The sequence below is a fragment of the Homo sapiens genome, chromosome X, assembly GCF_000001405.40.
Source record: "Homo sapiens chromosome X, GRCh38.p14 Primary Assembly".
NCBI classification, from domain to species: Eukaryota; Metazoa; Chordata; class Mammalia; order Primates; family Hominidae; genus Homo; species Homo sapiens.
The window spans coordinates 40050255-40315111 of record NC_000023.11 but is presented as its reverse complement, the minus strand read 5'-3'; the positions used below and the strand labels follow the sequence as shown (position 1 = coordinate 40315111).

The 264857-nt window shown below is 50.5% G+C and overlaps 1 protein-coding gene, 2 long non-coding RNA genes and 1 other non-coding gene across 50 annotated transcripts, besides 49 other annotated features; 2 read left to right on the top strand and 2 right to left on the bottom strand.

Annotated features, from left to right (window-relative positions):
- Positions 11131–11310: an enhancer, noted in NCBI's record as "active region_29540". NCBI's record gives its function as "activates an Ori minimal core promoter by ATAC-STARR-seq in GM12878 lymphoblastoid cells {active_cell/tissue: GM12878}" and the evidence as "EXISTENCE:reporter gene assay evidence [ECO:0000049][PMID:35858748]".
- On the bottom strand, positions 27391–52195 carry LINC03099 (long intergenic non-protein coding RNA 3099). The gene is made up of 3 exons (NR_110386.1): positions 51560–52195; positions 31500–31671; positions 27391–29583 (listed from the first exon to the last, which is right to left on the bottom strand). It is a non-coding gene; the product is annotated as a long intergenic non-protein coding RNA 3099 (long non-coding RNA).
- LOC124905275 (small nucleolar RNA U13) lies at positions 29913–30016 on the bottom strand. Its single transcript, XR_007068438.1, has one exon. It is a non-coding gene; the product is annotated as a small nucleolar RNA U13 (small nucleolar RNA).
- Positions 35282–35576: a silencer, noted in NCBI's record as "tiled region #4836; HepG2 Repressive non-DNase unmatched - State 24:Quies, and K562 Repressive DNase matched - State 7:EnhWF". NCBI's record gives its function as "represses a minimal TATA promoter and a strong SV40 promoter by Sharpr-MPRA in HepG2 and K562 cells {active_cell/tissue: HepG2 | K562}" and the evidence as "EXISTENCE:reporter gene assay evidence [ECO:0000049][PMID:27701403]".
- Positions 47102–47151: an enhancer, noted in NCBI's record as "active region_29539". NCBI's record gives its function as "activates an Ori minimal core promoter by ATAC-STARR-seq in GM12878 lymphoblastoid cells {active_cell/tissue: GM12878}" and the evidence as "EXISTENCE:reporter gene assay evidence [ECO:0000049][PMID:35858748]".
- Positions 47182–47281: an enhancer, noted in NCBI's record as "active region_29538". NCBI's record gives its function as "activates an Ori minimal core promoter by ATAC-STARR-seq in GM12878 lymphoblastoid cells {active_cell/tissue: GM12878}" and the evidence as "EXISTENCE:reporter gene assay evidence [ECO:0000049][PMID:35858748]".
- Positions 76715–77241: an enhancer, noted in NCBI's record as "OCT4-NANOG-H3K4me1 hESC enhancer chrX:40097124-40097650 (GRCh37/hg19 assembly coordinates)". NCBI's record gives its function as "activates a minimal SCP1, AML or CMV promoter by ChIP-STARR-seq in naive H9 embryonic stem cells {active_cell/tissue: H9 hESC(naive)}" and the evidence as "EXISTENCE:reporter gene assay evidence [ECO:0000049][PMID:30033119]".
- Positions 103513–104064: an enhancer, noted in NCBI's record as "H3K27ac hESC enhancer chrX:40070301-40070852 (GRCh37/hg19 assembly coordinates)". NCBI's record gives its function as "activates a minimal SCP1, AML or CMV promoter by ChIP-STARR-seq in primed H9 embryonic stem cells {active_cell/tissue: H9 hESC(primed)}" and the evidence as "EXISTENCE:reporter gene assay evidence [ECO:0000049][PMID:30033119]".
- Positions 112387–112436: a silencer, noted in NCBI's record as "silent region_20762". NCBI's record gives its function as "represses an Ori minimal core promoter by ATAC-STARR-seq in GM12878 lymphoblastoid cells {active_cell/tissue: GM12878}" and the evidence as "EXISTENCE:reporter gene assay evidence [ECO:0000049][PMID:35858748]".
- Positions 132800–132979: a silencer, noted in NCBI's record as "fragment chrX:40041386-40041565 (GRCh37/hg19 assembly coordinates)". NCBI's record gives its function as "represses an EF-1alpha promoter that drives an FKBP-Casp9 reporter gene in an ReSE screen in phorbol 12-myristate 13-acetate-treated (for megakaryocytic differentiation) K562 erythroleukemia cells {active_cell/tissue: K562(+PMA)}" and the evidence as "EXISTENCE:reporter gene assay evidence [ECO:0000049][PMID:32094911]".
- BCOR (BCL6 corepressor) lies at positions 137835–263866 on the top strand. 47 transcript variants are annotated; one of them, XM_047442213.1, is made up of 15 exons: positions 137835–138140; positions 237143–237268; positions 238580–238658; positions 239932–242763; positions 243422–243475; positions 243953–244139; positions 250513–250776; positions 251262–251504; positions 252041–252366; positions 252719–252973; positions 257791–257957; positions 259599–259744; positions 260779–260856; positions 261070–261226; positions 262712–263866. In XM_047442213.1, exons 2-15 carry the CDS (start codon positions 237183–237185, stop codon positions 263001–263003), a joined length of 5166 nt encoding a protein of 1721 aa, XP_047298169.1. In that variant the 5' UTR covers positions 137835–138140; positions 237143–237182; the 3' UTR covers positions 263004–263866. The 47 variants fall into 47 exon arrangements, with proteins under 47 accessions (XP_047298169.1, XP_011542233.1, NP_001116855.1 ...); XM_011543931.3 differs by having other exon boundaries at positions 251160–251504; NM_001123383.2 differs by having other exon boundaries at positions 137835–138105; positions 262712–263861.
- Positions 138187–138386: a silencer, noted in NCBI's record as "silent region_20761". NCBI's record gives its function as "represses an Ori minimal core promoter by ATAC-STARR-seq in GM12878 lymphoblastoid cells {active_cell/tissue: GM12878}" and the evidence as "EXISTENCE:reporter gene assay evidence [ECO:0000049][PMID:35858748]".
- Positions 138647–138736: a silencer, noted in NCBI's record as "silent region_20760". NCBI's record gives its function as "represses an Ori minimal core promoter by ATAC-STARR-seq in GM12878 lymphoblastoid cells {active_cell/tissue: GM12878}" and the evidence as "EXISTENCE:reporter gene assay evidence [ECO:0000049][PMID:35858748]".
- Positions 138757–138806: a silencer, noted in NCBI's record as "silent region_20759". NCBI's record gives its function as "represses an Ori minimal core promoter by ATAC-STARR-seq in GM12878 lymphoblastoid cells {active_cell/tissue: GM12878}" and the evidence as "EXISTENCE:reporter gene assay evidence [ECO:0000049][PMID:35858748]".
- Positions 140167–140216: an enhancer, noted in NCBI's record as "active region_29537". NCBI's record gives its function as "activates an Ori minimal core promoter by ATAC-STARR-seq in GM12878 lymphoblastoid cells {active_cell/tissue: GM12878}" and the evidence as "EXISTENCE:reporter gene assay evidence [ECO:0000049][PMID:35858748]".
- Positions 142943–143022: a silencer, noted in NCBI's record as "silent region_20758". NCBI's record gives its function as "represses an Ori minimal core promoter by ATAC-STARR-seq in GM12878 lymphoblastoid cells {active_cell/tissue: GM12878}" and the evidence as "EXISTENCE:reporter gene assay evidence [ECO:0000049][PMID:35858748]".
- Positions 143043–143102: a silencer, noted in NCBI's record as "silent region_20757". NCBI's record gives its function as "represses an Ori minimal core promoter by ATAC-STARR-seq in GM12878 lymphoblastoid cells {active_cell/tissue: GM12878}" and the evidence as "EXISTENCE:reporter gene assay evidence [ECO:0000049][PMID:35858748]".
- Positions 144610–145300: an enhancer, noted in NCBI's record as "H3K4me1 hESC enhancer chrX:40029065-40029755 (GRCh37/hg19 assembly coordinates)". NCBI's record gives its function as "activates a minimal SCP1, AML or CMV promoter by ChIP-STARR-seq in primed H9 embryonic stem cells {active_cell/tissue: H9 hESC(primed)}" and the evidence as "EXISTENCE:reporter gene assay evidence [ECO:0000049][PMID:30033119]".
- Positions 144828–145027: an enhancer, noted in NCBI's record as "active region_29536". NCBI's record gives its function as "activates an Ori minimal core promoter by ATAC-STARR-seq in GM12878 lymphoblastoid cells {active_cell/tissue: GM12878}" and the evidence as "EXISTENCE:reporter gene assay evidence [ECO:0000049][PMID:35858748]".
- Positions 145301–145991: an enhancer, noted in NCBI's record as "OCT4-NANOG-H3K4me1 hESC enhancer chrX:40028374-40029064 (GRCh37/hg19 assembly coordinates)". NCBI's record gives its function as "activates a minimal SCP1, AML or CMV promoter by ChIP-STARR-seq in naive and primed H9 embryonic stem cells {active_cell/tissue: H9 hESC(naive and primed)}" and the evidence as "EXISTENCE:reporter gene assay evidence [ECO:0000049][PMID:30033119]".
- Positions 156571–156840: a silencer, noted in NCBI's record as "silent region_20756". NCBI's record gives its function as "represses an Ori minimal core promoter by ATAC-STARR-seq in GM12878 lymphoblastoid cells {active_cell/tissue: GM12878}" and the evidence as "EXISTENCE:reporter gene assay evidence [ECO:0000049][PMID:35858748]".
- Positions 156851–156900: a silencer, noted in NCBI's record as "silent region_20755". NCBI's record gives its function as "represses an Ori minimal core promoter by ATAC-STARR-seq in GM12878 lymphoblastoid cells {active_cell/tissue: GM12878}" and the evidence as "EXISTENCE:reporter gene assay evidence [ECO:0000049][PMID:35858748]".
- Positions 157019–157758: an enhancer, noted in NCBI's record as "OCT4-NANOG-H3K27ac hESC enhancer chrX:40016607-40017346 (GRCh37/hg19 assembly coordinates)". NCBI's record gives its function as "activates a minimal SCP1, AML or CMV promoter by ChIP-STARR-seq in naive and primed H9 embryonic stem cells {active_cell/tissue: H9 hESC(naive and primed)}" and the evidence as "EXISTENCE:reporter gene assay evidence [ECO:0000049][PMID:30033119]".
- Positions 157759–158498: an enhancer, noted in NCBI's record as "OCT4-NANOG-H3K27ac-H3K4me1 hESC enhancer chrX:40015867-40016606 (GRCh37/hg19 assembly coordinates)". NCBI's record gives its function as "activates a minimal SCP1, AML or CMV promoter by ChIP-STARR-seq in naive H9 embryonic stem cells {active_cell/tissue: H9 hESC(naive)}" and the evidence as "EXISTENCE:reporter gene assay evidence [ECO:0000049][PMID:30033119]".
- Positions 161277–161326: a silencer, noted in NCBI's record as "silent region_20754". NCBI's record gives its function as "represses an Ori minimal core promoter by ATAC-STARR-seq in GM12878 lymphoblastoid cells {active_cell/tissue: GM12878}" and the evidence as "EXISTENCE:reporter gene assay evidence [ECO:0000049][PMID:35858748]".
- Positions 166047–166590: an enhancer, noted in NCBI's record as "H3K4me1 hESC enhancer chrX:40007775-40008318 (GRCh37/hg19 assembly coordinates)". NCBI's record gives its function as "activates a minimal SCP1, AML or CMV promoter by ChIP-STARR-seq in naive H9 embryonic stem cells {active_cell/tissue: H9 hESC(naive)}" and the evidence as "EXISTENCE:reporter gene assay evidence [ECO:0000049][PMID:30033119]".
- Positions 173950–174474: an enhancer, noted in NCBI's record as "H3K4me1 hESC enhancer chrX:39999891-40000415 (GRCh37/hg19 assembly coordinates)". NCBI's record gives its function as "activates a minimal SCP1, AML or CMV promoter by ChIP-STARR-seq in naive H9 embryonic stem cells {active_cell/tissue: H9 hESC(naive)}" and the evidence as "EXISTENCE:reporter gene assay evidence [ECO:0000049][PMID:30033119]".
- Positions 203056–203335: a silencer, noted in NCBI's record as "fragment chrX:39971030-39971309 (GRCh37/hg19 assembly coordinates)". NCBI's record gives its function as "represses an EF-1alpha promoter that drives an FKBP-Casp9 reporter gene in an ReSE screen in HepG2 liver carcinoma cells {active_cell/tissue: HepG2}" and the evidence as "EXISTENCE:reporter gene assay evidence [ECO:0000049][PMID:32094911]".
- Positions 205874–205923: a silencer, noted in NCBI's record as "silent region_20753". NCBI's record gives its function as "represses an Ori minimal core promoter by ATAC-STARR-seq in GM12878 lymphoblastoid cells {active_cell/tissue: GM12878}" and the evidence as "EXISTENCE:reporter gene assay evidence [ECO:0000049][PMID:35858748]".
- Positions 207230–207986: an enhancer, noted in NCBI's record as "H3K4me1 hESC enhancer chrX:39966379-39967135 (GRCh37/hg19 assembly coordinates)". NCBI's record gives its function as "activates a minimal SCP1, AML or CMV promoter by ChIP-STARR-seq in naive H9 embryonic stem cells {active_cell/tissue: H9 hESC(naive)}" and the evidence as "EXISTENCE:reporter gene assay evidence [ECO:0000049][PMID:30033119]".
- Positions 207612–207756: an enhancer, noted in NCBI's record as "145 bp enhancer 114 fragment used in the MPRA reporter construct; PK_construct_4984". NCBI's record gives its function as "activates an SV40 promoter by MPRA in K562 cells {active_cell/tissue: K562}" and the evidence as "EXISTENCE:reporter gene assay evidence [ECO:0000049][PMID:23512712]".
- Positions 207676–207691: a transcriptional cis regulatory region, noted in NCBI's record as "ZFP161 motif; enhancer activity is reduced when this motif is scrambled". NCBI's record gives its function as "necessary for full MPRA enhancer 114 activity {active_cell/tissue: K562}" and the evidence as "EXISTENCE:site-directed mutagenesis evidence [ECO:0005528][PMID:23512712]".
- Positions 208482–208541: a silencer, noted in NCBI's record as "silent region_20752". NCBI's record gives its function as "represses an Ori minimal core promoter by ATAC-STARR-seq in GM12878 lymphoblastoid cells {active_cell/tissue: GM12878}" and the evidence as "EXISTENCE:reporter gene assay evidence [ECO:0000049][PMID:35858748]".
- Positions 208552–208721: a silencer, noted in NCBI's record as "silent region_20751". NCBI's record gives its function as "represses an Ori minimal core promoter by ATAC-STARR-seq in GM12878 lymphoblastoid cells {active_cell/tissue: GM12878}" and the evidence as "EXISTENCE:reporter gene assay evidence [ECO:0000049][PMID:35858748]".
- On the top strand, positions 208626–213376 carry LOC107985687 (translation initiation factor IF-2-like). Its single transcript, NR_171574.1, has one exon. It is a non-coding gene; the product is annotated as a translation initiation factor IF-2-like (long non-coding RNA).
- Positions 208962–209071: a silencer, noted in NCBI's record as "silent region_20750". NCBI's record gives its function as "represses an Ori minimal core promoter by ATAC-STARR-seq in GM12878 lymphoblastoid cells {active_cell/tissue: GM12878}" and the evidence as "EXISTENCE:reporter gene assay evidence [ECO:0000049][PMID:35858748]".
- Positions 209172–209221: an enhancer, noted in NCBI's record as "active region_29535". NCBI's record gives its function as "activates an Ori minimal core promoter by ATAC-STARR-seq in GM12878 lymphoblastoid cells {active_cell/tissue: GM12878}" and the evidence as "EXISTENCE:reporter gene assay evidence [ECO:0000049][PMID:35858748]".
- Positions 209652–209901: a silencer, noted in NCBI's record as "silent region_20749". NCBI's record gives its function as "represses an Ori minimal core promoter by ATAC-STARR-seq in GM12878 lymphoblastoid cells {active_cell/tissue: GM12878}" and the evidence as "EXISTENCE:reporter gene assay evidence [ECO:0000049][PMID:35858748]".
- Positions 209992–210171: a silencer, noted in NCBI's record as "silent region_20748". NCBI's record gives its function as "represses an Ori minimal core promoter by ATAC-STARR-seq in GM12878 lymphoblastoid cells {active_cell/tissue: GM12878}" and the evidence as "EXISTENCE:reporter gene assay evidence [ECO:0000049][PMID:35858748]".
- Positions 211983–212573: an enhancer, noted in NCBI's record as "H3K4me1 hESC enhancer chrX:39961792-39962382 (GRCh37/hg19 assembly coordinates)". NCBI's record gives its function as "activates a minimal SCP1, AML or CMV promoter by ChIP-STARR-seq in primed H9 embryonic stem cells {active_cell/tissue: H9 hESC(primed)}" and the evidence as "EXISTENCE:reporter gene assay evidence [ECO:0000049][PMID:30033119]".
- Positions 214244–214764: an enhancer, noted in NCBI's record as "H3K4me1 hESC enhancer chrX:39959601-39960121 (GRCh37/hg19 assembly coordinates)". NCBI's record gives its function as "activates a minimal SCP1, AML or CMV promoter by ChIP-STARR-seq in primed H9 embryonic stem cells {active_cell/tissue: H9 hESC(primed)}" and the evidence as "EXISTENCE:reporter gene assay evidence [ECO:0000049][PMID:30033119]".
- Positions 215851–215960: a silencer, noted in NCBI's record as "silent region_20747". NCBI's record gives its function as "represses an Ori minimal core promoter by ATAC-STARR-seq in GM12878 lymphoblastoid cells {active_cell/tissue: GM12878}" and the evidence as "EXISTENCE:reporter gene assay evidence [ECO:0000049][PMID:35858748]".
- Positions 216661–216830: a silencer, noted in NCBI's record as "silent region_20746". NCBI's record gives its function as "represses an Ori minimal core promoter by ATAC-STARR-seq in GM12878 lymphoblastoid cells {active_cell/tissue: GM12878}" and the evidence as "EXISTENCE:reporter gene assay evidence [ECO:0000049][PMID:35858748]".
- Positions 216961–217080: a silencer, noted in NCBI's record as "silent region_20745". NCBI's record gives its function as "represses an Ori minimal core promoter by ATAC-STARR-seq in GM12878 lymphoblastoid cells {active_cell/tissue: GM12878}" and the evidence as "EXISTENCE:reporter gene assay evidence [ECO:0000049][PMID:35858748]".
- Positions 217101–217330: a silencer, noted in NCBI's record as "silent region_20744". NCBI's record gives its function as "represses an Ori minimal core promoter by ATAC-STARR-seq in GM12878 lymphoblastoid cells {active_cell/tissue: GM12878}" and the evidence as "EXISTENCE:reporter gene assay evidence [ECO:0000049][PMID:35858748]".
- Positions 217391–217440: a silencer, noted in NCBI's record as "silent region_20743". NCBI's record gives its function as "represses an Ori minimal core promoter by ATAC-STARR-seq in GM12878 lymphoblastoid cells {active_cell/tissue: GM12878}" and the evidence as "EXISTENCE:reporter gene assay evidence [ECO:0000049][PMID:35858748]".
- Positions 217531–217590: a silencer, noted in NCBI's record as "silent region_20742". NCBI's record gives its function as "represses an Ori minimal core promoter by ATAC-STARR-seq in GM12878 lymphoblastoid cells {active_cell/tissue: GM12878}" and the evidence as "EXISTENCE:reporter gene assay evidence [ECO:0000049][PMID:35858748]".
- Positions 219571–219620: an enhancer, noted in NCBI's record as "active region_29534". NCBI's record gives its function as "activates an Ori minimal core promoter by ATAC-STARR-seq in GM12878 lymphoblastoid cells {active_cell/tissue: GM12878}" and the evidence as "EXISTENCE:reporter gene assay evidence [ECO:0000049][PMID:35858748]".
- Positions 221694–222320: an enhancer, noted in NCBI's record as "OCT4-NANOG-H3K27ac hESC enhancer chrX:39952045-39952671 (GRCh37/hg19 assembly coordinates)". NCBI's record gives its function as "activates a minimal SCP1, AML or CMV promoter by ChIP-STARR-seq in naive H9 embryonic stem cells {active_cell/tissue: H9 hESC(naive)}" and the evidence as "EXISTENCE:reporter gene assay evidence [ECO:0000049][PMID:30033119]".
- Positions 223577–224204: an enhancer, noted in NCBI's record as "NANOG-H3K27ac hESC enhancer chrX:39950161-39950788 (GRCh37/hg19 assembly coordinates)". NCBI's record gives its function as "activates a minimal SCP1, AML or CMV promoter by ChIP-STARR-seq in primed H9 embryonic stem cells {active_cell/tissue: H9 hESC(primed)}" and the evidence as "EXISTENCE:reporter gene assay evidence [ECO:0000049][PMID:30033119]".
- Positions 231251–231320: a silencer, noted in NCBI's record as "silent region_20741". NCBI's record gives its function as "represses an Ori minimal core promoter by ATAC-STARR-seq in GM12878 lymphoblastoid cells {active_cell/tissue: GM12878}" and the evidence as "EXISTENCE:reporter gene assay evidence [ECO:0000049][PMID:35858748]".
- Positions 240172–241371: an enhancer, noted in NCBI's record as "MED14-independent group 3 enhancer chrX:39932994-39934193 (GRCh37/hg19 assembly coordinates)". NCBI's record gives its function as "activates an origin of replication core promoter dependent on BRD2, BRD4, P300/CBP and CDK7 cofactors, and independent of MED14, by STARR-seq in HCT116 cells {active_cell/tissue: HCT116}" and the evidence as "EXISTENCE:reporter gene assay evidence [ECO:0000049][PMID:35650434]".
- Positions 255763–256262: an enhancer, noted in NCBI's record as "H3K4me1 hESC enhancer chrX:39918103-39918602 (GRCh37/hg19 assembly coordinates)". NCBI's record gives its function as "activates a minimal SCP1, AML or CMV promoter by ChIP-STARR-seq in primed H9 embryonic stem cells {active_cell/tissue: H9 hESC(primed)}" and the evidence as "EXISTENCE:reporter gene assay evidence [ECO:0000049][PMID:30033119]".

Below are 264857 nucleotides of genomic sequence, written 5' to 3'. Positions count from 1 at the left end.
GTCCCTCTATGTTGCCCAGGCTGGTCTCGAACTGCCTGGGCTCAAGCAATCCTCTTGCCTCAGCCTCCCAAAGTGCTGGGATTACAGGTGTGAGCCACTGCCCAGCTCACTGTGATGGTTTTAAACATGTCCACGAATTCTGTGGCAGTCCTCTCATCAAAGGGTGGAGGAGTCTAATCCCCTGCCCCTCCCCAAAAGCTGGCCTTCCTGACTCACATGGAATGAATAGAATACAGTGGAAGTGATGCTGCTTCCACTCTATCACTTGGAAGTGATTTCCAAGACTAGGTCATAAAAGGTGATACAGCTTTTGTCTGGTTTTGTTTTTTTTTTGTTTGTTTGTTTGTTTTTGAGATGAAGTTTCGCTCTTGTTGCCCAGGCTGGAGCACAATGGTGCGATCTCGGCTCACTGCAACCTCCACCTCCCGGGTTCAAGCGATTCTCCTGCCTTAGCCTCCTGAGTAGCTGGGATTACAGGTGCCTGCCACCATGCCTGGCTAATTTTTGTATATTTAGTAGAGACGGGGTTTCACCATGTTGACCAGGTTGGTCTTGAACTTCTGACCTCAGGTGATCCACCCTCCTCAGCTTCCCAAAGTGCTGGAATTACAGACATGAGCCACTGCGCCCGGCTGTCTGGTTCTCTTTCTTGGAAGCCGTGAGCTGATATGTAAGAAGCTCAATTGTCCTGAGCTGCCATCTTGGAAAGGCCGTGTGGCAAGACCACACAGAGAGAAGGAGGCCCAAAGAGTCCCCATCTGGTTCCACTCTGGCAGTTTGAGTCTTCCCAGCTCAGGAGGCAGACAAGTGAGTGAGATGACTCCAGCTCTAGCCACCAGGCCATTGCAACCCTAGCGACCCCTAGTGAGAACTGCCTGGCTGAGCCCAGTCAATGCCCAGATTAGTAAGCAACGTAAGTGACTGCTATGGTTTTAAGCCACTATTTTGGAGTGGTTTGTTGTGCAGTAGTAGATAAGACCACCCAGCATCCCTCAGTCTTCCTGCTTCTGCCCCTTGGTGGCAAATGAGGCCCACAGGGATCCCCGGTCAAGGGAACCCACCCCACACCCAGCCAAACCTCAGATCTACCCATTGTCTCCACTAGCCTGACCTGAAACTGAGCAAATGAGCCAGGAGTCACAGGAACAAATCCTCGCCCTACTCCTCCCTCCCTTCTGGAATTTTCCCCCACCCACGTGACAAAGACAAGTGTCTATCCCATTTGGGAGGCATGCCCTGGTTTGGGTAATAGAGGGGAAACACATGTTCTGATCCCCCTTAGAGAAGCTCATGGCCAAGCTCCTCTCCCTAAACCCCCCATTCCCAGCAGCTAAGATCTCCATCCCCACTAACACTGAACATCATAAAGAAGCAGGGACAATGTCACCATGGTGGCAACCTCCAGGGTCCAGAGTAGTGACAGTGTCCTACAGATACTATGCTAAAAAGTCCCCTCCCCCCATGTACTCCTCCACCCGAGTGTTCTTGGCTGTGAGTCCTGTTACCTTCCCTCAGGTCTGTGAACACAGTCTTCCAGAAATCCCTTTCCTATCGAAGTCAGCTATTGTTGGTTTCGGCTGCTTGAAACCAAGAAACCTAACTGAAAGCACCCTCATCTTAGCTGTGCCCAGTACACAAGTCTAAAATTAGCAAGAGGCAGTGAACTGCTCTAGGCCTCACTAGCGAAACCAGCAAAGTTACTGGGGTCCAAGACCACAGTGAACCCTAGTACATGTTCCCTTGAATTCACCAGCTTTGGCATGGAAACTAACCAGAGGTAACCTTTGCAAATAACATTTATTATAGGGTTATACAACATTACACAGGATCATCCAATAGAAACGTCTGTATTCTATCTAGACAAAATCTCCCTAGTAATAGACACACCGCACACATGCATATTCCTTCGGGTTAGAGGTAAAAGTCTACAGCACCTTACCCTCTGGGCGGGTACCTAAGACAGTCCATCACTGTTTCATAGGTCTGTGTAGCAGATGCCATCATCATTGCCTCTTACAAATCCCCTTGCTCTTAACTTCTGAGTGCATTCAGGCTCAGCTTCCCAGTGGCCATCCCTGCATTTCTTCATCTGGGGGCTTCCACCGGTTGCCAAACCACTTTGCCTGCCCCTGCGGCAGGCTGTAAGTGTGGGAGTTAATGCCCCCTGAGAACAACCCCCAGGAAATGGCTGATACAAATTGGTGGATAAACACCCTAGCCTCCTTACCTCTCAGGTGGGATAACTCAGAAGCCTGTGTTTTACACTGTCTCCCCCAAAGGAAAGGGGTCGTATTCACTGTCTTAGTCTGCGAGGGCCAGCATAACAAAGCACCACACAACTGGGGTCTTTAACAACATAAATGTATTTTCCCACAGCTCTGGAGATTGGAAGTTCAAGATCAAGGTGTCAGCAGGGTTGGTTCCTTCTGAGGCCTCTCTTCTTGGCTTGTAGATGGCTGTCTTTTCCTTGCGTCTTCACATGGTCTTCTCTCTGTGCATGTCTGTGTCCTAATCTCTTCTTAAAAGGACACCAGTCACATTGGATTAGGGCCCAACCTAACGACTTCATTTTAACTTAATTACCTGCTTAAGGACCCTGTTCCCAAATAAGATGACATTCTGAGGTCCTGGCATTTAGGACTTCAACACATGAATTTGGGAGGGGGACAGAATTCAGCCATAGCAGTTTCGCACAGGAGTACCTGGCTTGATCGTGCACCCTTCGTTAGCTGTCCTGCCTTACACCTGCACGCCCTTGCTGGCGTTTCTTTCTCCAAGGCTTGATTCTGTGAGAACCCAAATGAAGACAGTATGGACACTCCCTCCCTTGCACCAGCCCCCGCCTAGGGTGTCACTGTCACTGTGGACCTGATCTACTGCCGAATTCTCATCAGAGCAAGTCTGGAGTTCCCATTCAGCCTATACTCTGTGGTGGGAACAAGTGCCATAAAGCTCTAGGAGCTCAGGGGTCTTACACTCTGCAGTGAAGAATTCCCTGTATGTGATTGGTTCTCTTGGCAGTTTTGCTCTTTACACTTTTGCTGTGATTGGCTGCATGTAAATTTGCTAAGCCTAATGCATTGATCCTAGTTATGATTAGTGCACATGCCAGTTCTGCACCACACACCCACCCAGCTGGCTGTAGGTTTGATATGGATATGCAGATTAAGCAACTCTAATTTGTTAGTGCTAATAAGATTCCGGACACAGACAGCCCTCCTGTGTGGTGTTGTTAAGGTGCTGAGACCAGAACCCAATTTATACACTCACATACTCCCATAGAGACCATCCCAGCACACTCAGGAGCCAGACCCATTGGGTTGAGAAACAGTGACAGAGTCAAGACATCTGGGGGCCTGGTGGCATTTCCTACCTTTATATTGGTTGATTGGGTATCACATCTCCCCAGCCTGCCAGTGTGACCCTGCTGTTATGACCAAGAGACCTTGTTCTACAGCACCACCACCACCTCACAACTGTGCCACGTGATACAGTTTACAGAGTGTCTCCTCCTGCCTCAGCTTCTTTGCGACAAGTCTGCAAACTGATGGAACAGAAATTGTCCTCATCACATCATCATCCTTGATATATTTCTATTTTACTCCTGAGGGCTCAGAAACGCTCTCTGCCCCACTGCTCAAGGGCTACGTTACTGAAACTAGAGTTGTAGCCTCTGGTCTCTACACCTGCTGGGGCTCAGGACACACCACCCCAAAACATGACTGTAGGAAACCAGAAAATGCCACCCCAAAATATACCTCTTTGGCATATTGATTATTTCAAGCTGGTTAGTTTGAGAAACTGCAGACACAGCAATAGCTCTGAAAAACTCCCATTTTGTAAAGGACATTTTCATTAGTAAAAGTATCAGTAGCGGGAAGAGAGCTGCTCAACTTTTATCACCTGAGAGACTTTTATCTGCATAACAAGGCAACCTTTATTCTCCGGACATTTCTTCTTCTCACCCGCCCAAAATTTCTCTCCAGCACTCCCCAAAAGCCTGGAACCCCTATTCTTTTCTGTAGCTCATGATACGATGCAAGCTTCCATCATCTGGCCCTTCTTTGGGTCTCATGGCTTTATGGGACTCCCATACGAATGTGTATAATTAAAATGTGTATAATAAAAATTTTTCTCCTGCTAATCTGTTTCATGTCAATTTAATTCATAACCCAGCTAAAGAATCTAGGTGGGTGCAGGGAAGCATTTTTCCCTCCCCAACAATGCCTTGCACCCTGCTTCGACAAACACGCGGCTGGCAATGCTGAGGCAGCCCCAGTCTCCGCTCCCTCTGCTCCATGCCCTGGGGAGTAGCCTTGGCAAGGTGGGTGGGGTGGGGCCCCGGACTCTCGAAGGTTCTGCAGCCTCACTCACACACCGGCCTGATTCCATCTCTCCCCAACCCCAGTGTGGTTTTCAGTTGGGGCTTTTCCCAAATCCTGACCTTGGCCTCTCCTAGAGGCCCAGCTGTTTCCAATTGCAGGAGCTGAGGTGGGGGTGGGCAGGAAAGGTCCTATTCCCACCAAGTCTCAACGTAGCAAGGAAATGGCAGGCCCTGACAGAGCTGTGCTCAGAGCACTTTGGTGCCTCAGATGGATTTATTCAAAGTTCATAATTACCCTGAAATCTCCTAAAATGAAAACATGATTGAAGAATTAAACCTGGTAAACAAATTAGTCAGAAAGAAAACCTCCACATAGCAAATGACAAAATCCAAAAAATCCAATCCAGCAAATGAATGGGCTTGTGCTGTAATTGGTGGCCGGCACTGCACACAAGCCTGGGCCCTGGCAGACAGGACTGGGGAGCAGCTGGCCCCCTGCTGCAGGGGAGCCTGGACCTTGGGGATGGTGTGGTCAGTCAGGTGGCCAAGACCTGGGGAGGAATGTGGCTGGAGCCTCTAGTCCACCGCAGCTGCGTGGGAAGTTGTGACTGCAGCTGGGCTCCACCGAAGCCCACGTTCAGGGGCTGCGAGCCTCTCTCCGGCTGGGGCTGGAGGGAAGACAGCTGTGGAAGGCCTGAGGGATGCTTTCTCATGCTGAGAGGGGCTGCTTCCATTTTCTGTGGCCCCCTCCCCACCTCACCTCATCTCTCAGAACCACCGGGAATTGGGGTGAGGGGAGGGTTTGCGCACAAGAGATCTTCTCTTTTTTTTGTTTTTTTGTTTTGTTTTGTTTGGAGATTTGTTTTTGTCTCTCAATCTGATCTATTTCTCAGGAACTGCTAACCCCCAATTTGAGGCTTTCTCTCTCCCAGTAAGGAGAGGTGTCCTGGTTACTGTTGCTGTGTGACAAGCTACCCCCAAACTAAGTGGCAGAAAACAACCATTTGATTAGACTCACAGATTCCGAGGGTCAGGAATTCAGCCAGGGGACAGCAGGGACTGCTTATCTCTGCTCCATGATGTCTGGCGTCTCAGCTGGGAAGACTCCATGGCTGGGGGCGGGGCTGGAATATGTGGAGGTCTCTTCACTCACAGGCCTGGGGGACGATGCTGGCTGTCAATGGGATCCCAGCTAGACTGCAGATCAGAACATCTAAAGGTAAACTATCTGGGCAGTGGTGGGCACCTGTAGTCCCAGCTACTCAGGAGGCTGAGGCAGGAGAATCGCTTGAACCCGGGAGGCAGAGGTTGCAGTGAGCCAAGATCACGCCATAGCACTTCAGCCTGAGCAACAGAACAAGACTCCATCTCAAAAAAAAAAAAAAAAAAAGAAAAGAAAGAAAGAACACCTACAGGTGACCTCTCCATGTGACCTGGGTTTCCTCCCAGCGTGGTTGTTGCAGGGCAGTCAGACGGCTCATATGGTAGCTCAGAGCTCCAAAGGTAAATGTTTCTTCGAAAAAGGCAGTCACTGCATCATAGTTTCTGACCCACCATTGGAAGTCACGTGGCATCCCTTCGCCACGTTCTTTGGGTTACAAGTGAGTCACAAGCCCACCCAGATTCAACGGGCATGGCAGAGATGCCACATTTTGGTGGGAGGAGTGTTAAAGAATTTGTGGACAGGTTTTAAAACCACCACAAGGGATTCCTACTGGTGCAGCCCTTCTCAACAAGATCCTATCACACTGAAGTGACAACTATCCTTTTTCTTGGGTTCTGACCCCTGTTCTGCCTCATGAGACCCGTAGTGGGTTGAATGGTGGCCCCACAAAACCTATGACCGTGTCCTAATCCCCAGAACCTGTGCGTGTGACCTTATTTGGAAAAAGGGTTTTTGCAGATGCAATTAAGGATCTTGAGATGAGATGATCCTGGATTATTCAGGTGGACCTTAAATCCAATGACAGGGGTCCTTATAAGAGACACATAGAGGAAAAACACATGGAGAGAAGGTGGCAAGAAGACGAAGGCAGAGATTGGAGTGATGCAGCCACAGCCACGTAACACCTGGAACCCCCAGAAGCTGGTCAAGGCAGGGAAGGATCCTCCCCGAGAGCCTCCAGAGAGGGTGTGACCCCGCCGGCACCTTAATTTCAGACTGCTGGCCTCCAGAACAGCGAGAGAATCCATGCCTGTTGTCAGCCACCTAATCTGGGGTACTTTGTTCCAGCAGCCCCAGGAAATGAATGCGCCATCCATGGAACCCTGGCCAAGTGGCCTTCCTTCACTGAGTCTCAGTGAAATAGGGATAAATGAAATGGAGATAAAAATAGTATCTGCCTCCTCCGGCGGTTGGGAGGATTAGGGAGATAAGCTGTGGGAAGTGCTTAGCCTAGTACCTGGCAGTATTCTAGCATGGTTGCTATTAACAGAGTCCGGAGAAACAGATGGAGGGCCATTAAAATGAAACAAAAACAGATTGGAAAGACAATGGAATGAAAAACAAAAGCGGGTGATGCTGTATCTACTCTCTCTAAGGGCTCTATGCCCCCTGCCTCAGACTCAGGTGTGCCCAGGACCACAGGAGCCACTCCTTCACAATGACATGGCCCACCCTGCCGGCTCTCTCCTTTGCTGCCTGTCCACAAGGATGGTTCTCTGCTCCCCTGGCCTGACAGTCCTGGCTGGCGTGGTCGCTGCTGCCGGGCATTCTTGGCCCTTGAGGTGTCTGCAACATCTTCACTCCTCAGCTAGACCGTCGTCATCTCCGGGGCAGGAGCTCTGCTTCTCCCTTTAAGCTACTAATACCATTGCTGGCCGGGCGCAGTGGCTCACCCCTGTAATCCCAGCACTTTTGAAGGCCGAGGCGGACGGATCACCTGAGGATGGGAGTTCGAGACCAGCCTGACCAACAATGGAGAAACCCCGTCTCTACTAAAAATACAAAAAAAATTAGCCAGGCGTGGTGGTGCGTGCCTGTAATCCCAGCTACTTGGGAGGCTGAGGCAGGAGAATTGCTTGAACCTGGGAGGCGAAGGTTGCCGTGAGCCGAGATCACACCATTGCACTCCAGGCTGGGTAACAAGAGTGAAACTCCGTCTCAAAAAATAAAAATAAAAAAATAAAGATACCATTGCCATATAGAGCAAACACGATTGTTTGTCAAAGCTGGGTGATGGGATCATGGGAGATCAGTACATTATTCTGGCTACTTTTGTATATGTTCGAACTTTTCCACAATAAAGCATTAAAAAAAAATTGCCAACTGTCTCAGGGTGGGTTCCTCATGAAGCAGACTCAAGAGATGCAGTTTAAGGAGCAGGGGGTTTATTAGGGAGATCCTGTGGCACCATGACCTGGGGAAGGGAGGGGAAGAGAGCAGGATTGGACAGAGGGAGCTGACAGCCTCTGCTGACCGCCAGACCCTGGGGAGCCCTGCAGCTAGGATAGCCCTTCAGTGTTGGAGAGCTGGACTCCTTTCCTACGGCTGCAGAACCAATGACCACTTACTTACGGGCTTACAACACATTTATTCTCTTACAGTTCTGGAGATCAGAAGCTAAAAATCAAGGTGTCAGCTGGGCTGATTCCTTCAGGAGGCTCTGGGGAGAATCCATTTCCTTGCCCTTTCCAACTTCTAGAAGTCACCTGCATCCCTTGGCTTGTGGCCCCTTCTTGCACGTCCAAAGCCGGCCATCACATTCACTCTGACCTCTGCTTGTGTTGTCATGTCTTCTTTTCTGACTCTGATCTTCCTACCTTTCCCTTATAAGGACCCTTGTGATGACATGGGGCCAGCCAGGGTAATGCCAGACAATTTCCTCATCTCTGGATCCTTAACTTAATCACACCTGCAAAGTCCCTTTTGCCCTGTAAGGTAACGAACACATTCACAGGTTCTGGAAACTAGGACACGGCCGTCTTGGCGGGAAGGAGGAGAAATTATTCAGCCCACCATAGAGTTGTCCAGATATGTCCAGAGGTGACTAAGCCTTTATTCCCCCATATTAAAAGGTCATTGGAAGAGTGTGACTTTGAGCAAGGCACTCTCTGTAGCTGAGGCAGACCCTGAAGGTGCCAACAGCTGGAGGGGGCCCCTGAAAGCACCCCCGCAAAGTGGGACAGCAAGTCCTTCCTTGAAGGGGGTCTGGGTGACATCTCACAGCCCCTACTGCAGCACTCCAGCCTCAAATCCTAGCACAGTAATCGATACCACATAGGCTCTTAACCTTGGGCTTTAGGTGCATAAGTTGTCACCAAGAGGCTTGCCCTCAGAGGACTCCCCAGGAATAGATCATAATGACAATGGCACCCCCTGACTGAGCACATGCCACCTACCAGGACCTGCACTAAGCCCTGTACTTGCACTACTTCACTGAGTGCCCACCCCAACCCTGTTACTCTTCTGATTTATTTGTACAGAGAAGGAAACCAAGGCTCAGGAAGATGAAGTCCTTTGCCTGAGGTCACACAGCCACAGTAAAGGCAGGACTCAAACCCATGTCCTTCTCGCTGTTCAACACTGTGACATAATCCAACCAAAGTGATGCAGCTATGCATGGAATGAACAGGAAACTCAAAGACCAAAAGGGTCCCTTCCACTGTCACTAGGCCTTGCATTGTCAATCTGGGTGTGTCCTCAAGTGACTCTGCCAAAATCTCTCCAGGTAGAGGGTGGTCCTCATCCTGTCCCCGCCTCACCAGCTGGCATAGAGAGCTGCACCATTGTCTTTAAGAGATTCTCATGTATTTCTTCTAGTGGGAATGAGAAAAGGTGCAGCCACTGTGGAAAATGGCGTGGCAGTTCCTCAAAAAGTTAAACATAGAATTACCATATGATCCAGCAATGCCACTTCTGGGCATATATCCCAAAGAACTGAAAGCAGGGATTCCAACAGATATTTGTACACTCTTGTTCATAGCAGCCTTATTCATAATAGCCAAAAGGTGGAAGCAACCCAAATGTCCATAAACAAACAAAATGTGGTATACTCATACAATGGGCTATTAACCTTAAAAAGGAAGAAAATTCTGATACATGCTACAACATGGATGAACCTTCAAGACAGTATGCTAAGTGAAAGAAGCCATGGGCTGGGCGCCGTGGCTCACGCCTGTAATCCCAGCACTTTGGGAGGCTGAGGCAGGCAGATCACCTGAGGTAAGGAGCTGGAGACCAGCCTGGCCAACATCGCGAAACCCTGTCTTTACCAAAAAAATACAAAAATTACCCGGACATGGTGATGCGTGCCTGTAGTCCCAGCTACTCAGGAGGCAGAGGCAAGAGAATCACTTGAACCTGGGAGGGAGGTGCAGGTTGCAGTAAGCCAAGATTGCACCACTGCACTCCAGCCTGGGCACCACAGAGAGAGACTCCATCTCAAAAAAATGAAAGAAAGAAGCCAGACATGAAAGGACAAATACTGTATGATTCCACTTATATGAAATACCTAAGTAGTCAAGTAGACACGGAAAGTAGACTGGAGGCTACCAGAGCCTGGGGTAAGGGGGCAGCAGGGAGCTTCTGTTCAAAGGGTCCTGAGTTTCTGTTTGGGAAGATGACAAAGTCCTGGAAATGGATGGCGCTAATGGTTATAGAACAATGTGAATGTTTATGTTATATATATTTAACCAAGATTTAAAAATAGAGTTTTTTTATTGACACAGAGTCTTGCTCCGTCACTGAGGCTGGAGTGCAGTGGAGCAATCTTGGCTCACTGCAACCTCCGCCGCCTGGGTTCAAGCGATTCTTGTGCCTCAGCCTCCTGAGTAGCTGGGAACACAGGCACCCACCACCACACCCAGCTAATTTTTAAATATTTTTAGTAGAGATGGGGTTTCACCATGTTGCCCAGGCTGGTCTCGAACTCCTGACCTCGGGTGATCTGACCGCCTCGGCCTCCCAAAGTGCTACAATTACAGGTGTGAGCCACCACGCCCAGCCTAAAAGAAAGAGATTTTTTACTCTTCTACTACAACTAACACCAGAACCAATGTCCCAGCCAGCCCTTTCCTCATCCCTCTCTCCCTTTTCCTCTGAGCCTATGTCACGTGGACTGCAGCAAGATGGAGCCCCCAACGCCCGAGGGTGGGATTCAATTGGTCTCCCTTTGACTCTACTCATATCAGCGTCCTCCTTGGCCACAGGTGGGCCCAAGGCCCCTCTGGCACAGTGGTGTATACCTAGTGGGTCCTTGGAAAAATTGTGACAGACGTGGTAGGTGCCTAAGCATACACCCTAGGTACTCACTTTCATATCTCCAGCTGTTTGCATGGGGGTGGCCCTGGCTGCAGGGCAGGCTGGGAGGGCCAAGGAATCATCAACCCCAGGCAACAGCCCTTAACTCATGAGTGATGGGACAGGAGGATAAATGCCCCAGCCCCTCAAGTGAGACGACTCTGGGGCAAATTCCTTGCTGGTTCCCAGGGGACCCTGGCAGGATTAAGGCTGTTTCCCACCTGCCATTCACTCGCCCTCTACAGCTCTGCTTCCCTTCCTTATCTCTGTCCCCTGTGCCCCTGCTGGTGTCTCTGGGGATCATCCCTCAAATAAACTCCTTGCACTCAGGGTCTGCTTCTGGGGGAACCCACACTAGGAAGAAATACATCACAGAGAACATACCAGACTTGATCTGGTGAAATATCAGAAACCAGATACATGGTTGTTGACATGTGAAGCCTAGTGTATTAGTCCGTTTTCACACTGCTATAAAGGACTACCTGAGACTGAGTTAAACTTATGAAGAAGAGAGGTTTAATTGACTCACAGTTCTGCAGGCTTAACAGGAAGCATGCCTGGGAGGCCCCAGGAAACTTACAATCATGCCAGAAGGTGAAGGGGAAGTAAGCACATCTTACCATGGAGGAGCAGGAGAGAGAGAGAGAGAAAAGGGGGAAGTGCCACACACTTTCAAACAACCAGATCTCATGAGAACTCACCCACTATCATGAGAACAGCAAGGGGGAAGTCCGTCCCCATGATTCATGCACCTCTCACCAAGCCCCTTCCCTGACACGTGGGGATTACAATTCGACATGGGATTTGTATGGGGACACAGAGCCAAACCATATTACCTGGGCAGAGACTGCATCTTCAACTGCCATGGAAAAGGAGATGGGCATTTCTTCTCTTTCACTCTTTCTGTCTCTCACTCTCCTTTATCTCTTCAACTTCATCTCTGCCACCCCCTCCAGCACATTCCACAATACAATGTCCACTCATTCTCTGAATTACTTACAGTTCTCTGCTCTTTCAAGTCTCCATTCCTTTCCACAGGTAGTTTTCTCTGCTGAAATGACCTTTCCCCCTTTGTCCACCTGGAAAACTCCTATTCAGCCTTCAAAACCCAGGTCAGATATCCCTTCAGGAAGCCTTCCTTGACTCTTCCCATCCCAGGAAGCAATTTACTCCCTTCACCTGTCACCTCTGTGCTTCTTCACTTAGTGTTGTAATTGAATTTGTTTCCTGTCTCCAACACGACATCCTCCCCACAAACAACACAGTGAGTTCCTTGAATGAAGAGCCTGCTATATTTCTAGCATCTGGAACACACAATGCTTAGCACATATTAGAAACTCAGTGTTGAAATTTAATAATGCTTATTCCCTTTTTATTCTGCATGAGAAATTTGAAAAATGTGTATTAGAAAGGTAGTCCTTTTACATGCCTGTAATCCCAGCACTTTGGGAGGCTAAGGCAGGAGGATCACTTGAGGTCAGGAGTTCGAGACCAGCCTGGCCAACATGGTGAAATCCTGTCTCTACTAAAAATACCCAAAAAAAAAAAAAAAAAAAAAAATTAGCCTGGCATGGTGGCCGGTGCCTGTAATCCCAGCTACTCGGGAGGCTGAGACAAGAGAATCGCTTGAACCCAGGAGGCGGAGGTTGCAGTGAGCTGAGATCGCCCCACTGCACTCCAGCCTGGGCGACAGAGCAAGATTCTGTCTCAAAAAAAAAAAGAAAAGAAAAGAGAGAAAGAAAGGAAGGAAGGAAGGAAGGAAGGAAGGAAGGAAGGAAGGAAGGAAGGAAAGAAAGAAAGAAAGAAAGAAAGAAAGAAAAAAGAAAGAAAGAAAGAAAGAAAGAAAGAAAGAAAGAAAGAAAGAAAGAAAAGTAATCTTTTTAAGACCTAAGTTGAATCATGTCACCCCTTTGCTCAACACCCTGCATTGGCTCCCCATTTTACTCTAAGTAAAAGCCAGAGTCCTGCCAATGGCCATCAAGATGGTACGATCATCTGCCCCAGCCCTCACCTCTGGGCCTGCATTTCCCATTTTCCTTCTCCCTCTGCCCCAGCCAAGATCTCCTTGCTATTTCTGAGGCGTTCCAGACAATCCTGCCTTAGGGCCTTTGCACCCTCAGTTCCCCTGCCTGAACCACTATTACTCCAGATAATTAGCCTGGTCTAATTTCTCACCTCCTTCAAGCCTTTGCGCCAATGTCACCTTCTTCATCTTCTTCTACTTTTTTTTTTTTTTTTTTTTTTTGAGACAGAGTCTCACTCTGTCGCCCAGGCTGGAGTGCAGTGGCGAGATCTTAGCTCACCGCAACCTCCGCCTCCCGGGTTCATGCCATTCTCCTGCCTCAGCCTCCCGAGTAGGTGGGACTACAGGCGCCCGCCACCATGCCCGGCTAATTTTTTTTATTTTTAGTAGAGATAGGGGTTCACTGTGTTAGCCAGGATGGTCTCAATCTCCTGACCTCGTGATCCGCCCACCTCAGACTCCCAAAGTGCTGGGGTTACAGGTGTGAGCCACCACGCCTGGCCCTTCATCTTCTTTTAATTTTATTTTATTTTATTTTTTGAGACAGAGCCTCGCTCTGTTGCCCAGGCTGGAGTGCAGTGGCACAATTGCTGTTCACTGCAACCTCCACCTCCCGGGTTCAAGCAATTCTCCTGCCTCAGTCTCCCGAGTAGCTAGGACTACAGGCACATGCCACCACGCCCAGCTAATTTTTGTATTTTTAGTAGAGACAGGGTTTCACCATGCTGGCCAGGCTGGTCTTGAACTCCTGACCTCAAGTGATCCACCCTCCTCAGCCTCCCAAAGTGCTGGGATTACAGGCGTGAGCCACCACGCCCAGCTGATGTCGCCTTCTTGATAAGACCTCTCTGACCGCCCTATCAATACAGCCACCACCCCCGGCTCACTTGCCCAATCCCCCGCTTCCCCTTCCATCCTTTTACTTTTGTCCATAGCACATCTCTCCTTTTTTAGCAGATGAGAAAATTTACTCAGTGATTACATTTCCTGTTCCCACTCCATGAGAGATGAAATCTTGTATCCATCTTGTTCACTGATATATCCCCAGTGCCTGGACCAGCTCCTAGCACATGATAGGCACTCACTAAATGTTTGTTCAACGAATGAACCTAGGTTATCCATCCCTCTTGGATTAGGAAAAACAGTTTCCCCAAGGCCTGTCATTCTGGAGATGAAAGTATAAAAGCAGCCAGAGCTCCCCATTTGTCTGCCCCCATCCCGAGGGAATCTCAGAGCAGGGGTGTCCCTCCCCGCTAGAGTTTCTCTCCTGAAACGGTCCTCCATCTCCCAGACAACTGTGTTCTTACAAGGAAATTCTCCCCTCGCAGACACACAGTTGCCCTGCACATTGTCAACTCCCTGAGCAGGGCCCAGAGAACTATGGTGTTAAGACAGAGGGACGACAGCCCCAGGGACAGGCCAGCCAACACCCCCATGGCCTGTATTGATGGCAAGGAGGTGTCCTGTCCTGTAATGTGCCCAGTAATAAACATACATCCCTTCTAGTTTCGGGCTTAGCTGCCTGCCTGCACAGCCTGAACAGGAGCCCATCAATGGCAGAGGGTACATTCTGAGCAATTAAGGAAAATTCCACAGGTTCTCCGCAATAAGCACTTACACGGGAATGCCTACTCTTTTCAAAGGAAAAAGAAAGAATGCTCGTAATGATCCCTCTCTTTACTGGGTGAAGTTCTAGGCGACCGGGCAGGACCTGTATCTAATTAGATACCCAGAGAGCGTGATTCACCGCCCATCATTTACAAGCATATCAAGATTTCAGGTTTTGCAACTGAGGCTCAAAATGAAACCATTTGGGTTTCGCAGACCTGCTGCAGCGTGCTGGCTTCGGCTTCGAACTGGTGATTTAGTAAACAACCTGGAGGGGGGAAACCCAGCTACCCTTCACCAGGCAAGGCTTGCCTGGCCCAGCTTGGGGAGCAGAGGCGGCAGCTGGAGAGCAGGGAAGGGTTTCTGAGCAGAGAGGACACAGGGGTGGTGGGGGTGATGTGGGTGGCAGTGAAGGGATGGCTGGCCGATCAAAGGGCCCCCTCAGGCCAAACCCATGGAAAAGGCTTTGATCTCCTAATCACATCTATTTATCTTGGGTCCAGCCTGAGACAAAAGAACCGCCCTGAAGGGCCGGCCTTTGAGGGCAAGCCTCGCTCCTGAGCTTCTCTGTGGGTTACTGAGACCTTGGGCAACCAAGAAGGCAAATCTGGGACCCCTGAGGCCCAGGCGGACCCTGGCCGGCTGGCAACGGGGAGAGGGGGATCGAATGCACTGGAACCAGGCCTGGAAAACCAAACATGATGGCCAGATCTGAAGTGACAGCCAGATGCAGAGAAGACAGCAGCACCATCAACGGGGTTTACTTGTCATCCAAGTTCTCTGACTGGGGTATTGGAGACTGGGGACTGAGAGGAAAAGAGAAGCAGAGTTCCGTGATCTTTCATTCACATCTCATAATATCAGCAGCAAGAACAGTAATAGCATTTACTTCATGCCTGGCACTGTTCTTAATACTTCCCCTTTATTAACCCAGAGCTATGCTATCATCGTGCCCATTTTACAGATGAAGAGACCGAGGCACGGAGCGGTTACGTGACTCATGCGCGGTTACACAGCTGACATATGCTGGAGCAGGAGACTTCACCTTCCGTTTCCTCCTTTCCTGCCTCCTGACCTCTGAAATGGAGGGGCAGAAACAGGACCTAATGGACCCAGGCTCTTCCTCTAATGCTCTCTGGGTCTCTGCTTGCTCATTTCTTTTGTCAAATGTGATAACAAACCTCCTCCCCAAAGCCCCCGACAGGGGTGTTTTGAAGCTTGAAAGGTACAGTAAATGTGAAAGTGTTAATATCAACCAAACCAAAGTGCTAGGCAAAGTGAGAGTCTCCTGTTTTTTCTTTCCTCTTCGGACTCCTCTTGGCTTCCTGCAAATCAAAGTTATGAGAGGGGTGCGGTGGGAGTAGCTTAAGGAGCAGAGCTGGCTGGCAAGAGGGGGTTGAGGTGTGGGAAAAAGCCGCTGGGGTCTTTTCCTGGCTGGAAAGGGGCTGGGAAGCGACTCTCCTTTTAGGACCTAGCAGGGGAACCATTCGTCTTATAACTCCAGGAGGCGCCATTCACATAGGATACAATGCTAATGGTGACCCCTGGAGTCATTCCACATGCCCATCGGGCTGGGTGCTAGAAAATTCTAGAAAGGACACTTCTGCCTAGGGAACAGCCCCAGCCCTGACCGCGGTCCCTGGCCGTGGAGAGCAGGAGCTGAAAGGCCTGAGGTGTTGGAGCTGGGGGCCGTGGTAGGGAAAGGGCAGAGGCTAAGGGAGGGATCGGGGAGGCCAGGGCTGGCAAAGTGGGGTGGGGGCAGGCGTTAGAGAAAAGCTCAGGGAAGCTCCCTCCCCCACCCGCGCCCCGCCCCCGCCCGGGCTGTGGGAGGGAGACCCTGACCACATCAGGGGTGTGTGGCGAGGAAATGAGGCCTCCTCAGGAACGAGCTGCAAATGAGAACCGTATGGAGTTTCGGGATCCCCGAAGGAACACAGGGAAAGGATACAGTTGCGTCCATGGGAAAGTTATTATCATCTCCGCTGAAGTTAAACATTCGGGAGGGTCTGCTTTCCATCTCCTCCGCCTGAGAGCCTGTGAAGGGGGAGGCGCGTCGGGGGCTTGTCCGGAGGGCCTGGCCGGTCACATTTTCCGAGGGGAGTCAGGGACAGGGAGAGGCTGTTAGAGGCAGCCAGGGCCCTGAGGAGGTCCTCTGAGCCTCCAGCCTGTGCTCCTGCCCTGCGTCTGCCTCGCTCTTTCTCCAGTGCTGAGAAATCCATTGCTCCTCTCTCCTGCTCGGGGCTGCGCTCTGCAGGGGTGTCAGGGCTGCGCTCTGCAGGGGTGTCGGGGCTGGGCTTCACCTCTGCAAGTTCCTGGGCAGATGGAGAGGGGGAGGAAAGAGAGGCCCTGGCCCCTGAACAGGAAAGCTGGAAATGTGGAACTCAGGGAGATCTAAAGGAAGAATTCGGGCTTCTGGAAAATTCTCCCTCTCCTCAAAATGTACTAGAAATGGAAGTGAGTCAGGCAGAGCGGCGGGAGGACCTGTCTTCCAGGAGCTGGGCTCACCGGTGCTTACTAGTGACCTTTGAGATAATAAATCTGCCCCAGAAAATTATCTTCCTGCTGCAGCTGCCCTTAGAGGTCAGGGAGAAGGTGGACTTTCAGGTTTCACGGGGAACAAGTGTTCCAGGCCGAGGACACCGCAGCCTCCAAGCCTTCAAAGCCTGAACACCTTCTCAGGCCCCTCAGAGGCCCCTGCCTCAGAGATGGGTCCCTTCCTCCTCCTCCTCTGCCGAGGGATTTGTGATTCTCTGAGCACAAAGGGCAGAAGACTGCCTGCCTGCCTGCCTCACAGCTCCTCCCTACCCTCTGGCCCCTATCCTCATTGAAGTTTTCTGGAGTTTTCTCTCATGAGTAAGAATGAGGAAAGACAGGAGATTTATAAAGGCTCTTTTCTGACACTCATCTCCCCTAATTTTCTGGACAGACAGAAGTCCACTTGGGTGCCAATGAGGATCAGTCCAAGCCAACAATGCCCAGCCTCAGAGGGTCACCCAGGGCACTCCTCCAGGGACACGAAGGGGACCTCAGTTGTGGTGGAGCAGGTTGCTCCTTCCTCCCCACTGTCAAGCCATGTAACCTCTCAGACCAGTTTTCTCACCTGTCAAACTGAGGAGAGCAACACTGATGGCCAGAATGGTTTTCAGGATTAGCTGACAAAACACATCGAGCCCATGGAAGGTGCTCACCAAATGAAGCTTCCTTTTCCATCTGCATCCCTGACTCTGGACCAGCCCTGAGGAGACATGGGCATTGAGGACTGGCATGGAAATGAATTAGCACTTGAGTTCAGGTGCTAATAACAGAGACCTAACTACAGAGGCTTACACAAATCTGAGGGGGGTTTTGTTTTGTTTTGTTTTGTTTTGTTTTTTTGAGAAGGAGTCTTGCTCTGTCACCCAGGCTGGAGTGCAGTGGCGCAGTCTCGGCTCACTGCAACCTCCACCTCCCAGGTTCAAGCGATTCTCCTGCCTCAGCCTCTCGAGTAGCTGGGACTACAGGCATGCGCTACCATGCCTAGCTAATTTTTTTAATTATTATTATTTTTAGTAGACACGGGGTTTCACCATGTTGACCAGGCTGGTCTCGAACTCCTGACCTCAAGCAATCCACCCGCCTCGGCCTCCCAAAGTGCTGGGAATACAGGCGTGAGCCACCACACCCAGCCAAATCTGAGGTTTAATGTCTGATAAAATGAAGTCCAGAGGTGGGCAGTTTGGGGTTGGTATGGTAGTCACCAGGGACCCAGCCTCCTTGGATATTTCTGTTTTGCTTTCATTAGCATGGAGCTTCCATCTCCAAGATGACAAGATGGCTACTAGAGCTCCAACCATCATCATTCCAGGCAGACAGGTTTAGGAAGAAGAACCGCAAAGGGCAAAAGGGATCCTCCCAGCTCAAGGAGCCTCTTTGAAGGTTTGCCCTTATATGTCGTCAGCCACCTCTAAGCTTCAAGTGAAGCTGGGGGTATAGTCTTTTAGCTAAACACAGTGCTGCCCCTAATAAAACCCAAGGAGGATGCAGAGAATGCAGAGCTGACATTCACAGGTACAGTGGAATAGTTGTTAAAATATTGAAATATTTTTACTGATAATAAATGGCTCCTTCCCCAAGCCTCTCCTTCAATATCTCTCCTTGTGGCTCGGGCCCCTCCTCTATCTCCCCATGACCCAGCAACAGAAGGATCAATGCCTGGCGCAGCAGAGGGTTCGGCACTAAGTAGGCATCTGCTCTGATGGGCCACTGCCTATCCTATACAGTGGCGAAAATATTTGAAACATCACCCTTGGAAGAATGGGTTCCAGGCAAGTGAATAGCTCAAACAAGGGTTTCTAGCAGCTGCTCAGGAAAAAAGGGAAAGGAAATGAGTGATAGCTCAAAGGACACAGCACTTCTACTGAGCAAGGCCTAGTCTGCTCTCTAGGACAAGAGCAACCTTAGAACTGGGTCCCATGCTGCAGAGGCCCCTGCTCTGGCCACCCCGGTGGGCACGTAGTCTACAGGACGAAAGGGACACCCGCCTGGAGCCCGTTTTCCCCTTCTGGAAACACTCTGGGATCCTAAGACCCAGAATTCCCTACCTGAAAGCCCTAAGCTCACTATCAGGGGATTCCCAGGCCTCCCCATGTCCCAAGGGGGCATGTCACTGTCTGTTCACACCCTATCTTAGTCCTGTTCTGCTGCTATAACACAAGATACCTGAGACAAGGTAACTGATAAAGAATGGAATTTTATTTTCTCACAGTTCTGGAGGCTGGGAAATCAAAGATCTGGGCACCCACAGATTCAGTGTCTGATGAGGGCTGCTCTCTGCTTCCCAGATGGCACCTCTTGCTTTGGCCTCCCATAACAGAAGGGACAAACAGCTCCCTCACACCTCTTTGATAAGGTCACAGTCCCATTCATGTAGGCTCTGCCCTCATGACTTAATCACCTCCTAAAGGCCCCACATCTTAACACCATCCCATTGATGATTAAGTTTCAACATACGAATTTGAGAGGGACACATTCAAACCACAGCCCTCCCTTAAGTCGGAGTGGTAGCCAAGACATGACTGTTTAGAGGGGAGGTGTTTGGGGTAGAGGGAGGGAATCAGACAGAGCAGAGACATTTGGGCCAGTGGGGGAGATGCATGTATGCACACAAGGCCTCTCCCAGTGGGAGACAGAGCCTCAGAGGTAGGACAAGAAAAGGGAACAGACGGGCCAGGAGCCGGCTCTCCCCACGCTGCTGTGCTCCCATGCAGAACCATGGGGGAATCCAAGCAGTCTAAATTCAAACCTAGCCTTTCCTATCACTGTGAAGTTATATTCATCAACAGATTGGACATAATGGTTTGGAAGCTTTATTTTAGTCTTTAAACATTTACAGCATTCTTTGGGGGAGGGAGTCCCGAATTTTCATGTGTCTCCCTGCAAACACTCAGTGATCTCTGGTTTCTTGTGGGTAAATGCTTTTTAATGTACGTATATCCAACTGCCATTTTCAATGAAAAATTTCTTTTTGCTAACTTTTAAAAGCGTATTATAGACCGGGCATAGTGTCTCACGCCTGTAATCCCAGCACTTTGGTAGGCTGAGGCGGGTGAATTACCTGAGGTCAGGAGTTCAGGACCAGCCTGGCCAACATGGTGAAACCCCGTCTCTACTAAAAAAATACAAAAATTAGCCAGGCGTGGTGGCGGGTGCCTGTAATCCCAGCTACTTGGGAGGCTGAGAGAGGAGAATCACTTGAACCCAGGAGGCGGACGTTGCAGTGAGCCAAGATCGTGCCATTGCACTCAGCCTGGGCGACAAGAGTGAAACTCCTTCTAAAAAAATAAAATAAAATATTTACAGATATGGTATGTGGGCTTCTGGGTGCACTCTTGGACCGGATCCCAACAAAGTTAAGGGTGACCCTGTCTGAGATGATCATCCATTAGTAAGTCTGGTCTTCATGTCTTTGGGGAGGAAATCATCAGAGTAGGGAGCCCCCTGGATGGAGTGAGCCAGAAGTGAGCCCAAGCAGCACCATCAAGGCAGCCAGCCATGGCTTAAAGCCCCCCACTCATATTTTCCTATCTATTGCAAGAGCCCTGGGTGTTCCTCATAGCATCGGGAAGCAGGACTGCAGCTTTAAAAGTCTGGCTTCGGCTGGGCATGGTGGCTCATGCCTGCAATCCCAGCACTTTGGGAGGCCGAGGCAGGCGGATCACGAGGTCAGGAGATCGAGACCATCCTGACTAACATGGTGAAACCCCGTCTCTACTAAAAATACAAAAAATTAGCCAGGCATGGTGGCGGGCACCTGTAGTCCCAGCTACTCGGGAGGCTGAGGCAGGAGAATGGCGTGAACCCAGGAGGTGGAGCTTGCAGTGAGCCGAGATCGTGCCACTGTACTGCAGCCTGGGCGACAGAGCGAGACTGTCTCATAAAAAAAAAAAAAAAAAAAAAAAGTCTGGCTTCGTGTTTGAGAAACATCTCTGCAAGCAACCTATAGGGAGCACCTTCTAGGTGTCAGGCTATGGGGATGCAGCCGGCATCAACAGCCACCATTGCCACTCCTAGAAGAGGTGGAATAACCAACCATCAATGTTCACTATCAAGTCTGCGTTTGCAATGCAATTGGAAGAGTGCTGTGTGTGAGGTTACTGTGGGTTGACCAGACAGATAGCACCACAGGCAGGAGGGCCCTGTGAAGAGAGAAGTCAGATGTGAAGACCTCAGGCCCATCTCCATGGGAAGCCTCTTTCGCTGGTGAAACAGAAATCAAGAGCCTCAGGAATGGTCTCAGACCTGCGCCTTTCCCCACAGGAACTGCTGCAAGTAGCGATCTCCCTCCATCTTTCTATGCAGTGACTGACAGACTCAGGGCATGACACAGTGGCTATGAGGAGGACCTGACTTGCTCCTTGGGCTTGTCCCCATTCTGCAACTCAGTCCTCCCTCCCCTGGGAGTCTGAGGTGCAGCACCCCCCCCATCCCCCTGCATCCTTTTCTTTTTTTAAATTTGAGACAGAATCTCACTCTATTGCCCAGGCTGGAGTGCAGTGGCGTGATCTCGTCTCACGGCAACCTCCACCTCCTGGGTTCAAGCGACTGTCCTGCCTCAGCCTCCCGAGTAGCTAAGACTACAGGCGTGTGCCACCACGCCTGGCAAATCTTTGTATTTTTAGTAGAGATGGGTTTTCGCCATGTTGGCCCGGCTGGTCTTGAACTCCTGACCTCAAGTGATTCACCTGCCTTGGCCTCCCAAAGTGCTGGGATTACAGGCATGAGCCACAGCGCCTGGCCCCGCCTGCATCCTTTAACACCGACCCCCTTCTCTTTTCCTGGAGCCAATTCCACTGTGCTTGCTTTCTGGAAACAGGTCACAGCTGAGACCAGCCACACATAACCTATAACCTGCAGTCCCTGGCTCCCAGGGACTAAGAGTCATTCCCCTAAAACTCTATGGCACACTCAGCGCACTGGCACAGCTGACCATTTTTTGGGGGAGGGAGTCCCGAATTTTCATGTGTCTCCCCGCAAACACTCAGTGATCTCTGGTTTCTTGTGGGTAAATGCTTTTTTTTTTTTTTTTTTTGAGATGGAGTCTCGCTCTGTCACCCAGGCTGGAGTGCAGTGGCATGATCTCGGCTCACTGCAAGCTCTGCCTCCTGGGTTCACGCCATTCTCCTGTCTCAGCCTCCCGAGTAGCTGGGACTACAGGCGCCCGGCACCACGCCCGGCTAATTTTTTGTATTTTGTTTAGTAGAGACGGGGTTTCACCATGTTAGCCAGGCTGGTCTCGATCTCCTGACCTCGTGATCCGACCGTCTCAGCCTCCCAACGTGCTGGGATTACAGGCGTGAGCCACCGCATCCAGCCGGGTAAATGCTTTTTAATGTACGCATATCCAACTGCCATTCTCAATGAAAGATTTCTTTTTGCTAACTTTTAAAAGTGTATTATAGACCAAGCATGGTGTCTCATGCCTGTAATCCCAGCACTGTGAGAGGCCGAGGCGGGTGGATCACTTGAGGTCAGGAGTTCGAGACCAGCCTGACCAACATGGTGAAAACCCGTCTCTACTAAAAATACAAAAAGTAGCCGGGCGTAGTGGTGTGTGCCTGTAGTCCCAGATACTCAGGAGGCTGAGGCAGGAGAATCACTTGAACCCAGGAGGCAGAGGTTGCAGTGAGCTGAGATCATGCCACTGCACTCCAGCCTGGGCGACACAGTGAGACTCTTATCACAAAAAAAAAAAAAAAAAAAAAAAAAAAAAAAAAAGTGTACTATGAAACATTTCATTGCTTTAAAGAAGTAAGTAAGTTTAGGAAAGCTAAGGGATAAATGGGGAGAGAGAGAGTGTGCAAGAACCGGGGTGGGAGGGATGAGAGAGAGAGAGAGAGAGAGAGAGGAGAGAGAGAGAGAAATATCGCTTCCTAAGAGATGCTTCACTAACACCCCAAACAAAATCCAGACCCTCTATTATCCTGTCTCTTGGCATCCAATGTTTTTCCTTCAGAGCATTTTCTCAATTTGTAATTATATATTTACTTATAAGGTAATTTGTTTTATGTCTAAGGTTAAGAACTGTGCCTGTTTTATTTAAATCAAGCATATACCCATTGTCTAGCACAGTTTAGGCACCCACGAAATATGTGTTAAGTCAAGTAATGAATTATTTAAGGGGGTGGGTCAAAAAGCAAGGTTTTAAGAATTTGCAGAGGGGTGAGACCAACTTCCACAGGCTCTCCAACCAAATGCAATTATCGATTGGGATTCTATCCTAACAGAGAAGATCCAAGAGGAGGCTGATATTGCTCTGAGCCCCAACTATTCACCCAAACTCCTCCTGCCCTTCTCCCTAGCTGTCCCGGTTATAATAGCCGTGTAACAAATTTTCCCAAGACTTTGTGGCAAAAGGATAAAAATAATTATGGCCACCAATTCACAGAGGGAATGGCAGAGACAGCTTGTTTCTGTTCTATGAGACCTGGAGCCTCAGATGGAAGACATGGAGGCTGGTTGCTGAAGGATTATGTTGATTATCATCTGGAGCCTCAGTTTCTCTCCTGGTGACACCCTACCTTTCCACGTGCACTATCTGCTGGGCTGATCTGGACTTGCTCACAGCATGGTGGCTGAATTCTAAGGGAGAGCATCCCAAAAGCAAGAGAGAGCCAGGTGGAAGCTGAATCACCTTTTATGACTCAGCCTCAGGAGTCACAGAGCTACACTTCTGCCCCACTCTATTCATCCTGGCAATAGCAAAGTCCTACCCAGGATGAAGGATGGGGATTCAGACTCCACCTGTTGATATGTGATATAGTTGGGATATTTGTCCCCACCCAAATCTCATGTTGAATTGTAATCATATTTCGTGGGTGCCTAAACTGTGCTAGACAATGGGTATATGCTTGATTTAAATAAAACAGGCACAGTTCTTAACCTTAGACATAAAACAAATTACCTTATAAGTAAATATATAATTACAAATTGAGAAAATGCTCTGAAGGAAAAACATTGGATGCCAAGAGACAGGATAATGTGCTGGAGGTGGGGCCCAGTGGGAGGTTTTTGGATCATGGGGGCAGATCCCTCATGGCTTGGTGCTGTCTTTGTGATAGTGAGTTCTGGTTGTTTAAAAGTGTGTGGTGTGACATCTAACCCCTGCTCTCTCTCTCTCTTTTGCTCCTGCTCTGGCTATGTGATGCACCTGCTTCCCCTTTGCCTTCTGCCATAATTGGAAGCTTCTTGAGGCTCCCCCAGAAGCAGATGCTGCTATGCTTCCTGTACATCCTGCAGAACCACAAGCCAATTAACCCTTTTTTCTTTGTAAATCCAGTCTCGGGTATTTCTTTATAACAATTCAATAATGGCCTGACACGGTAGAAGACTGTCATGGTTCTAAATGAACATGTAGGGCTGGAAATATTGTTTGGTCATTTTGGAAAAATAAGATCTGCCACACGCCCAACACCAACATGCCAGTCCTGGGCCTCGTGCCCTCAGATGCCCCCTCCCTGCTCTTCCCCTTCTCTGTTTTGTCTACATGTTTCCTGGCATCTAGCTGCATTCAACAGTCAAAGGCACTAGAAGGAGACTGGAGGACAGGAGGGAGGGAAAAGCCAGGGTATTTCTTCTCTTTGGCTTTCGGCCTCAGCAGCTGGAGCTCCTCTGTGGCCCCAGATCCCAGTGGACAGGCTCACAGCATCTCTAGCTTCTGCCGGCTGACCCCAGCTGCTGGGGTCCAGTGACCTGGCTCTTCGCGAAATCCTTCCAGCTTTAGGGCGATTGAAGCTTCCTGCAGTTACTTATCTCTGGGTTGTCTCACGGTCTCCTATTTGCCTTTTCGGCTTCTCTGTTATATGTGTAAATAATTTTTTGCATTAAATCCCATCTGTTCAAAATACCTAGAGTAGTTTCTGTTTTCTGGACTGGACTTTGACCAATATAATTAGCAAGGACCAATGAGTGCTTGCAGGAGAGCGGAGGAGATCATAGAATTTGTATCGGAAACGCTGGGATCAAGCCTTGGCCCCATCTGTCACTCAGATTGATTCACTTGGAAAAATGTGTCTCTCCTCTTGGATCAAAAACAGCAAAATTAAGAGTCTTTGGGGCCCATATGTTCATAGCCAGAATTTTCAATTTCCTCTTCAGACATTTAGAGTAGTTATCTGATAGCTCTTCATGTTCTTGAGTGTACTTTGGACCCACAGCTAAGAATCACAGAGTCAAGAATGTTGGCCTGACAATGCATGTGATGGCATGTGATAGCCCATCTCCAGGATGGCCACTGATCCCCACCTCCTGTTATTCATGCCTTTGTGTATTCCTTCCCTGACCAATAGGATGTTGTTGTGAGTATGACTTCTGAGGCCGAATTTTCAAAGACTTTTTGGCTTTGGCCCTGTTCTCTCATGGATCAACCTATCTGGGAGAAGCCAGCTGCCATATTGTGAGGATGCTCAAGTAGCCCCAGGGAGAGGCCCATGTGGTAAGGAACTGAGACCTCTTGCCAAGAGCAGTGGAAGTGAACTATCTTGGAGGTGAATCCTTTGGCCACAGTCAAGCCTTCAGATGATAGCAGCCCCAGCCAACATCCTGACTGTAATATCATGAGAGACCCTGAGCTAGTACTACCCAGTTAAATTGCTCCTGAATTCTTAACCCACAGAAACTATGAGGTAATAAATGTTTGTTTTGTTTTAAGCCATTAAATTTTGATATAATATGTCATACAGCAATAAACAACAAGTGGAGTACAGTAACATTACAATCAGCTCCAAGGACAGAAACATTGTTGTTGATCCCTGGAAGGTTGGCATCCCTACATCCAATAGTGTATTCCAGACAGATGAAGGAGCCAAACATTAGAAACCTCAAAAAGTACTAGAGAAAAATATAAAATAATTTTTTACACTATTGGGGTGAGAAAAGCCTTCCTAGGCAAGCCATGAAATCCAGAAGTCATGGAAAAGACTGACAGATTTAACTATATAAAAGCAAAACCTTAAGCTGGGTGTGGTGGCATGTGCCTGTAATCCCAGCTACTTGGGAGGCTGAGGCAGGAGAATTGCTTGAGCCCAGGAGTTTGAGGCCAGCCTGAGCAACATAGTGAGACCTTGTCTTTTTAAAAAAAAAAAAAGTAAAACCTTGTGTATGAAAAAAGAAGCATAAACAATGTCTACAATAAATGACAGATTGGAAGAAACTGCCTGGAGAAGATAAAGGTAAATGCCACTATGTATAAGGAGCAGGTTTTATTGGGGAAGTTTTCAAGTAAACACTCGGCAGCATGAAGCACAGCCCATTGTGATCCAGGGAAGTGGCCCATGCCTCCCCACCCTGGTTCACCATCTTTTAATTGTGTAAGCTTGGAGTGGCTTTGCATACAGGGAATAAACAGTCAGGATATGGGAGCAAACATGCTGGAAAAAGGAGAGCCCTCAGTCCAGAACAATTTGGGTTTGTCACAGCCACTTCAACTAGGGGGAAGGAGGGACTCTCATCTCAAGCAGGCAACATGAGAAAGGTTCTGGAGTCATCACTGGACCATTCTGCTTGTCACTCTACAAAATGTTTGCAACATACATCACAGACAAAATGTTACTATCACCAATAAGCATAGAGTTTCTATAAATTAATTAGAAAAATAGTCTAATAAGAAATAAGCAAAATATAGGAACACAAATCACAGATGAAGAAGTATAAAAGACCCATAGACATACAAAAAGATGCTTGATTTTGCCCAATGATAAGGAGAATGCAAAATTAAAACCACAATGAAATACTATTTTTAACTTGTTTGATTGGCAGAAAAATGTAAACAATTTACAATAACCAGTGTTGGTGGGAGAGTAAGTTGGTTCAGCATTTTTTGAAAAGCAAGCAATTTGACAGTATCTCTCACAATTATAAGTACATAAATCCTCTGTGCACAATACCCCTTAGAGAAATCAATATTTCAGAAAAACACAGAAGCTCAGAGACATGAACCCATTCATTCCAAAAATATTTATTACATGCTATTCCAGGGGCTAGGGATGTAACAGTGAAAAAAATCCCTGCTGACATCCTAGTTGGGTAGGCAGTTAAAAACCTGTGGGCAAATGAGATGCCATTAGACTCACCAAGGATGCCACAAGTAAAAAGACCGATTATGTCAAGTGTTGATAAAAATATGGAGTAACTGGAACTCTCATACTTTGCTGGTATGTAAAAAATTTGTCAGTTTCTTATGAAGTTAAATATACACATCATATAACCCAGTGATATGGTTAAGCTTTGTGTCCCCACCCAAATCTCATCATGAATTGTAATCCCCATTATCCCCATAATCCCCATATGTCAAGGGAGAGACCAGGCAGAGTAATTGAATCATGGGGGCAGTTTCCCCCATGCTGTTCTCATGATAGTGAGTGAGTTCTCAAGAGATCTGATGGTTTTATAAGGGGATCTTTCCCCTTCAGTTGGCACTTCTCCTTCCTGCCACCTTGCGAAGAAGATGCCTTGCTTCCCCTTCACCTTCTGCCATGATTATAAGTTTCCTGAGGCCTCCCCAGCCGTACTGAACTGTGAGTCAATTAAACCTCTTTCCTTTATAAATTACCCAGTCTCGGGAAGTTCTTTATAGCAGTATGAAAATGGACTAATATACCCAGTAATAGCACTCTTAGATATTTACCGAAAAGAAATAAAAACGTATGTCCACAAAATCTTGTACATAAACATCCATAGCAGTTTTATTCATAGTAGCCCCAAACAATAAACAGTCCAAATGTCCAGCAACGGGAGAATGAATAAACAAATTGTGATACATCATACAGTGGTATACAATTCAGTGAGAAAAAGAAATTAACTATAGATATACACAACAACATGGAAGAACTTCAAAAATATTATGCTAAAATAGTGTGTAGTCACATAAAAATCTATCCTATATGATTCCATTCATATGAAATACCAGAAAAGACAAAAATTGATTGATAGTGGCAAAGCAAATCAATGCTTGCCAGGGGCTGGGGGGTGAGAGGAGGGAACTGGCTGCACAGGGGGCACATCTCTGGGGTGATTAAAATGTTCTATAGGCCGGGCGCAGTGGCTCATGCCTGTAATCCCAGCACTTTGGGAGGCCGAGGAGGGGGGATCACCTGAGGTCAGGAGCTCGAGACCAGCCTGGCCAGCATGGTGAAACCCTGTCTCTACTAAAAATACAAAAATTAGCTGGGCGTGGTGGCAGGTGCCTGTAATCCCAGCTACTCAGGAGGCTGAGGCAGGAGAATCGCTTGAACCTGGGAGGCGGAAGTTTCAGTGAGCCGGGATCATGCCATTGCACTCCAGCCTGGGTGACAAGAGAGAGACTTCGTCTCAAAAAAAAAAAAAAAAAAAGTTCTATACTTCGATTATGGTGGTGGTTTCGTGGGCTACATTCGTCAAAGCTCATCAAACTGTATACTTAAAATAGGTACATATTATTGTACGTATGTAAATTACACATCCACAAAAGATGCCAGGCATGGTGGCTCATGCTTGTAATCCCGGAACTTTGGAAGGCTGAGGCACTAGGATCGCTTGAGCCCAGGAGTTTGAGACCAGCCTTGACAACATAGTGAGACCCTGTCTCTACAAAAAAAAAAAAAAAAACAACTTTTTAAATTAGCCAGGAGTGGTGGTGTGTGCCTGTGGTCCCAGCTACTCAGGTGGCTGAAGTGGGAGGATTGCTTAAGCCCAGGAGGTCAAGGCTGCAGTGAGCCATGATCACTCCACTGCACTCCAGCCTGGGCAAGAGAGTGAGACCCTATCTCAAAAAATGAATAAATTACATAAATAAAAAGTAATAAGAAAAAAGTATATATGTAAATTATACATCCATAAAGGTGATTAAAAGAAAACGTGTGGGTGGATTTTTGCCCATATATGGCACAGTCCAACCCATGAAACTCTCTGAAGACAACAGCATGGGTTCTTACCTCAGGACCTGCAAATATGGCACCAAGTATCATACTAGAATGTGTGAGAGACACTGAGCTCCACAGTCACACAGATGGGGACACAAAGGGACACCTGTCAGTAAATACACACATTTGCTCTCTCTCTCTCTCTCTCTGGAAGTGCAAGAGAGTGTTTTGATCAGAGGCAGCAGATGTGAACTGAAATAGTGCCTCTCTATGTTAGGGACACATTGCCCTAAAGCTGAATCCAAGTTTTTAAAAATATACCTAATTATGTGTCATCCCATGGCTCATGTGTCTAACCAAAGTTGCTACTGTCTTGGTTACCTATTATTGCATGGTGCCCCAATCCTAGTGGCTTAGTACCACAACTTATTATTATCTCTCACAGTTCTATGAGTTGACTGGGCTCAGCTGGTGGATTTTCATTCCTGGTTTCTCATGTGGTTGCAGTCAGGTGTCAGCTGGGGCTGGAGTCATCTGAAGGTTTAACCAAGCTGGATGTCCAAGATAGCTCACTCACAAGACTGGTAGTTGATGTTGGCTGCCGGCTGGGAACTTAACTGTGGCTGTTGACTACGATGCCTTATATGTGGTGTCTGCATGTAGATTGGGCTTCTTACAGCATGGTGGCTGGGTTCCAAGAAGGAGTATCCCAAGAGCAAGTGTTCTTCACAGGCCAGGTGGAAGTTGCAAGGCTTTCTGTGACCTCACCTTTCAGGTCACACAGTCTGTCTTCCACATCATTCTATCAGTCAAAACAGTCACAGAACTCACTCAGATTCAAAGGAGGGGAGAAATTGTCTCCTCTACTTGATGGAGAAGTGGCAGATTATACAGCAGAAAAGTGTGTGGGATATTGTTGCAGCCACCTTTTGAAAATGCAATCAGTCCCAGCTCTATAATGAAACCTCTTTTTCCCTTAGTCTTCAATGTAGAATTTTTCATTGGGCTCCAACAACTTTAGGGAAAAAGGTTTGGGAAAAGCAGGATTACATTGGTGGTCAGCCAACTATATCTGCATTGTTATATATACACTGGGCCTTGCTATATTTACACTAGTATTAGTACGCAGTGCAGAAGTTGGTGTCCCCAAATAGCTGTTTACTTTTCCTCTGCAGCCCCTAAAGTGCTTAGTCATTTCTTTTGTACTCTACGACTCCCTCTGCTATTAGCCCTCACTATTTCCTTGGGATCTGCCTAATCCAAAATATATTTCTCTGGGCCATACCTGACTCTACCTTCTCAGCTCCCAGCATTTCACTCTCCACTCACCATTTTTTTTTTTCACATCAGATGGATAATGTGCTGACATCATAACAAGGTTTGAGGGAGGTACATCTCACACAATAGCATGAAAACATAATCAACATACTTATGAACCATAAAAGGATCTACACCACTCACTGCTACCCAGAAATTTACAATGTCTTGTAGAGCTGGGCTGCAATGGCTCATTTAACCAATAGGTGGTAATGTAACATTTGACTTGGGCCTGTATATTAGGGAGAGTGGGGTGGGATGATGTTGAGGAGAAAGGAGGGTGGCAGGAGAAGTATCTAACGTACTCCTGTGTCCCAGCTGGACATTTTCAAGTTTAAAATTATAATTGTTTTAAAATATCCTTTTTGTTGGGTTTTAGAGTTTGACAATACTGGCTTCCTTGCAAACAAAGGACATCAATGACAGCTGTACTGAATGTACTAGAAAGAGTCTTGATAATGTAAGATTTCATCCAATATTTCCAATCGTTTTGGCGTCAGTCAACAAACCATAAAGGATAACCCTGCCAAGGGCACTCTATCAGGCCCTCAAAGTGGGTCATGATAAGGAATAAATGAAATCCCTACTTTCAAGCTGCCAACATGGTAACTTTCAAGGAACCTACAAGACTGATCATGTATAATCAACTTAAATATGCCAACTGCAGGGCTAAGGTGTGGGGCAGTTGATGACCATAATTGCCCTAGCAGAGGAGAAAAGGGGAGGGAATAATGAGGAGGGGGGCAGAGTCAGAAAGCCAAGGGGAAACTGGTTGTTGATGCCTGTGAGATACAGTGGGCAAAATGTCAGAGGAAAATGGTGGGGGTTGGCAGGGGAGGGAAACAAAGAGTGCAAAGAGTGTTGTAGGAAAAGACAGGCTTGGCTTGAATGGAGAGTGCAGACCCTGATTTTGAATTATAAGATGTTAGTACTGACAGGAATCCCAGAGACCATCCAGCCCAAAACTAGGGCCACCATCAGTGAGAGGTGCACCCGCAACAGAATGCACTGCCCTGACTTCCACATTAGAATTCTCTCCAAGTGTTCGGCCAGGATGATGTAACACAGGCAAAGAAAACAGTTATTAGTCAAAATTTCCAAGAGGCAATAACCTCTTTTCTTTTTTCATTGAATCCAATTAAGTTTGCCAATTCCCTGAGTGACCTTGGGGAGGTTGCTCCTCCTCTCTGAGCCTCATTTCTTTATCTTATCAAGGGCTTACTGTATGCCTTGCAGGTTCTTGGTGCTTTACATGTGTTAACTCATTTAGTCCCCCACTAGAGTCCCATGATGCAACGACAATTATTGCCATCCCCACCTTACAGATGAGGAAACTGAGGCAGAGGTTAGTAACTTGTCCAAGGTCATACTGCTAGTAAGCGGTGGAGTCAGTTTCAAACTGGGGCTATGTGGCTTCAAGTCTGTGCTCCCAACCACCAGGTAATCCTGCTTCTCAGCTGGCAAGGTTGGACTAGATGCCCTCCAAGGTCCCTTCTGTCCCACTTCTGGCACAGAAGTGTTAAAGGTCTACCCATTTACTTCCTCTGGAATTAGTCAGGGAGAACCCAGAGTTAAATTCTCTTATGTAGGTACAACAAGAATGACAGAATGTACCCAGTGCCAAAGACACAGGCCAGCCACAGTCCTCTCATCTACTGAAATTTTGAGGTCAATTTCTTCAAGTCCCTAAGAAAATCCTCTCTGAATAGCGGTGTATCCTTCTGCTTTCTGGCACATTTTGCAACTCCAGACATCACGGAAGCAGCCAACAGGCACCATCAGAATCCTGAAAAGAGAGAAAAGTATGTGGCGGGGCGGGGGGGTGGCGATGATAGAACTTGCCGTTTTTAATCCATCCATCTCTGTTGCTGTTTCTCTCAGTGTCTGTTCTTTTGCATAAAGGGTCTACTTTTCCAAATGTGATTTTAAACTGCAGCAGAGAGAAAACAAAATAAACACAGAATGGTCGGCTGAGGGCCCGCACTTTCTATTCCCTGGTTACAAAGTAAAATTAGCTAGCTGGTGGCCAGGGCCTGGAGATTTATTTTGGTCTGAAGTCAACCCACAGATTAACAATATTGGCAAGAACTACATAGGAGGGGAAAATATTTTGGACAAGGCTGCATATGTTTGCAGATACATCATCTCCCTCTGCGCAACGGCCAAGGTTACAGAGAATAGGAGTCAGGAGCAGGCTGCCTTGTGTCCCTCCTGTGAGCCATCATTCCCCTCTGCATGATGCCAACTCATGCCCTCTGGGAGCAGTTGCACTGTGCTTTGAAGGACTCAGCGAAGGTAGACGGGTAAGGACACTCCAGATCTGGTAGAAGAGGGGTTCTTTCATCTTTTCTTTCCCCCTTTCTTCCAAGGCCCACATTCCATTCCAAGGGTAATTCTCAAGCAACAGCTATTTCCGGATTCTCAAGGACTAGCAGAGGGTAGTGTCAGAAAAAATTAACCCAAATTGGAAATAGGCAAAAGAGATTATTGGGTGTTCTTGCAGTGCAAAGCTGGGCTTGCACTCTTGATTGCCCCTGCAGGGGCAGAGGTTAACTTTTACATTTTTGTCCGATAGAAATGCAAATAATTTCCAACCCAGCCATCTCATCCTAACATTCTTCTATTAAATTGCCTATAAATACTAGTTACTCCCATTTTCATGGGTATAAGTTTTAACATCTTGCAGGTTTCTTCATTAATTAATGAGCTAAATCAAATCTTTGACGTGATCATTTTATATTTGCATGAGAGTCAAGCTTTTTAAACTTTTGAAAATTCTATTTTAACAAAAAAATGTTTGTCTCTGTTGACATGACGTTTTTCTCCTGCCTTCTTGTTATCCCAACTCAAGCCGATAGGCCAATATCCCAAACTCCTCCTGGTGAACTCCAGATACAGACAGCCGGCAGGCATCCCTGCCCGCTTCCTGGATATGTGCCTGCAGATGAAACCCTAGTCTCTTTGCCCACTCATCTCTGCCTTTCACTGGAGTGTGCTGAGCCTTCAAGGAAGAACCACGGGTAGAGAGAAGTTTCCAGGACACACAGGAGTTACAAACCCTCTTCTCTCTTCTAGATGTTCATGGGATTGGGGAAAGTATGTCATCAATTCTTTGAGGAAATTTTTGCATCCTCAAATTGGGAGCAGTCATTTCCACATTGCATATCTCACAGGGGGTTTCTAAAGTGCTTCTCAAACTTTAATGTGCATATGAGTCACTGGGGGATCTTCTTAAAACGCAGATTTGGATTCAGCAGGTCTAGAGTGGGCCTTTCTAACAGCCCCCTGGGTGATGGTGAAGCTGCTGCTGCTGGTCTGCAGGCCCTACTTTGAGTAGCAAAGCTCTGAGGCTGATGTGAGAGCCTGCCCTTCAAAACCACAGGGGACAGCATAAATATACTGAGACACCCTTGGGAATTATAATTTACACTTAGACTCCACTCTCACAAAGCATGGGGCCCAAAGGTCTGAAGAAATACCAGGAACCAACATCTCCTAAGCCTATTGTGTGCCTGGCAGGGTGCCCTAAGCCCATTACATACATGCCTGATCTCACTTCATCTTCACCACCAGCCCATGAGGAAAGAAACGATCAGAAGTGTGATTTTACCAAAAAGGAAACTGAGGCCCAGAGAGGTGGAGTAAACAGCCCAGCACTAGTCACATAGCAACGCCGACTTTTGGAGCCAGTTCTAGCTGAGCTCTAACCACATTACCACACAGCTTCCTCCTTCCACCACAACCTTGCAGGGCTAGGCTCCTTGGTCAAATCTGTAGGGGATTTTGAAAGGGAAAAGGGAGAACTTACCTCCTTTCCATGTGGTCTCCATTCTCCTAGTGATTCCCTGGATAATTCCTTCACTGTCTTTCACTGCAGCTGCCAGACAGAGGGAGGGAGGAACTTTCTACTAATTTCAGAGTAGACAAATGCTCTTAGAGAAACTACTATTTGCCTAGCTTTGTTACCCGAAAGGGGTCCCGATCTAGACCCCAAGAGAGGGTTCTTGCATTTCACGCTAGAAAGAATTCGAGGCGAGTCCACAGAGCAAAGTGAAAGCAAGTTTATTAAGAAAGTAGAGGAATAAAAGAATGGCTACCCCATATATACCCCATATAGCCTTGGGGCTGCTGGTTGCCCATTTTTATGGTTATTTCTTGATGATATGCTAAACAAGGGGTGGATTATTCATGCCTCCTCTTTTTAGACCATATAGGGTAACTTCCTGATGTTGCCATGGCGTTTGTAAACTGTCACGGTGCTGGTGGGAGTGTATCAGTGAGGAGGACCAGAGTTCACTCTGGTGGCCATCTTGGTTTTGGTGGGTTTCAGCTGGCTTCTTTGCTGCAACCTGTTTTATCAGCAAGTCTTCATGACCTGTATCTTGTGTTGACCTCCTATCGCATCCTGTGACTTAGAATGCCTAACCGTCTGGGAGGCCAGGCGCGGTGGCTCACGCCTGTAATCCCAGCCCTTTGGGAGGCCTAGGCGGGTGGATCACGAGGTCAGGAGATCGAGACCATCCTGGCTAACACGGTGAAACCCCGTCTCTACTAAAAATACAAAAAATTAGCCGGGCATGGTGGCGGGCGCCTGTAGTTCTAGCTACTCGGGAGGCTGAGGCAGGAGAATGGCTTGAACCAGGGAGGCAGAGGTTGCAGTGAGCCGAGATTGCACCACTGCACTCCAGCCTGGGCGACAGAGCAAGACTCCGTCTCAAAAAAAAAAAAAAAAAAAAAAAAAGAATGCCTAACCGTCTGGGAATGCAGCCTAGTAGGTTTTCAGCCTTATTTTACCGAGCCCCTATTCAACGTCGAGTTGCTCTGCTTCAAACACCTCTGACAGCTTGATCATTGGTCTTGGAGGAGAATGTGGAAAAATTCAAAGAACCAAAATAGATTCCTGCCCTCAAGGAATTTATACTCCAAAGGAGAGCTATCATACACATGCATTATTGCAATGCAAATTCAGATCGGTCCTGCCAGGACTTTTGTGTAGGGAATACCTCTCTCCTCTCTGCAGGGCCCCTGCAGAACTTTTGGTCTGTAAAGGTAACCCTTCAGAACTTTCTTTTACTGGACTGGGGGTGGGGGGAGGACAAAGCAGATGGCGGATGGGGGCGGGGCTGAGGGGGTGAAGGGAGAGCAATGAATGGCAATTAGCGTCTGTTTCAGTTGATGGTGTGTGCTCCCAGGGACCCAGGGACTGGGTGCTCCTTTGCCAAATGTAAATATCAAACCAATAAATGCTAATGTAGCATGAAAAAGTGCTGATTTGGGAGAAAGTTCCAATCATTTAGAGAGCTTGTCACAGAAAGTGCTTAGGTGTTCCGGAGGCAAAGGGAGCTGAGGAAGGAAATAAGAGGCTGGAATTAATAGCTCCTCTCTGGGTCCTGGTACTACCCTGGCCACCTATTCCTGGAAGAGGGAATGGACAAAGAAGGGCGTGGTAGGGGGAGGGGAGGTCCTTGCAGTGCGGTGGGGACAATAAACAAAACAAAACCAGAATGGTGAGGTCAAGTTCATGAACATCTGGCACCAGAAGAGGGAGATAGCAGAGAGGCCTGTTATCAAGTTATCTGTGAACTTGACACTTGCCTTGATGGGCCTTTGCCCATGATCCTTGTCGTCCTGATGGTCTGCCTTCAGGGACCTGTTTCTGATTGATGATTCTGATCTTGGTGACCCTCCCCTCCACTTTCAGCCCATCATACTACTCACACTCTTAACACACTTCTCTCAGGGTCCCCCACCCAAAAACCCAGAGATGCCTGCAACTTCACCTGAAGCCTGCCACACCTGCCCACCTCACAGAGGAGCTCTGCAAATACTTGTGAACTGGATTCAATAGAAATAGCTCTTAAGGGAGCTATGAGACTAGAACGCAGGAAAGTGTGTTGGAGAGAAGACTTGGCTAGGGATTAGGACCACTGGGTTCCAGGCCTGGCTCTGCCATCTCCTTGGCCTGAGAGAAGATACCCTACCTCTCTGAGCCTTGAGGCCTCAGTGGCTTCATCTGTAGAATGGGGATAATTCCCACTGGGACAATTAAATGAGACAAAGATATATGTGCAACTGCTTGGTAACCTGCAAATCTAGAGAGTCATTACTGCGTGTTTCTCAGCAGAGTCGGTTGCCTAGGAGACAAGCCGCAGTGGGGACCTCACCCCAGACAGGCTGCAGCCAGACTCCCTGTGTGAATGACATCATGGCCCAAACTCTGCCGGGCCCCAGGCTTTCTGGAGTCTCTTTCTGGTCCCAGGACACTGAGTAAACACCTTAAGCCTCCTTAAACACAGCTGCCTCTAAACATTCAGAGGGAAAACCACTCACCCACCCGTCCCACCTCCTCCCCTCTAATCTAATCTGGACATCTAGTCTGGTCAGATTTACATCTAAATATCTCTCCCCGGTGCGTCTTTCCTTCCCTTACATCATCGCTTTCTCAGGGCTGTGGCTTTGGTTCAGCTCTCTGCTTCATTTTCTTCACCCCAGCCCCATTTTCCTTCTTGTGGCTGCCTCAGTTATCACCGTCCTTTGATTCGGCTTTAAAATACCATAAACTGGGTGGCTTATAAACAACAGAAATTTATTGCTCACAGTTCTGGAGGCTGTTCCGGTCTCACCTGTCCCTATCCTCACAGCCCATCCCTGCTGTTCAGCAGCCCCAGAACCTGTTCCTTATCTGCCCACCCCAGGGCCTTTGCACATGCTACTTAACCAGAACAGCAACTTTGACCAGTCCTTCTTGGCCCAGCTGGAACACTGGGCTCCTCAGCTATCCTTTGCAGGATGTGAGCTCCTTCCTATATGCTCTCTCCTTTCTCGTAGGGCCCACACAACCCTCTGCCTTGTGGAACAGTTATTTGGGTTTCTATGAGTGTGGACTCTATTAGAATGTACTCAGAAGCCCAAGGCTGAGCTCTAGAAGGAAAGTCTCTGGCAAGGAGGGGCAGCGGGGCCTGAGACTTGGCAGGCCTGAATTTTCTCTTTCCCCCAAGGTTCTCCCAATCAGAGGTGTGTGGATCTTCTTTAAAACCGGAGTTCACTGCCAACATAGGCAGAGACACCAAAAGACCTTGCAGAAGAATGTAAAGAACTAGGACAGAATACTTAAGGCAGCTCTCAGTCTTTGGAACCTCACAGAATGCTCTGGGCCAGGCATCAGGCTGAGCTCTGGAGATCTAGCAGGACTAAGACAGACGCAGATTCTGCCATCATGGAGAAGCCCTGCTCTAGGGGATGCCAGCCATCATGCCTAGAGGACACTTACACAGCCCTGCAGAGGGCCCGTGTGAAGAGAACTGAGGCTCCCAGCCAACAGCCACATGAGTGAACCACCTCTGAAGCTAAGCCTTCAGAGAATTGCACCCGAGCCAATTTCTGAAGCCAACCTCTTGAGAGATCCTAAGCCACCCTGCCCAGCCAAGCTCTGGATTCTGAGTCACAGGAACAAGGGCAGTTGTTTTTGTTTGTTTGTTTGTTTGTTTTAAAAAAGACTTTCATTATTTTAAGCCACTAAATTTTGGGGTGATTTGTTACCCAGACACATCTAATACTATGCCACAGATCATTGGACTCTGATTGGATAAGGGGTGGGGAAGTCATCATGATATCATGATGGCAGCTACCATCCCTTGAATGCCCACTCTGTGCCAGCCACTCTACTATAACTTGACCCACTGTACGTAACCTCCTCCTTACAAAGATCCTGGCAGGGCACGGTGGCTCACACCTGTAATCTCAGCACTTTGGGAGGCCAAGGTGGGTGGATCACGAGGTCAGGAGATCGAGACCATCCTGGCTAACACAGTGAAACCCCGTTTCTACTAAAAATATAAAAAATTAGCTGAGCGTGGTGGCAGGTGCCCGTAGTCCCAGCTCTTCAGGAGGCTGAGGCAGGAGAATGGCGTGAACCCGGAAGGTGGAGCTTGCAGTGAGCCAAGATCGAGCCACTGTACTCCAGCCTGGGCAATGGAGCGAGACTCCACCTCAAAAAAAAAAAAAAAATCCTGAGACAGGGCTTATCATTCCCAATTTAGACGTAAGGCACACAAGTGTCAAGCCACTTGTCCAAGCCACACAGTCAGTAAGTGGCAGAGCTCTCTCTGGCACCATCCTCTGGGACACTGTCCCATGGGCCTGTGTGAAGAACCACCTTTCCTAGATTCATCTCTTCCTCCTTGTGTGTCCCCGTCAGCTTGGGCTTGGGCCAGTGTCTTAGTCTGTTCAGGTTGCCATAAAAAAATACCATAAACTGGGTGGCTTATAAACAACAGAAATTTATTGCTCACAGTTCTGGAGGCTGGAAAGTCCAAGATCGAGGCACCAGCAGATTCAGTGTCTAGTGAGGGTCCTCTGTGTCATAGATGGCACCTTCTATGTGTGAGGACATGGTGGAAGGGACAAATAAGCTCCCTTGGGCCTCTTTTATAAGGGCACTAATCCCATGAGGGCAGAGCCCTCATGAACTGATCATTTCCCAAAGGCCCATCCTCTGGGCCTTTGGTATTAGTATTTCTTAATACTATTGCACTGGGGATTAGTATTAACAAATGAATTTTAGGGGGACACAAATGTTTATACCATTGCAGCCAGCAAGCTATGATTAGGGCAGAACAAGCATTGTCTAACAAAGATAGCTCTGTAGGATGCCCTGGGCCCTAATTCCTCCCACCCCCACTGCTCCCACCCATCAAAGACAAAAGCTTTAGGAAATTGTCATGCATGGCAGACTGTATTTCCCAAGAAGGGCTGCAACAATATCATCCACCTCATGTGCTCTTTAACAATGTGACATTGACATTCTCCACTGACATTGAGAAATGAGGTCTGTGTCCCATTCCCTTGAATCCAGGCAGGCTTGTGACTCGTTCAATCAACACCATGGAAGTTCCCAAGACTGGGTCATAAGAGCCCATGCAGCTTCCGCTGCGTTTCTTGGAACAATCACACTTGAAGCCCTGAGTTGCCATGTAAGAAGTCCCACTATGCTAAGGCTGCCATGCTGTGAGGAAGCCCAAGCTACATGGAGAGGTCACCTGAAAACTCTTCAATCCACAGTCCAAGTGTTTGAGTCCTCCTAGTCCAGGCACCAGACATGTAAATGCTGGAACCTTCAGATGACCCCAGCTCCTAAGCATCACATCATCTCTGATCTTTGAGTCTTTCCAGCTGAGCCCTCAGATATCGCAGGGCACAGTCAAGCCATCCCCTATTGTGCCCTGCACAAATTCCTGACCCAGAGAGTCCATAAGCATAATGAAATGTTTGTTTGAAGTCACTAAATTTTGGAGTAACTTGTTATGTAGCAACAATAACTGGAACAATATACCATAAGAAGTGGGTGGAAGGTTGGGTCAGTCAGTGGGTCCCCGCAACCTACACGTTCAGATTCGCCACCACTGCTTCTCAGCTCTGAAAACCAGAAACCTCCATCCCCCTTATACTACTATCCCCACTTACCACTGAGAACTGAAACCACATTATTCCTTCTCCCTGGGATTCTCACCCCCTGATATTAACTCATTGTGCAGTCACCTCCCACATTAAATGAGGCCAAGCTATATAACCAATAAGATAGTGTATAAATGATAAACTGAGACTTCAAGGTTAGGTGATAAAAGACATTGTGGGCTCAGTCTGGCTCTCTTTTGAGTCACTTGCTCTCAGGGAAGCCAGCTACCATGCCATAAGGGCACTCAAGCAGTCCCATTGGACAGGCCCACATGGCAAGAAACCGAGCCCTCCTGCCAACAGCCAACAACATTGCACCATCTATGTGAGCGAGCCACCTTGAAAGTGGGTATACTTCAGCCCCAGGAAAGCTTTCAGATGACTGTTGGAAGTGCCGGCCAACACCCTGGCTGCAACCTCATGAGACACCCCAAGCCAGGACCACCCAGCTAAGCCACTCTCAAATTCCTAACTCTCAGAAACTATGAGATAATAAATGTTTATTGTTTTAAGTCACAAAGTTTTGGGGTAATTTGTTATTCCCTGTCCCTATGTTAAACAATACTGGGACCAGGCATATGCTCATGTCCCCATGTTTAAATAATACTGAAAACAAGCAAAAATAACTTAGCTACTTGCCCTAAGAAATACTTGCTTCTGAAAGATAAGATGGAACCAACTAAAATAACTTGTTGTCAAGACCAACAGCTAGCTAGCCAATCAAGGGTTACTACAGCACTTTGGCCTTGCTGTGTTCAAGAGCCGAAAGCTATTTCTTCATAAACTCTCCCCAGTCCAAATTTCTTGCCTTGAAAGACCCAATTTGCAAATCACCTAGTCTGGGCTCTAAAACACTATAAATACATGTCCCCAGTTTCCCCACTTTGAGACGCTAGTAACATTCTGTCAAGGGGGCTCTTTCTTATTGAAGCAGGTCTAATAAACTTAGCACTGCTTGATTTTTTCTGATGGTCTTTTTTGGGGAGTTGATAGTCAACATTATATACCCTGCAAACTGGGACTTCCACTCCTGGGTGTTTTGTTTGTTTGTTTGTTTGTTTTGAGATGGAGTCTCGCTCTGTTGCCCAGGCTGGAGTACAGTGGCCTGATCTCGGCTCACTGCAAGCTCCACCTCCTGGGTTCACGCCATTCTCCTGCCTCAGCCTCCCAAGCAGCTGGGACTACAGGCGCCCACCACCACGCTTGGCTAATTTTTTTGTATTTTCAGTAGAGACAGGGTTTCACCGTGTTAGCCAGGATGGTCTCGATCTCCTGACCTCTTGATCCGCCCGCCTCAGCCTCCCAAAGTGCTGGGATTACAGGCGTGAGCCACTGCGTCCAGCCTGTTTGTTTGTTTTTATAGATAGGGTCTTGCTCTGTCCCCCAGGCTGGAGTACAGTGGGTCGATCATAGCTCACTGCAGTCTCAACCTCCTGGGCTCAAGCAATCCTCCTGCCTCAGCCTCCCAAGCAACTGTGTCTAAAGGTGTGCGACACCACACCCAGCTACTTCTTAAAAATTTTTGGTAGAGATGAGGTCTCGAACTCCTGGCCTTAAGCAATCCTCCTGCCTCAGCCTCCCAAGCAACTGTGTCTAAAGGTGTGCGACACCACACCCAGCTACTTCTTAAAAATTTTTGGTAGAGATGAGGTCTCGAACTCCTGGCCTTAAGCAATCCTCACGCCTCAGCCTCCCAAAGTGCTGGGATTACAGAAGTCAGCCACCGTGCCCGGCCTTCTTATGGGTTTTATTTGTTCATCTGTCTTTGTGCCGTCCCACTTGCCCACTAGCCACATGTGGCTACTTCAATTAAAGTCAAAGAAAATATAAAATTCACTTCCTCAGTCACACCAGCCACATCTCAAGTGCTCAGTAACCACATGTGGCTGGTGGCTCCCCTGTTGGACAGCACAGATAGAAAACCTTTCCATGCTCACAGAGGGTTCTGTCGGACAGCGCTGCTCTGGGGGAAAGTGGGTCATTTGCTTCAGAGGATGGCTGCCCCCAAGGAAGCTCTCCGCAGACAAGTTGGGGGGCGGCTGCAAACTGGGTGCTGGCCGCTTCCCAGAGCAAAATGGACTGCCAAGCTGGCCCCTCCTAGGCTCGACACGTGTCTGCAGGCATGACTCCACCAGGCAGGCCCTTCCTCCTCTGGCTTGCAGGAAACCATCAAGCTTTAGACTCATGGTGCACACAGGCATGCTTATTTCTGGGAGTGCACGTGATTTCCGCAGAGCAGCCCTGGCTCAGCTGGGAAGGAAGATAGATGGTCTGCAATCAACACACCGCCTCCCTCACCAACCCAAGGGCCTGCAGCTGCGCTTGTTTTCTGATTTCAGGTCTGATAAGTGGCCTGCTGGCCGTCAGAATCTCCTAGCCAAGTCTCCAGGGTCTTTGTCATCCCCCAGCTTGGAGACCTGGGGAGAAGTTGGGGAGGAAACCATGGCTTCCCTATGTGGCACCCTTAGATACAGGACTGGACCAAAGTGTGAATTAGAAATTAATCAAATCATCGGACATTTTTCCTTTTCTTTTTTTTTTTTTTGGCTTTGAGAATTTTTATTTCTTCCATGGTAACTCTTCCTGGTTGGAGAATGTCATTTAAAATAATTCTGTCTTTAAAACTGTGGGATGAGGGGAAGGAAAATGTCACCTCCAACCAGGTCCTCACCATGCAAATCAAGGACATTTCAAAATGCTGGCAATCTGCTAGAGGACTTCAAAGGTGTCCAGGTCCAATTACACTTCATTTGGGGTGTGAATTGAGGAACTCTGGGGGAGGTGGCCGGGGTGGAACGTGTCAGGGTCGATACTGTGGTAATGAACCTAGGCCTTTGTTCCTGGGAGCCCAGCTGCTGACAAGTGGGCTGTTTCCTGAAGGGCGGAGGTGTTTCTGTGTCCCCCACCAGGTGCGGGAAACAGGGTAGAGACTGTCGCTGCCATTAAAAAAAAAAAATCATTTTAGGGTGGTCTTTTCTTTCTCTTTGCTTTTAAAGACCAAAGGTTGATCACAACTTAAAATTAAAGGGGGTGGAGGGAGCCTGCAGCCTAGGTCAACATCTAAATCTTTTCAAGTCCTAGAGTTACCCACACTATGGGTCTCACACAATTTGTTTGAATTGGGGTCTGGGGAATTACTCTTCTCTAACTTATGACTTGGGTGCTGCTGCAATTTCTGTGGCAGAATATGTTTGGATGGACATGGGAAGAGGCCTGAGGAAAGAGGTCCTTAGCATTCATTCTGGAATGCTTTAAAAATAACGTTCTTTTAAAAACGATTTTGGTTTTGCTGGCTAGTTAGAATGGAACTGACTGGCCGTTTGGGAAACTCAGCCCTGTGTGGGCAAGGCTGATGGCTTAAGGGCATTCAAGAATGATTCATGCAAGTTCTTCTAGTCCAAAACACCCCTCGAAAAGACACAACATATTCAGAAATCTCAGATAAGGCTGGGTAGGAGCAGGTCTGCCGGGTAGATTTCAGCAGGGTGCGTAAGAGCAATCAATCTACTGCAAGTGCGAATCGGGATCAAAAGCCGGCCTCTCCCACTTGCTGGGATGCTTATGCAATTCATTATTTTATGTCCTTGGTTTCTTTTTTCAAATGCAGATACCCCAGAAAGGTAACACATTCAGTTACGCACACTTTAGTGCAAATGCATTCATCAGAAACTTTTTTTTTTTTTGAGACGGAGTTTCGCTCTTTCACCCAGGCTGGAGCACAGTGGCGTGACCTCGCCTCACTCCAACGTCCGCCTCCCGGGTTCAAGCGATTCTCTTGCCTCAGCCTCCTGAGTAGCTGGGATTACAGGCGCCCACCATCACACCCGGCTAATTTTTGTATTTTTAATAGAGATGGGGTTTCATCATGTTGGCCAGGCTGGTCTCAAACTCCTGACCTTGTGATCCGCCTGCCTCGGCCTCCCAAAGTGCTGGGATTACAGGTGTGAGCCAGCGTGCCCGGCCAAGAAACATTTTAAATGGCAGTGGAACCTGGGTGAAGCTGCCTGTGAGCAGGGAAGAAAAAAGTACGGATGCTGGAGCCACCCCCTGCAGATGCCATTTCCTAGGGTGAAGCCCTAGCGTCAATATTATTTTTTAAAGCTCCCCAGCTGGTGTCAATATGCAGCCAAGTTGAGAACCCCAGGAGAGAGAATCGAGGCTGAAAGAGGATGGATGGATGGACGGGAAGAATCAAAAGAAAAAACAGCTTCTCTTTTTTTTTTTCTTTTTTTAGAGATGGGGGTCTTGCTGTGTTGGCCAGGCTGCTCTCAAACATCTGGCCTCAAGAGATCCTCCCTCCTCGGTCTCCCAAAGTGCTGGGATTACAGGCATGAGCCACCACGCTCGGCCCACATAATTCCTCCAATGAAAGACCCAGGTTTGAGTCCTGGCACTCCACTTGATGGCAGCTTGATCCTGGTAGAGTTACTTATCCCCCTCTGAACTGCATTTTCTTCATCTGTTAAATAGGGATAATACACTTAATAAACAGTGATTCTCAAACTTGAATGGGCGTCAGAATCACCTGGAGGGCTTCTTAAAACACAGATCCCCGGGCCTCAGCCCATCTCCAAAGAGTATGACTCAGCCAGTCTGGTGTGAGCCCCCAACATCTGTGTTTCTAACAAGCTTCCCAGTGATGCTGCTGGGCCAGGACCATGCTTCGAGAACCACTGATATCAGGGGCAGTTGAACTGGTTATTATTAGCTCACAAATTTAATCCACAGATGAGACCTGAAACCAATGGCAACACCCCGTTCTCTCTTAAAAGGGGTCAAGAGCCAAATAGGGCTTGAACTTGCATACAAATATTCACCAGGTTTTAGCATTTTGCTGTGATGTAGCCCACCTTCAAACCTGAGGCTGAAGCCACCAATGGACCATTATGGTGAAGACTGCTCTGGAAGCAGAATTGTGCCTGGTCCGCAAAGACCCACCCACCCTAGAAAAAAGCACCTCTGCCCCCTGTCATTCCAAAGAGGCCTGGCCTGGTCTTTCTGGAGCCTGCTGTGCCCTGGGACCTGGTCACTAAAAGCAGGTGTAACAGATTAAAGCTGCTGTGTCCCCTGAGGGGGTGAGCCCTGCCTTCTGAAGCACAATTTACACTGTGAAACCACGAGTTGAGGGGAGCGGGAGGGGGCACATTTCCTCTTTAAAAATGCTCAAAGTCTTTCAGCTGATGCTCAGAGCAGGGCTGGCCTAGGCAAGGGTTTGAAGTAGGAAAGGTCACTATTTGTCTTTTTTTTTTTTCTCCTTGAGACAGAGTTTCGCTCTGTCGCCCAAGCTGGAGTGCAATGGGGTGATCTCGGCTCACTGCAGCCTCCACCTCCTGAATTCAAGCAAGTCTCCTGCCTCAGCCTCCCAAGTAGCTGGGATCACAGGTGTGGGCGTGCACCACCACACCTGGCTAATTTTTGTATTTTTAGTACACCATGTTGGCCAGGCTGGTCTTGAACTCCTGACCTCAAGTGATCCACCCGCCTTGGCCTCCCAAAGTGCTGGGATTACAGGTTTGAGCCACTGCGCTCAGCCACTACTTGTCATTTATGCTCTATTCCCATCCCAGCCACCCACCCCTGCTTCTCCTGTCCCACAGCCTGGCCTCCTTGTGTCTCCAGCCTGGGATCGCTGCCTGTCTCTGCCCCAGACTATCCCTTACTCCTCCTATCAAAATGCTATCAGGTGGAGAGCAGTGGTTCATGCCTGTAATCCCAATACTTTGGGAGGCCGAGATGGGAGGATCACTTGAGCTCAGGAGTTTGAGACCACCTTGGGTCTCTACAAAAAAAAAAAATTATTTTAATTATCCAGGCATGGTGGAATGCACCTGTAGTCCCAGTTATTCTGCCCATATGGGTTGCATCTTCCATTTGAGAGCCTCTCACCCTAAGTCTCACAGTCACCAGTACCCTGGCTTCCAGGACAAACCTGGATGATTTCCCCCCAGGCTTAAAGGAAGACTAGAGACTTAAAGGAAGCTGGACTTTTATGAAAAACTCATTGTGGGTGGGGGGCCCAGAGACTTAAAGGAAGCTGGACTTTTATGAAAAACTCATTGTGGGTGGGGGGCCAAAAATTAACTAGGCATGAAGAACCTGGGAGATACCAGATTATTCTGGCTCACTAGGGCTTTACACTTATCTGGCCACAGCTGGGACATACTCCCTTCTCCCTGGACCGTGCAGTCTGGGCCCACCTCACCCCCAGTGTGGGCCACCTATTATGATGCCCCCCAAAATGGTGTCAATTCAAGAGTACCTGCTTCTCTAGGGTCTAGGCTTTGGGGGCCCAACTTATCACAACTTGAAGTTACTGTTTTAAAATTTATCTTATTTATTTGTTAATTGTGTCATCTGTTAACATGTTATAGCTCCATAGGACAATCACTGGCGGTCTTATTTACTGTTAAAGCACCAGCCCTAGCCCAGTAGTTGGAATATTTTGATTGCATGTATGGGTGGATAGCTGAGATGGATGCAAGGATGGAGGGATGGATGGATGGATGAACGGATGGGTGGATGGGTGGATGGGTGGATGGGTGGGTGGATGGATTGGCCCCCACATAGTACCAAGGTACTTCTCCTGTAAATACCACAAACCTAGACCAGCAGTTCTCAAACCTTTAGGTCTTGGGACTCCTTGACTTTTTTATTTATTATTGAGGACTCCAAAATGCTTTTGGTTATATTGGTCTTGTCAGTATTTCCCACATTAAAAATGAAAAAAGGAACATTTTTAATATTTATATATTAATTGATCTAAAAATAACAATTATGAATATATTACATGTGTGGTGGGCAGCCTCTAAGATGGTGCCCAGTAATTCCCACCTTCTGTCACCCACACCCTTGAGTAATTCCCTCCCCTTGAACGCTAGCTGGACTTACAGACTCACTCCTAATAGATCTATTGTCCTATAGGGATGTGGCTTCCAAAATTGGATTACAAAAAGACTGTGCCTTCTGTCTTGGGTGCCCTCTTTTCTCTCTCTAGGAGGAGCCAGCTGCCTTGTCACGAGGCAGCCCTGTGGAGAGGGCCTCGTGGCAAGAAACCCAGGCCTGCCAGCAGCCACATGAGTGAGTCTGGAGGTGGATCTTTCCCCGGCTGAGCTTTGAGATGCTCCTACCCCTGGAACACACCCTGATTAGTCTCCTAAGAGACCCTGAGCCAGAACCACCCAGCTAAGCTGCTCCCAGATTCCTGACCCACAGAAACTGTGTGAGATAATAAATGTCTGTTGTTTTCAGCCACTAAGTTTTGGGGGTAACTTGTTACACAGCAATGGATAAAATACATGGTAACATCGATAGCACAATTTTATTAAAAAATAACCGTATTTTCCAAAACAAACAAAAAAGTTTAGGGAGAAAAGTGGCATCGTTTTTACATTTTTGCAAACCTCTTTAATATCTGGCTTAATTGAAAACAGCTGCTTCCTCATAGGGGCTTGGGCATCCAATGCGTTGTGATACATTGTTTTGGTTGAAGAAAATCCAGCCTAATGGAGCTTTGCAGTTAGAAAAGGACAGTCTGAAAAGGGCTCAGGGAACCACAGGGATCCTCAGACCACACTTTGGGAACTGCTGACCTAGACAATCATAGACCCCAAAAGATTCTAATTCTAGGGCCCTCACTTCCCAATCTTGGTTTCCTGTTTGGGACCTTTGCCATTTCTCCAGGTGCCCAAGTGACTTAGTGGTGATGGAGGCCACCCAGGAGGTCTGGTCCCCTGCCAAAAAGGATAAGTCCTCTGAGGCCTAAAAGCAGAAGACACTGATGAACTAACCCTCAGTCTTGGCTGTGTCATGCCCAAGATGTCACACAGAGGGGAAAGGATGCCTCTGACATCCAAGGTGAAGGTTGAGGCATCTGGAGTCGGGGAGGGCAGGGGAGCTTGTTCTCTGCGCATTGACAGCTTCCGGGACACTGGGGTTTGCCAGATCCATGGGGATTTCCCCCTCTCCTTCCCTTTCCTGCGCGTGTCCCACTACCCCCAACCCCCGTGAAGTTTAGGGCCTGTTTTCAGCCGGAGCCGGTCTAATTTTCGCTGCCTAGTTGGTCAGAGAAACGCACGCAGCTGTAGCAAAGCATAAAAATAGCTTCCTCCGTGACCAATTTCTTCCCACTTCCCTTTCTCTCTCTCCATGCTCGCCTCCCCGTCCCCACCTTCTGTGGAAGCAGGAAGGTCCCTGGAGGGTGCCAGCACTATTGAGACATGCCATGCGCCCCAGCTTCCCTCCCAAACAACACATGTTCCTGATTCTATTTTGCCCTGGTCCCCCGCAGGCTCGCACAGGCTTCCCTGGGGACCGGGCGTTGTCAGATGGGTCCCCGCGGGCCCAGTGTCCGTCCACCTCGTTGGGCAGACTTCCTCTCCCGCGCACAGCCCCCCAGACATCTGCACGCCGAGTGCTCGCCAGCGGCACTGGGATCTGGGGTCCCAGCCTAGCCCGGAGCCAGCCAAAGGCCTGCCCGCGAGGGATCCGGATCTTCTGGCACCTTAGAGGTTAAATGGGAAGCCTCCAGCTGGAAGGAAAAAACGCCCCGGTGCTATGCGCGGAGGCTCCAGGCGGTGTCCCCAGCGTCCCGGGCTTCCTCTGCGCCGGGCGGCTGCGCGTCCCGGATGCGTCCGCGGCAGAAGATGGAATCCGAAAGTGGGCATTCGTCTTTCTAGTTTGGAAGCAGGGGAAGACAATCAAACCTGCAGCAGCTCAGCTCCCCAACGCGAAGGTCTAGCCAGCCTTGGGCAGGGGAGCGTTTCTAGAAATGTCTACACCCGGAGCCACCGGCGGGAACCAGGAGGGCGGGGTATGGCCCGCACCTGCCCTGCCTCTCTTCCCTGAGCCTTTGGGACCATGCGGGAGAGAGGACAGGCCACCTATCGTATTTCAGGAGTGGCTTGTAGGGTCCAAGGGCCGTTTGCCTCCCTCTACTGCAGTTTGGAAACAGAATAAACCGCCCCAGCAAAACCCGGCGAACTTGTCCAAACCACACAAAAGTTCAAACCACACAAACTCCAACTGGGCACCGACGCAGGACTGGCTTTATCTGTCCGCAGAGGGCTTTGCTCTGCCTCGCAATTGATTAGGGCTCCTGAAAACCACTGAAACAGTTTATCTCACCCACCCAGCCTCAAGCCCCCTGATGGGCTGGAGTGGAGCCTGGATTGTTCTGGCAGCCAACCCCAGACCAGCTTCCACCCAGCTTGGCGGCCCCCTGGGCCACCTGCCTGGTTCCTCACTCCACAGAGGGTCCCCATTTTGTGGCAGAAAATCGAATGACAGCAAGAGGGTGAGATGGGAAGATGAGGGAGTTGGATCTATGAGGGGAGAGAAGCATTCTGTCCACTGAACAGGGTGGGGGGGGCTTTCCAAGATCCCCCCTTTACTTTCACACCCTTTCTCCAGTTCTGTTCCTCTCCTTTCACGGCACCCAGCGCCCTTCTGCACGGGTGGCCCAGTCCTCCAAGCCCAGCCTTGTCTTTTGAACTTCTCCCCAAGCAACCTGTCCCTGTACAATTTACATCCTCTCAGTTGTTTTCTCTCGAAACTCTTAACTCAGGCGGCCAATGCCATGGCCATGAGAACATTCTTCACCACAGAAAGCAAGATCCTTTGTCAGCCTGTTCTTCATGGGAGGGGAAGGGAAGGTTTTGTAAATATCAAGTGGAGATTAACTGGGGGAGGAGTCAGGAATTAAACAACGTGCTTTTTTTTTTTTTTTTTTGAGACAGAGTCTTGCTTTGTCACCCAGGCTGGAGTGCAGTGGCACCATCTCTGCTCACTGCAACTTCCGCTTCCCGAGTTTAAGCGATTCTCCTGCCTCAGCCTCCCAAGTAGCTGAGATTAGAGGTGCACGCCACCACGCCCAGCTAAATTTTTTTGGGGGGGGCGGGGACGGAGTCTCGCTCTGTTGCCCAGGCTGGAGTACAGTGGCGCAATCCCTGCAACCTCCGCCTGCCGGGTTCAAGCAATTCTCTTGCCTCAGCCTTCTGAGTAGCTGGGACTACAGGCGCATGACACCACCCCTGCTAATTTTTGTATTTTTAGTATAGACAGGGTTTCACCATGTTGGCCAGGCTGGTCTCGAACTCTTGGCCTCAAGTAATCTGCCTGCCTCTGCCTCCTAAAGTGCTGGGATTATAGGTGTGAGCCATCGCACCCAGCTAATTTTTGTATTTTTAGTAGAGACGGGGTTTCACCATGTTGGCCAGGCTGGTCTGGAACTCCTGACCTCAAGTGATCCACCCACCTCGGCCTCCCAAAGTACTGGGATTACAGGCATGAGCTACCACGCCCAGCCTAAACAGTGCACTTCAACACGAACTAGTAACGATCATGGTGGAGCACAGTCACAGACGGGGGAGGATCTCTGGCAGCTGACCTTCTGGGCTCACACCAGGAAGCCTGTCACCTTTCCCAGCTGCCTGTGCCATGCCTGTGGTGCCAGTCATTGCTCTAATGGTAGGCAGGGAGGCAGAACTCCCCCTGAATAAGTACAAGGACCTGATGAGCCTTTGAAAGCAGGCGACCCACTCAATCTGAATTCTTTCAGGTTGTTTCCTGCCCCAACAACTGTATGTAAAACAACTGGCTGAGAGCTTGTACAAATTAGGGTGGCTTGTCACAGGGTTTCTATCACATTTAGTCACCTCTGAAAAAAGAGACCCGTTTTTGTAAAACACCTAGCAGACCGGGCGCCGTGGCTCACGCCTGTAATCCCAGCACTTTGGGAGGCCGAGGCGGGCAGATCACGAGGTCAGGAGATTGAGACCATCCTGGCTAGTACAGTGAAACCCAGTCTCTACTAAAAATACAAAAAATTAGCCGGGCGTGGTGGTGGGCGCTTGTAGTCCCAGCTACTCGGGAGGCTGAGGCAGGAGAATGGCCTAAACCCAGGAGGTGGAGCTTGCAGTGAGCCGAGATAGTGCCACTGCACTCCAGCCTGGGCGACAGAGCGAGACTCCGCCTCAAAAAGAAAAAAGAAAAAGAAAAACACCTAGCATACATAAAGGGCTTTACCATCTCATTTCATTCCATCAATGAGCAAATGGGGGTTACCCTGACAGCAGTTGGAGTTCAATTGCAGGGAAGAGAGAACCTCTCCAGCTATTTTAAGCAAGAAGAGATTTAACACAGGAAATTAGGTGCTGACAAAATTATTGGAAGGGTGCAGGAGGAGCAGTCTCTGGACTCCCAAAACAACACCACTGAACTGGTCTGCCAAGACTACTGCCATCTCTGCCACCATCAGGAAGGTGAGGCGTGAGGGAGCCTGCCTCTAGAAATGTAGATTTCCAGAGTGCACTACCATAGCTGCGATCCAAGGATCAGGAAGCCACTGCCACCACAACCCCTCTCAACACCCACAAAGCCGGTAACTGAGCAAACACTAGAATGTTGTTACACACACACACACACACACACACACACACACACACACACCTCTAGCAGGTACAGCCAGACTTCACACGATTGCATCTAACTGGTGAAACTGAATTCTCATCCACAGTCCCAGCTGCAAAGGTGTCTGGGAAATCCAGTTTTTAGCCTTCCAGTCTCTGCAGACCATGGGGGCACCATAGGACGAGGTTGGAAGGGAGGCTGTGTGCCTGCCACCATGCCTACATTTTGCAGATAAGGAAACTAAGGTTCAGAGAGGTTAAAGAACACATCCAAGGGCACATGGCTGGTAAACCCCAATCTCCCTGACTCCAAAACCCATACTTTCAATCATTATATTGAGCAAACAGCCCCATTCCATTTGGGGCTTTGGCAGTCTTGGGGCATCTTTCGGCCAGAGGGCCCACACGACAGCAGAAGCTAGCACACACCTTCTGCATGCTCAAAGGCTGGACAGTGGGCACTGAGGCACAACTGAGGCCCCGGGGTTGTGAATAGCTTATCTCAGGTTGACAGACAGAGGAGACTCATAATCGAACCCAGGGTTCCTAACTCCACGTATACTTCCTGACCTCACCTCCCTGCCCCCCGACATCGACATCTGGAGGAGGGGGAATACACACGCAGGCTGTCTCTGGAGACATGTTTCTTCAACACTCAGCTGCCCTGCATTTTTCTAGGTGAGGTATCTAGCCTCCAGCCTCTCCTCCCACGTTTGGAGAATCCTTCATCTTCCTAGTTGCCTCCCACCAGAAAAGCTAAAAATCCCAGATAGGGGCACTTTCCCAGCCGCCATTGCAGTTGGTATAGGCTCTTACCTTAGGCTCAATCCATCAGATGCCCCCATCAAAGGCTTGGAGTTGGGAACTAATAATACAGAGATGCAAGGAGCACAGAAGTCCATTCTGGTGGATGGTGGCAGTCGCCAAGTCAATGGCATTCCAGTTCCTGGGGCGACAGGGACCATATCCACGTCCCAAGGTGGCAGTGTATGCCAGGGAGTCCTGGATTTGGCAGCGAGGTCATCCCTGGATTGCCTGACTTTGGCTGTGGTCCTGACTGCTGTGCAGCCTCCTTGGTCGACTCACCAACTGTATTCTTCAGCCCTCTTGGTTATTTTGTGAGTTCCCCAAGATCCTTTTGATAAAGTCCTTTTCTGCTTAAATAAGCCAGAATTGTTTCCTGTTGCTTGGGAGCCAAGAGCTCCGGCTGTTACAGCTGAGCCGCTAGATTTTGCCTGGCTTCCCTCAGCGAGACCACACAGGACACTGCTAATTCTTGGATCCCTCAGGCATCCCAGTCCACTTCCTGGGAGCTCCCATATCCCAGGACCTTGGCCTGCTGATCTTACATTAAGAGAACTGGCCTGGTCTGACAGAGGGTCCCACATCCATCCTGGACAGCTTCATGGTGATGTTCCTGGGTCCCATCTCAGACTCTCCCCATCAAAGGCTTTCTCATTGACCATGACCTTTCCCTAGGCACAAGTGAGAGCTCCTCCCTCCCCGCTGCCCCACACCTCCCCACAGTCACCAGTTTGGCATCCAGAAAACATTTCCTCCTTCTCCAGAGACCTTGCTCTTTGTCAGCCTTCACTCCTAGCTGAAGCAAAACAGCTGTGGGCCCTGCTCAGACTCCAAAAATGCAGGCTGGGAGCTCTGGGGCCTCTGCAAGAATAATGGCTGAAAGCAGTGCCCCAGGTTCAAGGCCCCGGCTTTGCTGTCAAGATAGGGTGTGAATAAATGGCTTACTCTCTTGGGGCCTTGAAAAGAGAGGAGAGTGAGGGCCTAGCCATAGCAAAGCGAGCACTGCTCACTGTCAACACTGAACTGGAAGCAGGGAAGGACTGTGAGGAGGGCGTTCCTCACCTAGGTTTGGGGCCTGGGGTCAAAACAGTGGGCGGAATTGCCCGGGGCGTCATCCAGCCAGAGGCAGATAGGAGCAGGAAGGGCTTGGGTTCCCACAGGCAGCACTGTGGGACCAGCTCAAATCAGCTTCTGGCTGAGTGTAGACAGGGGTCAGGGGAGGGGGCCCATCTCAGGGGACGGCCCAGCTGGTAGGCAGACCGGAAGTCCACTGGGATGACGACAGCGTGCTGTAAACTTGGGCTTATCTCAAGGATGTTGCCTTTGTTCTCGTGATCCCTCGCTTTCCCAATAAAAGTACCCTTGAAAATTGAGCTGAGGCCCAGAAGGGCATGTGGGTCATGAGGCCCACAGAGCCAGGCTGCTGCTGCTGCAGGAGGGGTCAGAAGGGATGGGGCCACCACCGACCTGGCTGGGACTCTGGAGGAAGCAGGAGTAGCTCTCTGCAGTCAACATGGAGGAGTAAAGGGCAGGGGGAGCCCAGCAGAAGAAGGGTGCTTCTCTCCCCTCTGTTGGGAGCAGGAGAGGTACGATGAGAACATCACAGAGAGTACCAGGGACACGGGTGGGCTGGAGACAAGATGGAAAATCGCCTAACCACTAGGCTCAGGCAGTGGAACCACAAACGCCAGCCTCAACCAATACTTGAGGAAGGAGCGTGGATCTGGAGTCGGACAGGCTTGGGTTCAAATCCCAGCTATACCAGTCAATGGCTGTGGCATCCGAGGCAAGCCTTTGTGGCTGGACTGTTACACAGGCAGCCCTCAAGGAGCCGTACCTCCCACATCCCATGTATTGACTCTGAGTTTGGCCATGTGACTTTCTTTGGCTAATGGAATATTAATGAGCATGACGAAAAGCAGAGGAAGGATAATTGCTCACATATTGAGGCTTGTCCTCTTGGAACACTCCCTCCTGAAGCCCAGCTGCCATACTTGAAGATGCCCAAGCCAGCCAGATGAAAAGGTCGTGAAGAAGAGAGCTCAGGCCACCCAGCCAACAGCCAGCACCAAGGCCCTAGTCATGTGAGAGGCCTTCTTTGACCTTCCAGCCCAATCTAGCTGCCAATTGATTGTATCCCCATGAGAGATCCAGCTGACACCATATGGAACCCAAGAACCACCCAATCAATCTACAGAATTATGAGAAATTATCATTAATTGTCATTTTAAGCCACTAAGATTTGGGGTGGTTTTTGCACAGCAAAAAGGAACTGAAACACTGGTGAACCTTTCTGAACCTCTGTGGCCCCCTCCACAAAATGGGGTGATAATATTTGCTGCCAAAAGTTAGGAGTAAATTTAAGACACAATAATGATCATTTATGGAGTGCCTGCTGTGTTTCAGGTACTGTGGGAGATGCGGAATGTATGCCATTTAAAGCAGAACTCAGAGGTGTTAAGTAACTTGTCCAAGGTGGCCCAGCCAGGGTCAGAGCTGGGACTCTAACCCAGTTCTCTTGGATTTTAACAACTGTGATCTAGCAGGGCATCCTCTATCGGCACCGGTGAATGGATCACCTTCCAGGAAAGCACCAAACTGTCACACCTTTCTTTCCTTTTTTTTTTTTTTTTTTTGAGATGGAGTCTCACTTTGTCGCCCAGGCTGGAGTGCAGTGGCGCGATCTCGGCTCACTGCAAGCTCCGCCTCCTAGGTTCACACCATTCTCCTGCCTCAGCCTCCCGAGTAGCTGGGACTACAGGCGCCCGCCACCATGCCTGGCTAATTTTTTTTTTGTATTTTTAGTAGAGACGGGGTTTCACCGTGTTAGCCAGGATGGTCTGGATCTCCTGACCTTGTGATCCTCCCACCTCGGCCTCCCAAAGTTCTGGGATTACCGGCGTAAGCCACCGCACCCAGCCACTGTCACACCTTTCTAGAGCTTTGTCATTGTCAGGTGGTTAGAGGAAGGAGCCAGGGAGCATGCTCACACGGCTGGCATCAAGCCCAGGTCCCCTTGAGAGTAGATTAACATGGCTCCATTGGGTGTTGAGTCCTGTGCTCTTGGCCCTGCCTCTGTGAGCCCTGGGTCACAAGAGATGACAGAACTCAGAGCAAATCCATTTTCACTTCTAGGAAAACAGCTAATGGGGATCAGTAGCTCTATGGTCACGGCCAAAAGGCAGCTTGTTTCTCAAGAGACAGGAAATGCCTTGGCCAAGGGTGCCCTGCCCCCGCCACTAGAGTGCCTCAAGGATCCAGAAGCCAGCCCATTTGTCCCTGTGTGACATAGCTCCCTCAACACACACGCACATACACACACACACACACACACACAGAGGAGGCGGGGCGGGGGAGGGGATGACTGCGCAGGGCGAGGGGGCGCCTGGCTTACAATGGGGTGGGGGTGAGACATGACCAGAGGTCCCTACCTCAAAGGCAGGTGAATGTTACAGGGAGGCTCCCCACCTCCCTGGAACTGGTGAGTGAACAGGGTGGCAGAGGGTTCTCCCCTCACCCTCACCCTCATCCCAAGCTGATGGCATCACTCTCCACTCTCCACCCCAGGCAGAGGTCCAGGGTGAAGGTGAGGTGAGGGTTCCCCAGCTGATCAAACCTCCACATCCTCTCCTTTCCTTGATTCTACCCATCTGACTCAGGAAGAATTTTTTTTTTTTTTGAGAGACAGAGTCTCTCTCTCTTGCCTAGGCAGGCATGTAGCAGTGGTACAATCTTAGCTCACTGCAGCCTTGAAGTCCTAAGCTTAAGTGATCCTCCTACTTCAGCTTTCCGAGTAGCTGGGCCCACAGGCATGCACCTTTATGCCCAGCTAATTTTTTGTATTTTTATTTTGTAGAGACAGTGTCTCGCCGAGGCTGGTCTCAAACTTCTGGACTTTAGGGTTCCTCCCACTTCAGCCTCCCGAAGTGCTGAGATTCAGGTGTGAACCACCACATCTGGCCCCCAAAAGACTTTTACCTTCAAGGAGTCCCTTTCAGAAGTGCTCGCACACGATGCAATTTGTGGGAAGAGCTAATCCGAAAGTATATTGCTAGAATGATCTCAATTTTGCTTAAAATTATATATTTATATATAAATATATGAAAATGACTGGCAAGAACCACCTGAAAATATTAACGATAATTACCTCCAAGTGGTAGGATGTGGTTTTTCCTTCTTTATATCTTTCTGTATCCTTGACTTCTCTATGAAGGCCATGAATTGCTTTCATAATCAGGACATAAACTGTTATTGTCTGTGCTGCTTTTTACAAATCCAAGAGGCTTGGAAAAGTCACACCTTAAAACCCTTCCCATCCAGCACCTTCATTATTGGTTCACACCTGGATTATCAGCGAGTGGCTCAAGACACGTTAGTCCTCAACAAGGGGAGAGATGGGCAGGGAGCAACAGCAACCAGGAAGGCAAAAGGGGTGGGGCCGGCGAGGATGGAGCCTGCGCAGTGAGCAACTAGGGCTGCTTCCCACCCTCCTCCGGACTAGAGAGATGGGACCAGGGCCCTGCAAGGCCCTGCTGGAGAGGTTGCTGGAATGGAGGGCCACTCCTGCCTGCCTGGGGTGGGGAGGACAGGAAGCCCTGGGCTGGAATTAGCATTGAGAGGCCAGGCTCATGCATGCTTCCTGGTTTACACTGGGCCCTATCACATATATAGTAGCAGCCTTACCTCGAAAGCTGGGTGTGGATTAAAGGAGTTGAGGTGGTGCATATCCAGTGCTTAGTACAGCTTCTGGGACACACTAGGTGCTCAATAAATGCAATTATAATCATTAGGAATAAATGCATGCCCATCAGCACCAACTCTCTTGGGTGAGCCCAGTACCTCTCTCATCCTGTGCCAGAAAAAGGAATGAGCCCTGCCCCATCCCCAGCCAGTGATCTCCTGTCTTGCCCCTCATCAGATCCTACCTTCTACACAGCCGAATAACCCTTGGAGGAATTTCTAGGATGGGCTGCTTTGGCCAAAGCAAGCTGTGCATTATGATGGGTGACAAATGCCCAGATGATGCCACCAAAGGCCATAAAACAGCCCCAGATGGTTGGGGGTGTTTGTTTTGCTTCCCATCCACTCTGCTTGGAGCTATGCCAGCACCAATCCAGAGTGGAAGCCAAGTGTTGCAGGGAGGGCCTCGCATAATTGGGAATGGGGAAGTTCCCCCAGGCAGAGGAGTGGGGCTCAAGTTGAACTCCTCTGCCCTCCTGCACTTTCAGGCTTACAGTGCCCAGTTGCTCTCTCCCTGCTCTAACTCACACATGTACTCCCAAGAAAGAGTTTGAGGTAAGTCATTTACGCTTTAGTATGAATTTAAGTGTCCCAGGGCCTCTGGTTTCATCGTGGAATGAGAAGCTTTATTATTTCCCCCTGAAATGTCACCATGTCAGGGGTCTTTGGCCTTAAATAAGAAAATGGAAGATCAGGCATGGTAGCTCACGCCTGTAATCCCAACACTTTGAGAGGCTGAGATGGGTGGATTGCTTGAACTCAGGAGTTTGAGATCACCCTGGGCAATATGGTGAAACCGTGTCTCTACTTAAAAAAAAAAAATACAGGCCGGGTGCAGTGGCTCACACCTGAAATCCCGGCACTTTGGGAGGCCAAGGCAGGCGGATCACTTGAGGTCAGGAGTTCAAGACTAGCCTGGTGAATGGTGAAACTCCGTCTCTACTAAAAATACAAAAAATTAGCCGGGTGTGGTGGTGGGCGCCTGTAATCCCAGCTACTCGGGAGGCTGAAGCAGGAGAATTGCTTGAACCCAAGAGGCAAAAGTTGCAGTGAGCTGAGATTGCACCATTGCACTCCAGCCTGGGTGACAGAGCGAGACTCCATCTCAAAAAAAAAAAAAAAGAAAGAAAGAAAGAAAAAAAAATACAAAAACACTAGCCAGGCATGGTGGCATGTGCCTGTAGCCCCAGCTACTTCAGAGGCTTCGGCGGGAGAATCACTTGAGTCTGGGAGGCAGAAATTGCAGTGAGCCGAGATCGTGCCACTGTACTCCAGCCTGGACAACAGTGTGAGACCCTGTCTCAAAAAAAAAAGAAAGAAAATAAATAAATAAAATGGAGGCCGGGCAAGGTGGCTCATGCCTGTAATCCCATTATTTCGGGAGGCTGAGATGGGAGGATCACTAGAGGCCAGGAGTTTGAGACCAGCCTAGGCAACAAAGAAAGATCCTCCATCTCTACAAAAAAAAAAAACTTAAAAAAAAAATTAACTGGGTATGGTGATGCATGCCTATAGTCCCAGCTACTATAGTCCCAGCTACTCAGGAGGCTGAGGTGGGAGGATCATTTGAACCCAGGAGTGCCAGGTTGCAGTGAGCTATGATCAGCCTGGGTGACAGAGGGAGATCCTGTCTCAAAAAAGAAAAAAAAAAAAAGGAAAAGAAAATGGGGAGCTGATGAGAGTTCTAATACTGGTGTTTCAGCCATACCAAGGCCTAGCCACCCAAGTCCCCAAGGTCAGGACTTGCCCTACCCTCCAAGCCCAGTAATGTATGCACTTTCTTTTATTTCTCATTAAGGACACATGAATAAAAAGCATGAAAGCTTCTGTATGTATCCTTAAAATAGAAGGATTTAAAGAGTTTTGTTTTTTTTTTTAATGCTAAAATGGTAGAAAGGGCCAGGCGTAGTGGCTCACGCCTGTAATCCTAGCACTTTGGGAGACCAAGGCCGGCCGATTACTTGAAGTCAAGAGTTCAAAACCAGTCTGACCAACATGGTGAAACCCGTCTCTACTAAAAATACAAAAAATTAGCCGGGCGTGGTGGCATGCACTCCTAGTCCCAGCTACTCAGGAGGCTGAGGCAGGAGAATTGCTTGAACCCGGGAGGCAGAGGTTGCAGTGAGCCAAGATTGTGCCATTGCACTACAGTCTGGGCAAAAGAGCAAGACTCTATCTCAAAAAAAAAAAAAAAAAAAAAGAATGGTAGAAAGAGAAAAAGAATAACACAGGGCTCCAAAGTCATAAAGGAAAAGATGGACAGATGTGACAACACAAAACTTTGCAACCAAGTGTGGTGACTCATGCCTGTAATCACAAGACATTGGGAGGCTGAGGTGGGAGGATCACTTGAGGCCAGGAGTTCGAGACCAGCCTGGACAATATAGCAAGAACACTCTTTAAAAAAACAAAACAAACAAAAAACTCCTGTGCAACAAAAATACATCATCAACCAGAGGTTGCAAACTGCTGTCCTGCAAATGCAACCCAGCCCAAACAGGTGGTGTCTTTTATAGTGCTTACAAATTTTTGAACGAGTTGCCAGGGTTTTTAAATTGGAATTTTTGGCTGGGCATGGCGGCTTACGCCTGTAACCCCAGCACTCTGGGAGGCCAAGACAGGCAGATCGCCTGAGGTCAGGAGTTTGAGACCAGCCTGGCCAACATGGTGAAAACCCATCTCTACTAAAAATACAAAATTAGCCAGGCGTTATGGCGGGTGCCGGTAATCCCAGCTACTCCGGAGACTGAGGCAGGGGAATTGCTTGAACCGGGAGGCAGAGGTTGCAGTGAGCCGAGATCACACCACTGCAATCCAGCCTGGTTGTCAGAGCGAGACTCCATCTCAAAAAAAAAAAATTGGAAATTTTCCTGTAAAAACCCGTATATACGGCATCTCCTGAAAAATCAGAAGATTTGGCACACAGGTTTCCACCTTCCCACCCAGCAGTGGTTGGCTGGAGCCCAGGAGGGGCTGCCAATCCTAGACAGTTGCCCTCCACACCTGCTTCACTTATTTGTGCTGCTTGCCCAAGATTTGCCATAAACAAAAGGAATAAACAAAAGATACTTCAGGAGACTACATTTGCTACACATCCTACAAAAAGTGAATATCCATTATATATAAACAAGAAACAGGCAAACAGTTCAATAGAAACATGGGGAAGGGGAGACTATAAACAGGTAAGTCATAGAAAAAGAAATGCAAATGCGCAATAAACATGAGAGATGCTCAACTGACGGGTGACCAGAAAAATGCCAATGAAATTGAGAGGATCCTTTTCTTTAAAAAAAAAAAAAAAAAAAAAAGCCATCAAACTGGCACAAAATCAAAAAGCTTTCCAGCATCCGCTGTTGGCAAAGATGTGGGAAAAGATAACTTGTGTGTGTTATTGGTGAGCGTGAAAACTGGTGCAATCTTTTTTGGAGGGTGATTTGGCAGTTCCAGTCATTATTTTAATTATATATACCTTTAAAGAAATGTAAGTAAACTTTTTTTTTTTTTTTTTTTTTTTTTTTTGAGACGGAGTCTCGCTCTGTCGCCCAGGCTGGAGTGCAGTGGCGGGATCTCGGCTCACTGCAACCTCTGCCTCCTGGGTTCAAGCAGTTCTCCTGCCTCAGCCTCCCTAGTAGCTGGGATTACAGGCACCAACCACCACGCCTGGCTAATTTTTGCATTTTTAGTAAAGACGAGGTTTCACCACATTGGCCAGGTTGGTCTCGAACTCCTGACCTCAGGAGATCTTCCCGCCTCAGCCTCCCAGGTAAATAAACTTCTTATTGAAGTACAGCGTGCATATAGAAAAGTATACAAATCGTAAGTGTGTGTGGCTCAGAAACTGGACACATTCATGTAATCATCGTATAGCTCAAGACAGAGAACAATATGAGTTCTAGCTGGGCTCGGTGGCTCACGCCTGTAATCCCAGCACTTTGGGAGTCTGAGGTGGGTGGATCACTTGAGGCCAGGAGTTCAAGACCAGCCTGGGCAACATGGCAAGACCTCATCTCTACAAAAAATAAATATAAAAAATAAAAAATTAGCCAAATGTGGTGGCGAGAAGCTGTAGTCCCAACTATTCAGGAGGCTGAGGTGAGAGGATCACCTGAGCCAGGGAAGTTGAGGTTGTAGTGTGCCGTGATTGCACCACTGCACTCCAGCCTTGGGCAACAGAGCAAGGCCCTGTCTAAAAAATAATAATAATAAATTTAAAAATATAAAAAATATTTTTAAAAAAACATTATAAGGCTAGGCGAGGTGGCTCACACCTGTAATCCCAGCACTTTGGGAGGCCAAGGAGGTTGGATCACATGAGGTCAAGAGTTCAAAACCAGCCGGGCCAGCATGGTGAAACCTCGTCTCTACTTTAAAAAATACAAAAATTAGGGCCAGGTGTGGTGGTTCACGCCTGTAATCCCAGCACTGTGGGAGGCCAAGGTGGGTGGATCACCTGAGGTCAGGAGTTGGAGACCAGCCTGGGCAACAGAGTGAGACCCCGTCTCCACACAAAATAAATTAGCTGGGTGTGGTGGTGCACACCTGTAGTCCCAAGTATGTGGGAGGCTGAGACGGAAGGATTACTTGAGCCTGAGAGGTGGAGGCTGCAGTGAGCCGTGATCACACCACTGCACTCAGCCTGGGCGACCAAATGAGATTCTGTCTCAAAAAGAAAAACAAAAACAAGTTAAAATAATATGAGTGAATACACGTGTGCATTGAAATATTTGCCAGATAGCACAACATCTCTCACTATCCACAAAGCTAGTGACAGCTGGGGGAAGGGCTCTACCATAGCACCCCAGTTACCTTGCACATATCCACATAGCCCATGCGGGCAAAGGCTTGAACTGCAACTTATCTGCTCTTGGCAGAACACGAGAAGACAGGAGGCCTGTGAGGAATTGCTCAGAGGCCATCTTCCACTCGCCTCCTAGAGCAGTCCGCTTGGGTTCCCATGACAAAGTACCATGCACTGTGTAGCCTCAACAAAATATATTTATTGTCTCACAGTTCTGGAGGCTGGAAGTCTGAGATCAAGGTGTTGGCAGGGTTGGTTCTTTGTGAAGGCTGTGAGGGAAGGATCTGTCCTAGGCTTCTGTCCTTGGCTTCTCGCTGTGTCTTTACGTGGTCTTCCCTGCGTGTGTGTCTGCGTCGTAATTTCCTCTTCTCATAAGGACACCAGTCAAATTGGATTAAGGCTCACCCTCACGACCTCATTTTTAATTTAATCACCTCCGTAAAAAGCCTGTCTCCAAATACAGTTATATTCTGAGATCCTGCGAGTTAGGACTTCAACATATGAATGAATGGGGGTGGGGGCACAGTTTAGCTCACAACGCCTCCCTATCTCTCTTTAGAGACTGTCAGGAGACAGTTTCTCTTCACCTGGGTTCTGAGGAGGTCTGAGGCTTCCTGCCCCACCCCCTGTTAGTACAGCAGGCCTATCAAGTTGGCCAGTTGGATACAGCCAGTCTAGAATGAACCCTTAGGCAATGGGGCAGCCCTCAACTTCTGTTGCAGTCATTCTGTCCCTTTTGTTTCAGGGTCATTCTTTTTGGTGTGGGACAAGGACCCAGGAGAGCTGGCACCTTTCGCTAATCTTCCTTTCACTGTTTTTGTTTGTTTGTTTTTGTTTTTTTGAGACGGAGTCTCACTCTGTCACCCAGGCTGGAGTGCAGTGGTGTCATCTCAGCTCACTGCAAACTCCACCTCCTGGGTTCAAGCAATTCTTGTGCCTCAGCCTCCCAAGTAGCTGGGATTACAAGCACCTGCCACCACGCCCAGCTAATTTTTGTATTTTTAGTAGAGATGGGGTTTTGCCATGTTGCCCAGGCTGATTTTGAACTCCTGACCTCAGGCGATCTTCCCACCTTGGTCTCCCAAGGTGCTGGGATTATAGGCGTGAGCCACCGCACCCGGCCTCCTTTCACTGTTTATGTGAGTAATGAACTGTTCGAGTCTAAAAATGGCTACTGCATCTTTAGCAGCTGGATCCACCAGGCCTTGGCCTCAGCTTTGCCTTGTCTTATGTGTGCTTGACAATAGACACTGGAACGAGCTGCAAAAACAAAAAAATCTTGCTACCAGAAGTGGGAGAAAAAGGAAAACATGAAGAATGGCTCCCAATTCTGTGGCCCTCTGGTCACCCCCATTCCCCAACTGCCATACCCCTACCAGTACCCACCCAGCCCTCTTCTGCTGGGGTGGCACAGTCCTTGCCCCAACTCTGGCTTTGGGGCCCCTGTATTTTGGACTTGCTTGCCATTTTACAAATGAATTAACAAAAGATAAGGCACAACTATATGCGAATATATGTGTGCATTTAACTATTTAGAAGAACATTTTACACATGGACAAATAGGATCCATAACTTTTGGGGAAGAAGAGTGCAGTGCAGGGAAGGGTAGGGAAGGGACGTTAACATTTTCTCCATATTTTAAACGACAGGCCCCACAGGTGAACTGTCAAAGGTGGGAAGGCTAGCCTCTAACAAGCAGAGTTGAGTTCACTCACAGTTCATATCTTGTATAGGCAACAGGACTCCCAACCCTTTCCCCAACAAATAAAGAGATAAAGAGTTTAGCCCTGGAGAAGTGGCCCCCGCCTGTAATCCCAGCACTTTGGGAGGCCAAGGTGGGTAGATCACGAGGGCAGGATACCAAGACCATCCTGGCTAACACGGTGAAACCCCGTCTGTACTAAAAATACAAAAAATTAGCCGGGTGTGGTAACACTCGCCTATAGTCCCAGCTACTTGGGAGGTTGAGGCAGGAGAATCATTTGAACCCGGGAGGCGGAGGCTGCAGTGAGCCAAGATCCGAGATTGTGCCACTGCACTCCAGCCTGGGCAAGAGAGTGAGACTCGATCTCAAAAAAAAAAAAAAAAAAAAAAAAGGCCAGGCGCGGTGGCTCACACCTGTAATCCCAGCACTTTGGGAGGCCAAGGCGGGCAGATCATGAGGTCAGGAGATCGAGACCATCCTGGCTAACACGGTGAAACCCCGTCTCTACTAAAAAGTACAAAAATTTAGCTGGGTGTGGTGGCGGGCCCCTGTAGTCCCAGCTACTCGGGAGGCTGAGGCAGGAGAATGGCATGAACCCGGGAGGCACAGCTTGCAGTGAGCCGAGATCTCGCCACTGCACTCCAGCCTGGGCGACAGAGCGAGACTCCATCTCAAAAACAAAAAAGAAAGTTAAGAAAGCCCCAAGACAAGCGTTGCCTTCCTCAAAGCCCATGTCCGTCCTCTGCCTCGCTCTGTCACCCAGGTTGGAGTGCAGTGATGCGATCTCTGCTCACTGCAACTTCTGCCTCCTGGGTTCAAGCAATTCTCCTGCCTCAGCCTCCCGAGTAGCTGGGATTACAGGGGCACGCCACCAAGCCTGGCTAATTTTTTGTATTTTTAATACAGATGGGGTTTCACCGTGTTAGTCAGGATGGTCTCGATCTCCTGACCTCGTGATCCACCTGCCTCAGCCTCTCAAAGTGCTTAGATTACAGGCCTGAGCCACCGTGCCCAGTCACCCCTCCTTCCTTCTAAGTGTCACAGCGGTTCTTCATTCACGTGTGTCTTCTGATGTGTCTGCCTTACTGTTTCATGTTAATGACATTGCATGGGTGCATGTCTTCTCTCCTTGACTAGAAGTTCCTCGAAGGTAGAAACCAATTTTTAGCCTCCTCTGAATCTCTTTAGCTCTGACATCAATGTCTAGTACATAGCAAGGGGTATATACATCCAGACAATGGAATCTTATTCGGGGCCAAAAAGAAATGAGCCATCAAGCCATGAAAAGACATGGAGGAAACTTAAATGCCACTTACTAAGTGAAAGAAGCCAACCTGGAGAGGCCATATGCTGCGTGATTCCAACTCTATAACATTCTGCAAATTGAAAAACCATAGAGATAGTCAAAGGATCAGTGGTTGCCAGGGGTTATGGAGCAGGGCAGGAGGGATGAACTCATGAAGGAGAGGGGTTTGCTTGTTTGTTTTTTTTTGTTTTGTTTTGTTTTTTGAGATGGAGTCTCGCTCTGTCGCCAGGCTGGAGTGCAGTGGTGCAATCTTGGCTCACTGCAACCTCCCACTCCCTGGTTCAAGCAATTCTCCTGCCTCAGCCTCCCGAGTAGCTGGGATTACAGGTACGTGCCACTACGCCAAGCTAATTTTTGTATTTTTAGTAGAGACGGGGTTTCACCATGTTGGCCAGGATGGTCTTGATCTCCTGACCTCATGATCTGCCCACCTCAGCCTCTCAAAGTGCTGGCATTACCGGCATGAGCCACCAAGCCCGGCCGCAGAGGAGATTTTTAGGACAGTGAAGCTATTCTGTGTGATACTGCAATGGTGATTATGCATTTGTGGAAAATTGTAGAATGTATAACACAAAGAGTGAACCCTGATGTAAACTGTGGACATTAGTTAAGAAGTGACAGCAATTAGTTAATAATCAGTACCGATAGTGGTTCATCAATATTGAATCAATATTCTAATGCAAGATATTCATAATAGCAGAAACTGGGGGGCACTATATGGGAACTCTAAACTTTCTGCCCAGTTTTCCTGTAAACCTAAACCTGCTTTAGAAAATAAAACCTATTAATGGTATATGTATGTATGTGGAAGTACATGTGTGTGTGTGTGTGTGTGTGTATATATATATATATATAGAGAGAGAGAGAGAGAGACAGAGAGAGAGAGAAAACAGTAAATGATGTTGGATCATCCTCATGGACACACCCAGTTATGAAAGAGTTTGGAAGATTTGCCCAGGACTGATGGTTTTCAAACTTCAGTAAAACTTAGCTGAGAGTAAATTAAAGGTTCTCCTTCAGCCTGGGCAACATAGCGAGACCCTGTGTCTACAAAAAATTTTTTAAATCAGCCAGCCATAGTGGTATGTGCCTGTGCTCCCAGCTACTTGGGAAGCTGAGGAGGGAGGGTCACTTGAGCCCTGGAGGTCAAAGCTGCAGTGAGCCGTGATCGCACCACTGTGTTACAGCGTGACAGAATGAGACCTTGTCTCTTAAAAAAAAAAAAAAAGGACGAGTAAGCATTTATTTGTGAAATAAAATTTATACAGAAAGTTGCTAGAATTGCCCCTAGGTGTTTGTGTTTCTTGATGTTTCCCCCTAATGTATCATGTTTTGTATTTAAATCATAAATAATTTTTAGATAACCAAAAAGTGTCCTTAATATGATATCTGCTGTCCCCTTTCTAGGCCATGTCAGTTACCCTATTGCTGTAAATATGGCTGTGAGTCCCCTACCCACTGGCAAACCCTGACCTCCAAAGGAAAGGAATAGGTCACGTATCACTTGGCTTCTTTCGGAGAATTAGGAAAGGTAAAAGGGAAATGTCCACCATTACAGCAGTATTAGCTCCCTAGAAAACAGTTTCTGGGCTGGGATGGGTGGCTCACACCTATAATCCCAGCACTTTTGGAGGCCGAGGTGGGCGGATCACTTGAGGTCAGGAGTTCGAGAACAACCTGGCCAACATGGTGAAACCTCATCTCTACTAAAAATACAAAAACTAGCCCGGAGTGGTGGTGGGCGCCTGTAATCCGAGCTACTCAGGAGGTTGAGGCAGGAGAATCACTTGAACCCAGAAGGGGGAGGTTGCAGTGAGCCGAGATCACACCACTGTACTCCAGCTTGGGCAACAGAGTGAGACTCCATCTTAAAAAAAAAGAAAACAGTTTCTGGAGAGATACTGTTCAGGGAACTGCACTGCAGAGAGAAAGACAAAGGCTCTGATGTCAACAGATATTTATCGAGAAAGTGTTGGACCAAAAGGCAGTGGGGCGGGACAGCCGTTCCTGGCAACTGCTTTGTTTCTGTGATACTGTGATAGACCAGGGCAGACACACCTCCCTGGCCTGCGTGCACTCAGCGCCTTCCTGCCCCTCCAAATCTACGATGCACGACATGAACCGGTTGAATAGTCTCTTCTGTATTTCCCACATATCCAACCTTCTCTCTGTTGGCTTTAATGTATCTGCAGCAAGCAGAACTAACTAATGTTATTTTCTTGGTATTAAGTCTCCTGACCTCAGGGTGTAAATGTGCAGAAAGGAGACGCAAATTAGTGTCTTCAGCCGGTGGTCCTGACATTGCGGTTTGAGTAGGAGCTTCCCGCTGCTCCTGGCTCCCAGGTGACTGTGCTGCTCAGCTCCACGCGGCACCACCACCCCCTATTTCATTTATCATCCTCTCCCTCTGATGCCAGCTTCTGATTAGAGGGTTAGAAAATAAGCCCTGAGAGGGAACTAATTACTTAAGTGGGGACGGAGAGGCCAAGGAATGGCTTGGTAACAGTCTCCATGCATTGCGAGGGTTATTACTGCAGGCCGTGGTGACCAGTGGTATCTTAGGTCAGGTTCCCTGGAAGCAGAGAGCCTTAGACAGGGATTCTTGTGCAAATGAAAGATGGAGGAGGGAGGGCTCTCGGGAGATAAAGGTAAGGATGGAGAGAAGCAGAGTGGGGGTGGGGAAGGCAAGCAAAGATTGGGATTTGGCCAAAGTCTAGCGTCAGACTGAGGGTGGGGTGGGGGTTCTGGATTATGAATGGCATCATAGCGACACTCCTCCCCATACTTGACACAAGGCAGCCAGGCTTTTCTGTCCCCAAATCAGTCATTGGTTGACTGCAGGCCACCCCCATGAGGGCAAAAGGAGGGCATAAGCCCAAATGGTCATCCCTGGGTGAGGCTGATAGCAATTCCCCAGAGAAGGCTGACTCCGCAAGCCATCTGTCTGGGGATGTACGCACCGGCCAGTACAGGGAATCTGGCTGGACGCCAACGGCACCCACGAAGGGCTGGCCTCTCAAAAGACAGTAGGAGAGAAGTAGGATAGACATAAGAAAAAGCTCTGGAGGCCACTGGATGCTCTGAAGCTCCTTCCAGCTGCCTGTCACTGGAAGGGATTGGACAGGGAATGGCCTCCACTCACGTGGGTCTTTCCAGGCAGTCACAAGCAGGATGTTTGAGCTCAAAAAAGACCCAATCTGAGAATGTCACTGAGAACTACAATTTGTGATCCTACTGTCAAATGATGGCCTGAGAGACCTAAGGGGCTCCCCAGAAAGCTTCCAGATTAGTTGAGCTCTAATAACAGCAGCAAAGGGTACAGCTGCTACTTGGCCAGGTATGATTCTAAATGCCTTATGTCCATTAACCTAATTTAATCCTCACAGCAACCTTGTGGGTAAGGTGTTATTATTTACCATCCCCATTTTACAGATGGGGAGAATGAGGCCCAGAGAGGTTAATTAATTTACTGGAGTTACACAGTTGGAAGTAGAAGAGCCAGGATCTGAATCCAGATGGTGTGATTCATGTGGGCAACACCATCACTCTACTGCCTCTGGCTGTCCCTCTAGCAGGTGGGGGTGGGATGGGGCAGTGTAGACAGGTGCTAGAAGGCAGGAGACCGCCCTGGATGCTTTTAGAGCAGTATTTTCATAAACCTTTGCATACACTGGAATCACCTGTAAGGGACTGTTACAATACAGGCAGTCCAGAGGCAACTCTGTAAGCCCCACAATGATTCAGATGCGAGTGCAAAGGCCAGGTTCAAATCCTGGCTCTTCCACTTACTACCTGTGTGACCTTGGAAATAAATGTTCATTAACCTCTCGACTCAATTTTTCTCAACTCTAAAATGAAAGTAGACTGAGTGCGGGGGCTCACGCTTGTAATCCCAGCACTTTGGGAGGCCAAGGCAGGTGTATTGCTTGAGCCCAGGAGTTTGAGACCAGCCAGAGCAACATAGTGAGATCCCCATCTCTATTTATTTTTTAAAATAAAATATTTAAAGATAAATAAATAATAATAATAATACTTTTTAAGATGTTGTGAAGTTTAAACTGTGAATCACAGTTGTATATATTAGGCAAAAGTCTGGTAGGCCAAACTATTAACAGTGGGTTCTCTGGGGAGGGAAATTAAGGTGGGGGCATAAAGAAGGTGGGGGCAGAATGGGAGAAACGTTTACTTTTTTTTTTTTTTTTTTTTTGAGACGGAGTCTCACTCTGTTACCCAGGCTAGAGTGCAGTGGCGCGATCTCGACTCACTGCAACCTCCGCCTCCCGGGTTCAAGAGATTCTTCTGCCTCAGCCTCCCGAGTAGCTGGGATTACAGGCATGTGCCACCACACCTGGCTAATTTTTGTATTTTTAGTAGAGACAGAGTTTTGCCATGTTGGCCAGGCTGGTCTTGAACTCCTGATCTCAGGCGATCCACCCACCTCAGCCTCCCAAAGTGTTGAGATTACAGGCGTGAGCCACTGTGCCCAGCCGAAGCGTTCACTTTTTACCCTATGCATTAAATTTTAATTCTTTGTAAGGAGAACATATTAAAGCATCAAGTATGTAAAATTTACTTAATCAAAAACAAAAAGGGCCAGGCACAGTGGCTCACGCCTGTAATTCCAGCACTTTGGGAGGTCGACGTGGTGGATCACTTGAGGTCAGTAGTTCAAGATCAGCCTGGTCAACATGGCAAAACCCTGTCTCTACTAAAAATACAAAAATTAGCCAGGTGTGGTGGCAGGTGCCTGTAGTGCCAGCTACTTGGGAGCCTGAAGCAGGAGAATCGCTTGAACCCGGGAGGCAGAGGTTGCAGTGAGCTGAGATTGCACCACTGCACTCCAGCCTGGGAAGCAGAGCAAGACTCTGTCTCAAAAACAAACAAAAAGATGAAATAGAATTATCTATAGAGAATGCGTGGCACACAATAGGTGTTCAATCAACAGTAGCTGCTAGTAGCAGTATCATCAACCACAAACATTTGTTGAATGCCTATTATGTGCAAGTCATCATATTTAGTCTCCATCAGGAGGCAGAGAAGCACAAGGCAACGTCCCTGCTCTTACACGTACAAAAAAACACCCCAAACACCCAATGGTAGTGTTTACTTTGGATCTAAGAAGTGCTATAGAGAATAAGGGCTTCGAGGAGCTGAAATGAGAGAGAGATCATTTCCAGCTGGCCTCTTCAAGGGAGGTGGGGCTTGAGTGGGCTTTGAGAAAAGGGGAAGATTTCAATAGACAGAAAAAGGGGGAAAGAACATTCCGATGGCAGAAAAGAGCTTGGTTCAAAGGGCAAAGGGACTTGCTAGGCATGCGCAGAAGATGCTGAGTGGACATTTGGCTTGGCTTGGCGCGGCCGGTCTGCGGGATGCAATCATGCTGGATCCGAGGCAGGCAGCGGGGGGCCTGCTGTAGCTGACCTGCCCTCCCTCAAGTGAAAGAACACAATCACTGGCTCCAACACTTCCGGTGGCTAGAATGGACTGAGGCCAAGATGGACTTTCTTAACAATTCTTGACCCCTGTGGACCGAGCCTAGAATAGAAAGCAAAGTAGCCACAAAGATTAAAAAAAAAAAAAAGTCAATCCTCTCCCCAAACTGCTCTGTTGCCCAAATATGCAACAGCCTGCACAATGAATTGTGGGTGCAGAATGGAGGGTGTGTGTGTCTGGGTGCAATATGTGCATGTGCATATGCCACGATGTGTGTTGTGCAGGGGGACTGCCTCAGAAGCATGCACGTTGTAATGACACGCGGTATTTCCTGTGATTGTGTGATATACTGGATTGAGTTATGAGTGCTGTGTATGCTAACCACATCACTGAAAGCTAATCTTTCTGAGCGACTGGGAAGACAGCAGAGGAAAGCAGGCAGCCAGCAAAATCTGCATCCATAGAGTGCGCCATCTGCCTCCGGTGGTCAGTACCAGGTGCCACGGGGGAGTGTGGAGTGGCCCGGGCTGGCGGTATGAATATGAGGCCAGTTGTTCAGGCAGGGCATTGAGGTGGTCGAGAATAAAGCTGGCAGCATTTAAATTTCCAACTGTCCAGCGTTTTTCCTTTATCAGCAAAGTCCCACACCATGAGTGTGCATTTGGCAGCCTGAAAAATGCACCCTGGCATCTTCCTAGATCTGGTCCCTGTGTGTATATATACACAATGTGTATAGAGAAAGCCCAGAGATAAACACTTTTTTAAAAAGTTAAAGCTTGATTAGCTGAACACCAAGAGGCCCCAGGAAATTGAGTTTAAGAAAAATTTGGATAATTGGAACAGCGTATAATATCAAGAATGTTAAATACACAAGTCAGCTGAGCACGCGGCGTTTATGGCAAGCTCTGATTAAAACGAAGTTTCTGATAATCAAAGTTTTAATGGCAGAGGCTCATTTGAATTTCTTCTGTATAAAAAGGAGATTAGATATCGTGTGCACGGAATATCTTGTGATACTTTCCATTCTTCCCAACTCCGGCTGGGTCACATAAATGCTTTTTAGATATTTATTTCATAAAAAGTACGCTGTCCTTTGGTGTGCCCCAAACTAGCCAAAACAGGACTTGCAGCAGATGTGTTTATCAGATTGAGCTGCGAATTTGAGGAGAGGAAAAGTCTGCCTATCGTCTAAGTAATTTCAAAATCAAAGCCATCCCAGGCACACCAGAAGCCTAAAGCAGCCAAAGAGATAGGCCAAGTTTATAAACTTCCATAATATGTTTATTGCAAGGATGGCAATTACCCAATCTTCCTGCCCTCCTGGGTCTTAGATCAGAATATTTCCACAAAAAGAAATCTGTGTTTGACTGCATTTAACCAGTCATAATTCCAGATGTCTGTAATATTCTAACCCCAGGCGTGGGGGTGAGGAGGACGACTATGAAGCCTCCGATAATTCTGTTACATTCTTGTCCTACTCCGCTGTGGTAGTGGCGTGTCTAGTACGGCTGTTTGTCCCTCCCCCTCTCTCCCTAATGATCAAGTGGCACAGGAGCAGTCATTGTATTCAGGGGAAAAGGCCGCCCCCAGCCACAGGCAGGCTTTTCTGTCCACCTCTGGAAACCTGACACGTCACATCAGAGACATAATTTCTTAATGAAATGGCTGGAGTGTAACTAATTTACGCCAGGACGGAAAACGCTGACAGGGCACAAAGGCCACTTGTTTCTGCTGTCGCAGGGAACACATGTGGGCCACATCAGTCAGGAATGAATCAGACCAGCATTACAGGGCAGTCTGCTAAGAGAATTGCCTCCTTTTGCTCTCCTATAAAGTGTTAAAGATATTTACTGCGTGCGTACATGCGGCCCTGCTCGTTGGAACATGAACTTGTGTTGAATTCAGTCATTTGTCCCAGACCCCTTCCTGAGCATGAATAAGAAAAGCAGGATTGTTCTACAGAATCATCATTGGGATTTACTCTACCCTTTTCTCTGGGGCTCTTCTGGCAAACATTAAATATCACAACACCCCATTAAAGGGAGTCAAACTACTAATTTCACACAAGGTAAGAGGCACATGCAAGTCTTGCCTTGGTGACACCTTATAGCCAACAGAACAGGTTTCTTTTCCCCTAGCAAAGCGAGTGTGAGCCACATTGGTGAACTCAACCTAAGGCTTGGGTATGGTGTGGTCAAAGAGGTGAGGGCTTCTCCTGATCCATCTTGGGGCTGTGGGTGGGGTCTTTAAGTCTGGTGCCTTTGTCCTCTGCTCAAACCTGGGCTGAGAGGCATCAGTCATGACCAGCAGAAGAGAAAGTGAGAGGCAAGAGAAGTTTCTGCACTGGTCACTATGCCAGAAGGTCCCCAGGGTCGGGGAACGCACATGCAAAGTGGTATGCAAGACAACCCTTGGAGTGGTACTGTTAGGGGCTGCCTTGGTGTCTCCCTTAAATTCCTAGGTTGAAGTCCTAAACCCAATACCTCAGAATGTCACCTTATTTGGAGATAGGGTCTTTAAGGAGGTAACTGAGTTAAAATGAGGTAGCCGGGCGTGGTGGCTCACACCTGTAATCCCTGCACTTTGGGAGACCAAAGCAAGTGGATCATCTGAGGTCAGGAGTTCAAGCCTAGCTTGGCCAACTTGGTGAAACCCCTTTTCTACTAAAAATACAAAAACTTAGCTGGGCGTGGTGGCACAAGCCTGTAATCCCAGCTACTCAGGAGGCTGAAGCAGGAGAATCGCTTGAACCCGGGAGGTGGAGGTTGCAGTGAGCCGAGATCGTGCCACTGCACTCCAGCCTGGGCAACAAGAGCGAAACCCTGTCTCAAAATAAATAAATAAATTAATTAATTAATTTTAAAAATGAGGTCATTAGGGTGGAGCCCAATCCAATATTGACTGGTGTCCTTATAAAAAGGGAAAATCAGTCAAGGTCACAGACACACATAAAGAGAAGATAATGTGGACTGGGCATGGTGGCTCACGCCTGTAATCCCAGCACTTTGGGAGGCCAAGGCGGGTGGATCACCTGAGGTCAGGAGTTCAAGACCAGCCATAGTGAAACCCTGTCTCTTCTAAAAATACAAAAATTAGCGGGGCGTGGTGGCACATGCCTGTAATCCCAGCTACTAGGGAGGCTGAGGCAAGAGAGTCGCTTGAACCCAGAAAGTGGAGGATGCAGTGAGCTGAGATCGCACCATTGCACTCCAGACTGGGCAACAAGAGCGAAACTCCATCTCAAAAGAAAAAAAAAAAGAACAAACAAACAAAAAACGTAATGACAAAAACCGCAATTACTTTTGCACCAGCCTACACCTTGTCCCTTAAACTCTTGCTATGTACTTTCTCCTGTACAAGGCTGAATCCATTTTGTCTTCAAGTATCCTTACTTAAAGTGAAAAGTGTGTGTATCTTAGCTCAAGGATGGCCAGGCCTCAGGGAGGGGAGAACCAGTGTCCTACAGTCCTGCGAGGGTAGAACCTACTGAGGGAATGGGGTGCACGTGTATGATCGTTTTCCCCAGGTTTTTCCTGGGACTACTGCAAGTGTAAGGTGATTGTGTGCAAAAAAAAAAAAAAGGGGAAAAAGGGCTGGGGCGTGGTGACTCATGCCTGTAATCCCAGCTCCAGAACTTTGGGAGGCTGAGGTGGGAGGATCACTTGAGCCCAGGAGTTCAACATCAGCCTGGGTAACACAGTGAGACCCCTATCTCTACAAAACATTAAAAATTACCTGGACATGGTGGCATGCATCTATAGTCCCAGCTACTTGGGAGGCTGAGGCGGGAGAATCCCTTGGCCCCAAGAGGTCGAGGCTGCAGTGAGCCATGATCATACCACTGCATCCCAGCCTGGGCAACAGAGCAAGACCCTGTCTCAAAAACAAACGAACAAATCAAAAGGTGGTTTTGCGGTTTGCAGGTGGAGGGGGGACAGTGGTTGCCCCTGAGGTCTCCATTATGAATAATTCTCAAATTCATGGGAAGCCACCCATACCTGGGCATTTCTGTGAAGAGACTGAGGCAGAGAGGATGAGGAGAGTTATACCAGTCAGGGTCCAAGCAGGGAAACAGATTCTATGAGTATTATGCTGTAAGGGCTTCGAGTAGGAGTTAAGACTTTACCTCTACACAATTCTGGGAGAGTGTGGGAGAGGAAGGGTCTGAAAGGAGAAGTTGGAGGATCAGAAAATATTAATTAGCCAGCCCTCTCGAAGCCAGGGATGTCCAACTGCCTGAGTGGGGCTCAAGGAGAAAGAAGCCCATAGAGACTGCGGCTCTACGTCTGGTGGTGGCCCACAGTGGCTGTGGCTCAGCAGCGCTGGTAGTTGGGAAAAAGAGCTGGATGCAGAGCAGGAGAGAATAAGGACATGCTAGTACCTTCCAGCACCTTCTGTCTTTCACTGCATCTAACCAGATGACTAGAAAGGAGTGACAGCTGCTTCTCCTCCACCTTCCAAATGTTGTGTAAGTTTGTCTTCTGACCAACTCTAATCTGGAGCCATAAAAGGAAGTGGATTCTGGGAAACACTGCTGCAGATTAGGCAAGGTGACACAATACAAAACTGTGACAGAAGTCAAGGTTTAAACTGATCAACACAGTGTCCCCTGTGGCCCTGTGACACAGCTAGTTTAGAAAGGAAGACTGTGCTGCTAGTCCTCAAATATTTCTTGGTCCCAGGCTTGGCAGGTAGACTTGGCTCAGGAAGAAAAAGACCTTTACAGAGTGACATCTTCCAAAGCTCACCTACAGGTCAAACTCAACACTATCCTTTTGACCTGCTTATCACTCAAAAAGGATGATTTCAGCTTGAAAGACCCAAAGAGAGGAACACAGCTCAGGGCTTGTAGCAAATTGCATTTTCCAAAGATGGCCACTGTTATGAACTAAATTGTGTCCCCCTCAAAATTCATAGGTTGAAACCTTAACCCCAATATGGCTATATTTGGAGACAGGGCCTTTAGGGAGGTAATTAAGATTAAGTGAGGTCGTGAGAGTGGGGCCCTAGTACAATAGAACTGGTGTCCCTGTAAGAAGAGACACCAGAAATCTCTCTCTCCATGCACACAAACAGGAAAGGCCATGTGAGGATACAATGAGAAGGCGGCTGTCTACAAGCCAGAGAGGCCTCACAGGCACCAACCCTGCTGACACCTTGATCTTGGACTTCTACCCTTCAGGACTGAGAAATGCATGTTGGTCGCTTAAGCCACTCCATCTATGCTATTTTGTTATGGCAGCCTAAGCAAACTAAGACAGCTATCACAATCTCCCATCCCACAGACTCTTCTTACAATGCGACAATGACACCCCAATAGCAATGGCCCTTCCAGTGGTGGGGTCTACACCTGCTCCCCTTGAACCTAATCAGGACTTCATGACTGCCTGGACCACTAGAACATGTTAGAAGTGAAGCTATGTGACTTCTGAAACTAGGCCATGGGAATGCCATGCACTTCTACCTTGTGGCCTTGGGACACTCATGATTAGAACCCAGCCTCCATGCTATGAGGAAGCCAAGAAGCCACAGAGAGAGGCCACACAGACAGCCTACAGTCAACAACCCCAGCTGCGTCCCATTGGACAGCCAGCATCGACACCAGACTTGTGAGAGATTAGATCACAGAGCCTTTGGCTGATTCTGGCCCCCAGCCATCGAGCACTCCCCATCCTTTAAGCCACCCCAGAGAATGCTCCATGGAGCAAAGACAAACTGGTCCCACCGACTCTGCCCAGATCACAAATTTGGGAGCAATCTGTTACCAAAACACCAGGGGTTCTGTCTAGGTCCTGCTGTTCCTGCACGGGAAGCCAATCACTGAAACAAGTATTGCCAAGGAAGAAGTCTTTAATTGGGTACTGCAGCGTACTGCAGCCAAAGAGATGGGAGATCAGTGTCAAATCCATCTCCTCTGTAATTCCAGCACTTTGGCGGGCCAAGGGAGGCAGTTTGCCTGAGGTCAGGATTTGGAGACCAGCCTGGTCAACATGGCAAAACCCAGTCTCTACTAAAAATACAAAAATTAGCTGTGCGTAGTGGCAGGCGTCTATAATCCCAGCTACGTGGGAGGCTGAGGAATAAGAATCGCTTGAACCCAGGAAGCAGAGGTTGCAATGACCAAGATCGCGCCATTGCACTCCAGCCTGGGCAACAAGAGTAAAACTCCATCTCAAAAAAAAAAAAAAATTCCATCTCCTCGACCTACTAAAATTAAGGTTTATTTAGCAAGGAAGAAATGTAACTATACGTGAGAAAACAGGAACTCAGGAGGGGTAAGGAAGCAATCATGATGAATGAGCAGCCTGGCATCTCTTTGTCTGGATGTGATGATCTGGTGAATTTCAGTTCTTTGATACTTTTTGAGAGGGCTGGAGGTCCTTTCCTGAGGAAGGAACTCGGATAAAACAAATAAAGGTTTCTGCTTTAAGACCAGAAGGGTCAATTTCTATGTTTACCAAAAAAAAAAAAAACCTGTCGTCTGGGAGTAGTGGTTCACACCTGTTATCCCAGCATTTTGGGAGGCTGAGGTGGGCGGATCACTTGAGGTCAGGAGTTCGAGACTAGCCTGGACAACATGGCAAAACCCTGTCTCTACCTAAAATGCAAAATTAGCTGGGTGTGGTGGTGTGTGCCTGTAATCCCAGCTACTCGGGAGGCTGAGGCAGTATTGCTTGAACCGGGGAGGCAGAGGCTGCAGTGAGCCAAGATCATGCCATTTGCACTACAGCCTGGGTAATAGAGTGAGACTCTGTCTCAAAAAAAAAAAAAAAAAAAAAAAAAAAGGAAAGAAAACTGTCTATGGGACTATGGGTTTGGTTTCAAAACTAAATGATTGGTGTTTCAAGACACTAATTTTGGGGTGGTTTATTATGCAGCAATAAATAACCAGAACAGTGGTCATCAGAACAAATGCATCCAGGAGACTACCTGGGGGAAAATGGAGCCAAGTCAGTATATATCTGCTTTACCTCCTTTGCATGGGATTGTGGTGATTTCAGGCCACCAAACTGAGCCAAACCTCCAACATCAATACGGCGCCACAGGCTGCCAGATGAGTGTTTCTCCAAAGATCGCACCCACTTTGACAATTTCTGTTCCTCTTCAGACAGCTCTGAAAGTCTTCCCAAGGAGATTTTTTTTACTATTATTAATGTTGATCAAACTCTGGACAGAGCTTAAAGAGGACATATGTGCAGAAAGAAAATGGTAGAATCAGGAGGTTGAGCTGGAGGCTACAATAATTAAAGGTTAAACTCCAGGTATGCATTTGGTATTTATAGAATTTTCCATGCTTGATGTGAGGGTTTTAAAACCAGACTGAGCAGGGAAGCTCTTTCAGCTCTGAAAGGAAGGAAAGGATTTTAGCACAAGGAAAGGAGCCTGCCTAGTTCAAAGTTTTATAAAGGCAGCATAATTAAGCTACATTGTTGCTTCAAGTGATACTGTAGAGGTGAATGGGGCTGGGAGAGAAGGCTGTGCAGAACAAAACAAAGCCAAACAAAACACTTTATTTCCTTACCAGGCACCCTGGGCTGTCAGCAGGGGTCCCTGGGTTCTCTAAAGCTGTTGTATGCCTCTGTTGCTCCCTGCTACCTGAAGGATCCTGAGTCTTGCTTCTACCACTTGACATGAGCGGAGGCAAGTCCGGGAGGTCGGCGTTCCCGCTGCGTTACGGGTGCTACCCACGGATGCGCACGAAGGGCGCAGGTGAAGGCAGAAATAGCGAGGGCCTGGCACCCAGCTCGCCTCCCTGGCAAGCCTTGCGGCTACTCACTGAAGCTGAATGCAAACTCATTGGAATTCACTTCTGCTTTTCTTAAAGTTTTTTCTTGTCTCCTTTTTTTCTCCCCTCTTATTTTCAGCATTGAACTTCAGAGAAACTCCTCTCTGTTGTTCAGCTTGTTATCTGTTTTGTCTCCTTTCGCTTTTCTGGAGCTTTGATGGGAATGGGGCTGGGGGAGGATCAGAGGAAGAGAGCTCTGCAAGGGGTGTCTGTGCTATGGGCTCAAACTTCTCCTAGGGAGACATTTTCAAATATGCCCCACTTTTAGCCAGGCATGGTGGAACACACCTGTAATCCCACCTACTCGGGAGGCTGAGGCAGAAGGATCACTTGAGGCCAGGAGTTCAAGACCAGCCTAGGCAACATAGCGAGACACCTCTCTCTCAAAAAAATAATTAAAATCTCACACAATATGTCCCACTCTAAACCTTTTTGAATGGATGCAAAGGTCTGTAAGAGTTGTCTAAACTGGCCCTTCATTTCTTTCTGGAAATTGAGTTGCCAAAAAAAAAAAAAGGCTGGGCGTGGTAGCTCACTCCTGTAATCCCAGCACTTTGGGAGGCCAAGGCGGGTGGATCACTTGAGGTCAGGAGTTTGAGACCACCCTGGCCAATCTGGAGAAACCCCAACAACTAAAAATACAAAAATTAGTTGGGCGTGGTATTGCATGCCTGTAAACCCGGCTACTCAGGAGGCTGAGGCAGGAGAATTGCTTGAACTTGGGAGGTGGAGGCTGCAGTGAGCTGAGATCGTGCCAATGCACTCCAGCCTGGGCAACAGAGCGAGACTCCGTCAAAAAAAAAAAAAAAAAAAGAGGCTGGGAGTGGTGGCTCATGCCTGTAATCCCAGCACTTTGGGAGGCTGAGGCGGGCAGATCACGAGGTCAGGAGATCGAGACCATCCTGGCTAAAACAGTGAAACCCCGTCTCTACTAAAAATATAAAAAATTAGCTGGGTGTGGTGGCGGGCACCTGTAGTCCCAGCTACTCGGGAGGCTGAGGCAGGAGAATGGCGTGAACCCGGGAGGCAGAGCTTGCAGTGAGCCGAGATCGCGCCACTGCACTCCAGCCTGGGCGACAGAGCAAGACTCAGTCTCAAAAAAAAAAAAAAAAAAATGAGTTACTCAAATGGACTATCATGCAGCTATGGAGAAGGATGACTGTAGAGACCACATGGCAAATTGGAAAAAGGCGTAAGTGCTATAACATTAAATGAAATATCAGAACTCCAAATTGTCCAAGGTACCATCACAGCTATGTCAAAGGTATACTAGCAGCAGAGACTCAAGCATACAGCACTATTCACAACTGCAAAAAGGTGAAAGCAACCCAAGTATTCACCAGTGGATGAATGGATAAACAAGAAATGGTGTAACCATACAATGGAATATTACTCGACCTTCAAAAAGAAGTTCTGACACATGCTACAACATGATGGAACTTTGAGGATACTGTGCTAAGTGAAATAAGCCAGACACAAAAGGGCAACTGCTGTATGGCTCCACTTACACGAGGTACCTAGAATAGGCAAATTTATAGAGACAAAAAATAGAATGGTGGTTGCCAGGGGCTGAGGAAGGGGGCATTGGAGAGTTAGTGTTCAATGGGGATAGGGTTTCTGCTTGAGAAGTTGTAGAGTTCTGGAGATGGATAATGGTGATGGTTGCACAACTTTGTGAATGTACTTTAAGGCCACAAATCTGCACTTCAAATGGTTAGGATAGTAAATTTTATGTTACGTATCCTTTACAATCAGAAACTACTTTTTTAAGTGGATCAGGCAGATTGGTGATTGCCAGGGGCTGAGGGAGAGTGAATAGGGAATAACAGCTTAATGGGTACAGGGTTTAAACTTAGGGATGGTGAAAATGCTTTGGCACTAGAAAGAGCTGATGGTTGCACAACATTCTTGATGTACTAAATGCCATGATTGTTCACTTTTAAATGCTAAATTTTGTGTTATGTGAATTTTGCCTCAGTTTTGTGTTGTGTTTTAGAGACAGAGTCTCACTCTGTCACCTAGGCTGGAGTGCAGTGGTGTGATCATAGCTCACTATAACCTCAAGCTCCTGAGCTCAAGCCATCCTCCTACCTCAGCTTCCCAAGTAGCTGGGAGTACAGGCACGTGCCACCACACCTGGCTAATTTTTTAATTATTTGTGGAGATGGGTTCTCACTATGTTGCCCAGTCTGGTCTCAAACTCCCGGGCTCAAGTAATCCTCCCACTTTGGCCTCCCCAGAGTGCTGGGATTACAGGTGTGAGCCGCTGTACCCGGCTTGTCTCAGTTTTTTTGAACAGTGGATTAGAAGGAGATTGAAAGGAAACATGGAAAAATGAAAGCTGTTTAATGTGTTATAATGGGACTATTAGTGAATTCATTTTGGTTTCTGAAAAACTTGTTCAAACACAGTTTGTACAATGTATTCCTTTATGCGTTTAAGAAAAACCTGTCAGGTAGAAATTCTATTATAAAAAAGAGACTGTTAACTAGTCTTAAGACTTCTGGGGCAAGATTGTACCAAGAGAATAAGTATAAGAGGGCTGGGCATGGTGGCTCATTCCTGTAATCCTAGAACTTTGGGAGGCCAAGGTGGGCAGATTACTTGAGGCCATGAGTTCAAGACCAGCCTGGGCAACATGGCGAAACCCCATCTCTACAAGAAATACAAAAATTAACCAGGAGTTGTGTCATGAACCTATAGTCCCAGCTGCTCAGGAGGCTGAGACAGGAGAATTGTTTGAGCCCAGGAGACAGCAGTTGCCACTTCACTCCAGCCTGGGTGACACAGTGAAATGTGTCTCAAAAAAAAAAAAAAAGAAGAAAATATGAGGAAAGAGAAATTGACGATACTGCTTGTCACTTTAAAAATACATATTGTGTAGCTGGGCATGGTGGCGTATGCCTGTAATCCCAGCTACTTGGGAGGCTGAGGCAGGAGGATCACTTGCAGCCAGGAGGCGGAGGTTGCGGTGAGCCAAGATCGCCCCACTGCACTCCAGGCTGGGTGACAGAGTGAGACTCCGTCTCAAAAAAAAAAAAAGAAAAATGAGGCAGGGCATAGTGGCTCACGCCTGTAATCCCAGCACTTTGGGAGGCCAAGGTGGGTGGATCATGAGGTCAGGAGATTGAGACCATCCTGGTCAACATGGTGAAACCCCGGCTCTACTAAAAATACAAAAGTTATCTGGGCATGGTGACGTGTGCCTGTAGTCGCAGCTACTCGGGAGGCTGAGGCAGGAGAATCGCTTGAACCCGGAAGGTGGAGGTTGCAGTGAGCTGAGATCGTGTCATTGCACTCCAGCCTGGTGATAGAGCAAGACTCCATCTCAAAAGAAAGAAAGAAAGAAAAAAGAATGCTTCTAAAATACATATTATGTGTCATATATTAATACATCATTAATAATGGATATATATTGATAATCAAGAATATAAGAGATGGCCGGGTTCAGTGGCTCACACCTGTAATCCTGGCACTTTGGGAGGCCAAGGCGGGTGGATCACTTGAGGCTAGGAGTTCGAGACCAACCTGGGCAACATGGCAGAACCCCGTCTCTACTAAAAAGAAAACTACAAAGATTAGCTGGGGCGTGGTGGTACAAGCCTATAGTCCCAGCTACTCTGGAGGCTGAGACAGGAGAATTGCTTGAGCCTGGGAGGCAGAGGTTGCAATAATGTATGAGATTATTACAGTATGTCCTCACCGATCAATGAAAAAAATATTTTTAGTCTCCATGGTGTTCCTAGCATGATGTTGGGCCCAGAAGAAAGGTCAGAGATGGCTCTTGTTTTCGTGGAGTGATGCTGTAGGGCTAAGTTATGTGATGCTGACTACGAGTTCATGAAGTCAGAGAGAAGCCAAAGCACACATAGAGAATGAGCGGTGCCTCATCTGGACTTTTTTTTTTTTTTTTTTTGAGACGGAGTCTCGCTCTGTCTTCCAGGCTGGAGTGCAGTGACGCGATCTTAGCTCACTGCAAGCTCCGCCTCCCAGGTTCACGCCAACCATTCTCCTGCCTCAGCCTCCCCAGTAGCTAGGACTACAGGCGCCAGCCACCACGCCTGGCTAATTTTTTTTTTTTTTTTTTTTTTTTTGGCATTTTTAGTAGAGACGGAGTTTCACCATGTTAGCAAGGATGGTCTCGATCTCTTGACCTCGTGATCCGCCCGCATCGGCCTACCAAAGTGCTGGGATTACAGGCGTGAGCCACCGCGCCCGGCCAACCTCATCTGGACTTTAAGGATTGGTCAGGGTTTGGGCAGGCAAAGGGGAGAGAGGGGCCCTTCTAGGTGTGAGGGAACAGGCAGGGGCAGGAGCACCAGTGCTTTTGGTCCGGAGAAGGGAGGTGAGAGCGGGGAGGTGTATGGAGGGGCTTGGGGGTGCAAGGGGCAACGCTCGGCCTCTGAGCAAGTGATGAGAGCCTTATATTCAGAAGTGTCCTCTGCCAAAATGACAGTAGGCCCTAGATCCTTTGCCCTTGTACCCAGGAGGCCCAGATAGGCCACAGTACAGCCAGAGCCCCCAGCCCCGATTACAGTAGCAGCAGCACGGAGCAACTTTGGAAACCCTGTTCTCTCATTGATGGTTTATAGTTCCCAGGCCCCAAAGAGAATAACGATATGTCTAGTTAAAGATGGAGGATTGAACCCATGCATTCATTCCTCTGCTTCATTCCAAAGCTTCATTAAAATAATAGTAAAGGAATTTTTTTTTTGGAGTCGAAGTCTCCCTTTATTGCCCAGGCTGGAGTGCAGTGGCGCAATCTCTGCTCACTGCAAACTCCGCCTCCCGGGTTCATGCCATTCTCCTGCCTCAGTCTCCTGAGTAGCTGGGACTACAGGCGCCCGCCACCACGTCCGCCTAATTTTTTTGTATTTTTAGTAGAGGCAGGGTTTCACCTTGTTAGCCAGTATGGTCTGGATCTCCTGACCTCGTGACCCGCCCGCCTCGGCCTCCCAAAGTGCTGGGGATTACAGGCGTGAGCCACCTCGCCCGTCCAGTAAAGGGATTTTTAAAGGGCATTCACCTGTAAATATAAGGAGGACAGAAAAAGAGAAAACAGACCAGAGTGTTGGAAACTGGAGAGCAGAAAGTTGCAGGGTAACTAACTTATAGCGGGGCTGAGGAAGCTGACTCAATGTGGTATTGGGGATAGGTGAGAAGCTGTTCGAATCCCCTCTCCCCTCCCAAAGACTCAGAAGTGGCAACACCAGGTGCTTCTGGAAGTAAAGGTGAAACCAGGACCCAAAACAGGAGGATCCATTGAAAGTCCATTTAAGCAGCAGTCAGATATTCGGATGCCATTCCCTGCTCTGTGTACCCGAGGGACTGTTCCTTCACCCCCACCCCCTGCCCTGGACAGGACTTTTATTATGTGGACGGTTTTTTTTTTAAAGGGGGGTGGGGGAGTGTCTTCAGATAGAGAGACTAGGCATAGTTAAGGATAGGATGCCCAATTGGAAACAGGGAGATTAGGTGTAAGTTGTCATACTGAATATTGTGCCCCCAGCCAAGTTCTCCTGCCCTCTCAGCTCCTAGGAACTTGACATTCAGGCTTAGACCCTCTCAGAAGGAGACTGATACTGACATCAGAGATTTCCCAAGGAAAAGGCTTGTCCAGATCACCACAGAGCAGGGGATCTTAAATGTGAGGCTGCATTCGAATCCCCTGGAGGGTTTGTTAAAACACAGACTGCCAGGCCCTGCCCCCAGGATTTCTAATCCAGTAAATCTGGGGTAGAGCCTGAGAATGTGCATCTCTTAGCTGTTCCCAGTTGCGGTTGATGCTGCCCATCCCGGGAACACACTTTGAAAAGCACTGCTCTAGAGTGAAGTCTGCAATTGGCAAGGCTTATCTACACACATACGCTTCCCCTCAGTTTTTAAGTGCCCTGCTGTAAAATGTGGACCAGTAACTGGGGGTCACCAGGCATCTAATCTAAGGAAAGCCTCTAACATACATGATCAAGACCCAAACAAGCAGATAAAAGCAAGCTGGAGGAAATAGAGACTATGCTGAGAAATGTAACCTTCACACACACACACACACACACACACACACACACCGCTATCAATAAGGTCCCAGAAGAGGCATTATTTTAATAGCAGTAAAAAGCAGCATTCAGGGAATATAAAGGAACGTTCAGAGAATAAAATTTGAGTTATTAGAAATTTAAAATATGACAGCAGAGATGAAAAATTAAGTAGAAGCATTGGAAGGTGAAGTTGGGAACATTTCCCAAAAAATAGAGAAAAGAAAATGAGATGAGAAATAGAAAAGTTTTTAAAAAAATAATTAGTCCAGGTCGGGCACGGTGGCTCACGCCTATAATCCCAGCACTTTGGGGGGCCGAGGTGGGCAGGTCACTTGAGCCCAGGAGTTCGAGACCAGCCTGGGTAACATGGCAAGACCCTATCTCTACCCGAAATACAAAAATCAGTCCGGTGTGGTGGCAAATGCCTGTGGTCCCAGCTACTTAGGAGGTTGAAGTGAGAGTACCACTTGTGCCTGGGAGGCAGATGTTGCAGTGAGCCGAGATCACACCAGTGCACTCCAGCCTGGGTGACGGAGTGAGACTCTGTCTCAAAAAAAAAAAAAAAAAGATTATTCCAAAAGTCCAAATGAAAGTTTTAGGGAGAACAGAGAAACAAAGAGGAAGAAAACATCGAAGAAATAGTTCAAGAAAATTTCCCATACCTAAAGGACATGATTTTATAGATTGAAAGGATCATTGAATACCTAATACAATGGAAAAATAGACCCACATAAATGTATATCATTGGCTGGGTACAGTAGCAGCTCAAGCCTGTAATACCAGCACTTTGTGGGGCTGAAGTGAGAGGATCACTTGAGCCCAGGAGTTTGAGACCAGCCTGGACAACACAGTAAGACCCCATCTCTACAAAAAATTAAAAAATTAGCCAAGCACGGTGGTACGTGCAAGTGGTCCCAGCCACATGGAAGACTAAGGCAGAAGGCTCATTTGAGCTTAGGAAATTGAGGCTGCAGTGAGCCATGTTTGTACCACTGCATTCCAACCTGGGCAACAGAGCAAGACCCTTGTCTCAACAAAAATGTATATCATCATGAACTTTCAGGACATTGGGAACAAAGATCTTAGAAGTGTCTAAAGAAAAAACTATATATACAGAGGCTCAAGAATCAGAATGACTTTGGACTTCTCAACAGCAACACGAATTTGGGAGAAAATGGAAAAATGCCTTCACAATTCTAAGGGAAAATGACTCAACTTAGAATTCTATATTCAGCCAAACTATCAGTTGAGTATAGAAAAATATTTCTCTGATACACAAGGTCTCAGAAACCTGCTGCTCACGCATTCTTTCTCAGGAAGCTACTGGAAAAGATGATCTGCCAAAATGTTAGGAAAAATCAAGAAAAAGGAAAATGTGAGATCCAGAAAATTGGGCATCCCCTGGAAGATGGAGTCAGAGGGAATCGCCACAATGAGGAAGAGAGGCCCCAGAATGACAGTTATGCCCCAATCACAAGAAGCAACCAGGCCCAGTGTGGTGGCTCAAGCCTGTAATCCCAGCACTTTGGGAGGCCCAGGCGGGCGAATCACTTGAGGTCAGTAGTTCGAGACCAGCCTGGTCAACATGGTGAAAACCCGTCTCTATTTTTAAAAAATACAAAAAATTAGGTGCCTGTAATCCCAGCTACTCAGGAGGCTGAGGCAGGAGAATCACTTGAACCTTGGGGGCAGAGGTTGCAGTGAGCTGAGATCATACCACTGCACTCCAGCCTGGGCGACAATGCGAGACTCTGTCTCAACAAGAAAAAAAAAAAAAGCAACCAGTCTCGATTGGAGCTACTCAGAAGCCTTCTGGCAAGGCATCCCCAAGAACAAGAACAGGTGTGTTGAGACACAGTGAGATGAGACCTGGTACATTGGGAAAGCGTTTGCATTGCAGCAATCTTCTCTAACCTAGCGGCAGATAGAAGGTGAGAGTAGGCTGGGCATAGTCGCTCACGCCTGTAATCCCAGCACTTTGGGAGGACGAGGAGGGCAGATCACGAGGTCAAGAGATCGAGACCCTCCTGGCCAACATGCTGAAACTCCGTCTCTACTAAAAATACAAGAATTAGTTGGGCGTGGTGGCGTGCGCCTGTAGTCCCAGCTACTCGGGAGGCTGAGGCAGGAGAGTCGCTTGAACCTGGGAGGTGGAGGTTGTAGTGAGCCAAGATCGCATCACTGCACTCCAGCCTGGCGACAGAGCGAGACTCCGTCTCAAAAAAAAAAAAAAAAAAAGAAGAAGATGAGAGTAAAGCTCAGTGACCACAACCTGGCTGGAATTCCAATTGTCCATGCAAAGATGAAAAGGCCGGGCTCCCGCCTCTGCCTTCCGCCACCAGCAGCCACATCCTTGTGCATATTTGGGAAGACAAAAATACCTGGGCCAATTTTACCATACTAAAACGGGAAAAGAAACATCAACTTTTCAACTCCCTATCATTATTTCAAATGGTGTCAGAGTCTCCCAAGTGGGAAATTCCAAATGTCCAAATCTGGACACTGTCGTGTAGAAGAGAAACTGGTCATTGGCAATGGTCATTGCTTTATTGAACAAGAACTTGCTGGAGGAAAATTAGATGCCACAGATTCCTTTTTCTTCTTCTTCTTCTTCTTCTTTTTTTTTTTTTGAGACAGAGTCTCGCTCTTGTCGCCCAGGCTGGAGTGCAATGGAGCAATCTCAGCTCACTGCAACCTCTGCCTCCCCAGGTTCAAGTGATTCTCCTGCCTCAGCCTCCCGAGTAACTAAGATTACAGGCACCAGCCACCACACCGGCTAATTTTTGTATTTTTAGTAGAGATGGGGTTTCACTACGTTGGCCAGGATGGTCTTGAACTCCTGACCTCAGGTGATCCGCCCACCTTGGCCTCCCAAAGTGCTGGGATTACAGGCATAAGCCACCGTGCCTGGCCTTTCATTGTTTTCATAGGGAAGGTTTTTGCTGTTATACCATAGCGTGGCAGAATGTATTTTCTGGCCAGGGATTTTTCACTCCCTCAGCGATTTATTTGAAATTGAAATAACACCAAAATGGAGAGAAAGTGGTTCAACTGTTCTCTCCCTATCACTACCCAGAGCCGAAGCGCAGGTAAGCGTCTGTCACCTTACACATTTCCCTTCAGTAGAATTTGTTGCCTTTAGTGATTTGCATTAGGTAGCACAATCCTAATCAATCACTTTCATGGTGTAACATGTAGGACCAATCAGGATGGATAGAAAACTATCTCAACAGGTCAAAATAAATGACAAGTTCTGTCTGTGATCCAAAAAAACTATATTCTGCACTAAAAAATCTATCCCATCACTCCATGGCAGGGGTCTCTAACCACCGGGCTGAGGACCGCTACTGGTCCGTGGCCTGTTAGGAACTGGGCTGCCCAGCAGGAGGTGAGTGGTGGCCAAATAAGCATTATAGCCTGAGCTCCGCCTCCTTTCAGATCAGTGGTGCCATTAGATTCTCATAGGAGCATGAACTCTATTGTGAACTGTGCATGTGAGGGATCTTGGTTGCGCACTCCTTATGAGAATCTAATGCCTGGTGATCTGAGGTGGAACGGTTTCATCCTGAAACCATCCCCCCACCACCCCACCTCCCTGTCTGTGGAAAAATTGTCTTCCATGAAACCGGTCCCTGGTGCCAAAAAGGTTGGGGACCACTGCTGTATGGTATATTTGAGTCCTCCAAAGGAGAATACAGCTTTGTATTCCAGGCTTTGGCCCCACCCTGCTTCCTGCCACTCACCATGCACCCAGCAGCCATAATGAGCAACTGCCCCAACATCCCACTGTGAGTTCCTTCTGTGAGTCTGGAAGATTGTCTCCAGCTTCCTAGCCCACTCCCAATGCATCCCCTCTATCCAGACAAGGGGTCACTTCCTAGCCCCCTGCCCCCATACCCACCTATGTGGGCACCCTCCTCCCAGTGTTCCAGGACTGGTCACTGCTCATCTTCTCCTAGACCGTGGCCAAGGGAAGGTGGAGAATATAGATTATTCATCTTGGAATCTGAGCAGCTAGCAAAGAAGCCAGCATGGAAGAGTGACAAATAAATACTTGATGAATGAATGCATAAGTGAATGAATAAATAAAATAAATGCATGAGTGAATATTACCTAGGGGCTTTTGTAAATGCCACATGAAGTTATTGTGTCATGTGATTGCCAAAAAAATGCTAATACCAAAGGCTTATGCTGTCCATTGAGGTGTGTGAACAACCTTACAACTCTAATTTCTTAGTGTTTAGTATAAGAACTATACATAAAGTTGTAATGAAAGTATTGAGATTAATTCCTTTTTAATTTGTAGATTCAAATCCATGTGAATAGCTTCCATTTATGCTTGCCATTGCAGATTGCCACTCGTGAATGCCCTTATCTGGCCCATAAACCGTGAGTCGTGGTCACAGGTGGCACCTGCGTGACTGTAACAGAAGAGCTGGAAGCCTGCTTCCTCCTCCACTGTCAGCATACTGTGACGCACTGCAGCTTACAGGTGCCTAGTGATGAGGATTTACTGATCATATGACCTAGTTTTAACTTAACTCCCAAATGAGCCATGGAGCTTAAAAGGATTCCTGTGAAGAAACTGTATGTTAAAATACTAATGGCCAGGCCTGGTGGTGCACACCTGTAATCTCAGCACTTTGGGAGGCTGAGGTGGGCAGATCACGAGGTCAAGAGATAGAGACCATCCTGGTCAACATGGTGAAACCCCATCTCCACTAAAAATTAAAAAATTAGCCGGGCATGGTGGCCGGCGCCTGTAGTCCCAGCTACTCGAGAGGCTGAGGCAGGAGAATCACTTGAACCCGGGAGGCGGAGGTTGCAGTGAGCCGAGATCGCGCCACTGCATTCCAGCCTGGTGACGGAGCGAGACTCTGTCTCAAATAACAATAATAATAATAATAATAATAATAATAATAATAATAATAATACAAGCACACCCGAACAAGATGGAGGCAGAGCAGATGTTTTGCCTAGTGTGAGCTTTGTCAGCCACATTATGAGGCAAAAGCAACCATAATCTAATAAGTTCTGAGATGAAACCGGCCCTCAAATTGAAAAAAATCAAAAGACAGTTTGAAACATGAGCTTCCAATCCCACCATTTTAATCAGCCTGGCCTTGAGTGTACGTCATATGTTGGGGCTATCTGATGAACAGCAGAAGCCTCCAGAATCCAGTCCTTATCCATAAATAAATATATCGGATTACAAAGGAAACCGGTGACATTGAAAGCATTATCAAATTATTAAAACAAAGTTGTGAGGCCGGGCGCAGTGGCTCACGCCTCTAATCCCAGCACTTTGGGAGGCCGAGGCAGGTGGATCACGAGGTCAGGAGATCGAGACCATCCTGGCTAACACGGTGAAACCCTGTCTCTACTAAAAAAATACAAAAAAATAAATTAGCCAGACGTGGTGGCGGGCGCCTGTAGTCCCAGCTACTCGGGAGGCTGAGGCAGGAGAATGGCATGAACCCGGGAGGCAGAGCTTACAGTGAGCCGAGATCTTGCCACTGCACTCCAGCCTGGGTGACAGAGTGAGACTCCATCTCAAAAAAAAAAAGTTGTGATATATTAGAAAGATAGGTGCTGTTTTATTAAATCGTTCAATAACAAAATCCTATAGCTGGTCTAATAACTACAGTCATTTCATAGTGTTGATGAGCATAAATGATATTTCTTTTTTTTTTTTTTTTTGAGACGGAGTCTTGCTCTGTCGCCCAGGCTGGAGTGCAGTGGTGAGATCTTGGCTCACTGCAACCTCTGCCTCCCAGGTTCAAGCGATTATCCTGCCTCAGTCTCCCAAGTAGCTAGGATTATAAGTGCACCACCACGCCCAGCTAATTTTTTTTGTATTTTTAGTAGAGACAGGGTTTCACCAGTTTGCCAGGCTGGTCTCGAACTCCTGATCTCAAGTGATCCACTCGCCTCGACCTCCCTTAGTGCTGGGGTTACAGACGTGAGCCCCCACACCTGGCCAGGAATATGATTTTGATCAGGGACAAATTCACAGGTACTGCTAATACTACTGTGGTTTGTTGCCTACACTTGTAATAGAAGGAAATGCCAAATTTCACTTAGAGGCTAGTAAAAATGAAGATGTCATTTTGCCCCATGAATTCTATCCTTGAACCTCAGGTTAAGAGCCCCTGGTCTAGAGCAAGGTAAGGGCTATTTGTCCTGTCCTTCACAACCTCACTGCCAGGTGTTATGTTAAAAATCATTTTTCAAAAGATCATAACCAAGGCTGGGCATGGTGGCTCACGCCTGTAGTCCCAGCACTTTGGGAGGCCAAGGTGGGCGGATCACTTAAGTCCAGGGGTTTGAGACCAGCCTGGGCAACATGGCGAAACCCCATCTCTACGAAAAAATACAAAAATTATAATAAAAAAATTACCCGGGTGTGGTAGCATGTGCCTACAGTCCCAGCTACTCGGGAAGCTGAAATGGGAGAATCACTTGAGCTGGGGAGATTGACGCTGCAGTGAGCCATGATTGCACCACTGCATTCCAGCCTGAGCTACAGAGTGAGACCCTGTCTCAAAAAAAAAAAAAAAAGCTGTATGTGGTGGCATGCATCTGTGGTCCCACCTACTTGGGAGGCTGAGGCAGGAGGATTGTTTGAGCACAGGAAGTTGAGGCTGCAGTGAACTATGATCACGCCTACACAACAGAGTGAGACCTTGTCTCTAAAAAAAAAAAAAGTTAAAAATAAAAAAAAAAAATTATAGCCAGCCTCCAACAGCATTAGCAGTCACACGTAATAACATTTCTTACAAACTGGCACAAAAACAGTCATGCAATATGCTCTTGTAACTTAGTGAAGTGCCAAGTCTCTGCCCTTAGGCATGCCAACAAGTACCTTGCATGAAAGGTACACTGGGCATAGATGTGACAATATTTAAGTAGCAGGATTCAACTAACCCTCCAGTTAGAACAGGTTCAATGTCTTCTGTTGGATGGCAGGCCAAAGGAGTAAACAAAATCTGTGGCCTGGAACATGACTCCTGAGAGTGTTTGGTGTGCTAGATTCATAGATCTGCTTCTGATAATTGCAGACGTGGTAGTACAGTATTTTAAGTCAATCCCCATGTCTTGAATGCCACTTGTTTTATCAATGAATATTTATTTCTAACATTCTTTTTTTTTTTTTTTTTTTGGAGACAGAGTCTCGCTCTGTTGCCGGGCTGGAGTGCAGTGGTATAATCTCGGCTCACTGCAACCTCCGTCTCCCAGGTTCAAGCAATTCTCCTGCCTCAGCCTCCTGAGTAGCTGGGACTACAGGCACGTGCCACCACATCCGGCTAATTTTTTGTATTTTTTTTTTAGTAGAGAGAGGTTTTCACCGTGTTAGCCAGGATGGTCTCTATCTCCCAACCTCGTGATCCACCCGCTTTGACCTCCCAAAGTGCTGGGATTACAGACGTGAGCCTCCGCACCCAGCCTATTTCTAACATTCTTTATGCTATTTGGTGAACCTACTGGCATAGATTTATCTATTTGTGTATTTGAGAGATGGGGTCTTGCTATGTTGCCCAGGCTGGTCTTGAACTCTTGGCCTCAAGAGACCCCCCTGCCTCTCAGCCTCCTGAGTAGCTAGGATTATTGGCATGAGCTGCCATGCCTGGCAACCCTATGGTATAGATTTAGGTAGCTAATGTGCTTCTGGTAGCTGTCTTTGAAGTGTGGATTTCTGATTTGAGCTTTTCAGATGCTAACTAAGCATTCTTCATTAGGATATTTTAGTGTTAACTCACCTCTTCTACAGTATACATTAAAACAACAAAAATATACATACATATCGCACAATCTACACTGAAGTACTTCATTATGGACTGAACTATGTCACTCCAAAATTCAGAGGTTAAAACCCTAACCCCAATGTGACTGCATTTGGAGACAGGGCCTTTAGGGAAGTAATTGAGATGAAATGAGGCTGGCCGGGCGTGGTGGCTCACGCCCGTAATCCCAACACTTTGAGAGGCCAAAGCAGGCAGATCACAAGGTCAGGAGTTCAAGACCAGCCTGGCCAATATAGTGAAACCCTGTCTCTACTAAAAATACAAAAATTAGCTGGGCTTGGTGGCAGGCGCCTGTAATCCCAGCTACTCGGGAGGCTGAGGCAGGAGAATCATTTGAACCCAGGAGGCGGAGGTTGCAGTGAGCTGAGGTGGTGCCATTGCACTCCAGCCTGGGCGACAGGGCAAGACTCCGTCTCAAAAAAAAAAAAAAAAAAAAAAAAGATGAAATGAGGTTATGAGTGGGGCCCTAATCCAAAAGGACTGGTGTCCTTAAGAAGAGGAAGAGGCACTACAGAGCTGTCTCTCTCCAAACTCACAGACAGGAAAGGCCATGTGAGGATACATAAAGAAGGAAGCCGTTTACAAACCAGGAAGAGAGGCCTCACAGACACCAACCCTGCCAGGACATAGATCTTATATGTTCAGCCCCAGAACTATGAGAAAACATATATCTGTTGCTTAACTACCCAGTCTGTGGTATTTTGTTATGGCAGCCCAAGCCTACTAATCCATAAAGTACAGACAACGTAATAATCGACTCACATAACAAAAATAGCCACAGAGTCTTGCCCTCTGTATTAGTTATCTGTTGCTGTGTAACAATATGGCCACAAACTTAACAGCTTAGAACAACCTACATTTCTGTGGTTAAGGGATCTGGGCACAGCTCAGATGAGGCCTCTGCCTAGAGTCTCACAAAGCTGCAGTTAAGATGTTGGCTGGGGCTGTGTTTTCATCTGAGGCTTGACTGGGGAAGGATCTGCTTCCAAGATCATTGGTTGTTGGCAGATTTCAGTTCCTCATGGTTGTAGGGCTTGCTTTCTTTCCTTCTTTCTTTCTTTTTCTTTCTTTCTTTTTCTTTCTCTCTTTCTTTTCCTTTCTCTCTTTCTTTTTCTTTCTCTCTTTCTCTCTCCCTCTCTCTCTCTTTCTCTCTCTCCCTCTCTTCCCCTCCTCTCTCTTTTCCTTCCTTCCTTCCTTCCTTCTTTCCTTCTTTCCTTCTTTCCTTCCTTCCTTCCTTCCTTCCTTCCTTCCTTCCTTCCTTCCTTCCTTCCTTCCTTCCTTCCTTCTTTCCTTCCTTCTCAGGGTCTCACTCTGTCATCCAGGCTGGACTGCAGTGGGCCTCCTAGGCCCAAGTGATCCTCACACCTCAGCTTCCTCCGTAGCTGGAAGTACAGGTGTGCACAACCACACCTGGCTAATTTTTAAACTTTTTGTAGAGGCGGGGTCTCCTTATGTTGCCAAAGCTGCTCTCAAACTCCTGGGCTGAAGTGATCTCCCCTCCTGCCTTGGCCTCCCAAAGTGCTGAGTTTATAGGCATGAGCCACGGTGCCCAGCCAGACTTCAGTTTCTTGCAGCTGTTGTCTGGAGGCTGCCCTGAAGCTCCTTGAGGCCACATGGAATTTACCAACATGGCTGCTTGCTTTCTCAAAACCTGCAAAGGAGTGAGAGACTGCACCAAGATGGTGCTACACTTTTTTATAATGTAGCCACATAATCACCTACATCCCATCACCTTTGCCGTATTCTATTGCTTAGAAGCAAGTCACAGGTTGTGTCCACACTGAAGGAGAGAAGTTTATGTATGGGCATGAATTCCAGGAGGGGAATCATGGAGCACTCTAAACATCTGTCTATCAAATCCTCCACCACCACCCTTTAAATCTGTGTGGGCCATGAGACTTCCTTTGGTAAACAAAGTATTAATAAAGTGACCAAAGTAGAGCCTTGAAAAGTGCTTGTGCATAGGGGCTTGCGCACTTGCCATTCTTGGAACACTACTAATGTGTGAATATGCCAGAGCTAGCCTGCTGGAAGATGAGAGACGCATGGCATAGTCACCCCAGCTGCTAGCCAACCAACCTCCAGATATGTGAGTGAGGCCATCTGGGACTAGCCAGTCCCAACCAACCTGCCAATTACACAGAGCCACATGAATAAGACCAGCTGAGATCTACCCAGCCTGGTGCAGTCCAAGCAGAACCATGAGCTAAATAAATGGTGGTTGTTTTAGGCCAGTGAGTTTTGGGAGTGATCTCTTATGCTGCAATAGGCAACTGATACACTATTTAAACTAACTGGAATTGTGTCTGTTGTGGGCAACTGAACCAATCAAGGTCACATACCCATCTCAGAAACTATCACTGTGGCCATGGGAATGTGATACTTTAATTGACCAACCAGGATACATAGCTCACTCTGAGAGGTAGAATAGAAATAAGCTCTGATCAAAGCATGTGGATTGAAGGGGGGAAGGATGGTTTCCTAGAGGAAAATTAAGGGACCACGACAGTTGTAAAATACGGCCCAAATTCTTTAACACCTCTGCCATCAAGAGGTCAGGTCTATGGCCCCTGCTGCTATGGACTGATTTGCACAACTCCCTCAAATTTATATGTTGAAGCCCTAACTCCCAGTGTGGTTATATTTGGAGATAGGGCCTTTAAGGAGATAATTTAAGGTTAAATGAGGTCATAGGATGGGGCCCTAATCCAATAAGACTGGTGTCCTTATGAGAAGAGGAGGACACCAGAGAGATCTCTCTCTGCATGCACACAGGAAAGGCCGTGTGGCGACACAGGAAAGGCCGTATGGCGACACAGTGAGAAGGCGGCCATCTATAAGCCAGGAAGAGAGGCCTCATCAGAAACCAATCCTGACAGCGCCTTGACCTTGGACTTCTAGCTTCCAGAACTGTGACAAAATTACTATCTGTTGCTTAAGCCACCCAGCCTGTGGTATTGTGTTACGGCAGCAGGAGCAAGCTAGGACACCTGCCCCTGATGGATGGAATTCTGACTGCTTCCACCAACAGCAGAGCTCCAAAGCTGGGTAAGAAAAGGCCATACAGATTCTGCCTTGTTTGGAGGGACACTTACTCTCTTGCAGTCCTAAGTAAGAACTCCTTTGTTATGGGTTGAATTGTGCCCTACTAAAAGATATAGTGAGGTCTTAATCCTCAGAATGTGAACTCACTTAGAAATAGAGTGGGTAGGCCAGGCTCACTGGCTCACATCTGTAACCCCAGCACTTTGGGAGACCCAGGTGGGCCTATCACCTGAGGTCAGGAGTCCGAGACCAGCCCGGACCTCATGGCAGAACACTGTCTTTACTAGAAATACAAAAATTAGCCGGGCATGGTGGCACGTGCCTGTAGTCCCAGCTACTCGAGAGGCTGAGGCAGGAGAAGTGCTTGAACCTGGGAGGCAGAGGTTGCAGTGAACTGAGATCGTGCTACTGCACTCTAGCCTGGGTGACAGAGCAGACTCTGTCTCAAAAAAAAAAAAAAAAGAAAAGAAAAGAAAAAGAAAGAAAGAAAAAGAAACAGTGGGTACAGGTACAGCTGGGACCAGCTAAGACCAGGTTACACTGGCGTAAGGTGGGCCGTTAATCCAATATGACTAGTGTCCTCATAAGAACAGGGCAATTTGCATGCAGACACACACACACACACAGAGAGACAGAGAGAGAGAGAATGTCATGTGCTGCAGAGAGAATGCCATCCAAAGATGAAAGCAGAGAATGGAGTGATGCTGCCACAAGCCAAGGAATGCCTGGGACTACCAGAAGCAGAAAGAGGTAAAGAAAGATCCTCCCTTAGAGGCTTTGGAGGGAGTATGGCCCCGCTGACACCTTGATTTCGGACTTCAAGCTGCCAGAACTGTGAGGGAATCAATTTTTGTTGTTTGAAGCCACCCAGTTTGTGGTACTTTGTTACAGCAGCCCTGGGAAACGAATATGTCCTTCTAGCCCTCCTGATGAAGACCTGATGAGACTGCCCTCCTGACGAAGGCACATGCAGGTGCTCTGGTCAGTGGTCACAGCTGAGGCTAGGCGCTGTGGCTCACGCCTGTAATCCCAGCACTTTGGGAGGCTGAGGCAGGTGGATTGCTTGAGCCCAGGAGTTTGAGACCAGCCTGGGCAACATGAAGAGACCACCCCCTCCCCCATCTCTACAAAAAATACAAAAACTTAGCTGGGTGCAGTGGCGGACACCTGTAATCCCAGCTACTCAGGAAGTTGAAGTGGGAGGATTGCTTGAACCTGGGAGGTGGAGGTTGCAGTGAGCTGTGATCACACCACTGTACTCCAGCCTGAGTGATAGAGTGAGATTCTGTCTCAAAAAAAAAAAAAAAAAAAGTCACAGCTGAGTCGGACCTTTAGCCAGGAAGGAAGACACCATCTTGGAAGCAGATCCTGCAGGCCCAGCTGTTCGACTTCTCTCAGCTGAAGTCCCAGACATCATGGGAAAGAACCAAACTCTCCCCTCCAAGCCTTTGCCAAATTCCTGACCGTCAGAATTCATCAGTTGGTATTTTGGTTATTATATGCCACTAAGTTTTAGAGTATTTGTTGTGCAGTGATGAAGAAAGGGAAGAGGTACTGTTACCAAAGGGAGGGGGAATGGAAGCTGCATAGGCAAAAACAATAGCAGTGAGTGTATTTTCCCTTTGTTTCCACAGAAGGTGCTCTGCAAGATGTGGCCTGTAGCCACGTGCTACTGCCACAGTGATCTTAGTTCCTTTCTCCTTCCTGGCTGGAATGACAGGGCCAACTACGTGGGTGCATAAGCCACACAGGGCACCACACTCAAAAGGTCCCTGTGTTTGGTTGAAAGCTCTGCTACTGTACTGAAATTCTTTTTTTTTTTTTTTTGAGACAGAGTTTCGCTCTGTTGCCCAGGCTGGAATGCAGTGGCACGATCTCGGCTCACTGCAAGCTCTGCCTCCCGGGTTCATGCCATTCTCCTGCCTCAGCCTCCCGAGTAGCTGGGACTACAGGCACCCGCCACCATGCCTGGCTAATTTTTTTTGTACTTTTAGTAAACACGGGATTTCACCGTGTTAGCCAGGATGGTCTCGATCTCCTGACCTCGTGATCTGCCCGCCTCAGCCTCCCAAAGTGCTGGGATTACAGGTGTGAGCCACCGCACCCAGCCTGAAATTCTTAATGATTTTTTTTTTTTTGAGACAGTCTCACTCTCTCGCCCAGGCTGGAGTGCAATGGCGCGATCTTGGCTCACTGCAACCTCTGCCTCCTGGGTTCAAGTGATTCTCCTGCCTCAGCCCCCGGAGTAGCTGGGATTACAGGCATGTACCACCATGCCCGGCTATTTTTTGTATTTTTAGTAGAGAGGGGGGGTTTCACCATGTTGGCCAGGCTGGTCTTGAACTCCTGACCTCGGGTAACCCACCCACCTCGGCCTCCCAAAGTGCTGGGATTACAGGCATGAGCCACCTCGCCCGGCTTTAATAATCTTTTAAACAAGGGGCTCTGCATTTTCATTCTGCACCAGGCCCCACAATTTATGTAGCAAGTCCTGGCTGGAGCCTGAGCAGCATGTTTAACCACTGAACCATAGGATGACCTTAGGAATGGAGGACACGCACCACAGATTCCTAGAAGGATGTAGAAAATGTCTGAATCTGGAAGCATTGCATAAAGAAGAGCTACCATATCAGTCTTGGATTGCCTTCCTCAGACTTTTATGTGACTAGATTTCTATCTCGTTTAAGCCATTGTTATTTAGGGTTTTCAATCATGCACAGTTGAAACTAATCCCTACTGATATAATGTGGGAGTATGAACTCCGAGTCCCCCAGTATCCATTCTAGAAACATAGCTGTCGACCGGGCGTGGGGGCTTGTGTCTATAATCCCAGCAGTTTGGGAGGCCAAAGTGGGAGGATCGCTTGAGCCCAGGAGTTCGAGACCAGCCTGGGCAACAAAATGAGACCCCATCTCTACAAAAAAATTTTAAAAAGTAGCACGATGTGGTGGCACATGCCTGTGTCCCAGCTACACAGGAGGCTGAGGTGGGAGAATCACCTGAGCCCAAGAAGTTGAGGCTGCAGCGAGCTGAGATCATGTCCCTGCACTCCAGTCTGGGCGACAAAGCTCAGAAAAGAAAAGAAGGAAGAAAGAAAGCTGTTGAAGCAAAGACTATACTTCCCCACGTCCCTTGCATCCTTGGGAGAGATGGAGTCTCTCTCTCCTTAGCTGGCTTTGAGGTAGCAAGCAGCCATGTGGGGAAATCCCACGTGGCCTCAAGGAGCTAAGGACAGCCTCCAGCCAATAGCCTAGTGAGACTCTAAATGCCAGGGTGTGGCCATGAGACTAAATTCTGGCCAATGGGATGCAAGCAAAAACTTCAGGTGCAATTTCCAGAAAGTGTCCTTAAATGAAGATCCTGTGCATCCTTTTTTATCCCTTCCTCCTTCATGCTGGCTGGAATGCAAGTGCAATAACTGGAGTTCTGCAACCATCTTGGGTCATGAGCTACAGCCCCTGCTGAGAATGTCAGAGCCACGTGACTGAAGGAGTTTGAGTCTCTGACAACTTTTTGAAGCCACCCTACCAGCTTTGGGCTGCCTACTCTGGACTTCTCTTTAGAAAGAAAGAAATAAACTCTCTTTCTAAAGCCCTGTTATTCGGAGTTTCCAGTCCCTTGTATCCCAAACTAATCCTAACTGATACAAATACAAATCTAGGGCTTTGGTCTCCTGAGGCTACAACTTAATTACAAATTAGTTCTCAAGTATCTTTAGGTTTTCTTATTTAGACAATCACTTTTTTTTTTTTTTTAGACAAAGTCTCACTCTGCTGCCCAGGCCGGAGTGCAGTGGCGCAATCATGGCTCACTACAGCCCCGGACTCCTGGGCTTCAGTGATCCTCTGCCTCAGTCTCCCAAGTAGCTGGGAATACAGGCACATGCCACCATGCCCAACTAATTTTTTCATTTTTTTTCTTTTGTAGAGACAGGGTCTCACTATGTTGCCAAGGCTGTAGACAATATCTTAAAATCTTGTGTAATACTTAGATTTTTAAAAGTAAGCTTAAGTAACATGGTAATGGGAACTTATTCAAGGGAAATAGATTATTCTTTTTTTGTTGTTTTGTTTTGTTTGAGATGGATTCTCGCTCTGTCACCCAGGCTAGAGTGCAGTGGCGCGATCTTAGCTCACCGCAACCTCCGCCTCCCAGGTTCAAGCAATTCTCCTGCCTCAGCTTCCCGAGTAGCTGGGACTACAGATGCCCACCACCACGCCCGGCTAATTTTTGTATTTTTAGTACAGATGGGGTTTCACTATGTTGGCCATGCTGGTCTCAAACTCCTGATCTCCAGTGATCCACTCACCTCGGTCTCCCAAAGTGCTGGGATTACAGGTGTGACCCACCGCCCGGCCAGATGATTCTTTAGTGACTTCTTCTGTCTGCCTGGAGGCTGTGAGACATGTGCCCTCTAGGCTTGCCACTAACTTCTGTGAACACACTCAGCTGTGACAACTCTGACAGAACTCACCCACCCCCATATTAGTTATCTAATGCTGCATAACAAGTTGCCCAAAAATGTAGTGGCATAAACCAACAGTAACAATGTATTCTATCTCTTTATTTCTGTAGGTCAGGAATTCAGATAAGGTACAGCAGGGATGGATTGTCTCTGCTCACAATGTTTGGGGCTTCAGCTGGAGGAGTTGAAGCTGAGATGCTGGATGATACATTTCTGTGGTGGCTCACTCACTTGGCTGGGTGTGAGGGAGGAAAAATGCAGTGATTAGAAGAGACTGAAGAGGGCCAGGCATGGTGGCTGATGCCTGTAATCACAGCACTTTGGGAGACTGAGGAGGGTGGATCGCCTGAGGTCAGGAGTTCAAGACCAGCCTGGCCAACATGGTGAAACCCCCCTCTCTACTAAAAATACAAGAACTAACTAGGTGTGATGGCATGCACCTGTAGTCCCAGCTACTAGGGAGGCTGAGGCAGGAGGATAACCTGAACCCAGGAGATGGAGGTTGCAGTGAGCCAAGATGACACCACTGCACTCCAGACTGGGTGACAGAATGAGACTCTGTCTCAAAAAAAAAAAAAAAAAAAAAAAAAGAGGCCGGGCGCCGTGGTTCACGCCTGTAATCCCAGCACTTTCAGGAGATTGAGACCATCCTGGCTAACATGGTGAAACCCCGTCTACTAAAAATACAAAAAATTAGCCAGGCACGGTGGCGGGCACCTGTAGTCCCAGCTACTCGGGAGGCTGAGGCAGGAGAAAGGCGTGAACCCGGGAGGTGGAGCTCGCAGTGAGCCGAGATCACGCCACTGCACTCCAGCCTGGGCGACAGAGCGAGACTCTGTCACAAAAAAAAAGAAAAGAAAAGAAAAAGAGAGACTGAAGAGACATATATATCAACCAATTACAATGTATAAACTTTTTTTTTTTTTTGAGATGGAGTCTCACTCTGTCGCCCAGGCTGGAGTGCAGTGGCGCTATCTCGGCTCACTGCGAGCTCCACCTCCCGGGTTCGCGCCATTCTCCTGCCTCAGCCTCCTGAATAGCTGGGACTACAGGCAACTGCCACCATGCCCGGCTAATTTTTTGTATTTTTAGTAGAGACGGGGTTTCACCGTGTTAGCCAGGATGGTCTCGATATCCTGACCTCGTGATCCACCCGCCTCGGCCGCCCAAATTGCTAGGATTACAGGCGTGAGCCACCGCGCCCAGCCTAAACATTTTTTTTAAGAGCTGGGGTCTCACTCTGTCAACAGCCCAGGCTGGAGTGCAGTGGTGCAATCATAGCTCACTGCAGCCTTGAACTCCTGGGCCCCAGTGATCCTACTGCCCCAGTCTCCCGAGTAGCATGAGTAGCAGGGACCACAGGCGCACGCCACTATGCCCAGCTAATTTTTTTTTTTTTTCTGGTAAGTTGGTTCTTCTCCCTTGTGGGCCTTTCCACAGGACTGCTTGAGTGCCCTAACAACATGGCAGCTGGCTTCCCCCAGAGCAAGCAATCCAAGAACAAAGTGAAAGCTTCAATGCTTTTTATAACTTACCACAAAAGTCACACACCAGCACATCTGCAGGAGTCTGTTGGTCACAATAGATTCAGTATAGCTTCTTGATTCAGAGTCAAAAGGGATTGCACAAGGACAGGAGACAAGACTCACTGGGGTCATCTTGGAGACTGACTACCACACCCCCATCATCGCTATAAGTATACAATGATGCATAATAATAACAAAGGTAGTAGGTCAGACAGATTATGGACTCTCCTACCCATGGCTTTTGAGAAAGATGCCAACCAAGAACCAACATCTAAAACAATTCAGTGATTCAGCTAAGGAGAACATGCACTTTGGAGACAAATGGTCTCAGGTTCAAATTCTGCCACTTAGTAATGTTGTGACTGGGAACTCCCTGATCATTGTGTCTTATGTGAAGATTAAACAGCATATGACAGGTAGGTAATAATAATGATGGTAGTAACGATGATCATGTTTAGAGCAGGTACCATTAAATGAGTGCTTATTCTATTAAGTGATCTCACCAATCACTATACTGAGTGATCTCACCCAATTTTTACAACAACCAAGTAGATGGGCACTACTAACAAATGTACGCTTAATCAAAAATAAATAAAATAATAAAAAGATTCAGGATATGTCTTTCCTTCCCATATTCATTCACTATGGATCTGGTCTTATCATCACCACCATAAGAATATCCATCATCAGCTGGGTACAGTGGCTGACTCCTGCAATCCCAGCACTTTGGGAGGCTGAGGCAGGAGGATCACTTGAGCCCGGGAGTTTGAGGCCAGCCTGGGCAACAAAGTGAGACCTTGTCTCTCCAAATAATAAAAATAAAAAATTAGCCAGGTATGGTGGTGCACACTTATGGTCCCAGCTACACGGGAGGCTGAGGAGGGAGGATCAATTGAGCCCAGGAGGTCAAGGTTGCAGTGAGCTATGATTGCCCCACTGCACTCCAGCCTGGGTGACAGAATGAGACCCTGTCTCCAAAAAATTTAAAATTTAAAAAAAAAATTTAAAAACCTGTGTAAAGTGTTCTACAAACATTATCTCTTTTAGTCTTGTCAAAATCTTAGAAAAGAAGGTAGGGTTAGCTCCATTTTACTAATGAAGAAAGTGAGATTCAAAAGGTTAAGCAATATCATAAGTAGTTAGTGATAAAACCAGAATTCAAATACAGGGCTCCCTGGGTCTTTGCTCTTTGCCACACTGCCTTCCTGTCTGTGTTAGTACGGGTTCTCAGAAGAACCAATTTGAGATATATACATACATACAGAGAGAGAGATGGAGATTATAAGGAATTGACTCACGCAACTGTAGAATCTAAGAAGTCCTATGATCTGCCAACTGCAAGCTGGAGACCTAAGAAAGCCAGTAGTGCAGTTCCAGTCTGAGTCTGAAGGCCTGACAACCAGAAGAGCTCATGGTGTAGTGGGAGGGTAGGAGAAGGCTGATGTCTTTGCTCAGGCGGTCAGGCCGGTGAAGCTCCCTCTTAGACACCCTTTGTGTTCTATTCAGGTCTTGAGTTGACTCAATGAGGTCCACCCACATTGGGGGGGGCCATATGCTTGACTCAGTTTACCCATTCAAATGTATCATCCAGAAACATACACTCACAGACCTCCCCCCTAGCTATGGTTTCACCAAATATCTGGGCACCCCATGGCCCAGTCAAGTTGACATACAATTCACCATCACACTGTCCTCCTTGTACTCAACTTGATTTATTCTCAGATGTTCTTAGCTTGGAGTACCAGTGTGTCTCTTGCTCGTCCTAAATTTGATGTTTTAATGATTCCTGGCCTCACCCATACATAACTTACATGTTTTTATAATTTTATTGATGTTGACAGCATCTCCCCTTAAACCTGATGGGAGAAAATAAGTAGAAGAAAAAACAAAGGAATGTTATGGTGTCCTTGTTCTCAATACTTTTTCTTAATAGATTTTGGGAGAAAATTATTGAAAAAATACCTTAATGGGAAAATAATAGTCTAGTGCAGGCTGGGCACTGTGGGAGGCCGAGGTGGGACGATCACTTGATCTCAGGAGTTTGAGACCAGCCTGGGCAACATAATGAGACTCTGTCCAACAAAAAAAAATTTTTTTTTTTTGAGACAAAGTTTCACTCTTGTCACCCAGGCTGGAGTGCAATGGCGTGATCTTGGCTCACTGCAACCTCCACCTTCAGGGTTAAAGCGATTCACTTGTCTCAGCCTCCTGAGTAGCTGGGACTACAGGCACCCGCCACCCACGCCTGGCTAATTTTTGTATTTTTTACTAGAGACAGGGTTTCACCACGTTGGCCAGGCTGGTCCTAAACTCCTAACCTCAGGTGATCCACCCGCCTCAGCCTCCCAAGGTGCTGGGATTACAGGTGTGAGCCATCGCGTCCAGCCTCAAAAATTTTTAAAAATTAGCCCAGCATGGTGGCATATACCTGTGGTCCCAGCTACTCAGGAGGCTGAGACAGGAGGATCACTTAAGCCTGCAACTTTGAGGTTACAGTGAGCTGTGATGACAGCACTGCTCTCCAGCCTGGGTGACAGAGGGAGACCCTGTCTCAAAAAAAAAAAAAAAATTCTAAGGCGATGGTTCTTAAACTGTAAAGTGCATCAGAATCACCATGGGCTTGTTAAAACATAAATGTCTAGGCCACATTTCTAGAGGTTCTGATTCAGTAGGTCTGGGTTAGGGCCTGAGCATTCACCTGATACTCAAGGACCCAGGTTTCTTCTCTGTGGGTATTTGACCATTCTGTGCCACCTCAGAATTCAAGATGGCTGCCTGAGGCTGGATGCGGTGGCTCACGCCTGTAATCCCAGCACTTTGGGAGGCCAAGGTGGGCAGATCACCTGAGGTCAGGAGTTCAAGACCAGCCTGGCCAACGTGGTGAAACCCCGTCTCTACTGGGAAAAAAAAAAAAAAAAGAAAAAGAAAAAGTTAGCCAGACATGGTAGCACACCTGTAGTCCCAGCTACTCGGGAGGCTGAGGCACGAAAATGGCTTGAACCCGGGAGGTGGAGGTTGTGGTGAGCTGAGACCACACCATTGCACTCCAGCCTGGGTGACAGAGCAAGAATCTGTCTCAAAAAAATAAATAAATCCTCTCCCTCTCCCCCTCCCCCTCTCCCTCTCCCTCGTCTCCCTCTCCCTCTCCCCAGTCTCCCTCTGATGCCACCAAAGTTGTGAAAGCCAAGGCTGGACTGTACTGCTGCCATCTCCACTCACTGCAACCTCCCTGCCTGATTCTCCTGCCTCAGCCTGCAGAGTGCCTGGGATTGCAGGCGCACGCCGCCACACCTGACTGGTTTTTGCAGTTTTTGGTGGAGACGGGGTTTTGCCGTGTTGGCCGGGCTGGTCTCCAACTCCTGACTGCGAGTGATCTGCCTGCCTCGGCCTCCCGAGGTGCCAGGATTGCAGACGGAGTCTCGTTCACTCAGTGCTCAATGGTGCCCAGGCTGGAGTGCAGTGGCGTGATCTCGGCTGGCTACAACCTCCACCTCCCAGCCGCCTGCCTTGGCCTCCCAAAGTGCTGAGATTGCAGCCTCTGCCCGGCCGCCACCCCGTCTGGGAAGTGAGGAGCGTCTCTGCCTGGCCGCCCATCGTCTGGGATGTGAGGAGCCCCTCTGACCGGCCGCCCAGTCTGGGAAGTGAGGAGCACCTCTTCCCGGCTGCCATCCCGTCTAGGAAGTGAGGAGTGTCTCTGCCCGGCCGCCCATCGTCTGGGATGTGGGGAGCGCCTCTGCCCGGCGGCGACCCCGTCTGGGAACTGAGGAGTGTCTCTGCCCGACCGCCGCCCCATCTGGGAGGTGAGGAGCGCCTCTGCCTGGCCACCCCGTCTTGGAAGTAAGGAGCCCCTCTGCCCAGCCGCCACCCCGTCTGGGAGGTGTACCCAACAGCTCATTGAGAACAGGCCATGATGACGATGGCAGTTTTGTCGAATAGAAAAGGGGGAAATGTGGGGAAAAGAAAGAGAGATCAGATTGTTACTGTGTCTGTGTAGAAAGAAGTAGACATGGGAGACTCCATTTTGTTCTGTACTAAGAAAAATTCTTCTGCCTTGGGATGCTGTTAATCTATAACCTTACCCCCAACCCCGTGCTCTCTGAAACATGTGCTGTGTCCACTCAGGGTTAAATGGATTAAGGGCGGTGCAAGATGTGCTTTGTTAAACAGATGCTTGAAGGCAGCATGCTCGTTAAGAGTCATCACCACTCCCTAATCTCAAGTACCCAGGGACACAAACACTGCGGAAGGCCACAGGGTCCTCTGTCTAGGAAAACCAGAGACCCTTGTTCACATGTTTATCTGCTGACCTTCCCTCCACTATTGTCCTATGATCCTGCCAAATCCCCCTCTCCGAGAAACACCCAAGAATGATCAATAAATACTAAAAAAAATAAAAAATAATAATAAATAAATAAACAAACAAAATAAAACAAAAAAAGGATACTTCCCACTCCTCTGAAGTCGGATGCAAGACTTCCACTTACATTCTATTGGCCAGAATTTCATCACATGGCCACACCTAGCTTGCAAAGGAGGGTGGGAAATATAGGGGTTTTTTTTTTTTCTCTCTCTCTCTAGGAGGCCATGTGCCTGGCTAAAATTCTATTATAAATGTGGCGGGTAGGGAGGTAGTTATTTAGGGACAGCTAATGACCTCTGCCATGGGGGTCTTCCAGCTTGTTTGGAACAAGGAACAATTCATTCTCTATGTCAGTGTGTAACCAGGGCCTACCTACCCTTCTGAGTCAGAGGCATAGTCCACACAGCTTAATAAATAGGATTCAGAGCCTTGAAAAGCCTGGTGACTAAGTAATTACTGGCCCGGCCTAAATCACATGTATCCCTTACTAATGGTAGGCTGGAAAGATGAAGATGAAACTCAAAAGCCAGGCCTGGGCACTTTTGTGTTCCCTCTCACTGGTTTGGTTCATTGATTAGCCCATTAACTGGCAGAGGTCTAGGTTTCCTCTGGCTCCTGTCCCTCCTGAAATCCAGTAAGGACCAGACGTCCCCTCAAGAGGGGACGTCCTCTTGAGGAAATACCTGGAACTCTAGCAATGCACATAATTATACTTGTTCAATTTTAGAGAGGAGGTAGAATAAATAAACTTTTAACAATCTCCATAACTGTGCCAGACTACTGAGGTTTTCTCGCCCACCAGCCCTGGGCTTTAAGGTGGAGGATGGGCCTTCACAGACTCCGCTGCTGAAAGGAAAAGGAGGAGAACGTTGGACAGGCTTTTGTGGGAAGCAAAATGCTGCCAGGAGTTTAAGCCCAAATAGACATTTTCTTCAAATGCTTGACTCAGTGGTTTAATTTTTTTGTTTTTGTAGAGACGGAATCTTGCTCTGTCACCCAGGCTGGAGTGCTGGAATGCAGTGGCGTGATCTCGGTTCACTACAACCTCTGCCTCCTGAGTTTAAGCAATTATTTTGCCTCAGCCTCCCCAGTAGCTGGGACTACAGGTGCAAGCCACCATGCCCGGCTAATTTCTTTTGTATTTTAGTAGAGAGACAGGGTTTCACCATGTTGCCCAGGCTGGTCTCGAACTCCTGGGCTCAGGCAATCTGCCCGCCTCGGCCTCCCAAAGTGCTAGGATTACAGGCATGAGCCACCAAGCCCGGCCAGTTTAATTTTTAAATACAGCTGTAGTTGGTAGAACTGAGATGCAAAGAGAAATTGCCATTCCCTGATTAACCCTTCTAGCCACTGGGTGCCACTATTGATTTGTTTGGTTAACCAAAATGCAAAAATGCTTTACTATGGGGCGTTGGGTGGGTGGGGTTTGACAGCCTCAACATAGAGTACTTTGGGCCTGGCATGGTGGCTCACGCCTGTAATCCCAGCACTTTGGGAGGCCGAGGCAGGTGGATCACTTGAGGTCAGGAGTTCAAGACCAGCCTGATCAACATGAAGAAACCCCATCTCTACTAAAAATATAAAAATTAGCCAGGCATGGTGGCGGGTGCTTGTAATCCTAGCTACTCGGGAGGCTGAGGCAGGGGAATTGCTTGAACCCGCGAGGCGGAGGTTGTAGTGAGCCGAGATCACGCCACTGCACTCCAGCCTGGGCGACAGAGTGAGACTCTGTCTCAAAAAAAAAAAAAAAAAAAAATAGAGTACTTTGGTAAAGCAGGAAGTGAAAGTCCGACAAAAAAAAAAGTCTGTGTATATATATATATTCCCTTAGATGTATGTTGGTTATTGTTATTTCTCCTGACTTCCTCTCACCATCCTTGATCTTTCTCTCTTAATGAATTTCAGAGTAACCCTTTAAGTACTGCTTCAAAAAATTATAATCTTATGTTTCCTAGAGTCCTTGATAGCTCTCAAAAAAAGAGAAATATGCACAAACTCTATTGCTCCGTGATGTTTGCAATAATTTATATATCATGTCATCATCATCAATACAAATGTTTATAAAGTGCCTACTATGTGCCTGGGAAATATAAAAATAAACAGGCTTCGAGCCAGCAAGGGTTTTATATTTTCTCTGTTAGTGGAAACATGGCATATGATCAAAAATAAAAAGATGGCCAGGCGCGGTGGCTCATGCCTGTAATCCCAGCACTTTGGGAAGCCAAGGCAGGAGGATTGCCTGAGGTCAGGAGTTCGAGACCAGCCTGGCCAACATGGCGAAACTCCATCTCTACTAAAAATACAAAAATTAGCCGGGTGTGGTGGCACACACCTGTAATCCCAGCTACTAGGGAGGCTGAGGCAGGAGAATTGCTTGAACCCAGGAGGCAGAGGTTGCAATGAACTGAGATCACACCACTGCACTCCACCTTGGATGACAGAGCAAGACTCCGTCTCAAACAAATAAAAATAAATAAATGAAATAAAAATAAAAAGGTAAGTAGGTAGGTAGGTAGGCAGGTAACTAACTGTTGTCAAAACTATGGGTTGCCTATTTCATGGTCAATTCTCTTCTAGGCCTGTAACCCCACCCCCCTCCTTCTTCCCCAGTAGCTAAGGCCAAATTTTGTTCTGGGGTTCACCTTCCAATGTGGTCAGGGAAGGCGACCTCCTCTCGAGTCATAGCGGGGTGAATCATGCTTGGTCTAAGCCAACCACGGTGGCCTCATCTCCCTTACCAAAGATGGGTGGAGCATGGCCATGTGACCTAGTCCTAGACAATGGGACCTGAAATAAAATCCACTAATACAATACTCACAGAGAAGGCAATGCCAATCTCTTTCAATCTCTCTCATGCTGAACATATGGTGCCTGGAACTGCTTCAGTTGTGTTTAGACCATGAAGAGTCACCTCCAATTAGCCAAGGCTAGCAGAGCAGAGATGGAAAGCCCCTTAATTGCTAGAAGCCCCTGGAAACCATCCTGCCTCAGGAATTCTTTTCTGAGATAATAGTCTCCTTTTGGCTGGGCACAGTAGCTCATGCCTGTAATCCCAGCACTTTGGGAGGCTGAGGAGGGTGTCTTGAGTCCAGGAGTTCAAGACCAGCCTGGGCAACATTGTGAAACTCCACCTCTACTAAAACCTTTTTTAAAAATTAGTCAGGTGTGGCGGTGTGAGTAGTCCCAACTACTCAGGAAGCTGAGGTGGGAGAACAACCAGAGCCCCTGGGCTCCTGAGGTGGAGGTTACAGTGAGCCATGATTGCACCACTGCACTCTAGCCTGGGCGACAGAGATCCTGAATCAAAAACAAAACAAAATAAGTCTCCTTTTCTTTTTTTCTTTTTTTTTTTGAGACGGAGTCTCATTCTGTTGCCCAGGCTGGAGTGCAGTGGCGGCAGTCTCGGCTCACTGCAACCTCCACCTCCCGGGTTCAAGCAATTCTCCTGCCTCAGCCTCCCGAGCAGCCAGGACTACAAGCAGGCACCACCATGCCCTGCTAATTTTTGTATTTTAAGTAGAGATGGGGTTTCACTATATTGTCCAGGCTGGTCTCGAACTCCTGACCTTGTGATCCACCCACCTCAGCCTCCCAAACTGCTGGGGTTACAGGTGTGAGCCACTGTGCCCGGCCAAAGTCTCATTTTCTTTTTCTTTTTTTCTTTCTTTTTTTCTCCAGACGGCGTCTCACTCTGTCGCCCTGGTTGGAATGCAGTGGCGTGATCTCAGCTCACTGCAACCTCTGCCTCCCGGGTTCAAGTGATTCTCCTGCCTCAGCCTCCCGAGTAGCTGGGACTACAGGCGCCCACCACCATGCCCGGCTAATTTTTTGTATTTTTAGTAGAGACAGGGTTTCACCGTGTTAGCCAGGATGGTCTCCATCTCCTGACCTCATGATCCACCCACCTCGGCCTCCCAGAGTGCTGGGATTACAGGCATGAGCCACCGTGCCCAGCCAAGTCTCCTTTTCTTTAAGCCACTTACTTTGAGTTCGATCTGCTATGCCTTGCAGCTGAAGGCAGCCCATCTGATGCCCTTGCTGAACGTATTAATTGCTTTAGAGATGTTAGCCAATGGCATGATCTCAGCTCACTGCAATCTCCGCCTCCTGGATTCAAGCGATTCTCCTGTCTCAGCCTCCTGAGTAGCTAGGATTACAGGTACACACCACCACGCCGGGCTAATTTTTGTATTTTTAGTAGAGACTCCTGGCCTCAAATGATCTGCCTGCCTCTGCCTCCCAAAGTGCTGGGATTACAGGCATGAGCCACCGCGCCTGGCCGAGGAAGGCATTCTTAAGCCCATTTGAGGGATGAAGCAATGGAGCCTCAGAGGTCAATACAATACTTGACCATCCAAGGTCACAGTGGTGGAGCCATATTTTAAACACAATCAGTGCACCACAAATATGTGATGGGAGAATGGCCACCTAAGCACGGGGTGCGGCTGAGTTGCTGAAGGGCACAGCCCATCTTGGGGCCCAGAAACACAATCCTGTGTGAGGCACACCCTGTCCCAATCCTCAGAAAATCCCTTCGATGCCCAGCCTAAGCATCTTCAAATGCATCCCCAACAACGTTTTGTGTGTGTTTCACGGAAAATCCTCTAATCAAAATCCAGATTGAAGACTACCCTTCCAGCCAGGAAGTCCTTCCTAAGCTCTAACCTCAGCTTCCCCTCTTGGAGTGCGGTTTGGTCGCTGACCCCAGCACAGGACAGCTCTTCCCTCTTGCTCCTTTTTAGCAGGAGGAGGAAACAGTTCTCTTGCACTCAGCACTCTGCCCTCCAGGCAGAGCCTCACCTATGAAAAGCAATCTCATCCGAGACAAAGGCTGCCCGGCGCGGCTCCGCGTGGCCGTCTGCGCTGAGAGGCAGGGAGCTCCGTTTCAGGCGTCCTTCACGCTCCCCAGCCAAATAGAAAGCACACGCAGCAAAGTTGTGTTCGGCGTCCATTGCATTATGGCACTGACTGTTCAGCAGGCACATTTCTCTCTGGCTGGCGACGCAGCTTGGAACCCGGGACTCGCTCGGCGCCGCCAGGCAGTCGATCCCCGCCAGCTTCCCGAGGGCGGTGTTCTAGGTGAGGAAAATTGCTCCCGAGATTGCTTAAGGCCCCTGGGGAAATGACAAGGAGAAATTAATCTTCCATTGCTAATCTCCCCACGTGGCTGTTGTCTGCAGGAGGTGGTCGCCAGACTCCTGCGGGGGGTACCTAGATCCCTTCACACTGCCTCTGGTACAAACAAAATACTCACAGGTAGGTGTTGAATGAGGGAAACCAGCCCCTCAGTTTTAGGATGCACAGAGCACGTGTGGAGACGAAGAACGAACACGTAACTTCCATCATCATCACCATAGCTAGTTTAATTAATCTGCACCAATGGCCCCAAGGACTCGATATGATTATTCTCTCCATTTTACAGAGGAGAAAAATGAGACATAAAAAGGTTAAGTAACTTGTTCAATCCAGGCTGATTTGTTTGCAAATATATGCTCATAGTCCCAAAGCAATAATGCCTCTCTAAGGCCAGGCTCTCTTGGATGGCTTCGGTGTGGCTCCCCAACTAAACTGTATGCCATTTTAGGGCAGGACAGGTCATCTCTTTCCTTGGTATTTCCCCAAGCTCAGAGTCATCTGGGTTTTCAGTAAGCACCAGTTAACAACTGTACACAACTCAGTCTAAGAAAGCCGGAAGCCTACTTTTCATGGGCTTGCATTCTAAGCCAAAATAAGACAGAAAGTAAAGAAGAAATATTACTCACAGGGGAATCAGGGTATAGCCCCCAAAATATGGATAGATCATTTTCATTTTCCTTCAGGGCTTGCTCTCTTTGTAAATCTAAGTGAAAAAGAAGGAAATTGAGGCTGGAAAGTGAGTGAAGCAGGCCTTAGTCCAAAGACTTGCTAGTGGTCTGAAGCTGCCTGCATTCCTCACACTTGAAGTTCCAGAAGGCAGGAGGCGGACTGCAGCTTCTCCAGCCCTGCCAGTCACCCAGAGGCAGCGTCTCCAGGGGGCTTGTGCATCCTGCTAGCGAAATAGAATTCTTTTTTTTTTGAGACGGAGTCTCACTCTGTCGCCCAGGAGGGAGTGCAGTGGCGCTATCTAGGCTCACTGCAAGCTCCACCTTCCGGGTTCACGCCATTCTCCTGCCTCAGCATCCCGAGTAGCTGGGACTACAGGCGCCCGCCACCAGGCCTGGCTAATTTTTTGTATTTTTAGTAGAGACGAGGTTTCACCGTGTTAGCCAGGATGGTCTTGATCTCCTGACCTCGTGATCTGCCCACCTCGGCCTCCCAAAGTGCTGGGATTACAGGCGTGAGCCACTGTCCCCGGCTGCGAAATGGAATTCTGAGAGGGGAAAGAGGAGAACTGGGACTCTGCAGCCGAGGGGAGGCTGTGCTGTTCCAACATTTGCTGGCCTGTTACAGAGAAGCCTGACTCACTGGCTCGGTGACTAGGAAATCTACGAACAGCTTCCACTAACTCTGGCACCCTGAGCAACTGTATCAGTTAAGAATGCATGGCCCAGGCCGGGTGTGGTGGCACACACCTGTAATCCCAGCTACTCGGGAGGCTGAGGCAGGGGAACTGCTTGAACCCGGGAGGCAGAGGTTGCATGGTGCCATTGCACTCCAGCCTGGGCAACAAGAGCAAAACTCCATCTCAAAAAAAAAAAAAGAATGTGTGGCCAGGCGCGGTGGCTCATGCCCGTAATCCCAACACTTTGGGAGGCCGAGGTGGGCAGGTTGCTTGAGCTCTGGAGTTCAAGACCAGCCTGGGCAACATAGTGAAACCCCATCTCTACCAAAAATACAAAAAATTAGCCAGGCATGATGGCGTATACCTGTGGTCCCCGCTATTCAGGAGGCTGAGGTGGGAGGATGGCTTGAGCCCACGTGGAAGAGGTTGCAGTGAGCCGAGATCACACCACTGCACTCCAGTCTGGATGACAGAGTGAGACCTCCCATCTCAAAAAAACAAACAAACAAAAAAACAAAGAATGTGTTAGGGTGCAAGGAACCGAGAACTCTGTGAACAGCATTCTGAACATGCATCAGAGTTATTTTTCTTACAAAAGAAGTCCAAAATGAGATTCAACAGATGTGAGTTCAGTGACTTAAAACATCAAGATCAGCATTTCTGTGATTATTTTGGCCTCTCCTTTAGGCCCCAAGATGGCTGCTGTAGCTCTTGCACAGTGTGGTGTTATGATATATATTGGTTTTCATCCGCAGATCCTGGCTTATAACTCCATCGCCCTTGCTCCAGTCTTTTGTTATAACGTTGGGTGTACTGGGCCTCAGGGGCAGGGTTCTGCCCTTCTGGCTTCCTTCCATCCTAATCTTTTCCTACCTTTCTGATTGTGGGTCTTAAGACTCTGCCATGACAGAGTGCCCCCCTATACCCTGGGGGAAGGGATGCTGATGTCATGAAGCTTTCATAAAAACCCATGAGGACAGGGTCCAGCGAGCTTCCAGATAGCTGCACACATGGAGGTTCCTGGAGGGTGGCTCGCCTAGGGGAGGCATGGAAGCTCCACGTATCTTCTCCCATATCTCGCCTGCGTGTCTCTTCATCTGTATCCTTTGCAATATCCTTTCTAATAAACCGGTAAACATAAGTGTTTCTCTGAGTTCTGTGAGCCGCTCCAGCAAATTAATCAAACCCAAAGAGGGGGTCATGGGAACTTTAACTTGAAGCCAGTCAGTCAGAAGTTTCAGAGGCCTGGGTTTGCAACAGGTGTGTGTGGGGTGGGGGGGCAGTCTTGGGGACTGAGCCCTCAACCTGTGGGATCTGACATTATCCGCGGGTAGACAGTGTCAAAACTGAATTCAAGGACACCTAGCTGGTGCCCGCTGCTTGGTGTGTGGGGAAGCCCCTCCCACATTTGGTCACAGAAGTCTTCTGTGTTGACAGTTGTTGTGGTGTGAGAGTAGAGGAAGAACATGGTTAGAGACAGTTTCCTCAACACAACACGGTCAAGGCAGGAAGGGGGACGAAGAGATGGGGCAGCAGCACCAAAAATATCTGTCTTTTTTTTTTTTTTTTTGAGATGGAGTTTCACTCTTGTTGCCCAGGCTGGAGTGCAATGGCATGATCTCAGCTCATTGCAACCTCCGCCTCCCGGGTTCAAGCAGTTCCCTGCCTCAGCCTCCCCAGTAGCTGGGATTACAGGTGCTTGCCACCATGCCTGGCTAATTTTTGTATTTTTAATAGAGATGGGGTTTCACCATCTTTGCCAGGCTGGTCTTGAACTCCTGACCTCGTGATCCACCCGCCACAGCCTCCCAAAGTGCTGGGACTACAGGCGTGAGCCACCACGCCTGGCCGCCTCTTTTCTGCCCATAGGATCACTTGAGGTCAGGAGTTCAAGACCAGCCTGGCCAACATGGCAAAACCCTGTCTCTACTAAAAATACAAAAATTAGGTGGGTATGGTGGCACATTCCTGTAATTCCAGCTACTCAAGAGGCTGAGGCAGGAGAATTGCTTGAACCAGGACCCAGGAGGCGGAGGTTGCAGTGAACCAAGATGGTGCCATTGCACTTCAGCCTGGGTGACAGAGCAAGACTCCGTCTCGGACAAAAAAAAAAGAACTCTGCAAATTTTCCCTGTCCTCAAGATGGGCACAGACATGGCTTTAAGGCTGGAACACCAAGAGGCCTCTGGGTAGCAGTGCAGAAACCCTAGTGGGTTGAATGAACTGAACCGGCTGAATGAACTAAACCAGAGACCATAACAGATCTAAAAAGGTCAGTGGTAAGAATGCACTGAGAAGAGAGGTTGTAGCAGATTGTATTCTGAAAGTGGCCTTGCCACTGTATATGACCTCACATCCTCCTCCAGAACCTTGCCACTCCCTCCTCAAGAGGTGGGGCTTATTTCTCTCACCCCTTGAAACTGGGCAGGCCTTTGTGACTGCCTTGACAAACAAATGTGACAAAAGTGACACCACATGATTTCTGAGGACTGGGTCATGAAAGGCAAATTGGTTTCTGCCTGGCTGTCTCCATTCTGTCTCTGTCCACTGACCCTTAGAACTCAGCTGCCATGCTATGAGGAAGCCCAGGCCACAAGCAGAGGCCATGTGTCCCAGCTGACAGCCCCAGAGGAGGTCACAGATGACAGTAGCATCAATTGTCAGAGCCCTCAGATGATCCCAGCACCCACCCTTCGAACCACCCCAGCTGACACTACGTGGAGCAGAGATAGCTGTCCCCACCAAGCCCTGCTCAAATGACAGATTGTATGAGAAAAATCACTGTTGTGTTCGTTTTAAGCTGCTAAGTTTTGGGGTGGTTTGGGATGCAGCTGGAGATAGATACTTGGGCAGGCAGAAGTCAGTGAGTACCGGTGGGGGCAGGTGAGTCCCTTCCTCATGCCAGAACCAGGGCTCAGCTTTTGATTGCCCCAGGGGAGAAGGGAAGGAGGAGGTGGAGGACAAGTGAGAATCCCATTTACTCTGGAAGGGACTGCCTTTAAACTGGCAGTACTTGAGTTGGTTAGAATTGGCACGCTTACCTCTTCCATCATCAGTGGAAATGGGGACTCAAGAGCCAAGTTTAGTTTCAGGAAAATAGAGAGCATTGCTCTTTGCACACCAGAGTTTGTGACCAAGCAAAAATTCCTAGCCACTTTACAACTTGAGACTGGGGTACTTGGAAACACAGCTCTGATTCGAGCCCCTGTGCAAACACTAAATTGGGGCACACCAGGCTAGCTCTGCATGGGCATTTTCAGTTGGAAACTGTGATTTAGTGGTCAAAAGTCACAGGCCTGGCCGGGCACGGTGGCTCACACCTGTAATCCCAGCACTCTGGGAGGCCAAGGTGGGTGGATCACGAGGTCAGGAGTTCAAGACCAGGCTGGCAAAAATGGTGAAACCCCATCTCTATTAAAAATACATAAATTAGGCCGGGCGCGGTGGCTCACGCCTGTAATCCCAGCACTTTGGGAGGCCGAGGTGGACAGATCATGAGGTCAGGAGATCGAGACCATCCTGGCTAACACGATGAAACCCCGTCTCTACTAAAAATACAAAAAATTAGCCAGGCGTGGTGGCGGGCGCCTATAGTCCCAGCTACTCAGGAGGCTGAGGCAGGAGAATGGCGTGAACCCCGGAGGCGGAGCTTGCAGTGAGCCAAGATCGTGCCACTGCACTCCCTCCTGGGCGACAGAGCGAGACTCCGTCTCAAAAAAAAAAAATTAGCCAGGTGTGGTGGCAAGCACCTGCAATCCCAGCTACTGGGGAGGCTGAGGCAGAGAACTGCTTGAATCTGGGAGGCGGAGGTTGCAGTGAGCCGAAATCTCGCCACTGCACTCCAGCCTAGGCGACAGAGTAAGACTCGCTCTCAAAAAAAAAAAAAAAAAAAGTCATAGGCCCAGGAACCAAGTGAGCATCTAAGTTAATTCCTCTACTACCCCTAGCCCACTGAGGCTTCTCAGGGGAAGGATTAGTGTTGGGCCAAGACTCGATCTCCATGAAGAGCCCCCATCCTCATGCCATTCCCAGGGTGCGCACTGCTAGGGCCAGGGCTGCAGGAAATCTCTGGTTGCAACAGATCGGAAGAAGGTGCAGGGGGCCGGGGGCTGGACTGGACCTCTTCTGCACAGTCTTGCTGCAGCTCCACCTGTTTATGTGTCCTCTTCTTGGCAGCTGCTCAGAGGGTCACATGCCAGCCTCGTCGCTTTGTGGACAATCCAGGCAGAAGGCGGCAGGATGGGCCAGCTGTGCCTCCAGGCATTTCCAGCCTTCCAACCCTGAGACACATGTTTTATGACTCAAGAGTTTTGGGAAGACAATCTTGCCTCAAATATTCCTGTTGCAATCTACATCTCAAATGTTCATAAAACCTATTTTTTACTTTGAGATACCTGAAACAGCGAATCTGTCCCCAAATGTCTTTGGCACTTTCTGGCTTACTCTGTGTCCAAGTTAAGCAGTGCTGTATTTTTCTTCTTTTTCTTAAATAAATTAGATGCATATTCTCAGGAATAACACATGGTTGCCATTAAGGCTTGTGATGTTTGGGGTTTGGTGCAAACCCACATTTTATCCATTGAACTATTTCTTTTTTCCAAAATAGTGAAAAGAGCTATACAACACAAAAGCAATTACATGACTTAACTTTCCATCTCCGTCGAGCAGTGATTAAAAGTGGAAAATAATACAAGCACTTAGGCTTTTTTCTGGAAAGCCAAACAGGAAAGGAAATTTGTTGGGATGGGTTTTTTTGTTTTTGTTTTTGTTTTTCACCATAAACTACCAGGAGGAGAAATGGTGAGAATGCTGGGGGTTCCAGAAAGTGCAAGAAGCCAAAACAAAAAGCCTTTTTCATGAGGGATAAGGGTTTGGTGACCACTAAAATCCTCAAAAAATATAAGATTTTCACCACCCGGAAGCTTGGTGTCATTGTTTAGCTTCTGATGGCTCACTCACCACCAGTAGAATCTAAGAGACTCCCCAATGGTCTACATCAGTGAGGGAAAGAAGTTGGTGGCTTAGCACTTTCTGTTCTTAAGGATTCACCAGTCAAACCTATATGATCTTCCCTGAATTCCCCGAAAAGTTTTTTTAAAAATAAGTCTGAGGCCAGGCACGGTGGCTCACGCCTGTAATCCCAGCACTTTGGGAGGCTGAGGCGGGTGGATCACCTGGGGCCAGGAGTTCGAGACCAGCCTGACCAACATGGTGAAACCCTGTCTCTACTAAAAATTTAAAAAATTAGCTGGGCATGGTGGTACACACCTGCAATCCCAACTACATGGGAGGCTGAGACACAAGAATTCCTTGAACCTGGGAGGCGGAGGTTGCAGTGAGCCGAGCTCCAGCATGGGCAACAAGAGCGAAACTCCATCTCAAAAAAAAAAAAAAAAAAAGAAGTTTGGCTGGGCATGATGGCATACACCTGTAGTCCCAGCTACTCGAGAGGCTGAGACGTAGGAGGATCGCTTGAGCCCAGGAAGGAATTCAAGGTTACAGTGAGCTATGTTCACATCACTGCACTGGGCAACAAGAGCAAAACCTGTCTCTCAAAAAAACAAAAAAGAAGTATTTCTCAGCTCCTCTATATGTAATCGGAAATTTCTTTCACACCCTTGCCCCATCAAACAACAAAATGAATTCAACTTAAAGGGCCAGGTGCGGTGGCTCACGCTTGTAATCCTAACACTTTGGGAGGCCAAGGCGGGAGGATCCCTTGAGTCCAGGAGTTCAAGACCAGCCTGGGCAACAGAGTGAGACCCTGTCTTTAAAAAAAAAAAAAAAAATTAGCCACACTTGGTGGCACAAACCTGTAATCCCAGCTACTGGGGAGGCTGAGGTGGGAGAATCACTTGAGCCTGGGAGGTTGAGGCTGTAGCTGTAGTGAGCCCAGACTGAGCCACTGCACTCCAGTCTGAGTGACAGAGTGAGAGCCTGTCTCAAAAAAAAAAAAAAAAAAAAAAAAAGGTCAGGCACGGTGGCTCCCAACTATAATCCCAGCACTTTGGGAGGCCAAGCTAGGTGGATCACTTGAGTGCAGGTGTTGGAGACCAGCCTGGGCAACATGGCAAAACCCCATGTCTACAATGTATACAAAAATTAGCCAGGCATGGTGGTGTGTGTCTGTAATCCCAGCTATTTGGGAGGCTGGAGGTAGGAGGATCGTTTGAGTCTGGTAGCTCAAGGCTGCACTGAGCCAAGATCGCCCCACTGCACTCCAGCCTGGGTGACAGAGCAAATCCCCGTCTCAAAAGCAAACAAACAAAAAACAAAAACCAGGCCCAGTAGCGCAGCTCACGCCTGTAATCTCAGTACTTGCGGAGGCCAAGGTAGGAGGATTGCTCGAGCTCAGGAGTTTGAGACCAGCCTGGGCAAAAAAGCAAGACCTCATTTCCACTAAAAATATAAAAAATCAGCCAGGCATGGTGGTGCATGCCTGTAGTCCCAGCTACTCAGGAGGCTGAGGCAGGAGGATCACTTGAGCCTGGGAGATTGAGGTTGCAGTGAGCCATGATTGCCCCACTGCACTGCAGCATGGGCAACAGAGCAAGACCCTGTGTCAGAAAAAACAAACAAAAAACAAAAAGCCACCCTGACTTGCACATGGTAGTCTGGTTACTGGAAGGCTCAGCGTGTTGGCTGAAGCAAAATGTAAACAGAGTCCACACCATCAATGCAAAAGAGACTGGAGTTAAGTGTGGTAGGATGGCTCCCTAAACATTCGTTTCAACTATTCTCTCACTGAAGGTCCTCTAGGGCAAGATTCTAAAGCTAATAACCCACTTTCCCAGACATCTGTGCAGCAGGAGTGACCACGTGACTCTTTTCTAGCCAATGGGACACAGGCAGAAATCAGCTGGCACCGCCTCTTCTGTCACTTTCTCCTCTTGCTGGAGCAAGGGCCTGGGGCTGGAAATACGGCAGCCACTGCTAAGGCTGGAGGAAGGGAAAGACAGAAAGACCCTGGCTCCTTCTTGGCCTTCGTGGACCACCATTCCAGACCTGGACTGTATTAGCCTGACTTCTCATTGCCTGAGACTATATGATTAAGTCCAGTTAAGCCACCACAGTTGTTGGGTTTCATGTACAGGCAACTGAGTGTCATCCTGTGTAATTCAGAATTATGTAAGTCTTCCTTTACCCACACGACAAAATGCCACCTTCCCAAGGAGCATGGGAGAGAGGGAAACCTCAGAGGACTTGAACAGTGGGCTGGGCTACAGATCCAAGTCAGGGTGGATGAAAGTGGTTTTAGGACAGCTAAATGACTGTGGGAGGACTGCTCCAACCTTATTTTAATTTTTTTAATTTTTAAAATATTGATTTACTTATTAGAGATGGGATATTGCTCTGTCACCCAGGCTGGAATGTAGTGATGCAGTCATAGCTCACTGTAACCTCAAACTCCTGGGCTCAAGCGATCCTCTTACCTCAGCCTCCCGAGTAGCGGGGACTGCAGGTGTGTGTCACCATGCCCAGATAATTAAAAAAAAATTTTTTAGAGACGGGATCTCACGATGTTGCCCAAGCTGGTTTCAAACTCCTGGCCTCAAGGTATCCTCCCACCTCAGCCTTGAGAGTAGCTGGGATTAGAGGTGCAAACCACTGCACCAGGCTCAAGAAATACTTTAAATGAGAATATCGATATCTCTGCCAATCTTAATTCTCATAGTGAAGATATTCAGCATCCAAAGAATTATCAAGATAATTAACCTGTTTAATTCCTGGAACAGTAAAAACTGCTTTCTGTTACAAGACACAGAAACCTCCACTGAATTGGCTTAATTTTTTTTTTTTTTGAGATGGGGGGTCTTGCTCTGAAGCCATCCTCCCACTTCAGCCTTCCAAGTAGCTGGAACTATAGGCACGTGCCACCACACCTGGCTAATTTTTGTAATTTTTGTAAAGCTGGAGTTTCGTCATGTCGGCCAGGCTGGTCTTAAACTCCTGAGCTCAAGCCATCCTCCAGCCTCGACCCCGCAAAGTGCTGGGATTACAGGTGTGAGCCACTGCACCCGGCCCCTGGCTTAAATATTGATTGGAGGATGGACTGGTTCACATGACCGAAAAGTCCAGAGGTATATCTCACTTCGGGCAAGCCTTGATCCAGCGACATCATAAAATCCCCAATGCCCTCATACCTCCTCATTTCACTGCTCTACCTTCCAAGGCTCAGGCTTCATTCTCAGGTTTGCTACCTGAGGCAGATACTATTGATGCCCTGTCCCTTATGCCCTTGGCCTACTTGAGTCTGCCTGCAGCTGTGATGGACAATTTGCTGTACTCTGACAACTTGCTGCCTCAAGCACCTACCTCTCTCTGATGCTCTGCCTGGTTGCTTTCTTCTGTACTAGGGGAGGTGGTTCTACTGAATGCAGGGGAATGATGCTGGGGAGACATCTCCTCTCCCTGCAGCTACAAAAGTGGCTTGCATTATATTTCTGTTGGACAGCACCGCTGTAGATTCTATAGCAATCTACAGCCTGTGTGCCAGATCTGGCCAGCTGCCTGTTTTTGTAAATAAAGTTTTATTGAAAAATAGCCCCACTCATTATTTTATATATTATCTGTGGCTGCCCTACAGCAGCAGAGTTGAATAGTTGCCACAGAAACCATATGGCCTGCAAAGCCTAAAATAGTTATTCTCTGAACCTTTGCAGAAAAAGTTTGCCAATACCTGGTAGAAAATATTGGCCTGAAAAATATCTCTAGGCCAGCCAGGCAGGGTGGCTCACGCCTGTAATCCCAGCACTTTGAGAGGCCAAAGAAGGCAAATCACTTGAGGCCATGAGTTTGAGACCAGGCTGGCCAACATGGCAAAATCCTGTCTCTACTAAAAATACAAAAAACTAGCCAGGTATGGTGGTGCGCATTTGTAGTCTCAGCTACTTGGGAGGCTGAGGCACAAGAATCCCTTGAACCCAGGAGGCAGAGGTTGCAATGAGCCGAGATCAAGCCACTGCACTCCAGCCTGGGCAACAGAGAGACTCTGTCTCATAAAAAAATAAAAATAAAAAAAAATTTTTTTTTAAAGGCCAGGTGTGGGCCAGGTGCGGTGGTTCACGCCTGTAATCCCAGCACTTTGGGAGGCTGAGGTGGGCGGATCACCTGAGGTCAGGAGTTCAAAACCAGCCTGGCCAGCATGGTGAAATCCCGTCTCTACCAAAAAATACAAAAATTAGCCGGACGCTGTGGCACGCACCTGTAATCCCAGCTACTCAGGAGGCTGAGGCAGGAGAATCGCTTGAACCCAGGAGGCAGAGGTTGCAGTGAGCTGAGATCGCGCCATTGCACTCCAGGCCTGGATGACAGAGCTAGGCTCCGTCTCAAAACAAAAAACAAAAAACAAAAAACAAAAAACAAAAACAAAAACAAAAAAACAAAAAGGCCAGGTGTGGTGGCTCACTCCTGTAATCCCAGCACTTTGGGAGGCCAAGGCGGGTGGATCACCTGAGGTCAGGAGTTTTCAGGAGTTCAAAACCAACCTGGCCAACATGGTGAAACCCCATCTCTACTAAAAATACAAAAATTAGCTGGGTATGGTGGCGCGTTCCTGTAATCCCACCTACTCAGGAGGCTGAGACAGGAGAATTGCTTGAACCAGGACCCGGGAGGCAGAGGTTGCAGTGAGCCAAGATCGTGCCACTGCACTCCAGCCTGGGCTACAGAGCAAGACTCCGTCTCAAAAAAATAAAATAAATAAATGAAATAAAAAGAATAAAAAATCTCTAGGTTGCAATGGCTTTCAGAAAAGAAGAAAGTTTGGGGGTTTTGGAGGAATATATGAAAATATATTTAATAATTGCATGTGCACATATGTGACTAATGTGTATGCCTGTGTATTTGGGGTGGAAAAGGGAAGATGGCAGCCATGTGGAAATTAATGCATACAGCAATGTGGACACTTCAGTAGGACTTTGAAGTCCCTGCTTCCAAGTGGTGGCTGATGCAATGTGATTTTTTTCTTTTTCAACTTTTATTTTAGATTCAGGGGGTACACGTGCAGGCTTGTTACCTGGGTATACTGCACGATGCTGAGGTTTGGGGTATGAATGATCCCATCATCCAGGGAGTGAGCATAGTACCCAACAGTTAGTTAGTTTTTCAACTCTTGTGCCTCTCCCTCCCTCCCCGCGCTAGTAGTCCCCAGTGTCTATTGTTGCCTTCATGTCCATGAATACCCGATATTTAGCTCCCACTTATAAGTGAGAACATGCAGTATTTGTTTTTGTGTTCCTGCGTTAATTCACTTAGGACAATGTGATTTTCAACTAAAATAAAAAGTGTTTCTAACGAGCTCTTAACAACTTGCCAAACAGGTATAAAAAATATCGTTATTGGGCTAGGGATGGCAAAGTAACTTTTCCAAAGTGACACGGCTTGTGGGTAATGGAACCTGGTCTCCAGTCTTCTTTTACAGAAAACCATCTTAAACCTCCAAATAAACAATTGAAAACGTTACCAAATAAAGTAGAGGTGATAGACTGTAGCTATTATTTTAGCCTGCACAGAATATCATACCCCTTCTTTTGATACCACCTCCATCGCCCTTGGGGAGTAAGTCCAGCCATGGGGCTCTGGTGTGGCTGGCAGTAATGACATCCCCATCTAACCCCTCATGAATTAACACATCACCTAAGCTACAGTTATCCTCCTTCCTGGACAGAGCTATTGTCTCAAGGGGTAGGCCTGTCATCCAAGATTGGCCAACTGAAGAACTGTCCCAGAATTTTCTTTTTTTCTTTTTTTTTTTTTTTTTTTTGAGACTGAGTCTCGCTCTGTCACCCAGGCGGGAGTGCAGTGGCGCGATCTTGGCTCACTGCAACCTCTGCCTCCCGGGTTCAAGCGATTCTCCTGCCTCAGCCTCCCGAGTAGTTGGGACTACAGGTGCCTGTCACCACGCCCAGCTAATTTTTGTATTTTTAGTAAAGACAGGGTTTCACCATATTGGCCAGGCTGGTCTTGAACTCCTGACCTTGTGATCCGCCCACCTTGGCCTCCCAAAGTGCTGCTGGGATTACAGGCATGAGCGACTGTGCCTGGCCGATATCCCAGAATTTTCTAAAGAGGAAGTGGAGGAGTAGCTATGAGGACAACGTCCTGGGTTCTTTTTGTTGTTGTTGTTGTTGTTGTTGAGACAGGGTCTCCCAGGCTGGAGTGCAGTGGCGTGCTCATAGCTCATTGCATCCCCAAACTCCTAGGCTTGTGATCCTCCCACCTCAGCCTCACAAGTAACTGGGTCTATAGGCACATGCCACCATGCCCGGCTAATTTTTTTTTTTCTTTTTCTTTTTCTTTTTCTTTTTTGTAGAGACAGGGGTCTCATTATTTTGTCCAGGTTGGTCTCGAACTCTTCGGCTCAAAAGATCCTCCCATCTTGGCCTCCGAACATCCTGGGCTCTTTATTCCACTTACCATTGTCATGTAACAAATTATGTCAAAGCACAGCAGCATCAAACAACCATTTTGTCATGCTCCCAGATTCTGTAAGGGTCAGGAAGCCTTACAGGGCACACAAGGAAGGCTTGTGTCTGCTCCCTAATATCTGGGGCCTCTGCAGGGAGGAGTTGAAGGCCAAGAGTGATTGGCTGACCAAGGGCTGGAATCATCTAGAGGCTTCTTCACTCACATGTGGTGGTTGATGCTGGCTGCTAGCTGGGGCCTCAGCTGGGGCTCTGGGCCAGAACACTTTCATGTGGCCTCTCCATGTGGCCTGGGATTCCTCACAGCATGGCAACCTCAGATTTGGCAGCCAGGATGCCAAAGGCAACACTCCAGCAGACAAAGCAGAAGCTGTTTCATCCTTTATCACTTAGCCTTGAAAGTCACATGGTGTCACTTCCACTGTAGTCACGGGCCCACCCAGTTTCAAGGGCAGAGAACACAGACCCCACAATGTGACTTGGAGTGTCCAAGTCACATTGTAAGATGAGCATCTGGGATATGGGGGAGCCTCTTGCTGTCATCTTTGGAAAATGCAATCTGCCATTCTCTTGGTAGCCACGTCCTCTGCAAGAACAAGGCCAACTGCCTCAGGGAGAGGGTATGGAGAGAGGATCTGGCAGGTGTGTGGTCCCCTGTGCCAATACCTGAGGCCCCGGCTCCCAGACTCATTCCTCAGATTTTAGAAGCTACCCCAGAACATTCCCAATCATCTGACCCAAAAGATTTGTTTTTTGCTTAAACAAGCTTAGGTGGGTTTCTAACACTTGCAATCATGAGTTCTGACTGAAAAAATAATTGTTGATTTTGAAACTGAGAAGATTTAATTCATTCATTCATTCAACAAATAGAAAGGAAATATATAACAAGGTAATGTGCTAAGAACTGGGGAAGGAGACAGCGCAATGAGTAAGATACAGCCCTAACCCACAGGGGGTTTGCAGGCTGTGTTAGTCTGCTTGGGCTGCCATAAGAAAATACCAGGCCAGACATGGTGGCTCACTCCTGTAATCCCAGCACTTTGGGAGGCCGAGGCCACTGGATCACTGGAGGACAGGAGTTCGAGACCAGCCTGGCCAACATGGTGAAACCTTGTCTCTACATACAAAAATTAGCCAGGCATGGTGGAATGTGCCTGTGTTCCCAGCTACTTGGGAGGCTGAGGCAGGAGAATCGCTTGAACCCAGGAGGCAGAGGTTGCAGTGAGCCGAGAGTGCACCACTGCTTGGATGACAGAGTGATACTCCATCTCAAAAAAGAAGAAAGAAAATGCCAGCCTCAGGGGCTTAAACAACAGACATTTATTTTCTCACGGTTCTGAAGGCTGGAAGTCCAAGATCAAGGTGTCAACAGAGTTGGTTTCACCTGAGGCCTCTCTCCTTGGCTTGCGGATGGCCACCTTCTCAGTGTATCTTCACATGGTCTTTCCTCTGTGCAGGCACCCCTCTGGCATCTCTCCTGTTTCCAAATTTTTTCCTCTTATAACGACACTAATCATATTGGATTAGGTCCAGCATTAACAGTCTCATTTTGACTTAATCACCTCTTTAAAGTCCCTGTCTCCAAATACAGTCACATTCTGAGGTTAGGGCCTTAACATATGATGTTTGGGGAGACCCAATACAGGGTTCAAACACTGGTAGCAGCATATAGCCATTCTTATTTCTCTGATAACCAGCCAGGAGCCACAGGCTATTAGGGATGATAATTACAGGTGACTGGAGTATCGTTCAACAAATATTCACTCCTCCTCCCCTCCCTCTTGGTGTGTCTCCCTGACCCATTGACTTTGGGCTTGACTGAGTGACTTGCTCTACCCGATGGAACATGAGTAGGTGCATTACCAGCACAGGCTATACATATGCTTGCACAGTTTGGCCTCCTTTTTGCTTTCCATTGATCTTCCAGAAGAAAAGAATGGTCCAGGAAGCTGCTGATCCAAGGCGAAGGATGGAACACGTGGAGAAGATGTGGACTCAAGCCACAGAGTGCAGCCAAACTCAGCTGAGAGCAACGGAACCCCAGCTGACCTTCACATCAAGGAGCATGAAATCCAAGCTTGAAGTCACTGAGTTTTGGTGTGTTTAAAACTTTTGTTATGCAGCATTATTGCAGTAATAGCTAACTAATTTAATAAGTAATAAAATAAATGACGAGGACCGGGCGCAGTGGCTCACGTGTGTAATCCCAGCACTTTGGGAGGCCGAGGCGGACAGATCACTTGATGTCAGGAATTCGAGACCAGCCTGGGCAACATGGTGAAACCCCGTCTCTACTAAAAATACAAAAATTAGCCGGGCGTGGTGGCGCACGCCTATAATCCCAGCTACTCGGGTGGCTGAGGCAGGAGAATAGCTTGAACCCAGAAGGCGGAGGTTGCAATGAGCCAAGATCGTGCCACTACACTCCAGCCTGGGCAACAGAGACAGACTCTCTCTCAAAAAAATAAAAATAAAAATAAAGGGAAAAATAACCATACCATATAGGCAAAAAGCTTTTTTCTACATGCGGAATTGTATTTTACCAAAGATTTTAAATAGATAGAATTCCTTTTTTTCTAATGGTTTAACAGACGAGCCATAAATTATTTTGATTCTCTAACATATTTGACAGGGAAGGGAAGTTTTTCCCAAGCACATTGCATATGTTTTTACTCTCAAGAGGATTATTACTATTCCTAAATCAGCAGCATCATGCTAAGTGCTGACCTGGGATCCCAGGAAGTGCAGTTCATGCCCAGAAACCTTAATACTAGAGTCACCCGAGGACCATCAGGCACATGAGGTCATGCGCTAAGAATTTTTTAAATATGTGAAACAATCTGGACTAATGGTGTGATTATGCTGGTGATTAAAAGCCCCGGTTCACATATCGTCAATCTCAGGTATGAGTCCATACATATTTCCAAACTGAAATTTCTCAAAACTTGTGTAGCTCTGGGATGTCCAGTTTCTCATTTCTAATCCCATGAATCTGCTCCCCAAATCAGAGGTGTGTCTTACACCCAACAGGGTTCAAACACTGGTAGCGGCATTTAGCCATTCTTATTTTTCTGATAACCTGCCAGGATCTAAGATTTATAATCAACTGCATGGTATTTTGAACATTAGTTGAAATTACACTTTATATGGTCTCTAGATCATCTATTTTATTTCATTTGGGTTCACCCGTTTCCATTGCATCTATAAGCAAAGGTCACGACCTCTTTTGAAAAGGCCTCATTGGAAGAGAAAATAGCAAGTCTACGTGTTGAAGTAAAAGAATTTGGTTCATAAAATAAAACTAAGGCGACAGAAGGCAAAGGGAGTTTCCGCTGTTTGAAAAGGGGCTTTCTCAGCACAAGCTTGGAAAAAAATGTTGATGATTTATGCAAATTAGAGAGGAAATGTGCCCCGAGGGATCTTGGCACAGAAGCTCAAGTTGGAATTCTGGATTCGAGGCTGCCTGTGTCTCTGATTCACTCTGTGACTGGGGCTGAGCCATTTAACCTCTCTGTTTCTAAATACCCTCATCTATAAATGCAGGCTAACAATGCTGTTCTTCCTGCCCCTGAAGGGGAGGCAGTAAAAATGAACGAAATGTCGGGGAATTACTTCTAAGAGCCATCGATTAGTAAGAGAGCATATGGTCTTAATGAGAGCTTGTTTCTACCACAAATTTTTCCCTGCTCCGTATGATCACTACAGCTAGAGAGCTGCAGAAATCAACCTCTCTCTTCAGCTCTCTTCACATGCCGCTCTTAAAATCACAGAGGTCTTTAAAACAGAACTCCTGCCTGCTCTGGGTGTGTATTACGAGGCCGTGGCTCCTGGCTCTCTTCTACACAGAGCCACGCAGCCCAGATTTGTCGAGACGGTGGGGATTTAAAATATTCTGTCCCATTGTCAGACCATGTGTTGGAACATGTGTCAGATCACGTGTCTTGATCATTGCTTCAGAAAATATGGTCGCTCACACCTTCATGAGAAGGGAAGCACCTGCTTGCTGCCTAAAGTCCTCTTTGGAAATGGATGGGAATAAGCAATAAAGCTGTAGCGAGACCAGTTGATGGATTGAGAAGCAGATCTGTAAATGCGGAGTGGGGAGGAAGAATGCTCATTTGACTCAACCATTACTGTGTGCCATGGTGGGGTGGGGCCGCTTATCTACTTATTAAGTAGCTACACTGGGTTAAACACCGAGGATACAGAAGATTATAGGACAAGGTTCCTGGTACAGAAAGTAATAGACATTATCCCTGGCCTCAGCAGCTTGCAATCTAGTGGAAGAGAAAGATGGGTAACAGCTGACAAGCTGAGAGCATGATTTTGTGCTGTAATGAGAGAAAGGACAAGCAGGAACTCCAGGAGGGCTTCACAGAGGTGATGACACTGTAACTGAGGATCAAAGGATAAGCAGGAGATCGGCAAGGGGATTAAGAAGGAGTAGGCGGCCAGGCTCGGTGGCACACACCTGTGATCCTAGCACTTTGGGAAGCTGAAGCGGGCGGATCACTTGAGCCCAGGAGTTTGAGACCAGCCTGGACAACATGATGAAACCCGGTTTCTACAAAAAAAAAAAAAAAAAAAAATAGCCAGGCATGATGCTGTGCGCCTGTAGTCCTAGCTACTCTGGAGGATGAGGTGGGAGGGTCGCTTGAACTTGGGAGGTTGAGGCTGCAGTGAGCCGAGATTGCGCCACTGCACTCCAGCCTGGGTGACAGAGCGAGACCCTGTCTAAAAAAAATAAAAAATAAAGGAGTAGGTTGCTGGGCACGGTGCCTCACTCCTGTAATGCCAGCACTTTGGGTGTTTGGGGGACCGAGGTGGAAGGATTGCTTGAGCCCAGGAGTTGGAGAGCAGCCTGGGTAACACAGCAAAACCCCGTCTTTACAAAAAATTTTAAAAAATTGGCCAGGCATGTTGGTGTGAGCCTATAGTCCCACCTACTCAGGAGGTTGAGATGGGAGGATTGCTTGAGCCAGGGAGTTCAAGGCTGCAGTGGGCCATCATCATGCCAATGAACTCCAGCTTGGGTGACAGGGCAAGATCCTGTCTCAAAAAAAGAAAAAAAAAAAAAAAGGAGCAGGCATTCCAAGCAGAGTGAATAGCCTGTGCAAAGCCCTTGAAGCGATCCATGGTGCCCACCCATTTCCCTCCATCCACTCTGGAAGCCACTTGGAAAGACTTCCCAAGTACAATGAGGACTTCCTGCCACTCCACCTGAGGATGTTCTCTTGGCTCAGAAGCATGCTCAGCTAGACACTGTGTGTGGGGGCAGATCCTAAGTGCTCAGCTTCCCAGAGATAACCCTTAACTCATGAGGAATGAGGGCAGTGGTGTGCTGGGGCAGCAGTACTAGCTCTGGAGAGCCGGATTGTTAAATATTTGGAAAATTTGCCAGCCAACTGCTAAAACTGAGAGCCTGGAATCAGCCCTAGTAGGAATATTTATACCATGACAATCGGCAAACACTACAAATTGGGACTTTTTAAATTCTACCAGAAAGCTGGTTTACTAGCACACCCCTGTGTGGGAGTTGGTGGATAAATACTCCTGCTTCCTCACCCCTTGCTGGGACAGTCCTAAAGGATGTGCTACACAGGACCCCAGAAGGTCACCGGCAGGATTGAACCCCAATTGCCCATATAGGTAACCTGTTCACGAATGCACCCTTTACTGGCCTTCCTCCCTGCCCTGTCTCAATTCCCATGCCCTCACTGTGATTCCTGGGATCATCTTACTTATGCTCAAAAACCCTTGGCTCAGAATCAGCTTGTAGAGGTACCCAAATTAAGACAGGCATGGGGCCGGGCACGGTGGCTCACGCCTGTAATCCCAGCACTTTGGGAGGCCGAGGCAGGCAGATCATGAGGTCAGGAGATGGAGACCAACCTGGCTAACATGGTGAAACCCCATCTCTACTAAGAATACAAAAAATTAACCAGGCGTGGTGGTGGATGCCTATAGTCCCAGCTACTCAGGAGGCTGAGGCAAGAGAATGGCGTGAACCCAGGAGGTGGAGCTTGCAGTGAGCCGAGATCGCGCCACTGCACTCCAGCCTGGACGACAGAGCAAGACTCCATCTCAAAAAAAAAAAAAAAAAAAGACAGGCATGGAAGTGAGAACATGGCACATTAGCAGCGAGCAGCAGACTGATCACGGGGGCTATAAGACCACTGCACAGGCTGGGTGCGGTGGCTCACACCTGCAATCCCAGCACTTTGGGAGGCCGAGGTGGGCAGATCACGAGGTCAGGAGATCGAGACCATCCTGGATAACATGGTGAAACCCCGTCTCTACTAAAAATACAAAAAATTAGCTGGGCGTGGTGGCGGGCACCTGTAGTCCCAGCTACTCAGGAGGCTGAGGCAGGAGAATGACGTGAACCCGGGAGGCGGAGCTTGCAGTGAGCCAAGATCGTGCCACTGCACTCCAGCCTGGGTGACAGAGCAAGACTCCGTCTCAAAAAAAAGCCAGGTGCGGTGGCTCACACCTGTAATCCCAACACTTTGGGAGGCCGAGGCGGGCAGATCACTAGGTCAGGAAATCGAGACCATCCTGGCTATCACGGTGGAACCTCGTCTCTACTAAAAATAAAAAAATTAGCCGGGCGTGGTGGCTGGTGCCTGTAGTCCCAGCTATTCGGGAGGCTGAGGCAGGAAAATGGTGTGAACCCAGGAGGCGGAGCTTGCAGTGAGCCGAGATTGCACCACTGCACTCCAGCGTGGGCGACAGAGCAAGACTCTGTCTCAAAAAAAAAAAAAAAACCACCGCACAGAGGATGCTAAACTTAGTCAAGGTGTCTCAAGGTCTTGAAAGAATTTAAACAGGGAAAGGATGGCAAGATCAGCTGTGCATTTTAGGAAGCTCACCCTGGGGGCTGTGTGACAGATGGATGCAAAGGGAACAAGACTGGAGGTAGGAGAGCTGAAGACTAGGTCAGTGAGAGTCCAAGGAAGAAATGATGAAGGTGTCAGACAACCACAGGAGGTGCTATCCACACAGAACATGATGGAGCTGTGCTTGACACAGCACTGCTTGTGGACCGAACCCTAAGCATGCCTGACACTGTGGGAGCAGACACCTGAACAGGAGACTGGGAAAGGAATCTGGAGGGTGATGAGGACAGGACACAAGGAGAATAGTGTCAAGGAAGCCAGAGAAAAGAGGATGTCAGGGAAGAAGTGTGACCAGTATCACAGGCCAAAGAGAGGTGGTTGTGAGGAGCAAGTAGGTAAGGGTTTAGTATCTGATATAAATTTCTCATTGAATCCTCACAATAGATCCTCTACATTAAATTCAGTGACATTGATGAATTCATAAATGATTTTTCCTGACAAAAATGCTATTCAGAATGAATTCATTTATTCTAATAGTTGAATTGTAGGTTCTTTGGTATTTTCTGTGTGCACAACCATGCCATCTGCAAATAATGACGCTTTCATATCTTCCTTTCCAATCTGGAGGCCTTTTATTTCTTTTTCTTGCTTTATTGCAGTGGCTATGACCGCTAGTATAATCATGAATAGAAGTAGTGATAGCAAGCATTCTTGTCTAGTTCCTGATCTCAGGGGGAAATTTTTCAATATTTTACCATTAAATATACTGTTTGTTGCAAGTTTTGCTTATACATACTCCTATCAGACGTAGGAATTTCCATTCCCTTCTAAGTTTGCTAAGCGCTTTTACCATGACCTCAGAAAAGTTACTTAAACTGTAAACCGTAAAATGTCCACTGCTTTGGTGTTAAAATATCTGGTTTCAAATTCCAGCTGTACCATCTTCTAGCTGTGACTCTGGGCAATTTAATTAAGCTTCCTCTTATAGAAAACAGGGATAATTATAGTAACTCCCTCATAGGAATCTGAGACTTTTCATAAGTTCAAGAGCCCAAGAGGCTGGTTTTGAACCAGGACTAAGGTTTAACATCCAAAGCCCAGGCGCTTAGCTCTCAGATACTCTGCAGAGGCTGATGTTCCCCAGAGTCTTTCCATCTCCTGGTCCTCACTCAGGATTTGTTGGAACCCTTACGATGATGAATGGGAATGGATCCAAACTCTCCCATCCACAGTCACACTTTGCCACCCAGGACTAAGGGTACAGATTTTATGAATGATCAGTCCACTGTGATAGCCAGTCTCCAAAGATGCCCCTTCACCAAAGACCCATGCCTGTTGGTATTCACACCCTTGTATAATGCCTTGATTTTAAATCTGGGTGGGCTTGTGACTCTTTTGTAACTAATTGAATCAACAGAAGTAATACTGCATGATGTGTAAGGCTAGCTTCTGTCTTGGTCTTTTGGTTCGCTCTGCAAAATTGGGCCACCATGGAAGATGTGCTGCTACCCTAAGATCACCATGCTGGAGAAGCTACGGAAGGGCACCACATTCTACAGTTCCAGCTGGGCCCAGACTTCCAGCCTTCCCCACCAAAGCAGCACACATGTACATGAGGCTGATTTGGCCCCGTCCAGACCACATTCACCACCTGAGTACCACTGAGTGACTCCAGTTTACCCCATGTGGAACAGAAGAATCATCCATCTTTGTCCTGATGCAATTCCTGACCCATAAGACCATGAGATATATTGACATAGTTGCTACTGTAAACCACCAAGTTTTGGGATTGTTCGTTGGACAGCAATAGATAATTGGAATATCCACCTTATAGGTTTAGTCCTTAGTCTAGAAATGCACTAAGCAAGCCTGTCCAGTGTTCAAACCTGACACCCATCTTATGCAGCCCTATTCTACCTACTAGAGTTAACCAGATTCAAATAAACAGTATTTAAGTATGGAGAAAACAGTGCGAGAAGGAAGTCATTTCACTCTAAATGTCCTGCATGTTTTTGTGCCTTCAATCCTTCTATTAACAAGAAGGGCCTGGGTGCGGTGGCTCACGCTTGTAATCCCAGCACTTTGGGAGGCCGAGGAGGGCAAATCACTTGAGGTCAGGAGTTCGAGACCAGGCTGGCCAACATGGTGAAACCCCATCTCTACTAAAAACACAAAAATTATCCGGGCATGGTGCCTGTAATCCCAGCTACTCGGGAGGCTGAGACAGAAGAATCACTTGAACCCGGGAGGCAGAGGTTGCAGTGAGCAGAGATCGTGCCACTGCACTCCAGCCTGGCAATACAGTGAGACTCTGTCTCAAAAAAATAAAACAAACAAAACAAAACAGATAATCCTCATCGCAATTGATAGCACTGGTACTATCATGTCCAGTAGTTTTTTAAGGCTGAGGAAACAAAGGCTCAGAGAGAATAACTAACTTGCCCAATGTCACATAGCTAGTTAAATGGCAAAGTTAGGGCTGGAACTGCAAGCCAAGCTCTTTCTTTTTTATTTTGGTCTTGGTTAGGAAACTTTTAGTTGGCAATCAGGGAAATCCATTCATGGTAGTGCAAGGAAGAGAATGGAACTGACTGGAAGAACACAGGAGCAAAAGTGCAGCCAGGCCTCCCAGGGCCAGGACCCAGGCACTGAAATCGTGTCAGGAGCCTATGTTTGCCCTCTCTCTGGAGCCACATGTTTCTGAAGGAGCTCTATTGCACTTCGGCTTAATTTTTCCCTGCTTTTCTGCAGACTGGCTTTCCCTGGCCTGGCATACACAGACTCAAACACAATGGCTCTGTGGTCAGAACAGACTACATAATCTGCAGAGCCCAGAAAAAAATTAAAATGCAGGACCAGCCAGACACTGTGGCTCTCGTGCCTGTAATCTAGCACTTTGGGAAGCCAAGGCAGGAGGGTCACTTGAAACCAGGAGCTAGAGACCAGCCTGGGCAACACAGTGAGACTCTTGTCTCTACAAAAATAAATAAATAAATAAATAAATAAATAAATAAATAAATATTAATTAGCCAGGCATGACGGCATGTACATGTAGTGCCAGATACTCAGGAGGCTGAGGTGGGAAGATCACTTGAGCCCAGGAGTTCAAGGTTGCAGTGGGCTATGATAGCACCACTGCACTCTAGCCTAGGAGACAGAGCAAGACCCTGTCTCAAAAAAATAAAACAAAATAAAATAAGCGGGGCCCCAGGCAAAGAAATCAATCTCCCCTTCTTCCAGGCCCACTGCCCCAATCTATGGCAGTCAGGCAGCCTCCAAGAAATCACAACCTTCGTGCTGGGACACTGTGCACCTGGTGCACAGGTTGGGGAGAGGCCCCTGCCAAATGTGTGTGGCCTTGCCAGCCTGGGGAGGGAAGGCTACCACCTTGTCCCACCCCAAGATGCCATGAAACATATCTGACCACGACCCTGATCTTCCCAATTTTAGCACCGAGGCCCCTGCCAGGGACAGAGGGCAGTAGCAGTCCCAAGGCTAGGGTGGCGTGCGGGAGTCTGGGCAGGGCCCAGGGCTCTCCAGGGACTGGGGAGTGGGCATCTGTGGACCCATCTCAGGGAGGTGAGCCAGGAAGCAGCAGGAGGTAGGTCCCTGCATGAGCAGAAACAGCAAGATTCTGGTGTATGCCTTGTTGTCTCATCATACTTTACTCATAAAACATAGACATTGGCCGGGCGCAGTGGCTCACGCCTGTAATCCCAGCACTTTGGGAGGCTGAGGCGGGCAGATCACGAGGTCAGGAGATCGAGACCATCCTGGCTAACACGGTGAAACCCCATCTCTACCAAAAATACAAAAAATTAGCCAGGTGTGGTGGCGGGCGCCTGTAGTCCCAGCTACTCGGGAGGCTGAGGCAGGAGAATGGTGTGAAACTGGGAGATGGAGCTTGCAGTAAGCCGAGATCTTGCCACTGCACCCCAGCCTGGGTGACAGAGCAAGACTCTGTCTAAAAAAAAAAAAAAAAAAAAAGACATGGACATCATCATTTTACCCAGAATTTCTTTTCTTTTCTTTTTCTTTTCTTTCTTTCTTTTTTTTTTTTTTTTGAGACGGAGTCTCACTCTCGTTGCCCAGGCTGGAGTGCAGTGGCGTGATCTTGGCTCACTGCAACCTCCGCCTCCCGAGTTCAAGTGATTCTCCTGCCTCAGCCTCCCGAGTAGCTGGGATTACAGGCGTGTGCCACCATGCCCAGCTAATTTTTGTATTTTTAGTAGAGATGGGGTTTCACCATGTTGACCAGGCTGGTCTCGAACTCCTGACCTCAGGTGATCCACCTGCCTTGGCTTCCCAAAGTGCTGAAATTACAGGCGTGAGCCACCGCGCCTGGACTTTTTTCCCAGAATTTCAAGATGGTAGCTACAGAGCAATAACCCCAAGCATGGGGCCCATGTGACTGCACGGGTCGCTTGCCCATGGAGCCAGCCCTGTCCTGACTAACCAGCCTTCTCTCTCCCAATCCACTGCTCCCAGGAGAAAAAAATTGAACTAGCTTATCTGGTGGTAGCTACAGCTACATAGAAGCTGTTGGCATCCCGACCCCCAGCGACAGGGGTGTGAACCAGGACTAGACCCCAAAAGGTCTCTACTGAATCTTCTCCACCCACATGCTTAATGTTCTCATACTCTCTATGAGACTAGGAGCAGAGGTGGCCAGTTGCCTACACCAATATTCATCCCCTGCTCTTCCTTCGTAATTTGAGATAACAATGTACCCAAGCTAAAAGATGACATTTCTCAGTGCCATGGACTGAATATTCATGTCCCTCCCAAATTCGTATGTTGAAATCCTAACCCCAATGTGATGGTATTAGGACATGGGGCCACTGGGAGATAATTAGGTCATGAATGGTATTAGTGTCCTTATAAAAAAGACAGGAGAGCGTTTGCTTCCTCTCTCTGCTCTCTACCATGAGAGGGTGCGATGAGAAGACGGCTCCAGCAGGCCCTCAACAGACACCAGATCTGCCAGCACCTTGATTTTTCTTTTTTCTTTCTTTTTTTTTTTTTTTTTTTTTTTGAGACAGAGTCTCACTCCATCGCCCAGGCTGGAATGCAGTGGTGAGATCTCGGCTCACTGCAACCTCTGCCTCCTGGGTTCAAGCGATTCTCAGCACCTTGATCGTAATCTTGGACTTGCAGAACTGTGAGAATTGCTTTTTTCTTTGTTTAAACCACCCAAATTGGTAATTTGTTATAACAGCCTGAACTTACTGAGACATGCAGCTTCCTTCTTGCAGCAAGAGGTGGCCAGGCTGGGCACAGTGGCTCATACCTGTAAATCCCAGCACGTTGGGAGGCTGGGGAGGAGGACTGCTTGAGCCCAGGAGCTCGAGGCTAGCTAGAACAACATAGTGAGACCCCCGTCTCTATAAAAAATAAAAAATTAGCTAGGCATGGTGGTCCCAGCTACTTGAGAGGCTGAGGTGGGAGGATCACTTGAGCCCAGGAGGTCAAAGCTGCTGTGCGCTGTGATTGCACCACTGCACTCCAGCCTGGGTGACAGAGCAAAACCTTGTCTCAAAGAAAATAAAAAAAAGAGAAACAAAGAGGTGACCAATGAGATGTCAGTGGAAACCATTGGGTGGGACTTCTGGGAAATCTTTATAAAAGAGGCTGATGCAGCTGGGAGCGCCCCTTTCCCTCTCCTTGCTGCTAGGACTTAAAGCAGTGGGTGGAATGATCAGATGGAGGAGATGAGTTTGGGGAGGGGTGGGGCCCAACTGTTTATTGAAGGGTCCAAAAAGATCTGAAGGGTAGTTGGATGAGGAAGAGGACAGGATAGATATTAAGGAGAAAGACACTGCAGGATTTGATGGTAGGGGCTGTATCCTCTACCCTGTTTGCTTGTGTGCCAAGAAAAGTAGAATGTAAGCTCCATGAGGGCAGGGACCATGTCTCTTGCTTACCATTGCGTGCCTAGTACAGTGCCTGGCACAAAGTGGGCAATCAATAAATGTCTAATCAGTGAAGAATGAAAGAAACATGCTCCATACATCCCTTGGGGGCTTTACTCCTAATGGGAAGCAGGTTCAAGGGGTCAAGAACATCTATATCTTGGGGGCCCCTTGTATCCGGGGAATAATTCCTAAGTATGGTTTCTCTTGCATTGTGTGCACCCATCATCCCCACGCTTAGGCCCAGGCTGGAGTTTCTCAGGGCCTAAATGAACCACAGGAGTGTCTGCCTGCACCGAGCTTTTCCCAACTCTGGCTCCTGTGTGGTTCGAAGGCCAAGTTAATGCCACTGTTTCCACAACATCACTTCCTCTGCAGCGTGAGAAAAGAGGAAGAACACTTGCTATGTGACTCTCCTCTTCCCCCAGGGAAAGCACAAAGCTGTTGGAAACAATAAAAGCAGCCCTGTGTAAAGGGGAGACTTTTGTCTGTGCAGTCAGGGGTTGCTGCGCCTGCGACTTCCTGCAGGGATATTCGGCAGCTTTGCAGATAAATAAATGCTCACATTCAGAATGACCAGCCTAGAACACTTTTATGAGCCTTTTCTCCTCCCCAGGCTGTACACAGATAATAAATCAAATTAGCATCCCAAACCTCTGGTTCAGCATCACTTGTCACCAGCCCCCTCGGCATGAGGGGTGAGTTTTGGCAAGGTTGTTCTCAACTACAACCCAGCAATGTGGGATTGAGGCCTGTGACCTCCTTGGGAATCATCAGATGCTTCCAACCTGGGCTTGCCACAAGTTGAGGTCATGAGGTCTTGCTGGTCACTCCGGACCAGACTGTAAAAGAGGTGGCAGAGGCTGGGCGCGGTGGCTCATGCCTGTAATCCCAGCACTTTGGGAGGCCGAGGCAGGTGGATCACCTGAGGTCAGGAGTTCAAGACCAGCCTGGCCAACATGGTGAAACACCGTTTCTACTAAAAATGCAAAAATTAGCCAGGTATGGTGGTGCGCACCTGTAATCCCAGCTACTTGGGAGGCTGAGGCAGGAGAATCGCTTGAACCCAGGAGGCAGAGGTTGCAGTGAGCCGAGATTGCGCCATTGCACTCCAGCTTCAGTGACAAGAGCGAAACTCTGTCCCCCCACCCCCAAAAAAGAGGTGGCAGAAACCCCAGCCTTATAATCAAGATAGGGTCGTAACTTGGAGAATATATACATTTTCATTTCTCCATTAATAATCATAGGAACATGAGCAAAAATAGATAACTATGAGGGTAGGGAAAGAAAAAAGGAAGGAGTGAGGGAGGGAAGGATAGTAGTCAATAGATATTGGATGGATCAAATTGGAAAGGAGAAAGTTCACACTCAGGTAACATGAAGTGGAATTTGGCCTCATTTCAGGTTGCCCAACTAGTAACACAGGATAACTGGTAAGGTTTAGAAAATGAAGTAGGGACAGGGGAGATTTTCTAAACTTTACCCTACTTACTCCCACTATATGGTATGAACATCTATTCTACTGAGCTATCTAAATATAAGTGTTTTTAATGCATCCTTTCTTGGGCCACGAGAAGCAGTAGGACAGTACAGAGCACCAGTGGCAGCTCTTCAAATCACAGATGTGGTCCCACTGACTGGGATCGCGGAGCTGTCGGTTAAAGTAGATGACTGCCTACACTTCGAGATGCAACCTCACAGCTGGTGAGGGTTGAAGCCAGTTGCACAGGGTGGTCCGTGAATTCAAAAATAACCACAGAGATATAAGCCACGTTCCCCCGAGCCCCCACCAGCGGGTAGAAGGGAAGCCAACGAACCACGTTTGGCGGGTGTACCCTCCTCCTCTGCTGCTTATGTGTTCAGAATCACATCAATTGCAGTTCCAGGCTGCCTGACCCTGAGCAGAATCCTACAGAACAGGAACAGGGTTGGGAAAAAATGGCCGAGACCAAGTAGAAGCTGCTTTGGCTATGTGCCCCAGCAAGTTCAAATGACTACCAGGGTGGTTGGCTAGGGGATAGGGGTAGGAGATTAATATATTTTTGAATAAGAGTTTCCTGTTACCTGCGAACACTCAAAAAACAGCTAGAGGTTTTTATTTCTCTTAGGAAGAACAATGGTTAGGACTGTTTTCTCTCATCACTTGTCATCAATGATTCTGTCAATCATTTATTCTGACACCCATTCATTCCACAAATATTTATTGAGTGCCTACTATATGCCAGCCACAATGTTACACGCCAAATATACAGCTCTCAAGCAAACACTGGGTTTTGTAGACAGGTTTGTACTGTGGATACCAAGGTATGCACTGTAACATACTTACAGCATGTTTAACCACCCTGAACTCAGAGACCTGGGTTCAAATCCTCACTAAGTCACTTACTTAGCTGAGTAACTGAGCTTTACCCAGTTTTACACGACTGACCTTTCCCTATGCCTCAGTTTCTCACTCTGTAAAGTTGGAAGGCTTGTGAAGAACTTAGCACAGACCACGTGAGTAGGAGCTACCATTATTATTTAGCACAGTCCTCCACCCCAGCTCTGCCTGGTGCCACAGTCCACCGCTTGGTGGTATTTCCGAAGCTGGCCAGGCCCTCTGCTGCTGACCCTGGAAATCGGGTCACACTAGACAAGGCTGCATGTGCGGGGAGAAGGCGGGGGGGCTCCTTTGCACGCGGCTGCTCGCGTTTCCCCAAGGCCTCCAAATAGTCTAAAAACTCACCTCGGAGGAGGAGAAAGAGCGTGAAGTGGCTCTTTCGATCTGAGACACCCCCTCCCGGAGAACTCGCCCCCTCCCCCCCAGCCCAGAGCGGAGTGAAATCTTAGAAGCCGTGGCTGCTGGGTTTGAACGGAATGCTGGAGTCAGTGGAAGACGGAGCTGGTCGGCCCGAAGGTCAGCGAGTTGTTTTGAGTTCTCCTACCCGGAAGGTAGGGGGTGGGGTGGGGTGGGGAGCAGGGAGTAGAGGACGCCAGGGCCCCCGAGAGACCCCGCGTCAGAGCAAAAATTGTTTGTGCCCCGGAACAGGCAGCTCAGCGGAAGCCGCGACGGGGGCGGGTCACGTGCGGCGGTGGCGGCGCAGCTGGCGGGGGAGCCGGGCTGGGACAAGGGCCGGGCCGGGCGGGGGTGGCGCGGGGCGGCGGCTCTCGCAGCCGAAGGTGGAACCGGCTGACTCTGGGCGCTGGGAGCGAGCGGCTCCCCGAGCCCGGAGCGAGGGAGGAGCGCGAGTTATGGAGGGACCGGTGTGGGAGCCAGGGCGCGCGGAGCTCCGCGTGGTGCGGCACGGGCCGGACGAGGAATCGTTGGGGGGCGGGGGCAGGGACACGGAAGCGGGCTCCCGGGGCGAGAGCGGAACCGACGCGGAGGCTGCGAGGGCGTCTGAACCCCAAGAATGGAGTCGCCGCTCTTGTAGTCGCCGGCCTTGTTTTCTTCTTGCACGCAAATCCCGGAACGACCGGAACCGCCATCCCCGCCTGCGTCCCAGGGGCGCCCCATTACGCATGGCGGGGGGGCCCGCGGGGCTACTCCGGGAGGGGATCCGTGAGGCCGAGGCCGGGGAGGGCTGCGAGGTGGCTCGCGGGGGTGCAAGCCGGAGCGGGGCTACACACCACACAAACAGCCTCCCTTTCCCCCGGAAGAGCGGGCGAGGGAAGACGCGGGCTAGCTCTGGGGGCTCCCCAGGACTGTGGGAGCCAGGCGAGGACCGCAAGGCGGAAGGGAGTGCTGCAGACAAACCATCGGCCCCACCTGGAAGACATTGGTGGCCTCGTGGCCGGTGGTGAACGGTCTCACGCTTCCCCAAAGTGGCGTGCGCTACTCTAGCGTGGGAGGGAAAGGACACAAACTTGGCCATCTGCCAGAACCCTTGAAGACGCCTGTCTTTGGTGTCCCTCCGCCCCCCGCAGTGGCCCGAAATGTACTCTCCCTCCCGTAGTCCACGAGGTTCAGGTCCGAAACCTGGAAAAGTAGGGTAGCGTGGTCTGGCCTCGGACGGGAAACCCACCCACGTTCTTCTGAGGTGCCACGCGGGGAAGGCGCGGAACAGTCTTCTTGCAAAGTTTCCCGCCCCTCACCCCAGTCGAGTAAGGGCGGCTCTTCCGGAGGTGGGGGCGGGGAACGGTCTCGTAGCGGGGAGTGGTGCTAGTTCCTCTTCCCTGCGACCGCTCGGGCCGCCTGCGCGTTCGCGTCCCCAGACGCTGCACCCCAGTTTGCTGCAACGTCTGCTTGGAGTCGCGGTAGCGGGTGCTGCGCGGAGTCTAGGACGACGCGAGACGCCATTTGCATCCCCCCTCCCTCCTGCAGGTTGGCGAGGGCGGCGGTGTCGCCCGCCGCGGAAGCGTATTCCTGGCAGTGACACTGATTAGATGCTGTGTCGATACGTGCACAGAATCGGGGTGGGCCTTCACCTCTCGTGTGCGCACACACTTTCTGTTGGAAAAGTTGCGATATTTTTTCTCCCCCTCTCGCCGCACAGCTGCTGTCTCCCGGGCGGAATTAGGCGACCACGTTTGCTCAACCCGAAGGAGAGAGGATCGCGCGGGCGCTGGGCGGCCGCCGGGCCCGGGCCGCGAAAATCCAGCCCTGGCTTTGCGTCGAGCTGCTGAGTGCCGCGCTTACGCGCGCGGGGCCAGCCGGGGCCTGGTTTCCATCTGCCCCTTTTGCCTCCGTGTTAAGTTCGCCGGGGAAAACCCAACGATCCGTGCTGAGCCCCTCGGAGGAGAGCCCCCGCCCCACCCCACCCCCAGCCCGATCCCGACCGATGGAAAAAATGACAGTATAGGTCAGAACAGGCTGCCCGCGAGTATTAATATGGACGGCCTCCGTTCCTGGTGCTTGGGGAGGATGGGCGCTTCGCCAGGAAACCGCCGAAGGAGGCGCCATGAGGGCCGCCTGCCCCTTCTCGGGCTAGAAAACGTGGATTCTCAGAGGGACCAGACAAATGTGGTCAGATAGCTGCAGGAACTTACCCCATCTAAATACAGGTTGCCCGTGTATATTCCAACCAAGATCATTTTTGTTTCAATCTAATACACGTTGAATCAATTAGAAATACTGTGAGAAACTGTGGTCAAACGGTAGATAGGAAACTTGCTCTTTGCCTAACATTAAATGTATGCTCAGGAGGTGCGGGGCTGAGCACTATCGGCGCAGCCAGTCTGTGTCCTAAGAAGACAGGGTCCCCTTTGCGTTCCACCTTCCAGGACCTTAATAGAACGCGAAGAGAGGAATTATTTTAGTTGTAGTTTCTATTAGAGGGTTGCTTACTCCTTGCAAACTCCCGCCTGGGGTTGTCGGTAGTTAGTAGTAGATGGTTCTGCGTTTTGGCTTTTACAGTCCACGTTTTTCTCTTGGCTTTTTCTTTTCCTGCGTACACGCTGCTGGGTACGGGGAGGGGGCTGCCCAGACGTGTGCTGCCGCCGCCCTCGGGCTCTTTCTTGCGCACCACGCGGCCTCGGAGGAGGGGAAATGTGAACTCTCCGGGTGGCGCTCGAGAACTGGAATTCTGATTTAGGGCTGCGGGTTTGTTCCGGAGGCTGGCTGGGAGCGTCTTGTAGGGGCCGGAGGCTGTGAAGGGGAAGCCCCAGAGGTGACCCTGAGGCCTCAGAAGCAAACCTGGAGGCGCCCGTGTTCTTTGTCTTTCTCGGGGCTGGCAGCTTGGCACGCACAGTTCCGATAAGGATCTACTGAGAGCTAGAGCGCACTGCCAGCACATTTCAGTGATTAGGCAAACGCCGGTAGCCACTTAAGGCAAAGGCCATTTGCGTTGTGTTTGAAAAGGAAAAGGCAGCCTCACCTAATGAATTATGGGTGACCCTGGAGAGGCCAAGCAGGGGAGGCCGAGGCCTCCCTAGGCTCTTATTTGCCGCAACTCCTCCCCTTTTTGCCAGAGTCGCCATTTCAAAGGTAATGGGAAGCCTTTTGAAATTAGAAGTCTGACCGATTCTGTCTACAGAAGTGGTATTTGCATCTGTGCACCAGTAAAATGTGGCCCGCCAGCGGCCCAGGGACAAGGCCTGCCATACGCCAGCCCTGCACCAGTGTTAGACCAAAGTACATCCCAGAGGACATGGCTTTTGGCCAACTCCTCCGAGAACTGATTTAAAGAGGTGGCCTTCAGCCATCAAAAAAGGTGTCCTGGAAGAGTAGGCTGGAGGTCCTGGAAACCAGCGCTCTTCCCCAGGGCTGCAGGGAGAGAGTGGGTAATGGTGCCTGAGCCCTGACGGAACTTGCTATTAATCCAGTCTAAATGAGCACCATTAAAAAGGACTCTCCCTCCTATCCACCACCACACACACACAAGCCTTTATGGGACGGTCTAGTGGAGACCTAGACAGTTTGAGGGCATTTGGCCTTCACTTTTCAGTGGCCATACAATAGTGCCCTTTCCACCCTGCCAAGACCACTGGCTCCATGTAAACTTCCAGGAACTTTAACCCGGAACTTTGTACTCCCTACCCATCCAAAGGGAGTGCCAGATCATAGTAACAAACACACGTAGCATTGTACTGGAGGCAGCGTTCTAAGCACCTTATGTATGGAGGCATGTTATCCTCAGAACAACCCTACGAGGTAGATAATAGTATTGGTCTTATTTTACAGATGAGGACTCCGAGGTTTCGAACTGTTAAGCGGTTTGCCCAAAGCCGCACAGCTTGGGATAATAGGGCCTGGATTGACCAGAGGGAGAGATAGGGCCTGGATTGACCAGAGAGAGAAATAGGGCTGTGTTGCCTCTCTAGCGTTTTGTAATGAAAGTGATCTGTTTGGGGGTTGTTTCGAGAGGACTGCCTGGACCCCAACCTTCCAAAGGAAAATATGAAGAGACTAGAAGGCCCAACATTTGGCCTTTATTTTGCAAAAGAAAGTTCTGGAGAGTCGTACAGAGGCATCTTACTGTGGCTCCTCCGCGGCAAGGAAGGGGTCAGGGAAGGCAATGCAAAGGCCCCCCTGGCCCACCTAGCTGCATAGCATCCGGCGGTCACGTCCGCCGGAGGTGACTGGGGACTGGGGACAGCCGATTGCCGAGGAACTCCTTATCGCCCAGTGTCAGTGCTCCCGGGTGCCGGAGCTAAACGTCCGCCTGCGGGGGCGGCTAGTTCACACCAGTCCCCTGGCTCCCGACGCGCCCCCGGGCTTCTCCCGCGGAGCTGGCTAGATGCCCGGCGGCGGCTCCGAAGCTCCGGGCTCCCCGCCGCTTGTCCCGCCAGCCCGAGGCATGGAGCCCCACGGCCCAGGACTGGAGAGCCCAGTTCGTCAGTCCAGGTTGGGACTGCTGGTTCCGGGTTGCTCACGATCACTCTCCCCTCAACACCCGTCCGGCCAGGGCGCGCGCGCAGACACATAAACACACACGGCTTCCAAGCGCGCAGCCCGCCTCCCGGGCCTCCGCTTTTCCTTCCTCCTCCCCGCTCGGGCGCTTCGGAAGCCCGTGGCGGTTGTGTGCTGCGCCAGGGAAGAGTCCGGGTCGGGGAGACCGCGCTGCCCTCTTTCCCCCCAAGGTCTGCGCGCACGCTAGTATCCTTAGGAAGCACAGTCAGGCTTGTGGGTTCCCATCTTCCCGGGAAATGACGGCTGCTGGCGAGGACCTGTTCGCTCCGTGTTTCGCAATGGCCCGGGGATCAGAGGAGAGGACCGGGCGGTGGGGCCTGCGCGTGGATGAGGGTGGCGGTAAATCCCCTCTCCCGCGAAGGTGGCTGAGCCTCCGGCCACCGCTAGTAGTAGTCTACCCTGCTCGTCTTGCATTGGCCGCAGCTTGACTCCCCTGCGTGCCGCGGGTCGGTGTGGGTGTCCCCACTCCCTCAAGCCTTTACTTTCAGCTCGCGAAACCCCATGGATCCGCGGCTGGGCTGGGCAGCGCAGACGCCCAGCTGCCCTCGCCAACCCCAGGCCCAGAGGGGGCCAGGCTGGCCTGGGGGCTGGGCGGCCCGGCTGCACTTGCCGGCGTTGAGAGAGGCTCTGTGAGCCGGAGCCGGCCGCCGAGCCGAGGGAGAGAGCGCATCAGCCCGCGCGCCTTAAGGCAGAACACACGCCTTTCCCGGAACCTTGAAACCCAGGGGAGCCGCTGCCATCTTCGCGTGACGAGCAGCGAGACGCCGGTGATTAAGTGTTTCTTTCCGGCTCCCTCTCCGGGTTGCGGCTCTCCTCCTTTCCACAGGGCTGGAAGAATAAAAACCTGGGGAAAAACCACACACAACTGCGCTCTGGTCTCGCTCGCCATGTCCGCACTGGTTTCTTAGGGTGCGCCCACGCGGGGCACCCCCTGCTCCCCTACTCCACGCCTGGCCGGGGTCGAGGGCTGCGTGCCTCGGTTTCCATCCGCTCTAGCGCAAATCTCGGAGTTTAATGGGGAGGGGGCACACATTGCTGAAGCCACCCGACCCCCATTCTCCTTACGCCCCCCCCCCATGGGGATTAAACCTAAACACATGAATCCCCCACCCATACCCGGGACTAATCCAGCCGCGCCTCCTGGGATTAACTCGGCTCACAGGTCCATAAAACACTTCCGGCGCGGCCAGAGGGTCTGTCTGCAGAAACACTTTAAAATTGTCCTCCCGGGCCTGGAGTCGGAATTGACTGGGTGGAGGGAAGTGAGTAAACAGACAGTTGTAAGAGACAATCCGTGAGGTTTGCAGGCTGTGAAAAGAGCTGCTTAAAATATGGGCTGTCGGGGTTGCCTCCAGCAGGAGGGTGGCCCGGGTCCTAGCAGACAGATCCAAGAAAAGGATGCAATATATTCTAAATGACATTGACCTGGAGGAAGGAGGGTGTAGGCAGGAGCAGGCTGGCTTCACATGGCTTCTGGCTCCAGTTCAGTGAGGAAGACTAGCTTCCAGAAATTTGTGGGGGCGAGTGGCCAGTCTCTTCATGTGTAAAATCAGAACAGTAACACCTACTCTGTCCCCCTCGGATGGGTTTCTGAGGACCAAAATGTGAAGGCACTTTGTAAATGCGGCTCAACCCTTCTGCTTCACTGTGGTTAATGTTCAGTCTCTCTTAGGTAGAAAAACCAGTGACTTGCTGATTAGAAAACAAAGTAGAAATCAGCCCTTTCTCAAATCTACGCAACAATGTTCGAGATAAAGGGAACCCAAAAGCAACCTAATATTTTGAACCTCCTTTTACATCATTTCGAGATAAGTTTCTGAAGTAATGAGAGAATCTTTGGAATGTTCTAAGAAAATCTGTCAAAAACTGGAGGTTAATGGGGAAGAAAGGGAGGCTTTAAATTGGGTCAAATCACATTTTAAGAAGGCTGGGCGCGGTGGCTCACGCTTGTAATCCTAGCACTTTGGGAGGCGAGATGGGTGGATCACGTGAGGTCAGGAGTTCGAGACCAGCCTGGCCAACATGGCGAAACCCCGTCTCTAGTAAAAATACAAAAAATTAGCCGGGCAAGGTGGCGGGCGCCTGTAATCCCAGCTACTGGGGAGGCTGAGGCAGAATTGCTTGAACCCGGTAGGCAGAGGTTGCAGTGAGCCGAGATCGTGCCACTTCACTCCAGCCTGGGCAAAAGAGCGAAACTCCGTCTCAAAAAAAAAAAAACCAAAACCAAAACAAAACCGGAAGAAGAATATAAATTTATAGTAGCTTCCTGGCTATATCCCCTTCTGTTAGTCTGCAGAAGAGATGCCCGTTGGTAGCCATTCCCCCAGCCCCAGGACCGAAGGACGTCTTGACTCAGGCTTGGTCTGCTAGGTGCAAGGTGTTGTTGGCGTCTGGGGTGGGGACAGTGAAGAAAGGCGATCATTTTGCTTTAAATGAACATCAGAAGACCCAGGCCTGCTACTGCGTCTTGAAGGCCTGGAGTTGTTAAAACTCTGTGGGAGGGGGTGCCTCGTGACCTCCTTCCTCGCAGATGGGCTCAGGCAGCGTGACCGGCCCCAGGTGGTGCCCAGGCGCGCTGGGGATGGAGGCCCAGGCTGCGCGTTCACCCTGCCTCGCAGATAGCGAGTAGGGGCCTCCGGCTGGACCGCCCACCGGCCTTACTCTCCCTTCCCTGGCCTTGGGGCCTTGGACCAGGGTTAACCCTGGTCCCGTCTCCACCTCATTGCCCCCCGTGCAGCGCCGTCCCCGCCCTGGCTCCCGGCCCAGATCCCGAGGCCTCCCTCGCCCAGCAGTCTCGGTTCTTCCCCCTCGTGATTCATTTAGCAGCGGTGCAGAAAGCCTGTTTACCTCCGCAGCCCTGGGCGACTCGATCTGCGTAAAAAGCCCCAACGCCAGCTCCGACCAGTAGGGGGGGGATTGTCCTATAGATTATTTCTCCTCCTGGTTTTTGTTTTTGTTTTTTTTTAAACCAGAAGGCTTGGTTGAAGAGGGGGTGGGGTGGCGTGTTGCTGCTGTTTTTTAAAACACCGTATTTGAAAGAGAAACAAAAGCCACACAAAAGCCGTTTAGGAGGTACCAAGACTGTTTTTACATATAAAAAGTGCAGCGAATACCAAGGGGCCCCCAACAGTGATAAACTAAATGGTTGGCCGATTTCGACAATTAACAGTTAATCTGTTATCTGCGATCAGCAAACAAGTTTTGAGGCTCGAAGGACACCGAATTCCTGTTCCAGTCGATAGCGTTGTACTCGAATCTGTTGAGCACATCAGATGCTCCCTGTTTCTCCTAGAGCGAATCCAGCTTTAGCAAACATGGGTTTCCCAGGTTGAAGGACCGACTTGAGCCAGAGAAAATTCTCTTGTGCAGCTGAGGAGCCTCTGTCTGCATCGCCCCTCGAGCCCGAGCTCATCTGTTTGGTTTAGATTTCTCCAAATTGGTTTTCACCCCGATTTCGCGGACCTCCTAATTTTGCACGTAATAGGCCTCCGATAAATGTGTACTGAATGGCAGAAACTAAAGTGAGGCCCTCGGCCTGGAAGACGGCCTGACGCACGGCCTCGCCCTTGGAACCCCACTCGGGTTCCCAGAGCCCCCAGGCCGCTGCAGCCTGCGCGCAGCTTCGCCCTGCGCCGGCCAGGGCGGGCGGGCGGGGGAGGCCAGGAGGCACGAAGCGCCTGGAGCCTGCACGATGATAAATATTGCGCAGACAGCCCATAAATAATTTGCATTATGTTCAGCTGACAACGCGGGGCGATTAATTTTAATAGCTACATATTTGCCTGGGCTGCTGCTTTCGTAGGCCCCGTAATGAAAGGCGAGAGGCCGCCCTGGCTCCGTGCTCGCGGTCCAGGAAGGCAGCCGGGGGTGCGGGAAGGCCCGATGTGGCGTCTCCTCCAGGCAGCCCCCCGGGGAGCCCCAGCCCCTTGGCCCCCCTCTCGCCCTCCGTGCCTTGTGGAGGTGAGGTGTGCGCGCACCGCCGGAGCACCCCCGAGGCCTCGAGCAACAGGAGCCACCATAATGACACTGCACATTTGTCTGTGTGGGGAGAGCCACTTGTGGACTGGGAGACCCTCCACGTAGCTTTGTGCCCCACCCGGACCAAGTCCGGAGTTTCAGGTTCCACTTAGGCTAGGAGGGGGGTGTTTGCCGCCGCCAATTCGCCAGTGGGCCCCAGCTCGGCCGAGGCTTCTCCGCCCTCCCGGCAGAGGCAAGAGACAAAACAAAGCCCGGCTGTCCCCGCGTCCTCTCCGCGCGTGTAGGGTCCTGAGTTCTGCCTCCCAGGAGCTGTCCGGCGCTCCGCGGAAGGCCCCCCTAAAATGCTTCCTGAGCTCCTTGATGCAAAAGGACCGCACACATAAAGGACGGAAGAAAAGAAAGGGTCTGGAGGAGCTCTTTAAAAGAGGGGGCAGGGAAGGAAGCGCAGCGAGGAAGGACGCGGCTGCCGCGGTCCCGTGGTGGCCGGGTGCGCGCGTGTGCGTGTCTGTGTGTGCGTTCCGATGACAAAGCCCCGCCGCCGCCAGCAAGCTCCTGGCTGCCAGAGCTCTGGTGGGGGAGGGGAAAGGGAGGAGAGGAGCCAGCGCTAGCGTAGGTAGCGGGGAATCGAAGCTTCCCAGGAGAAAGAGTTCATTCATGAGCTGTAGGAGGCCTCGCGGCCCGGCCAGGTGGAGCCTCCTGAAGCCAACACCTGTGTATTTTCCTTTTTGGAAACAGGCGAGCCCATCGATCATTACCATATTTTAATTGCCTTTCGCAAAGGTCATCTCTAATTATGGGTTGCGAGGAGGGTTGGTCAGGAGTCCGTGGCCCTTTATTATCTGTGTGGGTGTGTGTGTGTCGCCGCAGAGACAATGCGCCCAGCTCTTATAGAAATGCCAATCCGAGGGTGTCCGTGCGCGCCTGCGAGGCGGTCACGACGTGCTGGATCCACGCAGACCAGGCTGCGTGCACAATAAAAGCCGAGCAGGCGGCTGAGGGCCGCGCAGACCCACGGGTTTTCTTTTTAGAAACAGTGGTGCGAAGAGACTTGACAATAATAACACGCAGCAGGATTAAATCAGGGCGGGAATAAGGAAATGTATTTTCGTTTCTAGAACCGCGGACTGTGTTTAACCCATCCGATCCTCCCCTCCCCAGAGCATTTTGTGCACACGTGGAGTTCCGCGCAGGGACAGGCGCCGGGCACAGAGTGGCTTGGGACTGCCCGATGACGTTCCAGGGCAGCCACGTTACGTTCATATTAATCTCTTCCCTTAATTCGGCATGGTTGTCAGTTACAGTGACGTGAAACAGCCTTAACGATGTCTGTTTTATGGGAAACAATACCTGGCTAGTTGAAAAAGAGAAAGCAAACGTTGAGGTTTTTTAACTTTTGAAAGTTTGCATTTCCTTAGTTTTTATCACTGTCAGAAACCCTTGTGGCAAAAGCCTATTTTAACTTCCTCCGAGGGAGAAGAGCAGTGGAGAAGGTAGATGGAGGGTCAGGGGTTCTTGGGAGGATATTTTGGAGATGGAGGGAGGTGGAGATCAGTGAAGAGCTGTGAGTCAGGGGTGGTCAGCAGCCACTCTGAACTTGATTTTCTCAAAGGAGCCTGGCACTTCTGAGCCCCGATGCTGTTTCTGGTAGTCCAGCCTGACAAAGTCAGAGGCTGGGGTCAGGAGCCTCAGAGAGTTGGAGAGTTTTGTACTGGTCCTGCTTCCTGCCTGCCCCCACACCTGGCCTCCTGGCCTCACCAGCAGCCAGCTCTGCCCTGAGGAAGGCAGAGCCAGATGACTGGTCCAACCCCCCAGAGACCGCCTGGCTTTCTCCTCCCCTGTAATCATAACCAGATGCACTTAAGCGCCTTTCATCAGAGGAAGCCCAAAGCCCTTTAACAGGCTTCAATAAAAGCCTTTTGAGGGCCTACCAGCCTGCTCAGCGTTGGGGCCCCTGTGCCCACTTTCCACCTGAGCCAGCCTGGGGCTGCAGTCAGGGTCTAGCCTCTCCCCTGGGGCCCCAGAAGCCAAGGAAGTTTACTCAACTAAGGCAACCTCTCCAAGCAGGTAGGGTGCCAAGATTCCTGCCAGGTGTGTGGGTTCAGACCTCATTAACAGGAGGAAAGAAAGGCATGGGAGGGAAGCCAGCAGCTAGTGTCTGTCTTAAGGAAGGACAAGAAGGAGCAGCCTATGAGAAGGAACCAGAGGGGCTAGGAAATAGAGCCGGGGTGAAGGGGCAGTGATGATGGAGATGTTCACAAAGACTCCCATGGTACTTCCACCAACCCGAATTCAGAGGTCAGAGCTGCTGTCCCACTGTGTTGCAGTCTGTCTCCCTTACTAAACTGTGAACTCCCTAAGGGGAGGGACTGTCTTATTCACCTTTGCAGGCCCGGCCCGGGACCTGGCACAAAATAAGTAATCAAGATGGGAGATCACAAGCTACGATGGAAAACTCTGGATCAAGATGCATACGGGCTTAAGATGGGAGCTCTGCCCCCAGTGGTTGTGTAGCCTATCTGAGCCTCAGTTTCCTTATCTACAAAATGGGTATGAGAATGCCTACATCAAAAAATTGGAGAAAGATCCGATGAAGTAGTTGCAGGTGAAGCACCAGGAAGATGATAATAAAGTTTTTAATAAATACTGTGCCCTAGCTGGGTGTGGTGGCTCAGGCCTGTAATCCTAGCTACTCGGGAGGCAGAGGTGGGAGGATCACTTGAGCCCAGGAGGTCAAGGCTGCAGTGAGCTGAGATTGTGCCACTAAGTGACAGAGTGAGACTCTCTCAAACAAAGCAAAACTAGATAGATAGATAGATAGATAGATAATCTCATGCCCTTGCTCTTGAAGGAGTGAAGAGAGGATTTGGACTGATATTGTTTGAATTGTAAGTAGGAAGGTTTGTGTTACACCCTAGCTAGGCACAGGTCTCTCTGGCCTGGGATTTGGATCAGAAGAAGGAATTGTTTCTAAACTGTGTGAATTGGAGCCACAGGACCCCACTGCACTGTCCAACAGGGCAAGCAGCTCCAAAGCTGTGAACTTGGGAAGCCAAGCCAGCCTTGGTCTCAGGCTCTGGGGAAGGGGCAGGTCCTAGACCCTTGGACTCTCCTGCACAGGGCTGGTTGTGGCTGGGGCCTAGTTGTGCACTGCGGACCAGGCTGCTGGAGATGAGTGGCTGGCAGATAATCCCAGTTGGTGCTGGCTTTCTGTGGTCAAGAGGAGAACTGCCCCTTCAGCTTTGACCTCTGCTCCAGTAATCATGGCTGTATTTTATTTTTGGCGGGTTCATCCTCTGGCATTTGGCAGGGCGGGGAGGGGAAGCGGGGTTGCCTGCGTCTCTTTGCTATTCCTTCTGGTCTGCTCAGTAGCTCCCCACCTCTCATCCCCCACCCCACCCCACACAATGTGGCCTGGTTTTCTCCCCATTGCAAGCTGCTTTATCATTTTTGCCTGTTCCCTGGCTGCTCTGCTTGTTTGAGAGTGGGGGTAAGACCTGGGCTCTCCCCATTCCCCTCCTCGGTCCATCACATTCCAGATGTCTTTCAGCCCCTCCTCCCATCTCCCTGAGCTTGGCACTTCCCCAGGAGGGCAGCCTGAGGGTCAGGGTCCATGGGCCGCCTGGGCATCAGGGGCCTGTGAGTGCCTGGCTCAGAGAAGGAGGAAATGGTGGGGGACAGAGGCCAGCTGCACTGCTGCACATTCCTAGCTTTGTGAATGGAAGCTCATGGCATTTGGTGTGTGACACAAGTCTGGTAGTCGGGGTCAGAATGAAAAGGTGTGGGATTTGTAGGGGAATTGGGAAGAAAATGAAGTAAGCTAACACTTCTTGCATAATTCATCCCTCCCTATCCCTGAGATGAGCACCCTCCAGGAGAGGCAAGAAAAACAAGAGAGAAGAGAAGAGAAGGGAGAGCAAAACCAGCCTGGTGGAAATGCTTTGCCCCTCTCCCTTCCTGCCTAGGGAACTGGCTCCCTTGTGCAGCCAATGTAGGTCAGGAGGGGACAATAGTTAGGGTCCTTTACCCAGATCCTCTAGGGAAAATGTGAGATCAGATTTGAGGAAGACACAGGTCACTGTCCTACAGGGATTTCAGAAAGAATAAGACACTGCGTTATCAAAGGTGGGGGATTTGGGTTATGATCAGAAATTTCCTTAAAAAAAATTTCCTGCCTGTCACACTTTTGTTTTTAACCCAGTTCACCTTCTTCCATGGATTTAGCAATAAGTTATGAAATTGATCTCTTCCCCTATAGCATGTCAGCTACAAGGGAGCTCAGAAGCAATTTAATTCTGCTCCTGGAATCTGTGGGTCCAGAATTTGGTGGACTCAACAGCTGGAGGCTGGAAGCATCCGGAGGGGTCTTTACTTTATGTCTGGCTGTTGGCTGGGACCTCAGCTGTGTCCCATAGCATGAGCACAGGGCTCTCTATGTGGCATGGGCTTCCTCACAGTATGGTGCCTTGAGGGTAATAGGACTTTAAGTTACAAATCGGCAGCTCAGGGCTCCAGAAAACCAGCATTGCAGTAAATAAGGCTGAAGCTGCATCACCTTTTTTTTTTTTTTTTCTGAGATGGAGTCTTGCTCTGTCGCCCAGGCTGGAGTGCAGTGGCACCATCTCGGCTCACCGCAACCTCCGCCTTCCAGGTTCAAGAGATTCTCCTGCCTCAACCTCCTGAGTAGCTGGAATTACAGGCATGCACCACCATGCTCGGCTAATTTTTGTATTCTTAGTAGAGACGGGGTTTTAGCATGTTGGTCAGGCTGTTCTCAAACTCCTGACCTCAGGTGATCTGCCTGCCTCGGCCTCCCAAAGTGCTGGGATTACAGGCGTGAGCCACCGTGCCTGGCCCGCTGCATCACCTTTTCTAATCCACCCTTGAAGTCTATATTCATTGGTTGCGATTGTGGTCACAAACCCATCCAGATTCAAGGGGAAGGGACAGAGATCCTACTTCCACTTGGGAGGAGTGTCAAAGAACTTGTGGCCATGGTGGGGTGGGGGTGGGGGTGGGAAGGTGGTAGGGGAAGCCATACCAGGCACCTTTGAGAGCTAAGCTTAATTAGCAGTAGCTCTAAACAGACTAGTCTACATTGTAATAGGGGTTTCTACCCTCAAGAGGCCTCATAAATTATATGGGGGCAGGGGGACTCAGAGAGCTAAAATTAGGCCAGGGTAAAAGAAATAGAGCCTATAAAGCAAATATGGATTTTAGGAAAAATAGAAAATATATCAAGACAGCTGTCTCTATGATCTTGTCCAATGTGGGAAGGACTGAGGGAGAACTGAGTGGTGGGATCAGATGGGTTTTAGGCTCTTCTGCATTGAAAGGGAAGCAGGTAAAAGATTAGCATTCTATCTGCCGCCATCCTTAGCCTACTGTCTTGGGGAAGATCTAGTAACCCTTCATCGCTCCCAACAACATTATTTTCACTATTGCCTTATAAGTCACCGCCCCCTCTACCACCAGTATACAGCTATCTTTATATGGTACAAAGCTAGGAATGTAGTCAATGCATTTCCTGTAGTGTGTATGGAAAAACAATTAATACTTACTATTTGTGCCCTCCCTGAGGTGTGGTTTTAAATATCCAGCATGGATAGTGTTGTGACTGAAAGGGCCTGGGTACATCTCTAGGGCCCCAGGTTCCCATTATCCTTGTCTCTAACCCCTGAATGGAGAGTTTGACTTCTAATTTCATGCTAGAGGTTTCACGGGCATAATTGTATTTGCCTCTGCCTTTGATCTGCTATTTGATCTGCTAGTTTATTGTGGGTTCGACTAGGAGACACAGATAGAAACGTGGTGGAAAACATGATTTTGTTTTGCTTGGGAATTGGCAGTTATTATTTTCTATGGCTCCCTTAACATGACACATCTTCCCTAAATCCAAAATCTAATCATTTTCCCATTTTTGAAAATCCAAAAGGCATGTGTACCCTCTGGCCTGCTTTCCTCTCCCCTCCTGAAGATTTCATTTTCAGTAAGACTTTGGAGGCATGACGTTCAGATTTTAGACCTCAGTGCAGATTGGAGCCCCGAATTAGTGTAATACACCTGGGTGAACTCTGCCACACCTGCCCCTTTCCTGACCTCACCACGGCTTCCCAGGATGTATCTGGTTCACCCTAGCCTCCCTTGAGGTGATTTTGGGTCTGCAGGGCCAACTCCTATCCTGAGACCCAAACAAAGAAACCCAGATTCAGCAGGTGGGTCAGAACTAAGCGACATTCAGGGGATGGCCCTTGAAATAAGCTGGCTTCTCAGGCAGGGTCACTGTATTACATTGTACAGTTTGTGTACTGCACAAAGGTCCCCAGCCAAAACACAGAATAGGCTACTGGCAGCTCTGTTCTCAGGGCAAAGGAGAAAGAGATTATGTCTCTGATCCAGAAGAAAAGAGAAGGTGACACAGGACAGATAGAGGTCAAAAGGGTTTCTTGGGAGCACACTGGATCAGCCTAAGACTGGACCAAGCCAGTGTTGACCCAGCATGTTGGCGCGGTAGGCCTATATACACTCTCTTTGTTTTGTTACCTCTCATCTGCAGGCACTGGTTCGTAAGTTATTGGGTCCCTCCTAGGCCTTATTTGGAGTGTGGGTGGGAGAAGGACAGGAGTGTCACCCTACTTATGTGTCTTGTTTAGCCAGCAAGATGGGATTTGTTTCTTGGGCAGAGGGAGTTTCTTTGGTTTATGAATATGAAGATTTTAAGGCATATTGTTCACTGCAGACCGTTATGTACTTGATGTAGGTGTTTGAGTGCAAGACCCTAACAGGGCTAGGCGCGGTGGCTCATGCCTGTAATCCCAGCACTTTGGGAGGCCGAGGCGGGCGGATCACGAGGTCAGGAGATCCAGACCATCCAGGCTAACACGGTGAAACCCCATCTCTACTAAAAATACAAAAAATTAGCTGGGCGTGATGGCGGGCGCCTGTAGTCCCAGCTACCCGGGAGGCTGGGGCAGGAGAATGGCGTGAACCCAGGAGGCGGAGCTTGCAGTGAGCCCAGATTGCACCACTGCACTCTCCAGCCTGGGCTACAGAGCGAGACTCAGTCTCAAAAAAAAAAAAAAAAAAAAAAAGGGGAGAATCGGCCTGGTTTCTGGCTCACACCTGTAATCCCAGCACTTTGGGAGGCCGAGGCGGGCGGATCACGAGGTCAGGGGTTTGAGACTAGCCTGACCAACGTGGTGAAACCCCTTCTCTACTAAAAATACAAAAATTAGCCGGGCATGGTGGCGCTAATCCCAGCTACTCAGGAGGCTGAGGCAGGAGAATCGCTTGAACCTGGCAGGCGGAGGTTGCAGTGAGCCAAGATCGCGCCACTTCACTCCAGCCTGGGCGACAGAGTGAGACGACGTCTCAAAAAAACCCAAAAAACAAAAAAAAACCCCAAAAAACAAAAAAACAAAAATTAGCCGGGCATGGTGGCATGAACCTGTAGTCCCAGCTACTCTGGAGGCTGAGGTGGGAGAATCGCTCCAGCCCGAGAGCCAGAGGTCAAGGCTGCAGTGAGCCCAGATCGCACCACTGCACTTCGACCTGGGCAACAGAGACAGACCCTGTCTCAAAAAATATGTAAATAAATAAAAATTAAAAAAAAAAAATAAAAAAGGCCGAGTTCGGTGACTCACGCCTGTAATCCCAACACTTTAGGAGGCCGAGGTGGGCAGATTGCCTGAGCTCAGGAGTTCGCGACCAGCCTGGGCAACATGGTGAAACCCCGTCTCTACTAAAATACAAAAAAAAAAAAAAAAATTAGCCGGGCGTGGCGGAGTGTGCCTGTAGTCCCAGCTACTGAGGAGGCTGAGGCAGGAGAATTGTTTGAACCTGGGAGGTGGAGGTTGCAGTAAGCCGAGATTGTGCCACTGCACTCCAGCCTGGGCGAGAGAGCGAGACACCATCTAAAAAAAAAAAAAAAAAAAAAAAGTAGAGGATCATCTGAAGAAAGAAATTCCAATCAAAATTAAACAACTCCAAAAAGGAACTTTTCTAGTGTCAGTAATGGGCTGGTTGAGGAGGTCTTTGGGAGCCTTCTTTTTATTGATTGACTGATTTTTTTTTTTTTTTTTTGAGACAGGGTCTCGCTCTGTCGCGCCGCTGCACTCCAGCCCAGCCTGGGTGACAGAGTGAGACTACATCTCAAAGAAAAAAAAGAAAAAGTAATCCGGCCGGGCGTGGTGGCTCATGCCTGTAATCCCAGCACTCTGGGAGGCCGAGGCGGGTGGATCACGAGGTCAGGAGATGGAGACCATCCTGGCTAACACAGTGAAACCCTGTCTCTACTAAAAAAAAAATACACAAAATTAGCCGGGTGTAGTGGCGGGCGCCTGTAGTCCCAGCTACTCGAGAGGCTGAGGCAGGAGAATGGCGTGAATCCGGGAGGCGGAGCTTGCAGTGAGCCGAGATCGCGCCACTGCGCTCCAGCACTCCAGCCTGGGCGACAGAGCCAGACTCCGTCTCAAAAAAAAAAAAAAGTAATCCATGTCAACCATCTGATGGTGGAGGGGGATTTCAGATCTCTGTACCATACTTTCCCTTCTCCATTCTTACCATAGCACTAGAGCACAATGCCTTACTAAATTCATATCCAGTGTTTACTTTGTAACCACATATATATCATTCATTGCTGAGCCAAATGAGCTTCAGTGATTGCAGTTCCTTTCTTGTAAGATTTTTTTTTCCTGGAGTTAATAATTGCCTCATTTTTATATTTGCCTAATTTTCTTTGACCTATGACTACTTTTCCCATACTTTCCAACCTCTGTACAATTAATCTGAGGACAATTTTCTGCATGTCCAAATCTTGAAGACCATCTGCAAATGGGCTGATCTTTTTTTGCTTTGTGTTTCTTTTTTTAATCCCTATTTTCTTTAAATCTGAAAACTTTTTCAAAAAGTTTCCAATCTTCCATTTAGTTTTATTTTCTAAAACTTTTGGCCGGGCGCGGTGGCTCACGCCTGTAATCCCAGCAATTTGGGAGGCCGAGGCGGGTGGATCACGAGGTCAGGAGATCGAGACCATCCTGGCTAACACGGTGAAACCCCGTCTCTACTAAAAATACAAAAAAAAAATTAGCCGGGCGCGTTGGCAGGCGCCTGTAGTCCCAGCTACTCGGGAGGCCGAGGCAGGAAAATGGCGTGAACCTGGGAGCCAGAGCTTGCAGTGAGCGGAGATCGCGCCAGTGCACTCCAACCTGGACGACAGAGCGAGACTCTGTCTCAAAAAACAAAAAACAAACAAAAAAAACACTTTTATGAAATGCGGTGGGAGTTTTTACTGATTTCAAATGGGGTATTGTGTTTTGGTGGGAAATTGTGTCTGTCCCACCCAGCTAATGTCAAGAGCTGAGAAATTAATCCAGAGTTTCTGATATTTGATATTTTGCTTGGTTGAAATAAACTTTCATCATTTTTCCTAAACAACAACTTTTCAGAAGTAATGACTGTTAGCCCCGGGAACCGTGGAAATATTCAGTATTAGTAAATCTTTACCCTCCCCTCCCCCCCGAACTGATTCTACATTTTTAGAAATAAAGATTATTTTTAAAATAATTGGCCTTTACCCAGGCCATTTACTGCAAGATTCATGCCCTTTATTTACGTTCACCTCACGGTGCCTTTTATTTGTGTTCAGTCATTTACAAGTCTGCCTTTCCAACTAGATTGTAAATTACTTGAGGGGGCCAAAGGTGTCTTTTAAAAATTCACTTCTGTACTTTTGGATCCCCCTAGGTCCTAACACAGCGCCTCGCCCTTAGCAAGCGCTCCATAAATGCATGTTAAATTCAAAAAGTGGACAAATAAAGTTCCAGTGTTCTCCAATCAGGAGCCCTAAACCGTGGTAACTCTCAAATCCTCTCTGGCCTCAACAGCGCCCTGTGAACGGTGGGTAGGCCTCGCCCCCCACCCCCAGCTGCCTCGGCAGGTTGCCTCTGGGGACAGAGTTCTGGGGTGCGCGGGAGAAGCGATAACACGTTGACCATCGCGGGAGTCCGGGAACCAGAGGTCGTTTCTCAGGATTAAAATCCGCTCCAGCGTTTCGAGGAGGGGCGACACTACAGGCCACGCTTTCACCAGGGACGGCCGCCCCATCGTCCCCGACCTGGGTCAGCGTGGCCCGCAGCGGGGAGGGGGGCCTCGGGAGGGAGCGCCCCCCGGCAGCCCGGGAACGCCCGCGCGGCAGCCCCGGCCCAGCCTGCGGCTCCGCGGTCCTACCGCCGGGGGCAGCGCCGCCTGCGCAGCCGGGCCAAGATGGCGGCCGGTGCGCAGCCGCCCGCGTCCGGGGGAGAAGCGGCGACAGCCCCGTGTCAGCCGGGGCGCGCGCTGTCCCAGGGCGCGAAGCCGCTCCTCCTTTACCCACGGGGACCCCGAGGGCCAGTCCTGCCACTTCGTCCTGACAGGCCCCCTGCCCGGAGCCCTACCTGGACGGGCCCCGGCTGGGATCGGGACGGCCAGGAGGATGGCCGCCTGGCTAGACATGGTGGACAGGGGACCAGCGGGGACCACTGGGTGCCAGCCCCACACCCAAGCCATTTCTTCCAGCCCTGGGACACCTCTGGTGCGCAATTCGACATTAGTAACCGCAGGTAGGGCTTCATGCCCCGTAAAAACACAGGGCTCAAAGCACTTGAAATCAGGAATGTCTTGGAAAATCTGCTACTTCTGGTTGTGAAATCCACGGTATTCTCTAGTAAAGGCAGTAAAGGCTACAGAATATGTGCGGTTCCTCACATTTGCTGTGACATCGGTATGCGCGCAGTGTAGGCTGCCTGCCTCCTAGGACACTCCAAAACCTGAGGTCCAATTTACCAGAAATGGCATTGATGAATGCGGTGCATTCTGAGTGATCTCCCGCTGGGCTCAGGTTGGGAGGTCAGAAGGGCCCCCAAAGGGAGCAGCTAATGCAGGTAGAATCACAATGGTAGAAACAGAGAAGTACCCAGAAACGGTTCCCCATTACCCTTTGTAAACTGGGTTGACACCTCCCACTGGTTCAAGGTTCCAACCAAAGTTTGCATGTTGTTTATCAGCTCAGCTTGAGAGGCAGAATGTGAACTTTTTGGTTTTGTTTTGGTGAAATAGTCTTTCTGCATAACATTTGCACCGGCTTGTTATTCTTATGGAAAACACTTCCTCCACCTACCCTGGGCAGCAGCCACACCAGCCTTTACTTCCTTCTGCAGGCCCTCTTAATTACCTCTCTCTTGCTCCAGTTTAGGCAGCCCCCGGCACTTTGTTCAAGTACAGCAATAAACCCAAGACTGGGCCTAATCCTCTGTGGTCCTGACCTTCCCCACAGCGGGCCTGGAGTCTGGAGGGCCTGGAGTCTGGAGGGCCTTCCTGCTCCCCTGATTAGGGCCAAGGACGCAGCTTGATGTGTTTTGTGTTTTCTCCCCTCTGCACACTTGGTACTTTTCAGAGTGCTTCACTAAAAAATCAGATACAAGAAAAAGTTCACATCAGCCCTTTGGAGCCAGGCCTCCGTGAGCTGGGGTCACCCCACCACCAAGCCAACCATTCGACTTCTAAACTGTAGCCAGGGCCAATGGGTTACCGCTGACCTTTTGCACACCGAATTCCTCTCCTAGCGTTAGCTCGGGTGGCCAGGGAGCCTCAGCTGCACCCACCTCCTGCCCGGTCCAGTCCCGATGCCCCTCGCGGGAAGCGCGGTAACCTTAAACGGCACGACAGGCGGCTGGCCGAGCTGGTTCGGTGACGACTCCCTGGAGACAGCGGCTTCGAGCAGCAGGCCCCATCTGCAGCGCAGCTGAACGAGTTAAGCTGCCCCAGGCGTGAGCGTACCAGGCTGGGGCCTGGACAGGAGAGAACCGGCGGGGGGCCCCGGGGCGCCTAAGCCCTAGGATTTCCAAGTTGCAGGGGGAAAGGTGAACCTGACTCCCCTCCCGAAGGGCTGCGTGGGGGGCTCAGAAGACTCCTGTCAGGGGTTGGGGAGGCGCCTCGAAGCGGGGCCCAGAGTGAGGCTGCTGAAAGGGGGCCTGGGGGGTAGGCGGTGCGCCCTCGAGGCCACCTGGTCAGTAAAGGCGCTTCTGTGCTGTACAAGCAAGACAGCAGTTGTAGCACCCGACCCTCGGGCTCCAGTGGCCCACGGTGCAGGCGGGCAGGGGAAGAGTGGCTCTGCGCGCAGCCCCGGGTGCCCTAAGGTCACCTCCTCATCCCCTGCCGCTGCTGTGCCGCCCCAGCCCTACCCCCGCCCCGAAAAAACCCGGCCGCGCGGGCCAGAGCCTAAGCTGCACGGGCTCCTGACCCCGGCTCGCCAGGCTCAGCCCAGTCCGACCCCGCCTCGGCTTCACAAAGGCCACGTGCGGCCAGGGCCGACAAGGAACGACCACGACTCTCAGATCTTTAATTACGCTAGGAGTCCCTACCCTTCCCCCCAACCCATCGCCGGCTTCCAGCCCTTTAATCAATTTCACGATATTAAATATTAATTTCCTGCCAGCCACGGTTTCTCGGAGGAGGGGGAGGGGATGGGCAGGGCAGCTCCGAGGCTGGAATGGCTTTGCAGGGTGTGACCACGACAGCAGGGCGCGGAGGACGCGCGGATTCCTAAGTGAGCTGTGCCCAGAACTCGGAGCCACTGGGTTTTCGCTCTGTAGCTGGGGAACTTGGAGAGTTATGAGCGCCTGGGTGCAGGCCTCCAGGAGGGGCAGCGAGGTGCGCGGAGAGTCCGGGTGTGCTGGGCGACCGCCTCCTGCTCCGCGCGCCCCCCCTCCCCACCCCAGCCGCGAGTCAGCCTCACGCGGGCCCGCGGCGCGCTGCGATGATGGATCGCGCCTGGCGGGGGTGATTTGGTGTTGATCGCACATTATCACTGGCAGGTTGGACTGGTTGCTGATGGACGACTTCTAGCGGCGGCGGCAGCAGCGTCTTCAGACACCGCGCTGGGACTCGCTCGCTCGGCGAGGGTCTTTCCCCCCCCCACACCCCCTCCCTACTTCCAGGCGCCAGGAGGGCCTGAGAGTCCGAGTGGGGTCTCCTCGCGTCCAAGGCCGCCCGCTCCCGTCTGGGTCCGGGTGTGGGCTGTTGGCTGGGTGAGGAGAGGAGCCAGGACGCCTCTCCCACTTCCTCCCACTCCTCCTTCCCTTGCCGCCTGCTCCCCACCCCCTTCCTGCTTCCCCACCGAAACCCGGAGGCCCTGGGTCACTCCGCGGGTGATATCCACGCCGCCTGACCCTGGCCGCGGGGGTGCGGACTCCTCTGCTCCGCAGCCCCCGACCCTCTCCCCCGGTCGCAGCAGCCGCGGCACTGCGGTGCGCCCCTTCTCGCCTCTTTTTCTAAAGTGCCTGCAGATACAAAAGCGGTTTCGTAATGCCTTCCGTCTGCGAGAGCCGGAGGACCTTGGCTGACCTTTCGGAAACTGATTGCAACTGCCTGTTAACAGCCCGTACTGACCGCACTGAGCGGAGCGGAGGACAATCATTTAAGTGACAGACGGCGAGGTGGCCCCGGCTCAGTCGAGCGGCCTGGTTAAGCCCGCCCCGCCCCTCCCCCGACCCCCTCCCCTCCCGCAGCTACTCCCCCAGCCCCGGGCGCACTGCGGGCCGCGGCGGGCGCTCGGGCAGGCGGAGAGGACGCGCGCGCGCGTGCGTGTGTGTGTGTGCGCGCGTGTCCACGATTACCGGCCGACGGGTTAACCCTTTGCCGAGCAGCCGGTCCCTTTGAGGCCGGGTGCTGCCGGATTAATCTGCCATCTGCAAAAGAGGAATAACAGGGCCGTCTCCGCCGACTTTCCCTAATGGGTAAACTGTACCCTGTTAGCGTGACCCACGCTGCGTCCCTGCTGCTGCCAGGGAAAGATCCGGACCCTTGGCTCTTCTGCCGCGGCCCTGGGTCCCCTCCCTGCACTGCCCTTCCTCTGCACAGACACAGACACAAGGAACAGCACGAGGGGTCCAAAGGCTCCCAGGGGCTCGCGGTGCAGTGGACGTGGGTGTTCCCGGTGTTTTCTATTTTGGAAACTGGAGAAAGGTGGGGTGGGGGGGACGTAGAGAAAAGCCGAGGTGGGGGAGGGGAGGCTGGTGACAGGGCACCTCGGGCTTCGCTCGCTCCCTCTCTCGGGAGAGATCGCCAGCTGCTCTCCAACAGGCAGCGCCCTGAAATCTATTTAAAGAGAGGGAAAGGGGAGGAGAACAAAGGGGGAGGAGGGGGACGGCGAGCGGAGCCTGGGCGAGAGCGAGCGAGCAGGGAGGATCCGCCGCTCCGCGGGCACATCAAGCGCTCACATCTGTACACTCCGCGATCGATGGGGAGAATGGATAATATTTGTCAGCTGCAGACCTTTCTCTTCCCGGTTCCTGGGGAGGGGAGGGGGCGAGGAGGGGGAGGGGCGGGCAGGCCAGGCGAGAGAGGCCGCCTCAAGGACAGCGCGCTTCCCGCTGCAGCCACACGGAAACCCAGAGCCATGAAAGCCGGGGGATTTTTCTCTTATTATCATTATTAATTATTTTTTATTATTCCAGAGCAGCCAGCGAACGCTCGGTGGCGCCCCTCCCCCGCCGCCTCCCTTTGTTGATTCTCAGCTGCTAGAGCGGCGGGCCCGAGCCGCCACCGCCGCAGAGCACGATCTGCTCTTGCGCCCTCGGTCGCAGCTGCGGCCCAGGAAGCCGGGGCTGCGTCCCCGCCCCCTGCCCCCCACGGCGCGGCAGCCCTCGCACCCCCTCCTCGCCTCCCGCCACGAGGCCAGCCCTGCCTCTCCACTGCCTCTCGCTGCGGCTCCGAGTCCCCAACGCAGAGCAGAGGCACTGGCTGCTGCGGCCCCGAGCCTCCGGCCGCGCGGGGGCCTTTGCCACCCCCTAACCCCCGCGGCTGCACTCTGATGCCGCCGTCCTCACACATGGTCTTCATTTTGCACACTAGCGGCGTGCTTCCTCTCAGCTCCTCTCCTCGGGGCTTTTCGGAGCGAGGAGGGAGGTTTAGAGGAAGTTAGAAACCCAGCGAGCCCAGGGGAAAGGGGGAAAACCCTCGCTCTTAGTCTCAGCTTCCGAGGCAGAGGGAGCGCCCCGCGGGGGGTGGGGCAGAGTCTGGGTGCCCTCCCCTTCCTTGGATGCAGGAAAGGTTAAGTGAGGGGTGGCGGTCGGAGGAGCGACAGATTTGCTTTTGCTCATCCACATGCCTGCTCAGACCGGCCTGGGTATCACTGACCCGGCACTCTCGGAACGGCAGAACCCGGATGGGAGCAGATCCGCCAAGCGGTCATCAAACAAGACCAAAGACATTTCAGCTGTCCCCCACCCTCGGGCCTTGGGCGAGGGTGGGGGTGCCCCCTGGGTCTTTGCTTCCTCGCGCACCCCAAGGTTGGAAGGCCAAAGCCGACGCCTCACAGACCGGGGGTCCGGGCCCCCTCTCTAGGGCGGAGGTGTGCAGAAAGCTCTAGTGCGAGTTTACTTGCGGCCTGGCTACCCCCTCCCCCCGCCGCTGTCCTGCGATTCCGGGCCAGCCTGCGGCGGCGTCCCCGACTGCTCCGCGGTCCTGGGCAGGGCAGGAAGCTGGCACGGCCGACGGCTGGGCAGGCGCCACTTGGCCGGGCAGGCTGCTCGCTGGAACTCGCGCGGCACCTTCGCGCCGAATCGGGTTCCTGGGTCTCCAGCCCGGTCACCCTGAGCGGTTTCACCCCCCACTTTGACCATCGGCCTCCCGCGGAAGTCTCCCTGTCTCCTCCCGCCCTCTCGGCTTTTCCCTTCCTCATTCTGTCTCGGGAGCTCCTTAATGCAGTCAACCGCCTTTCCCGAGATTCAAAAAGAAGTTTTGTGTTTCCCCGGGGGCAGCCGCCTAATGCTTCCCTTGTTTTCCGGAACAAAGCAGACATTCAGTGAGGAGGGGGCAGGCGCTGACTCCCTCCCCTCCCCGCAGCACCCCGCACTCCTGCAGATTCAGAACGCTGGCTCCGGGGCCCGGGTGGCCTGGGGGTGGGGTGGGGACCCCCTTCCCCTAGGCTTGGCCACAAAAGCCTCGCCCGGTAGCCGGAGAGAAAGCGGCGTGGTGTTTGGGTGAGGTTCCCAGCCCGGGCGGGGAGGGCGTGCACGCGGCTGTTTACAGTGTGCCTGTGCTGCTGGAAGCTCACCCGCCGCCGCTTGACAGCGTGGGGCACCCGCTGGCTGCCAGCTCAGAGGAGATGCGCAGCGGCGAGCCCTCCAGCACTCCACCCGAGGCCTCCGCAGCGCCAGGGCCAGGGCGCGCTGGGAAGCTCCAGGTCTCCAACCCCGAGTTCCTTCGGCCCACATACCCCTCCCCGTAACAATGGCCTAGATCCGGTAGTATATCAAAGGGACGGGGTGGGGAGGGGTGAAGAGCGCACAAGGGGCGCTCAGGGCTGTCGAAGCGCCTGGGTTCTGAGCATATCCCCGCCGCCGCCTGTCCCCTTGCAGGACTAAATTCCCCGGCCCGAGTGAGCGAAAGACAAATACTCTAGTGACTTGGAGGTGTTTCTCTCTCCGGATACCCCCCTGCAACCCCACCAACCCCTACCCACCGTGCCCAGTGAACTTCTCTCCACCCCACCCCGTGGGGACCGCTGCACTAGCTGTGCCCACGAGCGCCAGGCCTTCTCGTCGGCGCAGCGCTGCCTTAGATCCCGCTCCACCTCTTCCCCTCTCCTGGGCCTGTGGCCGGCCCCTGGCGCCTCCAGCGCGGCCTGAAACTTGATCTCACGTCGAAAGGACAGTGTGTAAACACCAGGCGCGCTCCGAGAACCCACGGGAGGGGCCGAGCGAGGGCCGCCGGGGCAGCTCGAGGCCCCGCGCCCCCGCCTGCCTGCTCGCCCGGGACACGATCGGCGGGGCCGCCGTCTCGCTCTCTGCCTCCCCAGTTGGCTCAGCTAATTGGAGCCGCCGCCGCCGCCACCGCTGCGGCCTCTTGTTGAATTTTCTAGATCGCAACCGTTCAGTCGTGGCTGCCTGTCGCTCCCCTCCCCCTTCCACAGCTGTTACCTCTGCCGGCAACTTGGTGGTGGTGGGGACCCGTCCCCCCGCTGACCCTGGCCTCAGGCTCCGAGTTCACCCCAGCAGTTCCAGGGGGTGTTTTTCTTCGAGACGTGGGAAGGGAGGTAAAGCCTTATCGGAACTGTGAGGCTTCGTGCCAGAATCCAAGGCTCGGGTACTAGCCAGAGGATCCTCCCGGCAGAAGGCCATGGTCCTCCCTGTCTTACACCAGGAGGTAGTGACAGTCCCGGAGGGAGGGGCTCCAGGAACAACTCTGCTGGCGACTTCTGTTCATTCCAGGAAAACATTACAGAAGGGTGAGGTGATGGGAGGCAGAAAGATCCCCCCTCCCTCCTGCTTGCCCCAATCCCTGTCAGCACTTGGGCATTTGGGACTTGGTGTGTAGGTTCCTTCTGCAGCAGAGCTCACCTGCGCCTTGGGCCTAATCCACCCACATGCCACAAGGATGCTTTTCCTCTTGGTTTGGAGTACCTGGTGGGTCCAGGGGGGAAGTGCCACCCTTAGTGGGTTCTGGAGGTACAACTCCCCCATGCTGGGTCAGTTCTATGCTTGTACCAGGAGGCCCTCCTGGGCCTTGGTCCTTCCCAGCCATCCCCAGCCTTAGCCTCCTTTCCCCTTGGCCAGCTGTCTCATGCCTTAACCACACATCTGTGCTAGCTGCAAAAGGTCCCGCCTGTATGGATCTGTAAGAGGCCCAGAGCTCGGCCCCATGGTTGAGGTGGGAAGATGTGAAGCAGTTTGCTAGTGCAGGAATCATGAAGATATTGTTGATGATGGCAGAGCAGTTCCTGGTCTCCAGCATTGCCTTAGAATGGCTTTTCCTCGTGGTAGAACTTTCGCTAGTGGGTTTCACAGGCTCAGGGCCCAATCTTGTGAAAGTAGCTACACTCCCCAGCCCGGAAACACATAAATACACATAGGCAAACTCCCAGGAGGCTGGGTGTAGGAACCACCACCGGGGGGATCTGCAGCAGCCAGAGAATGTCTGCTTTTCCTGTGATGGTTCTGAGAAGGGCGCCTGTTCCCTCCCTTTGATGGTTCTCTGACAACTGTTAGGTAACAAAGAGTGGAGGCCACAGGCTCATTAACTGTCATTTTCCACCTCTTTCCTCCGCTTCTAACTTTTACCCAAATTACTACTTTGGAGTTTTCCTGAGGTGTTCTCTCCATCTATTTATAACTAGAGCAAGATTTCCAACTCAATCCTTATTGATTTAAACTATGATAAAAATGAATCCATAAAATTATTATTATAATTTGGTGTCTAAGATGACATTTCACTAGGTCAAGTTCACACAGTTTTTGGCATCTAAAATCCCCCAGGCCTTTCCAATCAGATAACCTAAGTGTGTTTCCCACTGTCAGTTTCTCTTCCCTTTCCGTAGTGGAAAAAAACTGAATCCTCTCAAAGATGTTTATTCTCCTTCACTCCTACCCCATCAGTCTGTGAGAACCTTGTTTCTGTTTAGGGTAAGGTATATTTCTATGTTTTGATAAAGAAGAGAGTAATACATGTTCCTCTTCAGGCCTGAAAAGATAATTATGCATCCTGGGAGCTTGCTCTTCTCCTGGCTGTTTAACGGACAATCTGGATTCTGGCTCTGGAGCAGGAATGCTTCGATGTCCCAGTCTCCTTCTCGTCCCCTTTCCTCTGTCACCACTCAGCCATCACCAGGCCTTTAGGCGGGTCACACGGCCTGAGGATTTCTGTTCTGAAGGCTCAGAGTGCCTCAGAAGATTGCAGCTCAGAGCCTGGTATCATGCATTCACATTTCTTTTACTGTGCAAAGCATATTCGGAGCCATTGGGATTCCTGTTCCATCTCTCTGAAAGCTTATGCCAAGAGCTCCCCATGGGGCCTATGGTGATGGATGTCATGAGGCCCAGGAAGGAGCCATCATGGTGGGAAGAGTTGAGAGCCTGCATGTAAGACTCAGACTCGAACCAAACCTAAGTGCAAATAACAAGGAAAAAAAGCAACTCCGCGCACCTGGCTGGTACCCTGCTTGGAAACAAACCGTACCTCCCCACCCTCCCATCTCAAAGCTAGTAGAGCCTAGGGGCACACCATTCCTTTGGCTTCCCTTTAGCTTGACCTGGGAATGGCGCAGTTAAGCATATCAGGAAGCTGAGATGCATCCACTACTCCTCACTTCCCCTGGCGCTGGGCTCAGCTTGGCTGAACTTGCCGTTCCTGTCTTTTTAGAAGAGCTGGTTGTGTTCCCGAAGCAGGATCGCACTGTGCCGCCTCCCCAGGGGTCCCCAGCTATTGATTTTTAATATCCGTATTCAATATTGTGTATTAAACATTGAATCCATGCACAAGAGGATGTGATGCAAATCACCAGCCGTGCCTGAGACTTTAATAGTTGTTTTATTGCCCGGAAACCACAGTTGGACGCAAGGCATCCTGCAGCCGAGGCTGGGGGTGGGGATGACAGGCTGAGAAGAGAGCTGAGCGGAGCGGAGCAGAGCAGAGGATACGAGATCTCTGAAATCCGCACTACTGAAGGCACAGCCAGGCACTAACAGCTCCCCCCAGGCAGGCTGGTGGGGGGCCGGCTCCAGGCTGTTGTGGAAAGAGCAGGGGCTGTTGTGTGAGACCCGGGCAGAGGAAGAGGTGTGGGGCTGTGTTCTTCCTTCCTGGACTTCCCTAACTGGACTGTGCATTCCTGTCCGGCAGTCCTTCCCCTCCATGCAGATGCTCACCCAGAAACACATACACAACGATGGAACAGGAAAGTTAACTTTGGGGCAGGAAACCCCAGGCCTCGGGCCTCTTCCACCACTCTTCGCGCTGTGACCTTAGCACAGACCTCTCTCAACCCGCTGGGCCCCATTTCCCTCCTTTGCCAATGGGGGTGATGCTATCTGTCCTACTTCCCTCACAGCGCTGGTGGTGAGGCTGCCGCGGCACATGAGATAATATTCGGGGAAAAGGCTTTTGTAAATTGTCAGGCCCCACGTAGGCAGGCTGAGGGATTAGTGCTGGCTTTCCCTTTATACTCCCTCTCTCCTGCAGGCTGTGTCTCCTGGCTGCCTTCTTTCTCAGACATGGGCCTCCTCCCCCATGAAGGGCCCTCTCTTCTGTTTCCTCGGCCACCTCTGCTTGATCTCTCAGGCTTCCTGCTCTGCCTGGACTCTGCATTCAGGCTAGGCAATCCGGTTTGGAGGAGGCCCAGCAGGGAGAAAGGAAGGGTGAGAACGACTGAGTGTGTGGTGGGGGTGAGTGCAGCAAGTGTGTTTAAAGCCAACAGCCTCGGGAGGGAGGAGAAGCACACTCGGTAGCTGCGGCCCTGGGTTGCGGAGCCCGCGGGGGTGGGGCCGTGGGTGGGGGGCGTTGATCCGCCCCGTGTGCGGACAAGCGGGAGAAGGGTTGAGGGAAACCTGAGTCTAGGAGTGTCTTCACGTTACACTGTTGCTGGTTATGGGAAGTCCAGCTTGAATCCCGATTGCTGGAAGGCTAGGGTGTGGGCAGTGCCTTCAGGGTATTGCAATTGCGAAGGCCAAATGGAAATGCGGTGGAAAGTGGCAGCCCTCCAGCGCCGCCAAGTCAGATAAAAAGTTGCCCGAGGCCCTGAGAGTGGAGGCACCAGCTCTCTGATGGCCTTGTAGACGCCCTGAGAACAGTCCGAGCTCCTCAAACCCGCTACCTTTGTCCTGGGCTCAAGGAGGGGGCGGAAACCAGAGGGGCCCGGATTCTTGAAGACCTCCCCTGGGGACCCCACTGTCTGCTGGGAAGGCCTCAGCCAACTGTAGGCCCAAGCCCTACAGAGACCAGCTCTGGCAGGAAGTCATGCCAAGAGTCTGTGTCCGCGTCCTTAGGCGTGAGAATGGGGCTATGCCAGGCTGGGCCTGGCTGCGCACGCCTCCGCTTCGGGACTCGGGCGGCTGCTGCTGCCTTCGTTTTCGGGTCTTCGACCGAGCCTCCCTGGCTCTCTACTCCCGCTTTGTCTTGCTGTCAGCTTCTCGCCTGTCCTCGCCAGTCTCCTAGGTCGGCGGGTCGCGCTCTGCCTCTCCGAGTGCGTCTTTGCGCACATGTGGCGGTCTTCCTGCAACCTGGGTCAGCTCGGCCTCTTCCCGCGGGGTACTTGGCTTTGCCTTTGGATCGCTGCGAGTGTCCACTTCTTGCGCTCTCCTTCTCCCCACCTCGCCTTAGGCAGACGCATCCCGGGCTTGGCGGTCCCCCAAACAGAAATATCCCCGGGTTTCTGGTTTAGCTCCACCAAAACAAACTCGAGGGATTGGGGTATCCTTCACTTGCGTTTCCCGCTTCTCTCAGCCCTAGGCCGAAACTGGAGGGTTTTTTTGTTTTGTTTTGTTTTAATGAGACCTACTTTGCAGAGTTGACGGGGAACATTTCTGCGGCAGACTTCGAGGTCTGTGGCGCTCTCCCAACTTTCAAGACTGTAAGCCGCCAAGAAAGAGAATTTGGGTACATGATTTTGCCGCTGATGTGGGCTGGGACGAGGGTATCCAGAGTGCACGTGCATGTGCGGATCGCAGGGACTCTCGGTGGATTAGCCGCCAAAAGCTGGGGAGCGCCGCGTATGGACGCTAGGGCTGGGGGCCAGCGGGGACCTACAAACACCCCAGGCGGCCGAGCAGGTGAAGGAAACGTTCCGAGCCCGCCCCCTCCTCCCGGGCCCGCACGCCGCCGGCCTTTGCGGCGGAAACACGGTCCAACTCCTTGAAAGTAAACTTGCCGCCAGGGGCTAGGGGCGCGAAGAAAGGAGGGGGCTGACAGCGGTGTCTGCGTCGGGGAGGCCAGGAAGGCTTGTGTCAAATTTCAGCCCCCAATGACACTCGGTGGCGAGGTGCCAAGGCCCTGGGAACGGCGGCGGGGGTTCTGGGTGAGAGTGATCGCGCCGCAGGGCCCAGCTTGCGAACCCCGAGGCGCCCGCAGGGCCTAGGGAGGCCACGGGGGCGGGCGCGGCGGGCGGGGAGGGGGCGCTCCTAGAGCCTCCTGAGCGGAGCGGACGCAGGCATCTTCCGCAATCCATTCATGCACTGAAGCGCGTGCAGAGCTGCTGATCGCTGCCATTGTTACTCGCGGGCGGTGTGGGAGCTGAGCCTCCACTCTGGCGAGAGATAAATGGCCTCTGACAGCCCCTCCTCGCCAAGAGAGCTCCTCGGATTTCACCGCGCGGCGGCTCTCAGGTCTGTGCCTCGCTCGCTTCCCGGTGAGAACCTTTAAATCAGCCTCTCGGCCCTCCCTCCTCCCGGACACTGTCCCCCGCCCGCTCAGGCCCCGGCAGGGCCCCGGGCGCGCTGTGTGCAGTCTCGGGGTCCTCTCCCCACCTGGGGGTTAAACAGAGTGGGGGCGCAGGGAGGACCTCAGGGCCGTGGGGGGAGGCACCGGGCTCCCCAGCCCCGGCTCCGCGCCTCCGCGGGAGCGGAGCCCCGCGCCCCGCCTCCGCGCCCACGAGATGGATCAGGCTACCGTGCGGAGAGCGGGCTGTAAATATTTAAAAAGTCTCTCGCGCGCCGGCAGTAATGGCTTTCGCAGTCGGAATGTGTGCTAGGGGAAGAGGAAGGGCGACGTGTACTGTGTTGCAGGGTGGGGAATTGTTCCTACGCTTCCCCTTAGGTCCGGGGTGGGCTGCATGTTCAGGCTTCCCGATTTCCCGCCCTCCGCCTCTCCGCCGCCGCGTCCCACGATAGCATCGAGAACGCCAGTCGACAGGGAACTTGAGCATAGCCGGGCAACAGAGGCCCGGTCGAGGTGACCCCGGAGCCACCCTCCCCACCGGGGTCTCCCAAGCTCGTGGGTTGCGAATGGTCCCAGACCCCTAATCCGGGTCCGCTTCTCGCTGCTGCACAGGGGAGGGCGGGAAACGCACAGATTGGAGCCCCCTGAGTTTGGGTGGTCGCAAAAGCCTGGGCCGGGGTTTCTGCAGAGGGGGCCTGGACCCTGTTTGTGCCTTTGCTACCCTCCCCAGCCGCTCTTAAACCTTGATCCGCTCTCCAGGAGACCCCCACCCCTATCTGAATCTGAAAGTAGCTTTGTGGCTGCTGGGACCGAAACCTGGGAGGAGGCAGCACGGAGAGTTTGGGGCGGGGAGGGGGTAGCCTCCAGGCTTAGTGGAGGTCACACGTGGACCTGAACGGGGACTCTTTTGCCTTTCTGGTGAGTGTGGGCCTGGGATCTTTAAGGCCAAGCCCTGCCGGATGGTAGAGGTGGGGGAGGGGGATTCAGCCTTCTCGGCTTGGCTGGGAGAGACTTAATGGGCCCACCACAGGGTGTGTGTCGGGTGAGGTTGTCCCCTTTGCCAGCGGCCACTCCCTAGCGGGGCGGAGGGGCTGAGTTGCCCAGAGCTGGGGCGGGCCGGGCGCCGCGGGTTCGCGCGGAAGGTTCCAGGGGTGTGGGCCCAGTCCGGAGCTGTTCGCCTGCGCCCCGCCGGCTCTGGGACCTGCCAAAGTGTGGGTGCTGGCGGCGTGTCAGGACGCGCCAGGCTGCTCTCCGCGTTCGAGCGCTGGGAGCTCCCGACTCCTGGCAGCTCCGTGCAGTCCTCTTCCAGGGGCTTGTGTTGCGCCCTTCTCGCTTGTTTGTCTCGTGTGAGCCTCGTAAACCGCCTTGATTTATTACCCAGACTAAATGCTTAATTTGTGAATATGAAACAGATTAAAAGGGGCGGGGGGAGGGGGGTTGAGGTCGGCATATTTTAGCAATCAGACCAAAGCAGCTCGGCAGATGTTTCAAATTTGTCGACATTTTCAGGCTCATGTGGAAAGCCAGCCAGAGTGGTCAAGAGGTCCTTTCTCCTTCCTTCAACCTGAGAACTTGGCAGTGATCAAAAGGAGGTGATTAGTAGCTACAGAGAAAAAACACCAGCAGGCAAGGAGTTAACAGAGACTGAGCCGTTCACCTCCAGGATTGGGATTTGGCGGGGAGGGGGGGCGGTCACAAAGGCAAGAGGAATCCTGGCTAAACAGGCGCAAGTCGTGGAAGCCAACTCTGAAGAACAAAGTGGAGGGTCCGTTAAAAGTTAATTCAGTAAATAAACTTCATTGGTGATAAAACAAATAAGAAAGATGGAAACTCCAACTTAAAATAGCCAAAAGATAAGAAAAATAAATCGCTTTTATGTGGCCTGAACATGTGCATGTGTCTTTGGTCAGGTCCCCGCAATGATCCACCTAACAAAGGCCTCTCCTGAGTACCCTCTCCCTTTGAATACCCCACATGTATAGCCAGTGTTTTTTGGCGTTTGTCATTTTGGGGCAACTTCACACATCAAAGGCGAGCACCGTTTTCTTTTCAGCTCCCTGGTTCCAGCCACCCAGTGAAGCAGATACAATTTCTATAAATTGGCCTTCTTCTCCAGGTTTCGATTGATCATCACCATATGAGATTACTGAAAGTCTAATGTCTTATTTCACTTTCTCCAAGGAGTGAGGAGGGGAACAGTTTATTGAAAGTCAGGCCACGTGAAGACTCTGGTGTTGTGCAATAGTAATTTCCATTAGCCTGGATTTATCAGCCTCCTGATACTGCCACCTGATACTGCAGTCTCCTGCAGGTTCCTTGTACCACCTTCCCTCTTCCCCTCCAGGTCTCAGCATCTGTCCCCATGAACAGGTAGAGTTCAAACCGGAGCCTTCCTATTGGTAAGGAGAAAATGGCTGATGACCAAAAATTAGGAAACAAAAGATTTGTTGTTGTTTCTCAGGACGGAGTCTTGCTCTTTTGCCCAGGCTGGAGTGCAATGGCCCGATCTCGACTCACTGCAACCTCTGCCTCCTGGGTTCAAGCGATTCTCCTGTGTCAGCCTCCCGAGTAGCTGGGATTACCAGGCACGCGCCACCAGGCCCGGCTAATTTTTTGTATTTTTAGTAGAGACGGGGTTTCACCACATTGGCCAGGCTGGTCTCAAACTCCTGACCTCGTGATCCACCCGCCTCGGCCTCCCAAAGTGCTGGGATTACCGGCGTGAGCCACCACGCCTGGCCAAAAGATTTGTTTTTTAACATATTTGTTATAACTTAAGAATCCCCTCTTTGGCTTTTGTTTCCTACTCCAAAGTTTTTTGTTCCCCTTTGGCCTTGATACCATCTTTCGTTTTATTAAAGTTGATTATGGTTCCTCTGTCTTGTCCCTAGCCAGACAAAGGCTTAGGAGAAGTCAAAGGACGTGTTAATTATGTTTCTTGTAAACTGACTTTTCATTTCCCCCTAACACATTTAGTTGGCTTGGTGTTTAGTTTAACAATCAATTGCTACAAATATGCTGCTTAAAAATGCTGCTTTTATTAAAACAAATAAATGAATTCAAAGACCTTTCTAATTTCAACTCGTGTGGGCTAGAAACAGAAGAGAAAATCGAAAGCAAGAGAGAGGGAAAGGCGGCAGGGAGGGGAGAGAAAGGAGACCAGGAAACACACACAGACACACACACACACACACAGACACACAGCATTCCTGCTGCCATCCCTCCGGAAGCCATGTTAAACTGGTCCATACAATTGTCCCTGGCTGCCCCCTGCAGCTCGCCAGTCCTTCTGGATTTTCCATCACTTGGCGCCTAAGGCGATCATTAGCTGAGAATGGACAACCTCCTCTACCTGCCGGCAGCTCAGCTCGTCATTTACCAGCCAGGGGAGGCTGGCCCCATTTGCTCAACCCGAGAGGGGTCCTTGGTTTTTGCCCCTGGGTGCATTGGTGCCTAATTAAACTCTATCCAGGGCAACGTGCACTAAATATACGTAGGCTGAGAGGAAGCTGGGAGGAAAAAGCAGTCATTACCTAGGAAGAGAAAGTGAATCTTCCGAGAGAGAGGAGGAAGGACCCCTGCGATGGTGCTTTCTGTTTACCCTCAGCAGAGCCTTGGAGTGCATGTTCACTTGGGTGCTGAAATCAAGGAGAAATGGAAATCGGGAAAAAAATCCATAGCCCACACATACCTGAACAGGGCCTATGTCACCACAGAGCAGGAGGGAGGTCTGCTGTAGCTCCAGACAGTGTTGGCTGCAGAAAAATGACTCAGGTGCCCTTGTGGCATCGGAGTTATTGCTCATGTGCCACGGCCCCCTCACGCACAGGAGCTGGAGCTGTATAAATGGCCGTGGGGACAGAAAGGAACAGATGTGTCAAGAGTCCAAGGACTAGGTGTGTGTTGTAAAGCCAAACAGATGGTGGAGGAGCAGGGGAGAACCTTCAGCTGAAGGCTAAAGACCCTACTAGCACCTGGGCCCAGGCAGGATCGAAGTGACCCAACCTGAAGCTAAAATGACAGCCGGCAAACAAGAATGTATGCAGATGTCATACAAGAGCCACCAGGGCTTTAATTGAGCTCTGTTTAACCCAGTGGAGGAAATCAGTTGAGAGGGTGAAAACACTAGCTCAGGGTGACATGTTTGTGGCAAAAGAGACCAGAACCCAGAGCTCCCAGCTTCAGAAAACAGCCAGAGGAGGAAAGTGACTGCTGGTTAGAGAAAGATCCAGAGTGCTCTTGGTCACTGAAGAGGCCTGGTATTTTAGTCATTTGGCATTTATTAAGCACTTGCTGTGTGCAAAGCACTATGCTGGCATCAAAGGGGGCTACCAGCACTATGAGCCCTCAAAGGACTGAGCAGGGAAGACTCTCCCCTTTATATGTGCCTGGTGACAAAGGCCATGAAAGACAGTGGGTGAAGGGGCTGGGGAATGGGAGGAGGAAGCCAACCACTCTGGGTTCCACTCTTGAAGATAGCAGTTTACAGGTGGGCATCGAGGCCAGAGGGCAACCTGTAGCAATGGACCCCTCTATGGCCTCCCTGAGCCAAACCCTACCTGGCTAAGCACCTGCGCCTGTAAGATTGTCCTCCCAGTGGTGGGAGTGCGAGAGAGGCCATCTTCACTTCCCCTTCCTTGGAGGGCCTGACTTTGTTGCCCTAGGCAGGCCAGGAAACTTATTCTAATGCCAACGAAGGAGGCAACTTTTCTAGCTAGAAAAGCACACGCTACAGCTCTCTCTCTTGCCCTGAACAAGCAGAAGAGCACAGCTTATCCCCAAAAGCTCCTGGACAAATGTAGGCTCTCTGGGGGAGCTGGTAAGGGAATACTGCCTCCCTTAACAAAACAAACCTGAGAATCTCCAAGGTTTAGCACTGCACACGGAGTCTCCCAGCAGAGAAGGGGGCTAGCTTAAGTGCCCCATGCATTCCACCTGCCCCTTGGGGCGCTCTCAGTGTGATCACAGGTGCCCTTCCTCAAGCCATCTGGCCTGGGCCCAGCCTCTGCTCTTGGTTTCCCTAAGCAGAGGCGAAACACGCTGGAACCTTCAAAGCACATTCCTAAACACTAAGAGAGAGCTGTGGGGAAGTGAAAACAAAGAGGCCAAGGAGCGCTGGAGCAGTTCAGCTTCCAGAGTCTGTGGGCCAACAGGGCTGGCTCAAGTTCAGTCAGACTTACTGGCCCTGGGCCAACCAGAGCTGGCAGCGTGCCCTCTTCAGCCCACTGCTCAGGCCCCGTCGCCCCCCAAAAACCTGGGCACACCCCAGAGCAAGCCCAAGCCCCAGGAAGCCCTGCTGCCCCTTGGCAGCCCTCTCAGACCACCCCCTCCCCCTTCTAGTTGTGGGTTGCTAGTTCCAGAGCCAGGGAATGGCTTCCAAAATCCCTTCACCCAGAGCTTCCCAAGAGTGAGTGGGTTGCCAATGGGTCAAGACGGGGATCCCCCAGCCCCTCAGAGTGAACCAGGGGTGACCCAATTCCTTGGCTGGCAGCTTCAGGCCATGTTGGGCAATTGTGGACACTCGGTCACTGTTTAACTTTGTGCAACAGAAAAATATCACATTCTGTGCTGAGAATCACTGCTCACTTGTCATAAGTGTGGCATCCATGCTCCAAGAGTTACCCACACATACGAATAGGAAGGATATTGGACCACATGGTCCTTCGTGGATGGTGAACACAGCATAGTCAGTGATTCAACTAGCATTCGTTCAAGCCTCTCTTGTCTGTCCTGCACTGTGCTTGTGGCTGTTGGGGTGGCTCGGGGAAACCCCCGGTTAACAAGACCCAGGCCCCTCCTTAGAGAACATAAAGTCTCCCCAAGAGAGATAAGCCCCATGGAGCTGAAAACTTCATTGTGCTTACACTAAAACCAGGAGAAAGAGCAATCCCTGGTATTACTCCTCAGGCATAGTTTTTTGGTTTTTTTGTTTGTTTGTTTGTTTGTTTTAAATGGGGTCTCCATCTATCTCTTGCTGAGGCTGTAGTGCAGTGAGGTGATCACAGCTCACTGCATCCTCGACCTCCCAGGCTCAAGTGCTTCTCCTGCCTCAGCCTCCCGAGTAGGTGGGACTACAGGCATGTGCCACCACAGCTGGATCATTTTTCTTTTTTTTTTTTTTGTAGAGACTGGGTCTCACCATGTTGCCCAGGCTGGTCTCGAACTCCTGGGCTCAAGTGATCCTCCCGCCTCGGCCTCCCAAAGTGCTGGGATTACAGCCGTGAGCCACTGCACCCCGCTTAGGTATATATATATTTTTTAAGCCAAAGGTCTGATGGTGTGTTTCTGCCCACTTTACACATAAAGCTGGGAAACTAAAGACTCCCTCATACTCCCAGCAGCTGACCTGCTGAATGGGACTTGGGAGCTGGGAATTCCGTGCTTTCTCTCCAAAGGGTCCGCCCAGGTGACATCAAGTTCATGGCAGATGTTATGGGTAACACCTGCACTTGGCAGAAAATTCTAAGGCTATAAAAGGATGTTTGGTGCCTCTCCCACCCGCATTTCTCAGTCACTCAGTTTGCCTCTCTGAAGGCAACCAGTGCTCCCAGTTTATTGCTTACTCTTCCCAAGATAGTCTATTAAGGCTGATTTTTTTTTTTTTTTTGAGACAGTCTCGCTCTGTCACCCAGGCTGGAGCGCAGTGGCACGATCTTGGCTCACCGCAATCTCTGCCTACCTGGTTCAAGCGATTCTCCTGCCTCAGCCTTCCGAGTAGCTGGGATTACAGGCGTGTGCCACGACGCTGGGCTAATTTTTTGTATTTTTAGTAGAGACAGGGTTTCACCGTGTTAGCTAGGATGGTCTCTATCTCCTGACCTCGTGATCCACCCACCTTGGCCTCCCAAAGTGCTGGGATTATAGGCGTCAGCCACTGCGCCTGGCCTATTAAGGCTGATGCTTAAAAAAAAAAAAAAATATATATATATATATATATATATATATATATATATATATATGTATATATATTATATATATATATATATATATGTATATATATTATATATATATATATATATATGTATATATATTATATATATATATATATTTTAAATTTTATTTTGAAAAAAATCCCAAACCCACAGAAAACTTGAAAGAGCAGTACAATGAACACCCATATATGAAGGCAGGTTTTCAAAAGCATTATATTTATTCAACACGCCTACCCTTGGAAAGAATTCAAAACCCCTTCAAAGGTCTGAATTAGTTTAACTTTATCTTAAACTGTTACTTAGGAGTACTTTTCCCTCATAGACATGTTGCCTGCTTGTTCATCCCCCTCCTCCCAGCCCCCAGCACCTTATTAGTGTGCCTCGTGCATAGTGGGCATTTCCTAAAGCTTGCAGGATTAAATAGCGAAGACTATGTCGTAGTTAGTATGGGGGAGCCAGACTGTCTGGGTTCAAAACCTGGCTCTACAACTTGACCAGCTGTGTGACCTGAGGCAGTTACTCTCGCCACCTTACTTCCCCCATCTGTGAAATGGAGGGTAGTGATACAATATATTTAATGATGTTGGGAGGATTAGTTGATGGACATAAAGCATGTAAAATAGTGCCTGGGCCAGACACGGTGTCTCACGCCTGTAATCCTAGCACTTTGGGAGGCCAAGGCGAGCAGATCACCTGAGGTAAGGAGTTCAACAGCAGCCTGACCAACATGGCGAAACCCCGTCTCTACTAAAAATACAAAAATTAGGCAGGCGTGGTGGTGGGTGCCTGTAACCCCAGCTACTCGGGAGGCTGAGGCAGGAGAATCGCTTGAACCCGGGAGGCGGAGGTTGCAATGAGCCGAGATCGTGCCACTACACTCCTGCCTGGGTGACAGAGCAAGATTCCGTCTCAAAATAAATAAATAAATAAATAATAAAATAGTGCCTGGCATCTAGAAAGTGCTTAATAGGTGTTAGGGACACTTGAGACTTAAACACACTTGGTATTAACTTTGCTTTGGTGATTGCATGTAAGTCATTTGGCCGAGTTGATGGCCTCCGAGTTTTCCTTGGTAACCATGAGAGAGACCCAAGAAAACCGGGAATGTGGCTTCGTAGTCGTCCCTCGCCTGAGAGGATTGCCTACGCTCAGCACATAAGTAGCAGGGGCTTCTTGTGACCAGTTTCCACTCATGGAGAGTTTCTAGCTGTGCTTATTAAAAAGATATTTGAGGCCGGGAGTGGTGACTCACGCCTGTAATCCCAGCACTTTGGGAGGCCAAGGCGGGTGGATCACCTGAGGTCGGGAGTTCGAGACCAGCCTGACCAACATGGAGAAACCCCGTCTCTACTAAAAATACAAAATTAGCCGGGCATGATGGCGCATGCCTGTAATCCCAGCTACTCGGGAGGCTGAGGCAGGAGAATCACTTGAACCCGGAAGGCGGAGGTTGTGGTGAGCCAAGATAGCGCCATTGCACTCTAGCCTGGGCAATAAGAGTGAAACTCTGTCTTAAAAAAAAAAAAAGATATTTGGAGGGAAAGTCGCCCCCCGTCCACTTCCCTTTTATAGCCTGGCTAGTTGCTGCCCTGCTAATAGAACCATCTTTGAAGAAAGAGCTAGCATTTGTTTTACCCACAGACCGGTAAGATCTTCTCTCTCAGGGTGAAGCCTAGGCTCACAAAAGCCTGAGATCAGAAAGTCAAGGGTTAGAGAGAGCAAGTAGGTGCAACCCCAGAAACCTCCACTGTCTGGCAAGCCAGAGAGTCTTGGGGCCCCCCAACAGACAAAGTTGTCTGGAATTTTCTTCACATAGGAAGTGTAGAATGGTAGATGTCTTAAGAGCCAGAGGCAAGAGAGGACTGGGGAAAGATAAAGGAATTTGTTTATTTTATTTTATATTTTATTTTATTTTATTTTATTTTATTTTATTTTTGAGATGGAGTCTCACTCTATTATCTAGGCTGCAGTGCAATAGCTCCATATCGGCTCACTGCAACCTCCGCCTCCTGGGTTCAAGTGATTCTCCAGCCTCAGCCTCCCAAGTAGCTGGGATTACAGGTGTGTGCCACCACACGTGACAATTTTTGTATTTTTTTAGTAGAGACGGGGTTTCACCATGTTGGCCAGGCTGGTCTCGAACTCCCAACCTCAGGTGATCTACCTGCCTTGGCCTCCCAAAGTGCTGGGATTACAGGCGTGAGTCACCGTGCCCGGCCAGGAATTTGTTTAAAGGTATACTCTGTGCTATAAAATACTGCACCTAATGTTAGGCTTTGACGGCTATAATATCTGACTTTGACATTGAGGTGTATCTGCCATATAATTTAATTAACGTGTGATGCCGGCACAATGCCAGAGAGTCAAACATTCTGACAGCTCTTGGAAGCCACATAAGTCCCTTTGAAGTTCCCCCCAGTGAAGTGACACACAGAGAAACCTCCTATGGTTGAGGACAGCCCCTGATACGGTATCCAGAAATTTAGCTGCGTCTTGGTTATATTGGATGGCACTGGCAAAGCCACCTGCTGGTTTGCCACAGTTCTGGAGGTCTGCTGTGGTTTCTAAGGGCCCCAACCATGGAGACTGGCTCTTTGGGGAAGAAGAACTCATTCTTCATCAGGGACAAAATTGGGAGGTCTCCTGTTTGCATATTTTGTTCTACAAAATGTTTTTTTCTTCCTCAACTTTGCTTAGTGCAAAGTCATTGAGCTGCACACAGGAACGTAAATTAGGTAAGAGGCATATTAACCAAGGAGAAAAAAGACCATAGACATCTATTTTGCACATAATTATTTAACACCCACCATACGCCTACCAAAGCTTTGGACATTTATAGCAGGAACAAAAACAATATCTTGGACATCATAAAACTACATTTTACTGGGGAGAGAAAAAGTACATGAGCAATAAAAATATATAATATTGCAGGTTGTAATAAATACTCGGAAGAATTAAGAAGGGTGTGAGGCTACAGAGAGATGGAATGTTCTTTTATGTAGTTAGTTATTTCTATCTACAGCAGGTAGAACGAGTGTTCTTTTAGATGGTAGGTTGTGCAGTATGAGCCTTGGGTTGACCGAGTAACGTGCTCAGGCGATATATCAATAAGCTCTTGTCACAACACTGTTGTATCACAAACCACCTCAAAACATCAGTAAGCACTTATTTCCTACATACATGTCAGTGGGTCACCTGTGGTTCACTGGTCTAGAATGTGCTCAACAGGGCTTGACTCCAAGTGTGGATTGGATCTAAAGCTGCTCCACGTGTCCCTCATCTTCTACGGACAAGTGGGCTACCTGGGACATGTTCTTCTCATGACAATGGCAAAAGTGCAAGAGGGTAGAGTGCAAATGCAATGACTCTTAAGTCCGGGACTCAAAATTTGCACACTGTTACTTCTGCCTACATCTATTGGCCAGAAGAAGTCATGTGGCCTGACATCGGTGGGATGAAGAGGCATGCTCTACCTCTAAAAGGTGTGGACACAGGGGGAGGTGAAGCACTGGGAAGAGTAATGCAATCTGAAACAGGTGTTTCAAACCAAAACTATGTATCTCTAGCTGTGACATTTATATATACAAACACATATATCAAATGATAAAACGACCCTTGTTGAAACCTTCAGTTTTAGATTAAATTTAAATAAATCCATGCAATAATTACATTACCCTCCCCGAGATGGTTTATGATGTCACCAGAGGCTTCTGGGTCATTGCCGCCAATCTCAGGAAACCTGGGAAGATGGGCCACCGGCCATCCCAATGCTGAGAGACAAAAAGGCCATGAAGGGCCGGGCGCGGTGGCTCACACCTGTAATCCCAGTACTTTCGGAGGCCGAGGCAGGCAGATTACCTGAGGTCAGGAGTTCGAGACTGGCCTGGCCAACATGGTGAAACCCTGTCTCTACTAAAAATACAAAAGTTAGCCAGGTATGGTGGTACACGCCTGTAATCCCAGGTACTCGGGAGGCTGAGGTACGAGAATCACTTGAATCCGGGAGTGGAGGTTGCAGTGAGCCGAGTATTGTGTCACTACACTTCAGCCTGGGCGAAAGAATGAGACTCTTTTCTCAAAAAAAAAAAAAGAAAAGAAGGAAAAGAAAAAAGCCATGATGGAATGGAGACCTTTCTTCCTACAGGGGTTTCCCTTGCAGGAAAGGTACAGGTGGGAAAGCTCAGAGGAGACCCCAGACCGAGCAAGTTTCCTTGCTTACCTCTAAGCATGTCTTGGAGATGTGGCATAGGATCCAGGAGGTGTGACTAAAAGCTAGACTTTTAGCCAGTCTCGCAGGCTGTGCAGGACACACCTTCATCTGTTGTATGAAGGTATATGAGCTGGCCAAAGATTCGCGTTCTTCCTTGCAGCTCCTTTTCCCCCCAGTTCTGCCCACCTTTCTCTTGCTGTCCTTGAATAATGTGGGGGGGATTCCTAAGTGTCTCTGCAGAAAGTGATGATTTCTAATTTTGGGCCTCCTTTCAATGAATTCCTCCAGGGCTCTGCAGTCAGCCAAGTACTGGAACCTAGCCCTTCCCTTTAGGAAGGAAAGCTCTTGGTTCAATTGATTCCGATGGTTAATGGAATCTCATCACCGTTGCCCAGAGTGGTTCTAATCAAAGGAATCCACTGTCTAAAAATTCAAGGTAGCAGCATCAAGGTTTACATCTTGTAAGCAAAGAGACTGGGGCACTGGGGCAGATATGTTTTATGGTGGAGCCCCATGGGGATTCAGTCTCTTATTTGGGAGAATTCTGGCTCCTGGCTCCAAAGGTGTGTGAGTTGATCCATCTTCTGTAACTAATCCTAGCCTGGACTTGGAAGGGGGACTGCCTTTTTTATTTTTTGGTGTTTGGTTTTTGAGACAGGGTCTCATTCTGTCACCCAGGCTGGAATGCAGTGGTGTGATCATGGCTCACTGCAGCCTCAACCTCCTGGGCTCAAGTGATCCTCCCACCTCAGCCTCCCAAGAAGCTGGGACCACAGGTGTGCGCCACTACACCCAGCCAATTTTTTATTTTTAGTAGAGACAAGGTCTCATTATGTTGCTCAGGCTGGTCTTGAACTCCTGGGCTCAAGCCATCCTCCCGCCTCAGCCTCCCAAAGTACTGGGATTACAAGTGTGAGCCACCACGCCTGACCATGTCCTTGATCTGTAAATGACAGTAGCTTTTGGAAACTGAGAAAATAAAAATCTGGATCAGACTTCAAGTCCCCTGACCCCTCTCTGATCTGGTCCTCGTCTTCCCCTCTCCTCTGGTTCCACAGCTGCCACAGAGCACACCCCTGGGGCAGCCCAGTGAGTCCCTCTACCCATTCATGCCCTCCTGCTTGTTCTGCCCTGGGAGGGAGCCTCAGCCCCTGAGCCCCCTGCCTGGAGTGATCCCCCTGCTCACCCTGACTCCCAGCTCCAGGCCCCACCTCCTCTGCGGAGCCCCTCCCAAATTTCTAGGGGGTTACATTTCAGTCTAATTCTCCCAGATGCCTTTGTGCTTATTGTCACAGCCACAAAACTTATCATTTGGTTGCTCTGAAATGACTTTACGCCTTATCTCCTCGCTTCAGTTGTAAGTTCTTAGAGCACAGGGACCACAGAGCCTAGCAAGGTGTTAATACACATGAGTGTACTTACTGGTTGGATAGCCTCCCATCAATTTCTGTCTCTTAGTGGTGTGGGAGTAGAAAAGACTCCCCAGATGTTAGGGCCAAGAAGGTTGAAATTGAGGCCGGGCGCGGTGGCTCACGCCTGTAATCCCAGCACTTTGGGAGGCCGAGGCGGGCAGAGCACGAGGTCAGGAGATTGAGACCATCCTGGCTAGTACAGTGAAACCCCGTCTCTACTAAAAATACAAAAAAATTAGCCGGGCGTGGTGGCCGTCGCCTGTAGTCCCAGCTATGCGGCAGGCTGAGGCAAGAGAATGGCATGAACCCGGGAGGCGGAGCTTGCAGTGAGCCGAGGTAGCGCCACTGCACTCCAGCCTGGGCGACAGAGCGAGACTCCGTCTCCAAAAAGAAAAAAAAAAAAAAAAAGTTGAAATTGAAGTAGATGGCCGGGGGCGGTGGCTCACGCCTGTAATCCCAGCACTTCGGGAGGCCGAGGAGGGTGGATCACGAGGTCAGGAGTTCGAGACCAGCCTGACCAACATGGTGAAACCCTGTCTCTACTAAAAATACAAAAATGAGCCAGGTGTGGTGGCATGTGCCTGTAATCCCAGCCACTCAGGAGGCTGAGGCAGCAGAATCACTTGAACCCAGGTGGCGGAGGTTGCAGTGAGCTGAGATCATGCCACTGCACTCCAGTCTGGGCGACAGAGCGAGACTCCATCTCAAAAAAAAAAAAAAAAGAAAAAAAGAAAAAAAAGAAATTGAAGCAGATGAGCTCAGATCATGAGGGATTTTCTGAAACTGCTATATTTTGAAGAAAACCTTGCTGGTCCCCTCCAGTTTTCTGTAATAACCTGGCTGAGCAGTGGGTTTCACTGTCCGGTTCACGCACTAACTGCTTCAGGGTCACCTGGGGTGCCAGTTCAGAATTCAGAGTCCTGGCCCCACGCCTGAAAATACTGACTCACTAGGCCTGGGGTGGGGCCTGGAAATCTCTATCTTTAACACGCCACTGCTGACTCTGACGCACAGCCAGGTTTGGAAACTAGTCGAGTCTGAAAAGAATGTTCTCTTCTTGGAAGTGAGAAAATGTTAGGGGGGCACCGTGAGAAGGGGCTATGATTTGGATTCTGAGAGACCAGGTTTGAGTCTCAGTTCTGCCACTTACCAGGTGTGTGACCATGGGCAAGTTATTCAGCCCCTCTGCACCTCAGTTTCAAGTGGGAACACCACGGATCTGTTTTGTGACTAGTGCCATGCAACAAATTACCCCAGAACTTTGCCACTTAAAACAACTCTTTGGCCGGGTTTGGTGGCTCATGCCTGTAATCCCAGCACTTTGGGAGGCCGAAGCGGGTAGGTCAATTGAGCCTAGGAGTTGGAGACCAGCCTGGGCAACATGGGGAGACCCTGTCTCTACAAAAATACAAAAATTAGGGTGAGAGGATTCCTTGAGCTCTGGAGGTCGAGGCTGTGGTGAGCTGAGATCCCACCACTGCACTTCAGCCTGGGTGACAGAGTGATACTGTCTCAAAAACAAACAAAAAAAACCCCAACTCTTTGATTTTGTTCACAATTCTGTGGGTTAGGAATTCTGGAACGGACTCAGCTGGGTACTTCTCACTTGGGATATCTCATTCGGTTGCAGTCACACATCAACAGGGGCTGCAGCCATCGGAAGGATATCCGAGATGGCACACTCCTGTAGCAATCAGTTGATGCTGGCTATTGGCTGGGAGCTCTGCTGGGCTGTTGACTGTGGCACCTATGTTGTGAGTCTCTGCCATGGCAGTAGACTTCTTACTGACTTCTCTCAGAGCAAGTGCCCCAAAAAGAGCCAGGAGCAAGCTGCATGGCTTCTTCTGCCTTTGTCTTACAAGTCTCAGAGTGTCACTTCTGTTGTGTTGAAAGCAGTCACAAGCCCACCCAGACTTCTAGAAGTAGAGACAGAGACCACACCTCTTGGTGGGAAGAGTGTCGAATAACTAGCGGGCGTGTTTAAAACCACCACGGTATCTCATGGGGTTGTTATGAGGATTCAGTGAGATGATCTTGCTGAAGTGCTGGACAAGCATGAGTTCCCCTCCTCCTTCTAATTTGAGGCCTGGAGGCTAACAGGGTAAAGCCAGTGCCAGGTGCCAGGTCTCCAGTCGCTTGCAGTTGTTCATGTCTACTGGGCCATAGGGACCGTTTTTCTCAGTCTTGTCTCCTCTTCTCTTCTCTTCTCTTTTACTGACAGAGTTTCGCTCTTGTTGCCGAGGCTAGAGTGCAATGGCGCGATCTTGGCTCACTGCAACCTCTGCCTCCTGGGTTCAAGCGATTCTCCTGCCTCAGCCTCCTGAGTAGCTTCAATTACAGGCATGTGCCACCACGCCTGGCTAATTTTGTATTTTTAGTAGAGATGGGATTTCTCCATGCTGGTCTCGAACCCCCGACCTCAGGTGATCTGCCTGCCTCGGCCTTACAAAGTGCTGGGATTGCAGGCGTGAGCCACTGCGCCTGGCCTGTTTTTCTCAGTTTCTAGTCATTTCTAGTCCTTTTGGATAGTAAATGCAGGGTGCAGTGAGCACCTTCTCATTCTGACCAGCTCAGCTCTCTCAGGAGGTTGGGACTGCAAGATCTGTGGTTCACTGTCACCCCCATATCAGCCTTACCCATGTGCCTGATCTCAAGTGCAAGCTCACTGGGCTCCGAATGGGAACACCTGGCTGAGTACTGAGTGTTTTCAGGTCAGACAACCTGGTTTGGGGCCCAGGAGGGTCATCTGTTGCAATGGTGGCCTGAGGGGCAGCTGGAGAGAAAGAGAGCAGCTTTGGTTGGCGTGGGTCTTCTGTCTCACGGTCATGAGTGGGCCCCTTCTCTGACCTTGCTTTCTTCACCTCAGGTCTGGAGACAGTGGAGGAGCTGAGGAAAGGTCACATGGAGACCACTGGGGCCAGCAAGCCAGCTCCCCAGGGAAGGTGGGGGGTGGCTTGCATGACAGATGCCTCAGGATGAGGGGCATTAAGAGGGTGGCTGGGTTCCAGGGGCTGCCAGAGTGGGTAGGATTTGCCAAATAGGGTACCCTTGGAAGGCAGGACACAAGAGGGAGGAGCCATTATGTGCCTGCTGCAATTCACTGGCATTTGTGGAGGGGGTCGTTTGCCCCTCTGGCCCACACCCTTATTCCTGAAAAAGGCAGTTGGGCCTGTGTTTAGCACTCCGAGGAACCTGCTCTCTCTGGTCCTCTTCTTTTCCTTCTGGGGCTCCTGAACCTCCCCACCGACATGCTTCCCTCATTACCACCAAGCCTCACATGCAGCAGCTGCCTTGCTGAGAGCAGACAGGGGTAGGCTTGGAGCTGCACAGCGATGCGACACATGATGGGGCTCCTTCTATGTGCCCCACACCTAGCCAAGGGCTAAAAATGGTCACACGTCTCCATGATCTCATTGACGAACTCACACCATGGGCCTGAAGGAGTGATGTGTGAGTCAGCACCCCGGAATCCCTGGCAGAGCGGGTCTTGGAGGACCAGGAAGACCAGGGGAAACCTCCCAGATTGAGTCATTAGGATAGGTCATAGTGCAGGCTGCCCTCCCCTCAGTCTCCATGCCTCAGTTTCCTCACCTGTAAAAGGAGAGTAACTAAGTGCCCACCTCATAGTGTGACCACAAGGAGGGAATTGGGGTGCACCCTTAATCAGGCTGCTCTCCACCTGTTGAAGATTTAGATGAAGAGGGACAGGGAAGGAGGGCAGGTGCATAGGGAGTTGCTGGGGCAGGGGAGGCAGAGTCATGGAGGAGAAGGCCCGGAGGGTGGTAGAGGAGGTGCCTGCTGCACGGGTGAAGTCTGTTCTTCTTCTTTTTTTTCTTTTTGGATGGAGTCTCGCTCTGTTGCCCAGGCTGGAGTGCAGTGGCATGATCTTGGCTCACTGGTTCATACAATTCTCGTGCCTCAGCCTCCCAAGTAGCTAGGACTACAGGTGTGCGCCACCACGCCCAGCTAATTTTTGTATTTTTGGTAGAGACGGGGTTTCGTCATGTTGTCCAGGCTGGTCTCGAACTCCGGACCTCAAGCTATCCGCTTGCCTCAGCCTCCCACGCCTGCTGGGTTTACAGGCGTGAGCCACCGCACCCGGCAAGGAGTCTGTTCTTAGAGGCAGAGCCACCACTCCTGCTCCCAAGGAAAGGACAGTGAAACAGCTTTCGCCCATACCCCAACCCCCACCTCCCTAAGGCCCCGCAGCTCCTCCCTCCCTCCGTCTGGACTGTTTCCCCTTCTCCCTAAGACATTTCCTGGAAGCTCTGCCCACAGTTCTTCCTTCTACTTATATACCTGGCCTGGCCCCAGCCCTGCCACTGAGGCCTGGCCCCCCCATTATGTGACCAGCTTTTCCTCTTCTTCTTTTTTTTTTTTTGAGACGGAGTCTCACTGTCGCCAGGCTGGAGTGCAGTGACATGATCTTGGCTCACTGCAACCTCTGCCTCCTGAGTTCAAGTGATCCTCCTGCCTCAGCCTCCCGAGTAGCTGGGACTACAGGCACGTGCCAACATACCCAGCTAATTTTTGTATTTTTAGTAGAGACGGGGTTTCACCATTTTGGCCAGGATGGTCTCGATCTCTTGACCTCGTGATCTGCCCGCCTCAGCCTCCCAAAGTGCTAGGATTATAGGCGTGAGCCACCATGCCCGGCTAACTTTTCCTGTTTCTACTCACTTGGGCTGAGATCCCCGTTCTCCTATGTCACCTTCCTTAAACATCACACCTTGGCTAAGAGGAAAGACTGTCCATTTGGGAGTCTATGCCCACTAGCTCTGCGACCTCAGGAGAGCCGCTTAACCTCTCTGAGTCTCAGCTTCATCATGTGCAAAATAGGGTCATTTAGTTGTGACTAGTGCCTCATTTTGACCGTACTTCCATGAGGATTGAATAAGGGAATGCATTGAATATGCAACAAGTACATAGTAGGTACTTAATAAATGGCAGCTATTTCCATGGTGATTCTAGGCCTGTGTATCCAGAGAGTATTTGACTAATAGACATCTGCACGCCTGTAATCCCAGCTACTCCAGAGGCTGAGGCGGGAGGATTGCTTGAGGCTGGGAGTTTGACACCAGCCTGGGCAACATAGTTTTTTACAAAAAGCCATCTGAGGGTATGACTTGCATAGGGAGCCACTTATTATTGGAGGGCAGATAAAGAAAAGGAGGTATTCCTTTCTTTCCCCTGATGATTCAGGCAAGGTGGTCCCTGCTCCCTTTTATTTCCTGAGTTACATCTATGCTGTGCCCTAGAATTGGAATCAGTAAGCACAGATGCCATTGGAGTTTTTCCCCAATATTCTTTTTTTTGGAGACAGGGTCTCACTCTGTTGCCCAGGCTAGAGTGCGGTGGCGTGATCTGGGCTCACTGCAACCTCTGCTTTCCGGGTTCAAGCGATTCTCCAGCCTCAGCGTCCCAAGTCGCTGGGATCACAGGTGTGTGCCACCAAGCCGAGCTAATTTTTGTATTTTTTGTAGAGACGGGGTTTTGCCATGTTGGCCAGGCTGGTCTCAAACTCCTGAGCTCAAATGATCTGCCCGCCTCGGCCTCCCAAAGTGCTGGGATTACAGCTGTGAGCCGCTGCACCTGGCTTCTAACCCAATATACTTTTTTGTTTTTTTGTTTGTTTTTTAGAAGGAGTCTCACTCTGTTGCCCAGGCTGGAGTTCGGTGGTGTGATCTCAGCTCACTACAACTTCCTCCTTCCGGGTTCAAGAGATTCTCCTGCCTCAGGCACCCAAGTAGCTGGGACTACAGGTGCATGCCACCACTCCCGGCTAATATTTGTATTTTTAGTAGAGATGGGGTTTCACCATATTGGCCAGGCTGGTCTTGAACTCCTGATCTCGTGATCTGTCCGCCTCGGCCTCCCAAAGTGCTGGGATTACAGGCGTGAGCCACAGCGCTCGGCCTCTTCCCCAGTATTCTTGCTGCCTTTTTTTTTTAAATTTATTTATTTATTTATTTATTTATTTATTTATTTATTTATTTATTTTGAGACAAGGTTTTGCTCTGGAGCGCAGTGGCATGATCATAGCTCACTGCAGCATCAAATTCCTGGGCTTAAGTGATCCTCCCACCTCAGCCTCCTCAGTAGCTGGGACTGCAGGTGAGAGCCACCACTCCTGGCCAGATTTTAATTTTTTTTTTTTAAGACAGGGTCTCACTATGTTGCCCAGGCTGGTGTCGAACTCCTGGGCTCAAGTGATTATCCTGCCTCAGCCTCCCAAAGTTCTAGGATCACAGGTGTGAGCCACTGCCTAGTCAACAGACTTGCTTCTAAGACTTTTGGATGGAAACTCTTCTAGAGTATATTTCAATGAGATATATCAGTTTGCTATTGCTATGTAACAAAACACTCTAAACCATAGTAGCTTAAAGCAACAATTTCTTCTTCTATCACAATTGGGTAAGTTGGCTGGGCTGTTCCTCTGCTGGTTACATCTGGGTTTACTCATGCAGCTGCAGTCAGCTAGCCAACAGCTGTGGGGAGATCCAAGATGGCCTCATGAACAGTGTGGCAGTTGGTGCCAGCTGTCAGCTGCAGTGAACTGTCACTCTTCTCCCTGTGGCCTCACATCCTCAAGTATGTGAGACTGGCTTCCTTACGTGGCAGCCTCAGAACTGCCTGAGAGGGTGAAGCAGGAAGCTACAAAGTCTCTTAAGGCTTCTCCTCAGAAGTCACACAGTGTCACTTCTGGTGCATTCTATTGGTCAGAGCAAGTCATGATGCCAACTCAGATCCTCGAGGAAGAGATGGAGATTCCACCCTAGATTAGTCTGCTGGGGCTGCCATAACAAAGTAACATACACTGGGTGACTCAAACAACTGAAATATATTGTCTTACTGTTCTGGAGGCTGCAAGTCCAAGAACAAGTTGTCAGCAGGGTTGGTTCCTTCTGAGATCTCTCTCCTTGGCTTGAAGATGGCCACCTTCTTTGTTGTGTCTTCACATGTTCTTCCCAATGTGTGTGTGTGTGTGTGTCCTAACCTCCTCTTTTTTTTTTTTTTCTTTTTCTTTGAGACAGGCTGGAGTGCAGTGGTGCCATCTCAGCTCGCTGCAACCTCCACCTCTCAGGCTCAAGCAATCCTCCCATCTCAGCCTCCTGGGTAGCTGGGACCACAGGCGCACGCCACCATACCCGGCTAATTTTTGTATTTTCAGTAGAGACAGGGTTTCGCCATGTTGACCAGGCTGGTCTCAAACTCTTGGGCTCAAGCCATCTGCCCACCTTGGCCTCCCAAAGTGCGAGCCACTGTGCCCAGCCAGATGATTCTTTTTTGTTGTTGTTTTCGTGGTTTTTTTTCTTTTCTTTTCTTTTTTTTTTTTTTTGACGGAATTTTGCCTTGTTGCCCGAGCTGGAGTGCAATGGCACGATCTCGGCTCACTGCAACCTCTGCCTCCCAGGTTCAAACGATTCTCCTGCCTTAGGCACCCAAGTAGCTGGGATTACAGGCATGCACCACCATACCCAGCTAATTTTTTGTATTTTTAGTAGAAGTGGGGTTTCACTCTGTTAGCCAGGCTGGTCTCGATCTCCCGACCTCAGGTGATCCGCCCACCTTGGCCTCCCAAACTGCTGGGATTACAGGTGTGAGCCACCACCCAGCCCCAGATGATTCTTTTTTTTTTTTTTTTTTGAGACGGAGTCTCGCTCTGTCGCCAGGCTGGAGTGCAGTGGCACGATCTTGGCTCACTGCAACCTCCGCCTCCCAGGTTCAAGCGATTCTCCTGCCTCAGCCTCCCGAGTAGCTGGGACTACAGGCACGCACCACCACGCCCAGCTAATTTTTGTATTTTTTTTTTTAGTAGAGACGGGGTTTCACCATGTTGGCCAGGATGGTCTCAATCTCTCGACCTCGTGATCCGCCCGCCTCGGCCTCCCAAAGTGCTGGGATTACAGGCGTGAGCCACCGCGCCTGGCCGACTCCCAGATGATTCTTTAGTGACTTCTTCTGTCTGCCTGGAGGCTGTGAGACATGTGCCCTCTAGGCTTGCCATTAACTTCTGTGAACACACTCAGCTGTGACAGCTCTGAGGGAACTCACCCACCCCCATATTAGTTATCTAATGCTGCATAACAAGTTGCCCAAAAATGTAGTGGCATAAACCAACAATAACAATGTATTCTATCTCTTGATTTCTGTGGGTCAGGAATTCAGATAAAGTACAGCAGGGATGGATTGTCTCTGCTCACAATGTTTGGGGCTTCAGGTGGAGGAGTTGAAGCTGGGATGCTGGATGATACATTTCCATGGTGGCTCACTCACTTGGTTGGGCGTGAGGGAGGAAAAATGTAGTGATTAGAAGAGACTGAAGAGGTCCAGATGTGGTGGCTCATGCCTGTAATCACAGCACTTTGGGAGGTCGAGGCAGATGGATCACTTGAGGTCAAGAGTTCAAGACCAGCCTGGCCAACATGGTGAAACCCCGTCTCTAGTAAAAATACAAAAATTAGCCAGGCGTGGTGGTGTGCACCTGTAGTCCCAGCTACTAGGGAGGCTGAGGCGGGAGAATCACTTGAATCCAGGAGACAAAGGTTGACTTGAGCTGAGATCTCGCCACTGCACTCCAGCCTGGGTGACAGAGTGAGACTCCACAGTCAATTTCTCCCATAATCAACCACCTTCTCCAGGCAGCTGCTGGAGCTGCTGCCCCAATGCATCACTTCCTGGCACATAGCAGGCTGCAGGGACCACCTCATCTGCCTTTGCCACCTCTCTTCCCACTTGTTCAGCTGCCCTTGAGCAGACTGGATGGCCTTCCAGAACAGGACAAAGCAGGCTGGCCACGTGTGCTTTTATGCCCTCCTCCCCAACCCGCCCCCCCGACGCCACACACACCCCTCCATCCTCTGTCTGACCCAACACTCCCCACAAGATGCCTAGAATGTCTTTCCCAGGGCGGCCTCCCTTAAGGGTATGTCTTACTTATTTTCATAGCTCTGTACATATATGTAAGGGGTGTTTCAGAAGGGTTTGTGGGCCAGTCACAGTGGCCCTGTAATCCTAGCACTTTGGGAGGCTGAAGCAGGTGGATCACTTGAACCCAGGAATTTGAGAAAATACAAAAAATACCAAAAAATTAGCCAGGTGGTGGTGGTGTGTGCCTGTAGTCCCAGCGACTCGGGAGACTGAGGTGGGAGGATTGGTTGAGCCCGGGAGGTCAAGTCTGCAGTGGGCCATGATCTCGCCACTGAATTCCAGCCTGGGTGACAGAGTGAGACCCCCCTCTCAAAAAGAAGTGTTTGTGGAATAGAATTGATTTTAAAACCTTTTTAAAAAATTGTAAGGGCTAGGTGCCGTGGCTCACGTGTGTAATCCCAGCACTTTGGGAAGCCGATGTGGGCGGATCACTCGAGCCCAGGAGTTTCAGACAACATGACAAAATCCCGTCTCTACAAAAAATAAGAAAATTAGCCAGGCATGGTGATGCATGCCTGTAGTCTCAGCTACTTGGGAGGCTGAGGCGGGAGGATTGCTTGAGCCCAGGAGGTGAAGGTTGTAGTGAGCCAAGATCGTGCCACTGCACTCCAGCCTGGGTGACAGAGTGAGATGCTGTCTCAAAGAAAAAAAAAAATGTATATAGAGATGGGGTCTTGCTATGTTTCCCAGGCTGGTTGTGAACTCTTGACCTCAAGCGATCCTCCTGCTTCAGCCTCCCAAAGCACTGGGATTATAGGCATGAGCCACCCTGCCTGACCAATAGTTCAAAATCTTTATGGTCCGCTTAAGTCCGTAGTTCACCATATTCCCCTGAGTTCTCTCAATTCCCAAAGTTGCAAAGAGGCCAGTGGGGATTCTGAAGGTTTCTCCTATCAGCTTCTCTGGTGCTCATTCTCCCGCTCCCAAGGGCCCTGGCCTTTTCCCAGGATTCATTACATGGTGGCCCTTTCTCACCATGTGGCATCCTTAAAAGCATGGGGTTTGAACATTCAGCCTGAGTTTTGCTTGCTATGGATTGGTGGAATGGTAGTGCTGGGAGAGAGGAAACATTTCTGCTTCCTCTGAACCCTCTTATGCGTGCGCGCGTGCACACACACACACACACACACACACAACCAGGAAACCTTCTCTTCCCCTAGCCCACGTCTCCTCCCAGTCTGTGCTCTTGCACTTCCAGAGCCAGATAAATGGAGGAAAAACACAGCTGCAGATGTAGCCACCCCAAGAGAAATCAGAAAGTGTGGAAGAAAAAAAGAAGGCCGGGCGCGGTGGCTCACACCTGTAATCCCAGCACTTTGGGAGGCCGAGGCGGGCGGATCACAAGGTCAGGAGTTCCATATCAGCCTGGACAATATGGTGAAACCCCGTCTCTACTAAAAATACAAAAAACTTAGCCGGGCATGGTGATGCATGCCTGTAATCCCAGCTACTCGGGAGGCTGAGGCAGGAGAATCGCTTGAACCCGGGAGGCGGAGGTTGCAGTGAGCCGAGGCCGCACCATTGCACTCCAGTCTGGGTGACAAGAGTGAAACTGTCTCAAAAAAAAAAAGTGTGCTTAAGTGACTGCTGTACCCCTACTGACTATACACCACCCTCCCCTCCATATTGCTCTGTTGGAGGGTCCCTAAGACCCCTTCTCAATCCTTGTTCTCACTCCCTGCCACTGCACACAGAGCTTGATGGCAAGCCGAATATGGTATCTCCTTGAAAGTGAGAGAAACAGTTGCATTTAGAAGGGGAATTCACCTAGCAGGTTAAGGAAATGGCCCAAATGGAGATCTCTAATCCCCATGCCTGTTTTTAAGTTGCCATTTGACCCACAGTGGACATCTCTACAGGAAGGCCAGTAAGTGCCCGAGACTCCCAGGCCTCCGAGCTGCCCCAGGGCCCAGGAACGAGGTCAGATGTGATAACGGCTCTGATGTGGCCAAAAGCTTCCATCATGCTAAGCAGTTCCAAACAGTCCCGCTCGTCAGGCAGGCCCGGGGCAGTGGTGGGTAGCGACAGTGTGATGCTCGGCCTTGCCCCCAAAGCTTAAGCCTTTGATGGCAAAAGCACACTCGGCTCTGTACTGAGCTGACTGCCTGAAAATATTATAGAAAACATCTCTCCCTTGGCGGGGAGAGATCTAAGCCCCAGTGACCGGGGAGTTTAAATTTTCGGGATGGGTGACCGAAGGCTGCTAAGAATATCCAGTCACAGGCCTGACCACAAGCCAGTTAACGCCCCGAGTGGCGGCTTCCATGGTCCTTGGGGCATGGGAAGAAGGAGCCGACTGGGCAGCCAGTACTTGTGGAGTCCCTCAGCAGGAATTGTGCAGACACAAAGTAAGGAGTAAAATAACATTAAAGAAAACCAACCACCTGATCGTGCCCTCAAGGAATAATCTGAGAAGGGAAGACATTGACCTACCATGGGGTACTTACTGTGCGTTAACAGATCAAAACAAGGACAACCATGCAGAAGGGAACAGTCTCCGAGACACCAAGTGCCAACAAGGGACCCCAGGCTGGCTTCCCACAGCCAGATGGGGTAGTTCTTGTGGCCTGGCAGCTGGCAGCCTGACAGAAAGTCAGGTAGGCCCAGGGTACACATTCTACCCTCTAGCCCTCAGTTTCCTCATCTGCAGAGTGAGGGGTTTGGGAGTCCTGTTTCGTCAACATTTTGGGTGTCTGAGGCCCTCTGGGACTCTGATGCATGTACCCCTGGCAAAGTGGACATGTGCACGAGGGCCACCATTTTCACAGCATTTCCAGGGGTGTCCGGCCCCAAGTAGACCAGCCCCAGATCTCAAGTGAGGGCTCTGAGGTTTTTGTATAGAGGAGAGACTGTTCTTGGAGGGCTGGAAGTGGCTGGGAAGAGTTCATGGAGAAAGCAGGATCGAAGTTTGGGCAGAAATGAGATGGCTACACCTTCATTCAATGAATGCCATGAGCTTCAACGGTCAGCAAGCCCAAGGGATGGATGCGATGACAAAGAGACCAGAGAGGATCTGGAATCGTGTGCAGCACCGTTTCCAGCTGGAGAGAGAGAGCCCATTCTGCTCCAGCCATGTGGGCTGTCCTTCTCTTCCTCAGGTGGTCCAAGGTTGGTCCTCCTTCAGGGCCTGTGCACTTGTTGCTCGGCTACCTGAAACTCTCTTTCCCCCATACTCATGCAGCTGGTTCCTTCTCAGCTCAATTTTTCAAAGAGGCCTCCCAAGCCATCCTGGCTAACACTGCCTTCCCTCCCACTACTCTCAGCCACACTGCTCTGTTTCATCTTCTGTGTGGCACATGTCATCATCTAAAGTTACCTTATTTGCTCTGTTTATGGTCCATCTCCCATAGGATAAGGACCTTGTCAGTCCTGTTCTCCACGGTGCCCTGGCACCCAGGACAGTGCTTGGCACAGAGTAAACAACTGCCAAATTTGCAATGAACCAAATGAAGTAATTATAGCCTTAACGCTAGATGGCTGTGCACTGGGGAGGCCTGTGGCGTAGAGGAAGGGCAGGGTGGTTTGAGAGGGTGAGGCTGAGCCACTAAACTGGTCTGGATGACTGTTTGGGGAAGGTATCTTGGAGGAAGTGCTGTTTGAACAGAGTTGTGAATGACTAAGTGAAGCGGGTGGAGGGATCGCAAATCTAAGCCAGCTCCCGGTGGCAACGGCTGGATGTGGGAAGGGGCTGGAAACAGAAGCCCAGAGCCAAGGTCTGAGGGGCAGGGCCCAGTAGGGTGGCTGAGGGCTTCCATCTTTATCTCAATAGTGAAAGCCACTGGAGCACCCTCGCTCTGGCTGCAGGATCAACCCCCGCCCCCCTTTTACCTGTCTGATCATTCTTCCTCTTTTGCAATCTGGCCACCCTAGAATCCTGGTTGTTCCTTAAACACAGCAGGCAGTCTCCTACCACAGGGCCTTTGCACTGGCTTTGCCTCTGCCTGCAAAACTCTCACCTCAGAAATCTTGGCTTGCTCCCCCGGCTCCGTTGAGTCTTTGCTCACATCTCACTTTCCCAAGAGACCTCCCCTGAGCACCTTAATCCTGCAAATCCTTCTCCCCACACCCTGCCTTCCAGGTGCTTCTTTCCTGCTCCCACTTTTCTTTCCATGGCATACATCACTGTCCACCATCCATGGTAATTTTGTGACCTCTTACCTTTATTGCTTATCGCCCATCTCTCTCCTTCTGGAATACAAGTACCCCGAGGACAGGTATTTGTTTTGTTTCCTGGGGTGTGTCGGGAGCCTGGAGCAGCACCTGGCACCCAGCAGCAGTGGTTATTTGCGGGTGTGGTTGTGGCTGGTGGCTGCTGTGGGGGCCATGGACTGCAGAGGGGTAGGAGCCAGAGGAGGGGGCCCAGTGAGGAGGCCATTGCCATGGCGTAGGTGAGAAGCTGTGCTAGGCAGTGCAGGGCGCTGGATGTGGGGGAAATGGATGGACTCCTAAAACTGCGCAGAGAAAAGAAAACGGATTTGGTGAAGGGTCGGTTTGGGGAGTGAAGGGATTGGAGAGGTCAAGGGTGATTCTCAGGTTTCTGGAATGTATAACCAGGTGGTTGGTGGGGACCAGGGAGAAGAAGCAGTTTTAAGGGGAGGAAGAGAGAAGGGGCATTCCTGCAGGGAACATGCATGGGCCACAATGGGGAAAGGCTGTGTCTGCTCCGGGCATAGCGGAAAACCCAATTTAGGCTGGAGTGGAAGTTCCTGCAGAGAAGGTGAGGAAGACAGGGTGGGGGCCTAGGCAACCCGTTAATGCTGCCAACTCCACGCTTTCACTCTGGAAGCCTGGGCCATGCCTAGGGCTGCCATGATGAAGTGCTGCCAAGCCTCCAATACGGCACATCTGCCTGGCGCATCACTCTCACCCCGCTCCTCCCCCCGCCCCAACTGTGGAGCAGTAAGTTTGCTTCTATTCACGTGATTTTATTAACAAAATTTGCTTCCTTGCTGTCTCTAGAAGCAGCACACTGCCCTCCCCCAACCCCCCAACTTGGCTCAGAGCAACCCCACACTCCTGCTATCAGGTCATCTGCCCAGAGTGTGATTGCAGTTTTAAAACTGATTCCTCCCTGGTTTATTATTTTTTTTTAGTTTCTATTTTTTATTTTCTGGAAGTACAGCACACAGACAGAAAAGTGTACAAATCCTGAGAGTACAGCTTGATGAATTTTAACACACCCATGTAACCAGCTTCCAGATCAACCTGCAGTGTTCCCAGCCCCCAAGGAGTCCCACTGTGCTCCCCATCTCCAAGGATAACTCCATCTTGACTCCTCTTCTTTTTTTTAATGAGACAGAGTCTCACTCTGTCACCCAGGCTGGAGTGCAGTGCTGTGATCACAGCTCACTGCGGCCTCAGCCTCCTGAGTAGCTGAGACTACAGCACGCCCACCACACCCAGCTTATTTTTGTAGTTTGTGTAGAGATGGGGTTTCACCATGTTGCCCAGGCAGGGCTTGAACTCCTGGGCTCAAGCGATCCACCCACCTCTGCCTCCTAAAGTGCTGGGATTACAGGAGCAAGCCACTGCACCTGGCCCATCCTGACTTATAACAACTCAGATTAAAACCTTTGCCCACTTTAAAACTTGACATAGGCAAAGCGCCACTGCACTTTAGCCTAGGTGACAGAGTGAGACCCTGTCCACCCCCCACCGGCACCACCACCAAAAAAAAAAAAAAAAACAACACCCAAACTAGATGTAAATGGAATCCTATTGTGCATATTCTTTTGAGGCTGGCTTCTTTTCATTTGCAAGGTGTTGTGTGTGCTTGCATCTTAAAAAACAGAGTCTCAGGCCAAGGGTGATGGCTCATGCCTGTAATCCCAGCACTTCGGGAGGCCAAGGTGGGCAGATCACCTGAGCTGAGGAGTTTGAGACCAGCCTGGCCAACATGGCAAAACCCTGTCTCTACTAAAAATACAAAAATTAGCTGGGCGTGGTGGCGCATGCCTGTAATCCCAGCTACTCGGGAGGCTGAGGCAGGAGAATGGCTTCAACCCAGGAGGCAGAGATTGCAGTGAGCCAAGATCGCACTACTGCACTCTAGCCTGGGCAACAGAGCGAGCCTCCGTCTCAACAACAACAAAAACAGAGTCTCCCAAGCAGCCTCCCACCTGAGGCAAGGGATCAGGGCCCAGTCTCAGGAGGCCCCTGTAGCCTGTGGAATACTCAGTAGAGGAACTAGGGGGTCAGTGGAGACTTTGTGTGGGGCAGAGGACAGCATTGGTGTTTTAAGCAAATGACATGCTAAGCATTGTGTTAGATGCTGCCTGGATACAAAAGTGGAAGATGCGGTTAAGAGGGGGTGAAGGGAAGATAAGACTGGATCTAGAGTCGGCCAGGTTGTAAGAATGTCTTGGGCTGGGCACAGTGGCTCACACCTATAATTCCAGCACTTTGGGAGGCCGAGACGGGTGGATCACCTGAGGTCAGGAGTTCGAGACCAGCCTGGATAACATGGCAAAACCCCATCTCTACTAAAAATACAAAAAAAAATTAGCCAGGTGCGGCGGTGGGCGCCTGTAATCCCAGCTACTCAGGAGGCTGAGGCAGGAGAGTCACTTGAACCTGGGAGGCGGAGGTTGCAGTGAGCTGAGATCGCGCCACTGCACAACAGCCTGGGGGATAAGAGCAAAACTCTGTCTCAGAAAAAAATAAATAAAATAAATAAAAGAATGTCTTGAACTGCAAGAAGAGGAAAGAAAGTGAAAGCTCACACCTGAGGGGAGGACAGAAAGGTCAGAAGGGTTGTGACTCCCCGCCTCCCAAAAAGATCCCCTCAGTGCTACCCTTAAAGTCACTTTCCTGAAAGGGGGGGTCCTTGCCTTGGGGGAGGAGACAATTTCAGTTCTATTATCTCAGTCATCCAGAAAGACTTCTCTGTGCCTGTGGTGTGTTAGAGAGAAGACAGATAGGGAGGGAGGAAAAGGGGTGGGGGGGGTGGAGAGAGAGAGAGAGAGAGAGAAAGAGTGCGAGCATAGTATACTTCCTGGGAAACTATCTCTCGAATAGTAGTTCTAGGAAGCCTCATGCCAGAGGGCAGTAGTACTGGCCTCTGCCTTCTTGATGGTGCCCTTGGACGTCAGAAAGAGGAGGAAGCCTCAGGGATTGGCAGAGACATTTGAGAGTTTCAGAAGCTGAAGTCCAGAGAGGGTGAGCGACTTGCCCAAGGTCACACACCAAGAAAGCAAGCATTAGAAAGGGGATCGAGTGTCCCCTCCATGGTTTTTCCATGATCGTGTACCACCCTTTCACTTTACAAAGAGCCTAGTGTTGCCACCAAAATAGCTGAATTACCTCATTTTTGAAAGGCGTTATGAATTCACTTCTATTATGTGGAATGGGGCAGAGATGTTGTGAGCAGGCATGACATTATAATTCATATTCCACTTCTTCTATTTATCTTTGCTGGGTTTTGTGTATCTTTGGAAGCAGCCTTAAATCATTATTGGAACAAAGTAGGGAGAAAAATAATAATATGTAATTACAAATGAGGAATAGACCGTATGATCCTATTAATTGCCTTCCCTGCAATCTTTATTTTTGGTATTTTCAGAATAATTAACGGCTTAGGTCTCGATTGGTGGAGGTGGTGGGTTAGCACTGAACTCTAAACAGTAACATCACCTACTCCAGGAATGGCCCAGTGCGATCTGACACCTGGGACGCTTTCAGGGCAACACCAAGGGCAATGCTCCAGTCTGTATTTACTCTCTTCTGAGGAGAAACTCTGGCAGCAGCTGGAAAATAAAACCCAAAGCAAGGAAGAAGCCGAAAAGAAGAAATACTCAAATACGAGGCGCATTAATCATCGGTGTCAGATCTAGAGCAGAGGACAATGGCTGGTTTGAAGAAAGACTGAACCTAAATTATCTTGGAAACTGATCTTCTCTCCTCCGGGTTCCCTGTGCCTGCAAGCAGGGGTCCCGGTGCAGCCACTGGCATGGAACCGATGGGGGCATCCACTGGCTGACCAGCATGCTTTGTCACAGGACAGGTTAGAGATGACCACCTTCTGTCTGTGGATCATCCATAGCTTCTGCTTAGGAAGCTACAGAAGAGAAAAGGCCTCTCACAGGGACCTGCAGGACAAATTCATTGCCCATCGTGTCCTCAGGGGACATCATTTGCATGCCAGGATGCAGTAAGGCCACTGCCTTCAGATCCAAATAAAGCACCCAATTAGCATGAACTTGTGCAATTGGCAGAGTAATGAAGCTGACCACAGGTGCCTGGAAAGTCCGAAATTTAGTTGCTAGTGTTGCACCGTGATGGCAGGGGCTGTGACGGCATGAATAAGTCTGGGCTTTGGGAATGGGCAGTGAGCTTCCAGGCAAGCAGGCAAATTAATTATCCTCTAAGCCTCAGTTTCCCCATCTGAAATGGGAATAATAATAGTACCTTTATTATAGGACAGTTTTTTTTTTTTGAGACAGAGTCTTGCACCGTTGCCCAGGCTGGAGTGCAGTGGCGCTATCTCAGCTCACTGCAAGCTCTGCCTCCTGGTTTCACACCATTCTGCTGCCTCAGCCTCCCGAGTAGCTGGGACTACAGGCGCCCACCACCACACATGGCTAATTTTTTGTATTTTTAGTAGAGACGGGGTTTCACGGTGTTAGCCAGGATGGTCTCGATCTCCTGACCTCGTGATCCACCCGCCTCGGCCTCCCAAAGCACTGGGATTACAGGCGTGAGCCACCGCGCCCAGCCATATAGGACAGTTTTCTATATGACATGAGATTATTAATGTGTATAAAATGTTTAGAACTGTGCCTGGCAGATAGAAAGCCCTTAATAAATTCTAGCTATTGTTCTTCTAGGAGCTGAAGAACATTAGTGACTCTCTTTTCCTCAAATCCCAAGAGCTCTTCTGCTTCAGAAGAGCTGTGTGATGAGTTCTTCCCATGTTATCCCTTCGTGAACTACCTTTTCCCATGGTAAGGACAAGAGTAGTCTTTATGGAAGCTCAAAACGGGGAAAAGTGTTGCCCAGGAATATGAAAGGGCAAGGTAGCTTATAATCTCGCCAGACATTGAGCCATAATTTAGTATTGGTGGAGGTACAGGTATTTTTCAAACAGAATCTATTTGTTCTGGGGAGGAAGTCCTTCCCTTGAACATCTTGGCCCCACACTTTTTTTTTTTTTTTTGAGACACAGTCACACTCTGTCACCCAGGCTGGAGTGCAGTGGTGCGATCTCGGCTCACTAGAGTTTCCGCCTCCTGGGTTCAAGCGATTCTTGTGCTTCAGCCTCCTGAATAGCTGGGATCACAGGCGTGCACCACCACACCCAGCTAATTTTTTTATTTTTAGTAGAGGCGAGGTTTACGCCATGTTGGCTAGGCTGGTCTTGAACTCCTGACCTCAAGCGATCCGCCTACTTCCACCTCCCAAAGTGCTGGGATTACAGGCGTGAGCCACCGAGCCCAGGCCGGCCCCACACTTTTTCAAGGCTTACCTGGAAGGAAGGCAACTCTTCATTCAGATGATCAATTCTTAGGTTCCCATGGTGAACACAACAGATGAGCTGAGGCCTGCTGATCCCAGAAAGAAAGAAACTCCTTTTATGATACTTACTGCAGTTGGCGAGTTGCCAGGATGGGCCCAGAAGGATGCAATTGCAGAAGCTATGTAGGATCTGGTCCCAGAAATAGTTAAAGGTTTGGGGAAACAGTGCATATGCATGACAGACAAACAATATACCCTATGGGAAAGAGCCTAGGTTTGGAGTCAGGTAGAATCCCCGTAGCCACACTCTCCTAGATTAGCCATGTGTTTTGGCGCAGTGGCTCACGCCTGTAATCCCAGCACTTTGGGAGGCCGAGGTGGGCAGATCACAAGGTCAAGAGATTGAGACCATCCTGGCTAACACAATGAAACCCCGTCTCTACTAAAAATACAAAAAATTAGTCGGGCGTGGTGGCAGGTGACTGTAGTCCCAGCTACATGAGAGGCTGAGGCAGGAGAATGGCATGAACCCGGGAGGTGGAGCGTGCAGTGAGCCGAGATCTCACCACTGCACTCCAGCCTGGGCGACACAGTGAGACTCCAACTCAAAAAAAAAAAAAAAAAAAAAGTGAATGGTAATACCTAAGCCATAGGGTTATTTTGGGGTGTGAGTGAGATAACTTGGAAAAGTACCTGATAAAGTAACTGAAATGAACAAAGGTCCTTAATAAACAGTAGCTATTTTTATCACATAGGAATTATTCATTGTTAAAAGACTTGCTTTGCTATCAAAAACAGCGCAGGGACACAGTTACTGTTAGAGGTCAAATGGCATGGAATTCAGAGAACTCCAATTGCCCAGGGTCAGCTGTGAGAAGAACCTACACTTCTGGTTTCTTAGGGTCTCAAGGAGAAAGACAGTCTCAATCTTCTGCCACTAAGTTAAGGACCAAATGATTGGCAATAGGCAAAGTACTCTAAGAAGGCTCTGGTTTGGGTTTTGTCTTCCTTTTGGCTTTCTCATCTCCTGGGGATGATATTCTGCAGGACTTAGTTAAGGACAGGACTCCCAAGGCCTCCCCACCAGCATGCACACCAGGTCACTTGGCTCCTCCAGCCGACAGAGACCTGTACACAGGTGTCCCATACTCCCACGGGCCTCCCCAAAAGACAGTGTCTCCCCCAGCCTTATGCTTCACTTTCCTAATTTCTTCTGCCCCAATCCTCACCAGAACTACAGAGCCACTCCCCACCAGTCCAGGTACCCCCTTTCCTATAGCACCCTCTCCACAACTGTCTTGTTCTCTTGAACCTGGTTTCTTCTCTAGCCAGGATATAGAATACCGATTCAGTTAGCAAAAATGTATTAAGTGGCTGGCTACAGTGGCTCACGCACTTTGGGAGGCTGAGGTGGGCAGATCACCTGAGGTCAGGAGTTCGAGACCAGCCTGGCCAACATGGTGAAACCCTGTCTCTACTAAAAACACAAAAAGTAGCCAGGCTTGGTGGCACACACCTGTAATCCCAGCTACTCAGGAGACCAAGGCAGCAGAATCACTTGAACCCGGGTGGCAGAGATTGCAGTGAGCTGAGATCGTGCTGCTGCATTCCAGCCTGGGTAACAGAGTGAGACTCTATCTCAAAAAAAAAAGAAAGAAAGAAAGAAAAAAAAAGTATTAGGCATGCAATACTTCATTTATTGTTTATCAGATTTTTTTTTCATCAATATGTGGTGAGCACCATGCTAGGCACTGGGCACATACAGCCAGAAACAAAATTCTGAGAACATTATGGATATATGTACATCGCTGCACACTGATGCAAGCTTAGCACCTGGTGATGATACACTGTACCATTATGGACGATACGGTCTTGCTGAGGGAGGTGACCTCCCAGGGACCAACCCGCAGAGCCTATTCAGGAGCTGATAGCAGGCCTGTGTGGTTGGCCTTCAGAGGGTGAGCTAAACACTGGCAAGCAATGAAGTGGCCTTGTTAAGGCATTTAGATTTTGTTCTAAGTGCAGTGGGAACTAGTGGGGTAGTGACATTCAACACTTTTTTTTTTTTTTTGAGACATGGTCTCCCTCTGTCACCCAGGCTGGAGTGCAATGGTGCAATCATGGCTCACTGCAGTCTGGACCTTCCAGGGTTAAGCAATCCTCCCACCTCAGCCTCCTGAGTAGCTGGGACTACAGGCGTGCACCACCACACTTGACTACTCTTTTTTTTTAAGTGGAGATGAGGTCTTGATCCTGTCTCAAAATAAATAAATAAATAAATAAATAAATAAATAAATAAGATCTTTCTAGCTGCCACGTTGCGGGTGGACTGGAGGATAGCAAAAGTGGCAGCACAGAGATTGCTAGAATAATCATCCTGTATAATAATCCAGGCCCAAGATGGTGGCCTGGCCTCAGGTGGATGTAGGAAAATGGGAAGAAGTAGGCTTACTAGATAGACTATTTGGAAGTAGAATGGGTTAGCTTTGCCAGTGGACTGGAGGAAGGTGAGGGGGAGATGAATGAAAATGGGTCAAAAATGGCCCCCTAGGATTCTGCTTTAAGCACCTGAGTGGGTGAGCCATTTTCTGTGATGGGGAAGGGAGTTAAAGCAAAGAGCAGGTTCTAAAGGAAAAGCTCTTCTCTATCTAAGAGACATTTGTCCTGCTCACCACTGTTTCCCTAGCACCCGCTACAAGGCCTGGCATTTATTAAATGCCCCCAAATATTTGTAAATTAATTCCTCTTTTTAGAATTCAGTTGTGGCTGGGCGCGGTGCTACACTTGTAATCCCAGCACTTTAGGAGGCAGAGGCGGGTGGATTACTTGAGGTCAGGAGTTCGAGACACATGCCAACGAGGCAGTGTGGCAAAGTGATTAGGACCATGGACTCTGAAGATAGGACTGCCTGGATTTGAATCCTAGCACCACCATTTTCTAGGAATGTTCAGTAACTTCTCTGATAGTTTCCTCATCTGGAAAAAATGTACATAATAACTCTGCCTACCTTATAGGGCAGTTGTAAGGATTAATAGTTAATTTATAGAAAGCACTTTGAAGAGAGCTTCAACCTAACAGGCGTGATGTAAATGCTTGCTATTGTTATTAAGCTGAGCGTAGATGCAAAGTTGAGATACCAAGTTTGAAGTTTGATATGGGGATTTGGAACTAGAAAAAAAAAATGTAAGTCATCAATAAGTAGGTGGTATTTAAAGCCATAAACCTGGATGAGACTGGTGGGGAGGAAGGGGAGGATCCAGGCCCAAGGCAACTGGTAGAGCATAGAAAAGCCCACAAAGAAATTGAAAGCGGTTCTCAGCTAGGATGAAAACCCTGTGAGCAAGCAGCTCAAGGGAGCAGTGGTCATGGTGTGGTAAATGCTTCTGGGAGGCCAAGGAAGGCAAGGACTGAAAAACAACGCCGCCCCCCCACCCCGGCCCCCACTCCTGGCAACAAGGAAGTAACCAGTGATCTTGAGCACTTTCTGCAGAATGGCCAGGGAGGATGGAGGGGTTGAGGAGTGAGATAAATGACCATGTGTCTATACAGTGAAATTCCACCAGCCTGGAAATTGACAAGGCCTGTCTCCATGTGTTGCTAGAAAAGTAAGATATATTGATAAGTTTCATAGGTGAGGTACAGAACAGATTGTGCAGTGTGTTCCCATTTCTGAAAGTAGACCAGAGGACATGCATATCTACAGAGAAACTGGGGGGGAAGGGGGCACTCCCCTGCAGTGTTGGAAATCTTTAATGCACACACAAATATGTGTCTATATTCCCCCCTATTTTGTTTTTACACAAACTGTAGCAGATGGTACACACTGCTCTGTACCTTATTTTTTTTTCCTTAACTGTAGACCTTGGGGGTCTTTCCATATCAATACACAGAGCAGATCTTCTTTATTATTTTAACAGCTACAGAATATTCCATTGTATGCATGTGCCATCAATGTCACTGCTGACTCTTTAGGTTGTTTATAATCCTATGCTGTTATAAACAAAGCTGCACTTATTCCAGTGTCTTAAAATAACTTCATGACTAGCTGATTTTTAGAGTGAACATGAGGTAAGCCTGCAGAAATTCCACATGGATGGAGACACCTCTTTCAAGAAGTCCAGGTGTACAGGGAAACAGATAAATAGGGAACCAGCAAAGGAGATGCGAGGTTAAGAAGGGGCATTATAAAGATGGGTGATGCTTCAAGCAAAGAAGTATAACAAGGGGCCTTTCAAGAAAGGGTATGGGGGGTGAGGGTGGAGGCAGCAAGGAAAAGCCTCTAAGAAGGTGATATTTTAGCAGGTATGAAACGATGACTTAAAACAGTGTGAGATCCTATGTTGGGTGCTGCGGGAACATCAGGATGGATGGACAGACACTGGCCTTCTGGAAGGTTCAACTCCAGCAGGGAAGCTGTGCTGTTTCACAAATTGGCTGCAATATTGTTAGAAAGTGGTTGATTCTCGGCCGGGCGTGGTGGCTCACGCCTGTAATCCCAGCACTTTGGGAGGCCGTGGCTGGTGGATCACCTGAGGTCAGGAGTTTGAGACCAGCCTGACCAACATGGTGAAACCCCGTCTCTACTAGAAATACAAAAACATTAGCTGGGTGTAGTGGCGGGAGCCTGTAATTCCAGCTACTTGGGAGGCTGAGGCAGGAGAATCACTTGAACCCGGGAGGCGGAGGTTGCAGTGAGCCAAGATCATGCCATTGCACTCCAGCCTGGGCGACAAGAGTGAGACTCCGTCTCAAAAAAAAAAAAAAAAAAAAAAAAAAAAAAAAAAAAAAAAAAAAAAAAAAAAAAAAAAAAGAAAAAGGAAAAAAGAAAAAAAAGAAAAGAAAAGAAAATGGTTGATTGTCTTAGAGGTACAGGATCTACAAACTTCCCACTGTGGTCCCTGCTGGTGAAGTGTGCTCAGAGTTCCAGAAGTTCCCTGAGTTCCTGATAAGACAGGAAGCTAGGGGAGAGGAGAATATTTTGCCTGAAATGTTAAGATTTTTTTCCCCCATAGGGATTCAATGACACGCATGCCCTGGAAGGTTTCAAAAATTGGAAATAAATAAAAATTCCAAGAAGAATTTATATTCCTGATGGCTATGCTGATGGTCTTGTAAATTGTATATTTAATCAAAGACACTCAAATGTCTTTTTTTTAACTATTGAAGAGCTATTTAAATGTCAACATAAGTGATTCCCTCCCAAATAGTGCTGTTTATACATTACTTCCCCTAATAGACCATAATGATTCATAAGGAGGCATTTCTCGCCTCTAAATTGTAGGCCTATTGAAATATAAATTAAGATGATAAATAATTTGACCTTACCTGAGAGTACTAAGTATTTACATGTGTCAAATACGAAATTACCCTGAACATCATGGTCCCTAAAAAGGCAGCCTTCCTCTCCCGGGTGAATTCATTAAATGAAACGGGTTTATAAATTTCTCTTAGAGTGTGGAAGAGAGAGAGAACACACAAAAGAACGGGCCCGGGGACCCGGCCGTCCCCGCCCTCCAGCTTTCCCATGAGGCCCGGGGGGCCGCGGAACCCACTCCCCGGCGGGGAGAGGCGGGTGCAGACCGCCCCCGCGCGCTTCCCGCGCTCCCCTCTCCCCCTCCTTCTGCGACGCCGCAGGAGTTTCAAAACATGGAGTTTCCACAGGAACTTTGCCAGGCCGAGCTCGCAGCCCTCCCGGGCTCCCGCAGCGGGATTCGCCGAGTCGGCGGCGCCGCGCGGCCTCCCCGCCCCCCACGCCCTCCGGGGAGCCGCTGACCCGGCGGCCTCGGGCAGCTCCGCAAAACCGCTCGGTGGCTGTAGAACCTGGGGAGGCGCGGGGGCTCCGGGGCTCCGCACCCCCGCCGACCCCGTCCGGGCCCCGGAGGGTGGCAGCCTGGCGCCCTCCGCGGGGCCGGCGCCGAGTCCGTCCGCCGGCTCTGTTGGCTTGGCTCCGCCGCCCGGGGCCGGGGCCGAGGAGCGGAGGTCGCCGGCCATGGCGAGCGAGGCTGGGTACCTGGCCGCCCGCTCTGGAGTTTTGTTTTGAAGCCCGGCGTGGGGGAGGGGCAGCACCTCATCAAGGAGAAATTTCCTGTTCGCAAGCAAGACTCCGCTTGCAGAGTTTCTGTCCTGCCCTTGACCTGACAAGTGGATCTCGGCTGCGCGGGTCCCCGAGAGTCGAGCCAGCCGCGCCAGGAGCGCGCGGGGGTGGGGGTGGGGGCACCCGCGCCGAGGACCGGGGAGCCCGGCTGAGCGGGGCCGACGCCTGCCCTCCCGGTTCCCGGGCGCACCCGGGAGCGCAGAGCCGAGCGGTGACTAATCTGCGGCTCCGGGCCTCTTGGCGCGCAGCCCGGGTTCGCCTCCCGCCCCCTCGTCTCTCCTCCTCCCCGCCGCCCTCCCAGCCCAGCAGCGCAGCGCTCCGCCGAGCGAATCGTGCGGGCCAGGGCCGCCGCCGCCGCCGCGTTCCCGGGAGTGTGGGAAGCGGGTCGAGGCGGGTGGCTCGGGAGCCGTCTCCAGTCGGCCTCCTTCGACCCGGGACCGAATGTGCATGTGTTACCTTCCCCTTAAGCACTTTGATCAGCGTTTTCTCCTCGCAGCCGAGGAGCCAGAGCGAACCGGGGCTTTTAACCCCCTGCGTGCCGGCTCCACCGTGGGCTGAGGGAAGAGGGTGCCGCAGGGAGATTGGTCGATACAGGGTGCGATCAGTTTGGTTTAGCAAGCCTGAGCCAGGAGGAGCCCGGCCGGATCCGAGGAGCTTGCCCAAGCGCGGGACGCTCTCCTGTGGAGAGCAGGCCGCTGAGGCCCGAGGCGACTCGTTAATGTTCAAGCTCTCCCAGGGGCAGCGCTGTAACGCGACCTGCCTGGCCAGGCAAGGTGCGGGCTTGAAAGGCCCGGCGGGCGGAGGCTTCTGGAGGGGCCCGGGAGGCCATGGCGGGACCCGCCTTCACGCACCCGGTTCGTTGGCGCGTGGGTGGCTCCTAACCCCGGTGGAGGCTTTGCGCTCGCCTCGCGGACTCGGCTCTGGCCGCCGCTCCCTCCCCTGGTCCAGGCCTCGCTTGGGAGTTAATGATTGATTTACTGGCTCCGCGCGGCCGGCGCCCTCCCAGCTATTTGTCCAAGCTGAGGAGTTGCTGGCGAGCAGCGCAGTAGGCCAAGAGAGCGGGGGTCGCCGGGGAAGGGAAGCCACGCTGCCGACGGGAAGGAGAGGCCACTAGATTAGCTCCCACTTGGCGGCTCTAGCTGTGTCGGGGCAAACCCTCAGGAAGCCGGGCCCGGGCGAAGGGAGCATTGGGAAGCTCCACATGTAAATGGGTTGGCAGCTGGCGATTAGGCCGCCCGATTTTATGAGTCATAATGGGCCTCCCGCCTGGCCCTCAACCTGCTCGCTGTGGATCCGGCGCGCTTGGGGCCCAAGTGGTGGACCATTCCGGCCGCGCAGAGGGACATGCTTCTGGGGGCCCAGGCCGCCGAAGGAGTTGAGAAGGACTTTCTCTCCTTTCTTGTAGAAGGCAACACAAACACCCTAAATCAAACCGCTCCGACAATCGAAGGCTCCACACAGACACATCAATAAGGATTTCGCCTCCCGCGTATGAACGCACAGAAACACTTGTCCTATTTTTATGCAAATGACACCACACAAATAGATCTCGCAGGCCCGGGAGAGGGGCGGGAGGAGGAGGGGCGCCGCCACCCCAGCCAGGGGGCTGTGAGAGGGGAGGGGCGCCAAACCCGCACCCCAGGGCCCGCGCCGGCTCGGGCGCAGCGGGGCTGGCACTGGTCAGGAGGCCCGCCCCGCGGGCAGTGGCTCCCTGCCAGCGCCGCCAAGTCGGCCGCGTCCCCAGGCTGCCTGCAGAGGCGGATTAGGGAAGGAGCGAAGCGAGCCTGTGACTAATCGCGGGGCCTCGGACCGGAGCACCAAGGCCATGTGCGACTGACAGGACCGACACTAGCAGAGGACACGGCGACGCCTCGCTTAATTGCAGGCTTAAAAAATTGCCGCCTGAGCAGCTCTGGCGCGGAGAGCCACGGCTTGCGCGTCGAGCTAGGGAGCGCGCGCGCTTGGGTGGGGGCGGGGGTTCCTGCTCTCTCGCTCCAAGGTTGGAACGTTTGGCGTCTCCTGGACCGAGGGACCTGGCCCTTGCGTCCCCCACTCTGCTGGGTCGCCCCGCCCCGCGTGCCGACCAAGTGTGGCTGAGCCCGCCAGGAGAGTACGATCCAGCCTCCAGGGCTAGGTTTCTGACCCGACCCTTTCCCCCTAAATCCGACGTTTCCCCGCTTTCGCCCTAGATCCTATACGGGAGGGGGCTGTGCAGTTGGGGGTGACAGATTCCAACAAATCCTTAAAATAAAAACCACACGCACGAAAGAAACACTTTCTCTTCCCTCCCCTTCTTCACCGACTGATACAAAGCCCCGAATGACCAAAGGGAAAGAGGTAAGTCGGGGCTGCAGGGAGCAAGGTCATCGAGTGCCAAAACCTCGGGGCTCACAGACACGCACTCTGAGTTCTTCACCCCTGGTCACAGTCTCTGTGGCCCAGACCTTCCTGGAGCACTGGGGCCTCTCGGGGGCGAAGGGAGAAGCGTCGGGAGGCCGGCGGCTCTGTGTTGGGGAGGGGGAGTGGGAGGGAGCGGAGAACCCAGCGAGAGAAGTTTCCACCACGCTCTGGCCGGCTACTGCCAAAATCCCCGGACCCCTCCCCGCCTGCACCGCCTTCCGTTGCCACCACAAGTTTGGTTTAACGAGAGCTCGGGACAAAAGCAAACGTTTTCTATAGACCCCGAAAACAAAGGGGAAAGAGACGCGCGGGGCCGCGGAGAAGCGGCTGCTAGCGTAATGGTGCCAGGCCGAAAGCAGAGCATTAAAACTGCAAAAGCCGCGCGGGCGGGAGGAAGTGCGAGGCGGGAGGCGGGAGCGCGGGGAGGGCGGGAGGCGGGAGCGCGGGCGGGGGAGGGGCGCTGCGCCATGTTTCCGTGTCACCCGCCGAGTCGTCGGCGCTGGGCTCGGCCGCCGGCTCCCGCCTGCCTCCGTAACAGCAGAAAGCGTGCGATTAGCAGCCAGACAGGCGGGGACTCCGGGCCCGCGGGGCCGCCGCACACGCCGCCCGCGGCCCGAGCCCGCGCCCCCCGCCCGCCGGGTAATCATCCTCCTCGCTGCAGCGCTGTGTGCACTCTCATTAGAGTAGGGAGGCTTTTCTCTGTGCACTCGCTCGGCTCCCGCTGGCAAAACAACGCCTTCCCGGGCCGGGCCCTGGGCCAGGAGAGTCGGGGAGGGTGGGACGGAGGTGGGGGGTGGGTGAGGCAGGGCAAGCCTTGCAGGTCAGCTCCGCCGCCGGATCTCCTCCGGACACGGAGGAGACGGGGAGCGTCCATTGGCCCTTCCCTAGGTGGAGTGGCAAAGTCCGAGCCCCGCAGCCGACCCTACGTCCCTACGTGGAGGGGGGCGGGTGGAGTACCGGTGCCGCCATGACCTACTCCCGTCCCCCGCCGGAGGCTAGAGTAGGGCTGAGGGGGAGATGAGTGTGTCTGGTTTGGAGAGCGGGGGCGGACACTGGGAAGGCTCCCAAAACAGGTTTTGCCCCATCTGTTTTATGAACGACCTCTTCAGGCCAGAAGCCGGATCCCAGGGGTGGCGGCCCTTCGACCTTCGAAAGGAGACCCGGGCCCCCAGCAGGCCCTCTGGCTTCGCGCTCTGTCGCCTGCAGTGGGTGGGAGATGGGGGTGGCCGAGGCTTGGCTGCTCCTGGCCCTGAGCTTCGGAGCCCTATTTTCTCCTCCGCGATCTCTGCACACAACAGTAGGCAGCCTCTCACAGCAGCACGCGCCCAGCTGCAGGGCCTGGGAGCAGGTGTTCCTGCCCGGCCGGAGTGGCGGCTCCGCGCCCCTCCGGTCCCAGCTGCGGAGCTGCGAGCGGTGCGGGGGGGCGTGCTTATGGTGGTAGCAGAGGGACAGGGACATCTCATCGGACCGCAGGAAGGGTCCTCTCGGCTTACACCGGGATACCGCAGGGCCCGGGTGGTCGCCTGGGGCGAGGAGGGATCAGGGGTGACGCGCGGCCAGCCCTCGTCTGGAACAGCCCTGGGGCCAGCGGAGGCCGCTCGGGGCGGCGCGAGGGCTTCCGGTCCCCGTGACTGCGGCGGCGGCGGCGGGGCGGCCGCGAGGAGCACCCTCCCCTGGCTGCTGCCGCCGCGCGGCTCTCGGAACGGCGCCCCAGGAGCCTCTCTGCGTCTGGCAGCGCCGCTTTCGGCTTGCGCTGGGATGGGGGCCGCAGGGTGGTCTCGGCCCAGCCCCCACGGGGAGGGGCGGGGAGGCGGGGTCCGGAGACCCCGCGGGAACGGCCGCGCGCCTCCCAGCACCCCCTCCTCGCCGCCGCCGCCGCTGCTGCTGATATGGCGGGCACGTGAAGCGCAGCTTGGCGCCCCGGCGCCAGCCAGGGAGCGGCCTGCCCCGCCGACTCAGCTTACCCGCGGGCCCAGGAACGCGGAACCGAGCCTGGCCGGGCTCCGCGGAGCCCGCACCTCCGCCCGCAGCTCGCTGCGGCCCCGCACCCTCTCCCCGCCTGAGCCCGGCCTTGGGGCCGCGCCAGGCGGCTCGCCCGAGGGGAACTCGGGCTGACTAATGGGACGCGTGTGGGCCTTACGTGAGGCCCGGCTGTCAGCGGATACCCGCTTGCTCGGAGCTTAGACCGCGGCCAAGCTTTTCGGGGAAGGGCGAGAGGAGGGGTTTCCCCGCTGGGCGGTTTCAGCTCCCCAGGGACAATCCGTCCGCGGCAGGCCCCAACCTTTGGATCTTGCAGCCTGGCTTGGAGACGGTAGACTTGGCATGTGCCGGACGCCACGGTGCCGACCCGGTCGGGGGCAGGGGGTGGGAGCCTCGGGGTTGTGAGCTGGGGGTGGGCAGAGGCTAGGTCAGCTTGGTCTGGGGCGCCCGCCTTGAGGTTTGCATTCTGGGGCTAGCCACTGGGCCGGGGGGAATTTGCAGGGCGCTCTGAGGTCGTGGAGTCTGATACCAAAACCTTCCTCGACAAAGTCTTCCGGAAACCCCTTCGCGAAATTCCTGTGCGGAAAGAAGGATTTCTAAAACTCCCCGAGGGTCCGGTTCGGCTGGGAGCTTTCGGGTTCTAGGGAGTGTGATTTCCTTTCTCTCCCTTTATAGGGGCCTATAAATATCAGAAGAGTTTCTTCTTATTTCGCATTAACAACCACTTCATGTTGACATAGTTATATGACCCTCCCAAGTATAACTACCTGTTTAGTTTGAAGGCACTGAGTGCGATGGCGAAACACAAACATCGACCAGTAACTAAGAGAAGGAAAACCCAGCCGCGAGCTTGGGTTGGATACAGGATAAATCCTCATCACGCATCCCTGGTTTTATTCAGCCTAATTGCACTAGTAATCCTGCCCCCCGCGAGAAAGCCTGAAATCCTGCAGTCGAGGTGCGACTTTTCCTGGGGAGCCCCGCCAATGGGGGGTGGGTTGTCAGTGGAGGGGAGGTGGGTTTTAAATGTCACTTCCAAATGAAAATCTTTCTTTCTTTTCTTTTTCTCTTTTTCTTTTTTGATCCAGTTTTCGAAAAGAGCATTTTTGCGAGATAAGAAGTGACCGATCAAAATCGCTAAGGGGAGGTTGTAAGCAGCCGCTTTGCCCCAGCTTAGCGTTATCTTATCTCTCACACTTGCATGGCGGAAAAAAAAATTGGCTTATCTTTATCCCCACCCCCTTCTCGCCTTAATTGCTAAAAAACACTAGTGTGTTAAACCGGGAGGAAGGAGGTCTCTGGAGTGTCAGTGGAAAAGGAAGATTCAAAAATGTGGGCTCCCGGGGGAAGCAAGGGTGGCAGAATTTATTCTTTCCCCCAGGCCTTTCTGGTACAACACAGGGTGTAGTCCAGGGTGGAAGGCTGGGTGGCTCTTTTTTTAAATTATTATTTTAAGAACAAAATCTGGGCTTGGCCTTGGGTCGTGTGGCTTCCCCAGGCCTCGCTTTCTGAACTTCTCCCCTCCTTCATCTCTCAAAAGCTGCTGGTGGGTCTGGGTTGAGGCCTCTCACTCTGCCTTCATCCTCCCTCCTCTAGACACATCCTCCTTTTGGGGAGGGGGGGATGCAAGGCTAGGACACATAGCCTGCTGGAAATCATTAAAATATATGCGAGTGTCTGCAAACACACACTTTTAAATCATGGCGTTTCCCCTCCACGCTGGTCTATTTAAACTCCAGAGCGAGCTGGATCTCCTCCCTCTCAGTCGTTTGTCTGTGTCACCGACAGGCCGCTAATGGCCGGGCTTCCAGGCGCTGTGCATTATGCATTAGCCTCCTCCCTCCGCCGCACACAGAAGGTTCTGTCAGGCCGCACCACACAAACCACCCTGAGCCCCCCCACCCCACCCCCCGCACTCAGGGCCGGGGGCTGCGCGGCTGCTAACGCGCTGGGAACGCAGGTATGGAGAGGAGGATGAGCACCGAGAGCAGAGTGGTTCGGAAGGTGGAATGGGAGCGGGTGAAATGTGCCGAAGATTACACCGTTTGGAATGCCCAGTCCGTTGTGAGCCCCAAAGCTTTGCTCCTGGCTGCGACCTTCTCGAGGCAACCATCCCGCGCCACTCACCTCTGTGACCGACTTTGTTGGGGGCGGGAGGGCAGAGGTATTTAGAGACAGATCAGCACCGCTTTCCCTTCTGCTGGTCCGTACCCACCTTCCTGCTGCAGGCGAGGGGCTGGCAGAGCCTTCTCTACCCCTCCAGTTCGGGAGTGGTACCGCGAAGGGGTTCGGGGTGGTGCGTCTTCGCAGGGACCCGGTGGGAGTGGAGGAGGGAAGCTGGATACAAAATGGCTGGGGCCGGAGGCCGGCACACTGGGTCCGAAGGCGAGTAGTTGGTGGTTCCCCGCCCCCTCTCCCGGCGGTTCCCACTCACTGCCCCCAGCCGGGTAAAATATGCGCAGAAGGCGCCTTGCTAAATAAGCAGCCGAGGCGGGACGTGGCGTCCGGGTTTATCTGCAGGAGCACCCGGCCCAGCGCGGCGGCGTCGAGGGCTCTTAAGCCCTTGCCGAGCGCAAGAGGCGGCCAGCCTCCCAGAAGCCTCCTGTATTATGCCCATTTGGTCGACACCCAACCACCCTGCGGGCCCCCGTAGTGTAGATGCCAGTTCACCCACACGTGCCTGTGTTCGGGGAGCTCAGGGCCTGACCCAAATCGAGCCCAGACCAGAAATTCCAAGATGGTTGCTAGGAACCACGGAGAGGCTGCCCTTAGGGCCTTCCTTCCCCAAACACCCAATAACCCTCCAAAGGCTAGGAAGAAGAAAGAACAGTCATGTTCAGCCTGGCGACCCTTAAGTCCAGCAGTCTTCTGCCCTGGGAGGCAGCTACCTTTAGATGTTTCCAGATGAGTGAAATCCTGGGAGGAGGATGCGCCTCCTGTTTGTTACCTCGTTTGAGTTTCAGAGGGGAAGCCAGCTGTGCCTTGTGCTTGGAGGATGGGGCAGCGGATGTTTTTTAAAGTGCCATTGGATAAGCCCAGAGTTCTTGTACAAAGTGACCAGAAGACTATAAGTGTGGGTGTGTTTTTAAAGAAAGGCTACCTCACATTATGTAAAAATACATTATCTGTACTCATCCGAGTCCCACCTGTTCCAGTACCAAGTGTCATCGCCCTGAGAACAGCCTCCGAGGAGGACCATCGGAAGCCTACACATACGTTATAAGCTTTATGATGTGGATCCTAGTATACGTTATAAATAAATCTTGCACACAAGGTTAGAAGGCCAGGGTCCCCCCAAACACAGGATGCCTGGCCTTTCCCCTAGGCCAGGGTGGAGCTGGAGGTGTGTGGGAGAGGCCCTAGCGGGTCTTGCAGAGTCAACCTGCCTTGAGAAGGGCAGCCAGGCTCAAGGCCTGCTCCTAGAAGGGCCAGCTCGATTGCCCAGTTGCAGGGCCTGGTTAGCCTGAGGTCGAGTGGTTTGTTATAATCAGGAGACACTTCCATGGGAAGGGAGATTGGTGGCGGAGGGGCAGCCCCCGCTGCTCCATCCGCAGCACCTCTCATTTCGGCACCTATTTCTTTATTTCTCCGTGGGCTGCACGGCCTCCCCTCCCATGCACTCCTTTGCTCACTCTCTCCTCCTCCTCTGTTTTCATTGAAATCCTCCCCTTGCTGAGTGCTGGGTATAGCAGCCTGACCCCCGGGTCAGCTCCCGAAGGGCTTGTGGGAGGGCAGGAGAGGAGGGGGCAGGAGAAGGGCCAAACCGCCGGCACCCATTGCAGGCCCCGCGGCATCCCCAGCTCCCTGAGCCCCTTCTTAAGTGAGGACACAAGATGGGATTGCCCTTCGACAGCTTTCTGCTTGTTTTCCCCAGAACAATTGGAACTAACCGGGCCAATAGGTGTAATCTCCCCTCCCCCCCTCTGCCTTATAGCGCCTCGGGAAAATCCCACATTTTAATTCCCAGTGAGTCACGAATCCCCCCCACCACTCATGCCTCTTAGGACTCCCTTAATAAGATATTTTTGAAATCCCACGGAGTTGAAAAATGTATCCCTAGGAGATGGAGGAGAAACCCTTTAATCCTACCAGCCTACCGTGGAGGCAAGATCCCTAGAAAAGGTGGGGGAGGATGTTGCAAATTACGTCAAAGGCGAATTTACTGGCCTGTTTGTCTCCAGCATCAAATTTCTCCCCCAGTCAGCCCTCCCCTCGGCCCCTTCGCATTTACAGCACCCCCACCACCCCTGTTCATTTTAACTCTAGGACTTTTTTTTTTCTTTTTCTTTTCTTTTTTTTTTTTTGAGACGGAGTTTCGCTCTTGTTGCCCAGGCTGGAGTGCAACGGCGCGATCTCGGCTCACCGCAACCTCCGCCTCCCGGGTTCAAGCGATTCTCCTGGCTCAGCCTCCCGAATTCTAGGACTTTTAAAGTTAGACAAACAGGCCTCTTTGTCAGCAGCCCCGGGAGGCCGTAAGACTCTGAGAGGCTGCAGGCCCCGAGCTCGGTTCCTGGATTTTCTAAAAGTTCTGGACGTTTACATGCGACTTCGAACTCCGAGAAAAGCCTGTGCCTGGGGGCAGAGTTGGGGAGACGAGGGGAGGGGATAGAAGGTGGCTGGGCGCCGGGCCAGGGCCTCTGCGGTTCGGCCTAACCGAGCCGGAAGAGCCTGGCACGGCTCCACACTGGCCCAGGCCAGTTCTCCCGTCCAGCCTGCAGCAGCAGAGCGGCCTCCTCGCCTGGAACCACGTTCAGAGTTTCCCCACAAATACCCAGCTTCAGCCTTCCCGGTTATTTTTGACTTGTTTTGAATAAAAGGAGTCGCTTCAAAAAGAAATGTTGCCACAACACACAACCAGAGGCCTTTTCTCCAGCTGTGTCTGTAACTCGCATGCGTTCAATCTAATAACTTTTAATGTCTGGTCCTAAAATGTCTTTATAAAAAATAGTTTTACAGCATAATAGTCCAGGTGTCTTTCTGCTTGTTACCGGAGATTAAAAAAATGTGTGGGTTGGCTTGCAGAGATATCCACCCCCAGAAAGACCAGGAAGAAAAAAGCGTGCATTCCATTCTGCAGGCGCTGGTCCTGGAAGCGTTCGCGGCCCAGCCTGGCTGGGCACTGCTCGCGGGGGCACTTGCTCGCCTGTCTTTTGCATCAGTTGTTATAAGCAGCTCTGGAGCATGAAGATTTAATTCTGCCGAAGTTTCGGGTTTCAAACGGTAGAGATGTTTCACTTCTGCTTTGAGAAGGGCTGTTTTTATAACTATGTGCTGAGAACTAAAACAGAATGAATAAAATCGCACCTAATACCAGTCCCACAGTCAGTAGTGAGTCTAATTTTTAAAAGGGAAAATATCTGCTAGCTAGAGCTGATTTTGGCCTTGACCTTGACTTAGTAATCAACTTGAGATGCTTTTGATTATTTTTGGCATGGGGACACTCCAGGATATTTTAAAAACTTTCCGTGTGGATTTACAAGCCACCTCCATTTCAGATTTATGTTTCATGGAGCCTGCACCATCTTGTCCTTAGGCAGAAAGAGACACCCCACCCCCTTCCCAGTATAAAAAGACCCTAGTGGGCAGCCGAATGGGGTCACCATTGGCCGCGAAGTCCGGGCCCGCAGTCTGGGCGCGGTTAGTCCGGAATACCCCCTCCCCCACTCCTACCCCTTCCCGCCAGCTTCACCAACTAGGGCTTCTCGGCTCGCCCTTGAGGCTTTGCGCTCCGGGGAGGCCGGAACCTCGCTTCTCCGCTTCCCCCTCCCTCCCGCCTGCCCCCGCCCTCCCCCCGCGCCCAGAGCCGCGCCGGGTGCGCTGGAGAAGCTCAATACGTGTCAATTGAATTGAACTGCTGCGGGCGCAGGCTGTACGCCGCCGCCAAGCACCGATCAGCACGACGTTACCGAGTGGAAATTTATGGGGCGAACGGTGTAAGCCAAAAGTTGCTCCCTGTCAAGGAAAATAAAACGCGGGAGATAATCTCCCAACGCCGGGGCGAGGGGCCTGGGCAGCCCCTCCAACCATCAGAGGTACAGACCGTGAAAATGCTCGAGAACCGGGAGAAATACAGGCGGATCTCCGCTCGCCGACCGCCCCCCACACGCCTCCCGGTGCCTCCACGGGCTGCTCCCCCCTTCCCCCACCTCCAAACAATTCCCACACAATTGAAACGTCCGGGGAACTCGGGCGCGGAGTTCAGGCGGAACGGCCACCGTTGCCTGGGGTGGTGTTTTCAGGTAGCTTTTAACACCGAAATGGGAAAGGGCTCCTCTGGGAGGAAGGGGCAAACTGGGGTGGGGGTGAGCACGGGAGCACACAGGCCACGCTCCGCTGGGTCTCGGAGGGGACGAGGCCGGGAGAGCGCAGCGCTGGTGGCAAGAGGCGGCGGCAGCGGCTGCTGCCGCTGGGGTTTGACAGCTTTGGCTGAGCGGAGTGCGAGGCGCTTTATGGTAATTGCGGTCCTCCACTGGCCTTCTGGGTAGCGAGGGGAGTCTCGGCGCGCGGCTGGGAGAGCCGCCCCCGCCGCCCCCATCCCTTCGGCTCTGGCTCTGCCGGCAGCCCTCGCCGCCGCCGCCGCCCAAGTCGGTCTCCGGCTCGCCCAGGACGTGCGCCCGGGTCGGGCGTGCGCAGCCAACTCGGCCCGAGCTGGGGAGGGGAGGCCGGGGGACGAGGAGGGGGGGCGCCACCCAAGTGGTCCGGGGTTCGGATCCAGAGAGGCCAAAACGTGCCGGGCCGTGCATCGATGACGGCCGGGGAAACTCGGGCAAACCTTTCCTGGGGAATCACCCCTCCCGAAACCCCGCCGCGGAGGCGCCGCAGCGGAGGGTGAGCGGAGACTGGCGGAGCTCAAACTTGCGAGAGCTGGAGGCGGCGGCGGGCGGGCGGCTGTCGCCCGAGCGCTGCGCCTGCGGGGGGAGGGGAGGCGGCTGTTGGGAGGGAGGGAGGTAGGGCGGGCGGGAGGGAGGACGGGCGGAGGGAGGGGGAGGAGGAAGAGGAGGGAACCAGGGAGGGGGGACGCGTTGGGATCGCGGCGTGCGGCGGCAGACGGAGCCTGGGCTCCCAGCGGCAAGGTGAGGCAGAGCTGCGCTCCTCGCTGAACGCGGGCCGAGCTCGGCGGCTGCGGGGGAGACGCGCAGGAGCCCAGACCGCGACCGAGAGCGGGAGCTAGGCGGGCGGCGGCGGCGGAGGGGGAGCCCGCGAGCCGCCGGGCGGAGAGCCCAAGCCGCGCTGTCGCCGCGCAGGGACGACTTGGCCAACACTCACACACACTCACACACACCCAGCCCGAGCGGGCGCTCGCGGCGAACCGTCAACATGGCGCTGGGGCTCCTGCCCGAGCGCGGGCGGCGGCGGCAGCGCGGGAGCTGCTGAGCTCGGCCAAGCCCAGTCCAGCTGCGGGAGCCCGGAGGATCGCACGGGGCTGTCGCCACCTGCCCGGAGGCCCCGAGCCCGCCCCGCCCCGCCCCCACCCGGCCCAGAGCCCACCCCTCGGCGGGGCCGACCCCGAGGGCAGCCGGCTGCCAGCAGACGGCGAGGGAGTCGAGTGAGCGCGGCGCCGCGAGCGGGCTGCGGGCAGCCGGGGACCGCAAACTTTGCTGCTCGCCGCGCTTCTCCGGCCCGGCTCCTTCTCCGCTCGTTAACGTCGCCAACCCCCCCCACCCCTCATATCTCTCTCCACCCACCCAACCGCCCCCCGCTCCTTCTCGCCGCCTCGAGTCCGCTTGGGGGAAAACTTCAAAGAGCCGGATCGCAGGCTCCCTGCCTACTCCCCCACCGGGGATTTCAGGTCAGTGCCCGGAACACCTTTCCCCCGGGAGACCGCGGACGGGTGGGCGGGCGGGCGCGCTGAGGGCTGCAGTCGGCCCCCTCTCCCGGGGCCCCCTCCCGCAGCGTACCCCGCGAAGCTTTTGCCTCGCGCTTCCCTTTGGCTGCTTGGCTCGCTTTCGTTTTTATTTCATAGCTATGTTATTTAAAATGCAGCCAACCTAAGCGGCCCCGCGTGGGCACCAGGGAGGGAGGGGGCGCGGCTGGGGGCCTGGCGCCTCCCGGTGGGCCAGGAGGAGAGCAGGGAGTTCGCAGAGTGGAAGTTTGCAGCCTGTGTGTGTCTGTGCGCGGGAGCGCGGTCGCCGCTGAGCGCCGCGAGTCGGGCGGAGGGGGGGGAGGTGGGCTGGAAGCTGGGAAGCTGGGTTCGGCGTTAGCTCGCGAGCAGGAAGGGGAGGGCAGCGGGTTGCCGTCTGCTTTCTTTTTCGACTCGGGAAAGAACTGTAAAAACCCCCAGCCGCCGCCACCGCCGCCTCGTCTCGCCTCTCCGGGGGCCGGTCGTTCCTCCAAGTGGAACGTCGGCGTGTGCGTGCGCGAGGGTGTGTGGCGAGTGCCTCGGGCCGAGCCGAGCTCGACCTGCCGCCGCTGCCGCGCAACTCGGGAGGGGAGTCCCGTTTTTTCTTGGCTTGCCCCAAAGCACGAATCACGTGGATTAAAAAAAAAAACTACTAAGAAATCGAGCAGAGCAAGGGGTTCCGACTTGGCCCGCCCGCCAGCCAGGTCAGACGCTTTGTTTTGTAAATGTTCTTTTAAGATTATAATCTGCGATCCCCCTCCCGCTTTCCCCCTCCTCTCCCTCCCCGATGTTCAGCGTAGGTTTTAAGTTATGAGCCCCCAGGGGTGGGTGTAGAATGTGCTTGTGCGGGGGCAGCGTCGTGGAGGGAGGGCGGGGGCGGGCGAGACCTGGGCCCTCCGCTGGGCAATGGGGAGTCTGGTGGGTAGCCCTGATGGGCGTGTGAAAGTCTGCGGCCGGAGGAAGTTGGTCCCACTCGGAGGGCGTGTGGCAAGGAGGCTGTAGGCGAAGAGGAACTTGCGCACCGGGGCAAGATCCTCGGCCAAGGCGGGGAGGGCGAGGCGCCGCGGGGCCCGCGCTCGGAGCCGGCGGGCGGCTGCGCCGCAGAGCCTCCGCCAACTCGGGGGCTCGCGGCGGCGGTGACGAGCGCCTGCTGTTTACGGAGAGAGCCTTGGGGCACCGTGTGTGGAGTAGGGCGGCCGAAGTCACGCGTGGTCCCGGCGGGCTTCCCGCCGCTCGCACGCTCGAGTGGGCCCTTCCCGGGGTCCCGGAGACGGACGAGTCTGGCAGCGTGTAGGCCGTGGCCGGGCGAGGCGTAATTTGCTGTTAATGAATCTTTTCCAGAAAGTCCGCGATCTCCAGCTAGAGGCTGTGAGTGCCCGCGCGCCAGGGCGCGCGCCGCCGGCGTCTGGAGGGTGGGGGTGGGGGGAATGGAAGAGCGAAGAAGGAAGGAGGAGGGTTATGTGTATTTAGAAACAAACCTTAAAAAGAAACCAACGCGCTTCAAATAGGTATTCGCACAGCCTCGCTGCGTCTAGACTAGACAGCTCGGGGTTTTAGCTGTGTTTTCCCCCCCTTTTTTCGTTTTGAGAAGACGCTAGAGGAGGGGTAGTGTGGTATTTGGTTCTAGGGGTAGTCTTTTGGAGAAAGATCCTTAAAATGGCCTGGGAGTAAAGACTAGGAGGAAATGGCCCACCCCAGAAGGTGGTGGGTGGTGAGTGCAGACAGACTTGGGTATTTCTGGCCATCTGACACTTCCTGTGGCACTGGAAACGGACACCGCGGGCCGAAATCAATCCTTACGAAGTGTTGGGTTCGGTTTTGCCAACAGAATTGCTTGCGTGGAAGGCATTTTAATTGTCAGCCTCAAAGATTCCTGTACGTGGACACTTAGGGAATACGCTCGTTCCTTGACCCTGCCCACTCCTCTCTCGACCTGTTATCTGGTGTGGGTTTTGCAGTGTTGGTTTTCGTGTTTATTTTGGGCAGGGTTTCAGCGCGTAGAGCGGAGTGGGGGGGGAAGGCGATGATTAATATGCCATCCAGGTTTAATCCGAGGCTGGCCTTCAGTGTGCGGGTATACACCGCCACGCACACCAATTGCCTTGGGGTGTTTAGGGGAGCGCGCGGGTTTTGGGCAGCAGGCGCCCGGCCGGCAAGTCGCGGCTGGGGCTCGGCTGGCCCCAGCGCTGTCCTTTGAGGCGCTGTCACCAGTAGGTGACTGAGAGTTAATTAGGAAGTGTTCTCCGGATCAATGGGCTGCACAGCTCATTAGCGATTCTCTCCAGCCCTTTGCAGGGCCGTCCTGGCCTCCGCCTCCCACACAGGCCGGGGCCTCGCTGTCCAGGCTGCGGGGAGCGCCGCTGGGAAGTGGGGAGGGGCCGGTAGCGAGGGACGGCGGGGAAGCGAGTGTAACTTCGCGGGGCGGCGCGTTGCGTGCGGCGCCTCGAGGCCCGCGCAGCCCGCTCTTTCTTCCTGCCCGCGGTCGCCTCCACTGTGTCTTTAACTCGCTCCCGCTCGCGTCGCTGCCTGGCTGCTCCTCCCCGCCTCCCGCGCCTATCTCTTGTTCTCTAAGCACGACGCCTGTGCTCCCCGCCCAGTTTAGGATTAGACAAGATAAAAATAGGACTGCCCAGCGCGCGGAGCTGTGACTGTGCCCCGGCAGCCGGGCTGGTGGGAGCGCGGGGGGCCGGAGCTGGAGAGGACCCGTGGTGCGCTCGGAGCGGCCAGTGCCTGTGGGCCCCCTACCCCCACCCCGCAGGCACCGTCACGCTCCCCGGGTTCTGTCCGCCGTGAACCGTGCGGGCCGGGGGACCTGGGCAGGGTCTCCGCGCTCTCGCGGGTGTTGTTGGTGTGCCGGTGATAGATCGGTCTAGACAGGCATGCAGGCTCCCTCCCGGCTGAAGGACTGGAGGGGGGGGAGGCGCGGAGATGGCAGCAGACTCTGTGAGCTGCGAGTGAGCGAGCTAGCCTCCGGGCCCAGCGAGCTGGGTGGAGGGAAGGCCGTGGGGGTTTCTCTTAACCCTTTAAAGGCCGTGGTGGGGTAGTGTAATAGGGAAAGGGGGGCAAAGAGCCTAGTGGAAATTCCTGGAGGCAGAGTAGCTCGCAGTGGGGAGGAGCTGTGAGTCTGGGCCTAGGGTTTTCCTTTCTCTTATGTGTGCACGGTCACATCTTGGTGCATCGGGCTCGATTCTTCCACAAACCAAACGCAGCTGCTAGATGATCTAGTTTGACCAGGTATTTCTCAGTCGGGGAGCTGTGAACACACACAATGAACACCCTCACTTTAAAAACTGAGTTTGGAAGACAGACGTAGACTCAATGTTCCCAAAGAGAATTCATGCGGGTGTTCAAGGACGGGAAGGTCTGCACATAGCTGTAGTCGGGTGGGGCCTCTGACTATGACTGCTGCAGACCAAGGACCTGAGCCTGAAATGCCCCGCCAGCATGTACAGGTATGCACTGAAGAGAGCAAAGCGGTCTTTGAGTTGTCTCTATATAAATAGACATACTTTTAACCAGGAACTTGTGAGGAGTTAGATATGTGCAAGGAGACAGCCTCCAAAGAGGAGCTGGACACTGATGTGTTGTGAGATCCATCGTTTGTGTGTGTATATATATGGCTAATATTAAATTGGTCTAAAATTTTAATACACCTCTGCAGACATTTATCTAGTTCTTTCTTCAGCTTGAAATGGGCGGATGGGTTACCCTATACATAAATAACTCATTACTAACATTCCAGTCTCCTCCTCCCTCCTCTTCCTTTCTTTAAGAGTTTGTGATCTTAAGGGATCCTCTGTTTACATTTAAACTGCAAACCCATATTGGTCTGGCCTGGGAAAGAGCCACATTATAGGCAAAGCAAAAAGAATGGAAGTAGTACGAATGCTCAGATTAAGATGTGCGCTTGAATGACATGTGCTGAGACAAATCAAGACACTTGGGCTCCGTTGCCCAAATGGAACAAGAGATACATAAGAGATAAAGAACTGGCCAAGGGGAATGTAAACATGGGTATGCAAATACAGAGATGTATAGCGATATTCTGAGAGAAAAATCCCAGACTTTGTTGAGCTGGAAACTGGGGCAGAATTTCTGTAAGTGCGTTCCAGAGACAATAGCCCATTTAAAGGTGTGAAGAGGGTCACTTGGAAACACAAAAAGCATTCATATGCATACATCCATGCTTAGATACACAGGCTGAATGACAAACACTCCTCAATGCCTGACGAAGACTTTCCTGCCGAGTGAGTGAGACCGACTTGGGTACAGAAGAGTGGGCCACACAACCACATTCACACACTTATTCACAGGGAAATAATGTGTCTTTGGCTTGAAGGAAACTGAGGGCCACGCTAGCAGCCTAAAGGATGGATGGTGTGCAGTGAACTAGGATTATCTCTGGTTATAGTTTCTTTCCCTTCTAGGGGTGAGGTGGAGTGGGCAGCGGGTTGGTGACGAGCAGGTAGGAGCCTTTCTGAAGAGATTTTGAGTTCCTGACCTTGAGTGGCTGGATCGTGTAGCCACAAGAGGGGTAGCTTTCCACTTTGTGGTCAGTAGGAATGGCTGTTGCACTGCTGGGGTCCAATTTGCTAAGGTGGAGCAGGGCCTCAGTGGGCTGGGAAGGAGAACAGGAAGAAGTGCGGCCTCTGGGAGGAATAAAAGGGAGGTATGCTTTCTTTCTTTTCTTTTTTTTTTTTCCTCTGGAGGAGACCGTGGCGGGGACAGCCTGTGTTGGGTGGATTAGCAGGCGCCTCGGTGACCCCAGACGCGCACGTAAACTCCGGCTAGGGTATGGCTTGCCCGCGGCGTCGATTTGCTGCGGTCCCTCTTTGTCTAAGCCCAGCCGGGAATTCCAGCTTTTATTGGGAAGACCGCACTTGGGTGGGGCCCGCGCCGGGCGGAGTGGGGCAGGGTCCGGTCGCGCTGGGCGGGAGGCTTGGAGCCCGCAGGACGTTCCCCGGAGCTGCGGGCAGCCCTGGCAATGCCACCCCGGTGGTTTCCTCGAGGACACCGGGCCCGGCGGACCCGGAGAGGCGCGGCGGGGCGGGGAACTTCCTGGGTCCATCTCGGCCGCCCCGCCCCACCCTTCTCCCTCCGGCCCGAGGCCGAAAGGAGCTCACAAGGCCCTTTGTTAGGCCCCGAGGTCACACTCGTGCCCCGGGGGCCGCCGATGGGTGGGAGAAAGCAGTGCTGCGGGTCAAGAGGAGCCTCCTTATTGCCTCGGTGCCCCAGCCCATCTTCTGGATCGGGCCCGGTGGGGGCCTCGCCCAAAGCTGGGTGGGGAGGCCTGGGCCGGCCCTGACCCGCCCCGGCTTCTTTGCCAGTGTTTATGGCCGACGGGATTCCGTCTGTTTGCAAAACCGGACGCGCTGCTGAGGCCTAGGTGGTAGAGCCAGGAGAAGCCGCCGGGGCGGGAGTAAATGGTCTCCCCCCAGCCGCCCTGGTGGTAGCCGAGCCGCGTTCGTCGCGCGCACTTGGCCGGGGGCGTCCACTGGTCTCCAGCCCTGCCCGACGGCTTTCTCTGGTTGCCCTCAACGTGTTCATCAGGAAGGGATATCTTACTTTTTGTTGGGTGGAGTTCATTAACGATGCCTTTCTGCGATATTTCTGTAGAAGGCTCCCTTTTGGGGCGCAAGCTCACCTCCATGTGTTTACAATCGAGGGTCTCAGAAACGGGGGTCCTCACTCCGTCATTGTTTTAGAGCTGTGTCTCCCACAGCCGGCACCCACGGGCTCGGCTCTCCATGATTAGAGAAGCGGGGAAGTCCACTCGGAGAAGATCCTGACAGCATAAAAAATAATTTGTGATCTAAAAGACAGTTTCCAGTATAATCTCATTATGCACCACAGACTCCCGATGTTATTTTGTGGAAGGCGGACAATGATCAATTTACATTGACCCGGGGCTGGGCGAGCTTTTAGATGGTAATTGCCATATTGATTTGCATGCAAAAAGGAGACCTGCTAAAATTAAAGACCGGAAGCTAAATTAAACTAAATTTATTGTCTAGGTGCAAACCAGGGGAACTGTTGGGGGATGGGATTGACTCAGGTCAGGGTGCCAGGGGCAGAGCAGGTGAGAAGCCCTGGAGCTTCGGAAGGTCACAACTTGGGAAGCGATCTTTGCCCTTGTGATTTCATGTGGGGAGGGGGAATGTGTTTAAGGAAAAAAGTTATAAAAAGACAATTTTGCATTGAAGTCACTAGGATCTTTCAATGCTAATAGGAACTTAGAGGGAGAGGAGAGGTTTATAGGGTTATAGGGGTCTTCCAGCACCATTTCCGGCGTCCCCCCTCCATTTCTATTGTTCTGCCTGGCCAGACGCTCGCAGTCGTGCTAGGGACACCAAAAACCTCTTGCATTTGAAGAGTTAAAAAATAAATAAAAGCAGCCCGTCCCCCCCTTCCCGCCTTGCTCTCTCTCCCCTCCCCCTTCCCGGAGCATTAGACTTTTCGGAGAGAGCGCACCGCGGGCAGGCCAGGACCGTTGGCGCTGTAGGGAGTTCCTCCCCGGACGCTGCGGTCCCAGGCTTGGCTGGACGGCGATCGCTTCGGGAAGCCGCCCTCTCCAGGTGGCCACAGTAGGCGGGGGTGGGGTGGGGTGGAGCAAGGCGTCTGCCCTGGCCGCCGTCTAGCGGTGCCCGGGACTTGGGGGGAATCGCCTCCCCGGAGGGGTTAGGAGGGCCAGCCCCGCCCCGCCCCGCCCCTCCCCGAACTGGGTGGGGGCCGGGGAGGACTGGAAACCCTGCCCGTTCGCCAAGGCCGGAAAGTTTAAAAAAGAGAAAGAACGCCACTTGCAGAGGGCTGGCCTGCAGCCAGGGGTGGCCGGCCTGCGGGGGCGTGCTCGGCTGGCTAGCGGGGTGAGCGCCCCGGCGCCGCCGTCTCCCCTCCGTCCCTCCCGCCGCCGAGGCCCCTGCACACTCGGTCGCACTGCGGAGCCATTTCGCACATCCGGAGCTTCAGCGTCTGGAGGAGTAACCAGTCCAGGGCCGGGAAGCCCGAGTGTCCGGTACCCCTGCCTGTACCCATCGAGCCGAGCCGGAGGTGGCTTTGGCAGGCTCTGCGGGTGTAGGTAGTTCCCGGAACATCTGAAAGCCTGGGGCAGACCCGGAAATTGGGGATAGGGTGGGGAGGGGATGTTGGGCCCTGAGGTTTGCTGCCGGCCGCTTCTGTAAAGAAACGTTGGGGAAAGGACAAGATAGCCTATCCCCCGGCTTGCGCTTTTGTGGGGGACTCTGGGTGGCCCAATAGAACATCTTGCTGGCGTCTTCCATCTTAATTCCCTCTCCCACACTACTTTGTTCCCTGGGGTTTTTCCTTTAAATCCTAGGAAAGGTAGATGGAGGAGCTCCCTCCAAAGGGCTTTTGCTCTATCTAGATAATTTGATTTATTGCTTTATGTGGCGAAACTGGGGTGGCAAGCCTAGCTCCTAGTACCAGTAGTCAGCACTTTTCCCAGAGACCTGAAAGGAGTCGACCCACCTTACCCCTGACTATTCTGGGGTACTGGAGGAAGGGAAAGGGGAGGCTTGTTGAGAGCATTGGCCTTACACCAGGGTATAACAGTGTAGGGAGATTTGTAGGATGTAGGGGGAAATGGTGAAAGACTTTGAGTGGACCAGGAGATGACTTAGATACAGGAGAAACTGGGTTCACGGCTCACTGTAGACCAAGTAACATAGGTGTTAAACACTCTTTGCCTCGTTCTTGGGTACATAAGGCCTAAGGAAGCTTTTCAGAGGAGACAGTATGTGAAAATCAGGATTTCAAATGGCACAATTAGACCAATAATTGGCTCCTCTCCGCAACTCCAGGACTGAGTTTGACCGTGGCCCATTTTTTACTAGCTGTGTGACCTTGGGGGCAAGTTATTTATGGCCTTTGAGCCCCAGTAAGTTTTTTCATTTGTAAGACTGGGAATAATTATCCACCTTTAGGATCTAAATAGAATGCTTGGCACATAGTAGGCCCCAAGGATGAATAATTGCTTTGAATGACTTGTCATGTTCCTATAGGTTGCTCCTCCATTCCCTGCTGCCCCTGAGACCCCCTGAGACTTGCTAGGCCTGTGTCCTGGGACCCAAGGATGCAGATTAAATCTCCCCTACGAGGGTATTCTAGGTCCACCTTCCTGGGTTCCCCTTTCCCTTTGTTACCGTAGTTTGCATTCTGCCTTTTAAAGGATTCCATATGAAAAGACTTGCTTCTCCCCTCCACCCCCAAGTGGGATCATTATATGGTTAGGAACTCATTTCAGAACCGTCATCTAGGTACCCTTCGGCAAGGCTTCCTGGCATTATTTCAGGGGGGAACCACGGTGCCTAGAGGGGCAAGACCTGGTTGGAAGAGGTGAGAGGGGGTGGCCTGGTGCAGAGGCCAGAGGTGCTGTGGTTTGTTTGATAGGGATTAAGTCCGGATGTTATGAGGGCTCAATGTGGTTTTCAATAAAGTCTGCCAGGGATTGCTTCTTTTATATCAATATGTATTTAAAAAAATTACTAGCATGAGAAGAAAACCAGACCTGTATGGATCCAGGCTGGTAGTAAGCTACTGTGATCAGGTTTCCTACTCGACTCCCAGAGGGGAAGTCAGTGTTTGATTGAAGCTACACTTGGTTCTTGACTCTCAGGGGATGCCTGCTCTGAAACAGGAGCCCTCCCTCCCTTTCTCTCCTCCTCTCCCCCTCCTCCTCCCTCTTTTTCCCTTCTTCCCCTAAAAGCCTTTGTGCTGAAAGAGCTTCAGTAGGCACGAATCCCTGGTCCCTCTCTAAAGAATGCCTTACAGCCTTTGCTGACATTGTTTTGTGAACAGTGGGTTTTACCAGGCCAGCAGTTTCCCCCCGATTTTAGCGCACGATTTTAAAGGTAGTGTATGGACAAGATGCGCCTTACTGCAGTGATTGCCTCAGTGTGTAGCCTGGGCTGGGGCTTGGAATCTAGAGACGCCTTAACCTTTGCCCTAGGGGCCCTCCTGGAGTGGGGGGTGAAGGTGGGGAGCTCGAGGACTGATTGTTTTCGAGGATCTGTTTGTTTTGTCCAGCCACCGAGGCTGAAGGTGGAGTTGGGCAAGTCTGAGTGTATGTTCCAGCTTTGGGTCTGATTTTAAACTTGGTTTAATTGGAGAAACTCCTAGGCATTTAACAGTTCTGTACAAATGCAAACTTGAAATAGCTCGAGGCCTACGTCATTTAGGAAAGAATAAATGAAGTACAGAAATGTCCAAACTATGTAAATCCTAGCGTTGTCTGCCCTCCCATAAACACATGACAAGTGCCAAGGCATTTCCAGTCAAAACACCCATGGAAGCAGCAGCCTCCATCCTTTGTATTTATTATTTTATTAACAGCATTTTACACAGCATTTAACAAGCACAGCGTGCCTGCTTTGCACCAGGACTCTAAGCAGGCGAAAGGGTGGAAAATGGATGGAGGTGGGGGAGGAGTGGTTGCTAGAGGACATCAACTAGAGAAATCTCATCAGATGGGTAGGGAAAGCAGCACCGGGGGTTTATTTCTACTGGCCACAAGGAAGACAGACATAGTGCTTTGGAGGAAGAAATCCTCTCTCCCATCCCAGGAGGAAAGTTGTACAGCTGTGATATGTCTGGTCTCAGCTTTGATTCCAGAGGGTAAAACAGGGTATGTTTCATGATACTCTGCCCATCGGTTATTGGTGATTTTCAAAGAATAAGTATTTGTCTGCTATCGTTATTCTATATCCTGGTGGAAAGTTTATAACGAAAAGTAATGCCTTTCTTAAGTCATAAAATGAGCCTTGTATGCTTATTTAATTAAAATCTATTTAAGGACCGATTAGGCGTGTAATTTGCACTAATAATGACGATTATGGAAATGTTCAACTTAACCAAAAATCATAAAGGAGACATTTTGATCAGTGGGGCGGCCAGTAAGTATTTAGTGAGTTGGGCAATTTCCGAAAGACAGGAGGCATTCCGCTGAGGGCTGCAGAAAGCACAGACCTGTCTGGCCTCTGTGACATGGCATGGAGAGGGGCAGACCTCCCTGTCCCGGCCCCGGCCCCAGCCCGGCCAGACCCCACTTTGCTGAGCATGGAAACCAACCCTGCGAGTCTCCACAACCTTTATTCTCGTGATGCTTCCTCGAGCTTCCAGAAGGAGTAAACTCTCGGAGAGGGCTGATGAGCCACACGGAAATCTCTGCGAAATGGCGGTGCTCTTTTGCTTTAACAAACAGCGCTGACAAACGCATGCTTCCTTGGCTAGCCTTGGCTGGATCCCGGAGGGGTAGGGGGAGAAGGGGTCCCTTGTTCCGGAGAAACCTGCCAGCTGCTGGGCTTGGTGTGAAGGCAGCAAAGGCAGACACAATGCTGCTGTTGTTGGTTTGATCTCTAACTGTGGATTGTTAGTCTGGCTTTAACTATGTGGTAAGGGGGGAATGTGAAGGCTGTTTACAGCGAGTGCAAATAATGTGACAGCTGTTGGCGCGCGAGCAGCGCTGCGCCTCCTCAGCACTTACACAAAGCGCGCACTATGCAGGCCCATGGACGAGCTGCAGAGGTGGCGGCCAGTTTCTGGCCAGCGCATCCCCAGATGAGAGAAAGCTCCACGGCACACCCGCCCTCCATCCCCAACACACATCTTTATGACTTCCCAGGATTGGGGTGGGGTGCAGGATGGTTTGTATGTTGTGGTTTAGGGAACTTGTGGTGAGGCAGAGGTGGCGGGAGAAGGCCCACGGGGCCGTGAGTGTCACCGTGTTGGTGGGGTTTGGCCAGGATCCGTTGAACTGGGTCCTCAGCTGTTTATGGCTGAGTTTTTAAGATTTGTGAAAATAACTTTCAGCCCTAAGTAAGCTTGTTGGAAAGAATGTGTTATTAACTGAAAGCTTTCTGGAAATTGCAGAGGCTCTGAAGGCCGTTGTTCCCCTCTGAAATGGCCCTGTTATTCAGACAAGTTAGAGACAGGCGGGTGCTGTGTTCTGTGCACTCGACACTGTTTCCAGCTTGGAAATGCAAGTGTGCAGGTTCAGTACCCTAAGGGGGGTGTATTTTGGGGGGAAGGGAGGACAGATTGGCTTTTGATTACCCACATCCCTTAACCTTTTCTTCCAAGCCTTCCCGTTTTCAAGAGCACATTTGCCTTCAACTGCAGCACGCAAAGGTGCCGTCCTGAAGCCTGCCCACAGCACCACCTACTCTGACTTCATCAACTAGATGCCCACAGCAACAGGCTTTCTTTGAGTTCCTGGTACCCCGCCAGGCCCTGCAGAGAGGCGCCAGGGTGGGAGGGAGAGCAGTTGGTGGTGGCAGTTACCCACTAGGCCAGTCCTGGAGGTTCATGGCTGGCCCAAGCAGGTGGACTTAGGATGGCCAAGAATGTGGACCTGCCTCTGGACCGTCCTGGGGCAAGCTGGGTGTAAAAATTCACTCCTCTCCCCCATGAGTCCCAAGGTTGAAGCCTTCCAAGCCCTGGCACCTGCCTGGTCCTCCTTGGGTTTTGGAAGATCATTTAGGGCTGACTTTGGTCTCTGGGTGTACAGCCTACAGGATATCTGCAAATCTACTTCATTCTCTCCTGTCCCCCCCACCCTCAGCACCTCCCCTCCCTAAGTCTACTCTCTAAGTTTTAACATGGACTTCTACATCTAGTTGGGTTTCCGATGGGGAGCTGGGAGATGCTTCTGGAGTGAGACATGAACTTCGGTGCCAGTTCTATAAATTGGTCTCTTTTTATGACGTGTGCCATTTTCTGTAGGAATGTTGCTTGCAAAACGAGTTTCGCCTTGGAGGAAAGGCGGAAAGATAAACAAGCCTGCAACGCCAAAACACTGGCAGTCTTTCCCTCCTTCCAGCTCTCTTAAAGCAGCCGGGCTGTATTTCCAGGATTAGACTTGTGCATGTGAGGAGGGACTCGCGTTGGCTTTTTTTCCCCCAAGCAAATGCAAATTAGAGAAAAATAATTTTCTTTCAACGATATGCAATGTATTAGTCACTTGTTATCGTGCTCCGAGGCAGGCCTCATTTGCGCGTCTGCCAGCTCGCTCACATCTGCTCAGCGCTGTTCGGGGCATTTTAACCTTGGCGGTGTCGTGTCTAGTCCCATGGATCAAGGAGGAGTAATTAAGCCCTGAACAGCTACAAAAATTCGTGGGCCCCCATCTATACCATAGTTGTTCCATGGCTTTGTTTTGGGTGCTCTGAGTTCCATGACTGAGTAGCAGACATGGGATTCCTATTGTTCCTTGTAAAGAAGGTGGGTGCCCCTCTCCTTCTCTGACCCTCATCCCAGCCTTTCTGGGACTCCCAGGCTCTGCACAATCAGTGAGAGACTCGCTTGCAGATTGCAGGACCCCTGCATTTTACACATCTTTTATGCATTAAAAGTTCCTTTGTGCTTCCTGTGTATACTAATGATAGCTGTTGTTATTAGCCTTACGGTATAGCTTGTTCCCTTCGGTGGTGGTGGTGGTGGGGGGGGGTGGCGGCGACGGCGTTTGTGTTTTACTCCTACAAAGCCCTGGTGGAAACAAAAGTGCATTGACACAGCCTTTGGAGGCATGGTGTGGAACATTTATTCTGGATTTGCCCCCAGGTTGTGTAGATTCCCAAGTGGGGACCCAGTTCTGCAGGGACTAGATCAAAGGGGGCAAGTGGTTTCTTTTTGCGTGGAGGGAAGATAGTAAGGAGGGATTCCTGGCTTTTGACTTGGGTTTCTGTTGCCGGGTGGCCTCCTGTGAAGGGACACCTGTTTCTAAATTTGCCCTCTCTTGAATACACACGTGGTTTCCTGACTCCCCGTGTGGCAAAACCATGAAGGAAAGTGAAAAGAACAAAAAGCCGGTGGGGTGGCCTGGACAGATTATCCGGGGAGACGGGCAAGTGTCCCCCGTTGGCCTGTGAGAGAGAGGTTGGGGGCACCTGACCCCGGGCCATGGGCTCTGCCTGGAGGAGGGGAGTGTAGCGGACAATCCAGGTTCGGCAGCGACCCTCAGGGTCAACCCCTGCAGATTCCACCCCGGACCCCAACGCCCGAGATTCGCACCCCTCCCACGTTACAGTAGGCGACGCTTGGCTCACATCTTTGTAAGGGGAAGCGTCCAGAGGAGCAGCGCTCTAGTATGATCGGAAGGGAACCCAGAACGATGGCGAGGAGGGGTCTGCCGTGCCCATTCCCCGGGTGGGCTCGGCGGCGTTTCCCGGGAGGTCTCGGATTCTCCCTGCGCCCACCCAAAGTTTCTTTTCGTCAGATTCGTTGATGGGGAGAGAAGGTGCGGCGGGGCCTCGGGAAGGGGCACCATGGAGAGCGTGCCAGGCCGCAGGGTCCGAGGGGTTACCTAGGGTCGGGAACTGGGAAGGTCGGGCCGCCTCCGGGGAGGCTGCTGGAGTTCCTGGAAGGCCTGGCGGGGGCGCGCCGCGAGGGCGTGAGTGTGTGCCGTGGTGCGGCCCCGCGCGCTGGGACCTCCGCCGAGGAGCGGGGAGGAGGAGCGGGCGAGCCCCGAGCAGCACGGGTGTGTGTGGTGGGAGAGAAAATCCCTTTGTTGCCGACCGATCGCGCTCCGGGCTGAAGCGCCTCAGCCCGGGGAGGGGGCGCCCCTCCCCCTTTCTTCTTCGCCGGGGCCAAGTTCACTCCCAGCCCAGGTGGCTCTCCGCTCAGACCCCGACGCCCCGGGAGGAGGCCGGGAAGGTTCTGGGTGCTGGAATGGTCTGGGCCGGCGAGTTTCCCCTTCCCCCTCCCCCTTACTAATGCAAAACTTGGAGGTGTGGGCGGGGACGCCCGTGCTGGCTACGGCTAAGGCTGTGGCTTGGAGTGTGCCAAGAGGCAGCACCTGGGCCGGCTGGATCACTTCCCTCACCCCCAACTCTCTCGGGGGAGGGGGTCGGGAGGGGTGGGACCGGGCCAGCCACCTCCCTCGACCACACCCCTGGAAGCCTGCGGTTTTGCCTCCCAGGGACCTGGGGGGCAGCCTTGGGGTATCTTACTCTCCAGCAGACCCGGAGGACCCATCCCACACTGCACATCCGGAAGAGCTTTTTCTTCTCATCTCCCACTCCCACACACCCCACCCCCACCCCTCACATCCTAAAATAGGAACTTCTTCACCCCTCCCTTCCTTGACACCCGGAGCACAGCGCTGCTGCTGTGACGCAGTCTCTGTTTGGAGCAACCCCAGGAAGGGCTGGCGGGTGGTGAGCTTTGGGCTTCTGTAAAATCTACACAGTTCTGCTGAAGTTCCCTCCCTGCTCTGATCCCCTCTCTGTTGCTGCCTCAGCCTCCCCCGCAGGATGAGGTGGTAGTGCCCCAAAGAAACTGTGTTGTGATTCTGGGGCTTATTACACAGTGTGTTTATTGGAGTCGGGTACTATTTAGCGGGGTTAAACGTGGCCAGCGCCAGCTATTGCCAGGCAAAACTCAAGTCCATAGTGCAGCTTAATCCTTTGGAAAACACAGTGCCAAATATTTACAGAGGGGACCAAGGTTGGAGAGGTTCAGCCACCTGCCCAGAGACACGCGGTGAGTGAGGGTGGGAGCCGGGAGGCTGTGGTGACCATGTTCTCCACAGAGAACCAGCCATGCAGTAGCGAGACCCCTCCCCTGAAGAGTCCTCTGCCAGAGGACCCCAGCACACTGGCTGGGAATGCCTGCCTGGCCACCTGAGCTGGAAGCCCTTGCGAACCTCTCCAGTTCTTCTGGCTGTTAACTGCTGGATAGCTGCCGGTGGGGGCAAGGGGAACCTAGTGAGAGAGATCCCAAGAAAAGACCCCGAGATGGGCCACCCTCAATGCCTGTGTGGACAGCAGGGAGGCGTGAGCAGAGTTAGTTTGGTGGCCATGCTTTCCAAATTGTCAGTGCCACTTGACAAGTGTAATGTGCAGACTTTTAACTGATCGGCGCCTCAAGGGTGGGGGCAGTGGAAAGTGGCCCTAGTGCAAGAGGGGGCCAGGGTTGGGGGTGGGGAAGGAAAGGGGCCAAGGCTTGGGACCTGTGGTCTGCCCTCACATCTTTTCACAGAGGGTGGGTGTGTCCCTACTCAGGGATGCCAAGGTTGGAGTGATGGCTTATGATCTTGGTCCCTCGACGCCCCCCTTCTGCCAATCAGGCCTTCTCCCCCGTGTCCGGGCCAAGCTCAGGTGCTCTCATCATAACCCTTGGCTGAAGAGCGAATGACTACTCAGAGTCTGTCCAGGGTGACCCAAGCTCTCCTATGTGTTCCACTTCCTTGGTGCTAAGAGCTGGAGACCATGCAGTATGCAGTGTGCACGCCTGCTTCTCACAAGCCAGGTCTCTCCACTTGGCCCTGGGTGTTCCTGCAGGCAGCTGGAACAGTTCCCAGTCTGTTCTTTAGAGACCCACACCCTCCCCATCTGACCTCTTCTCAGCTGTCTTTCCTCTCCATCCCTATCCAGCACCTTTACCCACTTCTCTCCACTACTAGAAAAAGGGGTTAAACCCCAGATCCAAGGTGCAGCTTCGCAGCTCACAGTGGAACAGGTTGGTGCTTGTAAAGTGCTTTTCATGAGTGACTTCACACATCTTGGCACTTCTGGAAGCATAGCCTGCATTTGGAAGAAGTGGGGGGTGGAGGTGGGCATTGAAAAATAAAAGCAAACGAGCTTCATCTATAGCTGCAAAGCACCCTGAGGCTCTGTTTGTCATTGAAATCAGGTCATTTGCCCTCTCCACAGTGTTCCGCTGCCAAGGGTCAGCAACATCAGTTTCGAAGCACTTGGCCTTAGAGGTAAAAAAGTCCCCAGCTATTTCAACAGCAGCTTCTAGAAGTTTGATGTCCCTATACTTTGCCTCCCAGTCTCTTTTTGTTTCTTACCCCAGTGTCCCCTTCGTTGTACATGACAGAGAAACCAGGGTGGGCTGTAGGTAATGGTGACCCCTGTTCTTCAGTAGAGGCTTGGTGTGAGCCGTATGGCCTTTGCAAAGGAGGTCCCTGCTTTTGTAGGTTTGGACTGCTCTTTGTCACCCAGGAGGAGGGCCTCCTGTGAGCCAGGGCCATTGCTCATTGGCCCTTTCCACTCCTCTCCATCTTTGGCCAGGAACCCGAAGAGTTAAAAGTCTTTAGCTTGTTGCAATGAAATTATGGCTGGCAGTGGCGCCGCTGTTTGTTCAACAGACCTCCACTTTTAAACAGTTCACAAAAAGTTCATGGGGCAGCTAAAGATTATAAGTGTGTGTGTGTGTGCGCGTGTGTGTGTGCGCGTGTGCGTGCGTGCACGTGTGTGCGTAAGTCCACAGCAGGATCCAACAATGTGTTCCCCCCTTTTGCTTTTATGTTCAGCCCCATCCTCCACCCCTTCCCTCCCAAAACACACACACACACACACACACACACACACACACACACACACACACACACGACAGTGAACCGCTCTGCTAGCCTCAACCCTCCATCTGACCCTGTGCATTTGAGAACACTTTGTTCTGGTGGCTGGTATCATTTATCTGTGCGCCATTAATATGGAAAGCCCCAAAGGAGGAGCCCTGGAGAAGGGGAGATGCTTTGAAAGCACCCAGTAGGCCCAGGTGCCTGTAAACCGCAGTCACCTTTCTGCTAAGTCCAGGTGGACTTTGCTGAAGAAAGGCTCTTTGAAGGGAAGCAGCTGCTGGCCTTTTCGGGGCTGGGCCTCAGTATAATGATTCTGTTTCCCAAGAAGGTGCCGGGAGGTCCTTTGCACAAGGTGTCTACTTAAGGGAGGTGGGTAAGAGGCAGGTTTTTTGTTTGTTTGTTTGTTTTTTGAGTTTTGCTCTTGTTGCCCAGGCTGGAGTGCAATGGTGCGATCTCGGCTCACCGCAACCTCCACCTCCCAGGTTCCAGCGATTCTCCTGCCTCAGCCTCCCGAGTAGCTGGGATTGCAGGCACGCACCACCACGCCCAGCTAATTTTGTATTTTTAGTAGAGACGGGGTTTCTCCTTGTTGGTCAGGCTGGTCTCAAACTCCCGACTTCAGGTGATCCACCCACCTCGGCCTCCCAAAGTTCTGGGATTACAGGCGTGAGCCATCATGCCCGGCCAGAGGCAGCTTTTTTAAAGGGGAGGCCAATTTTTAAGAATGGGGACACCAGAAGATTGAGGTTCATTAGGCACACGCTTCTTCCCTCATCCTTTTCTTGGGGGTTTGGTTGAGTGACCCTTTGGCTCATGATGTAATTTCTGTATTTCATCATGGCACAGTGAGGGGGTGGCATGGTGCAGTCCCACTGCTGCAGCCCGATGACCGGGACACACTGGCACCGGGGAATGATGTTCCACCTTCTCTATTATCCTACCCAGAATGTCTTCCTTTTGTTAGAAAGGGCAGCAGGGGCCGGAGAGGGGACACTGCCACTGCACAAGGGAATGTGCCTTGTGGTCTGCCCAGCCCTAGTGGTGGCCTTCCCCACTTGATTTGTGTATTTGCAAGATGGAAGAAAAGCCCACGAACCCTTATAGAACCTTCCCCAACAGCCGAGTCGGTCCTTTGGGGGCGCTGTGGCTAGTCAACTGGAAGAGCCGCTGTCTGGAGACACTTCCTAGGGAAATAGCTTTCCAGAACCCCATCATGCCTGATGCCTCTGCAGATTTCTGCCTTTTTCTTGGGCCCTTTACCTCTCTTCCAGCCTCATTGTTGAGCTCTAACTGTACGTGGTGTGTCGCTGCATGTGGATTTTGGTTAACAGACGTTGTTCTATGGGGATGGGGGCCCATGGGGGATGCTGGTGGACAAAAGACCTAGTTAGGACAAAGAAATGAGAAAGTACAGACCGGCTTTGGGATTCCATCCCCCAGGTGTCCCCTTAACTCCCACCCTCAGTCACTCTCACAGAAGAGTCCCCGGACCTGGTGCCTCCAACCCAACCGACCTGGCAGTCTGCTCCGTGTGCTAAAGTGTAAAAGCAAGCATTTGCATATTTTTTCCTGCTAACAAAGGAAATGTGTCGACTTAGGGAACATTTGGGCTTTCGGAAACTGTGTGGGTGGGTGTGTGAGGGAGGAGAAAAAAGTTCCCCTGATGATCTGCACACCAATTATTTCACACCCAGGTTTGGGTCCCGTGGAAAAATGCCATGGCCGGTCTGGACAAGGGACACTGAGATGTGTTTGTGAGCAGGGAATTGCCGAGGGCCATCGGTCCCAGGCATTAAAGGCTCCCCTACTTATTAACCCAGCATTTAACAGCAGGATATGGGCTGAAGCGCAGTCAAAAGAAACGGCTCAACCTCCAAAGAGCAATTAAAATCCTGCACGAGGATAAATCACGCGCCGTGATAATCCTGTTAATAAAATGCAGCTTGTCCTGACCCTTCACTCATGCAGCAAACTAGAATGTGATGTGGGTGGGGGCGGTGGGCAGAGGAGGTAAAGGGGGGTGGGTGGTGGTCTGAGCTCCTCTGCCTTGGCAACCTCCCGCTCCCGGAACGTGGAAAATGGGTGGCTTCTGCCGGCTCCCCATGTGCCAGCGGCTTGGAGCCCATCAGCCAGGGCTGCTAAGACTTCTGTGCTCGCTAATGATTTCTCGTCCCCAGTGAGCAGGCGTCATTGAATTACTCAGCCGCCTCTCTCTGCAGCTTCCAGGCAAAACCACCCGGGTTAGCTGCTTAATCTAATCCAGGGCTCTGGTGGGGCGGCTCACCAGCCCACCGACTCTTTTTCACACTTGATCTGTAAGTTGCACACACGACAGCCTTGGAAATTCAGCCCTAGAAACGCAGGTAGTTTGAGAGCTGGACCTGCCGCTCACCTCACTGTGGTGCCTTCCACCCTTCTTGCACCCTTTTGGCCCCAGGAAAGATCAGTTGTGTGCCTCCCAGTGATGCAGCATCCCTGAACCTATTGTCAGAGCCTCCCCTTGTTGAATCAAGTCTTCTTTACCTTCTTTAACAAGTGGCAAGAATGAATGACCACTGTACACTTTCAGAGGAAAGGGAGTGGGCGGGTGCTGTGGTGTGCCCTGAATGTGTTCTGTGCCTTGGATGAGGCTACCTGTTTCGAATTAAACTTCTTCCCCAGCCCCAGCACCTCCTACCAGGGAAGCTGCATGCCCCTCCGCTGTCCCTTCGAGTCAGGTGTCTGTCCTTGGCTCCCAGACCACTGTAGACAGCAGGCACAGCCTGCCTTCCCCATCTGCATCCTTTATGAATCACCTAGAAAGAGGCCTTCTCTAGCGCCCTGTTTGGCTCTCCTTTACTGAACCTCCTGGGATTTTTTTTCTTTCCTTTTAACAGACTAGACGCTTGAAGCAAAGCTGCCATCCCAGAAGACGACATGCTCTCAGCAACCCCCCTGTATGGGAACGTTCACAGCTGGATGAACAGCGAGAGGGTCCGCATGTGTGGGGCGAGCGAAGACAGGTGAATGCGCCCATCTGGGCCGGGCCTGAGTGGAGCCCACGCCCATGCTGAAGCCCCCCTCAACTTCTCACAGCCACCGTGGGCCCAAAAGGGGTGGGAGAGAAAGAGCTTCCCGCCTAGTAGGCCGCTCTTGATTTACAGTTTTAACAGGCAACCTGGCTCAGTGAAGCATTGCCGCCCTTTAAAAGATTAGCCCCTAAAGCGGCCTTTCAGTGCACTTTCGTCCTTAATTTATTATTTCATATTTATGAAGGAGAATTAATCCCAGTCTATATACTGCTTTAACTCTAAATGTCAGGAGTGTGGGCCCAGGTGGAGCAGCATTCTATGTGCTTTTAAAACAAATAGTTTGCTCAGTAATAAATGGGGAGAGAGCCACCGTTTTCCTTCATTGAAGCCCAGGATCTCTCATTGTCCTCTGCTGCCTGTTCCCAGAGGCCACTGGCGCCTGCTTTTGGTCGTCAGACAGCTCTGTTATGCTTCCTAATCAGTAATTTTGGAGTTGTGGGGTGGAGGCAGCTAAGCAGTAGATGATTGAAGCTGCTCTTCGGGGTAATGAGGAAACTTTTCCTCTGCCGCTTGTCAGCGATTTTTATCCTGGGGATTTGGAAGTTGGCACCAAGCACTTTCTTTATCGATGCTCTCTGATAACAAGTCCCAGGGCAGCCGCAGCAGCCTGGCACAGATGTGCAGCTTCCTTTTCAGCCTGGAACAGCTGACATTTGTATGATACTAGTGTGTATCCCCCTGTCATTTTGACAAAGGCAGTCAAATATGGCTTTTTTATCACCATGGAAACCAGTTTCGTAGGACATGGTCCCTAACTTTGTTTTGGAAAAAGTTTTGAAAGCCTACCCTCCTGGGTAACACGGAAGTGGTTGATGACACGACCAGCCTTCCAGCCCCCTTTGGTATTTGGCTGTGTTACCACTTCATGTCTACCCTCCAGGAGAGTTTATAAGGGTTGGCTGGGACAGCCGAGCTCCGATTGGCCTACTTGGCCTCTAGAGAAAAAAATCTCGAGGGAGAAGTAGTTGTGCTTAATTTCTGGCTTACCTACCTTGGGGACATCATATTTGTGATTCATGTCCTCACACATGAAAGCTTTGCGTTTCCTTTGTTTTTCCTGGTCAAGTTGAATCACCATTTGGGGGCGACTTTCAATATGGGCCATTGACAGCTGGTGGGGGCGGAGGGTTAAGGACAGTTTTAAAAATTGGGTTAGTAGAAACTGGTCTGTTCTGGGGAGATCTGTGAAAGATGGATTCAGTGAGGAATGCTTTCATGAAGTTGGTGTATCTTTTTAAATAGGAAAATCCTTGTAAATGATGGTGACGCTTCAAAAGCCAGACTGGAACTGAGGGAAGAGAATCCCTTGAACCACAACGTGGTAAGAGATTAATAGCTTCTGTTGATGCCATATCTGCATATCAGTGATCTGTAATCAATCGTATTAATTTGCATGCCCTTAAAGGGTGGGGAATGGGGGAGGGGTGGCAGTTCAGAGCAGGGCTGAGTTGGAGGCCTCTGCGAGAGGACAAGGCCCCCACCCAAGCTCTTCCAGTCTTGCCTTCCTGCCTCGCCACACATGTCCCTGTCCCCTAGTGACTGGTGGGATGTGTACTCTCTTTTCTTCCATAAGCTGGATGCCACATCAGCGCTCCCAGCTGGATAAATTTCCAGCCTCCAAGTAGCCCCTTAGGGTTTACCTTTCCAGTAAAATACGAAACACAGGACTGTCACTTCAGACACAAGGGAGAGGAAGTCAAAAGACACAACCACAGTTTGACCCATGGCCTCTATATTGATATAGAAATGAGGCTGCTAAAGTCCTCTGTTCCTGTTGTCCCATCGAAGATCGTTTCTTGTTCTGTTAAGTCATGCCTTCCTGCACCCAGGGGAAATGAAGCGAACACCCACCCCCAAGCCTGACAGGCCCAGGGAGGGTTAGTGTGAATTCTGTACCCCATGAGGGTGATGCTGAGAGTTTTGGAGTTGGTGTCCTAGTTGTAGCAAAGAATTTTTGCTGAGAAGGTAAAAATCTTCAGACTTTTTTATTTTTATTTTTTAATTTTAATTTTTTTAGAGACAGAGTCTCGCTGTGTCGCCCGGCCTGGAGTGCAGTGGCGCAGTCTTGGCTCACCGCAACCTCCACCTCCCGGGTTCAAGCAATTCTCTTGCCTCAGTCTCCCGAGTAGCTGGGACTACAGGTGCACACCGCCACACCTGGCTAATTTTTTTGTATTTTAGTAGAGATGGGGTTTCACCATGTTGCCCAGGCTGGTCTTGAACTCCTGAGCTCAGGCAATCTGCCCGCCTTGGCCTCCCAAAGTGGTAGGATTACAGGCGTGAGCCACCGCGCCTGGCCAAAATCTTCAGACTTAATAGATGACTGAATTAATATATGGGCCTCAAGTCCAAAGGGACCAATGTTTTCCCTGCTTCCAGGATACTAGTTGAGAGGTGAGAAGGCAGGCAGCAAAGGGGTTTGGATAAGGGGGTGGGGAAACAGACCCCCCACCCCCGCCCCGCCGGAAGCCTGTCTTTAACCCTTTGTGCTTGGATGTTAAGGCTGATGGCATGTTGAACTAGTTGGCAGTGTCTTTGGGTGCTGCTGCCTTGAAGGAGTATCCCAGTAACACCCATGTTGTTCTTCTGCAAAGGTGGATGCGAGCACGGCCCATAGGATCGATGGCCTGGCAGCACTGAGCATGGACCGCACTGGCCTGATCCGGGAAGGGCTGCGGGTCCCGGGAAACATCGTCTATTCTAGCTTGTGTGGACTGGGCTCAGAGAAAGGTCGGGAGGCTGCCACAAGCACTCTAGGTGGCCTTGGGTTTTCTTCGGAAAGAAATCCAGAGATGCAGTTCAAACCGAATACACCCGAGACAGTGGAGGCTTCTGCCGTCTCTGGAAAACCCCCAAATGGCTTCAGTGCTATATACAAAACACCGCCTGGAATACAAAAAAGTGCTGTAGCCACAGCAGAAGCGCTGGGCTTGGACAGGCCTGCCAGCGACAAACAGAGCCCTCTCAACATCAATGGTGCTAGTTATCTGCGGCTGCCCTGGGTCAATCCTTACATGGAGGGTGCCACGCCAGCCATCTACCCTTTCCTCGACTCGCCAAATAAGTATTCACTGAACATGTACAAGGCCTTGCTACCTCAGCAGTCCTACAGCTTGGCCCAGCCGCTGTATTCTCCAGTCTGCACCAATGGGGAGCGCTTTCTCTACCTGCCGCCACCTCACTACGTCGGTCCCCACATCCCATCGTCCTTGGCATCACCCATGAGGCTCTCGACACCTTCGGCCTCCCCAGCCATCCCGCCTCTCGTCCATTGCGCAGACAAAAGCCTCCCGTGGAAGATGGGCGTCAGCCCTGGGAATCCTGTTGATTCCCACGCCTATCCTCACATCCAGAACAGTAAGCAGCCCAGGGTTCCCTCTGCCAAGGCGGTCACCAGTGGCCTGCCGGGGGACACAGCTCTCCTGTTGCCCCCCTCGCCTCGGCCGTCACCCCGAGTCCACCTTCCCACCCAGCCTGCTGCAGACACCTACTCGGAGTTCCACAAGCACTATGCCAGGATCTCCACCTCTCCTTCAGTTGCCCTGTCAAAGCCATACATGACAGTTAGCAGCGAGTTCCCCGCGGCCAGGCTCTCCAATGGCAAGTATCCCAAGGCTCCGGAAGGGGGCGAAGGTGCCCAGCCAGTGCCCGGGCATGCCCGGAAGACAGCGGTTCAAGACAGAAAAGATGGCAGCTCACCTCCTCTGTTGGAGAAGCAGACCGTTACCAAAGACGTCACAGATAAGCCACTAGACTTGTCTTCTAAAGTGGTGGATGTAGATGCTTCCAAAGCTGACCACATGAAAAAGATGGCTCCCACGGTCCTGGTTCACAGCAGGGCTGGAAGTGGCTTAGTGCTCTCCGGAAGTGAGATTCCGAAAGAAACACTATCTCCTCCAGGAAATGGTTGTGCTATCTATAGATCTGAAATCATCAGCACTGCTCCCTCATCCTGGGTGGTGCCCGGGCCAAGTCCTAACGAAGAGAACAATGGCAAAAGCATGTCGCTGAAAAACAAGGCATTGGACTGGGCGATACCACAGCAGCGGAGTTCATCATGCCCGCGCATGGGCGGCACCGATGCTGTCATCACTAACGTTTCAGGGTCAGTGTCGAGTGCAGGCCGCCCAGCCTCCGCATCACCCGCCCCCAATGCCAATGCAGATGGCACCAAAACCAGCAGGAGCTCTGTAGAAACCACACCATCCGTTATTCAGCACGTGGGCCAGCCCCCGGCCACTCCTGCCAAGCACAGTAGCAGCACCAGCAGCAAGGGCGCCAAAGCCAGCAACCCAGAACCGAGTTTCAAAGCAAACGAGAACGGCCTTCCACCAAGCTCTATATTTCTGTCTCCAAATGAGGCATTCAGGTCCCCACCAATTCCCTACCCCAGGAGTTACCTCCCTTACCCAGCCCCTGAGGGCATTGCTGTAAGTCCCCTCTCCTTACATGGCAAAGGACCTGTCTACCCTCACCCAGTTTTGTTACCCAATGGCAGTCTGTTTCCTGGGCACCTTGCCCCAAAGCCTGGGCTGCCCTATGGGCTTCCCACCGGCCGTCCAGAGTTTGTGACCTACCAAGATGCCCTGGGGTTGGGCATGGTGCATCCCATGTTGATACCACACACGCCCATAGAGATTACTAAAGAGGAGAAACCAGAGAGGAGATCCCGGTCCCATGAGAGAGCCCGTTACGAGGACCCAACCCTCCGGAATCGGTTTTCCGAGATTTTGGAAACTAGCAGCACCAAGTTACATCCAGATGTCCCCACCGACAAGAACCTAAAGCCGAACCCCAACTGGAATCAAGGGAAGACTGTTGTCAAAAGCGACAAGCTTGTCTACGTAGACCTTCTCCGAGAAGAACCAGATGCTAAAACTGACACAAACGTGTCCAAACCCAGCTTTGCAGCAGAGAGTGTTGGCCAGAGCGCTGAGCCCCCCAAGCCCTCAGTTGAGCCGGCCCTGCAGCAGCACCGTGATTTCATCGCCCTGAGAGAGGAGTTGGGGCGCATCAGTGACTTCCACGAAACTTATACTTTCAAACAGCCAGTCTTCACCGTAAGCAAGGACAGTGTTCTGGCAGGTACCAACAAAGAGAACCTAGGGTTGCCAGTCTCGACTCCATTCCTGGAGCCACCTCTGGGGAGCGATGGCCCTGCTGTAACTTTTGGTAAAACCCAAGAGGATCCCAAACCATTTTGTGTGGGCAGTGCCCCACCAAGTGTGGATGTGACCCCCACCTATACCAAAGATGGAGCTGATGAGGCTGAATCAAATGATGGCAAAGTTCTGAAACCGAAGCCATCTAAGCTGGCAAAGAGAATCGCCAACTCAGCGGGTTACGTGGGTGACCGATTCAAATGTGTCACTACCGAACTGTATGCAGATTCCAGTCAGCTCAGCCGGGAGCAACGGGCATTGCAGGTGAGCCCCCCCACCTGAATTTCAGTTACTTTACCAGTTGTCAGTTTTTTAATGTGTAAACAGGATTGGGGGAGTATGGTAGGGCAGGGCACCAGGCAGATTTGGTGAATGAAGCTTGTGGTAATTTGAATATATGCAATGTGGCCAGTAAGAGAACGTGAGTGGTAGCACTGAGGCGTGTCTGGATGCTTTAAGTTATTCTGTAGATTATAAGGGAACTCCACTCAATTGCTGATAACCGATGTTTTAATTATTGTGAAGGGTATCTAAAGACTGCATGACGTTTACCTATCAATTGCTTTGATTTCTCTGCCTGTAAGATAGCAAATATACCTAGAAGTGCTGCTTAGAATGCCTTACTTGATACCTGGTAGAGATGTGTAGCAGCCGCATGTCTGTGGGATTCATGCAAATTTTTCACCAAAAAGAAAGGAAAAAAAAAAGAAAAAAGGTTGCTTAAAGGGATAGAGTATGTATTTAACTTGCTAGTGAATTATGATAGATGTTGTATAGGAATTTCCTTAAGATATTTTACTTTTAATTAAAAGATGAATAAAGCCAAATTGTTTTGCAATGTTAAGAAAAAAATTGGTTTATGCTTATAAAAATGGATGAAGTTATCTAAATGATCCATTGAGTGCCCATTTTAATTACATAGATGGAAGGATTACAAGAGGACAGTATTTTATGTCTACCCGCTGCTTACTGTGAGGTCAGTTCTTCAAATTTTTATTACTAGAATCTTACATAAACCTTTTGAGTTAAATTTCATTTCCAAATATACAAAGGGAAGTTTGTGGGCCATGGTCGTCTTTATTCATTGTGTATTTTGTTTCTTTTCTGTTGTGTTTTTGTTTTGTTTTCTTTGCGTTGTGTTTTCGTTTTGTTTTATTTACCTTCAAAAGAGAATGTCTGTCTGTATGCAATAGTGTATGTGTGGATATACATACACATCGCATATATATCTATATACACATGACTTTATGAATAAAGAATGTGTGACTACTTATATATAGATACTCTTAAGTTTTATCTGTTAAACTTTAAAATATCTGAGTTACATCTCATAAGCTGTGGTTGGTTTTGGGCACTTTTCTTTGAAAATACTTTCCTTTAAGATAAGGCAAATGAAATAGCTTTTATGGTAAGGTGTTGTTTTTTTTTTTTTCCATCTCCGTTCTCTTTCTAGCGTGCAATGATGCGCTTCTCAGAGTTGGAGATGAAAGAAAGAGAAGGTGGCCACCCAGCAACCAAAGACTCCGAGATGTGCAAATTCAGCCCAGCCGACTGGGAAAGGTTGAAAGGAAATCAGGACAAAAAGCCAAAGTCGGTCACCCTGGAGGAGGCCATTGCAGAACAGAACGAAAGTGAGAGATGTAAGTAAACCTGAGCAGTTTGCTTGTGTTGGCCTCAGGTCCGGTTGGCATCTGCTTGGAGAAATGGGCTGCTTTTGCCATGCATGGAATGAAGGGCCGATTGTCCTTATGAATGGTGGCAACCAGGAACGAGGCGTCTGTGAAAGATAGTTTCCTGGGACACATCTTTTTTTCCAAAGAAGCACTGGTTCTAGAGTTGATAACAGTCTAATATAACGCAGTGTAGCAGAGGTATGGCAGTAGGAAATTAGGTGCAGGGACAGGTTATATTTTGTAGCAGTGGAATGACACTTCCCAGCCATCTCCTGCCCCACCCCTGTGGTGACAGTCTGATGTGGAATGAAGAGTCCTTATATTCTCCCTCCAAAGGCATAGATGTTGTTGAAGTAGGATGAACATGGTGAAGTCACCATAAAGATGAGCGTTACGATTTACCGTGGGGGGTGGGGGAGAATTGGCCACAGAATCCCAAGGCAGCCTGGCATGCATGAGGGGGCTCTTCCCACCGGACAGAGGGCAGCTTGCATTTTGGAGGGCAAGTGATGTGAAGAGAAGGCTAGTATCTTCCTCAGTACACTCCCTTTGGTCCTTACAGCAGGTCCCCCACCCCACCAACAGGGTTGACTTTGGGATTTGCTCACGAGTCTTCTAGGGTGCTAAGATGTGTTGGCAGCAAGTGGAGGTCTTCCTCTTTATTTCTTAAATATGCAAGCTTGAAGCTTTAGGTCTGCTTGCAACATGAGAAACCTCACTGGGCGAAGGGGAATTAGGGTGTCTGGGTGAACTAACTGGAGGAGTAGGTGCAAAGTCCTCCTGACACAGGACACTTGGAAGTGTTGGGTATGTTTGAGAGCTCCCCACCATGGGCCGTCGGAGGTTTGACATTCACAACACAGTTCATCGGTGCCTGACAGAGTTTGGGAAGAATGTGTGATCAGGGAGAGTGTGCTTCTTGATACTCGGAGCGCACACCCCTCCCTCCACTTCCAGCTCATCCCTGGGAGCAGACTAAGGCCACCTGCCAGGATCCTGGGTAAGCTAAACCAGGACTGATTTGTTGTAAGTCATTGCTGAAGAAAGTAGTTTCTGCTGCTAATAGGTGGTGGCCTTACTCAAGTGGCAGGGACTCAATGTACCTGAAGTTGCTCACTCTTCCTCAAAGAGTGGCTACAGGGCAGTGGGAGGTCCAAGCCACTCTTGGGTGAAGTGGCAAAGAAAGCCTTCCTCCTCCCTGATGATTGCTGCCAACTCGCAGCCCCCACTCTGAGTTGCCTCAACACCAGCTCTTGGGAAGGTTGTCAGAGGGACCTGGGAGAAGTGGGCAAGGCCGAGTTGATGGGGAAGGTGCTTCTAAAAGAGGGAGTGCCATACATAAGAATCCCTCTTTGTTCTGAGTAGATGGCTGGGGGCCTGGAGGAAGGGACAGGAACTTAGCCAGCTTCCAGCCTTCTTGCCCTTGCTGTGGTTTTTGAGTAACATGGCCAGACCCTCCGTTCACATCTGAGTAACTCGGTGTGGCCAATGGGGAGCAGGGCCCAAGCCCCACATGATGTAGAAAGGCCTCCCTTTCCCTTTCTGTAAGTCCCTCCAAGCTTCATACCAACAGGCTGTGTTCTTGGAGCACCCAGGACAGGGCCCTGCAAGCCATAAGTCACCACGTAGTGCTCCTCAGGTAATGAGCCATGGCAGGGAGAGCAGAAGAAGAGTTGGGGGAAGGTGAAGGCTGCTTTTTAAATACTAGGGCCAAGGAAGAGCTGGGGCACCATAGGTTTGTGGTTGATCAAGAGGAGGAACCTAGAGGAAATGTTGTCCTTGCTGCTGCCACTGCCATCTCATCCAGGGTACAGCATGCGCTGGATCCGTTTGGCTTCAAATTCACTGAGCTATCTCGGCCATCACGTCTCTTCATGGGTGTCACTGTGGCCCAGAGCCAAGCTGTGAGCATATGGAAACTGGGGTGGGGATTTGGGGCAGGCAGGGGTCACAAAGAGGGTACAGGATGCCTCCCCGAAGCCTCTCCCCTCCACTCCTACAGCACCAGTAGCTTCTGAGATGGCAGGTGCCGCCTGTGCGGCCTCAGCTGCCTGCGTGTGGGTGCATCTTGTTGGGAGGGCTTGTTTAAAAAAACTGAATTAACTGGACAACACCGTGGTTAGGATTTTCATTGACTCTTAGTGATAGTATGGGTTGCTGAGTTTTTCATTTAGAAATTGAACAAATGAGTTAGGAGTGTCCCCAAACTCCTAAGGAATGATAAGTGGCATTTTGAAGATGGGGTAGGGAACACGGAGGTGTTGGGCCCTTCCTTTTTGTTTTTAGTTTTATTATTTTTATTGATTGATTTACTTTTGTTGATACATATTAGATGTGCATATTAGCCCTTCCTTCTTGAATTTGGGTGTCTGTCTCCCTTGGTAGCCACTTGGCTTGTGTGGACCTAGGACTCACTCAGTGGCAATGCCTGAGCGGGAGCTGGAGAAAGCGTTGAGTGAAAGTGAAAGGGTTTCATGGGACTTCTTGGCTCAGGAAACTTCTCTTCCAGGACAGCAGCCCCTATGTACTTTGTAAACTACTTTGAGTTTGGGCAGACAGATGACTACCAATGCCTCTGCTGCTGGAGAGGGTAGAAGTTATAACATGGTTGGCCTCTGCTAGAGGTGATGTTGCCTGCAGAGGGAGTAGATGTCATGGGCAGTCCTCAAAAATCTCAGTCCTCTGCCATCCTGTTTAGGGCTTACTGGGCGTGGTTATAACAGTGGTGAGGTTGCTTTGTTGCCACGGTGACTTGTAAATGTTGCCATGGCGATGCTTCCAGGAGGTATTGCAATGGCATAGCCATGGTAAATTATGGGATGTATGTGCTGTGCCTTATAGGACCATGATGCAAGGAGAAAGTGGTAGACGGTGTAGGACTCAGCCATGTTCACATCTGCCTAGATCTCATGACCAAAGGCACATGGCATTCCACTCACAGAAGGGCTGTAAGTAGTTGCAATGGAAGAGGACCCTGATGGTTAGGACCCCTATCTATCCCTTCATCTCTGTCTATGCACCCATCTCCTTTGCCCTCAAGAGTAATTTCTGTGGGTACTGGTAAGAATAGCCCCATTTGAGGGAGGTCCAAGTGAAGTGTACAGGAAAGTGACCTGGAGCCTCTCCCTCATAGCTGTTTGCCATACGTATCTTCGGCAGTCAAGGTGGGTGTTCTTTGGGATTATTACTGGCCCATGGAGGGAAACCCTAGCATAAGGTTTGGGGGCCTTCACTGAGGGGAATTGGGATGTTTGCCTTGAGAGGCTCAGGGGTTGAAGGAAGGACAATAGGCCTCATTTGCGGAAAGATCTCGTTTGCGGAAAGATCTTCTTGAGAGCGGACAAGAAGCATCTACACTGCGTGTGGGCAGGCATGATTGCAGTGAACCCCAGATGCAGCAGTGGAGGGCTCCCGATAATAGTTCTGGACTATTCAGGAGGCAGAAGGGGGCCCTGTCCGGCTGAACGGGGAATGGTGGGGACTTGGAGGAGGCATGTGTGTTTCGCACCCCTTATCCTAGCCTGCTGGCTTCCCCATGAATGGGGAGCAGAAGGTGGTGTGTGCAGGGGAGCCCTCCCCACCCCCACTGGGCAGCTTTTCCTAGATGGGGAGCCCCAGAGAAGACAGATGGCAAGACCTCCCCATATCTAATGGGGGTGCTCCCTAGCAGAGAGACTAGGTCCCCAGTTAGTCACTGCCTGTTGATGCCAGTCTGTGAAATAAGTGATTACAAGTCTTCTAGGTGGTTTTCTGTGGACAAAATATACTGGCAGTTTGGGCATAAGGCCAGGTAGGTGAGATATAAACTCATTTCACTATTAGGAAGTTTGCAGTGAAGGTCAAAACTCCAATGGAAAACTTTCTCCCTGAGAAAGATGCCTTAGACTTGGTTGAGATTGTTACAAATACAGGTGGCTGTGTGAGACCTGGAGTTCAAATGGAAGCTGTGGAAGTCAAATCCAAAGCACTAGGGTTGAGAGATTCTTAATCTGATGGGGATTTGATGGGGGGGGGGGGGTGTCTCTGGGAAGGGTGCCAAGACAGGGCAGTTCGTTCTGGGTGGGGCCCCACACTGGCTAAGCTGCTGCCTCATTTTGACCCAGGAAGGCATTGTGACATTACCTAGTCACCTCTGCTTTCAAACCACTTGGCTCAAACCCTCTCTCCTACCTAAAGGGAGGGGAAATGAGTACACTTTAAAAGTATAAAAGTAACCTTGCATGTGGCGCTTCGTAACACAGTCTTTACATTTTTACATTGCACCCCCAGCCCCTCCCACAGGGCTTTCAGGGGCGGCTGATTGGCTCCAGAAAGTCAAATAGTATATAACTAGGACAATCAGTTCACATCTTAAACTTTCATAAATATCAGGGCTAAAAATCAAGCTGGTCTGGGGATCATAGCGTCCTTTTGTAAGTAATTTCTCCAGCCTTACCCTCTGCCCTGCTGCACCGTGTTTATGAAGCCCACCGGGGGAGGTGGCTTGCAGTAATAGTCCCACTTTACAACTCAAGGGGGCCAAACTGTAAAGTGGCGCTGTTACTGCCAGAGTGGTTAAGACACAGAGCAACTCGAGTCGCAGCCCACCCTCTTTGCGTCCCCAGGCCAAGCTGAGCACAGTGGTCACCACTTCTGCATAGTGTAAGTTTTGGGCAGCTTGTGTGTTTTCTCCTGTTGCTGCTGTGACATAACACCACCTTGGCCATGTTTTTGGACGCCCATCCGTTGCTGGTTGTACCTACAGAGACCTGGGGTGGTATTCCATGGTGGGGGCTTGGGTGCCGAATCCCAGTCCCAGCCATCCCTGTCCATACAGTGCACTGTCGTGAGTGAGGATGAGGAGGAACGGTTGGGGAGATTCTACCATTCCTTTGCAAGAATAGATGCAGCCCCATCTGTTCCCCCTTAGAACACCCTTGAAGAGAAGGTGAATGGGTCCTTGCACCATTGAGAGCACAGGCTAGCCAACACCCCTGTAAAGCTCACCCCCACAGCTGACTGCCGTGAACCGCTGGCAATGCCCCCGAGAGAAGCGGGTGAGCGGTGCTGGTCAGGAGTGGGAGTAATATTTGAAGTGGGTTGGGGAGAGGAAGAATGAGATCAGCGGATGAGGCGTGTGCTTATTTCATCTAGAAATTGACTTGTGTGCCTCAGCTCAGAGTTACCAAGACACCAGACTCATAACCCTGGTGATGAGAGGGATCATTTCAGCGGGCCAAGGGCTGACACCTTAACCTCGCAGTGGTCATTAAGTAGTTATCATTTATATTCATTGTGTATTAGAAAAATTGTGACCAGCAAAGCAGTTAATGAGCTATTTCTTGGGCTAGAGCAAAAATAGGAAGTGATGTTGGGCTGAGGTGATTCAAGGAAAAGCCCCAAGGCCCGTGATAGGCCGAGCACAGGGTTCCTGGAACGAGCGGTTTTGCAAGCGCTGGCCTGGCATGGGAAGGACACACCAACAATGAGGAGATGTCTGTCGATGCTTGCCTGTGACAGAGGGTGTGAAGAGGAGTGTCAGCTGGGGTGGCCAGCATCCCCAAGGGGGTCCCTTTGTGTTGGACAGGAAATGGGAACAGCCCAACCCATTGGTTTCACATCTGTGCATCCAGCAAATCGAGTTTTTTGAAGTTTTCTCTGAACTCGTGTATGTGTTAGGAAACCTTGCCTTTGGCTTTGCCACGCCCCTCTTCCCAGCAGCCTGGGTCTGCCTGGGTTCCCTGCCTCCCTCTGGCCTGGACTGTAGGCCCAGAGCCCCCCAGGAGTGAGGGTCACTTCTGCCCATCAAGGACCTAGGCTTTCTTTCAACACTCTTGTCTCCAGTCCATTTTCATCTCCCCGGTTGGCCTAGGTGAATATTGGTGTTATCCCTTCGATAGATGACATTTTGGGGATATTTGGTCACTTTATCCTATCAGCCTGCCATTTATTTCAAAATAATGACCTCAGCAAATGTTTCCATAAAGATTTTTAGGTCAGCCCCAGCTTGGTTGCATCTTCTGCTGAAAGGACTATAGTGCTTTAAAAAACGTAGCATTGACGCCCCATCTTTCTTGGTTCCCTCTTGCCCCCAACCATAAGAAGGGAGAAGGAGAAAGTCAGGAGTGTGACATGCACCTCACTCTGCTTTACTTGCCACTCGTCTTCAATGTACCCTCCCTCTGGAAAGTTCTGTTTCTGAGGGTTTTGTGCTAACCATGTGTGAGGACCCCAGTCTCCAAAGAAGCAGCTGTCAATAGCAGATTACCTTGGGCATGGTGGTCCCACGCACTCCCCAGATCCTGCCTTCTCATGGCGACCTTCGGGCTTCATTAATGCCCTCTTGTCTCCCCTCCCCCAGGCGAGTATAGTGTTGGAAACAAGCACCGTGATCCCTTTGAAGCCCCAGAGGACAAAGATCTTCCTGTGGAGAAGTACTTTGTGGAGAGGCAGCCTGTGAGCGAGCCTCCCGCAGACCAGGTGGCCTCGGACATGCCTCACAGCCCCACCCTCCGGGTGGACAGGAAACGCAAAGTCTCAGGTGACAGCAGCCACACTGAGACCACTGCGGAGGAGGTGCCAGAGGACCCTCTGCTGAAAGCCAAACGCCGACGAGTCTCTAAAGGTGAGCCCTGTCTGCTTCGCCCGCCTGCCGGGGGGTGGGCCTTTGCATGCGGCCACAGTGGATGGACAGGAGATGTGGATGTGCGGCGCGCTGCCCCCGTAGACAGAGTCGGTGAGGGGAAGCCGTGGGGGCGCAGCAGTGGAGCGGACCTCTCCATTCCCACACTGCCTCGTGAGGTTCCCACCCTGGAGCCCCCGGGGGGAGCCGCCCACACCTCCCCTCCCCCAAAGCCAGAACCCAGATGGCCAAAGATGATTAGGCCCCTTCCCAAAAGCAGAGACCAGTGACCACACCCCCCCTCCCCCACCCCATTAGTGATGCGTAAGACAGTTTGTTCCCCCCCGGGGGGCTTTTTGATTAATTTGTAGTTATTTCTCCATTAGATGACTGGCCTGAGAGGGAAATGACAAACAGTTCCTCTAACCACTTAGAAGACCCACATTATAGTGAGCTGACCAACCTGAAGGTGTGCATTGAATTAACAGGGCTCCATCCTAAAAAACAACGCCACTTGCTGCACCTTAGAGAACGATGGGAGCAGCAGGTGTCGGCAGCAGATGGCAAACCTGGCCGGCAAAGCAGGAAGGAAGTGACCCAGGCCACTCAGCCTGAGGCCATTCCTCAGGGGACTAACATCACTGAAGAGAAACCTGGCAGGAAAAGGGCAGAGGCCAAAGGCAACAGAAGCTGGTCGGAAGAGTCTCTTAAACCCAGTGACAATGAACAAGGTATGCGGGGGCCACCCCTTGAGTGTTCACCCCGCTCCTGGAGGGTGGGTCATCCACTCTCTGTAGGAAAGGGCTTTTGAGGAGATCTTAGAAGGCCATAGCAATTGACTTCAACGAAGATGTGGCAGGCAGGGAGTTCTCTCTTGATGTCCTTGCCCGTGGTTGCACAGGAAGGAAGTCTGAACACCTTCATTCCAGCCTCAGGCTGTCTCCAGTCTCTGGGTCCTGAGCAACCCAGACCCAGTGGGTAGGGGGCAGGAAAGCAGGAAGAGCCAGCTTCTGTCCTCTCTTCCGGGCCCTTTGAAGCAACTTGCCACTTGGCGTTTTGTGGGTTAACTTAGGTGCCGTTTGAATGTGGTATAATTAAAATATTAATGCTTTGAAAACATAATTGGTGTATCTTTAAAAACTGAAGCCGCTCCAGTGATCAGTGTTAACAATGGGCTTTTCTTCCTGCACTGGCTACAACTGTGTAACGCCCGCTTCTTCTCCCGTCTCCCATCCGCCCGCCACCCCGTCACCCCCTCCGTATTTAGGCTTGCCTGTGTTCTCCGGCTCTCCGCCCATGAAGAGTCTTTCATCCACCAGTGCAGGCGGCAAAAAGCAGGCTCAGCCAAGCTGCGCACCAGCCTCCAGGCCGCCTGCCAAACAGCAGAAAATTAAAGAAAACCAGAAGACAGATGTGCTGTGTGCAGACGAAGAAGAGGATTGCCAGGCTGCCTCCCTGCTGCAGAAATACACCGACAACAGCGAGAAGCCATCCGGGAAGAGACTGTGCAAAACCAAACACTTGATCCCTCAGGAGTCCAGGCGGGGATTGCCACTGACAGGGGAATACTACGTGGAGAATGCCGATGGCAAGGTACCTCTTGACCCCGGCTTCCCTCTGGGGCCTGTGCGAACACATCCCCGCCTGCCTGCTTCCCAGCTTGAGGGGACAAAGCTTTCCTTTTCCTGGACTCCTCCCCCACACCACACGTCACTCCCCTGTCCTAGAGGAGCATGTCTTCTGGGTGGCAGCGAAGTTTCAAACTAGTAAGAATGAAATCCCTTCCCCCAAACCCTCCTTTGACAGGCACCCCCCACCCCCAAAAAAAGATAAGGAATAAAGTGCCTCTCTCCACGCAGGTTTGTCACGTGGGGAGGAGGAGGGGAAGCAGCGGCTGTTAGAAGGACACGGGCTTAACCGTGTGCGCTGCTTGGTTTTATGATAGGTGACTGTCCGGAGATTCAGAAAGCGGCCGGAGCCCAGTTCGGACTATGATCTGTCACCAGCCAAGCAGGAGCCAAAGCCCTTCGACCGCTTGCAGCAACTGCTACCAGCCTCCCAGTCCACACAGCTGCCATGCTCAAGTTCCCCTCAGGAGACCACCCAGTCTCGCCCTATGCCGCCGGAAGCACGGAGACTTATTGTCAATAAGAACGCTGGCGAGACCCTTCTGCAGCGGGCAGCCAGGCTTGGCTATGAGGTGTGTCCCTGTGGGCGCTCCCTGGGGCTGCAGGCTGGGGGGCGGGGCCTGCGGACTGTGGTGGGCGAGGGGAGGGACATGGAGAGCAGAGCTCAGCCCCCTCCACATCGGGGCTGGGCCGGTGCTCCAACAGGATGTTTGTGTTAGCCCCACTCTCACTGCTGTCTCTTTGGTGGCTTGTTCAATCGCGGTGTGGAAAGAAAGGCCTCTCTGATGTTCAGTTCGTGTTCAGGCAGGTAGGCTGCTACGGCATCCTCCAGTCTCGCTAACTTATCTCTGATATAAAATCTGACACAACCCAGGGCTTGGCGACTAGGGGAATTTTAATGAGCCCTTTTGGATTCTGATTAGCAAGGGGGAGAGAAGTTATTAGCTCTATCTGGGGCTGCTTGTACTGTTTCGGGTGGAAGGGTGGCCGTGTAGGGGGAGTAGGCAGGAAGTAGCTGTGTAGGTCACAGAGGGAGGGGGGTGGGGCAGACCTAAGGTCTCTTTCTGAGTGGGGGGGTACAGTAGCCTTAGGGCTGAGGGCTCTGGAGGGAGGGACTGAGACTTTTCCCTCAACTCACTGCTTCTCCCCAGCCCCCCTGCTCATCCTCCTCCTAGCATGGGCCATGACAATGATAGCTTACGTTGACGGAGCCCCTAAGATCCAAAGTAACTCATTTCACCCTTTCATCATCTTTGTGCAGTAGTAACTAATATTATTCCCGCTTTCAGATGAGGAAACTGAGTCCCAGAGGCGTTACATGATTTGAACAGATAATAATCCAGCAGCCTGGCTCCAAAGCCCAGTCTCCCCCCATCCCCCCAAACTCGGCTCCTCTCCAGGACTGGCTCCCATTGGAATCACGCTTTTCACAGTTCAAAACCTACGTCTGCCCCTGTGCGTCTCCCCACCACACACTTGTCAGTTGAGATAGTGATGTAATAGCCCACAGTGCAAAGACATTTTTTTTTATGCTGGCATCAGCTCTCTAGGAGTCGTGGTGAAAATAAAATGCGGTTCAGCAGGCTGAGTGTGAAGTGTGGAGAAGCACCCGGGCGACAGGATCCATGCCAGGCCATGCTCAGCTGTGGGCTCCCGGAATTCAGCCAGAGCCCAGGCTCATGCACCTTAACCATGCTGCAGTCAGCAGTCTGCTGTGCCTTGAGCCTTTCCTGATGGGGTGACCCAGCTGCCAGTCTCCCTTTGACCCAGAGCCCACCCTGGGGCATGATTGTGTGGGTGGGAACTGGGATGCTGGCTCACACCTGTGGGATGGTCCTTTGAAGCACTAGCTAGGTATTTTTGGTTGTATGTGACTTTGTCTATTCATACCAGCTTGTTTCTTATCGATATCTCTGGATTATCTTTGAGGGAACTCTCTAGAAGGATTTGAAAATTAGCTCAGTTACTTGCAGATTAAACCCAAGTGGCAGCCAGTTGGTTTCCCATAAGCTGAGAGCAGCGGCGCCTATGAGGACAGGGTAGATGCAGCGTGCCAGGCAGGGCCACTCATTCCTACGCATGATTGGGAAAATGGACTTGTGCTTCCAGCAAACACCAGAGGTAAGGGAGGGCTCCAGGGCAGCAAACTTGCCGGCCATAGCGGGGTAGGGCTCCTGGCCTGGTCTTTGATCCTGGCTTCATTTCTGCCAGTCTCACCTTTCTGAGCCCAGAGCTTCAAGAGACCCTTGTGGGTGCTCTAAGGAACAGTTTCCATTCTGGTGGTTTTCCTATAGCAGGCCTGGACTAAGGAACACTGATCCATGCTTTCTTAGGCTACCAGGCCTTTGGTGCAAGAAGCCTTGAGAATGTTTATGGAAGGACAACTTTTCCCCTTCAAATGTAAATGTCATTATAGAACTTTCCCAGGTCATCAGTTTTGATGCTGAATGTTTTAATTACTAGATGAAAGCTTTCAACTTTGAATCCAACTTTCTGGGATTTCTTTAGTCAGAAATTAAAATGTTAGGATGATAGTCCATTCAGATGTGGCAGTGTAAACCCTTTAAAATAAAAGAACAGTTTGCTTAACAGGATAAGGTACGGTATGAATGCACAGCTTTGGGAGAGGTTTCCCAAAACCCCTCTTTATCATTGTCTTCTGCTTAGCTAAAAAGATACCACATGCAATAAAAAGGCTGCTCAAGCTTTGTTTTCTGTTAATCTGGTTCTTGAGGTTTAGAAACACCCTCTGTCTTCAGATCTGTAATAGACCACCTGAAAGGCCAGTTACAGTTGAACCTGTCTGTTCTTAGGCTAAGATGCCAATGTGGAACCGCATGTGTGTGCATTTAGTAGTGATGGTTAAGTTTTCTATGAATCGAATAAATCATGTTTTTAAAAAAGTTAATGAGGCATTTAATTAATTAACAATGTCGGGTTTATGGCCTTTATGGTTACATTTTGCGGTTAATGTCATTCAGCTTATAGCTGCTTAACAGAGAATTGTCCAACAAAAACAGTTTGATTTTGTTTGGGAATGGGCGGGCTGCCCTTCAAACACTCCCATTTCCAGCGTGGAGAATAAACCAAGTAATGTAATGGGTAGACAGACTTGTCTGGCTTCTTCATTCTCTCTGTTGGTGACAGCGGTTGCCACCCATTTAAGATCCCATCACCCTCCCATCTAGGAGAGTGTCATTAGCCTGCTTGACCCCAACAGAAAAGGTGCAAGGGATGCCGGTCATGGCTGGATTGCAGCCCTCTAGCCAGGGCCCTTGATTGGGCCTTTGGAAACTTCCCAGCAGACCCGTTGCCAAAAGACCTGAGTTATGGGTCTGATACTTTGTGTTAATTGAATATGGGGCTTAACCTCTCTGGGCCTCAACTTCCTTGAGTGTTGAATGAGACTCATACCACTTTTCCTTCCTGAGATCTCACAGGTCACTGTGGGATATGACATACACATTTGGGAACATCAGAAGTGTTACGGTGGCCAATGGCAAAACGTCTGACCTGGTTGTTGGGTTACTGTTGTCTTGCCTGCCATCCTCCAGGATAACAGAGTTGACTTACCCTTCAGCCTCGACATCTTTCATTTCTATGTTCCCTCAGATCAGCCCTAGTAGTGATGAAGGTTTCCAGGTGAAGGCCATAATTGTCAGAGCAAATAAACCCTGGGTTGATAGGACACCAGGCCGGCTGCCGGGATCCGGGTAGATTGATCTGTGCACAGCAGTCGGTGGCGCTTAGAGCTGATCCCTGAGTCACGTGACAGGGCCTCTCCCTGGCTGGGTACACAGCTCATTAGCTTGCAGCCGTCCACTCGAGTCTGGCTAGTGAGGGCCTGCTAAAAGAGCAGCAGCTTCATGCGGTATCCTGGATACCAGTGCTCGGGGCAGGTGGCCTGGGAGCTCAGAGGATTGTGGGCTTTCTGGCAGGTGAGGGCCTGAAGGAAGAGACGCATCTGTGGGCATGCCTTCTCTCTTCCTCCCCTTGATTTGGAAGGGAGCTGCCGCAGTGTCCTGAAGCAACAGGGTTACCGGCCAGGGTTACCAGCGTGCAGCCTTAGGTTCACAGGGGGAGCATCTAGAACATTCTAGTTAGTGTTCAAGTGAGTGATCACCTTTGACTGATGTGTCTTAGAAAGGGCATAAAAGAATTTTCAGAACTCACCTCACGTTTATGGGTGGCTCAAATGCTGCCTATTTTAGGTTATAGATGAGTTATTTAAGAGTTGTCACAAAGGAGAGCCTGCTGTGACCCATCAAGCTCCCCCCTTGCCAAGTGGAACATGTGTTGGGCTACCCCACATGTTCTGGCTTTCCCCCCAGTCTTCAGAACCTGACAGCTCTCTGCTGGCCATGACTGCTAGGAAAACAGTGTAACCTGTTGTCTGGTGGCAGATACTGTTCCATGTGTTTGAAAACTTTCTTAATCAAGGTAATAAAACATGGACTAAATTACTGCTCTGCTTACTGGGAGCGGTTCATTTTAATGTTTTAACACGCCAAAGAAGTGAGATTAATAACAGTGATTCTCATGCAAACTGTTGATGCGGAACACATTCTGCAAAGGGGGAAGGGAAGGATTGTCTTACTTAGTTCTTGAAATGCGTAGGTTGTGGTATGTGGTGTATTAGATTCCTGTCATTAACTTAAGTAAATATGAAAATATATTGATTCAGCCCCAAGTGGGGCGGAGAGTGAAGCAAAAAGAAGGTAGGGTTATTGGAAGCGTTGATGTCATTTGTTGATGAGTATGATACCAACAGAGGCACTGCCGCCCAGGCTCCAACTCCGGGTCTTTCCAAGGGGCGTGAGGACCAGCCTAAACTCCTGGGCATCCTCCTCTCTGTGAAGTTGAGAAACGTTCTCCAGCTCATTTAATTGTTCATTATGCCTTGATTGGCCTTGCTTTTATCTAAACTTGTGTCGTCATCCACTACTACCTATTGGATGAATCGATTGAGTGAGGAGGATGTCCTTGTACTTATTCATGCGTTGTTTGAAACATTAGCAACCAAATCCCTCTGTACTCACTGTGCCAGGCACTGAGCTAAGGGCTTGTGTGGGTCTCTAATTACAGTTTCTTAGCAGCCTCTGGTAGGCGCTGTTACTCTCCTCCAGAGGTAGGAAAGGAAGCTTTGGAGAATTAGGAGCATAACTCGCCCAGGGCCAGGCAGCTGGGCAGCAGACCCCTAAATGATGCTGTCCCTGTCATCAGGCGCTTCGCACATGTGTTTCCCCCTCACCAAGACATCCACAGCCCGCCCGAGAGGTTCTCAGGTTCTCAGGCCTGAGGGTGTATGTCTTTGAAAGCTACAGAGAGGTCCACCTTACAAGGTCATTGTGCAGTGATCTGATGGCATTCTTCCCTCCCCTCCCCACAGGAAGTGGTCCTGTACTGCTTAGAGAACAAGATTTGTGATGTAAATCATCGGGACAACGCAGGTTACTGCGCCCTGCATGAAGCTTGTGCTAGGGGCTGGCTCAACATTGTGCGACACCTCCTTGAATATGGCGCTGATGTCAACTGTAGTGCCCAGGATGGAACCAGGTCAGTGATGTGTCTTGTTCTCAGCCTGGCTCTGCTGAGACCAAGCTTCCCTATCTGTGCGGTGGTGGTTCTCAGTGTATACGGGAAATTCCAGGAGGAAAGACAGAGGGTGACTGTAAGCACACTGACCACTGGGTTCTCTGGAATTGAATCCAGCAGACCTTTCTGGCAAATGTAGATGTAAAGCTCCCAATTTTGATCAGTCCTATAATGTTCCTGTGAACCAAAGCTTCTGAAAATGTTGAGGCCTGCATGAATAATTGGGGGTGTTGCCTTTTAAGACCCTGGACTCTTCATCACCATCTATGAAGTCACTGTATTTAAAATATATTTGAGCTGAAAGTCCCAGGAGTACACACAGAGTGCCAGCTGCCCCTCCGCTGGTTCAGCAGGACCTGCCATTGCCACCCACATCCCCAGCCGTGGCCCTCACCCTGTCCTTGACCCTGGTTTATTGGTCAGAGACCCAGGTCTGAGTCAGCCTGAACATCTTCCTGGTTGTGTGAGTGGGATGCTGCCATGAGGCTGGGCACTGGGGGTTTCCTGACAGTGACAGAAATAGCCAAACGGAAATGTATTTGGTGTTTCACACTTTGCAAATAGCATTCCCTCAGATTGGGCAGAGACCCATCTTCTCCCTGCCAACCCCAACCCCCAGCTCCATGGACACAGGTAGGAGGCCTCTGTATCCTGCTGAGAACACACCCCACCAGGCCTGTTTCTTCTCCCCACCGTTCCCTTGGCTTCTGGGCCAGAGGTTAATCACTGATCTGTGTGAGGTCCTGGGATCAGGCTTTCAGGAGAGTCTCTGCTAATCTCTTTGCATCTAGTTTCTTTTAAAAACAGAGGTGGCTTTTTTTTTTTTTTTTTTTTAATGTGTGACAGTTGCTTGTTGTATTGGCTTCCATGATGATGGGACCTCTTTTATCCCCTGTAAGTTACCTTCATATGGTCCATGACTACTTAAATTTGTTGAAAATGTTTTCATTTTGGGCTTGACTTCCTTCTTAGGCCTTGGATTAAGATAGGGTTTGCAGCTGGGCAGTGGCTCTCTTGCCTGTAATCCCAGCACTTTTGGAGGCCGAGGCAGGAGGATCACTTGAGCCTAGGAGTTCAAGATCAGCCTGGAAAACATAGTAAGACCCCGTCCCTACAAAAAGAAAAAATTAGCCAGGTGTGGTGGCATGCGCCTATAGTCCCAGCTATGAGGAGGCTGAGGCAGAAGGATCACTTGAGCCCAGGAGATCGAGGCTGCAGTGAGCCATGATCCGCCCCACTGCACTCCAGCCTGGACAGTGGAGTGAGACCCTGTCCACCCCCACCCCCACCCCCGCAAAAAAAGGATAGATTTGGGTTTGAGATTTAGGCCTGAAATAGTCTCTTCATCTGCCCTGTAAAGGGTTAGTCATCAAAATAACAGTGATTCATTGCTTGACGTTGAGCCACTCACTGTAGCTCAGTTTCCCTATCTGTGCAGTGGCGGTGACTGTGCACACCTCCTGGATGAAATACTGTGCTTAGGAGGCTCAGTACCCAAGGTGCACATGTGCCCAGCTTTGCCTGTTGCTTTTAAAGGAGACAACTGCTTTATAAGCAAGTGTGGCTTGCATGAGCATAATTCTATTGCGCCTCTCTTCCTAGGCCTCTGCACGATGCTGTTGAGAACGATCACTTGGAAATTGTCCGACTACTTCTCTCTTATGGTGCTGACCCCACCTTGGCTACGTACTCAGGTAGAACCATCATGAAAATGACCCACAGTGAACTTATGGAAAAGTTCTTAACAGGTATGACAAAGTTCAAGAAATGGTCTTATTCAAAAATTAGATGATAACTCGATACAATAGATGATTGGAATTTGACTAGGCAGAAATCACAAAGGCTGAAACTGTAAAGCTTTTAGGAGAGCAGCCGAGTGTTTGAACTTTTGTGTGGTTTGACTTTGTTCTAGTGAAGCTAAGTCATCTATTCACCCTAATGTTTTAAAAGATTTCCTAAAGTTATTCCCATTTTCCACACATGCATTCTTAACTTAGGTATGGCTCATAGGTTTACATCTTGAGTCTGGGAAAAATGACTCAAACCTTCCATACATGAAATTATTTGGACAGGTTTATGGTGTTAGGTCATCAGATAACCCATTACTTAAGCCCTGGGCATTACAAAGTGCCTAAAGCAGAAGCACAAGGTTTTCATGAGTGTCAGGCACCTGCAGTTAAAGTCCTTATCAGGCACTTCCTGCCAAAGAATGCCACTAACTCACTGGTGACCTGCCCTTGTTTACCTTAAATTACACTCACTTGTTGGAAGAAGCAGCTTAGTTAGGCTATCAAAGAAGAGATACATAAGTAGGCCGGACACAGTTGGCTCACGCCTGTAATCCCAGCACTTTGGGAGGCCGAGGCAGGTGGATCACCAAAGGTCAGGAGTTCAAGACCAACCTGGCCAACATGGTAAAACCCTGTGTCTACTAAAAATACAAAAATTAGCTGGGCATGGTGGTGGGCGCCTCTAGTCCCAGCTTGGGAGGCTGAGGCAGGAGAATCCCTTGAACCCGGGAGGTGGAGGGGTGGAGGCTGCAGTGAGCCGAGATTGTGCCACTGCACTCCAGCCTGGGCAACAGAGCAAGACTCTGTCAAAAAAAAAAAAAAAAAAGAGATACATAAGTGTAATGCTACTTTATTTTGCTGAGAAAGAGGAAGACAGGAAATGACCTTCCAGCCTGTCATGAATGTATAGGAAAAAATGCCACGTGGCTCTGCCATCATTTTGTTCTCAGCAGTAGATTTTATCTTGTTTTTTTATTTTTCTCTCCCTCCAGATTATTTAAATGACCTCCAGGGTCGCAATGATGATGACGCCAGTGGCACTTGGGACTTCTATGGCAGCTCTGTTTGTGGTAAGCTGCATTGTTTGCTCTAGTTCCGTAGGAGGTGAACAAGTTCAAGTCCATTTCTGTCTGGTATGGGTGAGGGAAAGTGGATGGTGGGCACTGGAAGCAGGACTCACTTGGGAAAGAATCTTGTTATTTAAACTCCTTGTTGTTGTTGACAACTGTGGACATCTTGCTGTAGTTTACTGATTCCTTCCTCTCTTATTTGCCCTCCATTAGAACCAGATGATGAAAGTGGCTATGATGTTTTAGCCAACCCCCCAGGACCAGAAGACCAGGATGATGATGACGATGCCTATAGCGATGTGTTTGAATTTGAATTTTCAGAGACCCCCCTCTTACCGTGTTATAACATCCAAGTATCTGTGGCTCAGGGGTGAGCATGGCTGTCATGTGATTGAAAACTAGCTGAGCTGCTCTTGAGGTGACAGGAGTTAGAAATGCGCTTTGAGCAGATGAGGGTGGGTGGGTGAGTGACCTCCTTAACTGTCCACGAACCTCACACAATGCAGTAGATATTTTCCAGAAAGGGTACACATCAGCTTCCTTACACCCAGTGTGGTGGGGGGTGGGGCACAGCATGGTATAAACCTGCCCTCATCACTAACACCAAGGCTTAAGTCACTCCCCAGAGAAGTGGGTGACTGGAACTTTATGGAAGGGTCAGCACCTTGGATACTTAAATCCTTAAACACTTTGAGAAGGTGTCCTCCCTAGGACTGCCTGCAACAGACCACTGTAGGATGTTTTGAGATGTACGGACTACACTGATAAACCACCTTGTGTAAGGTTAGGACAATCATTGTACATGACACTTAGGATATTGGTGTGTCATCAGATTTAGTTAATCCCCTCTGCCCCCTATGGTTGAGCCCCTATTCGCCAGTGACCAATCATCTTGGGTGTACTTGTCAAGAGACTGCTCTGCTGTGTGTTGACAGAGCTGCTTGATGAGTAACATCCTCCTCAGCCCTGAAGCTATAAACATATATGCCATTACAAACAGTGATGGAAATCATAAAGTATGGTAGGTTGTATGCAAGGAATGTAACACCTTCCTTCTCAAAAGTGTCACTCCCAAAAGAATGGAAGGATGGGAGTGGACATGCCTGAATGGAGAGACAGCCTTGTGTGTTTATAATGCTGTTAGTGAGGGTCTGAGGAGAGAAGAGATCAAAGAAATGGGGATACAGACTTACTCTCCCAGTGACTGTTGATAGCAGGGCACTTGGATAGGCTTGACCCTAGTTGTGGTCACAGCTGAATGAGCAGGACTTTACCCCCAGAAAGGGGAGAAATGGGGCTTATTCAGATGGTCCTCCCTAGATGGACAGATGAGTCCAGAGTTCCTACTGCTAGAAGTAGTTACTCTGCCTCACCTTAGAAAGGAATGGCGATGGCCGGGCACGGTGGCTCACATCCGTAATCCCAGCACTTTGGGAGGCCAAGGCGGGCGGATCACGAGGTCAGGAGATTGAGACCATCCTGGTTAACATGGTGAAACCCCATCTCTACTAAAAATACTAAAAAGTAGCCGGGCATGGTGGCGGGCCCCTGTAGTCCCAGCTACTCGGGAGGCTGAGGCGGGAGAATGGCGTGAACCTGGGAGGTGGAACTTGCAGTGAGCTGAGATCGCGCCACTGCACTCCAGCCTGGGCGACAGAGCGAGATTCCGTCTCCAAAAAAAAAAAAAAAAAAAAAAAAAATGGTGATCAGAGAGTAGGTATGGTGAGAAATGAGGGGTGGGAGCAGAATGAAAGGACATAGAGGCTGGTCCACTTGGGTTGGTAGTTAATATTAATAGTTGGGCGCACTTTTCATTTTACTGGAAACTCAAAGCATTTTCCTTTCTGTTTTGTAGGCCACGAAACTGGCTACTGCTTTCGGATGTCCTTAAGAAATTGAAAATGTCCTCCCGCATATTTCGCTGCAATTTTCCAAACGTGGAAATTGTCACCATTGCAGAGGCAGAATTTTATCGGCAGGTTTCTGCAAGTCTCTTGTTCTCTTGCTCCAAAGACCTGGAAGCCTTCAACCCTGAAAGTAAGGAGCTGTTAGATCTGGTGGAATTCACGAACGAAATTCAGACTCTGCTGGGCTCCTCTGTAGAGTGGCTCCACCCCAGTGATCTGGCCTCAGACAACTACTGGTGAGCAAGCTGGACCCACCATGTACAGTGTGTTATAGTGTTAATCCTTGTGCATATGTGTCATAATACAACTATTTCTGTAAAGAAAGGACACTATTACATATGAAAATATCTCTTCTTTATATAAGAGAAATTACTCCAGTCAGAAGGACTTAGAAACATGTTTTTTTCCTTTTAAACTTTTAAGTCAGTTTTTATGAAGTTGTTATAATGTTTCTTTACTTTTCAATGCACACATGCTTTGGGATACGTTTGTTTTTACTTGGAACATTTGTTTCTTTTCTTTTTTAAGGAGAAAAAAAAATGAGTAAAAGGAGCTCCACACTTTGACTTAATTTCATACAAAGCTCTGATGACAGGCCATGACTGTAGAGTGGTCAGAACTGTGTGGTTGGTTTGAGGGAGCGAATTCGGGGAAGGCACTTGGTGATATAACTTTGTTTTGTTTACAGAGTACCTGCTCGGGCCAGGTAAATGCTATTGGATGTAATCCAGTAGTGTGTAATATAAATTCAAACCATATCCACACACAACAACTAATTGTATGAAACTTTTATATCCTAATTTAAAAGCTGTGAAATTAGTTTTCACGCATCAAACCGGATTGTTTATATGTTTAAACATTTTATGCTCTTATTTAAAGAAGACTTTGAGCTATTTTTTTCTGTACCCTGTAAAATATTGAAAACTAACATAATATGTTGAGGTTGCTTGGAAATGTACATAAAACTAAAATTTTCTGAATCGTGTGTTTATGTTTGAAATCTGTGTTTTAACTTTGTAAGTAAATTCTCTGCCTTTGTATTTATATTTTACAAAAATTTTCTTAAAAGGCAATAAAACTGTTGAGGAAAGGAGAAAATTGAAGTACCTTGTGTCCCATGTATTCCTAAAGCATTATTGTTGTCCCTGATTCTTCTTAAATGGTGCTGGTGATGTATTCCCTATAGATAACTTTAGAGCAATTTATAGTCTCTGGAAACCAAAGCAGACTGGAGGATTTTGGAGGAGTTATACTCAGAATATAATTTGGAGTCCTATTCTGAAAGCCCAATTCTTGGACATATTTCCTGTCTCTTAGAACCTTCTCTTTCCTGTCTCCTTTGATGCTTATGGAGGCTTTTGCACTGCCTTTGGCCTTGACCTATTTCAGTCCCACGTCATGGCCAACTCTCTAGGAGTGTTTTTTCTGAAGCTAGGCATTTGTTATGTCACTTCTGCAGCCCTTCTGTTGCATGGCCTGAGAGTCAAGGCCTGTAGAGCCAGCCTTTCCTCTGTTCTTGACTTTTCCCAGCAGTATCTGCACTGGGCACTATCAGTTGGCCCTTGATTTCCATCTCACTTGCTTTTGTGCCTGTCCTTCACTATAGAGGCTAGAAAGCTGAAAACTACTTGACTCCCTTGCAGCTAGCTTTCTGAGTGCATATTCTGTTTGGAGGGCAGCATGAGGTAGGGGCACCTTCCTACTATAGTGGCTGCGGATAGGAAAATTTGAAGAGAATGCCAGCCAGTTGGAATGACTGACCAGCATTCCAGTGTCTGGTTTTCAGCTTGGTGGGTGATGAGATACAGTAGTGGTTGTGGCAGTGGCAGCTTTCTAATTCTTGGATGACAGCCTCAGCAGATTGTTCGTGAACCCTGTGGATCCAGAGTTGTCCCTGACTCCTGTTCCCCCAGCCCTTCCAAAGACCTTATTCATCTGGGTCCTTGTGTCAAATCCATTTGTGCACCGAATGCCCTCAGTGCTTTCTGATCCTGCATGGAACACTAGGACTGCGAAAGCAGAGGAAAGAGGCTGTGGGGACACTGTATTTGTCAGGCCAGCAAACACTGTGGAAGAAAAAAAAGGAAAAGTGAG

What these genes read in the sequence shown, in the direction of transcription:
- BCOR (XM_011543931.3), top strand. Translation starts at nt 237,183, where the DNA reads ATGCTCTCAGCAACCCCCCTGTATGGGAACGTTCACAGCTGGATGAAC. An exon ending in CAGCCAGGCTTGGCTATGAG is followed by an intron (nt 252,974 to 257,790) that starts GTGTGTCCCTGT and finishes CCCTCCCCACAG; the next exon opens with GAAGTGGTCCTGTACTGCTT. An exon ending in CAAGTATCTGTGGCTCAGGG is followed by an intron (nt 261,227 to 262,711) that starts GTGAGCATGGCT and finishes TCTGTTTTGTAG; the next exon opens with GCCACGAAACTGGCTACTGC.